At 46.0% G+C, this 222,473-nt stretch overlaps 12 protein-coding genes, 1 long non-coding RNA gene and 1 other non-coding gene across 22 annotated transcripts; 10 read left to right on the plus strand and 4 right to left on the minus strand.

Moving 5' to 3' along the window:
* Positions 1-1,787: 1,787 nt before the first annotated feature.
* On the plus strand, positions 1,788-19,962 carry urb1 (URB1 ribosome biogenesis homolog). The gene is made up of 39 exons (XM_086126103.1): positions 1,788-2,005; positions 2,089-2,228; positions 2,301-2,452; positions 2,831-2,960; positions 3,271-3,367; positions 3,441-3,526; positions 3,803-3,928; positions 4,150-4,280; positions 4,354-4,549; positions 5,054-5,191; positions 5,915-6,076; positions 6,154-6,286; positions 6,678-6,800; positions 6,886-6,998; positions 8,297-8,404; positions 8,884-9,000; positions 9,082-9,220; positions 9,827-9,985; positions 10,244-10,443; positions 10,694-10,906; positions 10,994-11,170; positions 11,324-12,137; positions 13,061-13,259; positions 13,349-13,538; positions 13,643-13,701; positions 13,772-13,947; positions 14,034-14,144; positions 14,398-14,461; positions 14,547-14,715; positions 14,916-15,018; positions 15,089-15,249; positions 15,330-15,441; positions 16,227-16,333; positions 16,480-16,623; positions 16,799-16,908; positions 17,292-17,486; positions 17,557-17,789; positions 18,445-18,984; positions 19,163-19,962. Exons 1-39 carry the CDS (start codon positions 1,879-1,881, stop codon positions 19,318-19,320), a joined length of 6,612 nt encoding a protein of 2,203 aa, XP_085982229.1. The 5' UTR covers positions 1,788-1,878; the 3' UTR covers positions 19,321-19,962.
* Positions 19,963-21,063: 1,101 nt separating this feature from the next.
* LOC147196904 (SR-related and CTD-associated factor 4-like) lies at positions 21,064-40,726 on the plus strand. The gene is made up of 18 exons (XM_086125328.1): positions 21,064-21,322; positions 22,861-22,944; positions 23,026-23,070; positions 23,157-23,318; positions 23,411-23,528; positions 23,934-24,046; positions 24,118-24,261; positions 24,340-24,410; positions 24,554-24,629; positions 25,299-25,385; positions 25,456-25,535; positions 25,615-25,799; positions 26,336-26,436; positions 26,519-26,632; positions 26,745-26,901; positions 26,978-27,078; positions 39,025-39,151; positions 39,644-40,726. Exons 1-18 carry the CDS (start codon positions 21,293-21,295, stop codon positions 40,018-40,020), a joined length of 2,172 nt encoding a protein of 723 aa, XP_085981454.1. The 5' UTR covers positions 21,064-21,292; the 3' UTR covers positions 40,021-40,726.
* Positions 40,727-41,610: 884 nt separating this feature from the next.
* Positions 41,611-76,494, plus strand: LOC147196905 (rho guanine nucleotide exchange factor TIAM1-like). Of its 2 annotated transcripts, none has more exons than XM_086125452.1 (27): positions 41,611-41,778; positions 54,787-54,861; positions 54,940-55,849; positions 56,934-57,381; positions 58,456-58,628; positions 58,996-59,220; positions 60,317-60,502; positions 62,104-62,250; positions 62,332-62,406; positions 62,553-62,726; positions 63,323-63,427; positions 63,675-63,756; positions 64,118-64,204; positions 65,103-65,315; positions 65,772-65,869; positions 68,433-68,615; positions 69,477-69,545; positions 70,259-70,384; positions 70,449-70,557; positions 71,263-71,442; positions 71,520-71,638; positions 72,407-72,515; positions 72,605-72,663; positions 72,741-72,846; positions 73,333-73,420; positions 74,340-74,512; positions 74,910-76,494. In XM_086125452.1, the coding sequence occupies exons 3-27, from the start codon at positions 54,950-54,952 to the stop codon at positions 75,341-75,343; spliced, it is 4,668 nt and encodes a 1,555-aa protein (XP_085981578.1). In that variant the 5' UTR covers positions 41,611-41,778; positions 54,787-54,861; positions 54,940-54,949; the 3' UTR covers positions 75,344-76,494. The 2 variants fall into 2 exon arrangements, with proteins under 2 accessions (XP_085981578.1, XP_085981579.1); XM_086125453.1 differs by lacking the exon at positions 41,611-41,778 and adding an exon at positions 46,850-46,945.
* A 1,634-nt stretch (positions 76,495-78,128) lies between these two features.
* LOC147196906 (uncharacterized) lies at positions 78,129-79,255 on the minus strand. The gene is made up of 2 exons (XR_015102503.1): positions 79,170-79,255; positions 78,129-78,970 (listed from the first exon to the last, which is right to left on the minus strand). It is a non-coding gene; the product is annotated as an uncharacterized LOC147196906 (long non-coding RNA).
* Positions 79,256-79,720: 465 nt separating this feature from the next.
* LOC147196907 (claudin-4-like) lies at positions 79,721-81,696 on the plus strand. Its single transcript, XM_086125852.1, has one exon. The coding sequence runs from the start codon at positions 79,864-79,866 to the stop codon at positions 80,542-80,544; it is 681 nt and encodes a 226-aa protein (XP_085981978.1). The 5' UTR covers positions 79,721-79,863; the 3' UTR covers positions 80,545-81,696.
* Positions 81,697-83,069: 1,373 nt separating this feature from the next.
* Positions 83,070-85,584, plus strand: cldn8.2 (claudin 8.2). Its single transcript, XM_086125148.1, has 2 exons — positions 83,070-85,245; positions 85,323-85,584. Exon 1 carries the CDS (start codon positions 83,156-83,158, stop codon positions 84,074-84,076), a length of 921 nt encoding a protein of 306 aa, XP_085981274.1. The 5' UTR covers positions 83,070-83,155; the 3' UTR covers positions 84,077-85,245; positions 85,323-85,584.
* Positions 85,585-85,595: 11 nt separating this feature from the next.
* Positions 85,596-87,336, plus strand: cldn8.1 (claudin 8.1). Its single transcript, XM_086125149.1, has one exon. The coding sequence runs from the start codon at positions 86,287-86,289 to the stop codon at positions 87,106-87,108; it is 822 nt and encodes a 273-aa protein (XP_085981275.1). The 5' UTR covers positions 85,596-86,286; the 3' UTR covers positions 87,109-87,336.
* Positions 87,337-88,841: 1,505 nt separating this feature from the next.
* LOC147196910 (claudin-8-like) lies at positions 88,842-91,064 on the plus strand. Its single transcript, XM_086124818.1, has one exon. The coding sequence runs from the start codon at positions 88,892-88,894 to the stop codon at positions 89,888-89,890; it is 999 nt and encodes a 332-aa protein (XP_085980944.1). The 5' UTR covers positions 88,842-88,891; the 3' UTR covers positions 89,891-91,064.
* Positions 91,065-91,439: 375 nt separating this feature from the next.
* Positions 91,440-111,976, plus strand: LOC147196911 (glutamate receptor ionotropic, kainate 1). Of its 2 annotated transcripts, XM_086124816.1 has the most exons (16): positions 91,440-92,890; positions 101,428-101,595; positions 101,876-102,133; positions 102,594-102,775; positions 103,130-103,183; positions 103,600-103,773; positions 104,504-104,647; positions 105,682-105,789; positions 106,796-106,837; positions 107,008-107,121; positions 107,512-107,715; positions 108,199-108,422; positions 109,039-109,157; positions 109,231-109,448; positions 109,669-109,894; positions 110,774-111,976. In XM_086124816.1, the coding sequence occupies exons 1-16, from the start codon at positions 92,806-92,808 to the stop codon at positions 111,061-111,063; spliced, it is 2,610 nt and encodes an 869-aa protein (XP_085980942.1). In that variant the 5' UTR covers positions 91,440-92,805; the 3' UTR covers positions 111,064-111,976. The 2 variants fall into 2 exon arrangements, with proteins under 2 accessions (XP_085980942.1, XP_085980943.1); XM_086124817.1 differs by lacking the exon at positions 106,796-106,837.
* Positions 111,977-114,068: 2,092 nt separating this feature from the next.
* bach1a (BTB and CNC homology 1, basic leucine zipper transcription factor 1 a) lies at positions 114,069-119,185 on the minus strand. The gene is made up of 5 exons (XM_086125380.1): positions 119,073-119,185; positions 117,965-118,219; positions 116,836-117,804; positions 116,111-116,317; positions 114,069-115,969 (listed from the first exon to the last, which is right to left on the minus strand). The coding sequence occupies exons 2-5, from the start codon at positions 118,205-118,207 to the stop codon at positions 115,766-115,768; spliced, it is 1,623 nt and encodes a 540-aa protein (XP_085981506.1). The 5' UTR covers positions 118,208-118,219; positions 119,073-119,185; the 3' UTR covers positions 114,069-115,765.
* Positions 119,186-119,225: 40 nt separating this feature from the next.
* usp16 (ubiquitin specific peptidase 16) lies at positions 119,226-126,966 on the minus strand. Of its 5 annotated transcripts, XM_086125377.1 has the most exons (19): positions 126,829-126,966; positions 126,672-126,741; positions 126,528-126,604; positions 126,251-126,450; positions 126,081-126,184; positions 125,859-125,971; positions 125,435-125,658; positions 125,256-125,351; positions 124,672-124,802; positions 124,504-124,591; positions 124,166-124,247; positions 123,981-124,072; positions 123,848-123,901; positions 123,085-123,222; positions 121,975-122,566; positions 120,903-120,997; positions 120,712-120,798; positions 120,299-120,440; positions 119,226-119,667 (listed from the first exon to the last, which is right to left on the minus strand). In XM_086125377.1, exons 3-19 carry the CDS (start codon positions 126,586-126,588, stop codon positions 119,552-119,554), a joined length of 2,415 nt encoding a protein of 804 aa, XP_085981503.1. In that variant the 5' UTR covers positions 126,589-126,604; positions 126,672-126,741; positions 126,829-126,966; the 3' UTR covers positions 119,226-119,551. The 5 variants fall into 5 exon arrangements, with proteins under 5 accessions (XP_085981503.1, XP_085981504.1, XP_085981502.1 ...); XM_086125378.1 differs by lacking the exon at positions 126,672-126,741 and having other exon boundaries at positions 126,790-126,966; XM_086125376.1 differs by lacking the exon at positions 126,672-126,741 and having other exon boundaries at positions 126,743-126,966.
* Positions 126,702-132,548, plus strand: rwdd2b (RWD domain containing 2B). Of its 2 annotated transcripts, XM_086125383.1 has the most exons (5): positions 126,702-126,888; positions 127,442-127,674; positions 127,765-127,832; positions 128,313-128,687; positions 129,356-132,548. In XM_086125383.1, exons 1-5 carry the CDS (start codon positions 126,702-126,704, stop codon positions 129,597-129,599), a joined length of 1,107 nt encoding a protein of 368 aa, XP_085981509.1. In that variant the 3' UTR covers positions 129,600-132,548. The 2 variants fall into 2 exon arrangements, with proteins under 2 accessions (XP_085981509.1, XP_085981508.1); XM_086125382.1 differs by lacking the exon at positions 126,702-126,888 and having other exon boundaries at positions 127,176-127,674.
* Positions 132,549-141,011: 8,463 nt separating this feature from the next.
* LOC147196915 (cell adhesion molecule 2-like) lies at positions 141,012-213,067 on the minus strand. Of its 2 annotated transcripts, XM_086126075.1 has the most exons (10): positions 212,938-213,067; positions 164,991-165,017; positions 153,195-153,344; positions 148,939-149,091; positions 148,729-148,866; positions 146,318-146,476; positions 145,945-146,035; positions 145,161-145,339; positions 141,957-142,079; positions 141,012-141,494 (listed from the first exon to the last, which is right to left on the minus strand). In XM_086126075.1, exons 1-10 carry the CDS (start codon positions 212,999-213,001, stop codon positions 141,376-141,378), a joined length of 1,203 nt encoding a protein of 400 aa, XP_085982201.1. In that variant the 5' UTR covers positions 213,002-213,067; the 3' UTR covers positions 141,012-141,375. The 2 variants fall into 2 exon arrangements, with proteins under 2 accessions (XP_085982201.1, XP_085982203.1); XM_086126077.1 differs by lacking the exon at positions 164,991-165,017 and having other exon boundaries at positions 212,938-213,057.
* A 4,956-nt stretch (positions 213,068-218,023) lies between these two features.
* trnar-ucg (transfer RNA arginine (anticodon UCG)) lies at positions 218,024-218,096 on the plus strand. Its single transcript has one exon. It is a non-coding gene; the product is annotated as a tRNA-Arg (tRNA).
* Positions 218,097-222,473: the final 4,377 nt, after the last annotated feature.

Genomic DNA, 222,473 nt, shown 5'->3' on the forward strand with positions numbered 1-222,473 from the left:
AAACGTCTTCACAGCCCCAGGGATAGAAGACCGACCAAAACAAAACATTTCTCCAAAGATTCCACCATGAATGTGACGTGAAGTATGAGTGAAATCATGTGGTTGCAAAAGTGTTCACACCCTCTATTCACTGGGTTGTGGCTGTGTTCCGAATCAACCAGGCGCATTCAAATTCAAGTTAGAGGGGAGTCAGCTCACAGTTCCAACCAATTAAAGTGACTCAGATGGCCCTCAAATAAACTTCAGATGTTCTAGTAGCTTTTCCTGGCATGTTTTTCTCTCTGGCAGGAGCCTGCATTTTGTTAATAATTCCCTGCCCTGTGACAAAGGACCCAGTTTCATCTGAATAAAAGCCCCAAAGCACGATGGCCCCACCATCATGGTTCGTTTGTATTTATAGCCAAAAAGGTTCCACCTTAGTTTCATTGAGCCATCACACATTCTACCAGTGCCTGGAAGAGTTTGTTGCCCTTCAAAAGCATCCTTGGCAATCTGTTTTGTAGTTTTTAGAGGGTTTTTTTGTTTTATTCCATCCACTATATTTATTCATGCATCCTCTTTTTTGTTTTTACCTTAAAATCATTTCAGACCTGAAAGATCTACTTGTGTAGCTCAATATTTCTACTTAACATTGCTTCCCACCAGTTAAAAAATGTGAGTCTCGTGATAAAACAGAGTGGAAAACCTGTAAGTTTCTCCACATCAGAGAATGTGGGAGTTCTGTTCGCAAATGTTAATGTCTTTGACATCATAAACAAGATTGTGATTAATAACGTTGTAATCTTCTGCAAATATTTGCACATTTCAGCCTGATGTGCGTTCGAGGCAACTCCCTATTTGTTGTCATGCGTGAGGTTTCCCTTATTTTGAGGCTCAGGCCGCTCTTTGCCAACGGAGTCTCTATTTGAATGCATTTGGTTTAACCGTAATGAAATGTGTAGTATGAATATGTTTGCTCTCGCTTGGCTTTCCCCCCTAAACAGGCCTTAAAAATAGTTTCAGTTGGTTTGCGCGCCACGGCAGATGTTTTTTTTTACAGCATGCACAGCTGCAGGCTGCAGGTCGCTCACTAGAATCGAGAGAGACAACCCGAAGCGAACACCACATGCAAAGCCTTAGTGTGCAAATGGCCTTTACTTTGAAAATACTGCGTGAAAAATCTGACTTCCTTTTTTTGTTGTTTTTTTTGTACAGTTCGATAATATTCAAGTCTTCACACAGTATTGATTAAATAAAATAAATGTTTTGAGTGTGACTGGATTCAATTAGAAGTATGAAGGATGTTTTCCTGTGGGGTCTGGAAAATTGATGGATGTCAGTTAAATATGAGGGTGAGTGAGATTGACTGTGACATGACAATCCCAAATTTGATGCAGTGAGCAAAAGTGACGCTTAGTGGTTGCAGGGATGAATGGCAACTTGGCAAGCAATTTGCATTTTTAATTAAGCTGTTTTATTGCAATATTCTTCATTTAAGAAAAAAACATTTGAGATTCTTTGATTATAAGTTAAAATATATATTTTTTTAATTTCATGTTTAATTATATTTTCTTACTAATTTCTAGTCTTAACCTTTTTTTTCAATGGTTCTTGAATTTACTTAAAATTACAACGAATTTTTTACTTGTATCTAGCTTTGTAAAATGTTAGTGTTTTTAAGCGGATCCTTTACTGTTTTCAAAACATAAAAAGTTTTCGTTGACGATTTGTCGGCCACCCTGAGGAACAGTTCTGCAATCAGTTAATGTTTCTTACCGGGCAACAATTCCGTCGGACGGGTCGTCTCCGTTTATGCCACAACGTGGATGAATGGTCTCCTCTGATGCCACTTGAATAAGAGTTTATTTTGTATTAATTAGGTAGTGTCGACATTTAAAAATGGGTAAGAAGCGTCCGAATGAGGCGGCGGCTGAGCCCAACACGGTGGCCAAGAAAGCGAAGATGATAGAGTTTAACGGGACTCTTTTTAAAAACATGCTGAAGGATCCCACCATGGCTATGAAAGGTAAGTTATTTACTTTAAAAAATCAATGCGCTATTAATCATACAAATATAAAGTAATTTATGTTTATCTTTGGTCGCCTCCAGGACTTCAGACCTTCATATCAACTGCCAAGAAGCTTCCGTCATCCGAATTGTATGATGTGGTTGAAGGTTACATTAAAATCTCCATGGAATGTGCAGAAATATTCAAATTGCTGGAAGGAGAGAAACAAACTGAAAGAGAGGTGACTTGGGCTTAATATCGTACTTGACCGTGTCCTAAATTAGCGTTTAATAACTGGATCTCCGCTGTGCAGATGGTGCTGATCTTCGAGAGTCTGGAGATGATTCTGCTGAGAACTGCCAGTGACCTGTCCCACTTCAATATGGTGGGCAACACCATTGTGAAAAAGACCATTTCCAGTCACATGAAGCTGATTCAAGGCTGCTTTCATTCAGAAAATCACAGGTCTGTCGCTTCAACGCAAACTGCATCAATGCGGATGTTGCTTTGCTTGAAAGGTGAACCGTGACGCGTACATTAAAACAATTTGCTGGTGTTTTCAGAAATGTACAGTATGTGATTTGTCAAAATATGTTCGGGATTAGTGTGGCCTGAAATCGTACCATAATCGCTGGGAACATGGTAGAAAGTAGCATTAGCTTTTGGCGGCCTGCGTCAGTATCTTCACCCAGCCTATCCTCCCAGGTCATGGGCGGTAAAACTCAGGGTGGCGTCAGTAATTATGTAACGTGCCTCCCAGTTGGGCAAAATGACAAACGACTTGCTCACAGACATGTTTCCAGAAACAGCAGCTGTTATGATGATACCATTTGTTCTCCACAGATTAGTTCGTCAGTGCCTGAGCCTCCTGTCGGCTTCCATATCTCAAGGTCCCGAAGCTGCCAGAGAGATTCTCAGTCACATTTACTTCAATAAGTACCTCGCCGGGCTGGCCCGGAGAAAAGATAAGAAGGTGAGATACGCTCTCCTCCAAAAGTATTAGAACAGCGTGATCATTTCCTTTATTTTGCCATAGACTGAAAACATTTGGGTTTGGTATCGAGAGAAAAGCGGTTCAACGTTTATTACCAGGTGGTGCTTAACATGGATGTCCCTTTCAATACACTTTGCCTCCATTGACATGTAGTATATTGGATTGACTTGAGCAGTTTTCACATATCCTTTACGTTTTCCTGTATGGAAAAAGTTTTGATGTTCTTGGTCTACTGCAACAACAAAATTAATCGGCCTCACAGGAGCGCACTTCTTTCCTTTTTTTCCAGGGACGACCCGACATCCGCATGGCCTTCATCCAGTTTGCCCTCTCCTTTTTGGTTTCGGGGGACAGCGCGACAGTTGGACAGATTCTCGAGGTCAAAGGTAAGCCCGGAGTGATAATCGGCAAGCAACATTTTTGAGGCCTGCTTTGAACGTGTCAATTTTGTCGCGACAGAGCTTCTGCCCGAGATTCTCAGCACGGGGCTGAAGGACGACAGGCTGTCCATAGTCAATCTGATCTTATCCACGCTGAAGACCAGAGTAAGTAAATCTTTTCAGTACGTCCGGTAGAGATGAGAAGTCAAGCCGAGCGTCTACCACTAGGCCAGAATTTGACAAAAAAAAAACAAGACCCGCAGACAATCAAAACATTCCTTGTATTTTCACCCGTGAAAGCAGCACTTCATCACCAAGCCGCCGAATTACGCTTGTCAATTAGTGGGTGGATCTGTGCATGTGGCGCAAGCAAGCTAATATTTGATGTTCTCTAGATTGTATGATCCTTGATGATATTTTCTGTGTTTTGTCTCATCGCAGGTTGTATTAAACAAGGCCATCAGCAAAACGCAAAAGGTGCGTTTTTTCACAGCTGCGGTGTTGGCCCACATCGCGTCGCTGTATAAATGGAACGGGATCGTGGACGTCACCGTGGATGAGGACGGCGTGAGTTTTTGTCTTATTTGAATAAAAGCTTTGCTGGTGTTGGACTGAATTCTCTTTCACTCCTTGTCATTGCCTGCGGAAACTTTGCAATTTGGAATATTTGCGAAATGGCTCCCCCACACACACTCCCCAATCCCCCATCTCAAATTCCCAAGGAAATTTACCACAACTATTCCAGCCACTTTCAAGTGCTTTTCTAAACCCTCTTTCTATGTTAAAAGATGGAGGATGACTCAGAGAACGCTGGCATATCAGTGGTGCGGGAAATGGCTCACAATTTCCTCCTAGAATTGTGTTGCTCCCGAAAGTACGGCATCAGCTTCCACGACGCCAGCCTCGGCACGGCCGGCAGGCAAGTATGACGGGTTTATACTCAACACGAGTGCAGAACGCATCGCTGGTAACAACTTTGGCTTTGTGGGCAGAGCCGGCAACATCGTGCTGCTCCAGTTCCTGGTGGGCCTGAAGCAGGCAACTGAGGACGAGCTACTGGCCGAGCTGCTGGTCCGCACGCTCAACGCCAGTCCGGACGTCCTGACGCGATACTTCAAGGAGACGCAGTACTCGTACTCGCCCCGCCTCACAAGTGCCTGGCAGGACAATGTCAGGCTTCTCAAGAAGGTGAAAAGATATGGCCGCACAAGGGGATTATAAAATAACGCCCACTGGAATTCTGTTGTCATTTATGCAGAAAAGCAGTGGAAATAGAAATGGAAAACAGTGACATGAATGTGCCGTGGCAAAACTAAAAAGACTGGTTAGCACGTCCGGCCTCACGATGCAGAGGTGCAGGGTTCGATTCCCGTGTGGAGTTTGCATGTTCTCCCCGTGCTTGTGTGGGTTTTCTCAGGGTACTCTAGTTTCCTCCCACATTCCCAAAAGATGCGTGGCAGGTTGATGGTACACTCGAAATTGTCCCTCTGTGTGAGTGTGAACGCGGATGGTTGTTGGTGTCTGTGTGCCCTGCCATTGGCTGGCAACCGGTTCGGGGTGTTCCCCGCCTACTGCCCCAAGACGGCCGGTATAGGCTCCGGCACGCCCCGCATGCCTCTTGAGGAGAAGCTGATTAGAAAAATGGATGGATGAATCATATCTTCAATATCATTGTTGGTCCTTTCACGTTAGATCTACGAGGCGCAGCCGGACGTCAGCGTTCTATTCCATAGCAGCGAGCTGGTTCCTCTCCCTCGCCTGCTTTCCATGATCACGGTGATCTCGCTGCCTCCCGTCTGCAACAAGGCCTTCTTCACGCAGGGCCTCAACGTAAGCGTCCCGTCACACGCCCACTGCAGTAACTACATGTTTGAAAACCAGACAGTTGGGGAAGATTAATATTGCAAGTTTGAAAGTTAAATATAACGGAATATTTTCAATAGGGGAAGAAAAACCAACTGATTTGTCCTTTAGTGCCATGCGTCTCGATCAGGGGTGTCAAACTCATTTCACATTGTGGGCTACATACGGACTCGGTAGATGTCAAGTGGGCTGAACCATTAACATTATACCATACTGTGCTATGAATCGCCAAAATATCATCTCTTTCCTTTGTTTTGGTCTCAAGAAGCATTGATTGGCACTTTCATATCATTTGCTGCGTTGGGTCTATCTCTGTGACAGACTGAGACTGCTGTTTTCTTCCCCGATCAAAACAATTTTGTTTTCTTCTGTGATCAAAACAGTGTGCCCCCTAGCGGATAATCCACGAATTGCATTTTATTTAAAATATTAATTCTGTGTCTTTAATGCATTTTTTTCATCTTTTAAATGATCCCGCGGGCCGGATCGAACCTCCTTGGGGGCCGGTTCCGACCCGCGTGCCGTATGTTTGACACCCCTGGTCTAGATATAAGACGGCATTTGAGACGGTTTCTTTGTCCATTGCTAAGAATTCCACCGCACGCTAAATACCAACAGAGAGGGAGCCTGCCTCCCAAACTGAGAATCCCTGAACTCCACCAAGAATTCGCTTGTCTCCTTTTTCGATAGTTTGCCAACAGGGCGGTGCAACTCACCACCTTCAGCATGATGAGCTTCATCTTGGAGAAAGTCAACGAGAACATCGAGTTCCTCGCGGCCCACCGCTCAGACGTGTACACGCCGGACACGATGGCCAACCTGGTGCAACAGTACAGAGAGATGCTCTGCAAGGTGAACACGAGTAAATGCCATTTTAATAACCGACGAATTGAGCTGCTTCTTTTCTAACGTCATCTTGCTTTTGCTAGATTTTGCCCGATATGATGAGCGTCGTTTCAAAGTGGCAGTCACTCACCAAGAAGGACAAAGGGGAAGGAATTCAGACCAACAAGGGAGGGAGCGCACAACGACCGGATCAAGAGGAGCAAGCCAGCTTATTAGGTACACGTGAAAAGTATGAATGATTGGTTCTTTGTTGCTCTGAATATCCAGATGTGAAAAGGGCGAAGCCAGTCGCCGACCAGCGGCCGCAGCCTTTCCAAGGCCAGCGCACCAAAGTAGGAGATCCAAAACGAGCTGGCGGATGACAATGCTCAGTTTGAAGCAAATACCGGTGACTTACAGCGTGTGGTTTCTGCTTGTGCTGAAATTCAGAAGTGTCTCAATTCCCAAAGTAGGATGTGAAATTTAAATGGCAACATTTCTGAAATATTGGGGTCTGAACTTTCAGCTTTCTTGGATTGTGTGTTTCGTGAAAACGAAGATTAAAATAAAGTTGGGCGTCCCTGTTCTAATGGTATCCTCACAATTGAGTGGACAAAATGTGTTGCAGTTCCTGACACCTACGAGACCATCCTGCTCAAAGCGCTCATCCTGCAGGTGGTCGGTCTGTACCAAAAAGTTGTGCCGTACTTGGTCACTCAGTGCAAGTTTGACTTCAGCAAGCTGCTCAAAGGTAATGCGCTTAATTTCTGCACGATCAGACTTGTCTGTCGGAACTCCAGTGAAACCCCACCTTGTTTGTTTTCTTTTTCCTGGAGGCGTCGTGTCAGAGGGAGGCGTGAACAAGGGGATCGCCCCCGTCTTGCAGCATCAGATACTACAGCTGGCCTTAGACCTTCCTACCAGCAAATTCTCGTGGTTCCGTCTTCAGGTAAGAAGAATGTGGAAAAGGGAGACATATTAGGCATACATTTTTATTCACATTTCAGAAAAGCTCCTGGCTTTCCCAAGTCAAGTCACATTTATTTCTGTAACCCTTAATCACAGACAGTCTGAAAGGGCTTCGCATGCCCACGGTTGACAATTATTCATGACGTTGCCTGACCGTAACCCCCAGGAAGGCAAGGAAAAACTCAAATAAAATGCTTCTGGAGGGTGGGGGGGGGGGGGGGGGGATCAGAAATCTTGGGAAGGGGCCGCAGGTGGGGGAATCCCTCTTCCAGGATGATCAGAATCAGAATCATCTTTATTGGCCAAGTATGTAGAACACACAAGGAATTTGTCTCCGGTATAACACGCTGCATTAGTATCATCGTAAACAACAAATCATTGAACCATTTTAGAGTAACCAGTAGCAGTATTTGTAGTACAAGAAGAGTGACTACGTCAGTGACTGTTTAAGGAGTTAATGGCTAGAGGGAAGAAGCTGTTTAAGTGTCTACTGGATTTGGTGCGCATGGATCTGTAGCGTCTGCCTGAGGGGAGTAGCTGGAAAAGGTGCTGGGCAGGGTGCGGGGGATCCAGGAGGATTTTCCGTGCCCTTGTCTTGATTCTTGCAGTGTGCAAGTCCTCAAGAGTGGGTAGGGCGGTGCCAATGATTTTTTCCGCCGTCCTAACTGTCCGTTGAAGTCGGATTTTGTCCTTTTTTGTGGCGGCCCCAAACCAAACCGTGATGGAAGAACACAGGATTGATTCGATGACTGCCGTGTAGAACTGTCGTAGCGCCTCCTGTGGCAGGCCATGCTTCCTCAGCAGCCTTCCTCAGGCTGCAGTGGTTGCCGAGTCGGCAACATTTGACGCAATATTGCATGATCCAATGTTAGTTCCAATGATATAAAAGTCCATTTAACAAGATGAGGACGCTGCAGGGAGAGAGCTGAGTCCCCCTCTGAAAATGAAAAAATCTTCATAGCACCGCCTGCGAGTGGTCAGCTCTTGTCCCGCTCAGTCGTTGGCAAGAACATGTCCGTGGCTTATGTTCATCAAAATACCCAGAGAATCATGAATTTAAATTAGTTTTGAAGGGGCAGGCCTCTCACACTGACTCCACCCGTCTCTCTCAAAAAAAAAAAATCAACAGATGTACGTCACAGCCGTATTGCCTGCAAAAGCTGAAAACGGAGTTCGGGAAAATCGTACCCCAAATGCAAACGTTTTTGCCACCCTCATCGTGGCTCCTTGCGCATCCTCGTCTTGCCATCATTTGGTTGTGCCTTTCTCTTTCCGCAGGAAGCGTCGGCTGACAACGAGAAGTCCGTGCTCTATCTGCTCCTCAAGATGTTTGTTGGCAGTCGCTACGGCCAACTCAAGACCTCCACTCGCATGCTTGTTGTTAAAGTGAGGCACCCGTTGTACTGTATGCGTGCCCGGCTTCTTGCCCACGTCAGCTGGGATAGGCTCCAGCTCACCCGCTATCCTAATGTGGACAAGCGCGATATAAAATGGACAGATTTATCTCCTGGTAATCCTATTCACTTCTCCAACATTGCCATTTTCATTCGTGAAATGGTCATGGCTTGGCAGCCCCTAAAACGCTGCGGGAAAAGTGCTCTAATGGGGGTTCTGCACGTACCCTCAAGTTTTTTTACGGTGACGCAAACGGTCACTGAGTCATGCTTTCACAATTCAAGCTCAAGTCGCATATGAAAGAAAGCTACAAGCGCTCGGTGGTCCGGGGGGGGAACACATTAGCTAGCTGCCGGATTTTCAAAGTGGACAACCGTGTACTCGTGCTACCGTAGTGAGTGTGATGGAAAATTTGAGATGATTTTTTTCTGGCTGTAACCAACACATATAGGGGGGGGGTCTTTATTCAGGTGTTGAAGGACAGTGGTGTGTTTGAGCACACCTGGGCTGAACTGGAGCTCTGGCTGGACCAGCTGGACCGAGTAGAACCCAGCCAACAAGAGCCAGTCATCCAGTTCTTGGACAGAGTGAGCAAGCACGACCATGTTACCTCAGAGAATGATCACGGTGTCACCATTGGGAATAAATGATCCATTTCCTCTTTCTAGGTGTTCATCAAGCTTGTGTGCCATTCACACACGTACACAGATCAAATCGCCAGCCTGGTGCAGGAGGCGGCATACCAGCAGTCCAACCTGAGCAGCCAGGAGGGAGACGCCGCCAGTGTGTGTGTGTCCCACATCGACGGTGAGCCTCTTAAAATGTCTTGTGATTGGGCATTTGCGCACATGTTAACAATAAAGTGGACTATCTGCATTTGGAGACAAGCGAAAAGCTAGGCTAGCTGTTAGCTTGTGTCGTAACTATAGTACACTGCGCTTGCAAACGCTTTTTATTGCGGGGAATGACTTGGGACACACATTAAGGAGAGCGGCCGTTCACCTGCGATGAATGAAAATTTGCCGTATCGAGCGACTGTCGCTAAATACAGTATAAAAAATAAGAATGACTCATTGAGATTAGATTCACAAATATACAAAAACAATGAAATGATCAATTCAGTTCAAAAATATTAGCAGGGAGAAAAAAATGATAAATGAACTATGTTTTCAAGTCCATCACATGACTTAAAAAAATAATATATATAGCTAAAATCCCACTGCCAGAGGCTTTACACTCATATTTAAACTCATTAAAACACATTTTTTTAAAGATGTAAACACGTCTCTGAATTTTCACGGAATCTCATCGACAACAATCCGACAATTGGGGCTTTCCTGACTTTGGGAAGCGAAACATTTCAAATTAGTTTTGTTTGGATTGTCTAAGCGCACCCTGTCTCTCTGCTGCCAGATGTCCTGGACATGCTGGACATCATCATGGAGGGCAACGAAGGCGACGCCGACGAGTTCGGGCCACCTCTCAGTGAGGACGTTGTTGTTCAGACGTTCCCCTTCAGCGTGGCCGTCCCTGCCGCTCTGGAGGCCCGCAACAAACTTTCTCCAGACAAAGGTGACGAGCACTTCCTTTCTGAAATTATTGTGACGATATCCAACTCGTCTCCACTGTTCAAGATGCTCAACCGGTCCTTTTATTGTTTCCTGAGACAAGATCACCTTGATTTCTTTTTTTTTTTCCTCTACCTTCAAAATTTGCCAGAATTATTTTCCCATGTGAAAGCAAGATTTCAAATGATAGTGTGTGTGCGTGTGTGTGTGTGTGTGTGTGTGTGTGTGTGTGTGTGTGTGTGTGTGTGTTTACTTCCCATAGGGGCTGTTTTTGAGTACCTGTCAACCGTGCTCTGTCACATCCTGCACAGCCAGCGGGAGCCGCTTCCGCTGTGCTTGGGTCTGCTGCAGTACGACAAAGAGCTGGCGTCCTCCGAGCCGCCCGTTACTGCACACACCTCCGTCGTGCAGCTTCACCAATATTACTCCAAGTGGCTGCCGCAGCAGTGTCACGTGGAGCTGGTCAGTTTCAGTCATGGGTCTGAAGTTAAATATGCATTTGGATTGATTTATTTTCTGGGGAGAAAAACGTTTTTGCATGATGTCGTTTCTCCTGCCCTTTTGGTTCACTGGTATCCATCTTAGACAGAAATGACAGTTAGTTTACCAGGTGATAATTTGGGGTGAGAGACCTATTATGTCATAAAGTCCCCATTATTGTGGGGCCCTAATGAAGTGGCCGCTACTTTTTTTTCCCTTCTTTTTCTTACAGTTTAAATCATCAGAATGTCAGCCAGACAAAACATTGTCATCCTTCACTGCTCTATTGAAAGCGACATATCTGGATGGCCTAAGTTCCGTGCTGAAGGACACCTTCAGGACAAATGTGAGGGTTGCCATCGCTACCATGCCGGCCGCTGACCATCTACTCTCTATCAAGCAGATTCTACTCTACATCAAATCAGCAGTGGACAACTTTGGCACAGTAAGAGAGCTAAAAAAACAAAACAAAAAAAACACCATCCAGTTATGATGCTCATTCGTTTATTTATTTTGGTTCACTTCTGCACAGTTTACACCAAACACTGGCTCGGCCATTTTGAAGAGCTTAATGCAATTGCTCCAAGATCTGGTGGAGAAGCTTCAAAGCTGGCAGGTGCCTCGGCCCACAGAACAAAACAGCCGAGATGGATCGGACCTCTTCCTGGACGTGATCCAGTCCTCCACTGTTGAGGTCGACAAAGAGCAGGTGAGGAACAAAAACACATTGACACACGTTGAGTTATGATTTCAGATTTTGGAGGATGTACATCGTTGAGTATAACTGGTGGAGAATCTGCCACCCAGAAGTCCCCCGGAGCCTCCATTGACTGTCATTCATGGTTTCCTTTTATGTTTTTAGACGCTTCTCTCAGCCCTGAGCTCCATTTTCAAGCATCCCTGCGTGGAGCAGTGGTATCTGTCTCTGGAACTGGCCACCCTGCCCCAGCACTCTCTGAACTCGGTCCGACTGAAGCGCGTGTGCGCTCAGCTGAGCGATGACATCACCACCCTGTTGCAGATGGCTGCGCCCACCCTGCGTGAGCTGGGTCGCACGGAGCTTATCGCACCCTACGCCGGTGCTATCCAGAAAGCCGTACACAGGGAGCTGCTGGCGACCAGTTCGCAGACTCCCAAGAGTCAGTCCAGACCTTTCCAGGCCCTCCTCTCCTTGCACGGCTACATGGACCCCTCCAAAGTCAGAGACGTGGCGTCCGCGTTACTGCTCCTCCCGCAGGAGAGGCTCGTTACCGCACAAGGCGAGTTGAGCGTCTACGGCCAGGCCGCGCTGCAGATTTTCACCGAGGATCAGAACCGGGACGACGGCCCCTTGCTGTCGCAGGCTCACCTGGGCGGGCTGGGCACGCTTCTGCTGTCCTGCTTCAGCCCAGCGCTGGAGGCCTTCCTGCTCCAGATACTGTCTGTCGAGCCCGGAAGTGCCCGGCTCATCCACACCGACGTGCTGGAGCGCTGCCTCCGCCGTCCCCTCCGTGGCTCTCTGGCCATTGCGGACTTGCTGGTGAGCAACTCCCCAATGCAGCGCCTCTGCTTTGAGACATGGTGCCTGCAGCCGGATAACCTCCAGAACATGACCGACATGATGGGAAACTTCCTCCCGCTGATCAAAGCGTACTTGCTAGCGGCGGCGAGGGAGGATCCGGCCACGCCCAAAGACGGTATGTATTGAAAATGGCAGCAAAATGTACGTTTTGTTTGCTCTTCTAGTACCTCTGCCAGGGAACTTTGCGAGTATCATCGGGAGTGATGCTGCGGCACATTTGTTGGTGTGCCCAGATTTACTTCAAATTATGTATTTTTGACCATCTATCATGCAGTCACATCTAGAACACTTAAGCACTTTTCCACACAATGGCTGAAGGTACAGCTAACCTGTGTATCCACTCGTTGCCGTTCAAACAGCAGAATAAAAGGCTCAGAGAAGTACTGTGTATTTGTGAGCAAATTGGGACTAATCATTTTCCGCTATGGAGTTTGACATTTTTTAACTGATTTGTTCAATATGTCGTTGAAAAAAATTATATTGTGGCCCTCGCTATAATGCTGAACCAATCTGAATCCACATCTGTTCCGGATTTTAAATGTAGTAACAATATTGTTTCACTATGGAAAAAAAAAAAAAGGTTTCATTGGTTATTTCTCTGTCGAATCCAATTTGAATCTCGTTTTCCAAGCTTGATTGTGATCTGATTCAAATTGTAAATCCAGTTTGAGTCCAGATCTGATCAACAGCAGATCTGTTCAAATTTTGTAATTTATTTAATGCTTTGGTTTAAATGAAATAGGAGAAAATTGTTTACATTTGTTAAAAGTGCAACAAATTCCTAACTTGGCAAAAATGTAAAGTTAGATGGTACAAACATGGTCAACTAATGACCATGTTTGTTTAGATCCTCACGAATCTCGTCAAATTTAAATAAAACTGAAGTCTGATCCCAATCTGATCCAGATTGGGGATTCCGTACGAATGTAAATGTAAAGTGATTAAACGTGTAAAGTAATTACATTTCCATATGTTTTACTTGATAAATCACCTTCTACTTGATCTTATTTAATTCTGCATCTTGATATATTTTTGCAGTCCAAAAAACGGTTTTAAAAGCCCTGAAAAAGAATCTCCTGTCCAAGTTGATCCAGTCAGCTCTGGGACATGTGACCCAAGCTGCTACCGTGGTTGAAGTACTGGCGGCTCTGATCAAGCTCTCTGCAGACATCGCTGACATCAGGGACTTGATGGATACCTTGCCGGATGCCCTGCAGAAGGAGGACAGTTTTGAAAGGTCACTTTCAGCACGCCATTTACAAGTCTTCGGCTCAAAACATGTCCGATTCTCTAGCTTTTTTCCCCCCCCCTCCCCACCCCTGTCAGGTGGCAGCTGGTCGACGTCATCACGGAGAAGCTGCGTGACTGTCCAGAAGAAGAAGTAACGTGGAGGAAGCGGGTCACCGCATCGGCCCTCAAGTGTCTGATCGCTTCTTACGGTCGTGGCAAAGATCGGGCCGCAACCACCACCCCCACCCACGAGCAGAGCGTCTTGGAAAGACTGCAGAGACTCGTGGTACGTTAACGGGGCACTCGCAAGAAAAATCATTGCAAAAAAATCATTGAATGGAATCGTTTCGTGTTGGTTTTGCCGTTTTGACGTGTGCCATCTCTGCGCAGACATCAACTGACGAAATCGCTGCGGCCGATTGGAACGCCTTTGTGAAGAATGGACTGAAGTGAGCGAGTCATTATTTATTCTTTCATTTCTTGACAAAGAAATATCATTGCGGGTGTGATCTTCTCCAGGTGCCGCTACAACGATGAGCATTTCCTCAACACCCTGAGGAGCCTTTTGGAAGCGATGTACCAGCCCAGCGACATCCCAAACGGTCTAATCCCGCTCGCCACCATCCACATGATGACCAGCAGCCACTCCTTGTTCCTGCCCACCATGTTGGACTCGAGCAGGAGGCAAGCCAAAGGTGCGGAAATTGCTTCAGAATAACAGAAAACTTGAATTCTGGCTTTTCAATGAATAGTTGGACTTTTTCTTTTTTCCCCTCTTCAGAAGCTTTGGTGTCACTCCTCCTCTGCTTGGTGAGGAAATGTCCAACAGTGTGCAACATGAATCATTTCTTGGTACTTTTGGGAGCATACGGAGCCACACTCAGCGATACAGGTAATGTCCGGCGTGGTTGAATCCAGATCTGTACAATCAAATTTTATTAACTTTTTTTTATTTTTTATTTTTTTGCTTTTATGTTAGTTGAATTTTTGTCTGTGTAACTGCGTTTTCTTTTGCCATTTTCACATCTTTGAGTTGAGTCATCCAAAAGCTTTTACAGACTGTAATACAACAATAAAGAATTGTGTTGATGGTTTTCCGGTTGTTCTTTTTTTTTTTTTTCATCGCATCTTGTTTTTTGAAACAGATCAGACAATACTGCTGCTCCTTCAGGAATACGAAAAAAATAATGTCAGTCTTCTCAAATTTCAGTGAGTACCATTTTATTTCTTCTTCCTTTCACTAATTGGTCACTAATGACCAACCCAGTCACGCTTTGGGAATTCCCTCCAACAGGTCCATTATTTGGGGGCCAGCAGCTTTGGAGCATCACAAAACCAGGAAGAGTTTGGGATCGTCTCTGTGGAAGCAGACCCACTCGGGTGACCTCTTGGCCTTGCTGAACGCTGACAAGATGCTCCGAACCATTGCGCACTATCCGCAGCGGCGCGGGATTATCCCACAGGTTTGCTTGGGAAAATTTTGCATCGGCACAATTTTTATCTGACAAAAAAAAATTGAAAACAAAAAAACATAAGTGCATATATTTCAGCACTTTTGGAAGTATTCTTTGGCTACTTTAAATTTTTTTTTTTTTTTTTTTAAGTTATCATCAGGATCTTTTGAACCAATGCTTCCCCTGTATTTCCCCTGTAACATTTACAGACAGATAAAGTGCAGCTGTTCTACGTCAAAGCTGTGAAAGATCTCAGCGGTTTGTACGACCCTTGCTTCCTCCTCCCTCTCTTCAGCGCCATCCTCCGACCAGGTGAGCAAACGCCACTTTGGCTCTTATGGCCCCTCGTCTTTCCCCTTCACCCTTGCGTCTCCTGCGGCAGAGTCTGTGGTGGACTGCTTCAAGTTCGCCTCGAGCCACGCCCTCGGCCTGACCTTGGCGGCTCTGAGCAGCTACGACGCCAAGGTGCGAGCGGCGGCGTACCACGTGCTGAGCTGCTTCTACCAGCACCTGGAGGCCGCCCGCTTCAGAGAGAAGCAACAGGTACAAAACAAAAAACATTTTGATGTAAGTCATCTCAAAAAAGAAAATAAAATCATTGGTTACATTCTCCTGGCCAACAGCTGCTTTACCTGCTGGACATGGTGAAGAACGGAGTTCGCCAGCAGAATCAGAGGCTTCCCTTTGTCTTGACCACGTACCTCAGCAAAGTGGCTCAGCTGATGCTCAAGCCTGGTGGGTGACCTTAAAAAAATCAAATCAAATCCTTTTTGGATGGCGGTTTTTCTCACAGGCAACTTGTTGAGTTCACACTTGATGGATTGGCAGGCAGTCAAGTTCCCTTACTCGTCGAGAACGGATGATACAGTCTGTTGGTGTAACTCAGTGGTGTCCAAGCTACGGGCTGGGAGCTATTTGCGGCCCACCATCCATTTTTCAGTGGCCTGCGACATGACAAAAAAAAAAGACTATTTTCTCGATATTTGAAGATACAAATAAACCATTTATAATTAAAAGAAGCACACAATTTCTCTACAAAACACTGTAGTGAATAAAGATCATTCAATTTGAGGGGCAGAAATAGTTTCGTCCACTCTGTGCTCTATGGCCGATTGATGAAGACGTCCCATTAGTGATCCTCAAGTACCTGAAAAGTTGACACCGTACTCCATTTTTTTTTCTTCTTTTTTTGGTTCTGAATGTGGAGATGGGATTTGGCTGCTGTTAGGTGCGGAGCCGGATCTATTCTATGAGATCGAGGGCTGTTGGCCACCCCAAAAACTTGGAAAAATCCTCAACCTTTTGACTTAACGCCTTTAACAGAACGCTGTTGAACAATACAAACAATATGGAATTGTTTTTTTTTTTTCTTGACTGGCTTTAGCGTGTTTCAAGAAGTTGACACAGTTTAAAGTGGCCCTTTCATCCTTCCATTTTTCTGTATGCGACCGTCAACCGAACAAGTTTGGACGCACCTGGTGTATCTAATGTTACCCCTCTGTGTCATCTCTTTCCCTCAGAGGACTACATGTACGTGGTTCTGAATCGATTCCTGCTGTCCCATCAGAGTTTGGACATGAGGAGGGTGCCCGAGTTCTTTAAGCTCTTCTACAGCTTTGACCTGGAGGTAAAAGCGCACCAGCGAAACCACTTAAAAACACAAACAAACCCTCGCTGTTGAATGTCTCCATCGTTCAACCTTGATGTGTGTTTTTTTTTTTCATGGGTCATGGGAAGGTGGACTGACTGTTTGTTTGTTTGTTTGTCCAATAGCACAAGACCGAGCGGGAGTGGATCCTGAGCGTGCTGGAGGAAGGCATCAGTGACGGCCACTGCTACGACATATGCAACCAGCAAGGCATCTTCCACAGCCTCCTTGGCTTTGGCAGCGGCCCCTTGTGTGACGAACACGCTCAGGTAGTTGACGGAAGGCTGGAGTTGGCATATATATTCGCCAATCACGGCTGCTGCCTGGAATGATTGCCCTATCGGTTGCCCAATGACGACTTGGGCAACCGAAAGGGCACACGATCGCCGCGTTGGCCATCTAATGAAATGTCGAGGTGAAAAACGGGGCGACTTGTTCCACCAGGCGCAGATCGTGCGGGTGTTATGTCAGGCGGCACGTGTGACCAGAGCGGCGTACGACCTGAGCAAAAGCTGCGGCCTTCTAACGTGGATCATACAGGTGGTTGAAAAAAGGTGAGCCTTAGGCCCAAAGCTCTCGCGGTGCTCCATGTTGTGGACGACGACACTGAAAGCATCGCCATGTCATATGTTAGGAAGGCTCCAACCGCATTTTTCCTTGATAAAATCTGGCAGATGGATGATTGTGGCAGATGGTACCACACTTCCAGGTTACGTAATTCCAACCAAATAAATACTGAACTCAAACTCAGACAAATGGATGGTTTTTTTTTCCTTCCATTTTCTAATTTTGACCTAAGCCTGAAATTGAAGCCTGAAACATTTCTTCCATTTTTGCATTGGGTTAAAATCATGGCTGTGAATATTGATGAAAAACAAATTGCCTCGCGGAAAGGAAAATAGCAAATGACACACAGATTGATCATTGTCACCCTCAGGAACCTTGAGCAACATTTGCTCGCCTCCGTCATAGAGCTGCTCCACGTGTTGTGGGGGACAAATCTCGGGAAGAAGGAGACCGCCACGGACGGAGGGGGGACCTCCACGTTGGAACAAGGGACGGCAAAGTGTCTCCCGCTGCCGCTCATCAACGAATTCCTCTGTGTGGCTTTAGCCATCACCCGCCGATTGAGGTAATAAATACTGCTGCCGACGTGGGAAGCGCCTCTCGTTCGAGGACGCCTGATGTTTGTCTTCCGTCAGGTTGGGCGTGAAGGCCGCCCAGCTCGCCGCGCTGCTGCAGACCCTCTCGTCCGTACTCCGGCATCAGACGAGCGCCAGCGAACGAGGCGAGCGAATGACGCTGCGCGCTCAGCCTGTGGCCTCGGCCGAGGCCCTCGCGCTGCTGCTGTGCTGGAGCACTCTCTCTGGAAACACGGCGCTCCTGGACCACGTGCGGAACTTGTGTGAAAAGCACAAAGTCAAGGAACTGACTGGTGAGTGCCGTTTATTGGAGTACCTCATGAGTAATGAGGTTAATGGTAAAAAAAAACGCAAAAGAGACACAAGACAAAAAAAAAGGGAGGGAGAAGGGTCAAGAATCTGCACTTTCACATATAAATTGTGGGCTAGCTATCAGATTTGACATTTAATGTGCCCCCTTTTAAGTGACTGCAATCCTAGTAGTGGTCGGCTACCTGTTGAGACCCAACTCTCCAAAAGTGAGTGTGAATCATGACGTGCACGTGAGCCCCCGAGCAGTTAGTAAAAGTGTGCATTGTATTTTCACCAGGGGTGGCAGCACTTCATCGCCAAGGCACCTAATTACACATTTGCCTGCTTGTTCCTTTTTTTTATTTCGTGTTCTCAAGCTACTGCGCCTCCTCCTCAGGGAAATTACATACAGGAAAATAAATGGTAAACATAGTTTAGTTCCCTTTCCTAAACCATTCCATTCACATTTTAGTCCTTTTTTGGGCTCTGTTTGCCCCGCCCCCCCGACAATGAGATTACATTGTGATTCCCTCGCCCTGTGTTCATTTGCATTGTGATGAATATTTATTGGGAATGTGGTCCAACAGAAAAAAGATAATGATGGAAAACTATTTGAGTGTTTATTATAATTTGTCCTCCCTCGTGGCATTAATACAGGAGGGTCCGTGACGGACAAGACCCGGGCTAAAGGCTCCCCAGCCCGCACAGGAATGGAGAAGCCGTCAGAGGACGCCGAGACAGAGAAACGACAGCAGAGTCTCCTAGCGGAGTGCACAGAGTCTCTCGGCAGCATCTTTATGCACTGGCGGCCGGCTTTTGGCCTCGGTCAACCACAAGGCAGCGAGCGTCCCAGTCAGCTTGCTGTGGACACGTCCCACCTGCTCGCCAAGTGGTCCCTCAGGTGGCTAGTGGAGGGCTCGTACGACGAAGAGCGCTCGAGGAGCTTCTTGCGCTGGCTGCAAGAGAGCGTGATGGCGCACGAGGAGATTGTGGATGCGCTGCTGCGGGATCCCGGCCCCAAGGCAGACCTGCTTCGCCTCTACCATCGCGTCTGCCAGACGCCCACGGGGGAAACCTTCCGCTTGTTCACCTGTGTCATGACGCGCTTGCTGGAGAGGCGAGCAGCATTTCCGGAGATGCATCGGGCGGTCATCTCTGCTTGCCGGCCAAAAGACACTCAGGATGAAGCGAAATGCGGTAAGGCTTTTAAAACGTTAGCCCCGCTTGTTGCATCCAGTTGTCACCCAGGGTGTGTTCCAAAATTGGATATTTAATATTTGTAAACTTTTGGTCAGGTTCGTCAACATCATCTAATTTAATACACGATGCATGTTTTCTTAGTTTGTTTTTTTTTCTTTCTCTCCCCCTTCCCTAGAAGCGGGCCTGTCTCTGCTGTCGTTGTATGTGCACGAGGCGTGGGGCGGAGCCGACACGCCACAACTCTTCCTGTCTCATGTCGCCATGGTGATCGCAGGCAGGCGTGAATCGGCCGTCAGAGCCGTCTGTCGGGACTTTGCCGCCGTGAAAACGTGAGCGCTACATCGTATCGTGCGCGTTCCCGTGTGTACCGTCAGGTTCAAAGGCGACTCTTTCAGGACCAAACAAGTTCAATTTGTACACTTGAAAAAGGCCTTTTATTGGCGTCCGTCTTCCAGGAATGCCGCCTGTACAGTTGTAGTGGAAATGTGACATTTAACAGTGTTGACTTTTATCTTATAATTAACTGTTAACTTGTATCACACATTCTGCTATCTGTTAGTGTTGCTTTGCAAGTTCGTTGCTGTGCAAGGTAGGCTGTGCGTCAGACTTTTAACCCTTCCCGAGAAGAAAAAAAATGGTATAAGAGAGGCCGCACCCCACTGCTTGGGGAGTCGCTCCGTTGCTGATCTGCAAATGGGTGTTTCTCCATCATTTGGAGCTGAAATAAATCGCATTGTTGTAGAAAGACTTTGGTTGTCGTGGTTTCCCTGGACAAGACATGCTCACACTGAATTGGATGATGCGTTCCTCCTTTGACTTCGGCATCTGCGTCTCCTGCAACGAAACGAGAGCGACGTGTCGCTTGGGTTTTTATGCACCAGAAGGAGCAGCACAATGTCAACAGGCGTGGAACCATAAATTCATAATGCACAAACTGTTTCATTCTTTGCCTGACATTAAATTATGTTATTGCTGTAGGGTGTTATGTGGTCTTATTAAAAATGTTTTAAGTATTGTTTAGGTAGCTGATATGGAAGAATGTCATTCCCATTCATTTCAATGAGGAAAGCTGTTTTGAGATACTCGTGTTTTGAATTGAGTTTTTGTTCCTGCAAATAAGTTCCATTAAAAAAAAAAAAATCTTCGAATATTCAGGTGCTCACCGTTTTGATGAAAAATCGACATTTGAACTCACACTCACCACGACACGCGCCCGCTGCCTGACGCGAGATTCAAGGAGATGAAGAGGATGCCCACAAAGGCAGCCAGACAGATCCAAAATGCAATAACGATGGAGTCTGAAAGAGGTGCTGGATTTGGTTACGTAAGAAGAAGGAAAAGAAATAAGCAATGCGACTCACATTTGTTGTATTTCAACTTGCTTTGGTCCACAATGACTGGATCCACGTAGCCGTAATAATATTCCCATCCAGTGGAAGCCAATCTGGTGGAGTTGCCCATTATGGTCTGATTTTGAGTGATGCTGCTCTAGCAAAGTTGTGGAAGGAATGAAACAAGCCACGTTGTCCCAACTGAAAGTTGTCCTTGACTCTTTGCAGAAGAGGCGTGGTTGTACTTTCACCATGTGTAGTTTTGCCTTTTTGTTTCAACAAAAATAAATTACATTTTTTTAAAATCTTATTTATTTTCACTATTCATGGTTGGTAAAAATGCACTTTTGAAAAATATATTTTTATTTTAATAACGTGCAAAATGCACTTTTGAAAAATATATATTTATTTTAATAACGTGCAGGGTTTTCCCTTGGCATCTGTTCCTTAATAATTTTTTTGAGGACAAAAGGCTTTTTTTTTTACCAGAACAATTCTAGATTTTCGATGATAAATTGTTTTTTTTTAAATTGTTTGTCAGAACATGACTTTCTTTCCTCGTGAAACATAACACGATAATATCAGAATATTACAAAATAGAATATACGGGCTTGAAAAAAAAATTGTACTGTATTGTACTGACAAAATGTACTCGTCCTGTCAAACTACTGCAGTTTACACTCCAGCCTCAGGGTAGCGACAGTCGCCCAACAACGCCTCGTTACCAACAACCAAAGGACGCCAAAGAAGAAGTCCGGCACGAGTGTGACGTCTTTGCTAGTCAGCACGTATTTCGGGGTGGTACGCGGCTAAAGCTAAGATGCTAAACGATGTAATCCTCGAAGAAACCGATGTTTTTCTTTCGCTTAGTTACGTGGTTTTTGTTTTCTACGTCGACGCGCATGGTGACGAGTAGCAATAATAAGAAAAGGCATATTCTTTAACCGGTTTTGTGAAGGCCAAAATAAAGAAGAATGGAAGCGGTGAACGCGTTCAACATGGAGGTAAAGTTTGCTCGTGTTCCGAACCTGGCTGTTCCAAAGGGCGACAGGAGCTAACGGCTAACGCTTCAAATCTAATCGTATCGATGGACACCGTTCATCGAAATTGTGCTTGTGTGAAAATGAAATGCTTCTTCAATTTGCTGTGTGTTCTTTTCACTCGTCCATTGATTCGCATCGTTGGCGCCTGTGCTCGGCAAGTCCGCAAAGCAAGGCCTCTTGGTTTCTGTGCTAAGCTAACTGCTAATGGAGGTCGCTAGGTTACCTCACACAGGCCACGTTGTATTATATTATTTGCATTTCTTTGCGAGAGGCGTGAAGGTCCCTAGTAAGCTTTGTCGTGTTTTAAGCAACGCGAAGGGTTTACATCTGCTGTGCAATTAATCCGAGGCGCAGGTTTAAAGATGTTTTTGCTAACACCCACCTGCGATTACCACCAAACCATTTATTTTGCCCGCAGGTGTCAACTCAATGTAGTTCGGGTACCACATTCACCCCAATTTGATCAGAAATGGACCGGACCAGTATAGAAACGGCATGCTAAGCTTTAGATTCCGACTATTCCAAAATTTTCCCTTTTTTGTGGTGCGGATCAGCATAAAGCAATTGTCAATTGTTGTTGCCTGTGTGAGTTTTTATGTACAAAAGCTTTCAAGTGTCACAAAGGGGCATGTCATGTAAAATCCAATTACTATGTTCAAGAAATGACAAATAGGTTTTGAAGGGCAATATAAGTCACTGTTGTAGTTTTAACTGTAGTGATTTTTGCATTTTACATAGAAATGGCCCCACCGATTAATCGGTCAGCCGATATTTGTTTTCAAAACTGGCAGGTTTTTTTTTTTGCTTTTATTTTTTTCATCTTTTTAAAACACGTTGAAGGGGGAAGTCGAGGCATAGCTTTTCTTTGCAATGTGTTTGTGTTTGTGATCAACCAATCACTGCTCACCTGTTTTTTTAAATTATTTTTATGGCCATGTGACGCTCGCAAGCTTAATTGTGCGGCACTGTGATGTCATTTTCAGTTGCCGGCAAGTGGCAAAATAGCCATTCCCATGAGAGAGATAAAACCCGGTGGATTTTGCTGCTTTATTCAGATTTCACAAACGCAATGTTAATCTAAGTGTTGCGTTTAGACTAGTGGGGGCACAGAGAACATATTATTGTACTGACCATTTTTGATTTGATGGTCTGAAAACTGTAATTTTTTGATGATTTTTCTCCCTGTCGTAAAGTGAAACAAATACTAAAAGACTGTAAATTGCTTATCAGAACTTTATTCTGCCAAATATTGGAATGGACATTGGTCCAATAAAAAAAAATTGGTTGTGCAAAAGTATTTATCTTTATTTAACCTGTTGTTACTTAGTTGTCTCTGTATCTTGGTTTTGTTGTCCAGTTTGTGTAACAGTAAATAGTAAAAAATAGTTCTAATGCTCGACTTGGAAGTGCACGATTTTGACATGTATGGCTCGGAATTTGCTGGGTTTGATTCCATTTCCAGTGACGTGATGGTGTTTGGTTTTGTGTGTACCCCTCAGTTGTTCTCCATGATTGACATGAAGCCTCCGATATCTCGAGCGAAGATGATGTCTATCACCAAGGCGGCCGTCAAAGCCATCAAGGTAGCCTGCGGCCGCTCGGGATATGAATGAAGCTTAACTGTGGGTGGACATTTGAATATGTTGTCTTTTTTTTTTCCCTAGCTCTACAAACATGTGGTCCAGATTGTTGAAAAGTTCATCAAGAGGGTATGTTGCCATTGCGTGCCAGATGGTGTAGACGACTTGATGAATTCATTTTCGGTTTGCCTCTTGATTCGGCTTCTTTTAATTAGTGTAAACCCGAGCTGAAAGTTCCCGGCTTGTACGTGGTGGACTCCATCGTACGGCAGTCGCGTCATCAGTTTGGTGTGGACAAGGACGTCTTCGGGCCTCGCTTCTTGAAGAACTTCACTGACACCTTCCAAAATCTTTACAACTGCCCGGAGGACGATAAGGTTCTCATCCACTTTGTGATTTTTTTTTTTTGACCTGATAAACGTTGACACAATGTGGGAAGCTGAACGTATTTCTTTCTTATTTGCATCAGAGCAAAATTGTCCGCGTGCTGAACTTGTGGCAGAAGAACGGCGTGTTTGACATGGTCATCATTCAGCCTCTGATGGACATGGCGAATAGCGTCCCGTCACCTGCGCCATCAATTGAGGGTAAGAAAGGGAAAATAATGTAAAATGTTTCTTTTTGGAAATGTAAGGACGCAATCTCTTCAAGGATGCAAATTTTTTGGGGGGGCGTTTTTTTTTCGCAAATGTAAATATCTGTATCTTTTGTGACGTCCTTGAATTGTAATTTTTATGCAAAAGAGCCCTTTGCCCCGGAAAAAAAGAATGCACAATGTGGTTATTTTTTCAGTTTTGCTTCAAGGCCTTTGCTATTGGGTTTGGGTAGGGGATCTTTCATACATGCATTGAGATTTGTACCGTATTATGATGTATATTAAAAGCACATTTTGTCCGTATTTAAAATAACATTTATGGAGATCTTTTACACATTGATACATCTGAATAAATCTGACAAAAGTGCCCCTCCCCACATGTGAACATTTCCCACAGAGCTGCAGCCTCCTCCCGCAGCAGCGGCCCCCGTCGCACCTCCATCGCAGATGCCGACTTCCGATGCCTTAGCTGCAGTGGCCCAGCTGTTCCAGTCCCCGCATGGTCAGGAGGTGAGTGAGTGTTTGCTGTCAAGTGTTGTGCTCAGGAATTGTTCACAAAGCCCAAGTGTGTGCTGCCGTAGCTCCAGAGGATGCTTCACAGCTTGCAGCAGGCAGAAAGGACCCACGCGACCAGCGGCACAAACGGGCCAAATGCTCACCAGCTGAATGCGGCCCAGCCCGAAATGCTCAATGCGCACGGTGGAGAAAGAGGCACCCTGGCCGAGGTAGTTGCATGCCGTCGACACGCAGCATGGTTTCACCTTTTGAGCTCAAAATCAGATTTTTTTTTTTTTTATCCTTAGAAACTGCTCAACAGGTTTGAGTATGACGACGAGCCAGAAGATGTTGCACCAAATGACCCAGCGGGCTCTCTGTGAGTAACCTTTTGAATCCTGACGCAAAGTATCAACAACCGATGGCAGTGAATGTTAATAACCGCACTTGGTGTTAAGTTGACACATTGAGCATATATGTCGGTCACGCCGCATGCTACCGTTTCATCTTTTGCGCCGACAGAAACGTCTCCGGACAGTTGCACGACATGGAGACGGTACATCCACATCCACTGGGACAGAATGCAGGCAGCCTTGAGGTATCGACTCAATACATTGAATGAAGCCTTGCTAAATTTTAAACCTTAAAACGAGGAAGTAGTAAAAATACACCGAAAACGTCGTGCACGTTCACGAGAATTCGCATTCAGCAGCAACAAGCTATGCATTCAATTGCATTATGCGGCACCGCCCCTTACACTGATGAATTATTCTGTTTAATTCCTATACCATGAGCGCATCGTTCTTCTGCGTATCCTGTTTTTACCAGTCCTGGCACCAGTGTAGTTTTACTTTAAAATGTGTTTGCGCTGCCTCAACGAGGCGAAAATGCAGGCGATGCGTTTGGAGTCTGGATGGGCACCTAGTTGTCATTCCACTGAAAGCTGCACTTGACGTTGGCCTTCAGCAGAGGTTGAGCATCTCATTCGTAAGAGACGGGGCAGATTTCAGGGAGGCTTGAGAAAGACGATGTCAAGCGTCTTTTATTCACGATCCTTATGCTGCGCCGATGAAAGCATGACACGTGAACTCTTTTGAATAGTGAGGCAAAATACATGCACTGAAGATCAGCAAAACAATCTCATAACGCACTCCGCATCGGTTACCAGTTGATCTGCTAATGTTCCAGAACTGCGGAAATAGTGCCCACATGGGCCGGACATGGGCTGTTATTTCACCTGCGATGTATTTATTTTTTTTATTGTCAGCATGGTGGCGTGCCGAGTGACGCCGAGCGTCACATGTTGTCCGACGGATACTATTCCAGAAGCGATCCCCAGAACTCCAAATCACAGGTATACCCCATTGACACAAAATGGAGGTCGATGCCGACTACCCATTTTGCCGCGTCATTTTGTCGAGCAGGCGGATTCAACGGAGGATCCATCTACACAAAGAGAAGGCAGACACCGAGCCTCTGGCAGAAGAACAAGATCTGGCTCCATGTAAGAGGCGGTGACTCTTCGGGATTTGATCCAGCATGACACCTGAAATAGTAACACGCTGCTTCGATCCTTGCCGTAGATCTCCGAGGAGAAGACGGTCGCGATCGTCATCGCGCTCGAGAAGGCCAAGGTACCGACGCTCCAGATCGCGCTCGAGAGAAAGCCGCTGGCGGCGCTCCCGTTCGCAGGACAGAAACGAGCGAGAACGCGATCGAGCGCGCCGGCAGAAAGGTCTCCCGAGCATGAAGAGCCAGACTCTCAGTGGTATGTGCGCGCGCCTCCGAGAATATCAGAAGCTATCTAACAGTGGTGGGACTCTCTCTGAGGGGAAAAGACTTTGGGTTCAACATCTCCCGGCTGCCGCGAGAGTTTTAGGTTTTGAAATGCTTTACTCTGCCATTGAGAAGAGAGTCAGCCCTTTAATTGGCGCTTATCTCGTTCCTGGAACCAAATTGATCATTTTTCCAAATATTGCTGCAGACTCGCGCAGCGTATTGTGTTGTGCGCATGGTGGCGCGGTGGCAGTAAGCCGAGAGACGAGTGCATCAAGCCAGTGTCATGCCCAAAGTTGGGATCATGTGAATGACTCAATGTGAATCTTTCCACGACTCAGGGTACTATGGGTGTTTTCCCTTACTTGCATGAATTAGTGGTAAAGAATTCAATCGGTAATCATTTTGTACAGCAAATAATAGAAGTCCCACTCACACGTTTGACAATGGCCTGTAGCATTTTACTCTGTCAAGCGCGCAAGATATGTCAGTTTAAAAAGAAGCATTCATTTTGATTTTGTTTATTAGTGTGCAGCACCACACTGTGGGTTGGTCAACTGGACAAAAAAACCCAGCAGTCGGACGTCATCTCTCTCCTGGAGGAATTTGGCCAAATTGAGTCTGTCAACGTGAGTGTGCTCTGTGCCGCGTTGAACTCATCGCCAACTTTGAAAATAGAGCGCCGCTGATGACGCCTTTCCTGGTTTGCAGATGATTCCGCCAAGGGGTTGTGCTTACATCGTGATGGTCCACAGACTTGACGCCTACACGGCCTTGAACAAGCTCAGTCGGGGCTCGTACAAAGTCAATCAGAAACCTGTGAAGGTACAGCTACCGCGTTCGACCTTGTCTGTAAATTATCCGGCCGCTTTTGATACAATTTCTGACACCGTTGGATCTCTCTCTCTCTCTCTTTTTTTTTTTTTTTTTTAAATAGATTGCGTGGGCTTTAAACAAAGGCATAAAGGTGGCGCACAAAAAGTTCTGGGATGTGGAGCGAGGAGTCACCTACATCCCCTGGACCAAAGTGAAAGCCGAGGAGCTGGACAGCTATCGAGCAGGCGGAATGCTGGACCCGGACACGCTCAGCGAAGGTAAATGAACCCTTCTTTTAGCCCACTTGCACGAGTTGCGCTTTGCTCATATTCTCTCTCAATGCTCATTGCTCAGAGTGGAAAAGCGTTCTGGACCTAAACAAGCATCCGATGGCGGGCGTGAACGGCGCGTTGGAAAGCACGCCGGCAGACGGGAGCGTCGAGGCTCAGATTCAGGTAACGCTAATGCAGTCTTTAAAATCTGTCCTTTCTCCTCCTGCTGTTGTCTGTTTGTTTGTTGCTTAATGACCTCTTTGTTGGAGGCGCACTTCAAAAAGCTCGTGGCGTGTTGGGGAAAATAAAATGTAGTCTCTCACAAGTAGTGGAGCGTATGTGAATCAGCTTCATTCTTACGCACCGGAGTCACACGTGATGTCTTCAGCAGCAAATGTCCAGCACTGTCGCATCCATTCCAGTGGTCACACAAATGCCACTTGAGACTGGAAACAAGGAACCTTGCGTTTGCGTGACAAGACTTAAAAGACTTTGCTGATGCATGTTCACATGCAGAAAACAATATGACAGAGATCTCTTCGGGGAAATATGTACAAACTTCACACAGATGACTCCATGCCACCATAAGGTGCCTTTTAAGATGTCTTCATTTCACCCCAAAACCTTTTCAGTTCTACTGGGAATATTCTTTGTATTCAGCTGTTACAAGGTTAGAAACCAGAGTCGTCAACACCCCCCCCCCCCCACTTTCTTTATTTTTTTTTTTTCTTAATATAAAGTAACTGCAAGATGACAGGGTGGACAATGACATAGGGAACGGCTGACTGTATGGTTGAACGAATGGATTTGGTATTTCTAAAAGGTTCTTATCAGTTGATATATTTCACAGTGACAACCGGTATTCGGGACACAGCAGTGGCACCCCCCAGTGAGGGAGGATGCGGTTAACCAACCCCTAACAGGGTGGAGAGCAATTGTAAGGAGACATGCAAAATGTTCTTTATGATCAACGAAATAGTATATAACATGACCTCACTGACCCCAAAAATAACTAACAATAAAACTGCTTCTTTGGTCGAATTTCCTTTAACTACAGCAGTTAGCACAGCAGTGTAGAACAAGCAGAAACGAAGGGACAACAATTGTAAAATGAAGCCAACACATTTTAAGACGCCGGTCATTATTGGTGCAAATATTTGGCCACTTTCAGAGTTTCCTGACTCTGCAAAATTTTTGTGATTGCCGATTCATTCAAGCAACGAGAGAGCCTGCCGCTAAAGCGGCATCTGATTAAATTGGCGCCAATGTGGCTGGTTGATGACAAAAATCAAGATGCACTTCAGGTCAACTGGTCATTTGACAAATGCGATGTTGAACTTGTACGTCACCCGATGATGATCCAGCTCTTTCAAAAGAGGTAACGGATAGTGCCGTGTTATTTTAACTTGTGCTGACGCACGCGTAATTGATTGTGCCGATTGATTTCGCTCCCAGTGTTTTTGAATAATGCTGTAGTTCAGGTGCGTCAAACTCATTCAGCTTGTGGGCCACTTTGTAGTTGCAGCTTCCCTCGGAGGAAATGAATGTTTCAGGGCATTAAGAAATATACCTGTACAAAACAAATTGACCGATGACTCGTTTTGAAGTCAGAAGTCAAGGATAATAGTTTGTTCAATTTACGGTAGAAAGGGTAGTTTAAAAAAATGTTACTTGTCTCAATGTTACTTATTACAGGTGATAATCTGAAATTTTGGTACAGATTTTAGCAAGGATCTTAGAAGCGGACATGATTTTTTTTTTTGGCGATGTGGCGGACTGCATCTGGCCCTTCGGGCCTTGAATTTGCCAACTATTTTATTGATTTTATTTGTGATCGGCCCTAATTAATGCAGTTAAGTGTTTACACATATACATTAATCTGTGGTGGGCTGCCGCAAATGTGTTTTGGCCACTGATATTACCGTTTTTCCATAAATGTGAGTTGAGCGTTAACAGCAGCGAGTTTCCATCTGCCGTCAATTCAATTTGCGCGGATAGGCACGGCTGGATGCCGCGTGGTGCGGTTACAGCTTCTGCTGCTTCGCCTTTGCAAATGTGAACCATTAGGCAGCGAGAATGTACTGACTCCGTCTCGCATAGCAGCAGTGCTCGCGCAGACGGACACACAGCGCGGCGAAATAAAGACAATGTAGAACAGCATCGCTGTGCTCTGTGGGACCGAGAGGGAAACGGCACCGCCCACTTCCAATACCCGCCAGGACTGAACCCAAAAGGAGCAGGCTTGGTGAATTGGGAGTGAGGTTTATCTGGTGAGCGTATTGACGAGACTTGATTAAAGCTTTTGGGCTGTCAACCAAGATAGCTTTTAGCAGCCATATTCAAACTAAAATACATACTTTTACTCCCCCATCTTTTTCCATTTTCAAACATTTTTTCAAAGCTCCAGGGAGCCACTAGGTGCCGTCTAAAGAGCCACATGCGACTCCGGAGCCCCGGGTTGCCGACCCCCGGTTTAGACCAATGGGGGCACTTGCCCCCCAAAATTTATACTTGCGTTTTAAAATCAGCAAACATACTTCAGAATACTTGTGTTGGTCCTCCGGAAACGGTACCTACATATAAATAGACGTTGCTTCATCTGTGATCATTTTTTTCTGGCCTCGCCGATCATGTCGTTTAACGGTAATGCTTCAGTGCAGAAAGAACTGGTCGGCCACAAAGGTGCATGTAGATGACGTGTGTCCAATGAACTGCTTCATCACCTCCTTTAATTGGTGCGGGGGACATGGCTCTCAGACTTTTGAGCACGTCTTGGGAGGGGCGGGGGGGGAGGCAGATGATGTCATAACAGTCTTTAGCTTTTGTCAAGTATTCAAGGCTTTTTGCCTGGGCAATTTGATGTTGATGTGGAATGGTCGACGCAGGTGACGTGCCATACCGCTTTATCCGATGACACTTAAGGTTAGTGACCGTATTCCATTTTTGCATGTTCTATGCCTGACGACGCCCATATTTGGGTTTGCTCACTCGCTGAAAAGTGATGCCATGTAATAATTTGTTGTAAATGATTTTTGTGGACCTGATAGCGAAGTGCTGCGTTCGTGGACTTGGGGAGCTCCCTTGCCTAACCAACAATGAAGTTGAATGACATTCACAGTATGTTATTGATGAACATTATTGCAGCCGCGCATGTAATCGGAGCATCCGTCAAGAGCGGGTCACACAACACAATTTTTTTGGGGGGGTGGGGGGGTGTAACCTTACTTGCCAAAAACACAATGTTACCAAGGTGTGGGGGTGGTTTTCGTGATGTCTCTATCCCCAAAAATTCAGAAAGTATAATCTTTGTATTTATATATAGTTTGGGTGGAAGTGGCCCTTGGACCGCAGCGATGGCTTCTTGTTTCTATAGACCGTTTGAAGATACAGAATTGAGACCGTCCTCCGAGTCTGACACAAGCATGTGCTATCCGATGATGCGTGAGCTTGGGGGGGGGGGGGGGGGCTTGATCGGCAGTCAGCCTATGGCGAGGGCTTTTGTCATGTTGGGTAAATCGTCAACTCTTTTATTAGAAAGTCATCTATGAAGTTGACATACCAGCGGTGGACCAACGCTTTGCCTGTTTCCCGTTGGTCAAGACTGTCACTGTTGGCAGGTAAAAGATTGTTTTGGAGGAGTGCAAACAAAATTGGAGAAAAGGTAAGCCGGCGGCATTTTGGGAATTCCGCCCCCCTCCCCAAATCCAACCACTTGCGAACAGAAACTGGACTCGAGGAATAAAACCCGTGATAAAATAGCGCCTTCAAATTACGCGTGAAGCTTGCGTCCATGTTCTTGCGAATCGTGCTCGGTACTCTTCGTCCAATTCTTGACTACAGGCTTTAGTTATATCTTTTAAGCTAGCATTCTATTGGTATTGTACTACAAAATACAATTGCAGTACAAGCCCCCTTTGGTCTCATTCTATTTACTCACAAAACCATGCAGTCCAATCAAATTTGCTGTTGGTCCTTAACTTTTGTGTTTTATTTGTACGGTGACCGCCTTTTTAACTCGAAACACTCAATATCCTAAGTCAACTGTCCTCATTGAAAGGAATGGAAATGCCATTATTCCATTCCAGCCCCACATTATGACCCCATCTGGTTTGCGTGTCTAGGCCACCAGGGAGAAGTATAATACGTAGACACACAGAGTTACCTCAATGACTCGGCTGCGGTCATTAAGTGTTTTTCTCTGACGAATAATTTATGTCTTTGTGTATTTTCTGTCTACATGTGTTGCAGCACAGTTTTTGTGTTCACAAACGCATTGCTTAAAGGGGTGTAACGCGGCGGCGATGCTATCCATTAGCCCATCTGCGTGTTGGCATTAGGCTGGTGGACTTTGCTAAAGCAAAGTTCCCTCTGCAATTTATATGCATTAACATGTCATTCTCTTTGTTTTATGTTTAGTTTGACAGTAAACCTCAAGTAGCACTAGAAATAAACAGATTGAGCCTCTTGAAGGGGAGTTCACCATTTATCAAGCTACTGCTTCTTTTGAGTTGTTTGCTACCAGCATTTACTGCTTGCAACTCTCAAGGAATGGCCGGAGCAAGCGCTCGCACGGCTCACTCGTAAGTCAAGCTACCGATTTGGTTATTTGCTTGTGTACTGCATCTTTGTCAACTGAAGGGAGTGCTCACTGCTACATTGTCGAAACTAATATCCCTGTCTACAAATATTTGCCTTCAAAGGTACCTTTGGGAGTCTGCAACTGTCCTAAAATTTTATGAAGTCAGCACAAGTTAATGGGTGAGAGGAAATGTAGAGGGGTCATTTGGTGGGTGAGCTACGATAATGTGGAGTTTGAAAAATCCTCCATCAGCTATCTGGACTCGCGCTGTGCTTTCACGGCTTCCGCCTCAGCCTGTGCTCCACCTCTCTACAAAGTTCAGTGGACTTTTGTTGTTTTGGAGTCAAACAGGTAATGCGCACACAAAAACCCAGAGCAAAAAAAACCCATGCGGGGGATATTGAGTGATACTCGGCTGATCGACAATGCCTCTAAATTGTGTATTTGTGTCATTTGAATAATTTTTCACTCAGACCGCAGACTATTTTTGAGGTATTATTTCATGCAAGTGAACATTTATTATTATTTTTAAAGCGCTTATCCTCACTGCAGTTATCAGGAGTCTTTCCCAACTGACTTTGGGCAGGTGCGGGTCTGTCTGGTTTTGCCAGCCAAGCGCCAGGCACATATAGACAACGGCTCACATTCACATCTATGCCAAATATAGCCTGTGTTAAAGCCAACATGCAGGTTTTTGGAACGTGAAAGGAAGCTGGAGTACCCGGAGAGAACATGCAAACGCCACACAGGAAGGGCCGGAGATGGCGGTTGAAAGCCAGGACTGTTAGGAAGATGTACTTAACCGGTAGACTACTCCAAGAAAGAATTAGGGGGTGAAAAAAAGTCTTTCTCATTGCATTAACCTTTGTTGTATATTATCGTATGCACAAAAAAAAAAAACAATTGTAGACATGCAAGCAAAGGAAACTGCGTAGGTGCTTTGCTTAACAAGACCTATATACCATATAGACCAATTTCAGCCATAGCTAACCTTCCAAAACAGGAAACCTGGTGAGACAAGCACAGGTTGAACATCACAATTGCGTCCCTGTCGCTGAACTGGCACGTCAACCACGTCCTGAGCAGTAGAAGCGCAGAGGAGGCTGCTGTAGAAGGAAGGCACAAAATGTGTACCCCCGCTCCCCCCTGTAAGTACAAGTCGGCTTTAGTTCCATTCTTGTCCAGCCTTTTGTGCTTACTCGGTTGTTGACTTAGCCAAATGAAATTCAGAAGTCATAAAATTCTTTCAAGACTTGAAAAAACTTTGCTAATCAAAACTGGTTTTGTTGTTGTTTTTGTTTTTTTTTTCGTGGTACAGCAGCCAAAGCAAAACAAAATGGCCAAGGTTCAAACAGTTGAACTTTGGGTCACCGGGCAAGCCCCCCGATGAGCGGAGCTGCAGTCTTGCCGGCGTCGCCAGATTCCAGCAGGGCACCAAACAGCAAGTTGGTCTCGCCCGGTGGCTTTGGCTCAATTGGTCGAACGGGCTGACCAGTGGCCAAAAGGTCGACTACTGGAATCTTGGCTGTTTTCTTTTGTGTGTGTGGCTGCTGCTGATCAACACGAAAACACAAAACCACGCTGGTCTCTGCTGTTCAAATCAAAATGCAAAAGCATGTCGGTTTTTTTTCTTTTCTTTCAACACTATCTGCCTGTGTTTAGTATCTTAGTATCCGCCTTTTGCGTCCCGACCCTCCAGTTGGTGAATCACTGGTATAAACTGACATTGTTACAAAATGTTTTCCTCCTGTTCCGGTAATACAAATTCAGTTTCCGTTGCCCTAGCAACATTAACAGGAAGCTGTGATGTAGCAGTCACTCAAAACTAAGACATTTAAAAAATAATGATAGCTTGGTTCAATGTGTGGAGAATTGTCAAAGTGGCCCTTGAGTCCTTTGATTTTTCTCCATGCGCCCTGCGTGGTAACACTTTTTAGTCACCTTGGAAGAATCTCCGATAGGTGAGTTTGGGAACCTCGAAACAAATACTGTCAGACGCCTGAAAGAAGGGGGGGGGGGGGGGTTGTGGGCATTGATTTAATTATTAAAAGCTGGAGGTGAGTTTGTTGTGCAGCTGCCTGGTTGAATGAGCAAAAATACAAAGGAATAACGTTGAAGCATCGTGGGGGTGTCGGTGAAAGAAGGGATGCCCCGGCCGGCCCGGCTCGTTGGATTAACAAGGAGCTGCCGCTGATGGGATGAGACAAGTCTGGTAAGAGCCGACACGGCATGAAAGCTGATTTGACTTCACGTCTGTTTTGTGAGAGAGAAGTCTCTCTGCGTTCCCCAAAAGTTAGCTGTGGATGTCAAGCGTACGTATTTGCTGCTCCGTGATTTTGCCTGTGATCATGACGTGCGTCGTTAAAGCCATACAGAATCCCCTTTTTAACCCTTCCGTTATGATGAAAGTCATGTTGACGCATTTTCGTGATTGATGGGTACGGGGGGCAAAAATTAAAAAAAAAACATTGCAAAAAATGCTGGCCTCATTTTAAACCCATGCAAAAATTATATTTAATTTTTAAAAATGTGCGCTTTTTTGTGCTCAATATATTGACAGGTCACATGGGGCGATGCAGGTGTTTGATACTCACAAAAACAAAATTTGAGAAAAATAGAGTAAGTGCTGGAAATGGTTAATGCGGTTATATATATATATATTTCTGTCTTACGGCCAAACATGCAGTGGGTCACATTGACCCGTGACCGTTCCTGCAAGGTACATAAGAGGAGGGTTAAAGGTGGGGGGGGGGTACATTTGAATTGAAAATTTAGGCACAAGTTTGGCTTTGAACATTTACACACTACATTTAAATCACGCGTGTGTGATCCAGTGCAGGGGAAATTTAAAACACACGAGCTGAAGAGTACATCTTGTGACTCGCAGCGTGCGTCCTAAATGAACAGGAGTGATACGGCATTACTTTCCTCCAATCATTTTTATATTGGCTTGTTCGTATACTTTTTTTTTACAGTCTAATTGAGGAACATTTTATCTGCATTAAATATGAGCAGTTTGATTTTGTATACAAGTGTTAAAACATTTTGAAATGAAAATTTGTGCTTGTTTGAAGTAGTGTAACTAAACAGGAGTTATCAACAAGCATTTATGATCCAATAATCCTCAGTCATTTGCATACATTATAACGATGATGCGCCAAAAGGCCCCCAACCATATTCATCCACATTGAATCTTCAACCTTGCTCTCTTGCTGCAATGTTCAGGTGGGAGTGGCTTGGCATGCATTTTATTTTAAATTCCACATTGCAGTTTCACCACGCGAGCGTGCGTATGACCTGAGGGCAGTTGGGTGCCAGCCCGCCCCGCGCAGATGAAGTCATCTCTGGTCTGCCTCCACATGTGAAATCGCTTTTTTTCAAGTGATGATGTCACCTCTGGCTTTTTTTTTTGAGAGAGAGCCGTTGGCCTGAAAGGAGAAAAAAGATGTGTAAACTTTTTTTGTTAACCTTTCCAGTATAACTCTTTATAAGAGCAGCACTAGAATTGCTCAACACAAATTCGAATACATTTTTGTTGTCCAAAAATGGAATGTAAAACGCATGCAGATGCAGTATTTAGTTTTCAAATCCAATCGTCGGATATTTGAGATTTTTTTTTGTCTTTAACCCTTACGAAAGTTGGCGTAATACAGAATTTATAGTGCAAAATAGTTAAAATATTTTTTTGTCAAATCATTTGTAGCGATGTAGCTTTAAAAAATCGCACCCATTACTATTTTACACATGATGTAATTGTTATATTATACATAAACCTGATCGAAAAAAAACATTGACCAATGTATATAAAAAGAATCCATACTATCTTTGTAAAAGCATTTTTTAAAAATAGAGCTCGTCACAGATTTTGCAAGCTTGTGCAGCTGTGCTTAATGTTGGAGATGAGTCTTCTGTGCATGTTTCAGGGAGAACCCCCCCCCCCTCCATTTCATCAGAGCTTTGACTTTGAAAACAAACATTTTCATGCACATCCACCAATATCATGCAATGAATGAAAACGAGAGAGTAAATGATGTATTTACCACCCCAGCTAGCCTAATTTGGTGTTAAATTGACTCGTGGTCATGCACAAAGCTTTGCTTGTCAAATTCTCCCCCCGCCCCCCCCCCCCCCACTGTCAAATTTTGTTATCGGATGAAGTCGTGGGCAGCAGACGAGCACAATCAAATGGACAAAGATCACGTTTCTGGCCAAATCTGCATCAAACAGTGTTTTCCCCTTTGTTTTTCTTTCTTTCTCATTGACAACAATAAAGAAAAAAAAATCTTCCCCCAACCGATGTGACCACAAAAGAAAGGCGCTATACAATTACAGCTAATAAGAATCTTCGCCCTCAGCGGGGGAATGACTTGCGAGGTCTTGTTACAAAAGTGACAAATCCAAAAATGGCGTCAGCAAAAAAACCAACAAAACAATAAAAAAAAAAGTGACTTCTGCTTTGGACAGCTTTTTGATGCGATAACCATAGAACTGAAGATGTAAGTGCATGTGATGCAACAGTGGGTCGCTGTCCCGGTTACAGTCAGTGAAAACCGCCGTCGGCGACATTAAAGCCGCATTTCCACACGGAGCGGCCCTTGGAACCTTCCGTCCGTCTATTTTCAATGGCACGCATTCCTCGCTACGGTCGTAGGCGAGCTGGAGCCCATCCCAGCAAGTGGCGGAGTACACCCTGGACTGCTTGCCAGCCAGGAACCCTTGCAGTCACACCTCTGGACAATTTGGAGTGTTCCAGAAGCAGGCTTTTGAGATGAGCATGCCAATCCCACAGAGGAAGGCCGGAGCCCGGGTTCAAAGCCGCAAGCGCAGAACTGCGAGGCGGCTGCGCTAACCGCTCGACGACATTTAGCCAAATTGCGCTCCTTATGCCATGCTGCTCCAAAGTTCCAAGTTTTGGGGTAAAACTTGCTGCGATCGCGAGGCATGATGAATGTCCTCAGTTAAGTGAGCTACCCAAGTTTTCATGAGACTCTCCTCCCGAGCACAATCGATGTCCGGGATGGGCAACTTCAATCGATCATGGAGAGGCGGGGGGGGGGGGGGGGGGAGTATATTTAGATAGAAGGCTAGATCAGCTCCTAAACCTCTGCCATGAGTTTTTGATGACAAACTACTCAGGGTTGGCCCCCCCTCCCGAAATGCCCTCCAAAAACATGGGGGTGCGATGGGCGCTTCTGAGAACAGGTGAATCAACTCACAACTTGCTTTTAGTGATTTCTACAAAAACAAAAATGGAACTATCGAACCAGGAAACGGAACAGAGTGGGGCACTTGTCTCCCTCCTGCTTTAGTTCTCTGTACTTGTAGTACCAGTCAGACGTGCTTCGAGCCTCAGACCTGTTCGCTGAAGGTTTACAGTGTTTTCATAGTCCTACCGTGGAACTACATTGAGACGAACGCACCGTGTCCCTCCAAGCATTTCTAGCTTCAGTCTATAGGAAAGGGCGACTGTAAGCTCCCTAAAAGCGACACATAGGGATCGAATCCTGCCTTCATTGCTGAAAATCCGCTTGTAATGGAGCCTCGTCACCACAAGGGGTTGTAATTGTGCCGAGATGCCACAAGGTGGCGACAAAGTACAAGTTTTGTTTAGTGAAGTTCCTCAATTCACTTCAAAATTGTTTTCATGGCACAAATTTGCCAACGGATGGCGCTGGCTGTGGCCTTGAGCAGAAAACAGCAAATAGGTGAGTTTTTCAACACTTTGTGGCGAATAAGTCCCCCCCCCCCCCCCCCAAAAAAATATGTCACAAGATGACCTCTAATTTGCATCGACTTCAGCAGTGAGCTTCTAACCTGGCAAATGTTTAAATTGCATCTGCCGCAGTGGCATTTAAGACACCGTGGGTGCCCACACAAACAAAAAAGGAGGGGGGGCTGTGGAGTCACTTTCTGAAAGTCACTTTCAATTTAAAGCTGCGGCCTATTACACTGTATTCACCCCACCCTTCTTTTTATTGGGGGGGGGGTGTCGAAGGAAGATTTTTCAGTTGGCCATCCATCTGGCGTATTGCCCGGCTAAAGTTTTTCCATCGGCCGCGCTTCTGAGGATTCCCAGGGCGGCCTGCCTCATCCACGCTGTTCAAAGGCGCCGTTTAGATGCATTGTACTTATGGAGTGAAAAATGTTTTTTGTCTACTTGTGAATAACAAAACGTGACGTAAAATTGTTTTGGGGATATTTTGTCCCTAGAACAGATTTTCCACAGAACCAGTGTGTGTGTCTATACACACACGCACACACACATATATATGTGTGTGTGTATTTTTTGTATGCATACAATGGTACATGTATATCTATATTATATATATTATTACCAAAAATAACATTTCCACCTAAAGTTGGAGACTCAACTCCCGTTCACACTCTTGACATTCTCGACTGAATCTCATCAAACATCGAACAAACCTGTTTTCCAATTTCTGTGCATATCGGGGGGTTTTTTTGGCGGGGGGGGGGGGGGGGTTGTAACGCTACTACAGAAGTGTCGTGGTGATGTTGAAGATGGAAGTGTGGTCCTAACCGTAGAAACCAGAAGTCAAACCAACTGTGATGTTGGAAAGGCGCAGAGGAGATCAAGATGAAGTTTCAGAGAGTTTGGAGTTGTTGGTACACGCGTTTCCCGGAACGAAAAAGAGATTCAGGGCTGGAAAGTACGACATTGAGACAATACCTGTAGAAAGTGAGGTTCAAATGCAACAAGGGGCTTCCACGAGTCCTTTAGTTCCAATGTGGGTAAAAAAAAAAGTGTCTTCCTGCTCGGAGACTCTCCTCCCGAGCACAAAGGGCCACGGTTCGCTGCTTCGTTTTGGTTGTTTCGGCATCTTGACCTTGGATGAGTTCTTTTGACATTGGAATGACAGGCACAATGTGACTGAAAAGAAGGCTTGTTGAAATGTTGAAAGGAGGGAAAAAAGTTTTTCCCTCTTTTTTCCCCTCAACCTTTTAATCTGGCGCACCAACTATAACATAACAATAACTATATTATGTTTGTGTTTTGTGAATTTTGCTCCGATGAGTAAATTTGACAGTTTTGATTTCTATTGTCTTCACCGTTTATTTAAAAAATGTTTTTTGAATCAGTTATTTTGGACATTCACCTTTATTGCTTAATCGCTTAATATCACAAAAACAATTTTATTTTATTTTGTACTCACAAAATAATTGTACCAATTAAATAACCTGAAATTGTAGTTTAATAGTACTAATTAACATTTGATTTTGCATGCACATTTTTTAAATCCCATCTACACATGAGGTGATGTTCTTTAAAAAGAAATGACAATTAAACTTAATAACTAGATGAAGTATTTATGATAGATACCAATTGTAGAACAATCAAGCTAACACATAAATGTAAAAAAAAAATTGTCATTGAATTATAAAAAAGTTAAATAATTTTAGTTCTTTATTTATTTTGACCTGTCATCCAAATGCCATGAGCCATCTGTCCATTTTCCGTGCCTGCCCGGCGACATTGAGCTGTTTTTGCTGCTTCGTAAGGCTTGAAATGGCGCCGGTCTGTCTTGCAGGTTCCTGGCTTCCAACAGGTGGGGCCCATGGGGAGCCCGCCTCAGTTCCTGCCCCCGGGCATGCTGTCTCCCTCGGGGGGCTTGATGCTGATCCCACCAGAATTGAAGCCTGACGGCACTGCAGCAGGTAGGACACGCAAAGACCATTGGTGTCCACACTATGGCGCGCGGGCCGTTTTGTGGGCCGCATCTCGGACACAAATATAACAGCCATTATCTTCACATTGAGAAAAAAGAGAAAGATAGATAGATGGATTGATCTTTTTTTTTCCAACCCAAAATTCTTACATGACTAGCAAGTTGGACAATATACATTCAATTAAAGACATGCGTGCAAGTAATTTTGTCAGTTCGCCAAAACTGTCATTCATCAGACCACCCTCCAATTGTGCGTAAATACCCATCTGTCCCCTCTCTGCTCCCGAGAAGGAGGAAGAAAAAAAGAATTTTAACACTTTCTCATACGCTTTGATGCAGATGTGCATCATATTGTCATTGGAATAATGCCATTTCAAGCCATGAACAACACATGCACGGGCCCTCAACCCGGACTTTGGACACCCCTCCTGTTGACTCTCCATAAGCTCCAAATTGCTCATTTGACGTCTTTTCCGTGCAGCCGTCAAATCCCCAACGGAGTTGACGCCCACACTCGAAGGAGACAAGCCCTCGCCCTCGGACCGCCAGCTCGGCTCCCCCGTCGGCCCCGTCGTCAACCTCCAGGCCCCTCCGCCGGGACTCCCCCCGATGCATCACAGTCATCCTCCTCACCTGCCACCCTTCCACTCGCCCCCCACCATGATGCCCGCAGGACCCACGTTCCCTCCGGAAAGGTTTCGGATGGCTTTGCCCTTCCCCCCTCGCGGACCCATGCTCCACCACCGGCCCCCTTTTATGCGGCCGGAGGGCATGATGGTGGGGCACGCGGGCCCCCCTTTCAGAGGGAGGTCGTCCTTCGGCGGCCCGGCCCCGCGCCACCCCAGGGGGGGCTGGTGATAAACCTCTCGTTGTCATTTCATCAAAACAAGAACAACGACTAAGACCAAACTGGCTGTAAATACTGTACATGCTTGCCAGCCTTTGCTATCTTTTTGTATATTTGAAGGAAAAAGAATCTAGTTTACGTGTTACGGTACTGGGGAAAAAAAAGCTTTATTGACAATTCTTGCGTCTAGAAGGAGTCAAAAGTGTGTTTTTGGTTTGGTCACCTTTACTTCAACTTTTCATGCAAAAAGATAAAAGCTGTTCTGTTGTTGTGGCGCCCTCCAGTGGCAAAACTGCCGCCATGATCAACCACCATCGCGGCGGTATCATGTGACGTTAATTAAAAAAGATAATCCTGAGAATAAGGACACCTTACATTGAATGTACTACTGTCTGTTTTGTTATGTTAAATTCATTGTAATAGGCGTGACGTTGTTGCGAACTGGGGCGATCCGAGCAAAATAACATTTTGCCACTCGTGGTCGCAGTCAGTTGGACGAGAGTCATATTTTTTGCGTCCATATTCTGTGAAGTTAGCGACAATTGGTCTCCATGTGACGAGACTCGCAAGCACAAGCTGTCATCGCATTCGCCCGCGCCAGTGATTGAAGTTAACATCGGGAACATGTTACTGTGGGTTGAGAAAAAAATTGAGAATTTTTGTAAATATACACAGTCATCCACAAAATATTGACATATAAATATTCCAATCCTTTGAGTATGGCTGTCTTTACTGTCACGGGTGCATCTTGATGTTGTGAAAAACATTTATTCTAGATTGGCTGCACACGGCTTGAATCTTTTCCTTTTTTTGTGGGTTTACAGTTGAGGAAATCTCAAAATTCATTATTTTGAGAAACTGGAGTATTACAAAAGAAACCAAATTTCGAGGTTCTCCTGTGAAAAGTATTTCCAATTTATTGAACGAATTTGCGTTTCATTAATTTGCATTGACCGAAAGAAAGAAATTAGCTTTTGTACCATATTTTGATGTATTGAGATGCACCTGTATACAAGTACAGTATTAATAATACATTTGATGAAGAGTACCAATTGACATGTATTTGAATAAAATGTAATTTATATATTCAACTATACAGACTATTCTACACGATACACTGTTGATGAAAAACTTCATCTTTTGCCCGTAAAAGCTAATTTTGTCAGAATGTGACACAGAAAACCGCAGTCAACCAAAATTCTGGCAGTTCGTCCCGTGATTGCCATTTTTTTTTTTTTTGCTCGTATTTTTTTAATGCGTTTATAATAGACGTCCATTATCCGCGGAGTTTTGCTTTTGGTGGACAAGCCCGGTTCCTTTTCCCCGCGATTAGCGGGGGTCCACGATTACATTTGAGAAATGATTTAAGAAAAAAAGAAAGAAAGCTGGGGTTGTGTTGCGAACGTTTACGCACGACCTCCGAGGAGATATTATGGGATGCCGTGTCATCTTGACCCACGATCAACAATTGGTTGCGCGCCCCCCCCCCCCCTTTCCCAAATCAGTAAATCAATGAGGACTCGGCGGCTCGCTGCTTATTGGCTCCCTCCGTGGAGTGACGTCCACTCGCATCCACTTGCCCGCCTCTCCACAAGGGGGAGAGGCGCTCCACCACCACCTCCTCCTGCTCCTCCTGCACCTCCTGCTCCTCCTGCTCCTCCTCCCGGCCGCGGTGTGTGGAAACAACACGCGTGGAACGCTGGACGCCAGCTTTTGGCCGCTTCGCTCCCGCCATGGACGCCGGCGCAACGCGACGTGGGTGACGGCAGGTACGTGGACGCGGCGACGGTGGTTTTGGTGCAACCCGGAAGTGCGATGTCCCGGTCGTGGCAAGGATAAATAACCTGTATTGGCGTGCACGTCTATTCCCGCGTGGCGGCTTGCGGGCGAGTTGATGGAGTGGGCTGCGTGGATGAGGTCTCGCCGCAGTGCAAAGCGAATCTGCCTTTCCCGCACGCATGACAGCATTGAGTCGCTCATTCATTTTGCGGGGGGGGGGGGGGGGGGGTCGGTGCATTCAATTTGCACGCGTGTAAAAGCTGTGACGTCAATGCCGGGGGTTGGGGGGGGGGCAGCGTGCGTGAATTTGTTACATTTTTGCAGAGTCATGTGGCTAACAGAAGCGGCCACACTGCTTTGATGCCATTGGTGATGATGATGATGATGTTGGACTCGGTTCACCTGAGGAAAGCCTCGTTTTCCTCTACAAGTGTAAAAACAAGTTCACCCGCATTTATGTGACCTGAACTAATCCCCTGCACAAATTAAAGTATGAAATTATATTACAGTGTTTTGGAATGATAGTTTGTGTTATATTTATGGTTTAAACTTTTCATAGTGGATAGCGGATTCAAACAAATTAAGTGGGATGCCGCGTTGTCGTCGAGACCACACTAACCGAGACCACGACGTTATCGAGACTAGAGTGCTGAGACCAAGACAAGACCAAGACTGTGCATATCAATAATTGTTTCATTCCGTTTGCAATGAAAACAAATCTCGGATCTGAGCAAATTTGTTGTTTCACTTCTACAAATGAAAGTAAAATGTTCTACTACTTTTTTTTTGTACCGATTCTGAATCCGCCCTTGTATTTCCTCATGCACAGCAGGTTTTATTGTTCACGATGATAATAATAATAATCAGAGATGGGCATTCAGTCCCTGGCACGGAACAGTCCGTCCATTTGTACCGGACAGAGGATGATACATTGAAGAATACATGATGAATTAAGTCAGGACAGAAGTGGCTGTGTTGTCGGTCTCTCGGTACCTGCCCATCATGCTGTAAGCGAGGATTTCTAAAAGTAAAGTTGATATTATGCTCATTTGATTTTGTCGTAAAATATCCACAACAACAACGAAGTAAAGACATTTTTAAAATCTGCGTCAAAAATACGTCTCGGTTACTCATCCGTGTTGCGCAATCCGCCAAACGACTGGAAACCATCCGTCGCATCGGCTGACGTCGGCTTTCACTGAGTTTCTCTGTATGCGTTGGGACCCCCGACCCAACCCCCGCCCGTGTCATGACAAAGATGCAGAGTCTTGTCTGCCACACATGCAGGAATGTCCTCGGCAGCGTAATTGTGTCGCTCTCTGTCACACACAAACACGCACACTTTCAGTGTTGTTGATGTGGAGACAAGCGCGTAGTTGAAGCCCCCACCCCCCCCCCCCCCCCCCCCGATATGTTTGGCCAGCGTTCATGTGTGGCCCACTCACACATAACTGCTCACCCATTTGCAATGGAAATAGTTCCAAGTCAAACTTGCACGTGAGCAACGGAGGTGTGTGTGTGTGTGCGGGGGGGGGGGGGGGGGGGACTCGAGTCACACGGCTTGACTGGAGTCGTACTCGCCAGTTGGAGGACTTGGGTTGGGACTCGCTTGGCTCCAACGCATGTAAAGACAGGACAGGCAAGGCAATTGTGTTTCTCGAGCGCATTTCGTACGCAAGGCAACTGAATGTGCTTCACACAAGCAAAGCGGCACCTGAGAACATGAGCACGAGTTTTTCAAATGATATGCGTGCCTTTGATTGATGAGAGGAATTCCACCTCTGGCAAGCAGCCAGTATGAACCTCTTCTCCCGCAATGGGAGCGATGAGCACGAGCCCGCCTCAGCATTTTGGAGCCAAACGAGCGCTCCCCACGAATGACGCCGGCTTCAAAGCTGAGGTCACGGTGGTCTCGGTTCAATGTTTGTTTGTTTTTAATTTGATTGATTGATTTTTTTTTCTGGTAATGATTCCATTGTGGCTGCAGAGGCCCCGCCGCAAAATACGGACGCGTGTGTGGTTTTGCAGTTGCACTGTCGTACCTTCGATCCGTGTGGCTGACGTGACGGATGGGTGAATTTCCCCAGCTGAGTGTGGGAAACGTCAGACCAGCCAGCACCAGCTGCTGCTGGTGCTGGTAAAACACACGGTGGGATCTTGCTTCCAGAAAGTCTGACTAAAACGAAAACCAAAGCAATATTTCCTTTTGGAAATAATGTCCAACCACTTAATACGTTCCAGACACACAATGATATCAACGAAAAAGGGCAATTTATGTACGTGTAACAAACAGCAAGGCGTATTCTACAATAGCTCGAGACCAAAACGAGCCTCCCGGTACGCTCGGCAGCGTTCGGGGCAAGTTACAAAATAAAAGTGGGCCATTAAAATAACAGTTTGCCCACACTTCCTTTGTTTCCATGGTCCTAGCAGTTACTCTCAAACTATTTTGCGCTTTTTTTTATTGAGTGGGACTGGTTAAAAAAGCCACCACGGAACCAAAACAAGCGTGGTCAAACTGTGCTCTTATATTTCCGACATTTTATTTTGAAGGCCTGAGTTGTGGTTAAGAGAAGCCTGCGTTGTGGAATACGCCTCGCTGTCTACTGAACAAATTTTACACAACTTGATGTGCTCCGAGCATCTTTTGAACAAGTTGCAATTGCGCTTCACCTTTTGCCGTGCGGGTCGCGCATCTCTCCGTGAATGCTCAATGACTTTTGTGTCTTTGATGTGGACTCTCGAGAGGCTTCCCGCTGTCGGAATCCTCAGCTAATGATCTCCTTACCTTGGCCGAAATGCCGTTTTCATGCGCTGCACGTTTTCGTGCTTTGGCGCAACGCCGCTTCCCTGCTCTTGTGATCAGTCGTTGCCATTGCGTTGAGACCTTCGAGAAAACACTCAAGCCACGTGGGGGCTCGATGTTGTTCTTGCGTCAAACAAACAGTCATCGTGTATTAAAAAAAACAAAAGATCCCACTTTGAGCCTGGCACGAATGCACATTTTCACCCTTCCCCAAAAATATATTGATTTGTCCAAAACATCTAAATTGTACCATGCATGCTATGTTCGTTGAAAATGCTAAAATCCTTTCAGTGTTGACGAGAGAGCAGACTCGCACCAAAGCGCTGCATTTGCTATTCATATTGACATGAGATAGATTGAATACTTTATCGTCTGTCCACCATGGTGACGGAAATTCTTCCTTGACGGGGTTCATCCTAGCCTCATCCTAGCTAGCTAGCGGTATGCTAGTTCGTCTCGTTCTATTCAATGAATCCTTGAAAATAATCAACAGTGTTGACGAAAAATATACTTAAAGGAGAACTCAAGGAAGAAATTACCGTTGCTATAATAGGTTACTCGAGAGCCCTTCTCCTAATTAATGTTTGCGTCGTCAGGACCCCATCGGTCTTGTGCGGCGAACGCGACGTTGGCAATGCGAGCCCGAAGGCACCTCACTGTCATGCTCTCGGGATCGAATTGACTTGAGACACTGGAGTGCTGTGAGGGTTTGGGTTTGTTCTGTTTTCACTGCGCCCAGTCTTCAGACGCGTGACGCTGAATCCACTCCACCTTGTGTTTACTCGGACGCAGACGCCCGGTTCGTTAATTGCGCCTCCAGCTGGCGTGAGAGGCGCAATTGGTGTGCGTTGCTTTCAGCGTGCGTCACGTTGCTCCCGTTGTCCTCGTCTCTGCTTGATTTAACGTTCTTGGCTGCGGTGAGGGGCGTTGGGACTGCCAGTACGAATTTATGAGGCGTTCCTCATCACGGCGGCGGCTTGTTTTCGAATTGCTCTAATAGAGCCACGCTGAGTCAATTATTAACTGACCTTTTATTCTGAGCCACTTCGGGCTGTGATTTTAGCCTCTTCACCGTTGACGTAAGTTGATTGGGCTCCCGCGCGCTGGCGCCAATCTTTCTGGCATTTGGGGGGGAGGGCGACGTGAGAACACAACCGGGGCCTCGGCTCCTCATTCGATGACAGTTAAGATTCCGGGCGAAAGGGATCAAGTTGTACGGCGCGAATCCCGATAATGAAGCGCACATGCGTGCGGATGCCAAAACTTTTGCTTTGTCATAACAAGTGAAAGTCGTGTCAACGTGGCTCCCTCTGCCGCCTCATTTGACTCAAAGCAAGAAGTATTGTTGTTGTTTTTTTTTTTTGTTGTGTTTTGTGTGTGCGCATGTGCGTGTGCTTTAACCCTTTCAGGAACAGCGGTGACTACAGTGGACCGTTTATCATGTTATCGGTGCATGAAAGGGTCCGTTGGTAATTGAATGTCAAGTGTGGTATTTGTGCCGCGGGGTTGAAAAATTTGGGATGTTTGTGTTATCTTGTAATATTCCAATCTTCTCACGATATTGTTCAAAGTATGTCTACTTTATTCTCATGAGATTATAACTTAAAAAAAAGAAGATGATCAGGAGGCCGGCCGCCAATCGCTGATGTCATGCTAGCTGGGCTCGAAAATTGCCGGGTGTCCAGGACAGTCATTCGCCTACATCTGCGATCGTCATGATAACCCCGCCCCCTTGGTGCCGGGTTCTCCGTCTAAAATGACCGCTCCACTGTAAATCCCAAACTTGGAAACAATTTTACTGGCACACAACCACCAGTAGATGGCAGTGATGCACCATGTTAAAAATGAGATTCCGCCTCCTTTTGTTCTACTGCCGATTGTAAAAGACTGGCAAAAGGCTCCCGTCGCTAGATTTGATGCTAATCACCTTTGGGGAATTTCAACCGGCGTTTGTGAGCCTGTGCTGTTAAATTGTTGTCCTTTTTGATGTCCCCGAGCCTCATTGTAACTGAATTTTAGACGGGTATGTTTAGTGTAAACATGATGCGTCTTTTGTAGGCAAGGGGGTAGGTTTGGGGGGCGGAGGTGTAGGGGCAATTAGAGAGCAGACGAAGGAGGTGGAACACGCATTCCTGCCGGCCTGCAGCTTGGACTTGAGGAGGGGGGGGGGGGGGATGGCGTGGAGGGGGAGGAGGCAATTCCAAACAGTCCATCCCTCCCTCCTGCCCTCCCTCACTTCAAGTCATCCCGGCGTGTGAGGACGTCACTCCGTGCCGGGCTGGAGGATCCTGAATGGAGCTTGAAAGGCGCACGAGTCTACTTGCTGCCGAAGCTTTGTGGCCGCTCACGCAGTAAGTTGATGCGGCTTTTGTGATTGCAGGTTGGCACTTTTTCAGAGCAGGTTTTTCTGAGTGCTGCGGTTCCATGTGAACTCGGGGCTGGAGGGTCGGGGGGGGGGGTCTTCCCCAGCTTGATCTCAAGAGGGGGGGGGGGGTTGCCCATGTCATGTTGCTACCTGTAAGCTCCCCTTTGCTGCAGTCTTTTGTGTGTGTTGCCGTTGTCATGATCAATGGTTTTTTTTTGTCAACCCGACAAGAAAATGCGAGTGAGACGTCAAAGTTGAGGGACGTGGCTTCCGTTTTCGAAAGGTTCCAGAATCACGACACATGTTAGAATATTGCAATTTGTTACATCAGCTGGGCTTTTGTATTTTATATTTGTCCACCAGCTTTCGTGTATCCATTCAAAGCATGCTGCAAAATTCTCTTTCCGAATTCTCTCTCCAAGGCTCCGGAATCACAATCAATGTTGCCATATCAAACCAAAAAGCATCAGTCCCTTTTTTCAATTGTTCTATTTGTCCACCAGATGTTGTCCCCCCCCCCCCCTTTAAAGCATGCAGCGACATTTCACAGCTTTCATTGTTTTTTCAGACGAAAATATTTCTTGTCATGCTTCGATTGTTTTTGTCCACCCGATGGCGTTACTCCAACTCCGATTGTCACTTGTCATTGTTTTCTGCAAATCGTGCTCTGTTACTGCTTCACAAATTACCAACTCAACAGGAAATCTGCGCAAGATGGTCAAATTCAGGGCCCGCGTCCTCAAAGGGGGAGCAGTGTGTTTGTGAGTGTGTGTCTGCGTGAGGAAAAAAAAAAATAATCTTGGCTTTTTACCGAAAGCCGCTGTGGCGCCAAACTCCCAATACATGTCACGATATTCAAAAATAGACAAACTAAGATGTTTCAGCCACTCTTCCGTATTTGTCCACCGGATGGCTCTACCCTCCCCCACCCCCACCCCCACCCCAATTCAGAGCATGCAGAAGTCTGCTTTGCATCTGAAATGTGTTTGCAAGTGAATATTGAATAGATTTGAAATGCCCAAAGTCAAGGAGAAATCTCCAAGGGTGCATTTCTGAAGTTAGGAGGGTGTGTGTGTGTGTGTGTGTGTGTGTAAATCCCTGCATTGTGCTTCTCCAAAGCCCCCCCGGTGTGCCCCCCTCCTGCGGTGAGGAGTGCTCATCTGGTGTCATAGTCATGGAAATGCCTCGACCAGCTTGTCGCCGTCTGCTCGTCCGCCGGGTCGCCTCTCCTCTGGTGTCTTTTCATTCCAAGAGGACACGCAACAAGTCCGCAAATATGAAAGTCACGTGGGTGCTTGTTGTGCAAAAACTTAAGTTTGCCGCTCTCGCTCTCGCGCAATCGCGCCGTAAGCCGGAGCGACAAAGCCCGCATTGTCCATTTGAGTTGGTCTGGGATCAGGTGTTACATTCGCTTGCTAGCGCAAGTGAGCACAACAAGCGCTTGAAACGCGGACACCGTCGGAAAACGGTCCAAGGTGTGACCTTGCTGCATGCTTTGAATGGGGCGAGGAAAGCGGCCGCATATGCTGCACAAATGGATTGAAATTTAAGAAAGGATGACATGATGTTTAGTTCTGTAAAGCGCTCAATCGACGTTTTGGTGGTGAGGTCCCCCTTGCGGGAAACTGTTATATGGCGCAAAGTTTTGGCTACATGCTTTGCGTGGGCAAAAAGTAGCGGCGTCTGATGAGTAAAAGGTGATTATCCAAATTGAAAGCTTAAGAAAGAATGACTTTTGTTCATTTTAGAGAAATGTAGACTCAACGCTGACATTGACATTGCGTGTGTGTGTGATTTAGTGCGGGGGGGGGGGGGGATGGATAGCCATCCTCCGGGAACATTGGCCCCACATTTGTTCAAAATGGCTTGAAAATAAAAAGCCGAATGGCATAATGTGTCTCTAGGATGTCTTAAAGGTGACATTAACATTTATGATTCTCCTCGGTGAGATTGAACGGACTCGGCCGGCCGGATTGATGGCGGCATTTCCCTTCCTGGCTTCTCGCGTCAGGCCTTTTTCCCCTTTCGCCGGCCTTCTTGTGTAGTCGACTGTGTCGCGATGCGGCTCGGCGACGCCTGGCTGCACAATGCGACACGGCGGAGAGGCGCTCCGGATCGTGTAATGGTGGAGGTAATGCTCAAGGGAAGCCGAGGGGGGGCGGAAACATCTCTGGGTCCAAATGATGCACGTCTCCAAACTCTGCGCTGCCGGATGCACTCGATAGCACGTTTACATGACGCGCCGTAGTTCCGTCGGTGGTTTTTCTCTTCGGAATGCTCATCAATATTAAAAGCGCTGATGGAAATGTGCCTTGACGTCGACCCAGATGTGTTTGGGGTGAAGTTTGGTGCACGTCTTGTCGTTTACTGACCTGGAAGAAAAATGCGTCAGATAGGGAAATGCATTTGGGATGCGCTTTGCAGTTTTAGTCATCACCATGCGGTGGGTGAGGGGATTGGTCAGTGCTTACTAAAAGAAAAAGTTGAACCCTCTTTTTTGCGAGAACATCAATTTAAAAGAAAAAAGAAAAAAAGGAATCGAAATGGACTCCAGCATCTCGGTGAAAGTCTGCCCAGAAGAGTGCAATCTATTTGGACTACTTTGGAGGAGAAGCGCCATGTGTCCCAATACTTTTGTCCACATATTCAGGGAAGGGTATTATGACAAACATGATTTTGCACAACAACACTCTTAACCTCATTCCAAAGTGTAACACTCAATCAGACCCAATTTGGAGTGGAGTTCCTCAGGGAAGCTCTTTAGGTCCGTTAATTTTCTATAAAGGTTGTACGCTGCTTGTCCAAGATTAAGATTTTTTTAAAAAATGACAAATCACACATCAATGAGAAAGCCCAGAAGAGTGGAAGCTTTGGTTCTAAAGGCAAGAACAAGTCTTATTTTCCTTTTAACTTTTCACGACTTGCACGTGTCCCAATATGTTTGCCCATCCAGTGTCGCTTCCTGTGTGGGAAGTTGTAACAGTTCATCTTCCCATGCGATGCCGCGCATTTGTCACCACAAGTCTCTCTTTTCAGTCAATAATACTCCCATAAGCCCCCACTCCCCCACCCCCTGCACCCCCACGAGTGGGACCTCCACCTGACACTCTCCTCACCCCAGCAGATGGGGCTTCGCTAACTGCTGTGCCGCCGCTATGATACCTTCAGTCGCCAATCTGTCATCGTAAAGCCATCACGCACATATGTGCAGAGTTGGGGAAATTGGCGGGTGTGTGCGCAGAGCGGCAAAGTGGAAATGTGAGGAATGTGAAGTATGTGAAGACGAGATGAGCGCGTTGCTCAACGCACATTGCCACAAGCCATCGTCTTAACAAAACGCATCGCAACTGTGGCTGACATTGTGACCCTGTGGTCATTTTTGCGCCTCCGGGATGTGAAAAGTGTCCCGATACTTTTGGTTCAGTCAAAGGAGGTTTTGTATTCCGCGGCCTTGGCCTTTGGTCCCATTTTAAATCCATTTAAGTCGTTTGAAAACCGCCTTTAGTTTATTGCCAGCAGGTGTTAGCCGGCGAAATATTCCCGTTGCTCGGACGGCGTGAGCCATAGCTAGCTAGCCAACAGGGAGGTTCGCCGGCAAAATATTCCCCTGATTACCGTACAATATATCGCAAACGTAGCTTTGACGCATGTGCGCTCCCCACGCAGATACGGCAGGCAGATGTCCAGAGAGGCTACGGCAATATGAAATATGCTATGACGCGTTGTGATCCGAACGGGAACATTCTGATGAAGCGTTTGTTTTCAACGGCCTCAATTCAACTCATTATTTACGGTGACGGTTTCCACATACGATGACTTCTGTATACGTCATATACTCAAAATGCCAACATGGACGTCCTGCGCTAACTCGGCTTGCTCCATCAATTGTACTGGTAAGCTTGATCATAAAATCTAGTCAGACTAAAAGCACACAAACAAGTGGGACGTTAACTAATACTGCCCCCCACCTCCAGCACACAAGTCAAACAACCCCCCCGTGCCCCGTTCCAAGCGGCCTCCACCTTTTGTCCTGAAAGCGCTGCTAACAAAGCAGCTGGCCTGCACCCAGCAATTAACAGCCGTTTAGGGACTTCAAAGCGCGTCAATGAGGAGCGAAAAAATCCGCAAGCAGGATGTGCTCCGGTCACACCTTTTGCCGGGGGACGACGTTGGGAGATAAAAGCGCGGCCTCGCCGTGGGGGGGGGGTTCCCTCAGGAAGGACAAATACTTGGCCAAACGTGGTCGTTTTGCCGTCAAATTGCTCCCGCCCTCCGTTTGTTCAACTGTGCGAAGGGCCGAGAGGGCGACGAGCCTCGACGCTGTTGCGCGGCGACAAAAGCCGGCGAGCGACTTCATAACGGCACGTGATGGCGTCACACTTACTCAAAGGAGCAACTGTGAGATTATTAGCAGCTGCGAGAGCTTGATTTGAAAACAATGCCCGAAGCTCTTTGGCCTGCCGCGCCGTATCTTGCCGGCTCAACGGAAGCGCACGTTTGCAGACGTATTGCGCCGGGAATCCTGCTAGCTTATCCCCAAAAATGTTGTTCTTTTATATTTCCAGTTTCTTTGCAGGATATTTCATGCCGAGTTTGACGACGGAAGCATTTCGGGAAGCTTAATTTTGCACTTTGTGGCTCACAAGCAACTTCTCACGGACGCTTCAGCTTTGAAGGGTCCGGCGAGGTCGTTGTTGACTGGGAGGAAATCCGGAGGAACATCTTCAGCACCCACGGCCACCTTTCAAGTAGCCACAAAGTGTGGCGTGTTCAAATGACAGGGTTGGTTGTTGCAGCTTGCCACGACTCGGTCCGCTGCATTCTTGCCTCTCACCACTCATTCACGCCTGCTTTGATTCGAAGAGCATCTATTGATTTTTTGTTTTTTTTTCTATCAGTGTCAGTGTGTCCGCGTACGTCAAATTAGAGGGCCACGGCACATCTTCCCAAACATGTTCCGGCAGGTCCAAGTGTTTGCCAAATGTTTTTTTCTCATTTCTCCCGCTCTCTTTTGGGAACGTAGAATGAATTTTTATCTGCTTTTTCTGAAATTTCCCCCCGCCCACCCAAAAGAACTTTGTGCTCCTTTGGCGCCAGTGCTGTGCTTAGTTGGTGCTGGACAAGTTCTTACGAAAAAACCCATTTGGTTTTCCAAGTAGGAGCGACATCATGACGTCATCGTAAAGCGTCCAAACGTCACACCTTACGTCGACGTTTACCCAATAGCGCCTGCGCTATTCATAATAATAATCATCATCATCATCATCATAATAATGCGCTGTTAGCATCTGATGGCAACCTAGCATAGCATCGATTATACTCGTACGCGGTATATAACAGTCAGAGACATGCAATCTGCTAACGCTTCTATTTTTCGTAATCATTGTTGATGATCACGAGGCTGGCCGCCGGTCACAGATCGCATGCTAGCTGGGCACATCCGCCATCGCTCTTTTGGTGGGATGCAATTGTGCCGTAGTTCGCCGCTCAAAACCTCCATGCGTCCGGGCTAATTGGGGCCATCTTAAGAACTAGAGAGGAGAGAGCCAATCTCGGCAGTGGAAAAAGAAAGAACTGGTGCTAACCTGGGCACTGGCCCTGAACGAGCACGAGCGTTAGCACTAGCGTGGTGGAAAAGGGCTCCTCCCCACAGCTCAACTCGGCCACAGTGCTTTGATCATAAAGGTTTATGTGTCATCACCTTTCCCCTCATGACTTGCGGCTGTGTTCTCGCCTTGAAACGCATTGACGTGTTGGCCTTGCGACAAGATAACATCATATCAAATCACTTAGCCGGCCACTGCTGCAGAAGGATCTTAAGTTTCCGAAAGGTGCGTGATATTGACGAAGGTGAGATAAAGGTCTCTTCTATATGTTTTGGTGGGGGGGGGGGGTTGTGTTTTTTTTGGCTGGTTATATTTCACTTCCCAAGATTTACTGTGCCAAACTTTCCCTTGACTCTCGCATGAAACGCGTCCCATCCCGTCTGTATATGTTACGCTGCAAACGCGACAACGTTTGTCGCTCTCGGGCCTGTGAAGAGATGAGTTGGCCTTTTTCCTCTCTCATCTTGCTTCTTCTCCTGAATGTCACAGCCAATAAGCTGTGGGCTGATGGCAAAGGGTGGACGTCCTTGGGCGTCAAACATCGAGCACTGAGATGAAAGCAAGAGGTGATGAGCGAGCAGAATGACGGGAAAGGGCACAACAAAAGGTAGAAGGGGGGGGGGGTAAAAAAAGCTACGGTCAGCGGCAGTTTACGTAACGCCCTCCCCCACCCACCACACATCCTCACCCAAGCATGCAACATCTCGCCAGCAGAGGGTTGGGCACATTTGGGTTGGCTACACACACGACGGGTGCACACATTAGGAGGAAGACTCCGTTGATCTCTTGTCCCATCTGTTGATGCTCCCAGGACACTGTTTTTTTTTTTTTTTTTTGTGCAGCCCTAAGGCAGGTCGCGACGTAATGTTGGCAGACGGGATGGCTTCCCCTCTGTCAAAATGCAGTTGATTGGCCAAGCGGGGCGCTTAGGGGAGGTCATATGTGAGCAACCCTCAAAAAGCTTTGATGACTGCTCGGTTGCCTTCTAAATATAGCAACAAGATTGTATTTTGAGCTGACAAGTGGTATGGTTTGTGGCCCCTTTAAGGGGGGGGGGAGCACCGGTGTGGTATGAATAAAGTTTTAAGCCTGAAACCTTGCAGGCCTGCGGCAAAGTAGATTTGTAATGTGTCATTTGATTGATGACTTGAATAAAGTGTAATTGCACATCCTCTACAGCAGTGGGCGGTAGCGCCCTCGTTGTCCGAGAGTGCGCAGGGAGAATTCGCTCGACGGTGTACTCTATTTTTTTTTGTTTTTTTTGCACCGAGCAGGCGATATGAAGTGCAGTAAACAAACCCTCAAGAGACAAAACGAAAAAGAAGGCGGAGAGAGACGAAGATAATGAGACAAAAAAAAGTCATTCGAAAGCTAAGACTAGGAAATACAGTATGACGAAACGTTTGGAGCGCTTGGCTTCACGGTGACTACAGTGGGAGACGGGGAGAGACGGAGGGGGGGGGGGGGGTTCACTGGGTCGAAAAATGCTGGCGGCAGACAGCATGAAGACAAAATAAATCAAGACGTTACACCTTAATCACGCTGAGAAGTCGCTGGAAATGTTGTGCACTGCAAAACAAAACGTGCTCGTCGGAGCCATTCATGCTGACTTCCTCATTATGATTAAAAAAAAAAAAAAAGTCAGCCCAAATCGTTTTATTCAATTTTGTTTTGTAGGCTAAAGTGTTTTACATATTCTGCTCCTGAGTTAATGTTGCTGAACTGAATTTGAATTTCTGAATTTATTTCATTTTAGTTTTCAGAATGCTGCAATAAGTTGGTCAAAAATGTGTAGATTCATGCATTTAAATTATTTTCTGTAACGTACTAAAAAAACAATGTGAATAAAGTTATTCTTGGCTGTAAATTGAACTGTATTTCTTTTTTCCTTAATGTTTATCAGAATGCAATGTAATGCAGAAGTGCACTTATAACAATTTTATTATTTATTGTGTCGGCAGAGAATGTGGGGGGGGGGGGGGGGGCAAAACAAACTGCTTGAGAAGCCCTGGTCTACTAAAATGCAACAAAGCACTACCAAAAATTCTTCCTTCACCAAGTTGAGAAACGGATGTTCTTTTAACACGAGTAACAGTCAGACCAAGCAAGTCGGCATTTTTTTCGTGTCCATGCGGTCTACAACTACACTTCCTCCTTATGTAGCGCGACCACTCACGTCTTGTCATCTTCTTGATCAACTTTTCCACTTTCTCTTAAACAGGTCTGCAGGTCGTACCAGGGGCAGAAGTTTGAAGTTGACGAGCAGCATGTCGGACAAGTCGCGTCCGTCCCGCAGGTCAGCGAACGCCGCGCTTGTCATTTGATATGTCACGACGACGAAGCCGGCGCGTAAGGCCTTCTTGACGTCCTCCAGCCGCTGAATCATGGGAAATGCGGAAAGCCAGCACGGGGGGGAGCGCGCCTTCTTCGGTGCCGAGCGTGGCTATTTGTCGCGCAAGCACACGTCGCGCTCGCTTCGCATCTCCAACAAGCAGTCGCGGCGCTGCCGGCACGCCTCGTCGGGCAAGACGGAGCACAGGAACTCGGAGGCCAGCACGCGCTCCAGCAGCACCCCCAGCATCCCGCAGTCGCTGGCCGAAAATGGGCCCGAGCCCTTCAACGAGACCGACGTCCTGCCGGACTTCGGAAGTCCCGTTTGGGTGGACCGCGTGGCCATGAACCTGAGGCCCGCGTCCTTCCACCACGACCCGGCCGGTCCCGCGCCGCACGGCAACGCGATGTCCATCACCCTTCCCGGACCCACCGCGGACGAGGTGCAGGATGAGGACGTAGACGAGGTGACGTACCTGCGCGACCCCCGCGACGGCTCCAAGGAGGCGGCCGGTTTGACGAAGAAGCGATCCAAGTCGGCCGACACCTGGCGAGACGACAGCCTGGAGTTCTCCCTGTCGGACCTCAGTCAAGACCCCCTGACCAGCACGGAGGAGATGATCGCTCCCCCCGCCGGGCGGGACTCGATGGACCGCGAAGGCCCGCTGCAGTCCAGCCCCGCCGACCGGGCCAACTCCTTCGATGAGCTGTACGGCCAGAAGACCCCCGGTTGCAGGCAACCCCACGGCCGCCGCGCCCGCTGGCGCGACGGCAAGCGGGTGGCGGGCGAGGGCGACGACGACGACAAGACCATCTGCGAGGACGTCGGCGACGCCTTCGGCGGCGCCTTCACTCTGCCGTGTCGACGCTCGCATTGCCTCTCTGAAGGCCTGCGCGGAGCCCAGCCCGCCTTGAGTGCCAGCATGCGGGGCAGGAGGGCGCAGACCACCCAGGTAACGCCTTCATTCCATACGTTGACCCGTTTCTCATTTCACTTCGGGGCGGGGGGGGGGGGGGGGGGCAACCTAGCTTCTGTTATTCGGCGAGTCGGTGAACCGAGCCCTGCCGCAAATAGCAAAACAAATTCATGCCCATCCCAAAAGTTTGCTCTTTGGACGGAGTCTGGAATCCGAATGCAGTCTGGCGGCACCGCAGACGGAGACCTTGCATTCCCCGTCCCGCGCTCCCCCCATTTTATTTATCAACCCCCTCCCTCTTCATTGTGTCTGAGTGTTTCCTCTGCCGAATAAGCTGCACAATCAGATTAACAGTCTGAGGAAAGCTCCTATTTTCCCCTGCTACTTGTTTTTCTTGGTCCAGAAGAGAGAGGCTGGGGGGGGGGGGTGAGTTTAAAGTCACCCCCCGTTTCAAATGTTTTTCCTTTTGTCATGCTAATGAGCAGAGGCCAGTGGAAGAGTGCCATGGTAAAAATACAGTGCATGGTGGCCTTGTCACTGTGAGGCGCCCCCCCCCCCCCCCGTAAAACCCCGTACTGAATGCAGCTCTGAGCGCATGATTAGCTCATGTGATTGGACGGCGATACCGAGTTCGGCGATCCCCCCCCCCCCCCCCCCCCCGCTCCCATCTCCCAGGAGCTTTTGGCCATGTGTGTTAGGAGAAGCGGCGGGGGCGGACAGGGAGGGGGGGGGGCAGACGCGGTGGTGCCACAACGAGGGCAGCCTGCACTTGAACAACAGCGGTGGTCCCGTTTCGAACAGAAACGTTTTGTGTCAGGCTTGTTTTTGAAACTCTTTAGGATGCCGAAGCTCTGAAACGGGGTCAGGTCGAGTTAGTTCTTGGATGGCAAGACCAGGTGAGCCAAGATGACCTCGCCTTCAACTCACTGCCTGGATAAATAGGAACGTTTGAAGTCCATTAAAAAAAAGAAAAGAGCCCACGCCAAAACCTTTTTGACCAAAAAAAGAGGACCGCGAATCGTAAAAAGCTGGCAGAAAAAAAAAATAAGGATCTGCTCTACCGGATTGTGATGCGGCGTCCGTGGTCATCATGCCGTCTCGTCCGTTCTGTGCCCCGCAGGACGTCACCGCCGGCGAGGGCAGCGAGTACGACGACAGCGGCATCGACGGGGTGACGGCCGAGGCCGAGTCCCGCCGCTACAAGACCATGTCGGCCTCCTTCTCCGTCTGCTCGGCAGCCGGCGGCAGCGACAGCGGCAGCAGCGGCAGCGCCGGAGGCGGGAGCGGCGGCGGGACCGCCGACTCCGCCCAGGGCGTCTACGAGAACTTCCGCCAAGAGCTGGAGATGAGCTCCTGCCAGACGGAGAGTTTGGAGGAGGTGCTGAGCGACGAGCAGAGCACCTTGAGCTCCGCCTACCAGTCGGACGCGCTGCTGGGCGCGGGCGCGCAGGGGACGGTGCGCAAGGCCGGGAGGCTCGCCGTCAAGAACTTCCTGGTGCACAAGAAGAGCAAGAAGGTGGAGTCGGCCGCCAGACGCAAGTGGAAGAGCTACTGGGTCTCCCTCAAAGGTTTGTGATGCGTTCGCATCGGGACGCTTCTCCAGATGTTCGGCGCTGCCGGGTGGCAAAAGCTCAGATTGCGCCGCTGGTCATCGGACCCTGACATGTCATTTCACCAAGGCAACCGGGGGTCAGTCGCTTTGACTGATGATTTTAGTCCTTTTCGCGATGGCCAAAGAATGCGTGAGGTGCCGTTTTGAAAAGACGACATTTGACGACGTCAATTGCTTGGAAAGGGAGATGGAAGGCCGGCCGTCATTTGCATTTCAACATATCAAAAGTAGATTGGGCGAAACTTCTTCGTCAGTGAGGGACCAAGGAGTGATGCGTCCATTGCCACTTATTTTTGATGTCCGCAATGACAAATGACAAAATTGCTACAGTGAAACTCCTCTACAACGAAATCGTGTTTGCAGCAAGAAATCTTTCACAACAGGAGGTTTTTCACTGTCGCAAATAAAAACACACAAACACACACACACACAAAACGTATATGTGTACTCTTTATTTTTATTCCAATACTGTACATAGTGCATGAATATGAGCATACACTTATTTGATATTGTTTAACATTAACATACAATTGTTTTACATTAATCACTCCACTTTGTTGGTTTTAAAAAGTCACGTGTAAACCAGTGTGGTGGTTGCTGTTGTCGTTTCCGAACGAAGCAGTAGAGGTCGCCGTTGGATTCGACTTTTGCGGAAGGCTTGTTTTCATTGTAGTGAATCTCGTTGTCAGACAAGAGCAGAGAAAAAGATTTCGTATGACAGAACAGGGGGATTTTTCATCATGGGGGGAGCACAAAAGTGGGAATGGCTTTCATGCATGAACATTTTTTCACACGAGGGGGTATTTTCGCCCATGTAGGTTTCGTTGTAGGGGAGTTTTACTCTACCGTGGAACATATCCACCGCAATCAACGAGGCTTCTCTGTACATGATAGGCAGTGCTTTGTTTTAGTTTTTTCTGCCGAGCTGCACTTCTCACATTCGGCCCCTGGAGAGCAGAATGCAACTTGTTTCATGATCAGTCCTCTCCGGTTCCAAAGCAAGCGTCTAATCAATCCCCCCCTCGCTCAGGCTGCACTCTGGTCTTCTACGAGACGGACGGCCGCTCGGGCATCGACAACAGCAGCGTCCCCAAGTACGCCATCTGGGCGGACAACAGCATCGTGCAGGCCGTCCCCGAGCACCCCAAAAAGGACTTTGTGTTCTGCCTCAGCAACTCGCTGGGGGATGCCTTCCTGTTCCAGGTCAGACTGTTGAGCCCTTCGGTTGTGGACAAAAGTATCGGGACACACCGCGAGCGTCAGACCTTAAACCGCTAGATGGCGCTAGCCAGTGATGTGCGAACGGGGGGGGGGGCGGTGGTACGGACGAACACCCCACCCACCGGGGGTCATGCACCAAATGCAGCTGCAAGTCTAGCAGATCATGTTCGTGAAGGAACATCAAAACCATAGAATGGGCTAGCCTCACCCCCCCTGCTTCTGAAAGAGCTTTTCTATTTTACGAAGCTTTTACCCGCTACGATAAACGTTCGGTAAAACAAAATGGAGCGATTAATCAACAGGTCTGCCTTGAGCACTGACATTTTATTTCATTTTTTGGTCCGCGCAGACGTGCAGCCAGACGGAGCTGGAGAACTGGATCACGGCCATCCACTCTGCGTGCGCCAGCGCCGTCGCCCGGCAGCACCGGCGCGAGGACACGGTGCGCCTGGTGCGCGCCGAAATCAAAAAGCTGGAGCAGAAGATCGACATGGATGAGAAGATGAAGAAGATGGGCGACATGCAGCTGGCCGCCGTCAGCGACGCCAAGAAAAGGAAGACCATCCTGGATCAGGTACGCCGCCCGAGTGTATGTAGGAACGTGATCAGCGGTTCGGATCATGGATGGACGGATAGATTCAAATACAGATTTTTTTTTTCCCCACACGGAGGCAGAATTATTCAGACTGTGACTACTTTGAAAGAAGACAAACTATTGATTGAACCCCCCCCCCCCCCATTGCCCTCCCAAAAAAACAAGCTATCAATATGCGCTTTCCTCAAAAGAAGACAAACTCTACTGATGTTGCCCTTTCTTCCTAAAAAGAAAATGTACTAGTTAAGTTGCGCTTGCGCAGAAGAGAAGACACACTAAACTACTTTCTAAAAAAGAAAACAATTGATGTTTCACTTTTCAAAAAAAAAAACAAAGACAATTGATGTTTCACTTTTCGAAAAAGAATTGATGTGTGGTTGCTCTTTTTTTTTTTAAATCGGAGGAATTCAGTTGAACTGCAAACCCCCCCCCCCCCTCCGAAAAAAAAAGCTACGGTCCTTTTATTAGGTACACAAGACAAGCTCCTGATGTTTCACCTTTCTGAAAAAGAATTAATGAGGCTGTAAAGCAAAAACAACAACAGAACAACAAAAAAAAAAGTCCTTTTATTAGGTCCACCCATGCAGTGGAAATGACATCCACCCGAAATGTTTGCAATGTTTGGATGGCCAAAGGTATGAATTGATTTGTCACTGTTTGAGTTTGCAGTGGTGTTCCTAATCTTGCGGGCAGCGAGCGTCTATCCCAGCACGTAGTTGGCAGCGTTGCCCCTCATTCCTGCCTCTCCCTCTCTCCATACGAATGAATTGTCCTTCACGGGCGATCAAGTGGTCTTTGTCGGGCTTGTTAGATAGAGCCCGATCGGGGCGGTTCTGTTTGGGTCGGTGTCAGGGTTGCCATTGTGCCCAAGCCAATAAATAAAAGGCATGAAAGAGCGGCAGCCAATGGAATGTGCGGCGGCATTGTCGCCGTCTTGGCAGCCGCCGTCGGCCCCCCCCCCCCTCTCCCAAACGCCGTCGGCCAGAACCGGGCCGGAGCGTGAGCCGTCGCTCCGCTGGCCTAGTAAGCTTGCGAAAGCGGGCGCGGCTCAACGCCTCTCGCTGTCGTCCGGCAGATCTTCTTGTGGGAGCAGAACCTGGAGCGGTTCCACATGGACCTGTTCCGCTTCCGCTGCTACCTGGCCAGCCTGCAGGGCGGCGAGCTGCCCAACCCCAAGCGCCTGCTGGCCTTCGCCTCGCGCCCGACCAAGCTGGCCATGGGCCGCCTGGGCATCTTCTCCGTCTCGTCCTTCCACGCGCTGGTAAGGCAGCTGCGCCCGTCCGTCCTCGTCTCATCGTTTGGCACAATGTCGCACTTTTGCATTTGGACTCGCCTATCGCGAAAAGGCAACTAAGGATTTAATGGTAAGATTTTTTTGGGGGGTGGAAATTCCGTTGGAGAATGAGGTCATAACACTTATTGTGGTAATTGAAAATTGTTTTGAGTGTGCCATTATTATGAATGTGAGTTATTCTCATGGCCGTGTATTCATTATGAATGCACAGTAGTTGTATGACTTTATTTGATTTCGAATGTATTTAATGTTTACGAGTCCTTTGTGACCCAATTTAAAACGATGCAAACCAAGTTTAAAAAAATGAATCTATAATATGTTTGAACATTGGCATTACATCCTACTACTTCTACTAATACTATTAAGAAATAATAATTGTTATTCCAAGAATAATAACATTCACTTAGAATGGAGCCTTGCATACTTGTCGTTCCACGCAAGTGGATTTGTGGATTCGCAGAAATATTTTGCGCTTCAATCAATTACCCCCCCCCCCCCCCCCGCTACATTTCAATGGACATCAGTTCTACGCGGATTTTCACCATTCACGGACCGGCCCACATCTCCCGCAAATAACGGGGGTCCACCCAATTATTAATTAATATTAATTAATTTTTTTTTTTTTTTTTTATTAAAACATATTAAATACTTGCACACAATTTTAACTCATTCAGTGCCATCCATTTTCTTTTCCACAAGAAAAAAAAATAAAAACACAAAGATGTACCTGGTATTGAATGCTTGGATTCTAAAAAAAAAACAAAAACATGAAAAATCGTCCTTGGCATTGAACGAGTTTTGAATTCTTCCGGCGCAGGTCGGTGAATCCTCAGGAGCAAGATTTCATGAATGAATGCGTTACATGTCATCAATATTAATGAGTCCATTTCCGGACAAAAGACGAAAACAAGTTGGCGGTGTTATTTTGGTGCCGTGCCTTCCCTTTGGAGATTGTGTTGTGCACTCCCACGGTTGTGCCGGGGTCACATGACCCCGCAGCTAAAAGTAGCCAATCCGGGAAAACGTTGCCGAGCGGGCAGCTCTTTGAACGACTACAAACAAGCCGTGTGGGAGATTCATATTTGTATGTTTGATGGGATTTTTTTTTTTTCTTGGCCTCCCCCACGCGTTTCCCCATTCAGTCCATTTTCCCTGTCCGGGAATAGCCGCAGTTGCGCATTTTAAGCTTCCCGTAGGCGCCGTTTGGCTCTTTGAATTTTTGCCCTAGCTTGGCCTCGATTTCAGCAGACCAAAACGATTCGGTTGAGCTCCGTGTTGCATCTCCATGGGGCTTGCGGTGTTTCCACCGCAGAGGGGTGGGGGGGGGGGGGGGGGTGGCGACGATAGCTGTGGCGTAAAGCGCCAATGAATTCAGCAATCAAGAAAGCCTGGCAGTAAACAAAAACATTTGGTTTCTTTTTTTTTTTTGCCAAGATGACAAGGTTTCTTGATTTCCCCTTTTGTGACGCGGAAGCCGGCGTTGCGCCCGTCTGGCTTCAACTCTACGTACGCGCCGGCGGCGGGGGAAAGGAGCCTTGAAGTGACTTTCGTTGTGGCGGTTCTCTCAGGTGGCGGCGCGCACAGAGAGCGGCGTGAGGCGACGGGCGCACGCCGTGTCGCGCTCGTGCAGCAAACGCAAGAGCCGCTTCTCGTCCCTCTGGGGTCTGGACACCAACTCCAAAAAGAAGAGCAGAGCCCACCCCAGCATCAACCAGGTTGGCGTCAGGCCGTATGCTTTGTTTTTTTTCACCTCTTCTGATTGCTCGACAATATCTTGCTGTTTTTTTTTTTTGCAGGTCTTTGCAGACGGAGAAGAGCTCGTGAAAAGGACTGCAGATGGAATATATGCTGAGTCGGCAAAGGAGCACCGTGTAAGGAGAGTTATTTTATTTTTTTTTTCAACTATCAAGTCAAAGTCGGGTGGCGTCTTTCTTGAAGTTTTAGTCCAGTCTTAAAATCTGCGACGTTGGTCGGAATCGACTCAAGTCACACGTGACTTTTGCGCCTCCCCTCGCAGTCGAGCGAAGAAGAGGCATCCGGGCAGAGCGCTCCCCGGCCCGGCGCGGAGAGTGACGTTTGGGTGCCCGACCACGTCACCCCATCATGGGTGTGTTTGCCCAACGACCAGCCGGTGCTGAGCATCATCCAGCCCGGCGAGTCGGCGCTGTGCGTGCTGGAAACCCTTTGCAAGGTTTGCCGCCGTTCACGACATATACTGCATATAAGTACTTTTGCGGACATGATGTAGACCGGGGGGGGGCTCGGGTCCGGTCCTCGAGAGCCGCCATCAGCCCATTGGAGACGTCTCTATCCTCCAACACACCCGATTCAAACGCCGAGGATCATTCATTGGGTTTCTGCAAAGCTTTCTGATGAGCCCATTGTTGGAATCGGGTGCGTTGGGGGGAGGGAGACATCGAAAAACAGGCTGAAGAGGGGCTCCCGAGGACCAGACGCGGGCACCCCAATTTCGACCCCTTCATAATGTGGGTTAACATCATTTGTCAGGGCAAAACGCCAAGTGAGGAAAAATCGGCGTTTGCATTTACGCTGCCAGTTAACTCATTCAGTGCCAGCCAAATCTAGACCATGTCTGAAAAGACGTTTCAAAACGTCTTTGGGAGTGAATGAGTTAAACTACAAAAGGTCTCTTCTTTTTTTTTTCTGTTTACGTAAAAAAAAAAAATCTCAACAGAACTCGATGTTGTAAATGGAGTTTGCACCAACAATTGATTTTAGGATGAATTATCTTATGGAATTATTTCATCAAGTACTTGCCACGCGCAGGCCCACCAGCTGGATCCCACCAAGCACTACCTTCGGCTCAAGTTCCTCATCGACAACCGAGTGCAGTTCTACATCCCCAAACCGGAGGAGGACGTGTGTGACCTGGTATGTGTCCACTGGTTGCAACTTCAGCGCTACTTTTGACGGCGACTCGCGCTAACTCCAGTCTCCTCTCCCCGAAACTTAAAATTGAAACCCGAATCCAGGTTTGGAATCCCCCCCACACCCGACTTCACACCCAAATTTGGAACGCTAATTTTCCCTTGGCACTCTTAATTTGAAACACTGTCCCAATCGGACATTGTGATCGGCGTTTGCGATCCCAACTTGTGTTGCCTTGTGTTGTTTTTAGCTTTACAAAGAGATCGAACTCTGCTCCAAGATAACAAAAGTGGTCCAGTTTGACCGAGATGAGTCGTGCATGATCGGTTATGGTAAGGAAACACTTCACTTCTCTTCTCAGTTTCTTTGTCCGCCGGCGCTCAAGCCGATTTCCGATGTGTGCATGTGCCGTAACCGATTCGGAGCTCGATTTGATATGCGCTTATTTTTTTTCAAGGTCCTCTTCTTGTGACAAACACAAGCAAGATATGAAGCTGGATTAGATTGAACAAAATCAGATTTGTTGTACAGCACATCCAACGTTTTGGTTTTAATAGGCGAGGCCAATGCTAACAAATGTGGAGCGATTGCGAAATCTCGCAAATGGCTTTCCATTGTGTCGCTGCGGCCTCGAGTGTTTTATGTAAGCGGGCCCTCTCCCCCCTGCCGCCCCCCCCAACCCTCCTCCTGCAGGTTTCTCCATCTCTGTGGTGGAGGAGGACCGAGTGCAGCAGCTTTACATCACCGACGTGAGGGCGGGCGGGCTCGCCTTTGCCAAAGGTCTGTCGCATTCCCCACCGGCACGTTTATGCGAGTGTGCTTGTTCAAAACGCAGAGCGGCTTTGATGGAAGAGAGCACGAGATAGGAAACGGAGCTTGAAAGCCCTTAGTTGATACCCTACCCCAAGCTTGGAAACCTGACCTCGGCTTCAAGCGTGAATTCGAAACTCGAAACTGGTTTGAAAATCGAATTTGTCTTCAAATCCTAATTTGAAACCCTAACCTGAGTTTCAACCCTAAATTGAAACCTTAATATGAAATTTAAAACCCATTTTTAAAAGCTTAACTCGAAAGCCCATCCCAGTCTTAAAACCCTAACCTCGGCTGCAAACCCGTTTGAAGCCTTTTCTCTACTCCTGGTTTCAATCCCCAATTTTGAATCCTAACGCTGATTTCAAACTGTAACCCAATCGTGAAACACAAATTTAATACCTTAACCTTGAGCACTGTTTTGAAACCCTTTCCCTGAAACAGCAACACTGGCTTCCAACTCATTTGAAATCCAAATCCTGACTTGAATCCTGCCCTTGCCTTTGAATCCTGACTTGAAACCTTAAGTCATTCACTCCCAAAGACGTTTTTAAACGTCTTTTCAGACTTGGTCCAGAATTGGCTGGTACTGAATGAGTTAACCATGACTTGACACCCTAATATGAACCACCAATGTGTGAAATTATAACCTGTCTTTGAAAGCTTGATTTGAAACCCCGTCGCAGGCTCGAAACCCTACTTGGCTTGAAACTGTGAAATCCAAAGCCAGTCTTGAAACCCTAACCTTGGCTTGAAACCCTAATTTGAACCCCAAGGCCAGGTTTCCAAACCTCGTCTGGAATCGTAGCTAGTCCTCCTTGAAAACCTTAATCTGGGTGATGTAAATCTTGTGTGTGGACTTGCTCAGGTCTGAACGCGGGCGACGAGATCCTGGAGCTGAACGGGAAGGAGGCCCACAGCCTGGACTTCTCCGACATGAAGGCGGCCTTCTCGCTGTCGTCGCTGGCGTTGACCGTCAGCACGCTGCCGCCGCTGGAGCGCCGCCAGCTATGCTTCCTGCCGCCGCGGCGCTCCGACGCCGCCGATGACCCCTACACGGACATCTTCTCCCAGAGCCAAGGTGACCCATCGCCGAGGGCAAATATTCCTGAACGTGTTCGTCTGACACGTCGGTAGTCAGGGCGTCCCGGGCAATGCTGTTCCACTCCAGGCCTGTAGGTGGCACACGTTACAAAACGGGGTGCGCACAACCGCCCGTGGGTTGTTTCTGGCCCGGATGCAAGTGGACTGTCAAACCGGAAACCCGAACTTGGAACCTTCTCTTTGGCTTCAAACTTTTGTTTGAAACCCTAAGCCTGGTTTGGAGCCCAAATTTGAACCCCTAAAATTGTCTTCGACTCCCAGCCCCTTTTTCTAAACCCTACCCAAGCTCACAGCCCTACCCCTGAACCTCTGACCTGAGCTTCAAACCCTCAATAGCCTTTCAAAGCTTTGTTTTGATGACTTTGTAGCGCGTCTAACTTAATGTGTCGTGTATTTGTGTGTGGGGGGGGGGGGGGGCATGTGCGGATGGCAGAGGAGATCCTGGATGACAGCGCCGGGCTGCTGCTGGAGAGCTCGGGAGAGAGCTTGGACGACGACTCGGAGATCTTCGGCCACTTGGAGTGCAGCAAGGTCAGAAAACGTCACCCGCCGCATTTGGGGAAAGGGGGGGGGGGTGCGGGTCTCCTTCTTCTTTGTGGTTCTCGTGTTGGCTACATCGGGGAAATCTGCAGCTCAGAGCCATTTCCGCTATGTGACGACAAAACCGCATTGCCGTGTGCTGTCACGGTAGCATCAAATCAGCCGTTTTCCTTTTCCTCATGCCTTCAAAATAAAATTCCCATCATAACAGGAAGTAGGGAAATAAAAGATTATAGCAAATAAAAGCGTCGCTCCCAGGAAATCCTGTACAGCATTGAAAACCTAAATATTGATTGACGTTTGTTTTTTTTTGTCAATCAATATCAAACACACTAAGTCTCCGACGTGGATGTCACGTGCGGAGATTGGACGCGCGCGCAATCTTTGAGGGCCTGACCGAGTGCTCGTTTGGCTCAAGGTGAAACATTTGGCCGGAATGCGGCGGCAACCCTCGAACGCTTTAGTGTTTCGATTGCCGTTTGCCGCGATTATAAAACACGGGCGCCGCGATGGGATGGAGGCAAACGGAAAGCCGGCCCGAAAGGACACGTCGCAGTGTTTTGTTCTGGCGCCGAAGCGAGTGCGAACTGGCACCTCGCTCGCTCCCGGCCAGCCTGGACTCAACATTTGGTGCCGTTTCACCCACGCTGAGCTTTGCGGCCACGGCAGTGGGCGGAACATTTTCAACCCGGTCGCTTTGTTCGGAACGAAGCTTGCCGAGAGACAAAAGCCGATTTCAGGTTTAGAAGCTGATAAGCTGCAGTTTATATTTGGCGGCCTGCGACCAAGTGGAGACCAGCCCCCTGTGGATTGCGACGTCCCCTCCCGTGTTCCTTTATACTGCTTGAATCCGCAACTTTTTGTCTGAATCTCTCATTTGAAAGCTGAGAGCCCCCGTCGGAGAAGAGCATTTTGGTGTTTTGGATGAATTAGTTTCAGCCCCAAAAAACCCCTCCAGGTTCAGATTTTTTTGCACTTTGTCTCTGCTTGAAGCCCTCCCGCGTAGCTCCGCACCCTCCCACTCCTGAAACTCGGCATTCACATACCCCCTCCCACGCACGCACACACACACACACACACACACACACACTTTCCTCGCTCGAGCACACTCGCTGGCTAACGGCGAGGAGCGCAGAAGCGCAGCACGCGGAAAGGAGACGCAAGTTAACCGGCGAGGAGGCAGCCGAGCATCTTGCCGACTCTCATCCCTTCACCTCGCTTTTTTTTTTCTGCTCCTCCCGAACGGAGACGAGATGGACTCGTGCGCCATGGGGGTCGTGCGGAAAGTTTACCTCTATTAAAAAAAAAAGAAAAGTGGGGGGGTCTGCGTCCATGCGGCCATGTCCTCCCTCAAGTGGACTCAGCCCAGGAAGCGCTCGTGCGACTCGCTCTTTGACATGCTTCAGCTGGTGAGCTGGCTCCAACCTTGTCTTGTCGCTTTTCCTCCTTGTTTGGCCGCGCGTTTGTCAAGATGCGTGTGCTGCACTTGTGTGTGTGTGCGCACGTTGCCTGTTTTTTTTTTTTTCATTCACTGCCATTGACGGCTAGAGACGTCAATAATTGAGTTGTACTGGGCCGGCATTGAATGAGTTCATTTGTGAGATTTGTTCCAAACCTGAAACCTGGCTTCATAGCCAAATTTGAAACCCTAACCCTGGGCTTGAAACCCTAAATCAAAACTGTAACCATTTGTTGGACTCTTCAAAAGTATTTGGAGCCCTTGTTGGCATCGGCAATTTTCAAACGAGGCTTATATTTGAAAGCACAAATTTGATATGAATTTCGAAATCCTCAGCGTGGCAGAGTGGTAGGCTTCTTTACACTCATTTGAAACGTAACACTGTCTTGAAACGCTTCTTTGAAGTTCGAACCATTGTTGGAAACCCCAGTCCTAAACCCATAAATTTGTTTTTGAGACCCTAAACGAGTCTTGAAATCACAATTTAAAAACTCTAAACCAGGTTTAAAACCCTACTCCTTGTTTGAAACCCAAACATAGCTTGGGATAGAGTTTTGAAGCCCTATCTCAACAACCTCAATCCTCCTTTTAAACTTTATCCCAGTCTTGAAACATTAGCATAAAACCGTAACCTTTGTTTCAAGCACTATCCCGGCTTCAAGACGATCATTTGAAATCAGGCACAAAAACACAAAGGTGACACTCTATCCCAGGCTTGAAACCTTAACGTGAAACCCCAGAAACCTTGCTTGCCGAGCGCCAGTAATCTTGAGGGTGGGGTGAACACTGGTGGCAGGACCGCCCCCTCAAAACAGTTCCGGGAAGCCTAAACGAAGTCAAAGTAAGCCAAAGAGCTGTTGTGCATTGTTCACCCAGTGTTGGGGGGGCTTGTCTATTTTTGCACCCCCAAATTGCAGTGTAATGCACATCAGGGTTAGTTCCCATGGCAACTCCCGTATGTTATGCGGATTATTTTGATGATAGCATGAGATGAGTCACGACGCAGCAATTGTTATGAAACAGCCACATACATATATGGAAGATGCTTGATTGATTGATTGATTGATTGATTTTTTTTTTTCTGTTTTGACTCAGAACACAGAGCAAGTGTCGGCCTTCTGCCGCAGCCTCTATGACATGAATCCCCCGGAGTGCGCGTCCTCGTCTTCGCCCAGCCCGGACTCGCCTTTCCCGCCGGCGCTCCGGCAGCTCTCGGACGCCGACAAGTTGCGCAAAGTCATCAGCGAGCTGGTGGAGACGGAGCGCACTTACGTCAAAGTCAGTATCCCAGCGTCGTTCTTGGTTGACGTTTGCAGATGAGTGTCGTCCCGAGAAGGGCGGATGCAGTTGGGCCACCCTCCCGTTGTCGTGTTTCGTGTCCGTATGAGTGGGCTCGATCGAGCGGACGTGTCGGTTTCATCTCATCGTGCGCGATCGATATTGCTTGGGCAGAATGTGGCGACGTTGCTTTGTGTCACTGACTTCAATTGAGGTGCTTCATTTTCAGGTTGATGAATGCCGGTGTAACGATGGGATATGCAAATATATACTGTGTGTGTGTGTGTATAAATAAAGCGAAATTGCTGAATATTTTTCTATTTTTATTGCAATATTTGCCATTGTATATATTAAATATCATATTTTGGTATGGCACAACACATCCAAAAATAGTAAGATTTTTTATTTTACATTTATTAGTTTTAACAATTTACCAAATTTTAGATTATTTAATTTTGTATTTCTTTTTGTATTAAAATACATCCAACTATATTTTGGGCACAAGTCTATTATTATTATTATTATTACAATATGTGTTACAATATTTACAATAGTTGTTCTTGAATGTGGTTGTTCTTCTAAAATTTTTATAATTTTTTTATTTTTAATGACTGGATTTATTGAGCTATTGTGGCGTATTTATTATCAATCCAAATTTAACAAATTAATCACTGTAGTTAAAAAAACCTAAAACAATCATGACGTAACATTCGCCAGACACTTCTTTAGGTACACCTCTCTGTCCATATGAGTGCATTTGTGGCATTCCCGTGCACTCAAGAAGCCCCAACCAACCAATCAATCAATCAATCAACCAATCCATTCATCAGTTCAATAAAACACAAACTTTGTCTTCTTCAGGACCTCAACTGCCTCATCGGGAGATATTTAAGCCCGCTGCAGAAGGAGTCCTTTCTCACTCAAGATGAGGTATGCTCGTGTCGTTTGTGTGTGTGCGCGCGCCCATGCGAGTGCATCCGTGGGCGCCGCTGCCTTGAAGCGAGTCGAAGTGGGTTGCGTAATGGCAGGACGGACGAACGGCTTTGCGCGAGGACGAGCGTGCCGATCGATGAGAGAAGCGAGGAGGATGGGATGTTTTTAAAAATTTTTTTTTTTTTTACACGTGCATGTGCTACTTGGACAGCGAGCTGCTTGGCGGCACCATCTGCTGCAAGGCTCTACTATGGCGCCATTGTCAGGAGGATTTGCTAGCACGTCCTGTTACTATTTCATGTTTTCATTCGGATCATTTCATCAGCGGTGCTCGGTTTAAAAAGTTGTTTGTGGGGGTGACGGGGGGCGTTAGGGTTTTTATATTAACACCTCAACCGTAACTGCGTTGAAATGAGGATGACGGCACAATACACATCGAAGAATGTCGGCCGTGTCTGTTGAGAATTTTGTGTCACACTTCATTAGTAGCCGTTTTTTTTTTTTTTAATTCACTCACATTCAATGCCAGCCCAGTTCAAATGGATCTTTGACGTCTGTAGCCGTTAATGGCAGCAAATGTTCCCCGTTGAGTACAGGTGTCAAACTCAAGACCCAGGGGCCAGATCTGGCCTGCCACTTCATTTTATGTGGCCCGCGAAAGCAAATCAAAGCAGTCTAACACCAACCTACCTTCCTTTTTGTTCCTCCAGCTGGACGTCCTCTTTGGAAATCTTCCAGAAATGGTGGACTTCCAGGTGGAATTCCTCAAGACTCTGGAGGATGGAACCCGTCTGGTCCCCGATCTGGACAAGCTGGAGCGAGTGGACCAGTTCAAAGTAAGATCAGCATTTCGTTCAACGCTCGCAGCTGCCTAACATCTCCTTCGTGTGTCGCTGACAGAAAATCCTGTTCTCCCTGGGAGGCTCCTTCCTCTACTACGCCGACCGCTTTAAGATCTACAGCGCGTTCTGCGCCAGCCACACCAAAGTCCCCAAGGTCCTCGTTAAGGGTGAGCGGAGTTCTCGTCGCACCTTTTTGCTCGAAAGGAGGCGGCGCTGAGAGCGGCGGGGCCCATCTGCCGCCTGCCGACAGCCGCCATTAATCTCCCGCACGCGGTTGTCGGCGCTTGTGCCTTTGACTTCCGCATATTTGCCTGCCGGTTACGTTCTGCGGGCTGCGGCGAAGAGCGGCCTATTTTCGGGGGGAGAATTTTCTCGGGGCAGTCGGGGATTCGGGTTAGGATGGTTTCAAGTTAAGATGAGTGGGTTTTGGGCTACACTTAGAGGGTTAGGTTTGAGATTCAAGGCGGTTTGAATTTGGTTATGTTTCTCTTGGGGTTTTAGAGCAAAGAAGTAAGTTCGGGATTCGGTTAAGATGACACTGGGCTGGGTTTAGGGTTACAGTTTGCGAGTTAGGGCGAGACGGGATGGGGTTAGCATTGCAGTTTAGACGTCAGAGTGGGTTAGGGTGTAGGGTGGTCAATGGGTTAGCGATTCACGCTTGCGCATTCACACTCTGATGGCGGTAAACTACGTTGGAACCACAGCTGCTTCGGGGCGGGCCTACGGAAGCTGCCGGAACTCTTCACGCCGCAATTTAGCCAACGGCAAATCCAAAGAATGTCATTTCCACAAAAAAGGCCCAAAAAGGGAAGCGAATGAAGGTACGGGGCTAAAATGTCACATCTGGTGCGACCTCGGTATGATCTTTGCAGCCAAAAGCGACCCCGACTTCAAGGCCTTCCTGGACGAGCGCAACCCCAAGCAGCAGCATTCGTCCACGCTGGAGTCGTATCTGATCAAGCCCATCCAGAGAGTCCTCAAGTACCCTCTGCTGCTCAGGGAGCTCTACTCGCTCACCGACCCGGACAGCGAAGAGCATTACCACCTGGATGGTGAGAGCCGCCGCCCCCGCCTATTCCCGTCGAAAATCCAGACATTGCGCTAACTAGCCTCTCCGCCGTCGCCGCAGTCGCCATGAAGGCCATGAACAAAGTGGCTAGCCATATTAACGAGATGCAGAAGATCCACGAGGAGTTTGGCGCCGTCTTTGACCAGCTCATCACCGAGCAGAGTGGCGACAAGAAGGAGGTACGGCTAACACCGCGAGCCCGGAATCGGTTAGGTTTGCCGCCTCGAAAGGCCTTTATACTTGTGTGGGCGGCGACCGCGTACAGTTTGCCCTTTTTTAACTCGTGCGCAACCCAAACGCATTATTTTAATAATGTGTTGCAGTGTCACTCCCAAAGTTGGAGCGTGTCGATAGTGGCCGTATCGGCTCGGACACGATTTCTGGGCAATTCCGGGCACCGTTTTTACTTTACGGAACGATGAACACAATCCACAATGACAACAATGGAGATCGCTCCTGCTAGAACAAAGGCACCTAGATGCTGTACGTGTACTCTGATATCGATCAAGAAGGCTGCAGCGTAGGTGGTATGTGCGTGGGTAGGCTTCTTTACACGTGCGCACGCACACACAAACACACACTAAAACCACCCACGCCGCCACCAAGCTAGCTTGCGTCGCAGTAGCAGCAGCATCAAGCCGCGCGGTGCTGATCCTCCCCTCCGCCGTGACAAATGAATTCCCCTTCAAGAGGCCTTGTGCATCGAGCCTTTGCCGCATGCGTCTCTTTGTCATTTGCAGAGCGGCTATTCAAAATAAATCATCTGTGAGTCATTTATTTTTATGGCTGATACGCCGACAGTTGATTTGATTGTTATCATAGTTTGTATGCCTGCTATTAAAGGTGCTCGTTTCTCGCGGCGGCGTCGTGACCCGGCATCCGCGGCAGGGCTCGATCCCCACGTCGATCGACGGGCAACACGGGTGAATATTTGGTCTTGTTACCAGGTTGCCGACTTGTCGATGGGCGATCTGCTACTCCACACCAGCGTGTCCTGGATCAATCCACCGCCTTCCTTAGGAAAGTGGAAGAAAGAGCCGCAGATGGCCACTTTTGGTACGACGCCTTTCTTGTTGACACATAATGGAGGCGTTCCGAAGGTGAATTTGATGCTCACAACATTTTTTTGGTGGCGTATCTTTTAGTGTTCAAAACGGCAGTGGTCTTTGTGTGCAAAGATGGATCCAAACACAAGAAGAAAATGGTGAGTGGCCGCACAGCGCAAGGAAATGAGCTTTGGTATCCAAATCAGAACTCGGTTGTTCTGTTTTTGGTTTCTAGGGCGGCTCCCATCGTGTGTCCATGTCTTCAGAGGAAAAAGATCCCTTCCGATATCGTCACATGATTCCGACGGACGCCCTCCAAGTGAGGCCGCTGGCAAATGCAGGTCAGCTCATCCTGAGTTTCGTGGTTTCCAACAGAAGCCGTGAGCCAAGCGTAAGATAAAAATGGAATCGCCCTAAATTTCGGCGTCTATCCACTGGAACAAGTTGGGGACGTTGAGTTCCGGCTAGTCTGTTTGGGTTTGGGGCTTGAGTTATGGTCTTTAGGGTTGCAGCCAGAGGTTTGGATTAGTCCTACAGTCAGGCGGTTAATTACGATAAGGGGTTAGGTGGTTAGTTTACAGGCGGCTGTTGTCATCAAGGCTACAATTAGAGGTTCAGGGTAACAGGTTGGGGAGCCGGGGGGGGGGGGGGGGTGGACCAGTTAGGTGAAGGTTGAATGCTGAGGGTTACGCCTACATCTGGGAACTTTGAATTAGTGGGTTAACATTAAATTGGAGTTAGAGCAGGTGGGCTTGGCTGAGCGGGATAAGGTGGTCATGGACGAGCACTTTTCCCGAAGGAGTCTGAATCGATGGTCTCCTCTTCAGATGGCGAGGGCACCTCCGTGTGCGAGATCGTTCACACAAAGTCGGAGTCGGAAGGTCGTCCGGAGAGGGCCTTCCAGCTGTGTTGCAGGTGAGGTGCACGCGCTGCGCTATTTTGTTTTTGTCGATGGAACTTTTCACGGTGATGTCACATGCGCTTCCGGGTGGCTTTAACTCACATTGCGGCGCTTGGAAACAAATCTTTTGATGTCATTTGACCCAAGGCCGGAGTGATTCCCAAAACAGGCCAAATCGCTTAAATGAGCATTTTGGCCTTCTTCTCTACTGCTGTAATTTGACTGCGTGGCTTGTCAGTCGAAAAGATATTCCGTGAGGTAAATTCCTTCGGAGCGGGACACACCCCCGGCCGTAATTAATATTTGAAGAAATCTGTGTTTGTAGCTAGCTAAGGAATTTGGCGTCATCCTAGCTAAGTAAGGGCGTTTGTCTTGTCTGGGCGAAGGAAGTTAGCGTCATCTCAGCTAACCTCTTAGCATTGATGTCCGAAACCTTCTTTGGGTTTTGAGCTTTTGCGTGTGAGAAACTTGAAGAGTTTATCGCTTCAAGCAACATTAGACATTGTGAGATTTGTTGATTTAGCTTGATTAAACTTTTGACAGTGAACTGGAGAGATCAAACATTAGCTAGTAGGCTAGTCATTACGTTTTGCTAAATGATGATGCGACCAAACAAAGACATTGGACCGGTGGGAAAATGTCTTCCACAAACCTGACGATGGCGGTTTGGTTCCCAGTCTGACAATTCTTCCTTCTCATCTATAGCCTATGCTAGATTAATTTCGATTTTTATTTAAGTACCCGGTACTGCACAATCGGAAAAGATCCAAACCTTTTGGTCCATAGCTGGCGGCGCAACCCCAAGCAAGTTTTTGTCAGTGTTTTCAGTTCAAGTCAAAGATAGTCCACCCAAAAGTACCATGATGCTTTCACTATAGAGCAGATGATCTGATAACCGAGCGTCCCCCCCCCCCCCTTCCCGCTCCCCTCCAGCTCCCCGGAGAGCAGGAAAGACTTCCTCAAGACGGTGCACTCCATCCTGCGAGAGAAGCACCGGCGGCAGCTGCTGAAGACGGAGAGTCTGCCGCTCAGCCAGCAGTACGTGCCCTTCGGAGGGAAGCGCCTGTGCGCGCTCAAGGGCGCTCGGCCCGTCATAAACCGAGCGGGTGAGTGACCCGATGACGCACCACCCAAGAAATGTCAAAAATAGATGAAGAGTAATAACTGCATGCACAGAATTGTTCGGGTCAGACCCAGTTTCAGTCTGGATCTGATCCACAGTGAGCATTTACCAATGTCAATCAAACACGGCAAAAATCGTTTCAACTATGCTTGGATGATCTTAATTTTTTTCAGTGTATACTAAATAGAGGGGAAAAAACATTAACTTCTGAATTGAATCCCATTTGGTGAGGTTGGAGTTTTTGGTGTGCTTCTGACCTGAAGATGAGGTCAAGTTCAAACCAGTTGCCGAATTTTTGGGAGGTCCAAGGGATCAAAATTTTCGGTTTCAAAGATGGTTTGTACCCTCGTTCTCATTGGTTTATCGTGTCATTTCCACAGCTTCGGCACCAACCAGAACCCTCGGTCGGAGGAAGCTGGTGCGCAACCGCTTCACCATCGACACCGACATCGTCTCTGACGGCGAGCCCGAGCGGGACCTGGCCTCGCCTCCGGAGCCGCGGGACGAGCGGACGGAGGCGGAGTGCGACCGGCTTCTGTCGTCTTCGTCGGACGCCGGCGACACAGACCGCTGGGTGGAAGAACAGTTTGACCTCAAAGAGTACGAAGACCCCGAGGAGGTGAAAGAGACGGACATTCTGAGCGACGAGGATGACGGAGCGCGCCTGGACGCCTCCGTGGCCGAATTGTCCCTGCGAGGCGAGGGATCGGGGAACGGGCACGGCGAGGCGTCGACGGCGACCGCGGAAGACCGCGACGCGGACCAGACTAACGTTTGGGTGCTGCGAGAGCATCCGGAAAGCTCGCCCGACTGAAAACTGCAACTTAGTCATCTTTGGAGGGTCTCCGTGGCGACGCACAGGCTGGTAGATACAAACTCTCGTAGTACAATCATGGAATCGTACTCATGTGCATTGATGATTGGCGATGTTTGCACACTAGGGCGGCGCTCTGCAGCCCAGCCTGCTGTTGCCAAATTACACTCGTCACAGGAAGTTGGTGAAATTAGGCTTTTGGATGAAGGATGAGCCCAAAATAACCTTTACCGAGCGCAAACTTGATTTGACCTTGAAAATTCCGCGTCCCTCTCTATGCTCAGTGGCCACATCCCTCTGAGAACATAGTGTACTTGGTGTCTTTCGGTTTTTGGCTGTCACCTTGGTTTCACGTTGTCAAAATGCAAACAAGCACGACCTGTTCCGAATTTTGTCATTTAGCCCCCAACTCCGCAAAAAGTACTGAAATGGTCGGACATGTGTTTTCAAAAGTTTAGGGAAGGTCACCTTTAAATGCTCTGGTGCATTTTAGGTTCATCCCGAAACTTCACCTAACCGCTAACTTTTTGTGAATAGTCGATGTATTTATGTGACTCAGATTGGATTTTTCTCACAGACATGGAATACGTACTAGCAGCTGGTGTGAAGTCTTGCATCATTTATTGGACTGCTCCTCTTTCTAGAAAGTAGTTTCTTTACCTAAGGTATTTTGTGTTAGATTTTTAGACCGCTTTGGTTCGCCAGGGACATTTTGTAACAATTTGAAAGTTTAAAGTGGTTTGAACTTAACATCCGTTTTTTACTTGAATATTTCATGTTTTTGTTCACATAAAACGTTTTTCCTCTTTTTGATCTTCGGTATTGCCTTTCGAAGAAAACTCATTTGTCAAGACCGCTCGTCTCAATAATTTTCTACCAGCTTTTTTTTTGTTTGAAGAAAAACGGTCTTCACTGATTACAAAGTAATGGTTTTTTTAAAATTGTTATTTATTGATTTGCAAATGTATTTGTAAGGACGGTCCAAATGTGCTCGAGCAATCACAGCAGAGGAAGGATGTCGACTTTCTGTTCAGTTTTTGGTCAAAATGTGTTAAAATAATTGCGCTACCGAGACTGCGTTTTTATTATAACTGTGCCTGTACATAGAAAATGTATTGATATCATAATTAAAGAAAAACTGTTGTTTTCTACTTGTGTCTTTGTTGCAATCTACCTTGCTGATGGAACGTTATTAATATAATACTCACATTCATTGTATTTTTGGTTTTAAAATTGAGTTTATATTGAATGACCCATTGAAATGAACAATAAATAGAGGGTTGGGGGCCTTATATAGTAAGGCGTTTTGGGCCAAAGAAAACGACCATGTATAGTAAGCCGTTTTTAGCCGAAAAAAAACGACCATGTATAGTAAGCCGTTTTATACATGGTCGTTTTTTTTCCGGCTAAAAACGCCTTACTATACATGGTCGTTTTTTTCGGGTTAAAACGCCTTTCTATACATGGTCGGGTTTTTTTCCGGCTAAAAACGCCTTACTATACATGGTCGTTTTTTTGGGCTAAAAACGCCTTACTATACATGGTCGTTTTTTTTGGGCTAAAAACGCCTTCCTATACATGGTCGTTTTTTTGGGCTAAAAACGCCTTACTATACATGGTCGTTTTTTTGGGCTAAAAACGCCTTACTATACATGGTCGTTTTTTTTCGGCCAAAAAGGCCTTACTATGCATCGTTTTTTTTCGGCTAAAAACGCCTTACATGGTAGGTTTTTTTCGGCTTAAAACGCCTTTCTTTACATGGTCGTTTTTTTTCGGCTAAAAACGCCTTACTATACATGGTCGTTTTTTTTGGGTTAAAACGCCTTACTATATACATGGTCATTTTGTCTGGCTAAAAACGCCTTTCTATACATGGTCGGGGGGGTTTTCGGCTAAAAACGCCTTACTATACATGGTCGTTTTTTTGGGCTAAAAACGCCTCACTATACCATGGTCGTTTTTTTTGGGCTAAAAACGCCTTACTATACATGGTCGTTTTTCAACTACCAGTCAGGTAGTAAACAAACACTTTACATTGTCCGTTTATGCGAATGTGAGCAAGAATAGTTTTGCGGAGAACAGAATCAGAAAATGCACAGCCATGCACGTTCTCGAGAACGCACAAAAAGGCCGGAGCAGGACTCGAAACCTGCACCTCTCCAGCGCAACATCGACACACTAACCATTCAACTACCAGGTAGGTCATGAACAATCTGCACTCTTACAATGTTCCCATGGGTCATTAAAGTTCATAGTAATTTTCAGGGAAAGCGTCTAAAATCAATAAAAAATCCTTGAAAATTAACCTGTGGTGTTCATTTCATTTGTTTTTTTTAAAAAACAAATGTATACATTTTCTAAATTAATTAAACCCTGAATTTAAAAAAATTAATAAAAACAGAAATACTGTATTTAAAGTGGATGTATTCAGCTTTGAAGGACTGTTTGAAAGGTGCATTACTGCTACATACTTTTTATTTCCCCCAAGGCTCGTCTGTAAAAGTGCTGCCGTGGCGAGCATCAAGTCACTTGATGCAAGCTGCATTAGTTGAGAGTAAAAGTGCTCACAAAGTGACACTCGAGTGCAACAAGAGCTTTGTGCCTCATTCATTCAGGCGGCACTTTCATGTGCTCAGTCGGGTTCAGTTGGAAATCATGCAAATAAATGAGCTGACGCTTTATAAAATGGGAAGGTCAAGGAGATTTTCAGTTTCATATTTTGGTGAATAGCCATCAACAATATTTGCGATAACTGTAAAAAAATGTAAAAAAAAAGAGAATCTAATTATTTTAAGTCAAGTCAAGTGTATTTATAGAGCACTTTCAAACAGCCATCGCTGCATACAAAGTGCTGTACATGGAGCAATTTAACATGCACATTAAACAGTAAGACAAATCGGTAATAAAGACGGTAGAAAGCACCAAACAATAAAACCAATTTTAAACTAATCTTTCCGATTAAATTTCGGTGTGTTCATGACTGTAAAAGGACTCAGTTACGTTTAATCGAGATCCAAAATTGCTTTTGAAAAGCAGCTGTAGTGTTAAGTATAAAATCCTCCGACTTTTGCATGATGGCTCAAATTGTCCAAATGACAACCAGTTTCGATGAAGCGACTCTTTGACTCTTTGCAGCCCTCTAGTGGCACTTCCTCATCCATGCACCCATTTCCTGGTTGGAGTCTTCAATGCTGTTTTTTGCAATGTGTTTCTAATATTTTGGTCACCCTATTATGTTGTCTGTAGAATTACATACACAATACCAATAACATGAATAACTTGGTACAAAAGTTGTCAGCAAAATGAACACTGAAGTATCCCAGTCGGCACCTGAGAAAAAAAAAACTCAAGTACAGTCATGAAATATTTGTACAGTACTTGGTTACCTCCCACCAATTCAAACGACAACAACAAAAGTGATGTCACCATGATTATGCATGACACGAGTGCGTTCGTGTGGATGTGTGCGCGTGTGTATATTTACCTTGGAAGTCGGGACGCTGGTATCACTCAACAAACTCACCCGACCAGCTTTCAAGTTTCTGTTCCTGTTGAGCTGCCTTCTTTCGCTTTGCTTTTGTTGCCTCTCAGCGACTGCGATGAGCAATATGTGATTGCAGCTCATCTCTTTTTCATGTTTGAACACACACACACACACACACAAAAACAAGATTTATACGAGCTTTGTTTTTGCACAATGCTTAAAAACGTCCACGCCGAGACAAAGCTCTACAAAAAAAATAATAAAATAAAATAAAAATTCACGAGGACACCCAAAACAACCACAACGATCGGCTCGTGGTGGAGGCAAAGGAGATGCCGTCACCCGTCAGGGTTGTCAAAGTCAGGTCCTGGAGGGCCGCTGTCCTGCATGTTTTCCAAGTCTTCCTGTTGCAACACACCTGATTCAAATGAACAGGTTTCCACAGAGCTTGCTGATGATCTGATCATTTGAATCAGGTGTGTTGCAACAGGGAGGCTTGGAAAACATGCAGGACGGCGGCCCTCCAGGACCGGAGTTCGACACCTGTGTTCTAAAGTGATTCTCAAAGTTTGGGGACCCACGAGTGGTACATGAAAGAATCCGTACATTCAGTTGTATTCAACTTTTATGCTTCATGCATTTGCATTTAGTCTTCAACAACTGTCTGCCGTTCTAGTGGCTTACAATAATATTCAATCTACCTTGTCTAAGTTTTGGTAAACACGACTGCAGGCTATTTTAATGTTGGCCATGACGCTGGCACCTGGCGAGTTCTGTATTATTTTTTTTCTGGGTGGAACTTGGTGAACAAAAACAACAAAATGTAATTAGGAAGATGAGCAACCTTGAAGCAACCTCGAAGGCTTGGCACAACAACACAAGAGGCAGGTTGCGCATTTCCGTCCGGACCAGTTCGAGCCGCATACTCGAAACCGGACGGATGACATTGCGAGCGTGGCGATATTATCCACGAAAGTGAAACGCGCCACTCGAGGCTGCGCTCCATTCGAGGACACGCACGAGGCGAGGCTGCACCATGAAGGCCAAACTGGAGATCGTGGCCATGGCCTTGGGCTTCCTGGGTTTGTTCGGCGCGGTGGCGGCCACGGCCTTGCCCATGTGGCGGGTGTCGGCGTTCATCGGCGCCAACCTCATCGTGATGGAGGTGCTGTGGGAGGGCCTCTGGATGAACTGCTACAACCAGGCGGACATCAAGATGCAGTGCAAAGTGTACGACTCGCTGCTCATCCTGTCGCCCGAGCTGCAGGCCGCGCGGGGGCTGATGGTGGTCTCCATCGTGGTGGTGGTGATCGCCCTGTTCGTGGCCGGCTTCTCCATGCCGAGGAGCACCTGCTGCCAGGACAACCTCAGGGCCAAGAACATCGCGACAGCCTTCGCCGGTTGCTTGTTCCTGCTGGCCTGCCTGCTCATGCTGGTGCCCGTGTGCTGGGTGGCGCACACCATCATCCGCAACTTCTACAACCCGGTGGTGGTGGACTCGCGCAAACGAGAGCTGGGGGCGTCGCTCTTCGTGGGCTGGGCCACCTGCGCCGTCTTGCTGGCCACCGGCTGCGTCCTGCTGCTCAGCTTCGCCAGGCGGCGGTCCAAGGAGAACGGGCTCAACGCGGATTACTACCTGGCGGCCGCCCAGGGCGCCGGCAGCGTGCGCAGCAGCAGGGCGCCGTCCAGTTTTCACAAGTATCAGGAATACGTGTGACGGCGCTCTGGAAGCGGGGCCTTTCTCCTGGGATGATTTCATTCTACGTGAATCCCACACAAGGCCTGACACGGTCGTGCCTTGAGACAAGAGTGACTTGCGGGCAAAAAAACATTTGAGATGAGAGCGATGTACGGTGGCAGGGAACTCAAATCACTTTGCACCAAACAGCAATTTGGCAGAATGGTTAAAAAAAAGCAGTTCATGGACAATCCCAGTTGAAATTAATTGTCAAACTAAACAGAAAAAAGAATTGCAGGTTGTATATTTAAAACACGCAGGAGTCCAATTAGCCTCATGCTAGCAAACAATGCAAAACAAACAAAGGAAACAAATAGCAGCAGTGTCACGGTGTCGTAACCCTCGAAGCAACAGATATTTGGACACAAATGGTGGAGCAGACTATGTAGACAGATAATGTAACAATGTTCATTTACAGTCACCTTCCTAAAACAAAAACTCAAGTCATTTGAAAAAAATCCCAATTCAGGAAAAAGTGGAAAAAAAATACTGATTCTATTCATAAATACTGTATTTTAATTTCAGGGGTAGAGATGGAAGATCTGTGTCACTAAAAATGTCATGGCCAGTATCATGATATGTGCATCAACTTAGTCTGACCGGATTTGTGTCATACTGCCCTCAGACGGCAGAGATGAGCACACCAAACACAATGTCCACTGATTTTAAGCAAACAAAAAAAAAAAAGTGTTAACAGAATTGCATGTTTTTTTAACATAACATTTAATGATGTCATCACTGTCTATTTTTACAAGGTCCAGAAATAGGGCGCATTCATCGGAGTGGCTTAGCTGCATTTCCATTGATTTCAATGAGGAATTTTTGAGATGAGTGTTTTGAGTTACAAACCTGGTGATGAAACAATTTGTACTCTTATCTCAAGGCACCACGGCGGCGTCCAGCATGTGGGCATCAACTCTGATAGCACAAGACAACCAAAACGAACCATTGTGTCCTGAATTGTGTCCACACTCATGTGAATAAGATAAGATAAGATAAGATATCCTTTATTAGTCCCACACTGGGGAAATTTACAAGTGTTGTAAAGTGAAAATAAAATTGCCGTTTTTAATGATTCCATTTTGTCGTTGTTGTTTTACGCTTTATAAATAAAGTGAGTGTCGAAACAGAGATTTGTCTCGCAGTCCAGAGATTCTGAGTTTGAATCAAAGTGGAGTCTGCAAGTGTCACGTGGACCCCAAAAAGCAGGCAGGAGGGAGGAGCAGGGTGTACTTGACGAATTGTATTAAAACAGAGAAAACTAAATCCTAAACAAACAAAGTCCAAAGTATCAAACAAAAATCATGACTGACAAAAAAACTCACAGGAACAAAAACATGACAGCAGCAAGCAAAAAGCAACAATGACCCCACACTGAGTGTTCGGGCAGGAGTCCTTTTATACAACTTATAATTACATAATGACCAACAGGTGTGCAACTGCAGGGGGGGCCCTACAGTGCCACCTGTTGGTCCCAAACCAAATCATGACAGCAAGGTCTCGAAAACTCTCCATGGATGTGAATGTGAACAGTTGTTTGACTCCATCATGCTCTGCGATTGGCGACCATTCCAAGGTCGGCTCCGCCTTTTGCCCTCAGCCGGCTAACCCAATGTTCCAATCAACCCAATCGTAAACGTTGCAAAATGTGGCCAAGCTGCTCACTCAAAACTCGGATGCATATCAGAAGGCAAATTGTGACTGCGGCAACCCGCCTGCAACTCAAGAATCACCAAAACCTGAGCCTGCTTTTCGGCAGCTCAACTTTCACACAGCTGATCATTTCGTTTCCTGCGCTTTCAAGTGAAGTAGCGTGCAAGACGTCACTCGATTGTGTTTCAGCTCGTATCTTTAGCATCTAACTTAAAGATGTGGAGGTATGCGTTCTCTTACTTAAAGCATGATAAAATCTTTTTTTTTTTGGTTCAGTTCTCAGGTTATGTTTTTCCCGTTCAAGGCATAGTTAAAAACACGTGAACAGTTTCAGTGAAACTTGGTCGCATGCCACGACGTTGTGGCAAGAATCCAAGCAGAGGTGCTCGCGGAAAGAGTTTATTTTGTATTTTGATTCATTTCTGAGTCCTGTTCTTCTGACCAGACTGATTTGGTGGGAGGGCGCGTCAAATGCTTCAAGCATGGGGGGGGGGGGTCCTTAAAAAAATGTTATTACCAGACATTGATAGGTATTTTTTTTCTTTTTTTAAAAGATACCTTTGTTTACCCGTTCAAGAAATAGAAAAAGTTTTCATGACAGAAAATTTCAATTCCTTATAAGCATTTTGAAAAGCAGTTTTTGCAGCGCATCGGGCGAAGGGTCTGATTTGGTCACGTGATCATTTAACTTTCCATCTAACAAGTGCCAGTCAAGTTGGATCGAAAAGGAAAAGGCTGACGTTGCGCCGGAAGTCAAACGGCCAATGAAGTTTCATGTTTTTGTGGCGTCGGTTTTGATTGGGCGGACGACCGTCGGGGCGGCTCAACCCGCTCGACGGCCTCGTTGGCATTTTTGCGTCTGTATAACCACCTCGGCCGGTCGGGCTCCTCAGACTCCTCTCCGCCGTCGCGAGAGCGCCGCCAGTGTGCTCATCCAATGGCCTCTTACACGGCCTACAGCGGCTACACCAAGCCGGCGGTGTCCTACGCCGCCTCGTACTACGACGAGAAGCGGCCCTACTCGGCACCCTACACGGCGGCCTACACGGCGCCCTACACGGCGCGCTACACCGACTACACCGACAACAGGGACTCGCTGTACGAGGAGAAGAAGAAAATCGAGATGAGGAAGCGCAAGTACGCCTATTGCTGCGAGGTGGTGGCCCTGGTCATCGGCTTCATCGGACTGATCGGCGTGGCGGCGACGACGGGCCTGCCCATGTGGAGGGTGACGGCCTTCATCGAGGAGAACATCATCGTGATGGAGACGCGCTGGGAGGGCTTGTGGATGAACTGCTACCGGCAGGCCAACATCCGCATGCAGTGCAAGGTGTACGACTCGCTGCTCTTCCTGCCGCCCGACCTGCAGGCGGCCCGCGGTCTGATGTGCGCCTCGGTGGCCGTCACCTGCTTCGCCCTCGTCGTCTCGGCCGTGGGCATGAAGTGCACCAAGGTGGTGGACCACCGCGCTCGCACCAAGCACATCGTCCTGGTGGTCGGCGGCGCGCTCTTCCTGCTGGCCTGCGTCACCACGCTCATCCCCGTGTCCTGGACGGGCCACAGGATCATCCAGGAATTCTACAACCCGCTGCTGATCGACGCCCAGCGGCGAGAGCTGGGCGAGGCGCTCTACATCGGCTGGGTGACGTCGGCCTTGCTGTTCGCCGCCGGGGTCATCCTGCTGAGTCGCCACGCCCCGCGCACGCAGGAGTCTGACCAGAGGGTCATATACAACCCCGCCTCGTACGTCTACGGATCCGCGTACGGGCCGCAGAGCAACTACCAGCCCGCGTACACCTACCAGCCCGCCTACTCCGCACCCCCGCCGGGGTCTCTCGCCTACACTCCGGTGCAGTAGGCCGGAGACCATCTTGCTTCCGCTTGCCAAACAAAATAAGTGACATTTTTTTTCTAAGCTGACCCGGAAAAGGCTGAAGACAAAAAAAAAAAAAAAAAAAAAAGTATTCCAGTGTGTGTGATTTTCTGTGGAACGGATTGATTTGATTCATGTCTTAGGCGCATCACGATGACGATGCGTTTGACGATGATTGTAGGTTTGCCTTGGAAATGTTCTTTGAGAAAATGACGCACTAAGAGAAAATTCAATTATTATTATTTTTTTTTTTTCCACCGTTGAGGTTTCATGAACTGTACATAGTTGATTTTTATTACGAGGGCCCTCTCCGGTGCTCAATAAATCGAGACGGTTGAGGAAGAAAAAAAAAAAAAGGGCCTTTGTTGATTTTGTTTTCCGGGATCGCGTTTGACTCAGCGGTGAGCCGAGGCGTTGTTATCTCTTTTGTCGACATCAACGATGCAGCTCGACTGGTCCGACAAGAACATTGTCACAGGTCCACCCACCAGACAAAGCAGACACCGGATGTCTGAGCTGCCGCAGCGGGAGACGATTACCCGTTTGACATTTCACTAAAGCACAAACAGAAAGTGCAACCCACGCGTCAAGAACCTCACAAGATGAAATGAAATCAAACACAACTTCAGGCGACACGTTCCAAACAAGGATGCGACTGATTCCGAGCCATATCGGACCCAAAGATTGCCGCAGTTGAGGTCAAAGGCCAAATCTGCAATGCGACACTGATCTGAAGCAGCTCAGTCAAGTGCGGGGCACATTTAGATCAAAAACCAGTCACTTTGCCAAGATACCACCCCAATTATTCGTTCAGCGATGGCAACGTTGCGCAAGCATTTTCCATAAGTTGCCGACTCCGTGGAACGCAGGTGTGAAGCGGTTCTCGGAAACATACGAGTTGATCCGTCCATTTTCGTGGCCTCATTTGGGTTGTGGGTGAGCTGGAGTATTTCTCTGCTGACGTCAGGCGAGAGGCCTGCTGCACCCTGGACTGAACGCCAGCCAATCGGGCAATCGGCCAATCGGCGTCACGTACACGCAACTATGCTAATTTAGTGTCTTCATCCGTCCATCCACTATCTGATCCGCGTCTCTTCATCGGGGTCGTGGGCGTGCTGGAGACGAAGCCAAGCTGTCATCAGGCAGTCGGCGAGGTACACCCTGAACCGGTTGCCGGCTACTTGCCGTCACTGTCTTCAATGAGACTAAAATGTTCCGTTTTTGAATGTAGGAACCCAGAAGCACTCGACTTTGAGGCCAACTTATGAACCGGTCGTCACCACGCTGCCCAAGTTGAGTTCAGTAAACCAAAGATGTCTCCGTGCCTAAACAACTCGAAATGACAAACAACCACGTGCACTCCCTTTCGCACCGATGGACAATTGAGAGTGTTGAGTGGACGCGGCACACCTGTTTTTGGTGCAAACGCCACACGAGAGAGCCAACTTGTCAAGTTTTGCGAGGTGGTAGTTGGAGGACCCCCCCCCCCCCCCCCCCAAAAAAAAAGCAGCGAGGCAGATAGGAACAGGGTGGACTGACCAAAATGTGTTGAAGAAAAATGCAAACAGGAGTACACTGGAAAAACATGAACTCAAAGTACTCGAACAAAGTGTTGCAAATCACAAGGAACCAAAGTAACAAACAAAAGTACGACAGGAAACAAAACACGACAGGAGCACACAGACACTCCCAACTCCCGATGATCCAACAAAGACTGACAGACCGCAGGGAACTCAATACGAGCAAAGCGTCGAGACAACGAGAAACACCTGGACGAGACACACAAAGGGTTGAGGGACACGCACGATGAGAACAGGTGGAGATAAGAAGGGCACCAAACCAAACGTAACCTAAAAAAAACATAACGCAAAGTGGATTTGAAACCCAGAACCGCTCGACCGTGAGGAAATGAACACCCGTCTGAAATAGACTTCCTGGTCAGAGCAGGTGTCAAGATGTAAACCGAGAAGTTTGAGCAAACAAGGTGGAGGCTTACAACGGCTCCTGTTCGCTGCACAAAGACACAACTGGCCTAAGGGGAGTCGGTCTCCTAGCAACCGGTCTCAATCCACACCCCTCCCTGTCCTGTACGCGGAGCAGGTGAACTCCTCCCTCCGCACCGGGATGCGGCCACGTCCCCGGCGGGACGAGCTCCGTTCCTGTCGCAGCCGCAGCCGCGTAGCGAGCAGGACAAGATGGCCAACTCGGCTCTGGAGATGCTGGGTTTCATTCTGACGCTCATCGGGCTGATCGGGGTGGCGGCCAGCACCGGCATGCCCATGTGGAGAGTCACGGCCTTCATCGGCGAGAACATCATCGTGTTCGAGACTCGCTACGAAGGCCTGTGGATGAACTGCTTCAAGCAGGCCGACATCAGGATGCAGTGCAAGGTGTACGACTCCCTGCTGGCCCTGCCCCCGGACCTCCAGGCGGCTCGGGGTCTCATGTGCTGCTCCCTGGCCCTGGCCGGCCTGGCGCTTCTCATCAGCCTGGCGGGGCTGCGGTGCACGGCGTGCATCCGCAACGACGACCGAGCCAAGCGACTGGTGCTCATCGTCGCCGGGGCCATGATCTTCACGGCGTGCATCTGCGTCCTGATCCCCGTGTCCTGGACGGGTCACGTCATCATCCGCGACTTCTACAACCCCTTGCTGATCGACGCCCAGCGGAGGGAGCTGGGGGAGGCCCTCTACATCGGCTGGGTGGCCGGCGCCTTCCTATTCGCCGGAGGATGCGCGTTCACCTGCTGCAACGTGCGGTCGGAAGGCAAAGACGCGAGGGGCTACGTCTACTCCGGGAACTCTGACTACATGGCGTACCCTCCGCAGCCCGTCCGGACTCTGCAGCCTCAGCAACTGGTGCTGCTCCCTCAGGCCCAGCCCCAGCCCGTCCTTTCCAGACACCCCTCCGCCCAGCCCCAGCCCGTCCTGTCTAGACACCCTTCCACCATCTACAGCTACCAGTCCAGCCAAACGTCCAGGTACCCGTCTGTACGCAGCGGGGTGGCGTATCTCTGAACGCTAACTGAAGCAACCGTGTCGTTCATTTCATGTCAAGGAACGCATTTCAGTGAGTAGATTATCACGTTACTCTTTTTTTTTTTTTGGTCAATAAGAGAGTATTTTATGTGTCGTTGAGTTTTAAATGATTGCTCCCGGGTGTCAATTTCAAGGCTCAGGGGCCAGATCATGCTCAGCACGTCATTTTATGTGGCCCATAAAGGCAAATAAAGCAAATCTACTTCATGTTTGTGGGAAAATGGATTCATTGTTTTCGCCGTGGCTGAACATTTGCATACCCAAACGCACTTGAATTGGTTTTACAAGCATTTGGATCCACCAAATGCCTTCTTAACAAAAACCGGACAACACTCATTTGTTGTAAGCAAAAACATAAAACTACAATCAAATGCAGGGGCAATTGTTTTCACATGTTAATATGCCTTCAATCTGGCCCATGCGGAAAATGAGTCCGACACCCTTGCCGAGCTTCTATACACTCAAAACAACATCGACCTGTACGCATTCCAATGACAGACAACACAAAGACTGCACCTGAGAAGTGTTTCTAGTCGCTGCGCTCTCTCCAAGGACTTTTTTCACCTTTTGACATCATCTCATTGCGTGTGAAGCTATCTGCTGTACATGTATAAACGCAACTTCTTCTAAAATAAAGACATAAGTGGTTCCATTGGCTCACATGTCATAGATAATAGTTAGACGGCCAACTCGTGTTATTGGGCAGGATTTTTTTTTTTGGGGTGTTTACCCCAAGTCTGACCAAATCAGCGGCCTATTCCTCAAGTTGTCGTCACGAGAGCGACTGCTTGCTTAAGGCGTGGACGTTTTTTGCCAAGAGAGCGCTGGTAGCCCGATAAGCAGGGCCACGTAACCGCAATTTGCAAGTGGCTTGGAATGAAGATACAAAAGAGTCCACAATGTGGAGGGAGGGAGTGGGGGGACTGGGGGGGTTCAACTGTTTTGCATTGTTACCGAGTCCAAGAGCAAACTGCTGGATTATATGCAGGTCATTCAAATTCATCAAGGAAGTGGGCATGTAGGTGAACTGAACCATCTTAAAAACATTTTTGTTTTTTAATATGCTTAGTTTGTAATGTGAAATAAAACTATAGCTCAATTATCCATCTACTGGTTGTGTTTAAAGTGCTGAGCACTTTGTACTTTTGTCTTATATTTAGGCAAGAGTTCACCCAAGAGGAGTTTTGGTTCAACTTTCATATATAAAATTAGTGGACTTCAAACGTTTCCCAGGGGAACTCCACTCCAGGTTATGTTTGAGCGATTGTTACTCTGGAAACCATTTGGCTCTTTTCTCGTTTTGTAGCTCTTCAAAGACTTTTGTTTTCGACTTATTTTTGCTAGCGTGGCGCTGACTTTTTAAAAAAAAAAAATTATATGTGGCTGAGACATGTACGAAGGCAGTCGCACTCTGATGATCAATAGAATATTTTTTGTTCAGTCTCTAAGTGCAGCGTCGTGGTAGTTCATAAAGAGTGAGGTTGCTGCGGTAGACGTAGCAGCATACAGCCAGAGGAGCAGCAAACCCAAAACAAGCAGCGTGGTACCCTCATGGGTCTCAGCCAACCAGGTTCCCGTGAAGCCGTTTTCCCACAACAAGCTTCATGTGACTATACACAAACGCATCAGCTGAGCCTCGGGCACATCGCTGACAGGCTGCCTTACACTGGGACTGGGTGTGGGGGGGGGGGGGGGGGGGGAGGATGGCCTTGAGCATTTAGTTCCTCGTTTGGGATCCAAACATAGCCGGACCGCGGACGCGATGGTCAAAGGAATCTGCGAGCTCGCCGCCGTGTGCGTAGGCCTGGTGGGGCTGATCGGGGCGGCCGCCACCACCGGAATGCCCATGTGGAAGGTGACGGCCTTCATCGGGGAGAACATCGTGGTGATGGAAAGCCGCTGGGAGGGCTTGTGGATGAACTGCTACAGGCAAGCCAACATCAGGATGCAGTGTAAGGTGTACGACTCCCTCCTGTTTTTGCCCGCCGAGCTCCAGGCAGCCAGGGGCCTCATGTGCTGCTCCCTGGCCTTGTCGGGACTGGGGCTCCTGTTGGCTACGTTGGGACTGCGCTGCACTTCCTGCTTCCGCGGTAACGACAGAGTCAATGCGGCCATCTTGTCGGTTGCCGGCGGCATGCAGCTCCTGGCTTCCGTCTGCGTCTTCATCCCCGTGTCATGGACGGGACACGTCATCATCCGGGACTTCTACAACCCTCTGCTGATCGACGCCCAGAGGAGGGAGCTGGGAGACGCGCTTTACATCGGCTGGGTGACCGGCGCCTTTCTCTTTAGCTCCGGCTTGTTGTTCCTCTGCGGTCTGCGGATGTCGGACAAAAGGTCCTCGGACGTGTCGCACCCCACTGTGCTGAGGAAGCCCATTGTGATGGATTACCAGCCTATCCGGAGTCTCTCCGGCATCACACCTTACGCCGTCCAGCAAGGCCCAAACAGTCAATATCTCATCAATCAGAGTGACGCCGTCGTGCTCAACCCGACCGAAAGCACCTCCCGCTCGTATCAAGGCAGCGCGGCCCAACATTCGTCCCTGAGGCACTCAAACCCGCTGGGGAGCATCTACACGCCGGTCAACTCCTTATATTTGAGCCACAACAGCACGCCATACACACTCACGTGCAACCCCAGCATGTCCTATCAATCCAGCTTCCACCCCGCACCTCAAACGCCTGTTTTCATTCCATATAAATCATCCAGAATTGATCCGTCATCTTACAACGGGAGCAGCCCAGGCATGTACATCTGAACAAAATGCAACCATTGCAGCGTATTCATGTTGGTTTGAAACAAAGCTTTGCGATTTCATACCTGAACCCTGTTTTTGCTTCGTCTTGTGCTACGGTGGAACTTGCCGCGAGCAGCGAAAATACGTGAGAAATTGATGCGGACCCTAAAAGGTTTGCATTTGCCTATTGACACCATAAGGTAGCGCCAAACTTATATATTTTATATATATATAATATATAATATATTTTATTACTCGCTACAGATTTGACTAATAACAGCGAATAGGTGAGTTTGGTTAACAGGCGAATGGTGAACCGTGACTACGTTTTGACAACGTATGCTTATGGTTTGTGTTAATGAAGAACAAACGGTGGAGGCTAACACGTGGTGGAACGCGGGATGCCATTTTGTTGAGATTTACAACTAATTTGCCCACAAAATGGGACAAATTGTCACTGTTGTAAAAATGTACTACGTACAGGCAATAATTTCGGTAACATCTTAAAATTCACAAGTGTCTGATGACAAAGTAATACGAAGTCAACAATGGTTTAAAAAAAAAAAAGGAAAAATAAATACAACTAAAATGTAACAATCTCCGTAATTACATTATTATTATTATTATTGAATTGGATTCGGGGGTTAAATACATCAGCTGTGAATAAGCTACTGAAATATTTGCAATTTGTGGAGAGTATCATCTGCAGTGCTACTACTCACCACCTGGTAGCGCCAAATCACACAATGAAACTGGACTGCGCCTCTCATTGTCCATCCCCAATTTCTTTTCAGTTTGAGCGAACATTTGAGCAGCCGTTATTCTCTACAAATTAGAACCTCGTGATGAATTTTTCATCAATGAAGTGGTCATCAAGATGATGTTTAGTTTTTATTATTTATTTATACAAAACCACATTTCAAAGTAGTTGCAAGGTGACATATTTCCCTACCGTACTGTTTTAAGAGAAACAAGTAACATTTTGGGGACATGGTATCAAATGGATCATTCCAGACGGATTAATTGAAAACTTTTTGGGTTCAAAAATGGGAAAAACTTCTCTGAACAAGTGAAGCAAATTCAGCTGAATTCAGTTCAAGGCGTAGCTGTTGGTGTCCATGTTTTACATGATGTGTTCTGTTGCCTTATTGTTCTGTGATGGTAAATAAAGCTCTTTGTTGCGGCTGAAAATCAATATGCAATATATTGGTCGCGAAGTGATGGCCGATTGACACTTAAAAACACACGTAGACAGGAGCAAAGCCATTTTCACATTTCACAAGCAATCACTACGTCAGTTGCCGGTGACATGCTGTCAATATAGACGTTGCAAAACCATCGATTTAGCCACGTTCCAAACTTTTGACCCAAAATTATTTTTCTGCCTTGCCTCACTTGTAGAAGTCGACATGAGAAATGACAGAAAGAGAGAGCGAGAAATGGGATTTCATATTATGGTGGGGGGGGGGGGGGGGGGGGTCAAAATCATATCAGAGTTTAGAGCTCGCGGACCTCAGTTTGAGGAGCCCGCTTAATCTTCAAGGCAGCAAGCGGCAGTTGCCAAGATTACGTTTGAGTTCCGCCTCCCGCATCGGCAGCGCGGCAAAGATTTAATCATCATTCCTCGGTGTATCCAAGCAAAGACGTTGTCGAGGTCGACCGCTAGCAGATTTGAAGTTAATCTTCACGACGTATCCATGTTTTCATGTCCGTGTCAGCCAGCTCGCCAGTGTCCTCAATTGGGGCGCCCGCACGGGAGGGAAAGGCTTGGCCCGGCCGGCCGCGTCAAGTCGGCGGCAAGGAGCAGAAATCCAGACGGAAACGAGGAACGCTTTGTTTCAGAATAAATGTTAACTTAGTTTGAAATGTGGTCGGTCGGCCCCTCAACTAGTTTGCAGAATATAATTTCTAATTTAACGGCTATACAAAATAATCTGGCTTGCCTTGACTCGACTAAACTTGATTAGTGCTTTTTTTACATCGTGCCATCATCTGAAAAGGTTGGAAAAAAATCCCAAGTAAACAAGAAAAAGTCTTCAGAAATATAAATACTGCACTCAAACATATTTCTGAAAAATCGACTTAAGTACAGTAAACAGAACTTGTTTTGTTTTTGTTTTACTGGCCCGTAAATGTATTTGCTAATTATGTCCATTGGAGGGCACACCGACGACGATTTAAATGACCTTCTGATATGGGCTGTTACTCGGGATTTACCACCTGATAGAGATGCACTTGTGAGGGCGATAGAGGATGCCACCTTTCAAGAGCAAAGTAAAACGACTTGCTGTGCTCTCCTGTAGAAATATTTTAAGGCTGAATATTGCAAAATCTCAGTGAGCAGCCTCATTTCAACAGAGGTTGGTTTGGTGGAACCCTGTTGATGCCCTGCCACGTCGCGTATTTGAAGTGCACATTTACAAGGTGGGGTGACAACTGTGCCCAATCTCAAAATAATGTTTCAATCTCACAGTTTGAATGGCGTGATGAGTTCAGGGGCGGCCATCGGGATTTTTTTCTGAACGGCCGGTGTATTTCCAGCTCATTTACTCCGGCTCGATTTTATTTTGAAATCCATAGCGGGAAACAGTATTTCCTATCCGTGCCGCCTTGACAGCCGGAGCATCTAAGCGGTCCTCCTCCTCAGTTGCACCCTTCAATTCAAGCGTGCGCCGGGAAAAAAAAAAGGGGATGCGACTTGAACATGGAAAACAACACCCGTGTCACGCATGAAGGACTTCAACGTCGAATTTGGTGATTTCACCACCCCCCCCCCCCCTCTTTTCTTTTTCTTCCTTCTCACAATGAGCGAGGCGACGATGCGGGTAAGGGGCCAGTTGATTGCGACGGTTAAGGATACTTGGATTGGCGAGGTGTCAGCATGACTTGGGCGGAAAACTGACCTCCATGCTGAAGCGGAGCCCCCGGGGAGGACCATGGCGAAGAGGAGAGGGCTGCTGTTGTCTCTGCTCTACTTATTCGCGGACTTGTGGCTCAGTTGGCAGCAGGTCCTCCGGATTGGTGAGTGACGGAGGCCAAGAGTCGCTTTGGCTCCCTTGCAAAACGCCGGACTCATTCTACCTTGACATCGGTTGCTTGGGGAAAGATGCATATTGATTATTGTTGCTGTTGTTAAGTCATAATTGGAGCGTTTGTTGTTTTAAGCGGTGCAAAAAGGAGGACACAACTGAGCTACACTTATATGCACGTTGACATATTTTAAGCGTGTTCCGTCACTTTTGTGCACATAAATGGGGCATTTGTTCATTTAAGGTCGTTTAATTGAATAGTTTAAAAAAATATCTGTAAAATCATTTCGTGTGCTTTTTAAAATTAAACAATTTAAAATTATGTAATTCTAGGTGCATTTTAAACATGATGGTTATTTTAAAAATCATTACATTTAATGTGTTACTTATTTTAAGTTTTTAAATTGTTTAATTTGGCTTAAATAAGTGAATGGAAAAACTGATAACTTCAAGAAAAAATATATACAATGGTTTTGTAGATTTGACATGTAATTGAATTTGACTAAAATGTGGAAATAAGTGAATTCAAAAAGGTATGCAATGAAGTGGAATAACATGAAACGTCAAAGACATTCACCCCATTTAAAATGAGAACTTTGTACTTTGCAATTGCAACGATGCACAACGGCGCTGCGTCACACCGAAAGACGTTTCAATATTTGGACTGTGTCGCTCCTTCCAATGAGGCCACCAAAATAGTCGAAATGCCTTATCCAGTTCAGTTTATAGAGGACGGGTTTATTTTTTTATTAAACGAGCACGTCGCGGTGCCATAAAAAAACTAGCTTATAAAAAGTACATTTTTGCATTGATGTGTATTTTTGGTCATACAAAATGAACGGCATCAAACTCAAAACACCCCCCCACAAGATTCCATTTGGAACATGTGATTGATGTCACATTATAAAAACACATTTTAATTGACTCCTATACTATCATGGTACCGGACTGGATTATTTCAGGTTTCTGTATTTCGCCCCAAATAATCATCATGACAATAATCACGGCGAGGTCGCTCGCTGCGTTTGGGCACAACGAGATTGAGATCCCGTTAATCCACTCCGCGGGTCAGAGGAGGACTGCCGATGCACGTGAACGCATCGCGGCTGGCACACTTGCTCGCCTTTTGGCCCGCGGCCACGGGAAACAGATCCACGAGCAATTGCGAGCGGGGGCGCACGGACACTTTGAAATCCGTCCCCAGTTTACGGATGAGCGCTTTGAAAGTTGACGAGGAAGGCCGTGTAATTAGTCCTTTTAGAGCTGATGCAAGCGATGATAAATGTGCTTCATTAGGAGAGTCTGCTTGCACGTTGCATCACAAAGACAAAAATAAAAAAAGACTTTCTCAACAGGAGGACTCGGGCTTGAAGCCAAGGCTTGAAATGTGTCGCCTCCAAATAGCTTCCACTGTTCTATTGAAGCGTTTTCCTCTCTTGAATGCAAATTCAAATTGGATTATGACGAAACCTAGTACTCGCTTGATTGTCATAATCAATTATGACAAACAGGTTTATCGGATTTTTCCGTGTTGCGTTTACACTGCACCCAGATAGGCAAATCCGGATAGGAAACCCAGATAGGCAAATCCGGATAGGAACTGGATTCAAAATAGTCTAGATTCCTGGTTAAGTTTTCTCTTTCCAATGTGTCACCTATAAATGGATTTTCCTGTTCTATATAATCCTTTTTTTCCTGAAGAATCCAAATTCAATCTGGATCGGCATAAAACGGAACCCTCATTTAATTGGAACCATGACGTGGTGAGATCATCTGGTGAGATTTTACACCATTTGAAAAGGTTTTGTGGATTTAATTCCACGCCGCATTCGCGTTGCTGCCAAAACGTGCAAATGTGGAACAGACCTGGATTCAAAACAGTTTAGATTTCAATTTAGTTTTGGCTGATGTGAGGGTAAAATCCACCACAAACATGGACGATTTATCTTTACAAATTCACGGCAAAGAATCGCCACAACTTCAACAAACAACGGATGCTAAGGTCCGCTGCAACGTACATCACAAAAGAACGTCGGTGAGAGTAAAAGAAAAATGTCGGGACATTTTGGACAGTCAGAGTCTCACCTCACTACGATTCACTTGCCATGTACGTCATCGCTTGCCTCCATTTTGGAGACAGAGACGGGAAGCTTTACTATTGCATCCACAGCTACATATGAAATGATAAATATTGTTTAGTGTCGTTGTAAAACAACACATGCGTGCACTTGATATACCGATTTATATGTCTTAGCAGCGGTCGGTCAGGTCTCGCAAGCTTCAAACCTGGAAATGAATTTTCACCGTGATGTGAAAGCTTCTGTCCATTTGGATTAGCAGGTTTATTTCGATCAAAGCCAAAACCTCGCAGGGGGAGGAAATTCCCTCAACGGCCAGCAGGACGGCGCTTCGGTCGCACCGCCTGGAGTTGTGAAACCGGACAAGCCGCCTCCCCATTCTCTCCCGTCTCAATCTGCGCTCCGTGTCGTTAATCCGTCTCAATCAAGGGCGGGCCTGGCCTAATCTTTGTCATTCTCATCCCGCGCTAATCTGGCCCATATGCTGCCACGTTCACTCCAATTAACATCCCTCCGCTTTGGCAGGTGTCGTCGTTTCGCTCTTCCCGTAATAACGACAAATCCTGAAACAACCGACACTAATCTTCATTCTGCGGAAAGTCAGAGCGGACGAGCGAACGGAATGTCGGCTCGTCTGTATTTGCCAACGCGACCGAATCGGCAATTCCGTGGCGCCATTGGATCATGTGTCAACCCAGCCAAACGTCCTCCTCATTTTCACTCCGCGTGTGTCGGGGTTCGCCAGACCAACAGAGAGAGCTCAGTGCCGCACATCAAACGGGGATCTTCGATGGCTTTGGAGCGCCTCATTCAGTCCGAGGCTGGCGTGCGCCCAAGTCAGATGGGTCGCGGTCGCTGGCTTGTCGGGCTGGGGGAGAAAGTCGAACACTACACCGTTGTCCCGTTCGACCCAAAAAGACTCCCCCTTCTACGAGAGCGAAAGTGCGAGTCGACCCAAGGGTTCATTGGGTCACGTCTCCGCCAAGCTATTGCGATCGAATCGGCTCGCGATGGTACGATCGGCATCGGTAAACCACAAAATTGTAGCGGGGCGACGTGTGACCGTACTTGACATTCCTGGCCCCCGGCCTTCCTCCTGTGTGGCGTTTGCATGTTCACCGGGTGCCTGCGTGGCTTTTCTCGGGGTACTCCGGTTTCCTACCGCGTTTCAAAAACATGCGTGGCAGGTTAACGGAACATTCGAAACTGTCCCGAGGGGCGACCGTGAGCGTCAACGGTCGTTGGTCAATGTGTGCCCTGCGATTGGCTGGCAGCCGGTTCAGGTTGTACGGAAGACGGCTGGGATAGGATTTGAACCCACGACCTCTGCGGGCTGTGTTGTGAGGTGGACGTGCTAAACATTCAACCGCCATCTATTATGTATCTATTCTGCGTAGTCACATTTTGTGATATTTGAAAAGTCATTGTAGTCTGATGGCTTTGGAAAAAGTAACGCCGTAGCTTACCGTGGAGATTCAGAGCACATTGCACGACACACGTGGGTTGCAAAAATGCGGTACAATACTCATCGGCGAGCTCCGTACAAATGTAGAAAACGAAAATGCTCCCCCCCCTCCCCCCAAAATATCTGACTTCAAATGAAGGCTTGCTGTCGCTGTTCAGTCTCCATCCGAAGGAGGCAACAGAAGTGTGGCGCTCGAGGCCGATCGCAGTCTCCCCGCAGCGCTCTTGTTTTCCTGACCTCCCAGCATGCATTGCCCCACAGCACAGTCCGACCTAATAATGCAGTCAAGACAAACGCTAACTTATATTGATGAGCCACAACATGACCGACCCCACACCAGTTGGGTTTTTTTTTTCCAAGCTTGTGTATCAAGGTGAAAATCTTTTTTTTTTTTTTTTTGATCCCCAAAAACCGTACCTCGTAGTGAAAACTAGCCGTAGGCACCAGTTTCACCGATTAGGACGAAATTAGGTGGGTACGTCTATCATTGGCGGCACGGCGGTCAGACGGTTCACAAATCCGCCTCAGAGCGCTGAGGCGCTGGGTTCGATTTCGGCCCGGGCCTCCCTACGTGGGTTTTTACTTTGACAGGTCAAACTGAGGGAAGGGAATTTGTTTTTTTGCCCCCAACTTTCCAGGGGGCGCTACGGAGTGAATTTGTTGGGGTCGTGTTGCGGGCACATTCTACTCCTCCCGTGCTTGCTGAATTTCCGGGCATGTTGAGCCCCCCCGCACTCTCCCTCCCCGCCCCCCCCCCCAAAAGGCCATTCATTCATCTCGTGGATGCAGTGACCTATTTGTCGCCTGCAAACGGAATCTGCGATACGCCTCATAAAAAATAGACACGCATTTTGTTCACTTCCAAAATGCGTCGGCTGAAGTTTTTTCTGCTGCACTTTATCCGAACGCTTCCTTAAAAACGCAGCGACACAGATGAATACAATTAGCAAATGAAGTTGCGCTATCGAGATGTTTCTAATGCCCCCCTCCCCCGTCAACAATCGAGCTTGCTGTGTCTTGTTTTGTGGCCTGGTTGGCACGCGGCAAATCTTTTCAAGCCACGCTTGATGTTTGGGTGCTTCATGAACCTCAACAGTTACTTTTCATTTGTTGGAAAACGGAAGAGGCAGAATGAGATCATCATCAGGCATGTGAACGCAGAGCTGGCTGGCGCCACCTTGGGGCCCAGAGCAAAATTAGATTTTGTTGAAGGCATTGCAGCAACGTTGCGAGTGAGGAAGCGGTACAACTGAGATGCTGGATATCATCTGGGACAAGGAGTCCTCTGATCACCAGCAAATTTTAATCAGAGGTGGATTTATGGGTCCCAAAAAATGATTTTAAAAAATTGTCTTTACTTTTTTGCTAGCGCATATCAGTTTTTGTGAAATATCTTCATTTTGGGGTTTCACAATTTGACCTACAAAAGCTTGCGCAAATTCCACCTGTCGCTGAACCTCCCCCTCCAATTCCTAAATTTGACAAAATAAATTACAATATTATATTATACTATTGTTGTTATATTATGATGATGGTGATGATTATCGAGCGAACCTGATGTACTTTAAAAAAAAAAGAAAAACGGCACAAAGACATCAGCTTCGGACACAAAAAGCTCCAGGCTTTCAATGCGTACAGTTGCTCCGTTCGAAATCTTCGGCCGAGCTTGAACTGATGCTGCCTATGAGTGGGACCAGCGAGCCGCGTTTTATGCCGAATTACACGCAAACAAACCGCCATTAGAAAGGAAAAGGAGGCCCCCCTGCTCACTCGGTGCAAACCAAAAACATGATTAGGACTCCTTCATGTTTTCTATTCTACACGCGTATCAAAAATAATACGCCCACAAATACACGTGCCAATTTATTTTTCTTTTTTTCATTGAAAGGACGTTTCTACTGTCACTGTTCATTCAGTCACCAACAAAGACATACAAATAAGTTATTATTATTATTATTATTATTTTTTTTTTTTACAAAAGACCACCAAAGTAACAAAATTAATTACAGCTAATAATTTCTTTTTTTTAAAAGGTATTTCATTTTATGGATCTGATTTTCTTTTTGGATACACTGCTTTCATCATTTTTATCCAAATGATATTGTATACAAGGACATACTCTACCGTTAGAATATTTTTTCTGGAATTTACATTTCGTGTTCCCTCTCTGCACCACACAAACAAACAAGGAGGCCAAATGAATCTGCTTTTCCTGTTGTATTCGCCTCTCGTGTTGGCAGCGCTTTGGAGATTATTCATGCGGTGGCTGCGCATCATTTTGTGTTTGAGTGATTAGACACCGGCGACCAAGATGTAAATCAGAAAATCTACATAGTAGTGGGGAAGGGGTGGGGGTGGGGTATTTTGGCCCCGCGCACAAAACGGACCATCTGCTTGGAAGAGACAAGTTGGGCCATATGTATGTGTGTGTGTGTGTGTGTGTGTGGTTGAAAAATGATTGATGGATGCGTGAATTGGTTGTGTGCAGAATTCGGAAGTGTTTTAGCAAGACCTGCTAGCAGCCGCTTGGGGCGGGAGCTCGTTTTTCAAAAGCGAACGACGCGGCGTGCACAAGGCGCTCTCAGTGTGGGCACCAAGAGAAAAAGGTCATTCACCATCAAGGTCTGCGTGAAAATAAAAAGACGTTTTTTTTTTATTTAAATCACATATTCATACGTAACTGCCGAGTGCAGTGAACTTTTCTCTGGTGTTGTGAAGTGCAAGAAAAATAAGCCAACAAGGCGCTCTCAGTGTGGGCACCAAGAGAAAAAGGTCATTCACCATCAAGGTCTGCGTGAAAAGAAAAAGAAGTTTTTTTTTTTTTAAATCACATATTCATACGTAACTGCCGAGTGCAGTGAACTTTTCTCTGGTGTTGTGAAGTGCAAGAAAAATAAGCCAACTGCCATGTGACGGTGATGTTCGATTCCACCGATTTGCTTTACACCTGACGCGTTAAATACAAGCGAGTCTTCAAAGTCGTGACTTTCAAATCGTTAAGAATAGAAGAAGTGTTTTTTTTTAATGTATTTTAAACCCTCCGCAGTGCCTGGCATCACTCTGCGTGGAGGCGGGTTAGACTGGTAAATTGGCAAAAGAGCGCAGACTTTGGGGGTGGCTGCGCCTCTGTGGGAGTGGTCACAGCCGACTTCAAAGTCTTTATTTGCCTTGAAATACAGAACGCGAGTAGCGCACTCAAGTCGCAACACGACAGAATGCCAATTGCCGTCAAGTGGGCACCGCCTGCCACCTCAGATTGTTTGTGTTTGATTTTGGTCAAATTTGGGTATTTTGGATTAAACTCACACAATTGACACCCACTTTTATTTTATTTTTTTACTTCTATCCATTTTAAAACTACCTTCTGGTGGCATCAGAAAAAAAACACTGAAAATAGGAAAAAAAACAAAGCATAACAGTGGTGGCCTCGAGTCTGCCTGTACTTGTCTATGTCGCCGTGTGCAAAACATACAAACAACTGTATTATAATTTGAAATAAGCCCATTAAAAAAAGGGTTTAGGTTCATTTCCATTTGAAAGGCTTTGGGATTCTTTTTTTGTCTGGCCTTGACTTTACTCTTTTTTTTTTTTTTTCGCCTCGGGTAGAAAGACTTTTTCTTCAGGTTGAAACGTTTCCACAGCACAGCGGGCTGCTAAATGCGTGATGGTATAATAATGGCTTTCGACTTGGTGAAGCAGCATGCGGCTCATTATCCAGAAACCGGCTAACTATCAACGACCGCACGTTTGGGAGTTTTGCGATCATGAGGCTGTTAGATGTTTTGGAAAAAGTCCCAAGACCTCGTCTACTGCATTTTGTGGACATGATGGATAAAAAAACAAAACAAAAAAACAAAAAAAGCATTGCGTGCATCTGCTCTGGACAGTTGTGGAGATATTTTTGTAGAGTTTACGTCTTTTAAGGAATGAACTATTGTTTAGTCGAGCAATCTGGAACATGCCGATGTAAGAAACAGTAAAGGCGTATGCAAAATGATCATTCCAATGATTGTGGCGCTTTGCAGTGACGTGCACCGTGTCGCTCGAAAGAGTTGCTCTCGTCTTGCTAAATGTGATGCCCGTGTTGATGGAGGACTTCATCAATGTTCCCGAGGGAAGATTTAGAGCTTAAGACATTCGCCGAGTGTCGCATCTGCTGCGCCGGAGTCAAAGGCCGATTAAAGAAGTTCGGCAAACTATGAAACGACACGCTCGCCAAAAGACATTCCCAAGAGCTGTAGGCCACGGAAACGACCCGCAGTGACCCCCCGTAAGCGCGTCCTGGTGTGTCTCCTTGTCCCGGTGGCAACGGGCTTTTCCCAAACGCTGCGTCGGAATGTAGGCCGCGCAAATAGGATGAGGCTGGCCGAGGTGGGGCTTTTCTCTCAATGGGATTAAATTCCAGCGACATGACCTGAGCATATCTGCGCAACATTATGTCATATTCATAATCACTCTAAGCGAAGATGCAATATGGAGGAGTCGGCCTCTTTAAAATAAAAAAATTAGATGAATGAATGCATTTTTCTATATTACAGTACTAGAAACGTTTAGTTCGTTGCTTGCAAACAGAGGAGCGCTGGTAGAATAAAATACCACATGCTGCTTCACCAAGACCAAGACACAGATCTGATCTGATCACATGTAGCATCACGTTCTGATGAGACAAGGTCTTTGGACTACTTACTCACACCTAGCGTATACATTGGACTACAAAGACACAAGTTTTCAGAGAGACTCAAAACAGGCGTTGGAAATTTACCTCAGACGAGGAGCCACATGCTGCTTCACCTCACCGAAAGACAAAAGACCTGATATCTATCTTTTGTAAATGCTTTCGGCTGTTGTTCTCTTAATGATGTGAAGAGCATTGAGTTATCTTGTGTCTGAAATGCAATCTATTAATAAGGCCTCAGCTGGGTTACTATCGGCTCACACGCGGCAGCCCCGTTTGACGGCTTTGTTTGCTGGTGTCCGTCCACCCAGGCGGCATCTTCGAGACGCTGGAGACCGAGCCCATCAGTGTGGAGGAGCTGGCCTTTAAGTTTGCAGTGACAAACATCAACAGGAACCGGACCCTCATGCCAAACACCACGTTGACCTACGACGTCCAGAGAATAAATCTCTTTGACAGCTTCGAGGCCTCCAGAAGAGGTAAGTATACAGCTACCGTTTGTTCTTGTCGTAAAATCCCAAGAAGAAAACGTGACTACTTTGTTGGCGCCAACCAACTCACTGACAGAACACTTACGGTAAGTTTGGGATACGTGTTCCTTGCGAGGCCACCAAGTAATGTGTGGTGTGCCTCAAGGTTCAATTTTAGGCCCTTCGTTGTTTGATTTCCAATGTGTATATGCGCTTTCTTGTCAAACCTGGGTTTGACTGATGGATGATCATTTTCCACCACCCTTCCCCCCTCTTTCGCAATCCTCAGCCTGCGACCAATTGGCACTAGGTGTGGGGGCCGTGTTCGGACCGTCGCACAGCTCGTCGGTGAGCGCCGTTCAGTCCATCTGCAACGCCCTGGAAGTCCCTCACATCCAGACGCGCTGGAAGCATCCATCCGTGGACAACCGAGACAGCTTCTACATTAACCTCTATCCCGAATATGCCTCCATAAGTCGAGCCGTGCTGGACATAGTGCAGTACTACAAGTGGAAGACGGTTACCGTGGTCTACGAGGACGCGACGGGTCAGTTGCGAAAATCTTGCAATAAGATGGGGATTTTTGGGTCCACGTTAGCTTGGCCCGCAGCCATGCAGGAGGGTAAATGCCAGTTGTCCTTGACAACCTCAATGAGCGGAGCTCAAAAACACAGCTCTCGTTTTTCGAATTCGAAGAATTTTAATTGTGATCGCAATGTAAATTTGAATCATTGTGTGGCAGAGTAAATGTTAATTCGGATTTGGGGGCTCTTGTACAAGTAGAATGCCGACAATAAACTGCCACAAGGTGCACAGTTTTGTCAGAATTCTTTTTGCATTTTAAACGTTTCTAAATTTTGCAAATTGAATGCGCCATTTTGACCTGCAATGAAAACGGGCTGCGATTTCTTTCACTGGTTGTGAGAATCGCCGAGTTCAAACTGGATCACTGATATCGGGTCAAATCAGATAGCACATGAAGTAATCATGATGTTTGTGGGTTGAAGGCCTGATCCGTTTGCAAGAGCTGATCAAAGCTCCGTCCAGATACAGCATCAAAATCAAGATCCGCCAGCTGCAAATGGGAAGCAAAGATGCGCGGCCGCTTCTCAAGGAGATGAAGAAGGGGAAGGAGTTTTACGTCATCTTCGACTGCTCCTATCAAACGTCGGCTGACGTCCTCAAGCAGGTGAGCGACTCCAAGATCACCAACGCGCCACAGCAGAGGTTCTCGAATGAACCCCCAAAGAGATTTTTCACATTTTTAGGGCCCTCATTTGGGAATGTTTATCTCAAGTATTTCTGGTGTCGGGACAAAAAAATTAAGAGACGTTTTAGCAGCTTTTGGCTTAATACTGACCACGCGGAGGATGAGCCAAATTGTCAATTGTGTGTTCCCGCCCGTACCACTGGCAGAGTTGGAACTTCATATTAAGAAACGAAACCTGTCGCGAAAACGAATCAAGTCAAGTACAACTTTATCACAAGCTTGGCATGGCGCCGCATTTCCTTACAAAGCATTCTGCCTTTCAACCCTTTGCAGATCCTGTCCATGGGGATGATGACAGAATATTACCACTTCTTCTTCACCACGCTGGTAAGCAGGCAAGCGGGACTCAAATTAATCCACAAAGTGATCGCCCCGAGTAGGTCTGCTCACATGCACGCTCGCCAACACAATGTCAGATCTTCCAATGAGCTCTAATGATCTTGCAAAGTAGAGGCATCACCTACTTCTTGTGATCTCTGCTCAGTATCAATGATAACGCATGAGGAAATGCAGACTCACAACCCCGTCGGATCATCTCGTTGATGTGATTGCGCGTCATGCTAACCTCCGCCCACCTCAAAACCTACACAGTCAAAACTACGCACACGAGCTGGCAATTTAGACACGTATGGTATCAATGATAACCGTCCAGTGGCTCAATAGACAAAAAAACCCCAAAACAAAACAAAACAACTGTCTCCCACGCTAGCAAAGCGAAGTTTTGTGAATGTCTTTCCCCGCAGGACCTGTTTGCACTGGACCTGGAGCCGTACCGCTACAGTGGTGTCAACATGACGGGCTTCCGGCTGCTCAACATCGACAACCCCAAAGTGGCCTCGGTGGTGGAGAGGTGGGCCATGGAGCGGCTGCAGGCCCCCTCCAAGGCCGAGATGGGAATGATGGAAGGCATGATGACGGTAAATCTTAGAACTACGAGTTCTAAGATTTAGAGCTTAAAACTCTTTCCATGCTTGCTTTTTGCGATGGTAAAAAAGACGACTGCGATTACGACAGTTTCACAACTGTTTTCGTGTCGAGGAAATAGCTCCATTTATTTTGCTGCCTGCTATCGTGTGAATTCCTTACACTTTTGGGCAGAACGCATTTTTAATTTGACGGTGACATTTTCCAGGGCCTACATTCACAAGAAATTCAAAAGACGTCGGCCACGGAGGCACATCGACTCTCCGAGAAGTTTGACGCTCAAAGGGGGTGCGCCACCCAACAATAAATAGGACGCATTAGGACGGTCTAAGAGCTCGCGAAGCAGATCCACAAGTTGTTTATCTGCTTTAATGAGGGTCATTAAAAGCTCGCGCTATTTACAGCTCTTGCATTGGTAAACAAAATTAATGACATAATTAACACCCAACCTCCCCCTGCCTGGTTGCTAATCCTGTTTGTGAACTATACTGTACTTTGAAGTGAAAAAAGGCTGCCCCCCCCCCGAAAAAAATAAATAAATGAAAATTGAAACAGAATCACTGAGAGAATCCATGTAAACACACAAACATCTATTTTGAGAAAGAATTAATGGGAGGTTCTGATTGCGCTCAGTCGTGCTCCGTTATTTCACAATCTTGATTTGTGAGGATGCTGAATTGATGACATGAGCAAAAGTGAGTCGGAAGATGTGTGTGATTGCAGACGGAAGCGTCTCTGATGTACGACGCCGTGTACATGGTGGCGGCGGCGTCGCAACGCGCCGCCCAGATCACCGTCAGCTCGCTTCAGTGCCACCGACACAAGCCGTGGCGCTTCGGCCCGCGCTTCATGAACATGCTCAAAGACGTGAGTAGCGCGACACTTTGACGTCGCCGTTTATTTCCTCCGTACGTGAGCTTACCTTTGACTTTTGGGAATCCATTTATTTTCATGATGATAATAATAATAATGATGACAAGATTGATTGAGTCTCATTTTGAGGTTGTGTCACTCCTAATTAGCGACACAAAACCAAATCAAATGCATTCTCGTTTAAAAGATAAATGACTGCAAATCAAAATATTTTCATCCTAATTAGATATCCATTTAATAAAATGAATAGACATGTCAAATGGTGACAATAAATGGTCTATTTTAGGTTTAAAATGTCATCATTCGATCCGTCAACTCAAAAACAATTCAATTTTTTTTTTGTTTTTGTTTTTTTTTGTTACACCTGTAGTAACGATCCGAATTGATGCGCAAATACTATTGTATTTATGTTTGTTTTACTTTGGAATTCAAATGCATGCATTATGACTGAGAAATGCATCCGGTTCTGGACGAAAATTACACAGCCTATGACTTGGGCCAGGTTTTTTTTTCCTCCGCAAAAGTTTCCAAATTGTGCAAACGAACAAATGGCGACATTTTCAAGGGAGTGAGGACATCAAGATGTGTGAGCAACATTACAAGGAAAAAAAACGGACGATTTGTGCCTCATTCGGATAAAAGCTTTGTGATCAAGTGAGCTCGCTTCATTAGCGACGAGTGCATTCATGAGCCTCGCTGCCGACCCAGCGCTCTCCGCGCTCAGACGGGAGGGGGGCTTGCCCGCCTGCTCCATTTACATCATCATCTGCGAGGCACACGACAGGCACACACAAACACACGCTTGAAATGTCCAGCCAATGTAGATTTGGGCCATTAGGACGCAACAAGCCGTCATCTCCAAGATTGGACCTAATGCAGCACCACTCACTCATCAATTATTCATCGTCTCCCTCATACTCATTTACTCGGGCTTCTGCGGTAAACTGGATGTAGCATTTTGCGTTCTGACCATCACGAAAAGAAAAAAAATGACTGAGATTCATTGGCTGTCCCGCTTCTTCGCACAGGCGCAGTGGAATGGCTTAACAGGACAAATCGTCATTAACAAGACAGACGGCCTGCGCAAAGATTTTGATTTGGACGTGATCAGCCTGAAGGAGGACGGCTTGGAGAAGGTGAACCGTCCCCTCCCGCTTTACATTTTGTCTCAACTGATTCTTAAGCAGGAATTAAAATATTGAGAAAAAAAAAAAGTATTTTTCATGTTGTGCTGGTCAGTTTGGAATATTTGACCTTTTGAACAATGACCTGTCCTGTACCAACTCACTCATTCGCTACCATTCATGCCTATAAACATTAAAAAACAAACAAACATCCAAGGCTCACCATGAATAAGTTAAAGGAGACATATTGGGATTTTTCTTTGAACAACTGAAAGCGGTTTACATGAGTGGCTCGACAAAATACCCTCAAGAACATACTGCACACCATTATTTCATCAACTGAAATCTAACCGTGTGCTGCCACCGAGTTATCTTCATGGAGTATGTTTTTCAAGGCATAGGCGTGGATAAGGTTTTGTGAAATATCAAGTTTGTAAATGACTGTAATGACTACTAGATTCCTGCAGATGGCGACGCTGTATCGCTTTGGATTTGAGATAAGCACTGCTTTTGAGTAGACGATAAGGATGGGGCGGTGAATCTCAGATTTGCCACGTCAGCATCCGTCATATTATTGCTTGTCATGTTTTTGCAAGAATTTGCTTTTCTCCGCATTTTGGTCAGAAACCGGTGCTTTGAGTGAAACCAATCCATGTTTCGACTGCTGATGACTAAAGAACTGAAAAGAGAAAGAAGAGAGTCAACTCTTCCTTTGCTAAGTTTGGCGCTTACATTGTCAACGGAACACAATATTTTGTGGGTGTTGAAAGATCAGTCAAAATGCCGGCAGTTCAAAACTCCATTTTACACGTCTCCTTTCAATACGCTTCTTCAAACTTTTATGATGACTGTCAATGCAGCACTCTTTTAATTTTTAGCTGACATTACTGTATGCTCGTTACGAGATGACACTGCAGCTCAAAGTCAACAAGTCATTCACTTCGTTTTACTCCAATTATACTTGACACATCCAATGCCCTCCATTTAAAAATGCTTTTCCTTTTTTTTTTTCTGCAAGACAATCGCAGGCAACAATCGCCTGAATAAAGTGTGGAAAAAGGTCGGTACTTCGGTACAGACAGTAATAGTAACGCTGTTCACTTATAGACTTGTCACCCCGTCTGGTCTCTCTCTCTTGTTGTGCTTTGATGACTTTCCCCTTCGGTGTCGCTTCAGCCAAAGCTTTGTAGCCCGGTTAAATTGTCAATCTTCACACTCTGTCGGTTACAGATTGGCGTCTGGAACTCCCAGACGGGCCTGAATTTAACAGAAAACAACAAGGACTCCAGCACAAATATCACCGACTCCATGGCCAACAGGACCCTCATCGTCACCACTATTCTGGTACGGTAAATAAGAAAGGGACCCACCTCTGCCGCAAATAACAAAAATTAACTCGAGTCATTGACCCTCCCCTCCTCCATTTGAACATTTTTATTATTGCCTATATTCATATAATTTCAATACATCTTCCACAAAAAAAATAGATGATGTCATTTCAAAAACCAAGACTCTGTAACTTCCGCTAACAACCCAGGCTAAACTTGGCTCCTCCCCAATATGCAAACACAGTATACCAGTTGAGACGCGTCACTTCAACATACACACTTGACAACAACTGCTACTTTCCGATTTGGCCAGGGCTTTGCTGGAAAAGTCGCTAATTCAGGAATAGTCGTTCACTGTAATGACATGGTGAACTGTTTGCAAAACGGAAGGCGTTGGCGTTTTCAGGAAAATCCCTACGTGATGTACAAGAAGTCCGACAAGCCACTGTACGGCAACGACCGCTTCGAGGGATACTGCTTGGACCTCCTCAAGGAGCTCTCCAACATCCTGGGCTTCTCCTACGAGGTCAAGCTGGTGTCCGACGGGAAATATGGCGCGCAGAACGACAAAGGCGAGTGGAACGGCATGGTGCGCGAGCTCATCGACCATGTAAGTACTTGCGACAAAGTATTATTTCAGTAGATTATTGTGGGTTTGTATTCTACTCTGGTATTTATTTTGTGGGAGAGTTTTTTACGTATTCGGTCAACATAGAACAGCTGATTATTTTATTTTTTAAGGTTAATCAGAGACACTTTAAATGGCAGCAGTTGTGCGCCGTCTCCCGTTAAACATGAGTTTGAATGTCATCGGTTCTTTCTGAAGTGAGCCACGTCTCCAGCTACAAGAGGGTGTGTACACTTGTGCAACCCCCACAAGATCTGTTGCCTGTACTTTTACTTCCACGCTCGAAAATATTTCTTTTTTTTTTTTTTTTTTAAGTTGAGTCAGAGGTGACATGAATGCAGAAAGGCTTTGGAGTATTTCTCTTCTCTTCTTTTGAGATCACAAATCTTGGCATTTCAACAGGGGTGTGTAGACTTTTGAGAATCACTTTCGGAAAGATCCCGACACTCTTATGACGATTGGCAGGTAGCCGACTTGGCGGTGGCCCCCCTCACCATCACCTACGTGCGGGAGAAAGTGATCGACTTCTCCAAGCCCTTCATGACGCTGGGCATCAGCATCCTCTATCACAAACCCAACGGCACCAACCCGGGCGTCTTCTCCTTCCTCAACCCGCTGTCCCCGGATATCTGGATGTATGTGCTGCTGGCCTGCCTCGGTGTCAGCTGCGTGCTCTTTGTCATTGCCAGGTGACGTTCGTTTATTTGCGTCTTCGCGGTGGTTCTTAAACTGGTTCCCACGAGCTGCAGCGTTACAAAACATGACTATGACTTAGTCACGTCAAAAGTATATCCGTATCAACATATGTGGGGGAGGAGTCAGTGTGGCAGTTTATATATACATCCCCATATCCATCCATCCATATTCCGATCCGCTTTATCCTCACAAGGGACGCGGGGGGTGCTGGAGCCTATCCCAGCCAGCCGTCTTCGGGCAGCAGGCGGGGGACACCCTGAACCGGTTGCCAGCCAATCGCAGGGCACACACAAACGAACAACTATCCGATCTCACACTCCCACCTCGGGACAATTTCTGTGTTCAATCAGCCTGCCATGCATGTTTTTGGAATGCGGGAGGAAACCGGAGAACCCGGAGAAAACCCACACAAGCCCGGGGAGAACATGCAAACTCCACACAGGAAGGCCGGAGCCGAGATCGAACCGTGCTAACCACTCGACCATCGGTCTGGCCATACATTCGTATTCATATATATATATATATATATATATATACACACACACGTACACACACAGACATTTGCAGTACTGTATATATTTTTTGAATTGCGACTGTTCGACTCTCTAGGTTCACGCCGTACGAGTGGTACAATCCTCACCCCTGCAACCCGGACTCGGACGTGGTTGAAAACAATTTCACCCTCATAAACAGCGTGTGGTTCGGAGTTGGAGCACTCATGCAGCAAGGTACGCTTGTCGGTTCAACGGTATCGGCGCGGGTCGCCGTCGTTTGTGACGCCTCGCCATCATCGTCTTTCAGGTTCCGAGCTGATGCCCAAGGCCCTGTCCACCCGGATAGTTGGCGGAATTTGGTGGTTTTTCACGCTGATCATCATTTCCTCCTACACCGCTAACTTGGCTGCCTTTCTCACGGTGGAGAGGATGGACTCGCCCATCGACTCCGCCGACGACTTGGCCAAGCAAACCAAAATCGAGTACGGCGCGGTCAGAGACGGATCCACCATGACCTTTTTCAAGGTAAGCGTCATCATGAAAGCCTGCAATTTGTCTGAGCACAAAAACTATAAATAGTGGGTGGGGTTCGTGTATCCGGACATTGAACAAGTTTCCAGTCTTATGATACTGACCACAACGGTCAAAGTTTTCAGGCCCACATAAAAATTGTTTTTTTTGTCTTTGTCGATGATGTTGAGCTGTTTGTTCAACCCGTCAAGACGTTTGGCTCTCACCGCGACAGAAATCCAAGATCTCGACCTACGAGAAGATGTGGGCCTTCATGAGTAGCCGGAAAAACACTGCCTTGGTGAAGAACAACCGCGAGGGCATCCAGAGGGTCCTCACGACCGACTACGCTCTCCTGATGGAGTCGACGAGCATCGAGTACATCAGCCAGCGCAACTGCAACCTCACGCAGATTGGCGGTCTGATAGATTCCAAGGGCTACGGCGTGGGGACACCAATAGGTACCTAACATAGCCCTGATTTGGAATTTTTTGGGGTGACATTTTGAGCGCTTGATGGGGCAACATCAAATTTGGATGAAAATTAGGCTCGGCAGTAGCTTGTGGAATTCTTTCAAAATGGAGACTCCAAAGTCCAATTGCAGACATTTCTTTCCGGAATAGACTCGCCAAAATGTTTCAAAAAGCCACGTAGGGGGGGGGGGGGGGGGGGGTGACGGAATCAGACATTTTTGTGAGATTTTGGCCACTTTCAGGAGTCCTTCAATGACAAACTGGTCCTCGAGATTTTCTCCACCAAATGAGCACCAGGAACACAAGACAAGCCAATGCCATCAGTTGTGAAAAATGTGAATTTTCAATCCAGGCGGCTTTATTTCAATTCAACACATTTGATACAAAAGGTAACTCAATGCGCTTCATATAATCAGAAGAACTGAATACAAAGCGTAGTTTTCAGTATTGCACCAACGTCTGACGACCTGATGAGGCCTCGTCGCTTCGGTTGCTCTAGAGCACAGGTGTCAAAGTCAAGGACCGGGGGCCAGATCTGGCCCACCACATTATTTTATTGGGCCCGCGAAAACAATTCAATGATGCTTGCTAAAGTCTGAAACAAAATTTCAAATTGTCTTGTATATAATGTAATAATGAGAATGTTTGAACAATCCGTTCTTCTTGACCTCCGATTTTTGACTTCTGAGGTCCAAACCCGTTACCCATCTATTTGTTGCTCGCCGTGTATGTCATACGTCGAGGTATGTGGTTTCCCAAAATTCACCGTCGTAACGGCCCTCCAAGGGAAACCAAAACTACAATGCGGCCCACGACAAAAATGAGTTGGGACAGCCGTGCTCTAGAGCGTTGCACTTTCTTCCGCAGGCTCCCCTTACAGAGACAAAGTGACCATCGCCATCCTGCAGCTTCAGGAGGAAGGCAAGCTGCACATGATGAAGGAGAAGTGGTGGCGTGGCAACGGCTGCCCCGAGGAGGACAGCAAAGAGGCCAGCGCCCTGGGCGTGGAGAACATCGGCGGTATCTTCATCGTGCTGGCGGCCGGACTGGTCCTTTCCGTTTTCGTGGCTATCGGAGAGTTCATCTACAAATCCAGGAAAAACTTGGACATCGAGGAGGTGAGCGTCGGCCAGTGCGAGTGGCACAACAAGTATTGACGCGCTCCGTTTTTGAAGGACGCGCCCGAGGACTTGAACGCCGCACGCGTTTGGGCACCGCCTTTCGGAGGTTGACGGAAAATGTCCAAATGTGGTGAACTACATTGTTACAATAAAAACTTTTTAATCGCAGAGTTGAGTGTTTTCTGTAGTTTTGATGTAGAGCTCATGAATATTTTAATTGAAAGAATACATTAAAAAGTCCTGGGGGGCTGGGGAGGAGGGATAATAGACTCTGGTCAGCGTTTGACATCATGATGCTTTACTATCATGGCCTTTCTGTTTTTATGCAAAACAAAAACACAAATTGTACCTTTTTTGTGTGCGTGTGGAACAAAATGTATTTCATGTTTTGTTTTGTTTTTTGGGGGGGGGGGTGGTCAAGTCATGATGAAAAGGCATTCAACTGCTGTTTTTTTTCTTCTGCGACTACTTTTCAAAACATTGTTTATCAGTGAATATGCTTTTCAAATTTATTGTATTTATCAAGTTTGTGTGTCATTTTTCTCTTGAGCATGTAAGATGTCGCGTCAGAATTGTTTCTGAATGAAGAAAAAGGAAATCTGTGAAAAACATGACACCCTTTTAACCCTTTGATTGCTGCTTGTTTCGTATTGCTGTATTGACGTTCTTATTTTGTTCCCCGTTTGCCACCATTTCCAAATAACGCACGAACTGTTTGGGTCACATGATTACACAAATGACATCACTGCAAACTTTGTCTTATTTTTGGCATGCTAAAGGTTATTAAGACGATCAAACCGCTTTGCTGTATACTACCAGCCAATAAATTTCTATGAATTGCTAATTAAATGTACAATTTGAGCTCACTGGTACGTTATACTTGACATTCCGAAACACCAGGGGGCAGTGTTGGGAAAAAATGCGGGATAATAAACAAAGGGATAATTTACCACACGTTCCTTCTTGAGTTTTGTGAAAATGTGTTCGAGCGAAGTTTGCTGGTTGAAAATAATGGATTCTATCTATTCTAACTCGACGTTCTTTCGTGCGGCGGCGTAGTGTGTCAAAAATGCGAAATAACCGTCCAGTCATTTGTTCTGGCGCTACTCCCACGGATTTATATCGGACAGTCTAACAATTGTCTCCTCGCGGTTGAAGCCAGAGGGCAGCCATCTGACGCTGCCATTGTGACTCACAATGTCAGTGAAGTTTTCACTTTTGACCGAGCATGAACTGATACGAGACGATTTTTAAACTAAAACTCGTTTCAGATCAATCCCTCTGAGCGCCAAGTAGGCGTGAGTAAGTGCTGCTTACACAAACAAACAAACAAACAAAAAAGCTTGCTGCTCCACGTGTAGTAAACTGTTGGCTAATCTCAAGTAGCAAGAGACAAGGGTGTTAGCTCGCTTTGCTAGCCTTGGGTCGATCAATCCTCTGGCCTCTCTCACTTGGCTGACACGTTTTAGTGTTACGGTCCTCCTTTCGATAATCCTGTCAACGGAATACTAGCCGCCGAAAATGAGGTTCAAAGGAGACTGCGCGGCGTGTAATCAGGATACAGTCGCTTAACGGCTTATACGATTAATGTTGTGTCACAAAAAAAGGTTAAGGACCTTATGTTGGGAATGATAGTCAACTATTGTGTTTTTCTCCATGTGACACTCAGACCCCTGCGGAAAAAAAAAAAATCCAATACTGTTGCAGATCAAAGGTGGTCTGAATAATGCAAGCTATTTTTTTGGGCCAGTACAGTCCACTGGCGATTGTTGTAGCCGATTCTGGGCAGAAAAAATTGTAAGGTATACTTACTTGTGCGTTCTATTAGCACGTATGTGGTGTGATTTAGCGTAGGAAGTGGACAAAGCTCCAGATGTTTTAATTAATTTCTAATCCCCCTGTTTCCTAATCCTTGCTAGCAACTCTTGCCTTTCAGAGGGATAATCGCTGGTGTAATTGCGAAAAGTAAGCACAGCCGAAAGCAAGAAGCTAAAGCGACAAAGACTTACAATGATACAATATCAAATTGTTTTTTTTTTAATCAGTTAAAAAGATATGATAAGTGGAGTGAAAACTGGCAGATCGAGTTTTTGTTCACGACCGATTTAAGGTTTTGGTATTCTGATGAATTCCAGGATTGGTCTTAAACTGCTTTGGTTTTGTTTGCCGCTCTTTAATCTTCTAACCCTGCGTTCTTAATCAGAACTGGGGGCAGGTTTTTAATCTGGCATGAATGAGGCCGCGGATTAGCAGCCTCTGACCTTGCCATGCCGCGCAGCTGCCGCTTCTTCCTCCTCAAATCAAGGCTCTCTTTCCTGCACGGCTTGCAAAAAAAAAAAAAAAGAGTACCGAGGTACTTTCTTTTGCGAAACACTGTAAAATGGCGAATGGAAGATGCGGGCGCCCAGAGAGAATCCGAATTGCGGAGAAGTTAATTAGGAGTAACGCTGAATGGAGGTGAGAGTCAAGGCAGCTTTGACACACGTCAACTTGAGGATTGTGTGTCACGGCCGAACGGAAGGAGGCGGGGGATGATATCTGATGTCTGGGCGTGTAATCCCTTTGACTTGCAGATGCCACATTGCTTGTTGGGACACAGTTTTGCAGGGCTGCTTGTGTGCTATCGTTGGCTTCTTGGGTGGGAGGATGGTGGACCAAAAACTTTTGAGTCGGCGATGGGAAGTCGAGCGACAGGCCGATGCAAAAGTGTTAGCGGGGCGAGGCAAGAAATGTCATCTCCATTGGTGCACAATTGCGAGCCACACACCAACTGCTCTCTGGTTTTTGTTTTGGTTACGCTTCGAGGAAAACTCTGCCAAGTTGCGGTTTGCTTTTAACACATCTGAGTTTTTATTTTGTGTGTGTGTGTGTAAAACCCATCCCTATCTTAATTATAGAAGCACAATAAAGGATAACAAATATTAATCAACAAAAACACTGGACCCTTATTGGGGGGCATGTGGACCATTTTTTTCTTTTTCTTTTTTTTATTGTCTGCAAAGAAATACTCTAAATGACCAAAATTGTGTTTGGGAGTTATGTTTTCAGCTCTTTATGGTATTGCATTATATATACTCAAGCATAGATCTATTAATAGTAAAACCAAGTTTGCAGGGGTCTCACGTTGTTTTTGGGGATTTAAAAAACAAGACAAAAAACCCAAGACCAAGGTAAATCATGTCAAAACTGTCATTAATGTGACCTGCAACACGTACAACTCGATTGGGGGCGAGGGGGATAAAACTATACAATGAGGACAATTTGGTTACAGATGTGTGCACACCCAGCTATAAAAATGAGGACGTTGCTGGGCTGTGTTCAGAATCAACTAATCACATTCAAAGTAACGTTAAATGGGAGTCACCACGCAACTGTCACCATTTAAAATGATTCTGATTAACCCCAGATGAAGTTGAGGTGTTCTAGTAGGCTTTTCAATAAAGTTGTACACGTTATCGGTCTCATTGAAGGTGGAAACGGTTTTGAAATGATCTTGGTCTCATTTTTATGTGTCAGTTGTCTCAAAATGAATGAGATGAAACAAGGGACAGTCAGGACGTGTTTGAAAGGCTTTTGTACAAAAAAAAATCCGTTTGTTGGTGCTGCTTCCGTTGACTTGATTTTTGATAGGCTGCTCGTCATCATTGAAATCCAAAACAGAAAATAAAAAGTCAAAGAAAACCAATCCTAATAAGGTGTTCGGTTTGTTGGGAAGATTCCCTATTCTACTGCATTTCCAATTTTTGAGTGACAAATACGGCAGAACGCTGTTTTACTTCTCACTTTCCAACCGAGTTTGTTGCCGTGTCAGCGTTTTGAAGTTCAAATTGCTTTCACTTCCTTCAAGCGAGCAGTCAAATCCATAACTGTGTCAGTGTGTTGTCATATTTACAAACACATAGTTTGCTAGAACTCATTTGTCACTCGTCTGTGAATTATACATCTCGACAGCAGAGCATTCTTACACTTGCATACGTTTCAGCCCGTGAGCAACGGAATCGTTGACTTGTACTCCCACCTACAGGCGCAATTGCGTTACTACTGCCCATTCGTTTGATGACCAGTTCATCGGAGCGGCTTGTAAACACAAAAGGATGTTTTATTTCAAAGAAAACATTGACGAGAAAAAAAAATAAAACACTCCATATGCAGATGTCAATAAAGGCTCGACGTTAATGTGCAACAGTGCTTGGGAATTAGAAAGAAAAAACAAATGCATAAGGCACAATTTGCGCGACTCTTTTCTCTTGCGTGCCAATTTTAAGGCACTCGAAGCATTCCTCATCAAGCCATGCATTTATTTGTAACCAGACTACCGACAACGCGCATTTAAAAAGTTCCGTCGGTACTTTGCATATTTGTTTCGGGACACAGTATCGCGGTACAGTATCATAACACTTGACAATGATCATAAAAACTCGTTGGCGGTGGGGGGGGGGGGGGGGGGGGGGGGGGTCTGTTAATGTGCCGGCGTAGGGATCAGGTTGAGTCTTTCCCCTGAGAAATCAACCAACGGATGCCTACTCTATGGTTAGTAACACACTCGTAACTAGGCTACAGTAAAATTCAGAACTATGTTGATGTTAATTAAAAAGGAAACATAAGCAAAATCCATGTAGGAGTGACTACTGTCTGTGATATTAAATTTAAAAAAACCCCGACAACATTCCTTTGACACGAATATTTGGAAATGTTAAGTATGTCCAGGCCGGAGCCTCTGAACTTACCGCTTTTCGATTCATCTTAACGCATCTTTATCCACGAGGTGCGGCGACGCTGGGAAGTCCGGCGCCGAGAGCTTGGCCAGGAAGTGCAGGTGGTCCTGGTCCGAGGCGGGCTCGGCGCTGACGCTCTTGCACAATCTGCAAAGACTCTGGCGGGTTTCTTCCAGGTTCTGCTCCAGTTCTGCGCGCTCCTGAAGCAGCTTTGCCTTCTCACTTTTCTGCAACAAGAGAGAAACGCCATCTGAATGGATTTTCGTGCTTATGGAACATTGGTGTTGGGTGCACCTCCTGAGTTGAGGGGTTTGTGCTCAAGTCAAGACAACAGAAAGCGAGCGTGAGAGAAACGGCGAGCGACTTACTAAGGTTTTGATTTCACTGTCGAGATGGTGTATGCTGTCCATCTTCCTCTTCCTGCATCGTTGCGCCGCCGCGCGGTTTTTGCTCCGGCGCCGGACGTCGTGAACGAACTCCAGCTGCTCGGGCGTCATGGAATGGCGCTTGAGAAGCTGCTGGAAAGCGCTGCGACTCAGCGTGCAGATGTGCTCCACTGGGAACGGCAGCTGAATCTACACGGGGGGCGACAACGATATATTATTGCAGATTACGCTGGTGCCCAAGTCGGGTCCTTGAGAGCCCTTATGCTGGCTGTTTTTGATATTTCCATACTCCAACACACCCGATTCAGCTCATCAGCGAGCTTTGAAGAAGCCTGATAACGATCCCGATGCTTTCTACCACATTCAAAGCACACATGTGGTACTGAAGTCGAATAATGATGTGCACCCCTACTTCAGGCATGAATCCGGCATCTAATCAGTCACTCGATACACGCGTCAACGAGGCAAAGACAATACAGACGTCCCTAATTTACCGCCGGACTTTCTGTCTTTGATTTATTTTTGATTCGCGAGCAGTGTTGTTTTTTTTCCTACTGCAAATATGACTTCAAGTGTTGTTGAAAAGCCTACTAGAACATCATCATAGGTTGCTAATCGACCGCCACACAAATTCAGGTGACAACCAAACACCGTCTCAAAACGAGGACTCCCCGTGACAGGAATTATTGTCTGAATGTGACGCTGACCTCGGCCGCTCTCCTGTTGTTGGCCTCCGTATCTCCATCGCTGTCCATATCGGAGTCCTCCCCCGAGTTGAGTGAGGATATGCAGGGGCTCTTCTCCGACTGGGACAGCGCTTCGGTGCGCGAGTTGGGCTCCTCACCCGTGCCGAGCTCCCTGAGGAAAGGGCAGTCGGCCGGATTGGAGGCGAGGTCCAGCTGTTTGAGCCAATGGAAGTCCGAGGAGGCTTTCTCCCCATTGCTCTGGTCCAAGGCGGGCATGATCTGAGCCGGAGGTGGAGTGCACAGTTCTGACCAAAATCCCTTGGCCAGATGCTCGGCCACTTCCCGCTCCTCCCTGCTTCTCTCAGAGAATCCCTCATCCTTGGCTGACTCCTCTAATAACTGCGTGCAATCTTCAGCACCGGGACAAGGAACAAGGCCAAAGCCCACGTCGAGAGTCTCCCCGGGCCCAATCACGGCTTGCGGATCCACGTGCTCCGCCGTCGACAGCTCGCACGGCAACTCCGGTAGACTCAACTGGCGTTGGCCGCAAACGTCTTCCACAGCCAAAATGTCCCCGGCGCACATCTGAGAGTCATGAGCCGCATCGTCCTGATCGGGCAGAGACAACATCGGACACACAATGTTGGCCGACAAGTCCAGGGATAGTGAAGGCATCTGCGGCCCGCAAGTTTCCAAACACAAGCCGCGAGCGGGAACAGGAGCTGCCAAAGGGAACGGCGACGGGAGGTCCGTTGGCAAGTTGGAGCTGCGCGGCTTCGCCTCGCCGCCTTGACAGCAGACCCGCTGCTTGACATGCTGCGCTTTGGGCTCAGAAAACTTGGGGATGAGGAAATCGAAGCACGCTGACTCCAGGTTGCAAAAACCCAAGAATTGGGCGCAGCTTTGAATCTGATGGATGTTTTCTTTGGTGAAGAGCAGCTTTGATGTGTAGGCAAACTGGAGCAAAGGTTCAAAGCCCTGCACTGTCACCTGAGGCAAAAGGGGTGGACAATTGATTAGGCACGATCAAATATAGACTTCCGTTTTACCAGCAAAAACTGTTGCGCTTGAAATACTTCCTATTGTCATTCTTTTTCGTTCACATTTATAGTGGCAAACACAATAGCCTGAATGGAGATCCCGAACTGACCTCATCCGGAAGGGTGACAACAGAGTTGTGTTTTGAGTCGGCGGCAGCGGCGCGGCTGTGGAAGTACTCGCTACACGAGGCCAGCACGGCGGCATGGGCGCGGAAGCGGCGGCCCTCCACCACCACGGTCACGTCGCACAGAACGTCATGCCGCCGCTGCTCGTCCAAGCACTGCAGGACGTGAGCGCTGTGTACGGCCGACTGGAAGGTGAACACAGACACGCGCTGGGCTTGGAGGAGCATGGTTCACTCGGCCTGCGGAGTGAAGAGAAAGCAGGGGCTTCATCAATGGCTTCAATGTGATTTCAGGTGTTTTACTTCAAAAATGTTGATTCTGTGACACACTGCTGTCATTAAGTATGAGTTGAAATTGTTTCTTGGTCACGCTGGCAGCTCGAAACACTTGCAGATGTCCCCATTTAAAGGAATGGAAATAGAAAGCAGCACTTCAGAGGATTTTACTTGATAAAAAAATGGCCATCTCAGGGCAGTATAATAAAGACATGCAGGGAGACCTCACGCCTAAATTTCAGTCATTTGGTCATTATTATTATTATTATACTTGTATATTAAACTTGTCTAAGATGCGTATGTGTTCACACTGTTTTTGCAATGGTGTAAAACATGAGGACCATATTATTAGGAACACCTTTCGGCGTCACACAATGCATTTCCATACAATTTAAATCAAACAAAATGCATTATTTTTGTAAAGGTATAACGTTTGGCACAGCTTACGTGGGTGTATATAATGACTTGTCACGTAAACTGTTAGCGACCTTATTAGCACTTTTCTGCTCGTCAAGACAAGTTTAAAATGCTGACTCATGATTGGCCAACTTGGCCAAACACACACGGGCGAGCGAAGGGGGAACAAAGCTCGATGGCGACAAACTCATTTTACGACACGTTTGATTTTTGGCGAAAAATGCTTATATGAAAGTCTTCGGACTAAGTTTGAAAAAAAAAGTGGGGGGGGGGACGGACGGAGCGCCCCCTCCGCTTAGGCGAGGCGCTTATTGTCATGTAATTTCAAGCAAGCTCATCGAAGACAGTAAAAACTACGCTAGTTTAATAAAAACGGTTAACATATAGTTTGAACACCAACCTGGAGTGTCAGCTCGTTAGCGGTACCATTTGTGTGATATGGGTCGAGACGAATGTGCTCATCCGGAATCCCAGTCAGCAAAAGCGGTGCAGGGAAAAGCCTTACGAGCAACTGCGCATGCGCTAAGGGCATAGCCCTTCCAGAGACGGGGAACATATTTTCACGTTTTATTGCATCGGGCATACAAAATAAACATGTATTTGCTTAAAATTCCACCACCATCGCCCACTATATGGAATTACTAAGTTTTTGTCCAAATCTTTTTATTATTATTTTTTTTTTTTTATAAACGTTTGGACCTTATGTTTGCTCACCTTGACACATTCCCATGAGTCTGAGAAACAAAACAGCTGTAAAACATCAGCGCTAAATGTCCTCGGAGAAGTCACCATCAAGTCAGTGACACTGAGAGAAATTCTGTACGGTGTATGGTAGAGCTTGAGCAGCAGGAGGGCATAGAGGCACAGATTTGATGATTCTTAGCGGATCCTCTCGTAGAACAGGAGGTAGGCTTGGCTACTCAGTACTCTGCTCTCACTCACGGGCTGCACGCTGGTGTCGCTGATGTGGAACCACGATCCTTGGGGTGGCTCTCCTAATAAAAAGGTGGAGACAGGTTTCATCAGTTGCATTCGAGCAGATCTGATAAGAAAACTTTGGTTGGGCTGATAATCAGTTCATTATTTTCAGTACGAAAACCTATGGATACTTTTCTAGTAATCTCTTCTTTATTTGAGCATTTCTTTTTCTGAAAACTGATATCTGTACTTTCTAGTTTCTAGTCCCAAAACACAATTTTTTTTTACGACAACAACATTGAGGAAAAAAAGACAAATACAGTACAGCAGGAAAGACAATTGCAGGTGATCTTGACTGAATGAGATCTTACAAATGTGGGAAAACAAAACTAAATGGCAACAGCAGAGATGGAGGGATAGCTAAACCAAAAAGCATTATAGCAGATGACGCAACACATTCAGAGAATGAAGATATTTGCCATCCATGGCCTTACTCAAGAAAGTTTGGGGGGGGGGGGGTTTGCCTCCCATTTTTCATCGACTAATTTGCTCGCCTGTTCACAATATTAGCAAAAAATGACATTTAAATGTGATTTTTTTTTCGCACTGTGTAAGTTAACTTTCAAAAGTGTCAAGTTATCAAAATGGGTATTACAGCTAAAACTTAACTTTTCCCTCAATTCCATCCATTCTGCAACTTGTTCTTACCTTCAAGCCTGCTGGAGGACAATTTGGAGCTTTTGGGTCGCACTTTCACAAACGCCGTGTAGTGACCGGACCTCATGGTGCCGCTGTGCTCCACGATACCGTACAGGCTGTAGAGAATCTGACGTTCACCTTCTACCACGTTCTGCAAGGAGAAACAAATGTCTCATGATTTGAAGAGAAGTTTCCGTCACACTTTTTGGCACCCCGCCAATGGGGTACCGCGAGCTGTGGGACCTCGACATGAACACTGACTACTGAGAAATGAAAGCAATTGCAGACGTAAAAATAAAGTGAGGAATTGAAGACTTTTTAAAAACATATTCAGCCGAGAGAGAGATATTGTGCAAAAAAAAAAAAAAAAAAAAAAAATCAGATTCTAATGAACAAAAACGGCATCCTCAAAACCACATTACCTTACTCTTGAGGGCGCAAAAGGGGGCGAGATCCAGTATCAGGGGGAAGGGTACGTGTCGGTTCACTTTACAAATACCGTAGCCGTTCTGGAGGAAATAAAAGAAGGGAATTGAACAGAAGAGGAAATGCTTTACTGCGGACAGATGGGGAAATGCGTGAATGTGAATGTTTGTTCCTCCTGCCCGATCACCTGCTGAAATCTCTTCAGGTGAAGCGTGAGCACCGGTGGCGGAGAGGAGATCAGCATTTGCTTGGAAGCCTCCGTGTAAACGTTCTTCTTGGATCCTAGCCAGAGAACATTTGAGAGGACATATTACACAAAACTTGACTTCCAGAAAAGTGGGAAGACAGATCTGCCATTTTCAAGCAACATTTGGACAACATAGAATCACTCAATGCGTAAGCCAAGAACCTAGCAGAGGTTCAGTGTCGGCACAGATCAGCATTAGCTTCTGATCAGTTGCAAAAATGTTGACTGTTGAGTGTGGGGGATATTTGGGTTTGGTCCTGTGTCCGCTGCATGTGCCACATGCACAGATCCACCACGTGATTGGGCAAGAGTAATGTGGCAACTTGCGGAGAAAGCTCTGCCTCAACAAGTGAAAATGCAAGCGGGCTTTAAACTGCATTTACGTGTACTTGCTATTTTCATCATCATCATCTGGGCTGGTGGCTCACCTTGTCCCGACCACTAGCTCCGCCCCCGGTCGACATAGTATTGAAAGGCATACTGAGCGTTGGCCCGGTCAGTAGCGGTGGCTCATTTGCTGTAAATCCAAATTTTGGCCAATTCTGAAAAAGTGTTTGTGATCAAAGATTTTTTGAATGTTCCCAAATTGCCACATCACGAGCAACGGGATGGGATGGATGCAATAAATTGATGTGTCTGCTGCATGTGCTTTTTGCACAGATCTGAAGTGCGGCGTATGAAGTGCTGCCTCCACAATTGAAAACGCTTTTCCCCTCTCCCCCGACGCTCAGGGCTCTGCTGCCGCAAGTAGAAGTCGCTTGCCTCGTTCAATTTCCAAGCCCCACCCCTGCCATGGTAATGAAAAGCCGCACTTGACGAGACTGAAACGCTAGTTGAAAAGTGTGCTATAATTCTGCATCCTATTTGGACGAAAGGACATCACAGTCTAGACAAGTTATGAGGACACCTGGTCATTGTTTTGATTAGTGGCACCCCCCCCCCCCCGCCCCCCAAAAAAGTGTCCCCTTTAAAAGAAAAAGTCATTCCACTCTCCCACGCACATTTTTCTTACCCGCAGACTTGTCCTTGTTTGCTTGCCGTTTGGTGCAGCAGATGCATAGCAGGCTGTTATTCTCACTGAGGATCTCCTCCTCCGTGAAGTGAAACAGACACGACTCCACCGAGCACTCCTGCTTGTCGGGCGAAGGCCTGCGGGCCAAAGTCTGGAAGGCCAGCTCCGGGTCCTGGTTGACCACCACGTATTCCTTGGCCTCATCCCCCGGCCCGTCGTCCTCGCTCTCCGGGCATGTTTCCACCGAGTCCGACTCGATGAAGGCGTCGTTCAAGTTGATTTTCTCCATCTCGTTGGCCAGCAAAAAGTCGTCGTCGTCCAAGAAACCGTCGCTGGAGCAGCGTGCTTCTGGTGAGGCGGTGAAGCGGTTGCAGGAGGATTCCGAATGAGAGTTGTTGACAGAGTCGCCTTTGTCTTCCTCCTTGTCAGGTTGGAACGCGCCGAGGGTAGGCGGGTTTTGTTCAGAGATGCCGGTTTGCGCGGAATCCCCTTCCCGCTTTTCAACATCTTCTGCGAGATCTTTCGCTTGATTCAGAGACGCGAGACTGTTGAAACTGACTCGGCTCTCCAGCTTCTGCTGCCTCTTTTGATGCTGCGGAGACAAAAAGGAAGAAATGGGAAGTCTTAAAGTTGTGGGTCCACTGAGTTTTTCCAAGGATGTACAGTAAATGTCACTGCCATGTGTAGCTCTGAATGCCGTAGGAATTTTAAAAAATACTTCTTGGAAGTCAGAAGAGTTGTATTCAATTCTGCAATTTTTAAAAGAGCAAGCCTATATTTCTGCGGTGAAAGGTTGCAATCTCACGAGAAACAGGTTGTATTTTTAAAAGCTCACGCCGTAACATCACATTAATAAAGTCAAAGTTTAACAAGGGGGAAAATCCCGCGTTAACGAAGGACCAGCAATAATCCCAGGGTCAATTTGACCCACTGCACGTTTCCTTTTCCAAAATGGTCTGTAATGAAAAAAGACCAATGCGCATTGTTTGCGTCTAATTAATTCAATGACAAAATATTTCATAACGAAAATCGGAAACGAACTATTTCCGTCGTGCCTGCGGACGAAACTTATGACGGTCAAGTGGGGCAATCGAGAGAGAGAGAGTTTACCTTGGCTTGTTTCTTGGCCTGCTTCTTGGCTTTCTTCTGCTGGTACTTGCTACCCGCAGGAACATCTTCGCCCTGACTTTCCGGGCCGTCCTCGCTGCTTTTCCGTACCGTTCTTTTCTGGGTCTTCTTCCTATATGCCTGTATTCACACAATGAGACAAACGCATGCAAGATCCAACTTAAAAAGTGCACATTCCAACGTTTGTGCTCCTTCTGGTGTGCAGGGCCTTGGCCACCAGGGGGTGTTAGAATGCAGTCATACAGACACAAACGAAGCATTACACAGCCAAGTCTAAGTGTAAAAGGCAGTCAGAATATCTTTTTTACAGAGGATAAATAATATATGCCTGTGATCATTGTTATCTGTGAAGATGTATTTTTACACCATTTGTGTTTAATATCCATGGCTTAGACCGTTATACCACTGCCACATCGATGCCATTTTCTTTTGTGTGTTAGCATTAAGCTAGCGGACATTCAAAGTGATGTGATTGTTTTAAATTCTCTTTATGTTTAGTTTAACGGTAAACTTTGACTGGGAGTGGCAAAAATAAACAACTTGTTTTGAAGATTTCACTTTGTGGCAAAACACTACTTGTGATGTGAACTGCATTTGTTGCCAGCACTGAATGCTCATATTTCAATTTGTTTTGCTCTCAAGTCAACTCGCAGCCTCACACTTACACCGTAGTTTTCAAAGTTTTTTTTTAATAGGAAAACAAAACACACACACACGCGCGTACATTTTTTCTTTTTTTTTTTACCTGATCAGAAACTGGAAGAGAAAGGTCCAAAAACATCTCGGTGACCACAGACACCTGTGAGAGTAAAAGAAGGAGCCGTTGAGCATCAATATTTGTTGGCATGATACTGTGAACGTTGTCTCGTTTGGGGTACCGTTTTACACTGCTGACACATGATCGTGCTGGTCATCTCTCCGCCAAACACCTGGTCCACAAAATTTTGAGGTAGCCCGTTTTTCTCATACTCTGCTCATTAAAAAAGATGCACGGCATACTTTAAGCAACAACTGCAACCCCCACCCCTTAAAAAAAAAAACACAGCGGCAATTTCAACTTTACCTTTAACGACGGATTTGAGCTCCTCTGCATCTGTGACTTTTCCCGATCGTTTCAGTGTCTCCGTGATTGCAGAGCTCACCCTCTGAAAGATACAAATCAGGTGATTAAATGTGAAAATAAATAAATTTGTAATAATAATAATAATAGATTCATATTGCACCGCTCACAGTCAAAGTGCTTTGCAAGACAATCAAATATATAAAATATAAATCAACCAAAGAGTAGTGCGGAATACAGAAAGAATGCATGTGATTGCTACTGGAACGCACGCGTGTCATGCAAATCAAATTCATGTCATCGCAATCATTTGAGCCTTTCGCTGGCCACCAATGGCATACTTTGCTCTCCTCTGCCCTCATGCCGTCGAGGAGGTAGCGCAGCAGCTCCTGGCTGTCTTGCTGCTGAAATCCTTTGAACCTCGCAGCCCTGCGCCAACGAGACAAAGCCGTGACGCAACACTCAAGTTGCCGGTTCTGACGTCAGCATTTGTAGCGGTCGGTGCTCACTTTTTACAAACTTGCGCAAACAGCTCCAGTGGTGTCACCACGCCTTTCTTTGACTCTTGGATTTCGTTGAGGAGCTGATTCATCGCCATCGTTAGCGAGCCGGGCCGATCCAATTCGGCCACAATGGCCTCCTATGCTCACAAAAAGTCAAAGTTAGAATTGGCCAGGTTTATTTTTAAGTGATTCTAGAACGACATTTTGTGCCATTGTTTTTTTTTGGGGGGGGGGGGGGCTGTGCTGAATGAAAACAATGTTTCCCAGTATTTTTCCAATTTGTGTTCTATTTTGTTTTGGGGGGGGGGGGATTGGCCATCTGTGTCCAGGTTGCTCAGTAAAATATGTCATTAATCAGAATATAAAAGGGTGTCAATCATTGACCCATTAAAAGGCAAAAATAACATCATTCTTATTTATAGGTACTGTACTTTATCGACGTTATGCGGACTTTGCAATTAAAAAGTGGACTTGCATAAACATAGCATCTAGGCGAGGGTTAGCTTGGCTTTTGAGAAGCTGACATTTTTTGAAGTTGGGGACAGATGTGTGAAATAACTTTTTCCAACAGTCGAGTCAGAAAAATGTACCAGTGTGGAGGAGGAAGCAGGTTTGACACTGAGGCTGGTCTTGTCTTCTATCACCTTGTTCAGGGTCTGTCTTAACATCTGCGTCTGAGAGAGGTTCTGCAACATGGATACAAGAAAACATTTGGTGACACTTCACATGGATTCATTTGTCTTGTTTGGAAGGTCTTTTTAAAGCTCACCTGGATGACGGCGTTAAAGAAACAAGTATTGCCCAGGTTGCTGAGCCCCCGGACGGGAACGCCGCTGTTGTCTTCCGTTGAGCTGCTGGAGTTTGGTGACTTGCACACAGATACTTTCCTGGTGGTCCTCCTCTCGCAGCTCCGGCTCCTGACGTTCTCCTTGTCTTCATCTTCTTCTGTCTTGAAAGTGACGCTTTTCGGTCGCACCTCCAACACGTCGTTTTCTGTGACAGCGATGGCGAGGAGGAGATATGACAATGACGATAACCCATCGAACAAGAAACAGAACGAACGGTGACATCAGTCAAAGGCAGCCCTGTACACGCATCTGGAAATGAAGGATGCAGACAAGTGCAATGGCTTAAGCAGTCCCATAACACATTGTGTGCAGGGTCTTAGCGGCTCCGCTGTATTTTACACTTACTTGTCTCTGTTTTCTGTACAGACTCCAGCTGCATCTTCTTTTTGATGTTGCTCACCAGCTGAGCCAACTGACTGCTTGCAGAGTACCGCACCTCATCGTCGCACTCGTAGCACCTGAAGGAGGAGCAGAGGTGGAAGTCACTTACAAAAGTGAAAAGCCAAAAACAAATCTTAACTTTCACATTTCAAGCAAGTCCCATGAGAAGTAAACACGTACACTCACCAAACACTCCAGCTGTCCAAGCTGATCACCAGGCAATGAGTATCTGACCGCGGCGTTTCGTAGTGTTTGATGGCGTGTTGGTTCTCTGAGCTTCGTCCACATCCCTTCAAAGAAAAGTTTCAATCAAACCTTTCTTGATGTCCAAACAAATCAAGGAGACATGAACTCACTCTGTGGCCACATTTCATGCACATCCACACTTCCACCACTAAGTCATTTTCATCCTCAGAGTCGCCAGAAGGGTCAGTGCTTCTGTTCTCTTTATTGTCCTCATTTTTGCAGTCCTGGCAACGTGTCCCGTCAAATACGTCAGAGATCTTCCTGAGAAGAGTCTGGTCTGTGCCTTTCCTAATGTGCTTGCAAACTGGACCTGAGAGGATAAAACACAGTTGTGGAGAAGGATCAAGCTACTCTTCATCACTTTTGTGAAGATGTAAGCATGCGTACCTGTCATTTCAAACTCATCATCTTCTCTGGAGCTCCTGTCCTTCGCTTTTTTCTTCCCCATGTTCCCCTATTTTCCGCTATTACAGACGGAAACCACACGTGACGTATTTTTGTTGTAATATTGCTTATAAATAAGCCACTTACGTGAAGATCAAAGTCGAATTCGAGCACGTAATGCCATCACGTAATTCAACTCCCTGCTTGAGGAGACTTACTGGACACACACGGAGGAGACCCACGTCACACGTTCACTTTCGCTTACTTTTTCCGCCAGACGCCAACTTTAATGTAGACATCTCACCAAATTCCCCATGGAATCACGCTTCAAGGGCACATTTGTACGCATTCGGCGAGCAAAAAGGTGCTGATTTAACAGACCAAACAGGAGTCAATCATTTCTATTGAGGAAGATAAGGAGGGGGGAACTCAAAGTGACGGCTTCGTTTTCACGTGTGCAGTGTCTATGCTCTTCCGGTGCGTCTTGAGCGTGCCATTGCCAAACTACGCTACGAATCCAGTCCGCTCGTGTCTCTTTCTTTGCATTTAACACAGACGTGTTACTTTTTAAAATCAGCACGGGTCAACTCTCATGATACGATTTTAGGCACATTTAAAAATAAGAATTAAAAAGGACCTCTATTGTGCGGCGTGTTTTTTTCCGGTGCGCCGCCTATAATGTTCCGGGGGTGAGCACAAGCTGGGAGCATGCTAGGTTAAAATGCTATTTTGGTGCGTCGTCCATAACCTTCCGGGTGGAATGGAAGCATCCGTTTGTACTTGGCTTCAACGTGAACGTGTCATAGAAAAGTCTCCTAAAGCGACTTTAGGTGCATCAAGTGGGAAATCAAAACTATGATCGACTTTTGATCAAATACATAATAGTCATTTTAACATGTCTTTCCGGGAGTGGGCAGCGGCACAGCTGGCAGAACTCGAACTGCTGACCAGCATGTTCCCCACGCACGATGAACTGGAGATCGTGGACCAGCTGGCTCTGGCCGAGCTCCGGGACTATGCCGGCGCCGAGGGTTCGCCGTTGGTTTCCACCGAGACCCCATCGGCACCACCTCCCTCCTCCAGACCCCAGTTCGTCATCAAGCAGAGGCTGGAGGATGACACAGGAGCCGCAGAAGGGGATAAACAAAGTGTAAAGTGCCCCATTCTGTCATTGAGAATTGATGAATAAACTCTTCATTTTACAATATAAATGTCACATTCTTTCATGTCGTTTTTACAGGTGGACTTTATTCTCACCTGCACGTATCCACCTGAATATCCTAGTGTGGTCCCAGAGTTAACGGTTCGGTAAGAACAAAGACTGTTAAAAAGTAAATACGGTTTATGTGTGTTCATTAATTTTTATAAGGTTATTCTCAACTATGCACAGAAGTGCCAGCTCAGGCAAATTGCCGTATTATCAAAGGAAAAAATGCATTCTTAGCGTTGAAATGTATCCATGGGATTAGTCACTATCCAATCACTGAGTGTAATCTATTGACAGTCATTCACATCTTTAAAAAAATAAAAATACACTTTACATCAACCCAGTCAGTGAAACGTGGCTGCCCGCAGTTACACCAGTGGCCTGTTGGCGGTCTCAAGGTGCATCGAGTTGTGGTCATTCCCTTGAGGCAGAGAAGAAGAGCTCAAATTGTCACAATAAGAGGTCCAGAGTTTGATTTCTTTTTTTGTGTTATTAGTAAAGTATGACAGTGCCAGGCACGCACAAGAAAATAAAATACATTTTAAATGTGGTTGTATCACTTATCAAGGATGTTTCTCTAGGTGTTGTGGGCTGAGCCGTGCGCAGCAGACACAGCTCCACGCTGGACTCAAAGCGCACCTGGCGGACGCCTGCCTGGGAGACGTGTGCGTGCTGTCAGCGCTGGAATGGCTGAAGGACAACTTGCGCGCCTTTGTTGACAAAAGCTCTTCGGCGCCAATGCCTCCTGCGCGCACGGGTGACTCGGCCTCGCCGCCACTGCGGGAGGCGTTTAGTCGCCTGTGGATCTACAGCCATCACATCTACAACAGCACCAAGAGGAAGAACATCTTAGAGTGGGCCAAGGAGCTCGGACTGTCCGGTTTCAGCATGCCCGGGAAGCCCGGCATTGTTTGTGTGGAAGGTGCACAAGGGGCCTGCGAGGAGTTCTGGTCCAGGTAACTTTGGTTGACATTTCCAGACAAATGTATTCGTGCATTTAAGGAGTTGGAAGACAGTCGAGCTTCAAGACAAGTTAGGCTTTGAAACCAAGACTGGGGTCTCAATTTAAGGTTTTAAACAAGGGGTAGGATTATTAGGGTTTCAAACCCGGTTAAGGGCTATGAGGGCATGTCAGGGTTTGGGTTTCAAGCTTGGTTTAATTTAAGGTGTCACCCTGGTTTCGGGTTTCAATTTAAGGTTTCCTGGCTCGGTTTTGCCAAAGTTATGGTTTGGCTTTTGAGTGTAAAGACAGGGTTAAGGTTTCAAACAAGGCTAAGGGTTTCAAATGAGCATTTCACGCCTGGTTTAGGGTTTCAGTTTCTGGTTTCAAGCCTTGGTTAGTGTTTCGGTGTGTAAAGCCAAAGTCAAGGTTTCAAATAAGAGCTAAGAGACAGGGTTAGGGTCAGAAGCCAAGGCAGGGTTGTTAAGGTCTCAATATAAGGTCCCGGGCGATGGCTTGAAATTTGTGTTTCATTTTGGGTCAGGGATTCAAATTAGGGCTGCAAGGCTGTGGTGGGATTTCAAATTGTGTATGAAACCAATGTTCCACTTGTCCATCATACAGTATTACTGCCTGAAGCCTATCCGTTAGCCCGAGATGCTAAACGTTGTCGGCATCGTGCAGAGTGAAGAACCTGACTTGGAAGCGGATCACGATTCGACACCGAGAAGACGTTGGGCTGCGCGACACGCCAAGCAACCAGAGCATCGACTACCTGCGCAAGTTCTCCGGCTTCGAGGAGGCGGCCTTCGACCCGCGCGGGAGCCGAGGGAACCACATGGACCTGGGCCTGCTCTACCAGTTCTTGCAGGAGAAAGGCTGCTGCGACGTTTTCCAGATGTACTTTGGTGTTGAAGGGAGGAGATAGTTTCCGCGCACGGTGCCTGGTTCAGCTGCAGAGCCCTGAAATTGGATTGTCTGCACAGCGTCATCACAGGGACCGAGCAGAATGGTCCACTTCCTCTACTTTTTCCGTGTGATAAAGCCGAGTTATCTCAACTCAAATCCCAGAGGACGCTTTGTAATTAAGTCCCCCACACTTACAGTAATATGTCACAGCGAGTGTTTCTCCCGAGGTTTGTGCAAAAGTTGTCAGGGGGGGTTGCTATTTGTTCTTCCAATAGCGCCGCACACCCCGCGGAAGTGGCTCACTTCGCAAATGTTGCTGTGCCGACTGCATAGATTTGATCTGAAGAATTATAGATAAGAAAATCTCATTTTCTTTAACGCTAAGGTAGATCAATCAGGGCGCACACTCCCAATTAAAAGTTGTGATTACTCAACGTGGGTCTGAGTCGCCAATGACCGAGATAAAATCGAGGACTAATTAGGAAAACGGACACAAAATTAAACAGTTTGATCATTTTTAAAAGATGCTGGAGTGTAAGGCACAACCGTAATGGGTTTGGGTTTCAAATTCGGGTTTCTAGTCAATGTTGGTGTTCCAAGTCAGGGTTAGGATTTTAAACAAAGGTAAGTTTTGACGTTTCAAATTAGGGTTTGAAGACTGCTTTGGTCAAATTGACTGTTAGCAATAGCAACAAAATTAAGACAAGGCTTTCGGTTAAGGTTTCAAACAAGGGTTAGCGTTTGAAAGTGAAATGATGGTTTGAAATTAGGGCCTCTAGCCTGATTTCGGGTTTTCAACAAGGGTTAGTGTTGTTTCAACCCGTTCACCACCGAATGGGCATCTCCAAAAAGAGACTTCTGGGGGCGCGTCGTACATGTGCGTGTTCGCTTATGGCCAGCAGATGCCAGTGTTGAATAAATTCGGGGCTTTTGATTGAACCACTTGCTGCGTGCCTCCACTTGTTGTGCAGGTCATTAACAATTCCGATCGATACCGCTCCATAACACCTTCACGGATCACTCTTCAACATATGCTTTCTTCTTGTAGCTGTTGTTGTGACCCAGCTCAAAGTCTACACCGATCGCTGCGCAGCGGCACCTTGCTTTACTCATTTTCCTACCTAATGGGCACCCACATTTGGTCTCGAGAGGTCATGTATCTTTCTTCATTTCGACAGGACGAAGAACTCCTGCATCACCCACCCGTTGCCTTTCTTACGACACCATGACAAACTCCTCATTTGGCCTCGTTAGCCGTAACCAAGTCCACTAAAATGCTGTGTAGCGAATGCCAGCATGTTCGAGTAAATACAGTCCTGTCAAATTGATGCTAGCTGTTTAGCTAGTTTTGTTCGCTTTAAACTAGCCAACAATAATGTCTATGAAGAAGGGTTTCAAGCCTGGTTTAGGATTTCACACAGAAGGTTTGAAGCAAAGGTTACACTTTCAAATCGGGACCAAAAGCCCTGTTTAGCTTTTTAGACACGGCTGAGTTTCAAATGAGTGTGGTCAAGGTGAGCGTATCAAAATGGATTAAGTTTTAAAATTAGGGCTTCGAGCCTGTTTTGAGTGTTTTCGAGCATGGTCTGGGGGGGCTTTAAATTTAGGTTTCAAGACTGTTTCGAGTCATGGTTCTGACTCCAAGCCTGTTTTCGCACTTTCGTAACGAATAGTCCAGTAGCGTGAGCCTGTTAGCTGTAGAAACGTTCAAACTGCGTGGAGGACTAAACACAATCCAGTCATGTTCTCCAGTATTTTGCCTATTTAAAACTTACCATTGTTCTTTTTGTGTTGTTTGCCCTGTTTGGCCCGGCACCATCCCATCCCCATTACAGTCATTTGGAGTGTCTTTGAAGTTGCATCGATAATAGGATCTCTCTGGTTAATGCAAGTAAATAGCTTGGCAAATGACTGCGGGAACGAAAGCGTCCGTCTTCCTTTCCTCTCCAGACAAATCCCTTTTTTTTCCTTCTTCCAGCACTGAACTTCATTCATACATGATTTCCTGCTATTTTTCTTTGTTTTCAGCAGACAATAGCGCACTTCTGGAGGTGTATTGGAGCGCTGAGGCATATAATTGAATTAGTACGCTTGCGCTCTTTCAACACGGGGATTTCATAGCCAGGCTCTCAGTCAGCGCTAAGCTAATATAAATAGCATTGACTAATTCTCAGCAAGTGAAAAGTTTGCAAAACTTTGACATTAGAATTTAGGACGTCTCAGCAGGCAAAACTCCATTTGAAACCCCAACCTTGTTTTGCAAGCTTAATTCGAAACCCTGATTCTGTTTTGTGACCCTAAACCGAATCGTCAAACTCAAACTCAAACCGTAACCCTGGTTTCACGCAAGCCTTGCCTCGGAATCCGACTTTGAAAACGGAGCCCTTGCTTGAGATCCTAATTTTAAAGGTTAACTTGAAAACCCAAAGCCACGCTGGAACCCCCATTTGAAACCTTAACCTTTGCTTGAAACCTCACCTTTGTATCCCAGCCGTGCCTCGAACCATATTTCGAACGGCTAACCCTGGCTCGAGAGCCAAATTGGAAATCCTGACTTGAAACCGTCATTGTGGTTTGCAACACTAATGTGGGCTTCAATCTCTTTCTTCATACCGTAACTCTTGTTTGAACCCCTGTCTTTAGCTTCAAACCCTAATTTGCAACTCTGAGCCTGGGTTGTAGCCCACATTGAAGACCCTAATTCGAAAACATGACGCTGACTTGAAACCCTAATTTGAGCCCTGAATCTTTTCTTCAAACCGTATCTTGAAACCCCAATTTTGTCTTCAAACCACCATTTAAAGCCTGAAACCTCGCTTAATACCCCAATTCTGTCTGAAAACCCTCATTTGAAAGCCGAATTGGAGACCGTAATCCGGCCTGTAAAATCGCATTTGAAACGCCCAACCCTTGTTTGAAACCCTATTCCACATTTGAAATCGTTGAAAATAAAATACCTCCAACTCTGTGTTGTTGGCGATTATTGACTTGATATAGGCTCCAGAGCACTTTCCTTTCCTCTCTCATTTGAAGCGCTAATCTTGTTTTGAAGCCACCATTTAAAACTCTAACCCTGTCTTGAATCTCGAATACTCTAATATGATACGCTTTCCTTGGCCTCAAAATTAAATTTGAAACCCTCACCCTGGCTTCAAAGTCCTAATTTGAACCGTGGACTCCTCGTTTGAAAGTAGACAAAGCTCAGAGTGGAAACGTTTTATGAATTCCTCCCGAGTAAAGTTGTGATTAAAAATGCCATCGTTCTTTCCGGGTGCTGTCTGGAAACGGGGCTCCTGACAGATCATTGGCATTTCGGACCTTCTTTCTCTCTCTCACTAACCGGATGACCCGTCAAGGTGAACTCTCGTGCCGTGAATACTAAATATGGTGGGATTAAACGTCTCCTCTCTTCCGGCGACGAACTCATCAATTGTCTGGCCGCAGTAATCCCCGAGGTTCGCGATCTCGCCAACCGCGGCCTTGCCTGACACTGTGGAACTATTCAAGCCGTACCGCTGCTTCCACTGCGGTGGAGGTATTTATTTCGGAGTTTTCATCTCATTGAAAACACAACACGCCGATCACAAATCGACTGCCCATTGAAATGAATGGAAATGCCATTCCTCGAGCCCCGCAAACTTTTTTTGGCGAACATCTTTTTTTTTTTAATATAAGTTGCACGGTACAGTATTGCGCTTTATAAATACCCTCATTTGAATCCTCATTTTGCCTTCAGCCCTAACCCACACTCGAAACCTTAATTTGAGGTCCTTATCCCAGCTCGGAACCCTAATTTCAAACGCTAACCTTGTCTTTCAACCCCAATATCAAATCCGTATCAGTTCCGTATCAATTCCGTAGCAAGTCCTTCATCCTCATTCTGCTCATCGCTCACGATGACGGCGAAATGAAAAATTGGAAGCCTCACCACGAGTAGCCGACGAAGACCTCGCAACTTGGTACTACGTTTACGCGCATACATCAGACACCGTTTCGTACACGACGGCGTGTTTTCCCGAGAACCACGATAACAATGTTTCACAGTTTTGCATTTGAACGCGTTTCGCACATTTAATTACAGTTTGCTAAACTATGAAATGTGGGGAGCATATCAATTAGTTGATAACTGTCAATTAACGGTAATTAAATGAAAGGAAACTCAGCATACTGAGCGGGGCTTATTAAAGTATTAGTTGATAGCCCGCCTATATAATGGGACGCCGTACAAGCGTTAATCCCCAAATTCGGCTTTCGCAAATGATGATGAGCAGTTTTGCCTGCATTTAAAAGATGGATTAATATCCGAGATTTAAGAATAAACCACAACCTACGCCATCATGGAAAGCAGCGATCGGCAATTTAAATGCCGGGGGCGGGGCACACATTTTCATCAGTGCAGCTGGTGGGCAGGGGGCCCAGATCGGAGCGCGCGCTTTCCAACCGGACGCATGACACAAATGCTATTTGCAATTTGGTGCGAACATATTTGAATACATTTCTGAATGCACGTATGAAAGAACCACAAAAACAAAGATGGGGGGAAAAAAAAGAACAAAATGACCACATACTGTGATATATATCATTTTTTGGGGGGGGGGGGGGTTGTCTTGCATTAAAATGACCATTCAAGAACGGCACAAAACTGCTAAACAGCAAACTAACATTTATTTTGTACTTTTTTTTTTTTTTTTGCAAAAATAGGTGCCCATTCTTGATGTAACGGAAAACGTGCAAAATGGCCACAGGAAATCCAAACTCGACCACCGCGTTGCTAACTACACAGTTGCTCTACGTGGCATTGCCAACGTGAGTAAGGTTCATGTCCAATTAGTTCTTCATTTAGGTTTTTTGTTCTTTTTTTTCCCAGTGATCATGCCAGTATAATTTTTTTCAATGCAGTTTAGTGTAAAGACTGAAACATGAAACCCGTCCGATGTTTGTGTTTCATGGCATGTGACAAGAAGAGCAGGTTGCCACGGATACAGATAGGACACAAGTGCTTGCAAGTGGCATTAAAGAAAATGCGTTTTGCGTGAAATGACAAAGAAAGTGAAATCCAGCTCTGTTGTTTCACTTTCAACGGGAATTAATCTCAATCAAACAGCTGCCGCGATATGCTATAGCTGCCATTCCATCGGAAGAGTATCAGTCTGCCGCTTGCTGATATTCCAACTTTAATTAAGTCTCTGGCGGATTCCGTGCGGAGGAGCCACGAGTGCTCCACTCCAAACAGATGGCACCTTATTTATTGCATACCTTATGCCACAGGTACTCGCCCCGCTCTCTCTTTGCCTCAAATGACTTCCCGAGACAAGATTTCCCTTTATGTTCTCTCTCCGGGCCGGCCGGGTGCGCGCGATTTCCGGATGTAGCCAAACACCGCGGGGGGAGGTTTGTTTTAATTAGATGCCCAAAATACAATATGGAATAAATCAAACGGTGGAAGCCTTGTCCCTGGGCGGACTATTTAAAGACGCGCAGCTGAGGACGAATGACTTTTGAATACAGCGAGCAGGCCCCACTCGCCGCTGTCACCCATCCATGCGGCGGCCTGATTTGCAAAAAAAAAGTGGCTGACCTCACGCGGCAACCGGGGGAAGTGTAAGCGAGGGCCGGCATTCATCTGGACTAATGGCACACTGATGCTTTCGTGTTCTTTATTTCCGCATCATTTGACGCCTTCCGCGCTTCGTCACGAGCGGTGGGGCCCGGCAATCGCTTTTATCCCAGCGAGTCGTGATTAGGCAAAGCACGTCTCGGGATAATATCCTGCCGTTTCCGTAGATGAGGCGTGAATGCCGCAGCTATACGTCAAAGGCGCCTTTGCGGCTGTTTTGCTTCGCGGGAAGTGTAATTTAAAGCTACATTATGCAACTAGTTTACCTCGGAATAACTGCGGCGGAATCTCAATTTCGCAGCAGTGGCATCTGTGTCGCACTGATATTTGGAAAGCCAAACATTGACACGATGCAACCGGAGCCACGCTATTCGCGCGGGGGAGGGGGGGGGGCGGCCCACGAGCCAAAATCCACACTTGGTTGACGCGCAATATAAATGAAGTGTTGCAAAAAACAAAAACAAAAAAAAAAAGGGAAAAAAACGGGGATACCAGGTTTTCAAAAACCAGCTAAATAAAAAATATGTAGCTTGAAATTTGGGGGGGCTAAAAAAAATTGGGAGTTGATGAACCCACGGGCGCTAAACAGTGACTATGTGGGGGTTTCGTTGCCACAATTCGCAATCCACAACAATCTTCTTGGAAGAAAAATGGGGAGAAACATCCAAGAAGTGTTTTCCAAGAAAAACGGGGGTGGGCTCTCCCCAAAAACAAACACCCCAAAAATATTTCCACTGCCGCTATTCACGATGATATTAGGGCCTGAAAATTTGCGTTGCATTGATTCCCATGATAAATGCTTTTTATTTCCACCCGCGATGTTGCTTGTCATCACATGTTGCTCCACCGTTACATTACGTTTCCTGAAAAGCCCGTCTGCCAGGGCGCTTGTACTGTATCGTGAGGCACCACTTTCAAATCATTTCACTCACTGAACTGTAGCAAAATGTGCGCACACACACACACAGTCAATTTTAAACAAGACAATTGAGCATATCGACAAAAATGAGAGCTCAAGATTGTCCACGGCTCAGTGACTACAAATATTGCAAAATATTGAGAAAGTTCCCGCCCCTCCTCCAAAAAAAAAAAAAAAAAAAAACCCCAACTCTGTGTTGTTGGCGATTATTGACTTAAAGTTGTGGAGTTGTCTACCTCGCCGTAGCTAATCTGCAATTAAAAACACATTCCACCGCTCCACTTGCCATCCTCCCTTTCATCCTTTTTTTTTTCTTTTGCCGCTGAATTACACAAGCCAATTGACGTGCTCGGATGGTGAAAACAAGCGCAATTACTGTTATTTCCCCATTGAAAGAGCCTCGTCAGCGAGCATCGAGTGTAACACGTGCCAACACTCCGAGAGCTTTTCTCGCCTTACGCCACTCGTCTCTAATCTACACGGCACAAGATGAGATGAAAAGGAAAACCCTAACCCCCTCCATTTTGGGTGATGATATATATATATATATATAAAAGGCCTATCCAATGACGCAAGGCTAATTTTCCGGCCCGCCCTCATGAGCGGCGCTGCTAATTTCGAGCTTAACGGAGCGCTTGAGCTTTTTGATAAAGCGATCGCGGCTTTTTCGTTTGTTTGTTTGGCGGCAATGATACGAGGCGAGGATGGGGCTCGGGCAGATGGTTGGCCAGAAAGGATGTCGATCACGTTTCTCAGCTGGGAAGCAAAACGTTAGCTCAAGGTCAATGGCGTTGCCTAATGACTGCAGATATGCAACACGACGGCGGTCGTTTGGCGAGGCCGTTAGATCCATCCGCCCCACTTCGCGCCGTTCATCCGGCATAAATATTGATTTCCAGAGCCGTGATGACCGTACGCTCCGCTTTGCAAATTCATTCAAACAGCCAATTCCTTGATTTCTGCTGCCGACCGACAACATTTCACCTCAAAAGATGATGCCATCTGTTGGTATCTAATGAGGGGCCGTGCGGCGAACTCGTGATTAGCATGTCTGCCCAACAGCTCGGAGATTCCGAGGTTGCGTCCTTTTTTTTCCAGTATTTCATACGTGTACACTAATATTTACTAAAAACTGGAACAGTATATGCTGTTTTGGGCACACCTGATACAAGTACGGTATTTACCTTTTTTTTAATTTTTATTTTGCTACATACAACACTGCTGACTATTCTTGCTGCTGTCCAGAGTTTGTGCTCAGGGGCCCGTTGATTAAATTTATTAGATAAAACTTTTTTTTTTTTATTAAATCATAGTTATTTAATTTTTTTTGCTTCACACCCTTTGTCGGCGGTTCTCTTATGCAAGCATTGAAAAATGGATCATGAAATATACTGAGGACATATTCACAATCACATTTTGTCATACATCTGGTTAGGAAGCGCATGGTGCTTTGTCCCCCCCCCCCCCCCCCCAATGATGAGAAATCGTGCCCCCCTATCAGCATTTGAATTGCCCATCGATGTCGTTTATACTGTCGTAATACACACGTAGAGGAGCGACTGAACAAGACAGAGCAAAAGATTTCCGCAGACAAGTTCTTCTGACACACTTAGACTAAACTGCGACGCCTCGTGATCGTGAACGTACAATCGTTTACAGCGACTCGGAAGGTAGCGTTCAAGAATAACCTTGCCTAATGAGCCCCACACAATGTTCACGTCCACCATTGTTTCTTTTATCTATTTGGTCCAGCCTTCATTTGTCCGCTAGCACGCAGCGTATCGCTAGGCGCGCTTTTTAATTACCTCGTTTCCCCCGGCGGGATCAATAAAGCGCAATCATTTCACCTCCAATTAAAGCCGAGCAAACTTGACCGCCATCTCAAATCACAAAGTGCTTCGCCTCCACTTTTAGTCCGTCGTCTCCGGGGGTGTCAACGCGGGAGCGCTTGGTGTGCTGACGTCTACGTGCTGCCCCACAAAGATGCCCCGAGAGACTTTAGTCACCTTGGAGACGACACACTATCACACTTTGAAAAGGTGAATTCTTTGATTTGTTTCGAAACATATTAGATGTTTTTACAATAATTACTGATGTGCGAAGATCGAAAATTATGTCGTACTCCATTGTTGAGCTATTGCTACCGTTTGTTTTCAGTTTTTATGATTTTTGGGGGGGTGTGGATGAAATGGAGCCTTCAGCAGTGGGTATTTTTTTCAGACGTAGTTGTAAATTACTGAGTCATGACTGTTAGGCGTAAATCTGGTAGCTCACGAGCTCGCTAGTGGCTAGCACCTCCTGTCATGGCATGAAGCCCCGCAATGATCAGGCGGAATATATTCCAGCCACCGTAGGCTTTTAGATCAAATTTTGCAATAAATAACTAAATAAATAAATAAAATTCCCGCCTTGAAGATAAAAATGTCATAACATTCGTCCTCCGCAGTCACATCGGCGTAATAATTCTGCCTAATTACGATCGCCTACACCCGAGGTGGCGGAAGGCCACGCCCCGCCGCAATATGATTGGCTGCACAACGCAAGGCGAATCAGATTTGAACAGCCAATCAGAGGACGGTGAAATACTGACGTCACAAAGATGACATGCCCAAGACACGGTTAATCACAACAAAACACATTCAGTTTAAATCCATAATTTAATCCACTTTTTTTTTTTTTTGCTCGCTTCCGTTTTACAGTGGCATAGTTGAAAAATGAATATTCAATATTTAGCCGAAAGAAAATTCTCACGTTCTCTCACACACATACACATTTGCCCTAACCCATAAGAAGCTAATTACTTACAGCGAATTTAAACAGTTTTTTGTTTTTCTTTTTCTTTTTTTTAAAAAAAAAAAGAGTTCTTAATGGCATGAAGAAAAAAGGTAAGCTTCGGTGGTCCTTTTTTTTGTGTACAGTGACAGCTGACGTTTGATTCAACAACGGTTTGCAGCAAACTCAAAGGCCATAATGGTGATCCTTTTGTCCATTTTGGGTGATGTCACAGAAGAAAAAAAAACCATTGTAAGACAAGTACTTTAGTAATAACAGCTAGAATATCCGTATTATATAGTAAGTGTCGATCCCGGTGATAAATACACACATTTTGACTCCCCTCGCCACCCCCACATTACAATCACTGTCTGAAGAATACAAAGGAGCACACTGGAAAGGGGGAAAGTCGTCTTTTCAACGGTTGAATGTTCCTCTGAAATTCCCACTCAGACGTCCACAGAACAGGAAGAGATGAACGGCCGGATGACTACTTTCATTCGATGACTTTTTTTCCTTGAAGAAAAATAATTTTCCCCCCGGGGGAGAAAAAAAACGCCCTTCTTCATTTTTCTATGAATATGAATTTATTATCGGAACACTTTTTCCTCGGAAACTAAATCCCTGGATTTAAGAATTTATTCAGTTACTCACAACTTTTCACCTAGGAAAAAATTGTATATATTTTTTAATTTTTTTAAAATGTTAATGTATTTTTATCTCATAAGGTTGCAGATGTGCTGCATTAAAGTTGTGTCTTTATTCCTTAAAAATGTTTTTCTCACATTATGACAAAATTCCAAAGGTTTTCCTCAAATCATTTTAATTTTTTCAGTCAAATACATTTTAAAAAAAATTTCCGGGAATATCCATAACATTGTGAGCCTTTTCCTTAAAATAATGAAATACATCAATTCTACAACTTCATGAAAAACTTCCTATGAGATCAAGATGTCATCCCGTTTGCGAATCGATGATTTTTACTGAAAAAAAAAGTATGAAAAAAGGGTCTTTTTGATTTTTATTATCTTGTAATACTAGATCTTTAATCTTAAAATATTCATAATGAAAGTAAGTTTTCCTTGCAATGTCCCAAATATCTTCCTGCTTCACACAAGTGTCAATCTTTTCTTTCCCCCTTTTCTGTGTGGCTCCTCGTCCCCCCCCCCCTTTTTTTTTTCAAGAAGAAAACAGCCGTCTAAAACATGTTGTTATGAAAACTCAAGGTAGAACTACTGACTTTCCTTTACTAAAATTCAATACTTACATGTTATTTACAAACCTTCTGGCCCCACAGGAAAAAAATCTTATGGGGACACCTCAAAAAATGTATCTCGTTTCTATCCAATGAAAAGCTCGTATCGCCAAGTGATCCACGAAACCGAGAAGATTGTTTTTACAGATTACGATTAGAACAAATCAAGATGCTTTTCTTATTTTCACAGCAAGTACCACCAAAAGAAGTATTTTGCTCTTCGCATACCATCATCGTGACCCAACATCGAGAACCATCCACGGCGGCGAATGAGTAAACAGTGCCTAAATATAAAAAAGAAAAAAAAACAATTAAAAATGTACAAGTGAAATTCAAATACTACCTGAATAAATATTCAAAAACAAACTTGTTCTTAAAGATGAAATACAAACGTGGAGAACTTAAAAGTGAAATATAAATGAACCCTACTTGGCCAATGATTCTTTTCTCGCACCACTAGGGGGCTCTTGAGAATCACAGAATCATTTTCCGACGTGCTTTTCATTGCACAGTGCCAAAAAGCGATAAATGTGCCAGGGACAACAAAAACAAAATATGTGTATATATGTATATATAACTCAACAATATTCCTCACCAATATTGACATTATAGCAAAGTATTTAACAGCCATATGCACACCTTGACGCAAAGAACTACCAACCCTGCAGGGTTCCACTCACTCACTCAGGTTCTCACATTGGGTTGGGTCAGGGGTGGACCGAATTCTTTCCTCTCTGATCCCGATACGAATCCTGAGACAAGAAGCAGTTGACGTCGGGAGCCCTCGCAAAAATGTGCTCTTTAAATTGTCGGCCCAGGGTATACACACACACACACACACACACACAAAAAAAGGAAAAAAAAAGGCTGCCGAGAGGAACTGGCTTTAATCTACTGAAGATTGTGCTTCTACATTTTGTTTTTCAGGGTCAACTTTGGGCTATGTGGGGACAAAAATCCCCCCCCCCCACCCCCCCAGGATGCTAACAAACTTAGTGAACGAAAACACAGCTTTGAGCGGAGTTGACGTTATGTCGCTAAAAGAAGAGAAGGGTGTGAAAGAAGGACGATCAAAACAGGCACCTTCAACTAAAAAAAAAAAAAAAAAACAATATTTTTTCAATAACAGTAAAAATTAAATCAAGAAAAAGGAGAACGAGATACTGAGGCAGCTTCAAATTGCATGTCTGTTGTCAAAAAGTAAAACAAACAAAAAAATTGGACCAAGAAGCCTAAATGAAGTACTCCTTCTTCTCCTCAGCGTGCACGTGGTTCCCTTCGGCGTTGATGATGGCCGTGTCGGCGTCAGGGGCGTCCTCGGACCCTTTGGCCTCGTGCGTTAGATACGTGCCTGGGCAGAGAACACAGCTCATGCGAATGTGACGCCGCGTAAGCCGAACAGGCACCTGCTTAGGGCCCAGTGGCCACTAGAGGGCCTCCAAGGCGGGTACCTCACGAACGTTGTTCAACCTTGTACAGTAAGCACCTTTCCATCACCGATTGCTAATATACAGACGCACAATTTCGCAGCTTTTTTATTTGTTTATTTGTTGTTGTTGTTGTTTTAGGTGTAACTGCACTCTTGGCCACTAGATGGCGGCGCACAATTAGGTTTGCCACTGTGTAGATTTGAAAGAAGCGTGACAACAGCAAGTGAAGACCAGCCGAGATTTTATTGAAAAAAAAACAACTCTCATTCATCCTGCTGTTTGGGGCAGTCGTAAATCAAGGTAGCGCTGTGTGTGCAAGTTGGTTTATTTTGACTTTGACTTTACCGACATGAAAGCGTGGACGTAGCGAAAACCCGGCTCACCTTTATGTCTGGCCAGGTAGCGGCCCAGGACGATGATCAAACACAAGGTGATGAAGACCACCACGGCGACCACGCCGCCAATCAGAGCGTGGTCCGGGCCGTGCTGCCCGATGGCGTTGGGGTCTGAGCCGGGACACCGGATGGCGACATGAAGTCAAGGAAAACAAAACAGTACAAGCTGTAAAGCCATTTGCTGGAGAAACACACACACACACACACACACACACATGTCGGTGCTCTCTCTGGAATGCCCAAAAAGGGACGGACAGATACCGTGAATATAGAAGGCGGCTCAATCGATACGGAGACGAGATGTAGATTGACAATTCTGTATTCATTTTAGCGAGTGAAAAAGGACATTTCTGCGCCTCAATTCCAGATATCCCCCTGAGCAGTCATCCGCTTGGCAAATAGTGAGCCGTCCGTGCTCAAGTTGTGTTAGCGACCAAATCAAAGTGTTGACATTGTACGGTCAGTCGAACATGTCAGTGATCCTCGCTGGGAATAAAGCTGAGCGGGATGAATATAATAATAATATAAAATAATAATAATATCCACACACTGCACCTACACCTCCTCTCTCTTATCTTTACTGTACTCTGAGCGTGCTCTCCGTCCTGCTCCTACTTGATAAAAGCAGCCCACAAATAACACCATTTTCTAGCTCACAGCTCGCTTTGTTAGCTCATCCATCATCGGCCGCACGCACCGTGTCATGTTGGCCAAGGCGGGGTGCGGCGCGCGGAGCATGCGGACACGGAATGTGATTCGCCTGATGCGGGAATGTCGGTGGAAACCCCCCCCCCCAAAAAAAACAAGAAAAAAATGGCTCTCTGTGGGGGAAGGCGTACAAGAAGAGGAAAATCAAACAACAATTACTTGCGCGGGTGCTTTGTGTTGATTCTCACACCTGACCGACTCAAGCGAGGGCAGGTGAAGTCAGAAAACAAAACGGAAAAAAAATTGAGACACTGTGTGCATTTTCACTTCGAAAGGGGGAAAAAACGACGGCCCCGATCATTTAATCGGCCAGCCAATTTATTCAGCTAGTAGTTGCTCTTTTCAGGACAAAGTAATGTAAAACGCACAAATGTTTTGCCTGTAATTTTGATCTTTACTGTTGTTAGCGCTAAAGTACACAAAAAAGTAAAAAAAAAAAAATTAATCTTTCTACAAATCGGTGACCAGCATCTGCCACGGCATTGGTCTCAAAAAGTCGAGATCTCTCGGGCCGTAGAAAAACAAAACCCTGTTGCCTCACAATAACAGTGATCCCACGCTGACGTGTGCTAAACTCACGCTCTCGCTTGAGTTCCGCTTCGTTTGCAAGCGGCAGATGCCCAAAGACATCGTTTCCCCTGTTCGACATTTTTAAACGGATTTTTTCAAAAAAAAATGTATCACAGCTGGTAAGTAATACGGTGAGCATGTGGATAAAAGTGCAAGTAGAACCTTTAATTCTGTTGCGCAATGATGGCCAGGGGGGCGGGGGGGGGGGGGGGTCAAACTTTTGTCGTCTGGGACCGCGTTTGCTTTATTGTTTTGTTTAACGGACGAGCAAGTACAGTACTGTACTGCTCCCCTCTGAATAAAGCCGTTGATTCATTCCCGGCGGCACTTAAAAGTCAGTTCAACTGCTCGCCTGTAGGGGGAGCGCTGTGGCAAAAACTCCCTCGGCGCCGGCTTGCTGCAGCCACCCCGACCGACGCAGCCATCGCTCAAGTGTACTTAACCGCGCCGCATCTGCTGCGGTCTCGCCGACATCTCCGAGTAATTACGACACGCCGCGTTGCCTCGCTGGGCTTAATAAAGCATATTAGGGCGCATAATGGGCGCCGGTGATGAATCGGGGCGCGGCGATGACATTTATTGTCTCTCGGGTGCTGCGCAAATGAGTCTTCCAGGCCGAGGCCATCCGAGGAGTCGGGGAGTCGGCCGCTCGGCGCTCAGCCAGACGTGATGGAGGTCCCGAGGAATGACTGAATGGCGCTTCCTCGGCGTGTCAACCACAGTTGGATTGATCATCGAGGGGATTGGCTGGGAGAATCGAACCAGGATATCCGCATAGCTCACCCGAAAGTGATGATTGATGTGAGTTACGGATGTGACCGGCGTTGAAGAAGTTTCCATGAAAAAGTAACTTAGTTACACTACTGATTGCTTAATTTTAAAAGTAACAAGATTCGATTACAAATAACGCGATTCGTTACATTCAACAGATGCCAACGACTTGCTAAACAAAACATCGCCAATCGCTTTGGATAATGCTAACTGACATTGGAATTCCATTTTCGACCGTGGCGTTTTTAAAGAGTCACTCGGCCTTGCGGTTGAAGCTTGAATGCGTTGCGATCCGTGATTTTCATCTGCTACGTATTCATTTGAATTTAACCTGCTGGTAGTTTTGAAGCTAAATAACACTTTGTCAACAGCACAGAGTAACGTACCTTCGTAAATCGTACATCTCTCTCCTGGTATTTTTCAGGTGGTCAAAACGTGATATGGCGCATACGTGACGCCACACTCCGTGACGGGAAGGCAAAAAATGGTAACTCACTCTCAAGTAGAGCTAAACAATAATCCAATTCAGATCAATGACTCAATGTAATAGAATGCAATTTTCAAATTTGGGAAGAGAAAAAAAAATCATTTTGATCAGTTTTTAAATTCTTTTTTTTTTTTTATATCCATGTATATTTATTCATAAAGTGTCTCGATACGATCGGTGCGGTCCACATGTTTAATTGTTGAATGAAAGATGACCGATTCATGACGTACTGACTGATGCTGCACTGATTTGGCCTTTATTTGCCTTTTATTCAAGCGTAAGCGTCACAGATGAAACCAAAAGCTTTTAAAATTCAAAGCAGAGTCAATATTCACGCTCGAGATTTCTCACTTGATTTGAGGCTGCCAATGACACAGAGTCAAGTGGAGCATTGCACATTTTAAATAAATAAATAAAATAAAGAACTTTCATGCGGCATCCTGAGTGTGTAATTTGTTTTCTCGACATGGCGTACGTTCCCCCTCTGCTCATATACACTTAGTCAAAGCTTTTCGGTGGCTTTTAAAATTCCGTACAAAGTCAATAATCGCACCGAGGTTTGCGACTCGATTTGTGGCTGTCAGTGACATGGAGTCAAGTTGAGCCCGACAGGGAAAAACAAAACAAAACAAAAACGTGTCGGAGAGTGTTCTCACCGTAGACAAAGAGGATATACTCTGCGCTGCTGGTCCCCAGGTGGTTGCTGGCTTCGCAGCGGTACGTGCCGTTGTCAGTCTTGTTCAGCGTCGTGATGGTGAGCTCCCGGCCCTCCACGATCATACGCTCCACATCGGGCAGCTCGCCGCCGTCTTTGGACCACAGGACCGGTTGTGGTCTGAATCAGAAGTTGAGGACAGAAGGCGGATGTTATGAAGTACAACATTTTTTGCGGACTATCACTCACACTTTTTTTCATAGTTTGGCTAGTGGTGCGACGAATACTCATGTGGGACATCGATTTTAAAATGACAGCTCGCACTGGCACCCAAAATCCTGGAAATGTTTGACTTTTTAGTTTAAAACGGCTTCCCCTTTGTGGAATTCTGCATCGCATTGTGGCCAAAGGGAGAATCCAGGTCGGTCACGACGCCTTTTGGTGCTGTAAATGATAAATCCTTGTGGTGGCGGAAGCCACGTGCTAAACTAGCAATGTGTCGCACATGAGTTGCCATGCTATCTCGTCCTTATTAGCATGTAGCGTTTAGCATTAAGGACTGATTGTTTACAGCACCAAATGGCAAAAGAACCACCGCTCAGGATTCTCGATACTCAGCTCATGAATTCTGGTGCAAATAAGGGGTCATTGCTTACAAGGCACTTCAAGTAAACTTTGCTGGCAGTCTTATCATCAAAATCAATGGGCTCTTGATGTCCCGTCAAGTCCTTTTATTTGACTCAAATTCCCACCCGTCTTGCTATTTGCCCCCGTTCAGAACTTACATGGGGTTTCCTCTGGAAACACACTCCAGTTTGAAGTACTGGCCCTCCTGCGGGATGATCATCGAATGTGTGATCTCTAGATGGGGAGCATCTGCGAGCGCGCGCGCACACACATACACACACACACACACACACATACAAATAAGAACAGTTAGCTCTCCAGGTATCGGGCAGCTCGTATCCCTCCGCCCGTCTTCTGCTACTAATCCCTTACCTGCATGCTAATCCTCGCTAATCCCGGTTGAAATGCAAAACTAAACCCGCAGACGTACGTGTAATCTCAGTTCGAGTATTTCCGTCTCAATGCTAATCTTCATGCTAATCCCCGTGTGTTTGTGGGTGTGGGTGTTGCGCGCGCGTGTTCAGGACTCACAGTGGACCTCCAGGACTTCGGTGGTCATGTAAGGGTTGGACAGAGACAGGTGGTCCACCATGCAGGTGTAGGCCACGCCGTCGTCGCCTCGGCCCACCTGGAAGTGGAGGCTGCTCCTCACCGTGAACGACTTGCCCGAGGCGCTCACCTCCGTCGTGCCTGCGCCAACGCAAAAGACGAGCAACTCTCACCAAACGTCAGTAGGTGACGGCATCCGACCCCCGCAAACGCCATCCGTACTCCTTTGCAGTTTTACTTTAGTTCTGTTTGATAGCAGTGCAGTCAAAACCTGGGTTTCCGTATGCCCTGGGGGGGTTTTTTTGTTTTGTTTTTGAATCTTTGGCCCAATTTTAGTACAACTGCCTGGCGGGCCACTATAAATATTTCCTCATGTCGCTTAAAGTCTTTTGTTCTCGTTGTAACCTTCACAGTGTGATTCTTGTTGATTCCTCGCGCAAAAAGAGGCGAGACCGTACAGAGCAAATACCAACAGAGGCCTACGTTGCTCGCAATATGAAGTCTCACATTTGTGCAAACAAAGCGATGGACTCCAACCGCACGACATGTTTACCTGAAGCTTTCTCTGATCGGCAAAGAAAAACCCACGCGTCGGCGCATGCATTAAACACGACATGTTGTTGCTCTTCTACCTGCTGTAAAGCCCCCCCCCCCGACCCCCAATGCCCTCCCCCCCAGCAACGAGAACAAATTTGAGTGACAGCGCAACATAGCGCTCGCAGCGTAAAAGACATGCTTTAAAAGCACGCCTACAAAGGATTGCCTTCCTGGAGCGTTGATTGACGTCCCGACCCCCCCCCCCCCCCCCCCTTCTCTCTGACACTTTGACATGGAAATGAAGTTTTTAAGTCGAGCCCTCCAGTCGCTGTCTTTCTTCTACGGGAGGCTTTGACGACGAGGCGCGTTTGCCGCCGCCGTGTTTGCCCAAGCGGCCTGACAACAGCCACGCACGCGCGTGCGGCTCATAAAAGAGTCGCCAGGCGCGGGCCGTGCCGTCTGGGCCAGACGTTTTTTTTTTTTCCTGGTGACTCAACGAACAAGCTGTGACATCAGCAAGCAGGTGGAAGATTGATGTTTAGGCAGGAAATCGTGCCGAGTGAGGTATAGGCCAATTTCGGTTGCCTGGAGGTATCAAAATGGGAAGAAAAAAAAAGAAAAGAAAATTGGTGTTTAGCTCGAAGGTTTCTTTTTTCCAGACAATGTTCTTTTTTTTTTTGGGTGGTGAAGAGAAAAAAAAAATTACCCATCTGACAGTTTCGGCTGTTGCTTCGGCCTTCATCGGAGCTGTCAATACTTCCTGGCGACGTGTCTTAAAAGCAGCTGACTGAGTCGGGAAACCTTTGAAATCAGACACCCCGACCCGGTCAAGGCTGCCATTGACAGCTCCGATGAAAGCTGAAGCACAACCCCCCCCCCCCCCCCCCCCGAACCTTAAACCTAATTGACATTATTGACTTTATCACATTGAGTCATATTTCTCTCTCACGGTGACACGTACCTAATGAGGTGTCCCGTGAGCGCATAGCCGCAGGCATGCTCAACATCTCGAGTAGCTGAGACAATTTTTGACGAGACGCTCGCGAAAGAGCGCGTCATCTCCACCGAGACGGACAGCTCCCCCCCCCCCCCCCCCCTCGCTGGGCCTTCGAGAATCTACGTGCGCGCCATCTCAACGTGGCGAGCCTTTCACATCCTCGCCGCGCCGCCATCAATCACGCCGCGCCGACCCGTCGGCCAAACGGACAGACAGCAGACGGACGGAACCTCCAGAAGTGCAAAACTTCAATAAAGAGCCACCGTCACGCTTGCACCGCCGCGGCGGGACATTCGAGAACTGGACGCGTCGAAAGCGGCCAACAGAAAGATTGGTCTCCCCGAGATTTTTGTATTTGTTGCGTTGTTGTTTTTCATCTTCTCAACTTACAGAAAATAAGAAAAGCGATAAAAGCTACAGCACAGACCATGTGATCACTGCACCATCTGCCGCTCTCTCATATCATTTTGTCAGCCTTCTTTCTTCGTGACGAGGGGCGACAAATGTTCCTTCATGTTACGTAGAGTCTGTTGTTCTTGTTTTAACTGACAGAATGTCAACCAAAGTGTCACGCCAAATGCTGTCGACACGGCGGAGTGTTAGCTGAATTTCCGCCCTGGGGACGGACCATCGCTTGTACAATTAAATAAATAATGAGAGTGACACCATTTGGGCATCCCTCAGGGTAATGCTTTATTTTCAGTTTTCTAATATTATTTTGTCCCGACATAGAGTTAGTCTAACCAAAAAACATACATCATAATTTGGAGTGGGGTCCCTCAGGGAAATGATTGCGGTCCCCTCATAAACAACATGCGCTTCTCTCCATATGGCCGATGGAAGTGGAATGGCAACCTACCTTGGACTTCTTTGTCGTTCCGTAACCACCGAATGTGAGCGGCCGGCTTGCTGCCCGCCGTGGTGCACGTCAGGGTGATGACCTCGCCTTCCAGGGCCGGACTGGTGAAGCCGGTGATCTCAGGCCGCTCCGGCACTCCTGGACAAACAGCACCCGCAACGTAAGACCTTGTAGAAGCTTGGTCCACTTGTTACTCGTTCGAACTCTGACCTAAGACGGTGAGGAAGGCCTTGGTGGTCTTGACGGGCATGGTGAAGAGCGAGCACGTGTACTGGCCCTCGTCGGCCAGGCTGACGTCATTGATGCGGATGGTGAGCTCCTGCCACGACGCTCGCACCAGCTCGATGCGGTTGTCCCGAAGAGCTGCACGGGCCAACGCAAGACACGCCGAAGAGAACGTCAGCGATTGTCTGCGACGCGAACCGTCAGCAGGATCCAGAAATATGAACCTTTGCTTCAAACCCATTTTCACTTTTGACTGTTCCAGTCCAATTACAGCCGAGCCAAGTGAGCTGGTGACCCACCAGATGGCTTGAAACTAGGGCCCGACCGAGATGGATTTTTCAGGCCAATTTTTGACAGAATAAAAATTTCAAAGACCGATAAATCCGACGGTGTGTGTGTGTGGGCGTGTATGTATATATATATATATATGTATGTATATATATATGGCGGCCCGGTAGTCCAGTGGTTAGCACGTCGGCTTCACAGTGCAGAGGTACCGGGTTCGATTCCAGCTCCGGCCTCCCTGTGTGGAGTTTGCATGTTCTCCCCGGGCCTGCGTGGGTTTTCTCCGGGTGCTCCGGTTTCCTCCCATGTTCCAAAAACATGCATGGCAGGCTGTTTGAACACACTAAATTGTCCCTAGGTGTGAGTGTGGGCGTGGATGGTTGTTCGTCTCTGTGTGCCCTGCGATTGGCTGGCAACTGATTCAGGGTGTCCCCCGCCTACTGCCCGGAGACGGCTGGGATAGGCTCCAGCACCCCCCCTAGTGAGGATCAAGCGGTTCGGAAAATGGATGGATGGATATATATATATATATATAGGCAAAACTTATGACTGCTTTACAAGAACTGTCGTATTTTGTTTAACTTTACCACAGACAAAACAAGTGAGCAAAAATCATCACTTTTTTTTTTTTTGTCCTTGACCATAATCTGCAATGTTAAGCCTGGTTCGAAACAGTTTCCTGTGTCTTGAAACCCTACAAGAAATAAAAGAACATTTTTTTTTTTTGGTTTGCATCAAAGTGACACACTCGGACAGTTTCTATATCAAACCCACACGGGAAAAGTGTGAATCGAATGTGTTGAGAAAAAGTCTGGCGCATTTACCGGCAAATACAGCCTGCAAGGTGCGCGTGTGTATCTTTATTTCTTTGCAGAACGCCGAGTGAACTTGATCTTTCATTTATTTTTTAAATCTATTTGGCCATAATCATATCATCACGAAACATTTGGCAAGATAGATTTATGAGATTAAACACCTTGCGCTCAGAGCAATCCATCTGCCTGGCAGGGTTAATTCTCAGGCGCCGCTTCTGAGAAGAAAACATCCAAGAAACGGCGCGCATTTAATCCAAGTACTTGATGTGCCGCCACTCGCACAAACTCGGCAAGGATAAATGTAAACGTGATGCACTCAAAAGTACATTTAGTCGGCACCCGCAAGAAAAGCAAATCGAGCACTTGATGATAGTCTTCGAGACGAACTCAAAAGAGAAACTTTTATATAATCGGTCAATCAAAAGTGTTTCTGAAATAAAAAAATAAACGAAAAAAATAGCGTTTTTTTTTAAACTATACCCAAGGTCTCAAGACGCGTTACTTTATTAGAAGAAACTTTATGCAGAACAACCAAGATCGCTCGAATAAAGTGGAAAGGAGGAAGTTTGTCATGGGCACCCGCCTAGATGGGCTGCTGTCCAATTACAAATTGACCTTCACTCGGCGCATCGAGAATTTAACTCGACAATACATGTTCCGTTGTGTCCGTCGAGTTCAAAATCACGTTTCATCACAAAGCATACACACGGGGGAACTTTGCATACCTGCCTAGATGGGCTGCGGCCTAAGACATTAGGGTGCAGTCGCTATTCTCCGATTTCAAGAGTTGCAGAAGAAACCCGTTGAACCGCTCAAAGGCTGGACCCCGTCGTTAATGTGCTCCTGTGAGGCTTTGCCGAGATGATTCGTCCGTCACCCGCGGTGCATCCGCAACAACGCGGCACGCCCCCGTCGTCAATCACGACCCACCGAACCCCCCCCCCCCCCCGGGGGCTAATTACGCTCGGTTCGGCGGCGCGAATGAACGTCTGGGCGCACACATTAACGCTTTCATTTAGCGCGCAACGGCTCTTTGATTACTTACTACACGTCAGGCCGAGATCCATTTCGCCGGCTGACCTTTGCTGATCCGAGGCAAACGTCCCAATTAGACGCGGCGAAGGAAGACGCGCAAACAACTGCGGAAGAAGGAAAACTGCGCGTGCACGAAGGTAGTGTCGACATCAGTTATGGAGGAAAAGGCTTCTGCCGGCCAAAAATGTCATTGTCGTTTGTATTTCAGACAGACGGTCAGAAAAAGAATGCGTTTCAAGACACATTCGAACTGAGAGAGGACGGGAGTTGTTTCCGCTGGCCCGGCCATCGGGCAGTTGTGCTCCAGTCTTCTGAAATCGAAAAATAATAATGCAAAACTGAATTGAATTGGCCCGGAGATTCATCCAAAATGGCTGCTTGAGTGGTATCTGGGGACTGCGTTTTCTTAAATTTCGAGGGACTTCATTCACAAAGGATTCTGCTTACCCTGACTAATTTATGTCCGCGTCGCCAAGGAACGCGGATGTGTTACGGTATCGTCATCGGCAGGCAGCGAGTCCGATGTGTACGATGCATAACAGATGCCAGCTGGCAAGATATAAGAGAAGGGCTGCGACAAACGTGCGACCCGCGCGAGGTTAGCGCGCTCCCGGCGCTTCACTTGAGGCTCGAGCGAAGCCTCTCGGAGAGAACCTCATCGTCGACGCTCTCGCCGCCGATGCGTGAGCTCGTTGAGCTGTCGCCCGCCCACTTCCTTTCCCCGGCAAGCCTCATTCCTTTGGAATGAAAAGCGGCGGACAAATTGTACAGCTCCACTTGGAGCGCACACAAGCTGGCTGAGAACACAGGAGCATACCAGTCACAGTTAGGGAACCAAATTTTTCAGACTGTGAGTCGGTCGGGAGCACGAGTCGCGCAAGTCAAAAAAAACGCATTTAATCATGCCAACTGTGTGTTTTGCATATTCTTGCCCATACCAGAAGCATTACAAAGGATTTAACATCCGGTGTGTCGTCCCTTTGAATTTGTGGAGAGAGGCGCGGATGTTTTATCCATTTTTCTTCCTTTCATCGGATCGAATCGTCTTTGGAGCTTTTTTTTTTTTTATCCTCATTTGTCCGACCTGAATTAAAATGGAACAAATTATCCAAAGGCCAAAGATCAGATTTTGTCTTCAGCTCTACCCAGCAGTCGCTTAATATTACGCATAACTTTTAAGTCATTTAAAGAAAAAAAAACCCTCCGACACAGCTGTTAAAAGGTCATTTCAATCCTCCCTGCCCCCCTATTTCATATCAAACTATAAAAAAAAAAACCCAGAACACCTTATCTGGAATACTTTGCTCCAGGCTGCATGAGAATGTTTTTTTTTTTTTAAATCCTTATTTAAAGACAACACACAGCAGACGTTTTATAATCATCAAGATCACCATCAAGTCACATGAAAGCTGTAAAAGCGCCTTTGGATTCGACACCCACGGCGTGACAAACTGCCTTTGAAGGGGAGGAGGGGGGGGGGGCGAGGCTGCACGGGACACAAACATATGGCCACGCTGTCACGGACCCCACCGGGGGGAACGACGTTAACCGCCGGCGAAGTTGTCCAACGCTAACGGCAAAAGAGAGCCAAGACTTTTCATCCCATTGACGTTTTGACGCGCCAAAAATGCAAATATGATCTCAATTCAATCAAATCAATGGAGAATATTCGGGCCAATGAGTTTGCTCGGATACAATTGCATAAGCCTGTTTTGGTTGAAACGGATCACCGTCATGCTTCGGTGCTCTGAATTGTGTCCGTCACAAATGTAGGAAGTGCACGCAGAGTCATTTCCTTCTTTTACCATCTCGAATTTAGGTTTCCAGTCGGGGTTAGGGTTTCAAGTCTTACATGTCTCTCATGGTTTAAAAGTAGGGTTTCAAGTCAGGGTTATCATGGTTTCGTATTAACGCTCCGGAGTTTTAAAACACGATTAAGGTTTCAAATTAAGGGTCAACATTGTAATTTTCCTCAGTTGCATTGCGCTTTCAAATGACACTTAGGCCCACAGCAATGCTGTCGCTGCTATTATCATCAGGTTATTGTATTATTTTTTTTCATGAAGTGTTTCCAAAAGTTTAAAGAGGTTTGGCTTGCGTCCTCACCTTTCTTGTCGCCGAAGAAGAGCGTCTGCTGCGCAGGGTTGGACCACTGGAGGGAGGTGTTATCGTTGAAGTCCACCCGGCAGGTCATGTTGGCGGCGGAGCCCTCCAACGCTGTCAAGTTCTGAGTGATGGGGAACTGACCTTGGCCGCCTGCAGGGGAGGGAGGAGGGGGAGCGGGGGTGAAAGGGGGCACACGATTGAGGTCATGACGGTGACGTGAATAGATTGCTTCGTTTGGACAAGGTCTTCATTTCAGAACCAATCACGGCGAACCGGCTCAATGTGTGGACATCACTAACATCCGTCCAGTCATCCCTTTTTTTTTTTATATATACTTTGTAACGTTAGCTTGTGGTTCTCAAATTGGGGTACTGGATCGGTGTAAAACACATGCACCAAAATGTTGTATTTTATTTTATTTTTTTAAGTTTGTACATTTACATGGAGGCAGGCACAGCAAAAGTACATGCATACTTCAAAAATAACACCAGGGGGCACAATCGCCTATATAATTGTGCAGTCTTTGCAAATAACATATTGTACGTTGCCATTTTGAAGTCACGTAGAAAGGTTATCACATTATTTTAATATCACCATGAACTTTGAATCACGACAATTACAGTCAACTTTATTTTTACAGTTATTATACAATTCTGTACTATAGAATGAAACCAAAACCCGTTTTTGTTGCAAGCTGCACAGCGACAAGGAGGGGAGGCTGTCGACTTTGGTCTCCTGTCCCTTAGCCAATCAGGATGCAGAACGCAATGAACCGTTTAAAAAAAAAAAAAATCTGTGAAAAGGCGAAGCCTTGAAAGGTGAACCGTGTTTTAGCGAGGGTTCGCTGTAACCTAATAACTAGCCTGTTAGCTAATGTTAGCTTACCTTGCTTTGAAATGCCTTTCTATTCTTCGTTTGTGAATGTGTTCGATTGCTGACAATGTACTGTACGTTCTTTTAATAATTCTCAGTACGCTTCTTTTGTTCTCTCTGCTTTGCCTTCGAAAGTCTTTAGCGGTTTGGAAATGCTTTTAGGTATTGTGCTTTTGGTGGTGTGAAGCACATCGAGTTGCCTAGTGTATAAAATGTGCTCGAAAAAAATACCTTGGGGTATAAAAATAAACGAAGGCTGAAAAAGTTCATTCAAACCTTTTACCTTGTGTTCTTGATTGCTCTGCGCTGGTCCAATGACATGGAAGGTTTTGTTTACACGTGTGATGTCATGGTGAATGCAAATGAGCCCAGTCGACGCCGCTAATCATGTCCCCCTGCATACGTCGCCCTCAAACACCCCCCGATGTGCTTTCCCGTCTCGCCCCGCCAAGGTGACATTGACGCGGTCTCCTCCCAGGTACAGTTGACCGCGTCGGCTGAGGGAGCAACTGCCCGCCTCATTAGTCGAGTGAGCACCGGAGGGCCCCTCTTTCTCCCCACCTCCCCCCCAGGAGGCCCAAAGATCAGCGGACCTTCCTTGACCTCCATTGTCCTGATGGCTGCCGCTCGTCAGCTCAGGGACACGCTGAGGCCGGCTATAAATAGAAATGAGAGCACCATTCCAGCGGTGGGGGGCGAAGGGGTTGGGGAGGTTTTACAGGTACTTTCGCTCATTAAAATATCCAACTATGCCCTGGTTTGAATGTGTCTGGTTCAATATATCATCTGCCTGACAGAAAGGTAGGAGGCCAACTTAATCGGCAATGTGTTACATGAGACTTGCACAATCGCACGAGGTCCACTACCGTATCCACAAATCTGACTTTAAAGACAATAATAGTAAATTTTGTCATTTTGCTTGGTTGCAGTGAACAACTGTGTTGCATCTTACTGAGATCTGTTCTTAATATTTGGTTCCCATATTTAGGAGCACAAACTCACAAACAAAATGTGCATTCACCATCCCTATTGGCATTAGCCACTGAATGAACTGAATCAACTCAAATGTGTACATGTATACATACACATACATTACACTCCAACAAATCAAAACTCCAATTTGATGAAAATGGTCAACGGAGTGCATTTACATCGTGCTTTATCTTGATCGGAATGTATATCGCTAATAGCCTCATTATAGCTAGCGCTAAGATAACAGAGTTGATCTCTCAGCTTTGCAAAGTTACTTTCTTTACTTGCAAAGCCAGCGTCAGCCGGCCAACGGCGAGACGTTAGCCGGCCAAATATTGCCATTGCTAGGACGACGTTAGCAAAATGTAGCATGTATGTAGTTTTCACGCATATGCACTCCCCACGTTAATGGGGCAGCCATATGGCACATTTGGAAACGTTCCCTGAGCACGCACTGGTTTACTCCCAACAACCATCAGTGGTAAAGCGTAGAATTATTTTTATTGCAGTTTTCAAGGTGGTGCTACATAGTGAGATTTGAAAATGAATAACATCTCATCGGGGTACACATGCTTGCAAACGTTTGAAGTTTCCAAGTTATGCTAAGGCCTTACAGCATTTGTGTATCATTTAAAACAAGATCATCACTATTTTAGAAGACGTACTTTTTGGTGGCATTTTCGTTTGATGGTTTGCCATGACATTTTCAATTCCCAGGATGTGCCTCGGTTCAATATAGCTTAGCAAAGATGGTTGTAGAACCACAAGCCTTTAGCTACAAATTCAGAATAAAAGAACAACCGACTTTTTGTCAGATGAGAAGTTTCTCTCAAAGACATACAATACAATGCAGACGGAGGTGTTGGCATGAAAAGAAAAGCGTAAAGCTGATGTCTAAAAGCGCAGCGAGTCAAGGCTTTACGTATGCGCGGGAATAGCAACCGTCGTGACAAAAGACGGCAAGGTCGCCCGTTGACACGTCAAATAATTTCTGTGTGCTCGCCAGAGATGATCCATCGGCCCCCCAAACGTAATTCATATCGGCGCCGAAGGCTAAATTGTGTGACGAGCATGCGTTGGCGTGTCTTTCGGGCATTATGTGGAATGAAAAGAGATCGCCGTGTTGACAGGTTGCAACGTTTGCAGGCGACTGGAAGTGCATCAAACCCATAGACAGCCATGAAATAACCCTGAACATCAATACATATACGGGGTGCGCAAGGGCGGGCCCGCGAATAGCAAATATCCGCGTATAATTGACGATTGATGCCCATTATCAATGCACTCAATTTTTTGGGGGGGGGGGCGTCATCTCTGCTGATTCACCAAAATCACAACAAATGAGCAATTTCATGTGATGGTTGCCTTATGTAACATCTCACAATACCGTATTAATTTCACCCAACCACGTCTGTCATTCTTGTTGTGATTTCGTGTATATGTATTTTGCATTTTGAGCCGCTGTCCGTCCACGGATGAAGCTGACGTTGCTAACTTCGATTAGCGCGCAACCTATTTATGATCCCCAGGAAAGCCAGCGAGACCGTTGAGTAAAACACCCGTCTGAGGTCATTTTATGCACACAGGTCGGAAAATAAAATAATTGAGAGACCCAAAAGTGAAGTCGATATGAACCGTTTCCCGCCCAATCAACATGCTTTTAAACTAAAATCGTAAGATTTATTTAGTTGCTTTTGTGTGCGTGTGTGTGTTCATTTAATCAAAACACCCGCTTTGGGCCTACTTCTATGAAACTTTAATTAGTCCCACGGTGGTGCTTTGTGTTTTGTTAACAATATAATTTATTTATTATTATTTTTTTTTACAAACATCACGTGGAGGCGAGTTCAGCCCGAGCGGTCACTTAATCACGGGCCTCCGCGTCAGCGCGTGTTGGATTAGTCTGGAGCGGCGCTCGAACGTTTCCCCACGCGCCGCCATTAACTTGCCCACACAATCGAGTGGGGCGCCTGATGAATGAAGTATTTCGCTGCACAGCTGGGAGGAAAAGGGAGGGCTTGGTTGCGGCGTTCTGTGAACACAAATATTTGACGAAAAGATGTGAGAGAGGAAACCGCGGCAACAGATGCAATCGAGGGGTGCTGCAGGTGCAAAGTGATGATTTGTAGCAGCAGCGCAGGGAGCAAATCACAATTTCCTGCCTCGTTTTTTTTCCCCTGTGGATTTAAGCCAGGAGGATTCTTGTTCAGTTTGAAGGAAGGATTGTGACTCGACACTGCTCGAGTGTCGGAAAAGCGACCAGTGGAGTGCTGAAAGAAAGAAAGAACAAAAATCTACCTAACACAACACCATATATCGCACATTAGGGTCGATTAGCAGACGACTGGAAGAGCTCTGCATGTTGCCACTTTTTCGAAAAGATGAGCTCAGATTCGGCATGCCGGCCCGAGCGTTGCTGGGTGCGAACGCGAGCGTTATCATTTATCGAGGCCAAGAAGATGATACTCTGGCGCTATTGATTTCGCGAGCGCGCGGGGCGACGTGGAGAATATCAATACCGGGAGGACGGGGGGTGTTCTCGACTACACCGGCGGGGGTGGATCAACAGCGAGGCCGAGCTGATGAACGTAAATACGAGATTTATTCATATCGACGGAGTCTTGCCGAGAGAGCGGCGCAAGAAAAGGTGTTCTTTTGATATGCGATCGACGCCACTACCCGAACCCCGCGCACCCCCAAAGGCGTTCGTCAGTTCCAGCTGACTGCGCTGAATAATGGAAGGCGGAATGTTGATGAATGCTTAGGGAGCGTTCAAGCAGAAGCAACTGTAAACCGCAGACGGGAAACAACCCGCGTCTTCTTTTCATCACAGAATAATAACACTCACAGGACACAACATCGTCGGCGACATCAAGTGGCTATAAAAAGTCTACACACCTCTGTTCAAGTGGTCGTTTTTTTTTCGTGGTTATCATTTCTCAAGATTTTTCTTCACTGTTTGACAGGCCAAATAAAAATAACTGGAACAACGGGGTTGCACCCGAGTAACTGGACTGAGGCTGTGATTCGAATTAACCGATCACTTTGAACCTCATGTTCAATGAAATCGGCGCACAACTGCCAGCATTTAAAAGCGCCTCCGATGAACCTCATATAAATTCCAGCCGTCCCTTTCGGCTTATGCCGATTAGCTTTTGTGCTAACAATGTCTGGTATTTGGAACTGTTCGTATTTCCGCCTAGAAGCATGAGTCCGCCACCACCCGTGCTTCGCTGTGGTTACGACATGTTTTTGGTCGGTTTTATCACACCATTGCCCATTTTCCCACGTCATTGGGGGATTTTGAACTGTGAACTGGGGACTTCGACAAAGTGGAAGGAATTATGAACGGTTCAAAATGTACATTCATGGAGTGTGCCCAAGGTACAAGTTAATATTGTCGAAAATTACGTTTTTTTTTAAATTGTATGTGAAACTTTTTGCAGTCCCCCTATTTCGGAGAAAGTGTCTGTGAGTAAGCTGGAAACCATGCAGCAAAATGGAACACATCGAATGGTTTTTACCTCTAAATGTTGATAAAAACAAAACAAAACAAAAAAATCGTCTTTTCTCTGTTTTCGCACATTGAACAAACACCCGTGGGAATGTGGGAATTAATCACCGCTAATGCCGCGTCTTGACAAAATTGTAATTAATTGGCCGAGTCTAAACGGCGTGGCCCATCTGCCAGCATGTTGGGGGAAGAGAGGGAGGTTCAACACGTACACTGTATAAATATTCCATTTAATTAAGAACTGCAGCGGGCCCCCGGTGACGCGCGGCGAGAACAAGGAATAACAGAGTTTGCCGTCTCCCGGGTGACACGCGACGCGAGGCGAGGCTGCTCGCTCCTCTGACAACAAGCGTGCTGAATATTTTGCGCCTGACAAGTTGTTGGAATCACGGCATATCGAGAGTGCCTTCGAAGTTCTTCAAGAACACCAACTGTCATTATCCTTCCCCTCAAAATCTTCTGTGGATCTGTATCTATAAGTCTCACTAAGCTCTTCAAGGACATAACAATGAGTTTCACCGTCGACACATAATATAACTGTGCCGAGTTCCCTCAAGTTCATCTCCCACGGGAACAGACGCGGATGAAAGTGCTCCGATAAATCGACTAGAGCGGGAATATTTTGGGCTCGCGTCGGTGGGAATTTGCATCACTTCGTCAGATATGTCGTGTAAAAAGGAGCACCCCAAGGCTCGCTGCCAAGACTGCTTTGATTCTTCCAGAATTTACTAAAACTACAATCAGTTCACGCATGTTCCCCGTTACGCGGTGAAATTCGACATCACGGTTCACGTTACGATATATATCCAGACTATCCATCAAAAGGTAACCATATTGACCAGGGGGCTTCAATCGTGTTCCTCGAGGGCGGCTGTCCTGCCCGTTCTCCATCTCTCCCTGCCGCAACACACCTGATTCAAATGATCAGATCATCAGCGAGGTCTGCAGAAACTGGATCACGATCCTGATCCATCCAGGAAACCGGCCCTCGAAGAACAGAATGAAAGACCCCTTTAACCATGTGATGAAACCTCAAAACGTGAAGGAAATTAATCAACGGCGTATCCTCACACTGAAGTGACCTCGCCGTACCCTCGAAGTTTTAATCAGCGCTCTTCATCAAAGCCGCGTCAAGCTCGTATCGACAGCTTCCATGAAGACTTTGCCAACAGCCCCTTTGGGTGACCTTTTGGTTCGCCAGGAATTTTACGAGTGCACCGCGGGCATGCCTCTTGCCCTTTTCAGGAGCCGGGGCTCAAGATGAAAGATGACTGGGTTTCACTGTCAGAGCACCTATAGGCTGCCAAATATCCCCCTCCCCCACCAAGATCAGCTCAGGATGCGCAATCCATATGGTCCACTTAAACCCGAAGCAAAACGAAATCTGCGATACAGTGAGGAAGCAATGGTGGATATTTTGGAAGACAAGCATCTACTACAGGGCCTCCCAAAATCCTTCGGGTCCCTTTCCCAGGGGGAGGAATTTTTCCAAGAAACCCCTCCTAATGCTAATGCTAGCGACACTAAATACATCCTGACAATAAAAAAAAATGACTTTTCTTTGTTAATTTTGCCATAAAAATGAAGTCTAATGAAGTTCAGATATGTCCTAAAATCGTGACTTGGTTTAGGTAGTATCACTTACAAAACATCTTCAAATTGAGTGAGAACATTTTTTTTTTCAATTTTTCTTTTCGAGATAACCAAGAAAAAATGAGGGATATATTTTTATTCGACTGCAAGGATTAGAAAAAAACTATTCTTTTTTTTTTTTTAAGATGAAATGTACTCACAAAATCTTTTGATATTTGTTGAGAGTGATACAATGCATCGCCATGTTGGTCTTTTCTGTCCAATAAAAACCATGTACAGTATCTTCGTTTTTTTTTCTTTCTTTCATTTTCAGAGTGATATCACAACTTGGGGGGGTGGGGGTGTTGATTTTTTAGAAACAAATGGGGGGGGGGGGAAGTCCCCTCTCTGAATTTGGAGCAGATTTGATGCTGGAGTATTGACAAGGATAGAGACGAGTATGCTCGAGTGCCAGATTTTGTCGCGCTCCTTTTCAACAACATTTCGAGCAGCACGACGCGACAGACGAGCGAGTCCTAATTTAATATAACCACAACGACAAACGGCAATTACGTCGAGGAAATAAAAATCCTATTAGTGCATTCAATCAGGTTCAGTTCTAATGAGCACCCCGGTGAAAGTCACGAGAGTTATACTCACTTAACCTTCACTCCAATACATTTCGCATCCTTTTCATCACTTCTATCGCCGCCCGGCCGCAAATAAAGATATTCTTACGCTTATAATGAAATCTATTACTCCTCGACTGGCCTTGGCGATAACGCAGCGGCTGCAGCAAGAGTTTAACCAGCAATCGCAAATGCTGAAGGCAATTTCAAACAGCCAAAGCCTTCCCGTTTTGGAACGCCACCGCGCTTCGGTTATCATTCACGCCACAGCTCAGGAAAATGGGAACTGAGCTAATATATGTTTGAACGCAATTTGCAATTAAATGTAACAAAGGTGAGAAGGGACGGGTGGGTTGGGGTGGGGTGGGGCGGGGGCGCACACGCTTTGGAGCTTTCAATCTGACAGAAGGGATGACATTTATAAGAAGGGATGTAGAGTAAACCCCGCCCCTTCCATCACGGGCGTTACCTTCGAGATCTGCGATATAGAAATGTAAATACTCTAGGCATGTTTTGTTAGCATTATTTTTTTTAAGGTATTTTAAAGCCCTTGAAAAGAATAATCATATGTAAAAACATTCAATATATTGAAAGAGTACAAAGAGTGTATGTAACAATCTATGTGTTTACAAACCAACAAATTTATCATCTCGCCAGGTAAAATGAATTTACAGATTTCTGTCGTCATAAAACGCAGGATGAAAGAGGATGGAGACATCCAACCAATCTTTCTCATCTCTTCAGCGAAAGTGAGGCTGAGTTGAAACACTTCCTGTTTTTTCTTCTGTCAAATTTCTCGTGTCAAACTAAATGGCGCCAAAAGTGGAAGTACATCTCAAAATAAAGCGCAAGATTGAATTACGAATGGGCAAAAATATACAAAGAAATTGTAAAAAAAAAAATCCACAAATATATTTCCGAATTCTGTTGGAGGGAAAGACCTCGGCAACAACAATAATAAAACCAGTAGAACCTGCGGATGAGGAGGCTAAATCGAGTGAATGTAGTAAATACTTGTAGAGAGATTGCAAGGCTGCCTTTTTAATTTGGAGTAACTGTGCTGATGCGCAATACTTTATTTGAATATTTGTCTTTCACGTAGCTCACCTTCCGCGTCGTCCAAAGCATGCAGAGGCATATCATACCGTTTACGGTTTTCTCTTCGAAGGTGACCTTGCTACCGACATAAAAAGCGCATGTCGTGGTTTTTTTCGTTGTTGCTTTTATTGGGTAAATGTGAGCCTGCAAAATGATTACATGGCTTCCACTGTGTGCCGCATACACTCGTCCATACATTATATTCTTCTCGTATATGCGCATCCCCCTATTTAATCCGTGAAAATGTCATCAAGCAATTATGCAAACGGCGTGTTGAATGCGTGTACATCATGTGATCATGTGTGAATATGACACAGGCGTGAACCGGAAAGTGGTGATAATGGGGAAAGCAGATCTTGTTTTTTTTTTGGGTTGTTGTTGAAGTCCTCCTTTAAGACTTCACGTCTCCACACGCCGTGTCACCTTCACGGACCTTCCGTGCCAGCCCAAAGAGGAATAACACGTATTACAGCTAAATTGTTGCAATAACGAGAGAAAGGTCATATTTGTCCCCGCCAGTCATCGCTCACGCTGACAGAAATGTTGTTCCCGCCAACAGTCGGGCAATAAAGTCTCACCGCCGAGCTATTGCTCTCCTTGATTGGAAAGATTTAAGAAGTCTTTCAGCGCGCAAGCTAATTAGCACTAAATCTCGCTCGGATCCATTAGCGGGAGCTAATCGCTAAATTACCTGTCCAGAGTGAGGCATGTCTTCAAACTTAAGATGTAAAGCGGGTTTCGAGCTGCCCGTCACCCTTCAGAATCTACGAGGGGTCACCAAACGGGCCTTTCTGATATGCCGATGATTTGGTTACGGAAAATCCAGAGACCGATTCTGGAAAAAAGGGGATTTATGGGAGTGTGGAAATTGTAGAAACGCGAAGAAAGCGACAATTTCTCACGTTCGCACTCCGAGAGAGTGTGTGTCGTTTTTTTTTTATTAGCACACCCAGCAGAAAAACTTCCCGCGCAACCCGAGACCCGCCGAAAGTCAGTTTCCATAGAAACAAGCAGACTAACATGGCGGTCCTTAAAGGGACTGCAATTATTTCTACCCCGTTACCAAATCGTGAACTCTCTGACAAGCATATGAAACATTGCATTCACACGTTTGCAGTTGGTGGTGAATTATGTATATAGAAGTCACTACACAAGCATCCTTTTAACGGCCGTCTTGTGTTACCTTGCGGACTTCTTGGGTGAGTTCGGCACTGTTTTAACCCACACAATTTACGAGCATTTACTTTTGGGGTCATCTCATTTGGTGGACATGCGCAATTTCGAGCAGATTTCCTATTTTGGACAATTTGGGGTGATTGATGGGAGGCTTGCTTTCAGCAGAGCCATTTTGGAGGGATTTTCAGTCGCCATTATTATTATTCAGCCTGTGGAACTTTTCGGACATTTGCGGTCGTCTCATTTTAATTTGCACAATCTTTCGTCGATTTAGTGGCATGTTATTTTGACCTGCGGAACTTTTGAGGCATTTATACGGGTTTCATTTTACCCTGCGTGGTTTTTGGTGGATTTATGGTTGTCATGCTCTGACTTCTGGATTTATGGTGGTCTACTTTCAGCCCTGCATAACTATTTGCGGACTCAGAGTCTGCTGTCATTTTTTATTTCAACCTGTTGGATTTATAGCAGTCTTGTTTGAACATGTGCGACATCTAGTGCACGTACAGTATTTTATTTTTATTTTTTTTACCATGGTCTCATTTTAACCTGTGGCACTTTCTATTTTGACAGAAACTTTGAGCATCCATTTGTTACCTGTGAAGGCTTTCATCAGTTGAACCGCGCTGACGTGCTTTGCGGGGAGTGCGATGTTTAATGAGTTCATTAAAATGTTAAAGAGCCCATTAAAATGAAAGACAAAAAAAAAAATGCAATGAGCTGCACTCTCCGTCAAACAGGACATTGTTATTTTTGAGGCTGCGAAGTGAGTAACTGCGCTCGGCTCGGGTGGTGCCGAGCAAAGTCCTCCCCTGTGATTTGGCGCAGTGAGGAGAGCAAAGGATGGAGTGGCAAAAAAAAATAAAAATCCCCCTGGGGAGGAGGGGTAGTTCTTGTCATTGTCTCTTTTTGAGTGTCTGTGCAGCAGGAAAGAAAAGGGGGGGGGGGGAAATCAAAAATGGGTCAGGTAAACAGTCTGGTCTCCTCCTATTATGCAAACAGCGTGAAGAAGGATGAATTTCTACTTTAAAAAAAAAAAAGCAATGAATTGGAATTTTTGGAAAACATGCACTCATGAGACTAAAAATAGGAATTCATTGATGCTTGTTCGTTAGTCTCATATGAGGTGGAGACTTTGAATAAAGATGACCCTCCCTGAAAAAAAACCCCCATCCACAATTTAAAAAACAAACAAAAAAAAACTGTTTTGGTCATTGAATCATCATGTGAGCACAAAAAAAAAAAAAAAATAAAAACCCCACAAATTTGCAAAGCACTTACGGCAGGTTCCCAATAATGAGGCGTCACTCAATATGGTTTGTTACCTTCTTACTAGCAAAAATAAGTACGTTTTTTTTCACGTTTTAGTATTACCAATAAATGTTTACATCATTCTTTTAGAATTATTCATTGTCTTAAAGTCTTTTTCCTTACAGGTGTTGCTTGTGGACGAGAGCAACTAAAAATTTCAGATCTGGAAAGTCCTCAGCATGGCCTTTCATATGAGGGGTGACTCATTATGGTGATTTTTAACTGCAGTTTCTTTCTCCATCTACAGGTGGACAAAACCGCTGGAGAACCCCCCCCCCATGTTTTTGGGTGACTGTGTGAGGGCACAATGACAAAATAATGACATAGCTGCCAAGGCCATCTGGTCTGTTGTGATTTTTGATTTTGCTCCGAGTGAAAAATGACCACTGGCAAACTCAAATGGCCGCTTCCAGCCGATGTCCTTGAACCGGCTCCGACCAACCCCGTTCGAGTATCCGCGAGCCCCGCTTGCACAAGACTTTTAACAGTGAAGAGAAACAAAGCGCCTCGCCACCGAAGTGCCATATGTTAATGCGCCCGTGGCTCCGGAGGTGAGGCGGGGATGCGTTATAAAAGGCGAGCCACATGCGCTTTATTGCGAGCGGTACGCAACATAAATCACGGAGCAAGAAAATGGAGGCAATAACTCACCTCTAGGTTTGCTTTTTGTCCCTTCCACTGATAGCGTGAGGGGGGGGGGGGGGATGAGAAAACAGCAGGTTAGATAGGAAGCGTGGAGCGGAAAGACAGCGATAATTATCAGTCGGAAGGAAATATACATTTGTATTTAATACAGCTCACGGCCAAACGTGTGCGTCGGATACCCGTTTGTCACAAATGGGTGAATTTGGATGGAGTGCAACGAATGGTGCAAATCCAGGCCCCAATGCGGGAAAAAAAAGGAAGCCTTTGGATATGATGTAAGATGATATGAAAATACAACAATGCACAATTCAAGAAATGCCGTCTGCCCTGACTTCCCCCCCCCAGTTCGAACTTTGTCGTCTTTTTGTCCGAAGCGATAAGCAGCACCTCATGCGCTCTCGCGAATAGGGACGCTCGAACGCCGCCACCTGAAAGTAGCGGCAGGCCTATTCACGAGAATCGAACGCTCCCGCCTGCACATTCATCACGCCTTTCAATGTCAAACGCTAACGCGGTAAAACTATGCCAACTCTGACAGTTCTTTTGAAATCACGACAACGCCTCTGAAAGGATTATCATTTGGAAAACAAGGCACACAATCAAGAGCTAAGAAAAATTGCAAATCACAAAGGAAATCATTCCCGCGAGGCTCAATTTGGCAGACGGCGACAAGTCGATAACCGTCAACCTCCATTCTGATTACTTTCATCATCCTTGCTTGTTTGTCTTCAGCGGTTTCAGACGGAGACGTGTAAGCTTGAGAAACAACTTGAATCTGTTCCAGATCCATGTTCATAATTCAACACATCCATCCCAAAACATTCGTCTCTCAAATCGTCTTTCCCCACTAAAATGAATGGAAATGTCATTAATTCGCTCCGCACCTCACCCCCAAAAGCCATATCTTGAGTTTTTAAAAAAATAAATACCACTCAATAATATTGTACTTTCAGAAAAACAAACAGTTCTAACGTAATTTAAAAAAAAGAAGTTTGGGCCGCATTTTATTTCTATACCGTGAACATAGTGCTGCCCCCTGTTGATACACACGGAGGCGGACACAGCTCCTCAGTAAGCTGCGCTAATATTTGTCATGTTCCGCAGACGATAGAAGTCCATGGCCCTTAACATTGTTACATCAGCTGTCTACATGTGTGGCTCCACCGTTTGTGTTCAAATATGCTTCAAAGGTTACAACACCGGCGCAATTGCTATGAGTTGGCACATCTTTGGCGTTTTGCACATGCGCTACTGTCAAAGCTAACGTAATTTAGGTTGAGTCGTTCTCCTCCTCAATGAGAATGATTGAAGGTAATCATTTACATCGGACATGAAGTTTGACTTTAGCAACAGCAGGACCGCCGGCTCGCCGTACAGTGACTGGAGGTCACTTCCTGTTTGTGACGTGGCCGAGGGCGCCGGTGACATTCTCGCGGTACAGTCGTCGTCGTCGAGGACGACCTTTTCGGGCTCCTTCTAAGCCAGGCGCCGGCCAAAATAGCAACCACATTTTATTCGACGCGATCAATGTTGAAACGGCGACTTCCTCTCTGCTGATATGAGAGAAGTGCGGCCATCGATCATAACAACGGCTGACACGTTTGCAGAGGAGGCGCTTTGAGAGGCGGCCCTGTGTGTAACACTTTGCGTCCGCGTGTCCCATTTTCTCACAACATTTTCACACATCCAGCACTTTTCCCGTTATTGCTCAAACATAAGACCCCCCCCCCCAAAAAAAAACAGTCATTTGTTTTCATTAAAACAACCACGAGGGAAACCTTTTGCGAAAAGGCACAAAATGTAGCATCTAAAAAAAAAAAAAGGGAACCAAAACCTGTACGGATATGACCCAATTATTGTTGCGTTTGACTGCGAGTTACTTCTTTTAACACTCGTATGATAGGTAAGCGGTTGATGGCGATCTTAAAATGAGATGCGCGAGGTGTCGAGCGACTCGACAGTGGAGTCGCCTCTGACGAACCTCCTCGTTGGGCTCACCGTGGGCAGGATGAAACGAGATGGCCCGCGAGACGAACGAGTAGCGTACGCGTGTCGAAACAAAGCGTGTCAGCCGGAGCCGGATAAAGGAAGCGATGAGACAAAAGAACTAATCGAATCGGACGGGCGGGCAGGGGAGCAATCTTTCTGGTCATTCTTCCTACTGAGAAGCGTCCTCAAATGCAGCGCAGGCCGCCGTCCGGCCCTCACCTCCATCGGCGCGGCGTGACAAAGTCTCCCGGGACGACCGCTGCGGAACTAACCCGCGGATCGGGAGCGTTTCATCACATTCCGCTCACGCGCTCGCACCCTCGGGCTGAAATCACGAGGGCTCGGCGCAGTCGGCCGGTAAAACGGCAGGTAGCTGAGATTTGGCTTGTGAAAACACATGCATCAATGGAAGGGGAGGGGAGGGGGGGGGGGTTATCAACCCCTCCCCCACTGAGCAGTCTTGATAAATAGAAACACTTTTTTTTGTTGTTTTGTTTTGCTCGATAAAGTTATCGTGACGTGTAAAGGCTATCGGTGTAAAAGCAAAAGATATCAAAATGCGAAGATGCCTGCTTTTGAAAGCTATCCAGACCATCTCCAACATGCGCGAAAGCAACAATTTAAGCCAAGAACGAACCGATTTTGTCACCAAAAACGTACAACCTCCAAACATCGTGTTTTTGTCAACACTGCATACAATATCGTCGCCAAAGAAGCTAACAAGCACATTTTGCAAGCGTCAAAGACACTGCGGTCGCCGGGAGGAGAATACTCGGGGAGACCTTTCATTTGCATCTTTTCCATTTGATTCCTTTCACTTTATGGGCACGCTCTTCTTTTTGCAGCACTGCCTTTGTTTCCCTTCAAACATGACACTAATGTAACTCGTACTCTACCGAAAGTGAACAAGATAACATTTCCAAAAGATTATTTTTGGCTGAGTGACAGTCTAAAAGATGCTTACAGACAACGTGTGACACACTGCTATAGAAACACCGTCCATTAATCTCTCTCTCTCACAGACACACACACATACACACACACACACACGCACTCGCACACTTCATTCCTCTGAAATAGAAAATACGTTTCTTTTTACGATTCATCATTATACAGCGCGCACACATCACATAATCCGTATCTGTACACTTTGCATTTTTCTGACTACATCCTTAATCTTCTTAATACAACCTGCTCATAAAATGCCAAATAAATGAGTGTGAACATTGAAAATCCAACCGTATGCGTATAACTTTAATTCCGCGCGATGTTTAAGAACGACTGCCTCCTCGGGGTCTATTTTGATGAGCTAAATTGCCGTTTTATTGCGTAAGAAGCCGACAGTTTTCACGTGTTAAGTCATTCTAGGCAAGCCTACGGTGGCCTGTTAGTTGTTAGCTCACGAGCACAACGATACCAACCACATTTGAAATCTATTACCCTGGTTTTTTGGGTGGTGGGGGGGGGGGGGGGGGGGGGGGGGTTTGGCCGTTGTTTTCCTCGACACCGTCCCAACTGCAACAGCCTTGAACTTGACCACAACAATAGCCATAATAAGACATTTTCAATAACTCAAGCGTGAAGGATTCAGAACCTGCGCTTGCAAAACAAATAACAGCAGGCCAGCCACTGCGCCGACCTCAATTTTATGCAATACAGGAAGCGTGTTTTTCATCGGCAGCCTGTCCTTTTTACACAGGCCTCTCTTTATAAGCGCAACGCTCACCTTAACTCCAAAGCTTTAAATCAAGCCAGAAATCTGGGTGTAATTTCTGTCCCAGACCTGAATTTTAGCACCCACTTAAAAGCTGTCAGTCCATTTGCCGAGTACCACCTGAACAATAATAGCCCAATTTAAAGGTTTTGTGGCTCAACAGAAACAGAAAAAAAACATGTTCATCCTTTTATTTTCAGTAGGCCAGATTTCTTTTTAGGTCTTAGTTAAAAAAAATAAATAAATAAAATCTTCGCATTGGTCTTCAAATCTCTTATTTTGCGTGATTCTTTTGACCGGGTGTCGATGGTTTGCATTTTCCATAAACGGCTTGCAACTAAAAAGCACATCAATCTGCTGGGACCACTTCAACCCAGCCTCCGCTTTTGCGGGCAAACATCTCCCGCCGAACACAAAACAGTCGCGAACGGTCTCTCAAATAAATAAATAACTAAACCTCCGCACATACAAGTCCCGCATTTAGCCGAGAGAAACGATCCCCCAAGACCTCTTTGCACAGTGTTGGCTCAGCACATGAAAAGACGCGAGCCGCCTCCGCAAACGCCGCGTCAGCTTTTCTTTACGACCGGCGCTAGTACAGGTGCGAGCTACGTATCGCTAGCTAGTGCTTCGCGTTGCCCTAGAGACGCGCGGGGGAGGAAACATATTCCGACCTCTCCGATGCCGCACGGATAAGCAAACGCGAACAAATTCCGGCGCAAGTCGTGTCAAAGTCTCCGATGAGTTTTAGCCAAGTTGTTGTCGACGGACGCGACAGGACGGCCGACATTTTTGCCCCCTTCGTAAATCGGGCTCTTTGTGAGCAAAAGCAAAAAAGGAGCGCAAACCGAAGCCTTTGGTGGAGGTCTGCCGCTGATCGATTCAATGCCATAAAAGCGACGAGACGGACGACCGGGTAAAAAAAAAAAAAAAAAAAAGCTCCAGGAAGAAGAAGCGAGTTCACACGAGGTGAACACTTTGCCAATCGATCCACGTGAACGTTTTGGATTATTCATGGACGCCTCCACTGTGTAAATTCAAAGCGGCGGCTGCGTTTTTTTTTGGGGGGAGACGTGCTCGTTTTAAAAAATGAATGGACGATGGTTGTTCACACCGCTGTTGTTCCTTCCACAAGCTGCTAACCCCGATGAAACATCAAACATGTGCTGGAGAGGCAAAAACCAGGTGGTGACAGCGGTGATAGGAAATGATCATCCAAGTCATCAGAAATCATTTTCGCCGACGGCGTGGTGCGTTTTGGAGTTAGCTCATCTGCGTTGAGACTCAGCTCGGGCTTGCGTCACTTTTCGACAGCTTCCTCCCACTTTTAATGAAACCGTTTTCTCCGGAAAGAAAAATCAATCTTAACACCCGCCCACTACATGGACAAGCATTCAGGGTGAATTCATCTTCATGCACCACAGAACAACCCCATAGGATGAGCTTTTTAAAAAAAAAAAAAAAATCACTTTTCACACACCCGAAACATCACAGGACAAGCACTCACTCTTACACACAAGGGAATCATCTTTTTTTAAAATCGGTCTCAACACATCCCACACCACACAACAATCATTCAAGTTGACTCAATCGTTACACACCCCACGCCACAGGATAATCACTTACGATGATCTTAATTAAGAAAAAAAAATCCCTCTTAACCCACACCACATGACAATCACTCGGGTTTACTCAATCTTAATACAACCCACGCCACAGGATAATCATTTTGGATGATCTTTGAAACAAAAAAAAAAAGCCACTATTAACCACCCCTCGCAACGGATCATCATTTTGGATGATGTTTAAAATAAATAAAGTCACACTTAATTTTGGTTTGTAAATAAAACACTTTGGTTGTTTTATTTTTGTAATCACTCTTAACACACCCCGCACCGCCGATAATCACTTAGGACGATGTTTTAAAAAATAAAGGATAAAAACAAAGACTCCACACCACAGGGCAATCACTCAGCTTGACTTTAACTGAACACAACCCACACTTCAGGATAATCCCTTCGACATCAAGATATGGCTAACGTGCTCAGACGCGTTGTGGCTGGGAAGAAAAACTGCAGAAGGTGTTCCTGAAAAGAACCGAGGGAAGCAAACGGTACTGGAGATGAATGCAGTTGGCAAGGGGCACAACGTGACATTTTCAATTCTCCCAGTGACCGTATCCACGTTGCGAGTGGGGAGGCTATATTTGCGCCCATCGTCACTTCAGTGCAACGCGTGTGGAATAGAAGGTTACTATTTGTCGCAGAGCATCCGACGCACGACTCCAAAGTAGTTGCAAGGCCCTGGAAGGCGCCGCCGGCGCTTCCAGGAGACGTTTGCTCATCTGTGACATGTGCGGCGCGACGTTACGGAAACAGATGGAGGTCTCTCTGGCGTCGCCCTCATTAATGAGCCCGCGGAGCCCTCCTTTGCCATCGCGCCACCTGTCCTGCAGGTCTAATGTTATTCCGGCACCTGGGCCGGCCATCGCAAGCGATCATCAAAGCGGCGCTCCGAGTGCCGCGTCCAGCCGGCCGGTGACATCGGGCAGATGACGCGCCGTCACCCGCAGACGCGGCTTTATTACCGAGAGGACAACTTGGAAATTGGCGTGTCTCCGTGCGGCACGGTACCAAATGGGCCGCGGCCCGGTATCGGTCCGCAGACTGGTGGTTGGGGACCCCTGCGCTAGACTCTCTTCTGTCATCACAGTAAGACGGTGGTTTTCTTCTTACCACATTTTTAATTTTTTTTTGGTCAAGTCTGTTTTACCCAAATCACCTATTTGGCACCCCAAAAAAATGTTGTCATCTTTTCGCACTTCTGTTAACTCTTTGTCATAGATTTAATGTCAAAACACTCTGATCGATCACGCTAAGATCGTCCATTTGCTGGACATAGTTATTTTTTTCTGCTAAAGATCACACACGTTAGCCAAGACTCCGCCCATTCCCATTGAAAAAAAAACGTAGTTGACGGCAATTGACGTCATTGGCACTCGTCGTTAGAGTTCCCATTGACGGAATTCGCTCAAAGAGTTCCGATAAAAATATGAGCGAAAGCAACTATGTCGAACTCCGAGGAGGAGCTTCATTTGATCACCCCATAGCCTCGACTTAAACAAAAGATAGCTTTGCTGCCATCTTGTGGCATCTATAGCCATTTACCAACATTTTTGAGTCAGTTTCCAGAACCAGTGGCACAACTTCATCTTCAATTTATAAGCCAAAGAAGAAGAAGGGCACACATGGCAGCTCGCTTTCGCTTTCCATAACAATAATTTACTGCGCCAGAAGGCGCACTAACTCACTGAGAAGGCGACGCGTGGTAAAGTCACGTTAAACTTACAAGAACAACTTTTAGGTAGTTATGAAGCGGGCGTTGAGTTAATCGGCGTCCATCAGCGTTAAAGTCCGTGGCGGAAGCCGTCCATCCGGTCTCAGGAAACAGGTTGATTCAAAAGACACGTTGGCTCATAGACAGCCAAGACAAAACAAAACAAAACAAACAAACAAACAAAAAACAAAGTCTGCACGGCCACCGCGCTAATATCGGTTCAGCCCGGCAGACACGAGCGGTCGATACCAAGGTCTCCGTGACTGACAAAGGCAAACAGCTCAAAGGGGCCCTCCAATGCCACCCGATAAGACGCATCGCCTCAGTCACTCCTCACTGGAGGAGTTAATGGAGTCGGGCTGACACGGTGAACCCAGATAATGCCCCACAATACCATTTTCTCACGCCGCCTTCCGTAATTGTAGCCCTCTAAGCCGACAATTTCCCGGGTCCCTGGGTCGCGAGAGGCGCGGGCAGATCAGACTCGGGATGCTGTTTTGGACGCTACTTTTCTGCAACTGGTGTATTCGCGGGGATTACGGTATTAAAAGTTGAGCATTGAGGTTTCGCTTTTTTTCCAATATTAACTGGGGTTGGATCGATTAATCGGCTGGTACTCGTTTTGCTGCTCTATATTATTTTACATGACACATTACAACGTAAGATAATGACATTCAAACATCCTCGCCCCTCCACGGGGTGGTGGTCGTAGGGGGGGGGGCGGATTTTTTTTTCGATTTTTCTCTCCATTGTAAAGGTACAACAAAATACTAAAGGACAAAGTCACGTCCAATATTCTGCCTGCAATTCATCTTTATATAGTCAAGGGACTAAAAAAGAAGTTATTTTAGTCATGATAAATATTTTTGAAACTAAACTGCCCGATGAATCAGTTATCGGAATTTTATACTGCCAAATTCCGTCATCAGCCTTAAAAAAAAAAAAAAAAAAAAAAAAAGCTGCAACAAAATAATGATTGTTAACTTACATAAGAGTTAATGTCAAAATTTTGTTTTTTTGTGTTTGTGTATGTGTCAAAAGATTTTTGTACATACAAATTTCAAGTTTCCACTGTCGCTGCTTCGTGCAGCGTTGATCCCGCCCTTGTGCAGTTGAAAGCGACTCCCCGTTGACGAATGCGCCGCGTTGGTCGTGATGGATGTGCCCCGAGAGCGTGAGGCGGGATGGAGACAGAGCATCGCGGTGCTATCGTGTGCAGGCGGGGAAGTGAGGGGTGGCGTGCGGGGGCAGGTGGGGTGTCAGCAAAGCCGTGTCCCTGTCGGAGCTCTCCGTCACTTTCCTGGTGAGACGGACGGAGCCAATGTTCTTCCCCCGCCGGGGAGACGGCTGTTGGGGGAGATTAACCTTGCGAACGGCCAAATATGTCACCGCTTCTACTTCATTTCAGTCCGGGCTCGCTTTGGAGTCCGGCGCTTTTGCATTAATCGTAATCAGTCGTCATCAGAAAAAAAAGTGGCAACAGTAAGCAGGACTGTAACTTTGTCAATTGCATTTTTACATTTGGTCCTTGGACACTTCAGTGAGGATTTGGCCGTCTTGATCCGCTTCTTGAAAGGCCGTACAGTACACCAACAGAAGCGCTTTTGAATCAATTAAAAAAAAAAAAAGTGTGCCAAATTTAATAGAGACTGAAAATGGTCAAATATTAACTCATTTACTCCCAAAGACGTTGTTAAACGTCTTTTCAGACCTGGTCTAGAATTGGCTGGTACTGAATGAGTTAAATGTATGAATATGTCAAAAGACATCCGCACATATCTACACATCTGCTTTTCTAGTTGAAGTCGGCTGAACCAGTTTTGATTTGCTGAACCAATCAGAAGAGGGCAAGCACACTGATGAGCCGGCTGGCTGGCCCTGTGAGGCCATTCAAATGGTCAGGATCGTTATCAGGCTCCTGCAGAGTCTGCTCATGCGCTGATCGTTTCAATCAGGTGTGTTGGAGGAGGGAAACATCTAAAATAATAACAATAATAATAATAATAATTAAATGATGTGAAAAACAATTGTAAATAGCACTGCGATTTCTCAATTTTGTATTTATATTGCACTTAATTGAACGGTGTTTGTTTGTTTTTTCTTCTTTCTTCTTTCTACCCACATTCTTGCTGCTGTAGACTGTAAATTTCCCCAGTGTGGGACAAATAAAGGATATCTTAATCTTAAAACGCGCAGGTCGGTGGCCCCCCGAGGACCCGATTTTGACACACCGTCAACTCATTCAACAACACTAAATCCCATTTACGTCGCGGCAACCTGATCGGTCTTGACAAATCCTCAAAAACTTTTTGCGGCGCTGTCCAAAAATATCAAATGAAAAGCTCGCGCCTCTCCAAGGTGGAAACTCTCAACAGCTCCTCAAGGAAACATGAAACATTAATCTCGACTCCGCCTCGCCAAGAAGTTCAAATGACCTCACATTACGGAATTTTCCCCAAGTCGAGCACAAATCATGCGAAAGTTGACGACGCCTCTCCAAAAGCCTTAATTAAGCCCCAAAAGCTCATAACACACTAGATTACACCCTCCGAGACGTTAAGACTTCAATTTACTGCGCCGTCCCGCTCCCTGTTACTGGCGCATCTGTCGCCAGATGAGCATGCCATCATCCAGGAATGGGTCGGCTTTTACGGGGGGGGGGGGCTCGGATATTGGATGGCAGATTGCAGCCCAAACAACATTTTACACCTCCACGGCAATAAACGTGCCAAATGGGGAGAGCAACTATCAAAAGTTGACTTTGTGGGGAGACTTGTTGGGCCACAGGTTGAGAAGGGGGGATTGGGGGGGGGGGGGGTCTCAGTGAAGATACTCCGTCCAAAGCCACACTGAAGACTTACAAAGCTGCATATGATACACAACTTGGAGAGATTTTTGCCGCATGTATGTCCCCCCCCCCCCCCCCGCCACCGCCTGCGTAGTTGTGCTTGGGGGTGGGGGGGTGAGATTTAGAGGGTTCGATGGACACTGTTATCATATTTATAAATCAAACGCACGTACCAGCGGATTGCAAAATCTGTTTTCCTGCCCCTCGATCAAATCCATCAAAATCACATGACGCCGCGCCGCAACTTAGACCTGCTCTGATCTGGTCTAAGGTCCGGTCTACTTTCAGTCACCGAATTGTCAGTTGCGCCATGGGCGGGGAAAAAAGAAAAAGCATTCGGACTGCCAGAACACCCAACATGGCACGGAGCACTCTGACAAATTCAAACTTAGACCCCCCCGTAAAAATCAAGCTGTGCCACTTTTTCCACTGAGCGCACTTCAGTTTGACAGACAAGTAATTGTGAAGATGGTGTCGGAGTTATTGAGCTCGCAGCTTTCATTTGCACGTATTTACATCAGCATCTGATGCACAACTTGGAGTGTCCCTGTTGTTGAATGGATCCATTTTCCCCAACGCCGACAACGCAAAAAAAAAAAAAAAAAAAACGGAGCCGGTGAAAAATTTGTAAGAGGAAAGCTAAGAGCAGCTCCGTTTTTAAGAACAAAAAAACCCCCCATGGATGCGTTTTAGGCCACAACGCACCGAAAAACACGGCCCGTGTGGTCTCGTACTTCGACAATTATTACAAGTAGTGCAGCCTTTGGGAATTTCGCTCCCAAGTTCGATACCGCTTGGGCGCATTTACACCACTCATTGGCGGGAAGTGGCTAATGTCCAATTAGTTGCGACCCAAATAACGGCGCAAATAAATCATGTTCCGAGCGGCGCGCGTCACAACCTGTCAGTGGCGCAAACGAAATTACACTTCCCACGGCGAGCCCCGACCATGTACTTCATTATTCCTTTTCTGGGGGGGAATGAAAATGCACTCGACGCACTTTTTATCCCCCCCCCCCCACACTTTCTCCATGCCACACATTTCCTGTGCCATTAATTCTGACACCGGCGGCTCGGCCTGACACAACTAGGAGGGGGGGGGGGTGGGGAGGCGGTGGGAAGAAAGGGGGCTAATGAAGGTCTCGGCGCTGGGGAGACACCATCGCATTGCTCCCGCATGCCGCCGCATGCGGAGAATACTAACATGAACGGTCCTGTTTACAAGGCAGCAATGGAAAGGCATGTTTTTTTTTGGGGGGGGGGAGGGGTTGGATTATATCCGGTCATTAAAACATGTCACATTACATTACAGCAACTTGTTTTTAATTTGTTGAAGAGTTTTTAAAAAGTTTTTTAAAGCTTCCGCCAATACTACGTTGCCATCTTGAATATGTCCTGTCTCTTATTTTGTTGATCGTTGTTCAATTCAGTGTTCAAGTTTGTGTGTCGCAGACGCAGCGGGGGCAATTAGGAAACTACGCCACAAACACAATTGCAGGATCATTCCGTATTTTACGGGACAGGTGGCAACTGACTGAGTTTGTCCGAATTTCTACCGCGTCTATTTTGGGATCATTTTGTGGGTCGAAATGTAAACTGCGGCCGGCGCGCCACCTCCCTTGGAAGCAATTTCTCTGACGTCACACCTTCTTCATTTTCGAGTGACACTTTGCGCATTCAAACTACTGCGCTCGAGAAGAAGGCTCAAAGAAACGAAAAACTTCATTCAAGGCCTTTCACCGATTTTCTCAACCACTCTGCCTTGGTCAAATGCTGCTTTTGCATCGGTGACATTGGGAGAGTTTGCCACTTGGACATACGTGTGACGTCATGGCGAAAAGGGGCGCCTGCTGCGAAGTAATCACGTTAAGTTCCCCGTTTACGAGTTCCTCACGCTTACTCGGGCAAGCCAATGTTCTCGCGGGGGAAAAAAAACAACAACAACAACACCAAGTTATTGCCTTTGCTACAAGCTGTTGTGCTCATTCAATTTCAACGCCAGACGCGGGCGCTTTCGAATCTGTGAAAAGAAACCGGTGACTCATGACAGGTGGAAGGGATCCAATTTCGGAGAAAACGGGGGCGGCGGCACTTTCGCCAGACTGTATCATCGCCGGCTCGGCGGCGACGTTCTTGTTCTGGCGAATTGAGACTGCAACCGGCTTGATGCGACTTACGACGGCGGTGAGTCACAACTCGGCTTTGGCGCACTGCTCGGTTGACTTCCAATGCTCAGGTCACTCACACACTCACTCACACACTCACACACACACACCGCTTGTCTTCCCGGCGACTTAGTGGCGGCATTTATTGCAAGTCTTCGGTTACAATGAAGGAGTGAAACGGAAGAGGGATTGCATTTTTTTTGTTTTTCTAAAAGTGGCCGGATCATCAAAAGACATCTGTAACGGGAAACTGGAATTGTGAGCGGTTAGAGTCCCCCCCCCCCACAATCGGCTGTGTGCACTCTGCCAGAACGAGGCTGTCGAATGGAGTCAACGGCCTTCATTTTAGTGCAACAAACACGCAAAACTTAGCCAACGGGCTTGTTTCTTTTTTTTTGGGAGACTGTCGTGAAAGGTTCGGATCAGATTGACTCGGGTCGCGGTTAGCATGGCTGCCATCACTATCGGGAGACTCTGCGATCAATTCTTAGATTTTGGCTAATGGCCACCGAAGAAATAGATACAACCCCGACATCTGGAGTTCTGTTGCAAACGCGCAAGATCGAATCCAAATGCAAATTTCCCACCAAGTAAAACAATTTCCAGGTGTCTCCGTGACGTGTCTGTGGTCTGTGATCGAGAATTACAGCACATCTGTTCAAATGCGTTTTGCTGAGCTTTCCCGTCTCCCACAAATGAGGCAGAACATTTTTGTGGTGCAGCTGTCCCCGAACCCTGGGCCGCGGACCGGTACCGGGCCGCACGCAAAGAATCAATCACTTACAATACTTCCGTTTTATTTACGGATTCAAAATCTGCAAAAAGTTTTAATTTACCGGATTACCGGATTCTCCGTTACATCCGTCTACAGCACAGGTGTCAAAGTCAAGGCCCAGGGGCCAGATCTGGCCCGCCACATCATTTTATTTGGCCCGCAAAAGCAATTTCCATGATCCTTGCTAAAGTCTGTACAGAAATATCAAATTGTGATTGTTTAATAAATCAAGCAATCATTTTGTTTCCTGTTTACGCTCACTTGAAAAATCATCGAACAAACAATAAATAGCTGTTTTTACGATGCGTCACAAGGAAGCAGTGACGGGTTCGACGAAGGCTGAAGTGACAGCCGAAACTGTCAGCTAGGTAAGAGTTTTTTTCTCTTCACCAAAAGAGACCAATGTCTTGAAAAAAAGAAAATTGAAACTCAATTCAACACACACAGAGTTGCCACTTCTGCCAATGAGTAACACACAAGGAGCGGCAGCTGCTGGCCTCAAAAAGCCGACGACCACTGCGCCCCCCTCGGGGCTGGGGCGGCATCCGGAAACGGCGAGCGGCCGACCAACATCTGCACCCGGCCTGCAAGACTTGTGCAGATTCTCTTTGACCCGAGACTCTGCTTGCCAAGCGCCTCTGTTAGCTGATTATGCGAGGGGGGCGGGGGGAGTCGTTCATGTATTTCCCCCTCCAGAACTTTAGACAGACGCAGTCCAAAAGTCGCACAGACCTCGTGGCAGAAAACGTCAGCTGAAGCCTGAGAGCGGTTGTCTCGAGAGGATGTCTTCATGACATGCGGGCATCAAGTGCTAAGCTGCTTTCCAGCCTTCAAATGAGTGCAGCGGCTCTCTGGAGACGCAACCGGTTCAACTTACAGTAACCCATTTTAAACTAAAGCATATTTAAATAAAAAAAAAAGAAAAAGATAGCCGAAAACTGAAATCGGAACTTAAGATGGCACACAAGTGGAAGCTGACTGGCATCAGGAGAGTACGACCATCCCCCCCCCCCGATGAATGAAGGTAGTAAGAAAGTGCAGCCACGGCAAATGAAAATGAGCATCAAACAGACAACGTAGACCAAAAAAAAAAAAAGCTTTACAAATTTGCATGGCCCTTCTGTCTTGGAGATTTGCTACAGAATGGCGCTAATTTGGACAAAATCGCTTTCGGGATTGGAAAATAAGAGTTTTGTAGAATTTTTACTACACCATACTTATTGTGCTATTTTTTAAAAATCTTGCACAAAAGGAATAAGACTAAAATAAGCACTTCAAGCACCAAATCTAACTAACCTGCTCTGAATGCTAGAAATTTAAAACAAACTATCATGAGCCCTGGAGTTCCGTTTGAAGCAAGCAGATTTCGGGTGGATACAATTCTATGTTTTGGCTGGACATTTGGCTGCTTTTTTTTTTTTTTTTTGCTTTGTTTGCCAGTGTGAGTAAAAAAAAGAACTAGAATGAAAATTCAAAAATAACACCACGTAGTAGGAGCCCTGAAACAGGCTGCTTCAAAACATAATGAACACATTTCTGATCACTTCTTGGCTTGGGTTCTTGAGACTTTTTCTCGTGCATGTTGCTGTGACGGTTACAGTCACCGCATTTCATGTTGATTGGTGAAATTGGTCTCAGGGGCTGATTTATTTATTTATTTATTTTTTGTCCTTTCCAAATGCTCAAAATGACTAACAAACTTTGAAGCCGTGCTCCCTTCACACCAAATGGCCAAAGCAAAAAAAAAAAGAAAAAAAAAAAAGCTTGGCGCTTTCGCATAGCCCATCTGTCTCAGGAGCCGGCTTCCAATTGGGGTTTGTCAAAATACACGCCCTGAAATTCACCCAAAATGGCTGCTTCAAACCAAAATGGCAGACTTGCTTTTCAATTTCACACCTAGGTTCTCGTGATTTGTTTTTTATTTTTCCTGCGTCGTGTTATGAAAGCTCTCCAGCCAATTTTGGAACCCCAAAAATACATCACCGGGATATACACACAAAGGACATGTGGCCCCAAATGGCGCTTCACTCCTTGAAAGAACAATTCCACCACTTGGTCTGAGCTATTTGGTGGGCAAGCCTCTCTGGACACCGCCTCATCTCTTGAAAGATTTTGATACCTGCGACTTTTCTGCCGGTTTGTGTATCAGTGTCCGTTTCATTTCATGTGCTAACAACCCGAGCTAAAGCTAGCAACTCCTCGTCACGCAAAGCTTGTCTCTTGCTCGGGATGTATCACTTCAAGCACACTTCCTGGACACCAATCTACGACTTTTTTGTGAGATGGGGATGTAGCGCCACCTTGTGGTTTTTAAGGGTTTTCGGAAGGAGTACAACAAACACAAATGGGTGCGCTTGGCTTTGGCCTACCCTCCATTGTGTGCCATTTTCGACGTCTGTGGTCTTTTTATATCCTCGTTCAAAGTAAACGGCACGTCCGCCGGCATCCGAAGACTTTTGAACAGTAGCGTACGCGCCCGTCATCACGAGCGCTCTATCATCAGAAGCGCAGTCTGTTCGCGACAGTAATGTCCACCTCTCAGGGGTGGGCTACGGTGCCGCGGGGGACTCCGTGAGCGCTCTCAGCCAAGTAATGCGATGCTGCCCCCGCAAGCCCAAAGCCCAGCTCAGCTTTCGGGGGACGGTGTTCGTTTTAATTACGACTACAAGAGACAAAGCGGCGGCCTTGTTCTGCTTTCATGCCACCATCCAGCGAAAATCCCTTCAAGAGATTCCAGCGCGGCATCCGAGGACGCCGCAAGGAAGCCAGGTGAGGTTTTGAATAATTGACGCTGTAATTTCGCCGTCTCATCATCATTTCGCAAGAGGATGACATCAGAGCTTTACTGCGGCCATCAGCTCGAAAAGCTTTCCCTCCGTCGGGGACGTCGAGGAGGTCGCTCTAATAAGGAGCAGTAACAAATAATGAGCCCCCCCCCCCCTTGCGAGGGGCTCACAGCGGTCTTGAGCTCCACTGTAAGAGCCCCGCCCCCCCCCCCCCCCCCAATGCCCCCGGTAAGCCTCCAGGCATCGTGACCATTACTCTCGACCTTTTGGAGATTCAGCTCCCAGGAGGTCCAAGAACTCAAAGATGCTCACACTTGCAGGTGAAGGATCTTCCTCGCGGCAAGAAAATTAAAAATGAGACTGGTGAGCAGGAAGGGAACACAAACAGGGCGACGGGAGATCGCAAATCACTTCCGTGGCGACAATTGGATTGATTAATCCGGCCACAAAACGTCTCCAGTCGGGCAATTGAATTGATTAAGATTCGGTTTGTTGAAGGCTTTTGGAATTTGTTCTTCTCATTGATGGCTCTCTTCGAAGAAATCTCCATATGTGAAGATTAGAGAGCGTATGAACTCTTTTGGTTTTTTTTTAACCTTCAAATTCTTCGTGTACAGAACTTTGTAAGCAACGATTTAGTTTCAGAGACTGAACTTTTTTTGTGTGTGTGTGCACAATTTATTATTTTTCAGACTAACTGTATTCTTCTGATGCTAATTGCATTTTTTTTTTTTTTTTTTTTTTTTTGTGGTTCCCGAATTTTTTTTATCCCCGATCGTGCTTGTTTTTTCGGCCACAGATCATTCTTGGAGGCAACCTCAAATGATTCTCTGAAATATGGCCCTAGGTCGAAAGGGTCAGAGAAATAAACACTCAAGAAAGTGAAAACTCAAACAAAGTGCAGTCACGAGACACGGTTCAAATCAGACAAAACAGGAACAAAAGAAATCCAAAGCACTTTTGACATCTTCCCCAACCAGCTGCGGCGTGTCAGCGGTGGAAATGCGAATCAAGTCCAGCGCGGCGGCTGACATGTTGTGCTCGACTCTTTCTTGGCCCGGGGCCTCGCCAGCTTTCCCGGGCGAAGCTGGCCAAATGTTCGCCGGCATATTGATTCTCATATCAGGGCTGATTTGCATAATCCCGCCTGCAATCGGAGTCAGTGTAACGAAGGCTGGTAATGCATTCCTCCAACAATGTTTCACCCCTCCCCGTCCGCTCTCAGCATGCCAACCCAAGCGGAGTGTTGCGGCAACATCTGGCAGACCTTTTTGTCATAAAGAAGTCAAGACGCCCGGTCTTGGGCAACCTATCATCCCAAAAGTGAAGAAGCTGTCAATTTTGGACAACCCTTGCAGATGCTCTGTGCACTCAACCAGCGACGCTCTACCCTAAAATGAACGCAGCAGTGAGACCAAAATCGTCTCTCTTTTCTTTCTGGACTGAAAACATTTTGGATTGGACAAAGACAAAAAGCTCACCGTCAGCTTTTAATTCCAGATATTGCTCGTTTTGACCACCAAACTGTTTAAACTTTTAACGAGTCCACGTTTAGTCTTCACAGGTAAGCGAGTTTAAGATGTCAGCTTCTTGCTTGTTTTCACAATTACACTGGTCAGCAATTTTTTTACTGCATTTTGTTTTGGGGGTGGGGATGGGAGGGAGGAGCCGATTCCGAATCTACCCTTCACAATAAGAATAAATAATAATAACAACAACATCAAAAAAATCTGACATGCTACAAAAGAGTAAGGATATTTTTTTATATCAGCGTCCTAAATACATATAGGGAGACATCGCTGATTCAAATTTGCTGTTGAGCAGTGCAATTGCACCGATTCACAAAATGATTGATCGTGCTGATCGGATATACATTTTTGCATTCGCAAACGGCAAAATGTGGCGCAATTGTTAGTGTGGCATCGCCATTCTCACACGTGACACCGTATTGGTGACGTACTGCGTGGCTCTTTGTGCGCGTTTAAAAGGCGGGGGCCGGCTAATTGATTGGCGCAGGAGTCGGCGAACGAGAAGGCAGACGCGCCTGTCGTGTGGCTGTTACCCGGCCAATCGTGAGGCATCCCGCTGTCTGTTAGGCACGCTTTGACCCTGGCTCGCTGTCGTCGCTTCAATTTATTTCCAAACCGACTCCTGTAGTAGCATTTGTGTGGAAAAATGATCAGGCAGAGATTTTGCTTAAATACCCTTTTGCCATCAAATTAATTGATGAATTGTGTCAGCCCGTGTGGAGTCTTCATGGGCAAGAGCGCTCAATATGCCGTCTTAGTTTTCCAGGTGCCCCCGCTACCAGCCTCTCATCAAAGTGAATTTCTGCTCTTTACAAGACACAAAGGCAGAAAACGTCTGTGCCGGCCGGCATGGTCGCGCATCACCGAGTCCCTGGTGTCCTCGCTTTCTGGGAAAAGTACCGCTTTAAATGATAGCCTCGCACTTAACCAGAAAGCCGTGTGCAAAGACCCACTAAGTAGAAGCAGACGATTTAGCGCTTGGACAAATATTGAACCATCAAAAGTGGGAAGGCGAGACGCATCTCTCGGCCGCGACGTGAATTTGTCACCAGTTGCAATCAGCTCTGCGTCGTTCATTTTCGCTCTCACTCGACTCACAAATGAACACGGCGCCTTTCAACCTCTCTTTGCCAAATGGAAGTGACCAGCATTTATTGCGAGCGTGTCCATGTGTGAGTTGGCATGCCGAGGGAAGCGATCTGGTGAAAGCTGGTCGGGACGTTCTCTTATGTAATTTTTTTTTTTTTTAATAGGACGGATTCACCCCACGACCCTTGCAGATCAGAAGATGGGTGGATGGATGGATTCAGTGTAGGGACCTCCAAGCGAACCGCTCGACTTCCTGTTGACGTACACCTAACACCCCCGGGCCCCTCCTCCCAACTCCTATCACGGTCATCATTCAAACCTATGACAGTTACTCGTGAAATCAATCGCAGCAGACTTTTCACTCTTTCTACATCAGCAGTCCTCTTAAAATCTGCCACTTATGAGAGGGGGCTGTCCCGTTTTTTGCAAGTGGCATTGCCCCGTTAACCCCATCCTATAGTGGGAAGGACAAATTCTTTATTACCGAGATTTGTATTTTTATTTTTTTTTTAACTTCAGTGTGTGGTTCTCTGGCCAATTAATGACTATACTTGTATTTCAAATCAACATCCCCCATTGAAATGAATGAAAATGGCATTAATCCGTTCCAGCACCACTAATAACAGCATGTTTTTGTGACAAGTTTTTAATAAGGAAAAATATGTCACAGTACAGTCGTTAGTAAAACACAGTAATGCCATAAAATAGAATGCTTTCCTTCAGTGCTTCCTCTATTCACTTCACTCGACATCACTTTTTTTGCGAGCGGGTCACATCCCCCGGGCTTGCCTCCTCCTCACCGCAAGCGCACACACACACACACACACACACACACACACACACACACACACACACACACACACACACACACACACACACACACACACACACACACAGGCGACTGTTTTTCAACATGACTTATATAAATAAGCAGAGTGCTTTTTAGCGCCCACTCAAAGTCTTCCGAAGATATCCCCAATGATTTCCCAGCGTGCCAGCAGCGAAACCTGTGAGTGTTTTTTTTGTTGTTGTCGTTGTTGTTGTTTTTTTACTTTATGTGGCTATGCAAATGTGTTGGGGCTTCAACATGCTTGAGTTGAATCAGGTTTCCGGGGAGGGCGGAAGAAAAATAAGATCACAGCCTCTTAGCTGAGAGTAAGGAAAAAAAAAAAAAGAAATTCAATTCCAAATGCTTCAAAGGCGGAATGCAAATAAAAGTCTGTTCCTGCGTGTTGTGATTTATCACCACGCCGAGCGCTCGAGTGTATCGACTCTCCTCGGGTATTAAGGGGAGAAAAAAAAAAAGAGAGACTCTTGAACAAAGCGGCGGGAAAATGGAGGCAGACGGATAGATGACCTGCCGTCCTCCTTGGCAGCACAGAGGGGTTTTTTTGGGGGGGGGGGGCAAAATTTGTTTGGAGAGCTAATCGTTGCCGCTGTTAAAATAATTATCCCAAGATTCTATCCATACTGGAGAAGGGGGGAAAAGTCACTCGGGTAGTCCCCAAAAATTATGAGGGCATGAAAGTGAAGAATGGTTGCCTGTAAAAAAACAAATGAAGCAAGTGATGCAGCTAGAGGACATATTTTAAACTTTGTGCGCACAGAGTAGTACTGTAATGAGGGGGGGGGGGGGGATCTTTATTCAAGTATGTGAAAGAATACTTCATTTCTAGAGAGATATTAAGGAAGCCCATCATCTCATTTTAAGACAGAATTTGATATGTTCTGCGTGACTTGATGATAGAATGAATCATTTTTAACCTTGATTGTCAGTCAACTTGCCGAACATTTCATCCTCAATTAAGTCACATTAAAAATATTGATAAAAAAAAATAACCATTAAGTGTTCCGTCCGGTGCTTTTTCAATGAATCGATCAAAGAGGGACGCCCTGAACTGGTCGCCAGCTCGGTTCTCCAGTCGGCACCGTGATGCGAACACAACCTCGGTGTCATGCCCAACCTCCATCTCGACTCTCGACATCCCTCAACATGTTGCCACAGCATCAATCTCCAACCTCGGACTTGTGCGCCTGACGGCTGCAATGATCGTCCGTCATCGCGCGGCCGCCGTCTGATTCATATCGACGCAATGAGGCGCAGGGGGTGACCACCTTCTTCCGCTTGAAGATTTACAAAGGGCAACAACACAACCATTCTCTAATAAAAGGTTAAAACGCGAAAAACGGCACGCATGTAACACTTGTGTATCTGGTTGTTGAAAATGCAGTTGGATTGACTGCTTCGGATGACTCTGGGTAAGTGAAAATCAACCATGAAACTCTTTACCTTTGGTAGGAGCATTCTCGGAAATACCGCAATGCTTCATGTAAAAAAATGTTTGTAAGGACGTGCAAGCGAACCATTTCCAACGGGATTTCGACATGAACGGCTTTTGAACATGTTGATTTTAACCTCACATATTTCAGTCTCGTTTTGATATTCCTTCGCCAAGTCGACATTCCACCACGTTACAAATCTTTCCGTCTGTCACAACCAAGAACTACAAATGTCTCACCGCCTAATTAGAGTGCAAGGTTATGACGTGCCCTCCAGATATTCACAATCGAGGTCACTTTGTGCCTCGGGGACATGGGAAGTGATACTTATTCTACCTTTCATACGCTTAAAATAGGAACACACAATGAGGAAATGCGAAATGTCCTTGACTGCAAACGGAGCAAGAAAAGACGACTGGAAATTCCGCGCCACTGTTGGCCACGTTGTTCCAGAGATTAGTCCCAATATTGCTCACACCTCATCTCGCAAAGTGGTGAGGGGGGGAGGAGAAAAAAAACCCATCTCTCCAAGGTGTGCTCCGTTTATACCTCAGTCCTTATAAAGTCTTTAACAGGAGGGGAGCTGCTTCACGGCCACATTAAAAACGCCATCAAGGTGGTTATTAGCGTTTAGTGGAGCTCAGAGGAAGCAAAGTCCTGTAAAAAAAAATTTAAAACTCTTGAGCAATGAAACTCCTTTGTGATTGACACAGACTCAGAGGCTTAATTGGCTTGTTAGCGGATAGCTTGAAAGTGGCATTTATATCAGACGGTCTTCCCGTCACATGATCTTAAGTCTTTGCACCATTTTGGAACGTACGCTACATGTAGACAAATGTTTTGAGGGAGTTCGACTAAAGGAAGTGAGCGTTCCGAGTTTAACAGAAAAACAAGTGGACTTAAAGCTTTTCCCTGAGGAACTGCAAATTGTGTCTGACTGACTGTTACTTTGGATGGACGTGGGACCAAATACTTTTTGCGATACACACTTTTGTATATAAGAGTATATGGAGGCATGGCCTTTTCACCAAGTGTAAGTTAGTGTGGACTTCAAACATTTCCCTGAGGAACTCCGCTTGCAGTTGCTAAACATGATTTAGTATGTGGGGTAATTGTTATCTATTTGTGAATTTGGTGGATGTTTTTGAAGGAAACGTGAGAAAGGTTAACACTTAAGGACTTCAAGCATTTCCCTGAGGAACTCCGCTTCAAAATGCGTCTGATTGATTGTTGCTTTTTGGATAGATGTCGGAGTGTTGTCCACACCAATATGAATGCGTGAAAGACTTGATGTTCTTTCCACAAGGTCAAAGAAAGGTTGAGCCTTGATAGAAAACGTGTGACCCTTGATCATTTCCCAGAGGAACTCCACGATGAATTGTGTCTTACTGTCATGTTGTTGTCCAAAATCGCTACTAATATTTTATATGGGCAAAAGTATCAGGGCCTGTGGCCATTCCAAATCTGGAGTTGTTACTCACTTTTCATTCCTCTGTTGAAGTGCATTTGGGGATTTTTTTTTTCAACCATTTGTGATGATTGCCCAAAATGTTGCAATGCGTAATTATCAGAACTGACTAACTCCCAGTACAGTGAGTACAGCTGTACAAAGTGGCTTTGGCATCAGCACGGCATGAATTATTGGCTGGCCCACTTCGAGGACTCGTCGTGATGTTTTTCCAACGGCAGAGATACAAGCTCTCCAGGTCCAACCTTTCATTGGCGCCGACACCCTGCAGCATTCGTTTTGATTTATCTTTACCTTTGACTACCCTCCCTTTCGTCTTGCAGTACTCACAGCTTGCAGGCATTTGCATACACATCGAGTCAGCACGGAATGAAGAATACGCCGTGTCCCTGTTGTGTCATGAGTACAGCGCGTTTACATTTAAGACCTTTGCGATTTAAGGGCTCTATACAAAGCAAATACGGTGACTGGAAATGGACGGGCAATTTCACGAGGATCAGGATGTTTTATTTTATTTTTTATTTTTTTAACGGAGATCGAGACTTTATAATATTAAATTAAAGTCAGGGTTACGTTCCAGACCAGACCACTGCGATATAGAAATACGCTATCTAAAAACTCCCTAAGCAGGTTTTTATAGCTATTGTGGCACTTATTCTTTAAAGGTCTCACTCTTTTAAATGAATACAAAGATTTTTATACAAAGATGTTTAAAACACAGAATATACTGTATATTGAGAGAGAGCAAGAGCAACGGATATCAAATAAGAGTGTTGCAGTGTAACGATCCACCAGTCGTTGCTTTCCCTGGGCATAAAAAGCAAGATTACAGAGGATTCGATGTTGTCTCCATTTCAGCGCAAACTAGTCTGAGCTTGAAATCTTGCAAGCCAACTTTCTCTTTCCACTCTTCTTCTTTCAAAATGTACTGTGTAAAACAAGAGTGCCACCATCTTGTGGCCAACAGTGGAATTACAAAGAAAACAGCAAGCACATGGAAAATGGAGTCATAAACTGCACACACACAAAAAAGCTAAATTATTTCTACAACTTGCTTGTGAAGAAACCAATCGAGTTTGTAAAACGAGAGCGAAGTGAAAGCCTTCAAAACGGGAACCGAGGCAGGAAGTTGTTCTGCCCGCACGCAAACAACGGCAATTAATTCCCTGTTTAAACCCCAACAAAGATTATCGCATCTTTCTCTTATGGGCCGCAAAGCCACGAAGGTCACCGCTCGCATAAAAAGTTCTGCTGCGACGGAAGCCGTCCTTAAAAGGTAACGGCAGCCGACAAAGCCCGGCGGCGGCGGAGCGAAGCGACTGATCGTCGCCGCAAATATCTGCAAGGACGGAAGGGGGCGGGATTATCAAAGACAAGATGATTGCTTTCTCTGCCGGTTGTTGGATGACACCTCTCAGGTGGATGTCAGGACGCCTGCCCTCTTGCCCCGCTTACTGCACATCAATCCAACGATAAGTCGAGCCACGAAAGATAACGCATAGTCACACACAGCACCGTTAGTCACATACTTTTCATGAGTTCCGCAAAATCACTCCTTTCGCCAGATATTCCACATCAGCCACCACCTTGCACAAAAGAAATAAACGACCAACACAAATAATCCACTCATTGGAAAAAGTCCACAGAGCTCTCCGTCCCGGTAAAGGGACGTGCGCCGCAAGCACACGACACGTGTCACATGATTAACGTCAACTCTCCTTGAGTACAATGGAAATAAACTGAACCCCTAGAAACCATCGCCACAAAGAACGGTGTGAACCTCTTTTTTTTTTTTTTTTTTTTGCAATAAACGCTTATTAGTTACCTGCGAGGATTAAATCTCATCAGTGGAGGCGGCGGTAAATAAATGTGATTCCACTTTCCTTCTCGCTCGGTAAATCCTGCGCGTTCTGACTCCATTAAAAGCTTCACATAAAACCTCCTGCGCGGCACCGCTTGTTATGCCGCGTGAAAAAAAAATGACATTGGCGTCACCTTTACCGAGACACACCTGCCAGCAAAAAAGAAATAAAAATAGTAGGAGGGACGTGGAAAGCGGGATGAAGAGAAAAGTAAGATAAAAGGCAATTAAAACAGGTTCGTCACAGTGGGGGGTAAATTAAACACGTACATGGCTTAGCTTTCACAGAGTTCTAGGAGACAAGATAAACCATAGCAGGCCACAAAGGGAGCCCCTGACATAGATCGTTCGATTGCCAGTATGAAATTTGCTTTGTGTTTTTTATAGGAGTCAAAAAAGTTGAAAATTGCGTCGAGGACCCGGTCCGGCATCACTTTGGATGCACGGGTGTCATCAAAGCCAACGGGCTTCGGGCTTTGAGGATCAGAATGAGAAATACATTTGCACTCTCGTCAGCATTAGGAAAGCTCGCGTTTCATGTCGCTCAACACTTCCCGGTCTGTGCGAGCGGAGATGATGATGATGGTGATGAGGAGGAGGATTCATCAACGTGCCAAATGAACAATTTGGTCGGTCTGACAACGAAAGCAGGAAAGCACAAGTGTAGCGTGACGGTCCAGATAATCACGCTGAGCTTTGGCTGATGCGCCCGAAAACAAGCATCTGTCACAACAAATGGATTTTTTTTTTCTCTCCAAAAGTATGGGGAGGGGGTGCGAATTTGTAATCTGTGGGTGATTTTCTCATAGGCATAAATAAGCATGCTAATCATTTTTACTCGGGCGGAAAAGGGAAGAAATGTTTCCTCGTGACATTCAGAAATATATTATGAGGGAAATGAGCTTCACAAGTGCTCGCGCAAAGGTCAAATCAAAGCCACAACGAGCGATGAACTGTCCCTCGTGCCCCCCCCCCTTTTTTTTTTTTTTTCATCATATTTGATGCCATAAAATCTGGACGATGCCATGCGCTGGCTGGCGCCATATTGTTACCCAGCTTGACGTCATGTTGCAACGCAGTGCAAAACAATCCTTCATCTAACGTCTGTCAGGGGGCAGCTGTTGAAAGTGTCACGTCACCAAATCTCCGCTTCAAAAAAAAAAAAAAAGTCTCAAAACTGACCAAGGCTGACAAAACGGAGCGTCCCTAAATCATGCGAGGTCAAAATTATCTTCAAACTTTGTTGAAGAAAAAAAAAAAAAAAAGGATAAACCATCAGCGCTTATGAGTAAGGGGACACTGATGACTGTAAAAGTTTCCCAATCCAAAAAATGTTGGCAACGACTGCTCTCGGAGGAAATCACAAGTTTTTCAAATTGCTGCTTGGAACCAAAATGACGGACCTCCTGTCCAAATTTGTCCTTCACTTCCAGATATGTCTACTGATGTCTATTTTCTGAACCTTGTTGTCCTGGATCATTTCTTTTGTAACTTTCCAGAGGGCACGACTGCGGGAGATAGGGAGTTCGTTCTGTTGTGGACCGCAAAAAATAAAAACAATTTAAAAAATGTCTACAAGCACTTCTCAAAATGGGACTTTTTGTGTATATTCAGGCCCTGAAAAAAGGCAAATTGTTTGTTGTGAAATTTCCGCCAACAGAGACAAGGATTACAATGCTAAAATGATTGTTAAATATTATCCCCAAAAAACACGATGGAAAAGAGATAAGCGGGTGGAGGAGCGATACGGCACACCGACAATGTACCTTCGCCGCTTCAATCATTCGGAGCCGCGAAGAATATGAAATAAATAATTGATCGGCTTTCCGATTGTCATTCAGAGGTCGTCTTGAGCGGGAGGCGGGGAAACACAATGGATGGATCCGCACTTCATCACGGGCCTACACCATCATCACTCACACTTACGCTCTCGCCGAAGGGCAGTGGATGTGACTCGCATGTGCAGTGAATGGCCCGGCCGAGGCCAGCGGATGCGTCACCTTGGTCGCCGTTCCCGCCACATTCGGAAAGAAAGATGCAAACTTTTGGGCGTAACGTGAGCATACGGGACGTAGCGGTGTGCGCTTCATGGCCCGAGATCACGTTTGCCTGCAAGACGTGATCGTCACCGGTAAACGGCGGGAGCGATGTCACCTTGCTCAGACGTTCCGTCAGAACGCGTAACGTATCTGTCCCGGTGAAGCAGCGTGTGGCTCATGAAGGAGCTCGACGCTTAGCGTGAGAATGACAAGCGGCCATGTTGGTCAGAATACCGTGTAACCGGCATCCAGAGGTTGGAATATGGATTTTGGGAAAATATCTTTTGACTTGAAGCAGCACGCAGCTCAATGACAAAGGTAAACAGCAATGTAGCGCCCCCCTCAGGATGCGGCATGAATGACGACACGAAGTCCGATGTGAATAAAGGGTTTAAATTCCTGGCAGCCTGTGAGAACTGGTACCACGAACATGAAACATACAAAACAAGTATGTTTCGCCGAAAAACATACGCCGAAATTCTTGCCTCTTACAGTCGGTTCACGGCACTCTTGTCGTTTTACAAAAAATGGCGACGCAGAACTCACAATACGTATCTTCTAGTGTGCGCCAACTAGTGTCGGGTGGAACCTTTCGACGGTTCCAGCCAACAATCGCCACTAGATGGCATCAGAATACCAACGGTGAAACAGCTTTAAGAAAAATATAGGCAGTAGCAAACAGAATGTTTCCTAGTCTGTTTAGCGTACGTACACCCCACCTTTTCAACAGCTACACTCTTAACGCAACCCCCCCCCCCGTTCCTTTATTAATTGTATTTTTTTTAACTAGCATTGCGGGCCAAGTCAAAATAATTTTGAATGTGCCGCTAGAATGGCTAGTTGGCCATGAATGGCTCCCGTACCGTTGTAGACCGACTACTCGGATCAATCTCTCCTGTTTTGGGGCCAACTCAGAATCTGGCAGCAATTTGTTAAATCACCCCATTCAACGAATTCACAAGATCATAAACTGAATTTTTTATTTTTTTATTTTTTTTGGCTCCCCCCAACAATGGTTTGTCATTTATTTGCGTTTTAACCTTCAAACGTATGTTTGGTCCATTACTTCCTGAGTCAACAAAACCGCTTGTCAGAATCAAACGGAGGTTGGTCAATAAAACAAATGATCCCTATAATACACAATCCGGATGACGGGGATCAACAGGCGTTATGGACCGGAGAGTTTTTGCGCAAAGCGAGTGGGCAGAATTATTTTTTTCGCTCCCCGCCCCACCGTTCACTTCTACGGGTGCCAAAACAGTCGGACACGCGCCGACGTCGTTGACCGTCATCACCTCGCACGCTGGAGACGCGCCGTATCCATTTGCGCCGGATCGCGACGCTAATTAGGCCAGTTGCCGGCGCTAAAGACATCATTTGGAGATGAAGTCGACGGCGGCCCAGCTGCTTAATGGCCTGCTCGGGTCTCATTTCCCGTTAAAAGATCTGTCACGCAGGACAAAGAAATATATCCTCGCTCCTATTATTGTCCTAATCCAATTATTCAACATCAGTTGACAATCCGTGGCCCAAAGCTCCTGACAATTCAGACATAATTGAATGCGCCATCCCGACAGAATGCGTCGCCCGCCATTGTCGAGCGCAATGAATGTTTCATTTGCTGTACTGGGCTCAGAACAAGACCGTAAAAACGTGCCGCAACCATGCGGAACGGGCCGCCAATCGCCCAATGACTCTTCAATTAAGTCTTGTTTTTAAAATTTCCCCGCCAAAATATAAACGTCGCAAACCCTTTCGGTCACCGGGAAACCAAATGGACACATGCCAGCCCCACCTCGAAAGTTCCCCCCCCCCCCCCCCCCCCCCCGTGACCAACCCTCAAGCCCCCGGCTAATATGACCTCTTAGCTTGAAAACAGGAAATTCCGTTGGACCGGGACATGACCGCAAACATTTGCGTCCGCGTGCACTTTTGTTCATCACTTTGCTGCTGATCAAGGTTTGCGCAGCCACGCGCTCTTCCGCAATCTGCTGATGGCACTTTATCGTCTGTGTGAAGGACGGATTTTGTTTCCCCCATCCGCAGTCCGGCATGTTTAATCAAGTCGCATTTGAATGCTGAAATGCCACCGCGGCTCTGCTCGACACTCAATGTTTTGCTTCCGATAGAAGCCGGATGAGGTCACATTCAAACTCTTGAACGCTGCTGCCCACTCGTGCCGTATCGCCTCGCTTCCCGAGAGCTCCTTCAAGTCGAGTGGACGGACTTTGCAAGTACATATATACATTTATAATGCACAAGGAGCAACCCAATCCAGCTCCTCTTTATGTCTTCATCAAATTGTCGACAGTAAAACAAACAACAACAAAAAAAAATGAAATCAAAGTCAATTTAGACAAGAGCAAGCTCATGTTGACGCCATGTTCCCTGGTAGCTACGCAAATGGGCAAATGTCATAGGCTGTGATTGCCGCCGTGATTGAGATTTTTTTTAATTGCCCCCCCCCCAAAAAAAAACTGATATTTGCCGCAGAGGTGAGAGCGGGGGATGAGAAACCTCGTTGGGCAGAATAAAACACCGCGGGGCACTGTGCAGTGCGTATGTAAATAACGTCCTTTTTTGCATGTCGTGTTATCAGAGATGGATTTGTGAATTAGTCGCTGACAGAAAACCAATAAAATTGATGAATGGATTTGAAGCAAACACACACTTCTCTCTCGCACACGCACACAAAAAAAAAAATGACCAAAAAAAAGCCCGCGGCTCAATGTTTTTTGGATACTGAGAGACCTGAAAACAAATTGGGGTGATGTCCCCTAACAGGCAAACGGCGCACACATTTGTTGTCCTTATTTATTTCGCCGCGATTCAGCAGTCGTCCTTGTACAGTAATCGATGTTGATGAACGAGCGGCGAGGCTGGCTTTTATTCCGATAGAAACTTTCCATTATCTCTCACAATGTATTCACTCAGTCAAAGTGACAGGGGTTGAGTCGAGCCGCACACTCCGCCGCCCTCGCCCGGCCCCGCAGCCGCCATCATCCGTCTACTCGCGGCACCCGACGCCACCCGAAAAAAAAAAAAAAAAAAAAAGCATTACAGAAATCAAAGACGGGCGAGGGCAGGAAAAGGCTGCGGAAGCGACACAAAGCGACGACATCTATTGAAAAAAAAATGGTGCACTTTCATCCATCAGAGTTGTGACTTTTACTGATTACTTGGGTTCTAATAGTTGAGGATTTTTCATTCGACTTGGATTTTATTTCGTCGTGACTTTTGTGACACGTCCGCTTGATTACTTCATTGCGCTACATTTTGGAGTCAGCCAGTCCTCCCTTCAGCACCTCCAGTTGCTCCAAAATGCTGCTGCTCACCCACCTCAAACCCGCATCTTACTGAGCGACGTGGGTTGGCGAGTGTTTGCGCCCGGCCCGACGGTTGATTTTTCAACAGGGTTCGGTCAAGGTCGCAAATAGTCACAAATATGTTTTCCTGACGTTCGCTAACCGTTTGAACGGCCGCAAAGAAGCTTATTCTTGAAAATTTCCTTTTGCTTAAAAATGTGATTGGTACATCCCGAGTGAGCCGTGTATATATTTTTGGGTCGTTATTTATACACGTAAAAACGTGGGATTAAAAGGATTTATAGCTCATGGATGCTAACGGTAACATTCAGGACCAATTCTTTCAACAACGTCCTTCCTTTGCTTAAAAGCAGGCAGAATGAATGAAGATCTCACATTCTCCCGTTTCGTTGTAAAAAATAAATACAATTAAAAAAAAAAGAAATAATAAAAAAATCAAATGCGATGCGCCTTTGCCTTGACTCTGTGGCAAGTAAGCCGGTGTCGATCAAAGGATGTATATTGAAAACTTAAACGCTTGGATGCTTTTTCTGGAGTCGCTCAAGTATGGAAAGACCACACAGCTCCTCCCACCCCGCCGGATTGCCCTCGACGCAAGTTGTTTTCTTGGCACTCTTGTTCTGAAGTTATTAAATATGACAGCGGCGCGGCCCGAGTAATTGCCGCCATTCATTCCGTTTATCTTAGCAAATATAAGTCAAATTCCTGGCGCATCCCCACACCCTCAAGTGATGACCGATAAACCGCACCTCTCTCAAACGATGATGGACGATAGATTAATCCGGGCGAACGTCTTACCCGGAGAAAAGCAAACATACCAAAATATATAATAATAAATATAATAATTAAAATACAAGTTGGAATGCAAAACAATCAATATCGTGTCAAATGAAGAAGAGTGCCAATCAGACAAATCACATTCAAGATTTAAAAACTAAAATGAAGTTCATCACATGTAAAGGCTTTATAAGCCCCCCCCCCACACCCCCCAAAAAACGCTGCGTCCTTTGCTTCATGGTGACCCCCTGCAGGGTTGGCGGCGCTTCAATAAAAGTCTCATAAAAGTTGAAACAGGACCAAGAGTTGCCTTGACATTTGAGATCGCAGCGAGGCCTTTGCCTCTCTTTCAGCACTTGTCATTTAAAAAGCCCGTAAAGGCGTCTTATTCGCATTTCCGCCCGCAGATGCGCGCATGTAAATGTGCTTTATCCTCGTCCTGAGGAAACACCGAATGCTTGCAAATTTCATACCGCATTCTTTTTGGGAGTACAGATGAATTTATTGCATGTTTAAAAAAAAAAAAAAAAGTGCACGGGAAGAGAACCTTGACAAAATACAGAGGTCCCTCTACTTACGAACGTTTCTTCATACGAAGTTTTCAAGTTACAAAACGCCTCAACAGGAAAATATTGCGTCTTGTTACGAAATTAATTTCAAGATGCAAAAGGTAAAAATACAGAATGGTCTGCTAGTCGCAGCTCTGAGTTTCCTGAAGGCGACGTACTTATAGCTGCTCCGCCATTGGCTACTACCGAGCATCTTCCTGGCATCCCATTGGCTAAGAGGGACCTTATCGGATGTGTCCGTGTGTGCAGATAGATAAATCGATCGACGGGCGTCTATGTGGCATCCTCGTCATTCGGCCCTCGGGCCATGAGGCGTTCCGATAGTTTGACATAAATGTGAATCACCCAGAAAAAGTGTTCACCCGTCGAGCGATCGCTCACTATGCTCATGTTTGCCTCGGACATTTTCGAAGGATTGTGAAAAGCCGACAAAAGCAAACGTCCTTGGAACAGTTCTTCACAAAACGCCAGGCAAAAACCACAAAACGCACCTCGACTAAAATTTTGCAGTTAAGAAATTTCTCCCCGAACATGTTAATTTCGGAAGTAGAGGTAACACTGTAATCGCTTTTTAAATTGCAATATTGGGCGGGGGGGCGGGGGGGTGTGTACAAAAATAATCGCAATTATATGATTTGGGAAAACGTTCCAGTCCTAATGCAAACCTGCGCCGCATCGACACCTCTGCCGCCACGCAACCGCGCAGGAACAGGAACCCTTGGAATGCAAATAAAGCCTTTCCTTCGGTTTCTCCCTTTCAGCCAGGCGCCGATGAGAGCGGAAAGGCGGCAAGATGCGATCGACACCGGGAGAGTGAGCAAGACGTACGTGCTCAGCTATTTCAGACGCTTTCATCAGGGAACCTCCAGAGAGGCCAATTTTTGGCTGCTTCCAATATTGATGCCACCTGAAATTAGACTGATGGCTGCCTCCTTTCCTTTTTTTTTTTTTTTTGTTTTGCCTGTCGGTGTCATCAGCTCGCTGGGAGGCAAAGAAACACTTGGCCTTGCGTTCTGCCTGGATTTTCATCACTTTGTGGATTATTCGGAGTTTCGGTTTCTTTCTGTTGAGCAAGGTGGCCCTGATGATGAATAACGGCCCACTGGAGTGAGTTTGGTGGATGGAAAAAGTCGACACAGCCCAGCTAGGTTTTTGCAATATGGAAATAAATAAATGAGACCACGAGAAATAATTTCAGAACCTTTTCTACCACCGATGGAACTTTGATCCAGTACAACAACTCCATTGAAAGTTTGAAAAAAAGTTTTAAAAAAAATGTTCTGGTAGGCTTTTCCAGACTTTTTTTTGGGTGGGGGGGGGGGGGCAAAAAACGCAAATCTGACTTTTGAACAGGGGTGTGTAGACTTTTGAAATCCACTATGGTACACAAATAGCACATGCGGCCGCATGACTAAACTCACTTTGGACTTCTTGAATTATTTCCGCTCACTCTGTACATTTTAATTAAGCAAGGTGGCAGTATCACGATGAACTGTTTCATGGTTCGTTTAGTTTGCTGATTTTGACCAGCATGCATGAATAAGAAACATCTACACCTTTAACATCAATCCCCGTGCAAATTTCATTGCCGCCGCCAGCGCTGTTTTCAAACCTGGATCAAAACAATGTCAGGAAGGGCACCTGGCGTAAAAACTGTATCAAAGACACTCTGTGACAGCCCGACCCATGGTCAAGTCGCAACTGCCAATCCCCCCCCCCCCCCCCCCCCAAAAAAAATCCGTTCCAAAAAATCATGAAACCTCTTAGCAAATCTCACGGGCAAAAGAAAAAAAAAAAAGTACAATAACGCAAGCTGCAGCCCACAACTCCAAATAATCATCCAATTAAAAGGTGTGAAGCCACAAAAGGAGGGAGCCTGGCGCACGCGCCGTGTCAAGGTCAAATGCATTTAAATGCAAATAAGGCGCTCGGCGAGGCCGACGTGCGCGTTAAGGCCCACGTACAAATGAAACCATCTGCCTCCGAAGTCGTATTGTGCCGTAAATGAGCAGCAAATGGTCTCCGACGAGCCGACCGACGGTGCAAATGAAACTCGCACCTCTCGTCGTTTTCGTAGCAAAAGGGAAGCGCCAAAATTGAATCGGGAGGAAGCTTGAGGTGGATTGCGCAATAGCGCTCCGCATCATGTTTGAAGCACATCAACCGAGACTTGATTCTAAGACGATCAAACGTTTTTGTATTTTCACTCTCAGAACGGCCCTCCGAGAGAAGACGTAACTCCAAAGTGGCCCGCGACAAAAATGAGTCCGACGCCCTTGTGCAAGGGCTAAATAGTAACCATGTTGCGGTGCTATAACCCTCTAAGCCACACATTCTTTATCCTCAGCGTGGATCAACTAATATTAGTGCCGTGCTGAGGAGTCCCGATGTCTCGCTGAACACTAACCAAGCATGTCTGTCTCATGCTGCCCCCTGGTGGCCAGACACCCAAAAAGTCCCACAATGGATAACAAATATGGGTAATTCATTTTTTTGGTGCTTGTCTTGTGTGGGTGTGTTGGACAAGGTTGGTGTACGTGTGCATTTTTGCTCATGAAACCCTGACTGCGGATGGTCGTTGTGAAGTCAGAAGTGCGCGCTAACATGCATGCACATGACGGGATGAGTGACACTGGCCACCCCGCTGAAAAATTTCCGATTGCGCCTCTGTTTAAAAACATCAATTTGTATGCTTCTAAAAACAGACCTGAGCTGACATTTTGTCAGCTTTAATTTGAAAGTTTTCTCTGGACGCGGCAGGTCTTTGACAACCTATCAGGCAGAAAATAATCATCTGAGCCCATTTGTCAGCACCGAGAATGTGCCAAGACACTAGGTACAAACATTATTTGTCAAAACACTTTGCCGGGACTTATTTGCTAATAAGATTGCAGGAAACAGAGCCACGGTGAATAATAACACACACACACCCACACACGCAGACATTTGACAACAAACTCTGGCGTGTCCTGTTATTCATGAGAGGTTCAAATTGAATGAAAAGAATGCAATAGGTGGTGGGAATAATTTGTTTTTGCATTTTTGGAGAAACGAGAAAAATCGGACGTCTGACAGGCACCTTAATGAAAACGTTCGTCACCGAGGAAGGCAGCGGGAGAATTGGCGCGCACGCTAGCTCAAACGCAGACAGCAGCACAAAGAGACCGAATAATACAGCCACGCCGACACAAAGATGAGTTTCACAACTATGAAAAATTATTCGGCGAGCTGCTCTGGAATTCTTATGGGAGGATAAAGAATACATGCCTGCGAGTACCGTCACGCATATCGACTGTAAAAACGCATCGACGTTCGCACAGCATTTTGTGTCCTTAAAATACACAAATGGTATAAAATACAATAGTGTGGACGGTCAGGATTATAGTACTTGGTCATATATTCTTTATCCTCGACGAAGAACGACTATTAATAGTGACGCACTGATAAGATGATGGGAGGTGAGATGTCTCAATAAAGAGTGTAGCCTTCTGTTTTATACTTCCCGCAAAGTTAGTGCTTGGATTGGGCCATTCGCTGTTCATCTCAGACAAAACATTACGGTACAGACGAGCGGCAATCGCTCCATCGCGCTCCCAACCTGCCGAAGAAGTGTTGCGCCGATTGTCGGACTTCATTTCCCGCCTGAAACGGCAGCAATATGCTCAGCCGCTGTCTCACTTTTTTCTTTTAAATCTCTCCGCCCCCGGCGGCCATCCGCTCGTAATTGCCGCGTCTCATACGACGACGTGCATTTTGCAGCGGGGCGCGTTGCAAGACAGATGGGTCGAGGATCCGCAATGACGTCCCGGCGGTGTCGGGCGGGCGCTACCTCACGCCGCTTTGGCCCGACAACAAAGCGGGCCCTCCGCGGCGCCGTCATCTGACATTCTGGCCCGCAAGCTGTTTCGCCCTCACGTCGCGTTACATACGCCGGCGCACATTTCATTTACACGTCTCCTGGCGGCGCACCAAGTGGACAAACGGCAACGGGAGCCTGACAAAACGCCTCGCTGATATGTCACTTTGGACTTTACACCTTGTTGGCCGCGCCATCAACACGCGGCGGGGAGAGTACGAGCAGGTACGACTGGAAGCGAGGCCTGGGCCATCTGGGCTTGGATTAAATATAAAAAAAATAATAATTTTTAAAAAATGCCAGTTTAAGCCCAGCATGAAATGTGGATTTTTCTTTCTGTAGTGAACATTTGCGTTCACTAAAGTAGTGAACATTTGATTTGACGAAGGACACCCCTCCCCCCAAAAATGGAAAAAAAAAAAAAAAAAAAAAGATGCAACAGTACGAAATAGATGATGCAAAAACGAGTGCCTTCCCGACTGCCTTCACAAGCGATTCCCAGACGCCTTTAGGCGACGTTTACTCCGGGCGCGTGCCATCTGCCGTCAATGCGTTTGACATTCATTCCTACCGTGAGACATCTGCAACTGCAAATGCTTCCCATACTCGAAGCTGAAATGAACTTTTACTGAGAAGTGGAGGGTGCGGGTGGGCAGGCGGGGGGGGGGGGGGGTAAATTAAATCAGCAACAACCTTTAAAAAGTTACTCAGTCCAATTTGCATTCATCTCGACTGAATGCTTTCAGTCAATGCCAGACATTTCTCCGTTAAATTACGACACATTTGATCGTATTAGGCCGCATATTAATGCCTGCCGCACGTGTGAAAAAGTGTCTGACACACAAAAGAATCTCCCTTCAAATAAGCGGCGAAGCAGAAAATGTTCCTTCTGTGATAAGCTCTTTGAAATGGCACTGTGACAGATACCCGACAGCGCGGGATCCCGCAAGCCGCCGACGTCTTCAACATGAGACGCCCGTTATTCAATAGCCAGGACACAAATCGGGCCCCCGACGCAGCCATCGCCAGGTGAGCGTCTGGAAAATTAGGTCACAATGTGAACATTTGGATTGCTGCCGAGAGGTTAAAAAAAAAAAAAAAAAAAAAAAAGCTGTTGAAGGGATATTGAGTCCTCGCGTCTTGTCAGTTTTGTCCCAGAAGGATCGTCTCTGACCTTACATCACAAGTGTGATTGACAACTTTCAATCACCGTCGAAAGCACCATTGTGTGCCGCTTTTGCTGCACGGCTGGTTCTTCGCGGCGAAACCGTTTACGCTCGCATGTCCCTTCTTTACACATGATCGCTCGGGCGGTAGGTGAAATGATTCGAATGGTGTTGGCCGTGTTTGAGGGCGGACCTTGAGGCAAAGGCTCCATTTCGGCCGCATTTCTTTGGAGATCCTGCCATGCAAAGCGAGGGCGAGGACCTTTTGTCAAAATAGCTCCAACCTTGGGAAGATAACGCCAAGTCATGCCTGCCCATCCGCTGGCCATTTAGCTGCTCATTTGTTCATTGGTTACATCATACTAGTACCTTCTTTTTACTTCTCCAACTTGCAAACCAAACAAAAACGGAGAGAAGGAAAAACTGGATCGAATAAATATGCTTACAGCTGCTCATCGTAATATCACAATTCTTGATCGTAAATGTGGTGTAGGTGTAAAAAGCAGGATTACTGAGGATTTGATGTGGAATACTCGAGAGTAAAATGTAGGCTGCTCTTGAAATAGGCCTACTTCCTGTTTTCCTTTCAAATTTACAGTGTAAAATAATGGTGTGCCGCCATCTAGTGGCCGCCAGTGGAATTATATCCAAAATAAACGCCAGACAACAAAATGTCAGTTATAAAATTGTTGGGGGAAAAAAAAAAACATCCAAGAAATCCATAACCAAAAACAGACAGATTATATATTTACCGTTATGTATTCAGAAACTAATCTTTCAATTCACTCCACACGATCTTTAAAATTCAAATGTTCACGATTAGACTGGCTTCTGATGTTCACAGCCTAACTTTTCCCATTCAACGTGTGAAGCAAAATTTCACACCCTTTCCTATTTTCTGTTAGGGTGCCTTGCTTTTGAAATCACGCGATTGTTGATATGCTTTCTCCTCCGTTCTTCATCAGGCCAATTCATTGATGTAGAGTTAGAATCCCCTTTCAAATTATTATCTGCTGATACATAAAGTCATGCGCCAATTACCAGCAAATCTGACAATATTTGGATCCATTTCAATTTGTATCCATTTTTAAAATGTTTAATGTTGGGTCTTTTTGGATGCAGAGAGCGAGTCTCCAGGTTGCCTCTCATTGAACGCATTTGTGCAAGTGGGCGGCTTGCAGCGTTTGCCATTTATGACTCAGCACTCTTGAGAGAGTTTGGACTTTAACTTCCAGCCAGCAAGAGTGCACGACATCGTTTCTTGTATCGCCGGAGGAAAAAACAAACCAAAAAACCCCCCACAAAAAACACTCTTGGTAGCAGTTTCCCAAAATAAGTATGCACCTGCAGATGTTTCAGTAGGTGTTGCTGTTGTTTGTTTGTTTGTTTTTTACTAGAACATTGGGTCAGTCAAAAAAAAAAAAAAAATCAAAAATAATGGCAATCTAGTGTAAGTCAGGGGTGGGCAAACGTTTTGGCTCGGGGCCGCATTGACTTTTAAAATTTGACAGAAGGGCCAGGTCAGCACGAGCTATGGTACATTTAAAAAAAACTGCATTTGTTGACGGTCCATATCAAACGTCAACAGAACAAAAGCATGAAAGTACTGTATTAATATACTTTTTTAAATGACAATAGTGTTGTTGATGACCTATTTTAGCCTGTGCATTGCTGCAGATGGGTTGTATCAAACCAGTAGAAGTAGAGTGATACAGAGGTCCTAGGTGGTCGAAAAGACCCCCCCCCCCCCTCCCGTGTTCTGCAACTTCAAGTCAATGCGCCACCTGGCGGTGGAATGCCTGTCATTACAAGTCCAATTGAAATTAATGCAATCCTTCACATCGAACCTCAATTGTGGACCAACCTTCGGCGGGCCGGATTAAAAAGACCAACGGGCCGGATTCGGCCCGCGGGCCGTAGTTTGCCCACCTCTGGTGTAAGCTAAGGCTTGCCAGTTTACAGATAAGTTAGCAAATGAACAAAAGATAGACATACTTTAATTAGTTAAAGCTCGCTAGCAGAACAGCAAGCTGGAGTACGCTAAAAGTACCGAATGGCAAACTAGCTGGTAGCTAGATAGCTGGCTGGCTAGCTCGATGTGGTCAGATGTATTCTTTGAATCTCATTTTTAAAATGACAGTACATTACTTTTCGTACAAAATTCAACGAACTGATGAAAGATTTGCCGTTCTTATCGAACCACTTAATCAGTTAAAGTACATTTGATCTTTTTTTCATCCTGCCCGTTACTCCAAGATGCCAACCAGTGAGACAATGTGCAATTAATTCAATTGATAAGAGTCAGTGTTTACGAACTTACGGTAAATCAGGGAGGAGATCAATACACAATGGCCTACTTTTATCGTCTTGCCATTTACCTTTTGAATGTCACAGATGATGCAAAAAAATAATATTGATGAAAAACTCTCAGAGGCTTTCTAAACGAGCCCGAAAATGAAACTAATTGAAACGTTGACATTTCAGACCAGAGAGAAGTAGTTGACTGCAAAGAAGCAACAACAACAACAACAACAACGATCATCATAACACGAGAGGTTGTGTGAGAGTAGATTTGCTGTTTTGGTTGCCTTCTACCACTTGTTCATTTTCACATCTGCGTGTTATCCCAAATACAGCAGAATACAGAATGTCCTCAAGCCTCAGTAAACATTACATCAAACAAAACAAAAAACAGGATTGTAGCGCCGTATGGATTCAAGTTTAAAGAGAAAGTCCCACCAGATTGTGGGGCTGCAGGAGGTCCCCATATTTCATGTTTATATTTATAAATGATGGAACATAAATGTTGAGTTGTGCCCCGACAACATTTATAGTTGAATATTGTATGTTAAGTAAAAATGACTTGTTTTAAAATGTTATTGAAAAAAATGTTTGATTTTTCTCGCGTGTTTACAAAAAAAAAAAAAAAAAAACAGCAAGTGGTTATACACCTACTGATATCCTGGACCAACGGCAAAACTATCAAATTTCTAATTCAATGTGTCAGATCGTAAAGTTTCAATCGAGTTTCCTATAAAGTTTTCCACTTTGTCAAAATTTCTCCAAAGCCAAAGTGCACATTTGTGACTGGACCAAAGTCGGCATTCATGTTCACCTGTCAGCGTTTGCTCCCAATGGGGGAATAACTTCAAAAACATCCTTGGATGACAAAAATCCCAGGTGACAGCTGTGCGTGTAAAAAAAAAAATGAAAAAAAAAACAAAAGGAAAACGCACACAATAGATGAGTTTGTTTATTAAAATGAAAAAAAAAATCATGGGGGAGCTTCCAAATAAATCGTCTTTTTAAGTCGCTGGTATTGAGAACGGAAGCGAGGAAAACGTGATCACCTGCCAAGGGATTAGGAAAACAAATCCTGTCTGTCAGTATCCCGTTTTGATGCAGAGACGGAGCTACGTGCTTGATGCGATCGGGATGGAACGCCAAGAAACGGGAGATGATGAAGGGATTGCCTCCTTTCACGGTGGAAATACGTTTCTGGTTCGCTAATGCTTCGCGTCCCTTCAGTTCTCCCTTGGAATAACTGTTAATATAAACAATTGGATCAACATGAAAAAAAAAAAGACAAGCAGCTCATTAAAAAAAAAAAAAAGAACACTAATGCTGCTCGATTGATCATTCGACTTGACTTTGAAGAATCCTGAAAATGTAATCGAGCATGTGACATCCGACGACATTGGAAATGGATTAACACGTTTAGATTATTTTGGTACCAATTTTTTCTACTAAGGACATGTCATTTACTTGCGGATTTCCAATCCAATAAGCACCCTTTCCCAACGTAAATCTCTATAAACGCCATGTGTAGTGTATTCATTACACCACTGATGGGCTCGGTGCCTTCAGACGTTTAATAGGAAACGCTAGCTAGCTTCTCCTAATTGAACTATAATATGTTAGCATTCTTTTCCTTCTCTCGGACGGTGCCAGAATGTTCGAGGATAGACCCAATTACGGGGATCCATTGTACATGTGCGAGTGCGTTTTGACATGCCGGTTGGGCGCTCCGGCAGCCGTTTCCATGGTTACCATTAATTCGGCATAATGATGATAATGCAGCCACAAAAAGAAAACGTTTCCATTATGGCACGGCATATTGGGAGTGGGCAAGGAAGGATCATTGTCATTGCGTTCAGGAGCACTCAGCGCCAATAACTGACATTAGCACATTCATTCTAAAATGGAAACTCTCAAAACAGATATAATGCTGTAATAACAACAATTCATCGTAATGCGAACAATAATTAAATACGTCAGTCAAGAAATATAATTATGCTGTTATGTTGCTACGCTATATGTTATGTTATCATACATGCCATACTCCGCTAGGTTATAAGAGGATAAATTTTGTGCGGTTATACTATTTTATGAACATTTATGGTACTTTTATGATTTTGTTACTATGCTGTGATATGCTACATGTTAATATGGCCATGCTAAATGTTTGTAAGCTATATTTTTGTGCTCCTGTACATGTATTGATATGTTATGCTAAGTTATGTTGCTATGCTACCTTTTATTTTCCATTAAATTACAGGTGATTCTGATGCTATAGGCTAGCTATGCGATGCTAGGTTACGTGGTTGCAATGCCATACATGTTTCAAGTTATGTGTTTCACACGCTATGCTAATTATGCTATACCTCGTGAATAAAGTTGTACTTCACTTCACACTATGCTAAAATATGCCACACTCTGCTGCACTGTGAAAGTTTAAGTACCTTGTGGTTTTAATTTTGGGGCAAAAAAGCCAAATCATATTTTGGATTAACTGTCCTCCAGTTCTAGACATGATGTAATCCGCTAGGCTTGTTTGTCGAATGTGTCGAAGTCCACCGTGAACTTTTTCTACCCTTTTCATTTCTGTCTGGTGACCAAATGACAGTCCACTACTGCAAGTGCGAAGACGGGAATGTGCAAAATCCCCCGCGGAGTGTGTCAATCTCTCATAACAAAGACTTTGAGGAGCTAAGAATAAAAAGTCTTATTTCATCTTGCCACTGGCACCAAAAAAAAAAAAAAAAAAAAAAAAAAAAGTCTCATTAAAATATCCGCAAGTGAAACGCGAAGGCAGATGTCATTCCAAGTATGACTTTGCACACACCGCACTTGGTTGCAATGTGTCATTTAGAGCTTCTCAAACTGGGGTCCTTGGGCCACCAGGGGTCCGCAAGCCATAACTTGAGGGTCTACAATTGTATTTACAAAAGAAAAACATTGCAGTCTTCAGTCTTGGAAGATATTTCTCGAGGGCACACTTATTTGAACAAAAACTGAAGTACAAAGGTGCTGCAGCAATTTTTATAAAGTTGGCTTACTTTGCTCCTGAAACTTGCCATCTTTTAGCCATGAGAGGTGAACTGTTCGTCGACAAGCGGCAGATGAATCAATTTGGCACATATTTAGTTTGATGTTTATTTGGAGGCATGAAGGCAATAGAGGAAAAATTTTTTAAAAATTGCAGCAACGCGGCTAATCACATAAGCCCTTTTTAGCATCGGACGCGTCGCACAAAGCCAATTTAGACCTGCCCTTATCATCCTGTTCACACTAGCACACGTGGCATTTGCGTAGAGGGCCCATATGTGAGCTTTAAATAGCACAGAGCAGATACTGTACATCGGAACTATTTCCATATTCTCAACTGTGATGAAGTGGAAAATAAGTCAACAACTCACAGGAGGATACATAGCTTCCCTGAGAGGGGAAGTGAACTTTTTAAAAACCCAGCTTTGCAAGTACATCTTTTTCTTGGGGGGGGAAAAAATGGCACTTCATCTTAGAATTCATCTCAAAAATGCTACCATAATTTTTTTCATGGAAAATAATTTTCTTTATCTTGTGGTGTGGCCATAATACAGCAATATATATATTTATATATATATTTGTTTTTTTTTTTTTTTTTACACCACCGTGAAATGTTCTCAATCTGTCAGAAACATCTTGCGACACAAACCAGGTGCACTGGAAAATTGACAAGAATCGTCATTGGTTACATAAGCCCTCTCACTTTGACCCGCCTCCCATCGCCAATTACACCAAGTCAAACCATTTGCGACAACCTCAGCTGAGGTCACGTGGACTCTCTTTTTCAGGTTAGGACTTTGAGAAATTTCTCGGCGGACGTCTTGCCACCGGGCTACTGCGAGTGTACGGCAGCTCGAACAAAAAGGCGGCCTTCAATGAACCTTTTTCAACAATTTTGCTTTTTATCGTCTCTTTTTCTCTCGCCGCGGCAGCCGAAGACACAAAAGCCTCCAGCGAGTGCGGCGTGTCCATTTGTAAAAAGCCGGCAGCTTCCCGCCGCGGCGCTGTGTATTTATGGCGCGGTGATGGCGGCCCCCGAGGTTGAGAGTGGTCATTATGTGGGGGGCTTGCTACTGCTCTGGTGGTTAAGGTCACCTGGAGCACAGCACATCGGCGACTGAATGCATAATTATGTTTGCCCGGGAAAAGGGAGAGAGAAAGAAAAAAAAAAAAAGGCAGCGGGTGGGTCAGCACAAAGTGGGCACTTCTCGGTCTCAATGGTTGCTTTTCTATCCCCACTGAAGTACAGAGGGACTTTGGGTGTTTTGAAATGTATAACATAAATAAATAAAATGATCACAATAGTTTGGGTACTTTGCTGATCATCTTTGAGGTCCCTAGGTGGAATTATATAACTGATAAACACAGAGAAACATTCAATATAGGTTTCCCCTGGAAAAACTGGGAGTAAATAGGGGATGGGGGACCTTAACATAGCTTGCACTTACATTTTCAGCAGTTTTGTGCCATCCTTGAATTGTCATTTTTACCCAAGAGGGCACTTTGTGTTGGGGGCCGGGGGGGGGGGGGGGGGCACAGTATAGTATTGCCTCAAATCCTTACACGTTGGATTGGGAGAGTGACGATGTATCGCCCGATCCGAGAATAAAACTTCACGCCAGAAATACGCCGTTCCAAATGTTGCACATAGCGAGAAGGCTGAGCGAGCAGCAGTGGGGAGGGCAACGCTTGCCTCGAAAGAAGATCCCCACCAGCACGCCCCCCCCCCCCCCCCCCCACAAGCCGCCCGGAGCAAGTCGCATGAGGAGATTTTGCTTTCCGTTTGTGCATTTTGCTTCCGACTGTGACAAACTTTTTTTTCACATCATAGGAGCTGTACTACATCACCACATTCGAAATTCAACCCTACAATTACGTGAAGATGTGTCCATTTCACTCTATATTGCTAACTTTTTTTTTCTTTTGTATCGCAGAATAAAATGAACACGTCAGGATTTTTATTTTTATTTTTTTGCAGCCCTTAGTGGTATATTAAGGTATATTAATATTTTGGACTACTGTCCTGCCTCACATTTTTTGTCTCTGTCAAAGGCTTGTCATCGTTTTTTTTTTTTTCCTTGCCGCCTCTGAGGCTCCATCTTCTCCTCTTGTTCCTCTTCAAACCCCCCCCCCCCCCCCCCCCCCCCATCCATCGGTATGCAGCTGCCGTACGGACCGCGGCTGATCCCTCTTTATGAGGACATGCGATTCTGGGCTTTTATCTCCCACCTTGCTTTGCAAAATACACACGCCTGCATTCGCCATCCTAACGTGCGTCAATCTCCAATATGGCAAGCCTTGAAAGACGAGGAAGATTGTCTCTTGCTCTGAGCAATGTGAATTTAAAAAATTGAACCAAACGTATATTCAAAATTGCTCTCCAACCAAGCAAAAATATATTTTGTCCAAATATTTGCTTATTTGATAGAATTTTCTGGAGGTTAGTCGATTACTAAAATAGTCGATAACCGAGGTGGGATTACACTGCAAAAAAAAAAATAATAATAACCTCTTGGAAATTACAAACTTGCTCCTGAAACGAAGTCATTGATTAGCTTCTCCCAAAAATATTATTTCACCCATGGCGCCCCCTGGAAAGTTAGAACAAATATTTTCAGCAAACAACTGGAAATTGGGTGGGGGAAGTCTGCCGTAGTGGCATGAAAACGTCTAAAGGAAGCATGTCAGGAAAATAAAACAGAAGTCTCACTTTTTTTGTTTGAAGAAGCCACTTTGGGCGCATTTCAGGATTCATACTTGGACAAACTACACACTCAATTGAGCCTTGATTAGAAGCATGTATCCTGGACAAACTACTCATAATAATACCAATAATAATAATAATAATTTGCCCCAAGACCAGTTTTACCAATCAATACGAAATTGGGTGGAAAATCCTCGAACACACAAAAAAGTCTCGAGGACCCATGCTCGAAATTGAGTCGAGCGGCTAAGCGTCAGAAAAATGAGCTGATCGCCGTGGCGAAAGGAAATTTGCAGGCTCATCCGTAATTGGGCACAAAGCCCACTTGAGCAGGGTTGAGAGCCAAGAGAGCCCGGGAAAGGTCAACGCCGCAAAACGGCACCAAGAGAAGTGTCGCAAGCTTCGCTTTAGGAGCAACACTGAAAACCGAAGGCAGCTCCCACAACACATGACAGGTGTTGAAGGACCCCTGGAAATGGACTAAACGAGACAAGATTGCAGAGTCAGATGAAAATGGCAGACATCCTGTCTTTATGGTCATGGGCTTGTGAGACTTTTTTGGGGGGGCCGTGGGGGTTCTACTCCCAAGCCAATGAAACTAAAAACCTTTGCAATTAGTCAACTGTCTAACGTATGTGGTTCTAATTCAGGAATCTGACACTTTTCAGTGAGAGAACCCTGGAAATGGCCAAAACGACCCTAAGATGGGCCCCTTCAAACCAAAATTGTGGATTGCGAATGTTTTTTAGGTGGGGACTCTTGAGTCTTTTTTGTGGGTCTAGTCTCTGCTACTGAAGACGTCCCTGGAAATGGTCAAATTGATGCTAAAAATGGACATTCCGGTGCAAAATGCTGGACTTGCTATGTCTGTTTGGGTATGACTTGTTCAGACTTTTTTGTGAGTCTTCTTGTCATCGACATGACCACCAAATTTCATGCTGCGAAGTGAAACTGGCTTTGGGAGCTGAATTTTGTCCATGTCCAAAAAATGATGACATTTCCTCCAAAACGGTGAACTTGCAGTCTTTTTGGCCATGGCTTCTTCAGACTTTTTTTGTCTACTCATGCTAGACAAGTCCACCAAATTTCATCACAAAACTGGCAGGTGAACAGGCGGCGGGCGGCTACAGGAATAGGGAGGCACTCACTGTGTGTGCGCGAGCCTGATATAGGTGACAGCTCCGAGCTTCACTCGGCTTTGCCCTCAAGTTCATTTGACAGATATTTTCTATACAAACACGCACTCGGAGTCAGATGAAACAAGTGCATTTTCTCAGCTATCAAGTGGCGTAGAAAAGTGCCACCCCGCCGTATGCGCTCCCAATGAAAAATTGCTCTGCGTAGGTGGCAGAGCAATACTGCAAATATAGAAGAAAGCAGTTTAGAGCAGAATAGCACTCAGTGGAGCACAAAACCTCCAAGACCTTTTTTTTTTTTTTTGGACAAGTTCTGCATTCTCCATTGAGCGCTGTGACAAAAACGAGGCTGTGGAGGAGAAGGGGAAAATGAAAGTCTTGCCTTCCGAGCAAACAATCCAAATCTCAAACTTTTTATTCCTTTCGCTCCAAGTACCACCGTCATGGCCAATGTTAAAAGTCAGTCGCGTAGTAGGCCTACGTGTTCACACTGCAAAATGCCATGGAAGGGCTAACAAAACCAGCACTGGTGTTGCAGTAGTTGCAATCGAAGCAATGCAGATTGGAACATAAACGGTGCAGCGGCACAGGTAGACAAACGTAACAATTCTCAGGGGTATCTATTCTTTATCCTCTGTTGAAACCGACTAATATTACTGCAGACTTCTCTAGCAGATAAATACTACACATTGATCAACTTTTGGATAAGACCGCAATTTCAGGTAATATTCTTAGCTCCAATATTGTGCATGTCAGGACCTATGGCACGCTAATGTAGCAAATTAACAACACGATTTGATTTTGAGAAGTGAAGAGAGAAATTATACGGAACCAAAATATGAGGGCAACTCTTTTTTGGGGGGGGGGGGGGGGTGTAAGAGATATGCTTTTTTTCTGACCAAAAATGATAGTTGAACCAAACAAGGATTAAGGTGTAATTCAACCCGCTGGGCTCTCACCTTGACCTGTAATTTCATGTTTGCGGTTAGAAGACACGAGATATCATTTTGGCCTCCATCACAGTATGTGCGTCACATGAGTACACGTCGAGATGCAAACAAAGCCGGAATCAATAAAACGTGCGGCAGCAGAACTCTTAAAGGCTTCTGCCGGCACAAAACGGACGACGTGAGAATCAGCATGTTTGCCCCTTAATCAATACGGCAGAAATGAAACACGCCACAAATGGACCTTTTAATCTTGTTACTGAATCTTTATGCAACACTTTGGGCGGGGTGCTTTTGATCGAAATGTCCACTGCGCGCACTCCCGTAGAAAATACCTCATATGTTCAGCAGATGGCAGATGACACATGTTTCAGATTTGGTTCGACGCGGTTGAGGCTTCAAAACTCAGTCAAATGTTCTAATGCCTCAAAAAACAACAACAACAACTTGAGGTTTCTTCCAAAAGCACCACAAACAGCCTCGCTCGACCTTTACCAACACGGGGCCGGCCTTTTAAAGCCATACACGCTTAAAGTCACAAACTAAAAAAATAAATATCAGACAACATCCCTCGAGGAGTCAAAATGCTTGACGTCCTGTGTCTTTTCGCCCATAGTTAGTTTTAGCTCAACTCATGGATGACATGATTGCCAAATTTCACATTGACCAGCGCAACAGGCTACGGGGGCTGTTTTTTTTTTTTTTTTTTAACTCCAGGTGGTGCTCACAAGCCAATTTCGATGGGTCAGGACAGCGACTCCATCCAAATGTCCATTTTCATTAGGATGAAAATGTCCTCGAATTTGCTGAGTTTTTGAGTATGGGAAGCACTTAAACTTTTAAATGGCCGGGGCTTTTTCCTTCTTCTTTCTAGGGGTGGGGTTGGGGCACCCTAGACTCATTCTAAGTTGATAACAGCTTCCATGAAAGACCAAAATAGCTAGAAAAAAAGTCCGTTCCATCCATTCATCTAAACTTTTTTTTTTCCAGTGCCACTACAAACAAATCATTTAAGATGGGCCCCAATCATAAGAGAGTTGTGCAAAACATCGCAGCGGTCGGAACATCAAACATGGGCAACTCTCCAAGAAGCAAAGCGGGCGGTCAGCGCTTGGAAGTGTCATCGGGCCACAGCTGGATGGGAGGCCATCTTCTGCGAGGGCACCAATGAGGAAAGAAACGCTCCGCTTTGCTCCCAAAACCAGAACAAAATCTCATTTGGTCAAGACCACCGTACAAGGGACTTTGCTGGACTTCACGAGACAGCAAACGAGTTTTGTGCATCCGCAGCACCCCCGTTGGTGTGCTCTGTTTAATCACCTCAGATGTGATTCATCAACAGTCAATTCCACACAAATCAACACCGTTAGGAACGCCTCATTCATATATTATGCCTTCTTCAGTATGGTTGAAAAGATGAATCACATATTGAATCATATTGTTACAGTCAAACACATTTTGTGTGATGGTTAAAATGCAAGTACATTGAATATGATGAACATTTTAAAATGTAGTATACATGTTTAAAGTTGGAACATTTCGGGGTTTTAAAAAAATGGTTGCAAATTTTGTTGATTAATGGGTGATGTGTGACACATTGAAATTGTTTTTTTGTTTGTTTGTTTATTAATCATTCGAAGGAGGGAGCGACTCATTCATGCGCCTCCGACTTGTTACGTGCACGCGCACGGTTAGCGGTTATACAGGGGCGGCGGCGGCTGCGCGTGCACGGGACGATCTACACTACGAAAGGGTGGGGCGATATCGGGGACGTTTTTGGAGACTTTTGGGACTGAGGAAGGTGTGGGGGGGGGGGGGGGGGGGCACCTGATTACACAACCACACACGTTCCGGGAGCGGCACATCTGATTGCTGCACACTCCAACTTGCCACACAAACCCCAGTCAAATATGCCAAAAGCGCGTGTTACCCGTGCAACACGCACACACCCGCGCGCGCGCGCGCGCACACACCTGAGCTAGAGGTGACTGCCGCGGTCAAAACAGCGCAATTGAATCCCCGAAACACAAACGCACAACTTCTGCCCTCCTGCCAACACACAAACTTGTGTCGCCGCAGTGTTTTCACCGGGAGCACGCGCGCGCACGGCGCAACTTCCACGCACTCCAGCGCACGCAATACAGATGATGGAGAATCAGAACAGACGTGGTGGGTTTTTTTTTTTTTTTTTTGTCTTGCCTGGGGGTCCCCACGCACACCACGCCCCGGTTTTGCAGCAGCTGCAGCCTCCCCGCTTGCACTCACCTCCAAAAATGCTCGCGGCCAGGCTGGAGAGGAGGAAGAGCAACTGCCGCTGGCCCATCATCATCTTCACTTCTCAAGTGTAACGCTGCCTTGCCGTGACTCGGCGCTCCACGCGCGGGGAACGAATAAGGGGAGGGGGGGAGGGGTGGGGGGGGTTCACTTATCCAGACGGGGGATGCGCAGACTTTACATGGATGAACTCTGAGTGGCAAAGACGATGATGATGCTCCAGAGGAGGAAGAGGAAGGAGGGAGGTGGCTGAGGATTGGGGAGAGGGGGCGGGGGGGAGGGGGGCAGCTGGTCCGCTTCTGGAGCAGGACGACGCTGACTGCTGATCGGCAGCCTGCACGTGCAACCCGCGGCTCCCGTGCTGCTCGTTGATTGGATGACGGGGAGGAGACAAAGCCACGCCCACTCGGTGGTTCTCAAACTGGGGTTGGCGAGCCGTAAATCTGAAAGTCCGCAACAAATTAGGTTGGCTCTCTTAACCCTTCGAAACTGGATCAAAATGACCCTTTTTTTTTTTTTACGGTTGACAACAATAAAAACACCCCAAAATGTCATTGTTTCGCCCTCAAAAATTGATGATTGCCTAAATATACACTTACATGAAAATTTTGTAGAGAGCCTATAAATCTGCCTTGTGTCTAATAAATGTATGTTAGATTTCCAGTTGTGTGTGAATCAAGTAAAAGGTCATCATAATAATTCAAGATTCCCACATCTTGAAACGGTCCCATGCCATTAATGTCTTTTTAATGGCAAAATAAATTTCGAGAACTGTCTATGTATATGAGTGTGTGTATACATATATATATATATATATATATATATATATATACACACACACACACACACACACAAAACCTATAAATAAACAGGATAGCCCTATCGCAGGGATGTCAAACTCATTTTTTGTCACGGGCCACTTCGGAGTTGCGGCGTCCCTCGGAGGGCCGGTGCAAAATCTCAACGTTATTTATTACCCATGACAATTTGACATTTCGGTACAGATTTCAGCAAGAATCATGATAGTTGACACACGGGGGGCCACATAAAATGACGTAGGGGCCGGATCTGGTCCCCGGGCCTTGACTTTGACACCTGTGCCCTATCGGGTAATACCGGTGGAATGAGACCATTTTTTTTCTGTCTGCAATTGCTGTAAATGGTAAGAATACATCAAAGTAAGAACAGTCGATCAATTACTCGGACAGGCCCACAGAAATGACTCATGGTCCAGTTAGGGCTGCATAAGTGAACCCCTAGAATCATTTTTCTGGTCATATTACAACAAAATGTGAAATAGAACAGGAATAAAATTCCATTTTATTGGGGGGGGGCATTTTAGTGTGTTTTTCAAAAGAAAAGGCAGAGGAAAGCATTACTGGCACACGATTCATTTTTCTACTTGAATTCTGCCAAGCAACAAGTGGCCAATTGTACATATGTAATCACGAGTTGGTGCCATGGTTAGTTAAAAATAACTTTTAAAAAACCATTGTAATCACGGGTGGCTGAAATGTATGCATCTGTGAAAACTAATATACATCATTTCACACGTAACATTGGATGTTTCTTCTCTTTTGTGGTCGCGTGTCAGCCGCATGAGACTTATCTGCTCTCACCGATCTAATAAAGTGATGAAGAATTGCCCTTCAGGGCCTCGCGGGATTCAATCTGTGCCATCGCGACCGCACGCCGCTGCTGTGAATCATAAGCGAGCTGTACGATGAGTGTGCCTCGCTATCGTGCCAGGTTCAAGGGGTTAACTGTATTGAAAGCACTGATAGCTCCTAAGGGAGGTTGGCGTTAAAAGGTTGAAGTGGAACAACATGCCAAGAGGCTGATTAGGTTGAAAACACTCCCCTTATGTTGCAGGTCAATGAGCAGCGTTACGATATTCTTTTTAAAGAAAACCTCCGCTGGCTTTGGTCTTTTTGTGTTCCAAACGATTTTTTTAATTGACACCTCATTTGGATTGACCTGAAATGGGAACATTTTCTCCCCTGTTAAAAAAAGAAGAAGTTTGAGAAGCCCCGAGAGAACTAAAATCAGTGGCACGGTGGACTCAGTGGGGTTAATGCTGTGCGCTAACAAAAAGGCCACGCTACTCGGCTCCAAAATGAAGCTGTCACAACTCTTCAGCGCCTGCGCTGCAAAACGCCAGTCACGTTTCTTCGCTCCTCCTGACCATCTGCTCCCCTTGGCGACTTCATCACACGCTTCCTCCCTACTCCCATCTTTTACAGAAACGCGCCGCCGGACGCACGAAGGGATAATTGCACAAGTGACACCCTGACAGGGAGCCATTTTGTAAGGCGTGTCCACGACCACATTTGAAGTCAGGTGGAAGGAATCAGTGGAGGCACGCGAGATACGTAGTTCCGTGTACGGCGGTGCTTTGAGATACACATTTAATTCATTTCACTTTTCCCACTGAAATCAATGGAAAGGCCAGAGAGAGAGAGAGAGAGACATTTCAGATCTGTGGGATAAATGCCATTCTTACATGAGCAAGATACATAGCTAAGGCTCCATCTCCAAAGTTCTCCACTACAATACCATTTGGAACAGTTCACAATCAATATTCACTCAATAACCTGACGAAAACATAAACACTTGAAATAAAAAATGTTTTTTACTCACCAGAAATGCTGATTTTGAGACAAAATCCAGGTCCTTTCCTTGCTGCTGCCTGTAAACTAGCTTGCGCACTCATACATGCTGCCCTCAAAGTGCCGAATAAATCTTTTTTTTTTCAAACTGAAAAAGGGCAGCCTCCGATGGCGTTAGCTGACCTGTCCTCACAAAGTCCAGTTTTTCGTGAAAAGTCCACCTTGCAATTTTTATTTTTTTATTTTTTTGTGACTCACGTCTGATATTCGTCCTCCTCCAGGTGTCAAGCTTCCATGCACATTGCGAGACCTATTAGCTCAACCAATCCGAAGAGGGAAAAATTATGACATCACGCTTTACGACAGCTGGCAGGCCTCGTTTGGTGAATTTCAAATCTGATTGGTTGAAAAAAAAAAAGCCATTACTAATTGTGTGGATGTGTCATGGATCGGCATCGATGACACTGAAGGCATGAGGCAGATTACTTTGCCATGGCGACACATCAAAAATAATTCTGATTGGACCAAAAAAAAAATTAATTAACATACCAAGGAACGGACAATAAAAAGAGAATAACATCCATTTTCCGAACCGCTTGATCCTCACTAGGGTCGCGGGGGGTGCTGGAGCCTATCCCAGCCGTCTCCGGGCAGTAGGCGGGGGACACCCTGAATCAGTTGCCAGCCAATCACAGGGCACACAGAGACGAACAACCATCCACGCCCACACTCACACCTAGGGACAATTTAGAGCATCCAATCAGCCTGCCACGCATGTTTTTGGAATGTGGGAGGAAACCGGAGCACCCGGAGAAAACCCACGCAGGCCCGGGGAGAACATGCAAACTCCACACAGGGAGGCCGGAGCTGGAATCGAACCCGGTACCGCTGCACTGTGAAGCCGACGTGCCAACCACTGGACCACCGGGCCGCCCAAGAGAATAACATACAGTTGAAAATTGAAGACTAATACGAGAGAAAGTCTTCCTGGCCTTAACTGTTCACCACTGATATCAATCATTAAAAAAAAGGTGTCTTCACAACACTCAGCATGTAAAATTAAATACGTTGATGATGTTACCTGATGAGTGTAAAATTTTAGAAAACTAATGAAAAGAAGCATGAAACAATTTAGCAGCCTTTCTGTTTCAAGCCAAGCTTATCCTCCACATCTTGACGTCCACCATGGTGGACAAATACCGATCATGTGCCAATGGAGTTATTTGACTCCGGGAGAATAAAGTCAGAATTTTTCAGAATGAAATTCGATTATGGTTATTATTTTTTTTTAAAGAATGTCATATTTGATGGTTGTTGAAATTTTTTTCGAGTGAAGTTGTATTTAAAATAAACGCATTTACATTATTTTGAGGAAATGAAGGGACACTTTTTGAGGAAGTAGTAGTACTGTGAGAATGAAGTCTTTTTTTCTCTAGGCGAAAAAAAGTCCAAGGCTATTGTTTAAAACAAATGGATAAATATCGCTTCTTCTTCTTCACGAGTGCGCTTCATCTCGGTAGTCCATTCATCCTGACTTTTGCTGATGGTAACTACGACTTCGGCATTTGTTGTTGTTACAGCCTTTTTCATCATTTGCAGATTTATAGTCAGTGTCTGCCTCGTGCACCATGTTGTTGACTCGCTGTCGTTTTCCCAACAGGCGTCCACGATGCCTCTCCTTTCTCCCGAGGTCGGCGTCTGGCCTCCACTTTGAGCGTATTAAGATGTCCGCTCGCCTCGGCTTTTTAGAGTGACTAATGACTCGGACTCTTTGCAAACCGCTAAAAGACGGCCGTAAAAAAAGCCAAGCAAAGCGATGCAGCACTTGCGCTGCGGTCAACAACATCACAACTTTTCCCCGCAACTTCCATTAGCAGCCTTTTATTTTTATGTGCGTTTTACAAACGGCTTAGAAACAAAGTTTGCTAAAGATGAGCAACTTGATGTTTGCTTTCTTTATTTTTTTTTTTAAACCCAAGATTTAGTTTTTGAAAGAAAAATTCCAAGCGTAAGTTCACTATGCAGTGGCGATGCATAATTCACACACGGATTAAAATTTGATCAAGGAAACAAGATGACTGAGATGCAGGCAATTACAAGACGTGCTTGCATCAAAGTGAACTAAAAGTGATATAAATAAGTGATGCGATGTAAGGAAGCGCAAGTGAAGTCTCCATTTCAGATCTGGATTAATACTGGATGGTTGTTGATCACGTGCAGGATTGGATTTACATTAGATAATCACAGGCAACTGCAGAGAGCTCTGAAATTTTCAGGGTCGGAAAAAAAAACCTACTCTAAGTTTACCTCCATTTTGGGGCAAGGGGGAATCACATTTCTTCAAGAACATTACGACGATCCTAAAACCTTGGTCTCAATGGCTAGCGTTAACTTCTCGTGCATGAGGAAACCACGTTCTTGCATTAATTTTTAGGTGAAATACCCTAGAAAAGTAGGATAGGTCACATGACCACGTGGCCTAATGGACAAGGCGTCTGACTTCGGATCAGAAGATTGAGGGTTCGAATCCCTTCGTGGTTGTGTTCGTGGATTAGCCAGCTTTAGGTAAATTTGTCTACTAGCAATTGTGTCATGTCAGCGTTTCAGGTGACAACCAAATGGTGTAACGAAATTACAAAAATATTGGCACCAGGAGTACATAGCTAGCCTTGTTAGCTGGTGTCAAGATGGCCTCACGTTAGCATTTTTGTGAACAAGCTAAAAACCTCGAGGCGGGAGCTAGCCTCATTAGCTCGGCTGGCTAAGCTTTGACATGGTTTTGACAGATGGACCATGTCAGACTGTGTGGGGGCGAACGCGTTGCCATATCCAGTCCACGTAAATTGCAGGATGGAATACCATGACCATTTGGCATTCCTTCCGTTTAAACTTGCACAAAAACATCTGTTTAGAGGTGAATACGCCTTTGGAGCTAATGGGTACTTCACCTCCAGGATCTATTAGCACGGGGCGCTACCTACCTGCTGGGTCTCAAGTGGCGCAGCTAATTTTAGATGACTCTATCTCTTGTGCGACTAACAAGGTGAAGCACAAATATATGCGCAAAAACAGTGTGTGCGCGTGCATGTGTGCATTTGTGTGTGTGTGTGTGTGGCCATTTTTCATTGTCCCTGTGACAGTGTTTTTTTTTTCTTTTCGTCAGGCTAAACTAAAAGTCACTGTTTGCCGTATGCTAGCTTCATCTTGGACTGCGAAATTGTTTTTGTAACCTCACGATATTTTTTCTGAACAACAAAGACAATTCAGTCTTCTTTTTATAAACATCAAAGACAAGTCTTCAGTGAACCTTTTTTATTTTTTATTTTTAATCAGTAAACAGAAAAGATGATTTAGTCTCCACTGAACCTGACGTTTACATTTTGGTCAGCAGCAAGTGCAATTTAGAGTCTTCACTGAAGCCGACATAAATGTTTGGTAAGCATCAAAGACAAATAAGCAATTTGCAAATGTATTTTTATTTTTTATTTTTTGCCACGGAACCACACATGTATACTTTTGTAAACATCAAAGCCATCAGTATCATGAGTTGTTTGTTTACAAATTGAAAAAAATATATATGAGTAAATATGATATGGGAGGTTCTGCTCGCAAGTTGAGAGCGGTGGTCTTACGGTCATAATTTGTTTGCCCTCTCAGCGAGCAAAAACTCAAGTCAAGCAAATCAACCACTTGGGTCTCAGTGACGAATGACAAGACATTGAAATGAAATGGAAAAAAAGACTCCCTCCTGTTTTTTGGACAACGCTATTGGCAAAAAAAGGATCCTGCCGCGCGGGATCGTACGCTATCACCACCACCACCAGCGCTAGGCAGGCCCGAAAATGCATTTTTAATATGGACCAACGCGGGTGGAAAAAATGAGCGGCGCTCTACGTGTGACTTACGCGTTGAACGAGTCGCATACGTTACGAGCCAAGAGTCGCGACAGGGCAGGTGTGACTGATCCCCGCCGGCATTTCATCTTCTTCAAGACATGCCGCCACCGCCTCGTCTAATGTCTTTTCATCTTGCCATCCGGCCCCTCGCGTCGGCCTCGTTCTCCCGTTCCCGAGACTCCTCCATCCTTGAAATTGAAGACTGGAAGCGAACTTATCACCTCTCATTAGCATCATCCGCCGTCTCGCACGGCGTTAACCTTTTCACTTAGCGGCGCTCACGCCGAGGCGGAGGCTCTCTTTCATGTGAATTATGACTCATAATATTTCAGCACACTGATCCCTGACATCCAATTTGATCCCGCGAAGAAGGAAACCGCCTGTGTGGCGTCTGCGTCCAACCTTACTGGACCTAATTTGACAAACGTGCAATTCCATTTGGAGTTTGACCAGCTGCTTGACTCGTCAACGGGAGTCAGCGAGGTTGTCAGACGTCACGCGACTGACTTTCCGGCTGCGACGTTTACTAAACAAGCCATATTATTCGTGCGCAGTCAACTTCAGTTTGTCGGATTCTTTTTCACCTCTCATTTATTTACTCATCGTTGTTTCTTTCTGGGGAAGAAAAGACAACTTTCAAAGGCACGGCTAGCCGTCATAATTGTCTTTTGCCAAAATGCTTTTCGCAAGCAGTTACTGTTTGATTCGTTGTGCCAATTGCTCATTTGTCTGTCATTTGTCTCGAAGCGCTTTCATCGTCAGGTAAACACAGCTCACATACTTTGATGATAAGATGCTTAAAAGGTGTTTTCTGAATTTTATACACCCTCCGAAAAAGGGTTGATATTGACAACAGAGGGCACATAATAGCAGTGAAGTGGGGTTTTTTTCGATTTGACAAGGATATGTCCTGACTAAATGAAGCTCCTCCCCTCACTTCAACATAATTCCTAAGAATAAAATACGACAGCAGCTTGGATCTTGATATAACTGTAGGGGGAGCCCTGGAGCAAGAAGCCAATTTTTCCTTCGCGCTGCCTTAAAACAAGGAATTCAATAAGCACTTTGGCGCGGTTGTTTCAGTTTCACAACGTGTTCCAGGAAGTAAAGTATCCATCGGGAAACGTTCCAAGCAGATAACACTGATTATTCTTTTTGATTGTTGAGTAAATGTTTCCGCCACCGCTCTTCTTTCACACCTTTAAGCTTTAGTCTTTGCCGATTTGGGCGGCTTAACCCACCGTCACTTTTTTTTTTTTTGCCTGGCAGGTGTTTTGCCCAGTTTGACACACCAGGAAGCAAATCTCAGGCCATGTTTCACTTAAGTGCTTTCATGAATCATTACAGGCATTGAATGAGTAATTACATCCCCCCCCCCACCCCCTTCATCTTCATTGCAACGCACAACAAGACCTACAGAGACGTGTTTTTGCGTGCTTTTTTTCTATTTCCATGGCAACACCATTCTGGTTATGTATTAAAATTTGGATCTTTGCTGTGAACGCTGGGAATACACACGCATTGTTTTCCAGTTTTATCTAAACTCTTCAGAATGAATAAATTACGAAATGAGAGGCATCTCGGGGGTGAGGGGGGGGGCACAGAAACAGTTTTCTGGGGGTGAAATTCAGGTGAACGTGCAAACAAGGACAGGGGGAAAAATTGGATTCAAGCGCCCGGGTGCCAATGTGGAGTCTGCTTTGAATGTTTTTTTTTTATTATGCAAGATGGGCTCGAATGTGGACGTTGGCAGGGCCGTCAACTTAAGGGCCAGACAACCCCTGAATTTTTTTTAAAAAAAAAACAGAAATCATAAGCAGGCCACAAAAACAACTGCAGTGTGATGCCCAGCTGCATGCTGTAGCTGTACGGTATTTTCTATTGACATTTAAATCAAACGAGTTACTAGCACTAAAATAAACATTCTCAAGTAAACAAAACAATTTTAAAAAAGAACTGCACAATTTGAAAAGATACAGTTGTCCCTCGCTCGCGTTCACTTTTTGCCGACTTCCTGCATCAAAGATTTAAAAAATGTTTTTGTTTGTTTTTATCATACTAGTCTCACTGATTATTTGTAATTTTTGTGGATATTTTTCCGCCGGGACTTTTAGGGGAGAGAAATTAGCACTAGCAAGGGGGACTGAGTGCATAAAAGACAGCTCTATATGGCTATTAATTACAACACGTTATATTGAGCAAGCATTTGTAGCTCAACGATTATTGATGATCAGTAATAAAAAGTCATGAATTTGCTCATCGATTAGTTGTCAAATAATTGATTAATTGTTGCAGCTCTTTTGTTTTGTTTTTTATGGCTCAGCTGTGTTTTGAATTTGGAAGTTCACCTATTGCTCTTATTCAATGACAAATTCATCTTCACATAGGCAGCAGCCATAAATAGTAGCAACAGTCAGGAAAGGTCCTGAAAGTTGCCGTCCCCAAAACAAAATTGACTTTGAATGGGGTTTTTTTCACCCTTCCCTTCTGCCCTTGCAAAGGTGATTTCATTTTGCCGTGCACAACACAGGTGACATCTCTTGACTTAACCTTGAGGGGCAGACGTTCCGTGTGTGTTTTGTTCTCCAAACAGATGCTTCCTTCCAATGACACTCCCTTTGTGCTTTGCCCCGCAGTGGTCAAAAACTTTCATTTGGTGACAAGGATGACACATTTCACAGCAGCGCTATTCCTTCTTTTCACAGACGTTTCATGTACTTTCAAACCCTAAGCATAGTTGGAACCCTAATTTGAAACCCCAATCCCAGGTAAAATTCCTACTTTGAAAGGTTAACCCTAAATTGAGAACCTACCCCGAAAGCCTAACCTCACTTTGAAACCCTACTCCTAGTTCAAATCCCTAAACCAAGTTTAAAACCCTAATTTGAAAACCTAACTATTTTAAAGCCCTATTTGTAATCCCCACCTCTAGTTCAACACCCGAGTTTGAAACCCGTACTTAGACAGCCGAGCCCAGTAGTTTCAAACCCTAATTTGAGTTCATTTGTGCCGATGTGTTTTT

This window comes from Hippocampus guttulatus, chromosome 12, assembly GCF_054856545.1.
Source record: "Hippocampus guttulatus isolate MCC_2025c chromosome 12, RoL_Hgut_1.0, whole genome shotgun sequence".
NCBI classification, from domain to species: domain Eukaryota; kingdom Metazoa; phylum Chordata; class Actinopteri; order Syngnathiformes; family Syngnathidae; genus Hippocampus; species Hippocampus guttulatus.

Excerpts from the sequence above, each read along its gene's own strand:
- urb1 (XM_086126103.1), top strand. The coding sequence starts at position 1,879 with ATGGGTAAGAAGCGTCCGAATGAGGCGGCGGCTGAGCCCAACACGGTG. Across the intron at positions 16,334-16,479 it reads TCTACAGCTTTGACCTGGAG|CACAAGACCGAGCGGGAGTG; the intron begins GTAAAAGCGCAC and ends TTTGTCCAATAG. Across the intron at positions 16,909-17,291 it reads ATACAGGTGGTTGAAAAAAG|GAACCTTGAGCAACATTTGC; the intron begins GTGAGCCTTAGG and ends TGTCACCCTCAG.
- LOC147196904 (XM_086125328.1), top strand. The coding sequence starts at position 21,293 with ATGGAAGCGGTGAACGCGTTCAACATGGAG. Across the intron at positions 23,529-23,933 it reads ACCTGCGCCATCAATTGAGG|AGCTGCAGCCTCCTCCCGCA; the intron begins GTAAGAAAGGGA and ends CATTTCCCACAG. Across the intron at positions 24,047-24,117 it reads AGTCCCCGCATGGTCAGGAG|CTCCAGAGGATGCTTCACAG; the intron begins GTGAGTGAGTGT and ends GTGCTGCCGTAG.
- LOC147196905 (XM_086125452.1), top strand. The coding sequence starts at position 54,950 with ATGGGAAATGCGGAAAGCCAGCACGGGGGGGAGCGCGCCTTCTTCGGT. Across the intron at positions 65,870-68,432 it reads GCCACTTGGAGTGCAGCAAG|AACACAGAGCAAGTGTCGGC; the intron begins GTCAGAAAACGT and ends GTTTTGACTCAG. Across the intron at positions 70,558-71,262 it reads CCCCAAGGTCCTCGTTAAGG|CCAAAAGCGACCCCGACTTC; the intron begins GTGAGCGGAGTT and ends TGATCTTTGCAG.
- LOC147196907 (XM_086125852.1), top strand. The coding sequence starts at position 79,864 with ATGAAGGCCAAACTGGAGATCGTGGCCATGGCCTTGGGCTTCCTGGGT.
- cldn8.2 (XM_086125148.1), top strand. The coding sequence starts at position 83,156 with ATGGCCTCTTACACGGCCTACAGCGGCTACACCAAGCCGGCGGTGTCC.
- cldn8.1 (XM_086125149.1), top strand. The coding sequence starts at position 86,287 with ATGGCCAACTCGGCTCTGGAGATGCTGGGTTTCATTCTGACGCTCATC.
- LOC147196910 (XM_086124818.1), top strand. The coding sequence starts at position 88,892 with ATGGTCAAAGGAATCTGCGAGCTCGCCGCCGTGTGCGTAGGCCTGGTG.
- LOC147196911 (XM_086124816.1), top strand. The coding sequence starts at position 92,806 with ATGGCGAAGAGGAGAGGGCTGCTGTTGTCTCTGCTCTACTTATTCGCG. Across the intron at positions 104,648-105,681 it reads TCATGAACATGCTCAAAGAC|GCGCAGTGGAATGGCTTAAC; the intron begins GTGAGTAGCGCG and ends TTCTTCGCACAG. Across the intron at positions 107,716-108,198 it reads TGCGCGAGCTCATCGACCAT|GTAGCCGACTTGGCGGTGGC; the intron begins GTAAGTACTTGC and ends GACGATTGGCAG.
- bach1a (XM_086125380.1), bottom strand. The coding sequence starts at position 118,207 with ATGCTCCTCCAAGCCCAGCGCGTGTCTGTGTTCACCTTCCAGTCGGCC. Across the intron at positions 116,318-116,835 it reads ACAACAGGAGAGCGGCCGAG|ATTCAGCTGCCGTTCCCAGT; the intron begins GTCAGCGTCACA and ends CCCCCCGTGTAG. Across the intron at positions 115,970-116,110 it reads ACAGTGAAATCAAAACCTTA|AAAAGTGAGAAGGCAAAGCT; the intron begins GTAAGTCGCTCG and ends CTCTTGTTGCAG.
- usp16 (XM_086125377.1), bottom strand. The coding sequence starts at position 126,588 with ATGGGGAAGAAAAAAGCGAAGGACAGGAGCTCCAGAGAAGATGATGAG. Across the intron at positions 124,248-124,503 it reads TGAGGGCAGAGGAGAGCAAA|AGGGTGAGCTCTGCAATCAC; the intron begins GTATGCCATTGG and ends TGTATCTTTCAG. Across the intron at positions 120,441-120,711 it reads TTTGCGCCCTCAAGAGTAAG|AACGTGGTAGAAGGTGAACG; the intron begins GTAATGTGGTTT and ends TTCTCCTTGCAG.
- rwdd2b (XM_086125383.1), top strand. The coding sequence starts at position 126,702 with ATGCCATCACGTAATTCAACTCCCTGCTTGAGGAGACTTACTGGACAC. Across the intron at positions 126,889-127,441 it reads CGCATTCGGCGAGCAAAAAG|CGGCACAGCTGGCAGAACTC; the intron begins GTGCTGATTTAA and ends GGGAGTGGGCAG. Across the intron at positions 128,688-129,355 it reads TGCGAGGAGTTCTGGTCCAG|AGTGAAGAACCTGACTTGGA; the intron begins GTAACTTTGGTT and ends GGCATCGTGCAG.
- LOC147196915 (XM_086126075.1), bottom strand. The coding sequence starts at position 213,001 with ATGATGATGGGCCAGCGGCAGTTGCTCTTCCTCCTCTCCAGCCTGGCC. Across the intron at positions 149,092-153,194 it reads CTTCTTCGGCGACAAGAAAG|CTCTTCGGGACAACCGCATC; the intron begins GTGAGGACGCAA and ends TGGCCCGTGCAG. Across the intron at positions 148,867-148,938 it reads GGCCTTCCTCACCGTCTTAG|GAGTGCCGGAGCGGCCTGAG; the intron begins GTCAGAGTTCGA and ends CTGTTTGTCCAG.